This window comes from Rhinichthys klamathensis, unplaced genomic scaffold (genome assembly GCF_029890125.1).
Source record: "Rhinichthys klamathensis goyatoka isolate OS25496 unplaced genomic scaffold, OSU_Roscu_1.1 h1tg000015l_1, whole genome shotgun sequence".
Classification (NCBI taxonomy): domain Eukaryota; kingdom Metazoa; phylum Chordata; class Actinopteri; order Cypriniformes; family Leuciscidae; genus Rhinichthys; species Rhinichthys klamathensis.
The window spans coordinates 3,801,554-4,089,911 of NW_026606567.1; the positions used below are offsets into that span (position 1 = coordinate 3,801,554).

Below are 288,358 nucleotides of genomic sequence, written 5' to 3' on the forward strand. Positions count from 1 at the left end.
GGATAAATGTGCTGGTTACATTTGTGAGACAGCCGATTACTCTTGACCGTAAAACAGTATGTTACAGGAATCACCAACCCGTCGATTGCGGTCGACAAGTCGATCTTGGAAGCATTTTAAGTCGATCGCGAAGAGTTTTCAAAATCAGAGAAAAAAAGCCTTTTGTGTGTAGTAAGTGGTGTCTAGGGGATGCGGAGGCGCGCTGTTACAATCATGTCATTTTTGCCGCGTGCACCTTTGGGCTCATGCGGACGCGTCGAGTTTAAACAAGGCTCCACGCTTTAACCAGCTCAGCCACAGTAACAGCTCATATTTAGCCAGCTAAACTTTTACCTGTTAGAAAAAATATATAGTTGCATAGTTTCATGTGGTTCTTCTCCCTCGCTGTATTATGGGTTTGCTATGTGGGGAGAAATGTGCTGGTTACGTTTGTGAGACAATCAGCTGATTACTATTATTATATTATATATTAAGACCCTTGATCCTCACCTGACTATGGCTTTGTAAACTTTATCCATGATGTGGTTTATAATGGACTGTGGTACAGAAACAGTGACAATGTTGCACACTCTTGGCTTACTCTGGCTATTCTCTGCTGTCTCCAGACGACGATATGTTTGTCCCGTTTTAGCCACCGTAGCTTCTTCGAAAGGGAGGGGTAAGCAGTGGGCTGAGCCCTTAGTGCAACTCGCAACCGAACCGCTAGATGTCACTAAAAAATACACACTGCACCTTTAATGTATGCTATTTATAAACAAAAACATACACTATTGATATTCACTGTAAAAAATAAAAACAGAAAATGCACTGGTAATTTTCTGCCAGGACATTTCAGTCATTTTAAAGAATGTTCCGTTTATCCTTAGAACACAACCCAATGCAAAGCGTACTTCTATCAAAATACAAGGAAAACACCTGTAAAATACCAATATGGAAGATTCTGTCATATTTATACTGTACATTGTGCCCTATTTTTTCAGACTTTTTTACATTGAAGTGCACTGTTTACATTGAAGTACACATAAACTTTGTGGCAGACAAATAAGGCATATCCAAATGTTTTTTTTTTTTAGTTCTTACTGTACTTCTTTACCGCCTAGTGTTTTCATTGATGTGGAATTAAAGGAAACATTTATAATTGGATAATGAATTTGATTAATTGGACCAAGGGTTGGAACTCTGTGTTACTCTGTGACTTATTCAGCAGATAACGGGACCCTACAACACTGTAAACATGTTATGTGCTATTTACTTTAAAAATATGGTAACACTATTACACATGATATTTTAGAGGATTTTTTAAGGCTTGATTTCTTTAATGGAATTTACTTGAATTAATCATGTAAAATCCCCTAAATTATTTAGTCTATGACACAATATATTTTATATTTTTGAATGCACAGAAAAGGTTAAGGGCGTGTATGATATTATTCTAATCTAAAGTATTTAAGAGATACATTTGATTACGGATTTAGGCTTCTTTCTTTCTTTCTTTCTTTCTTTCTTTCTTTCTTTCTTTCTTTCTTTCTTTCTTTCTTTCTTTCTTTCTTTCTTTCTTTCTTTCTTTCTTTCTTTCTTTCTTTCTTTCTTTCTTTCTTTCTTTCTTTCTTTCTTTCTTTCATCGAGGATTTACACTCTATCCCAGTAGGAGGCGGAAATGCATCTCAAGCTGGTTTGCCAACATAAAAGAAGAAGAAGTAGTGAGGTCCGTCTGTTTTCCTGTGCTGTCTGAAAGTTTGCTGCGGGTAAATTTCAATCCAGTACATAATAGCTCAAAATATCTTGATTTTGCATTTTTATAGAAACAAAAATCTTTCTATGCTTTGTATTTGTACGTATGCTTTCATGCTTTGCGTCATTTTATGTCAGTAATCGCGTTGCCTGAACAAGCTGGCCCATCGTCTCCGTATATTCTCTTTACAGTAACTTTAGTTTTGTGAATGCTGTGAAACAAATAAAAAAAATAAAAATAAAGAACTTAAACCATACAGATTCGGGGACTGCAGTTATGAATGGCCTGAGACAAACAAATTTCGATGTAGATTCGGGGACTGCAGTTATGAATGGCCTGAGACAAACAAATTTCGATGTGGTTTTGGTTTCGTTTTGGTCGCTTCTATTAAGGGAATTGAGCTCAGTAAGTCTGTAGGCTACTGTAAATCTTCGGATAACCCGGAAGGATGATAATTGCGCCGCTTTAAAAATGCGATAGAAACACAGTTAGCCTATCTGTAAAATAATGGCTGTGTAAAATAAACAGTTGTGCTCGCTGAGCGCTGGCCGAACTTAAACAGGCACAAAGCACGTCAAATAGTCTCCGAACAATGCAAGTTATTATTACTTTAAGTCTAGAAATGAACTTATGTGCACTTGTCATGAAAATAGCCTTTACATTTATGTAAAATGTAATGTAAACTACCGTTCAAAAGTTTTAGATCGGTAGCCTATTTTAAAATGTTTTTAAAAAGAGTCTCTTCTGCTCACCAAGCCAGTTAGGCCTATTTGATCCAAAATACAGTATTGTAAAAATATTATTACAATTTATAATAACTGTTTTCTATTTGAATTTATTTTAAAATGTAATTTATTCGATCAAAGCTGTATTTTCAGCATCATTACTCCAGTCTTCAGTGTTTCATGATCCTTCAGGATTCATTCTGGTACGATGATTTCAAGAAATATTTCTGATTTTTATCAATGATGAAAACAGTTGTGTATTTTTTTTTCAGGATTCTTTGATGAATAGAACATTATAAAAAGAAAAGCATTTATCTGAAATAGAATTTTTTTATAAATGTTTTTACTTTCACATTTGATAAAGTTAATGTATCCTTGCTGTATATTCATACCCCCCCCCAAAAAAAAAAAACTTTGGAATGGTAGTGTACAATGTTACAAACTTTCTTGTAAAAGCTTTCTATCTCCAATAAATGCTGTTCTTTTGAACTTTCATCAAAGAATCCTGATGTTTTCAACATGATAATAATCATAAATGTTTCTTAAGCATCAAATCATATTAGAATGATTTCTGAAGGATCATGTGACACTGAAGACTGGAGTAATGATGCTGAAAATTCAGATTTGATCACAGGAATGAATTACATTTTAAAATATCTTCACATAGAAAACAGTTATTTTAAATTGTAATAATATTTCACAATATTACTGTTTTTGCTGTTGTTTGGATCAAATAAATTCAGCCTTGCTGAACAGAAGAGACTTTTCTCAAAAATGTTACAAAATCTTACCGTTCTAAAATTTGTGGTGTACATCAGTAATTACTATCCTGTTTTTCATAGGACAAATTGAAGTTAAAGACAAGTTTACAATAGATATATTTAGTAATATATTACATTTTAATCTATTATTCGTAATCATATTTTAGCCATTTAATTAAAGGAACATATTAAATAATATCCTGTCTTGTCCCACTTTTGTTATTGCATTGAATAGTGCCTGAGTTTTTGAAACTCCAAAAAGTGAATCCATTCATTATAAAAGTAATCCATATGACTCCAGTGGGTTAATAAATGCCATCTGAATCACAGCGATGAGTTTTTAGGAAAAAAATATCCATATTTAAAACTTTATAAACTATAATCTCTGGGTTCCAGGAAAGGCCGTATACGCACGTTCATGAGAGAGTCGAGAAGGGTGACCTCTGACCCGGCGCAGGATGTAGCTCCTCTTCTCTTATATCCAAATCCTCCAGCATTTTTTTTCAAACTTCTTATTTGTGACCAGCATTTTTTATTTATTTTTTGCTCTATCCTCTGCGCTTCTGTGTTTGTCAATTCTCACGGTAAAAACTCACGGTGTTCAGTCTCTAGGCTCACGACGTCTTGGACACCAAAGTAACAATTCATTAAAGAGGAATCACTGGCCATCATAGATTTTGGTAACAAAATTAAGGTTAGGATCATGATTTGATAGTATTACAGCACAGCATGAGTCTGTGTTAGCACCATTTTTTGTTTGCGTTTGGCATCAAATAGAGCTAAATATAAACAGTAATTGACTGCAGCTTTATTTATATTCCTCTCCAGAATGTTAATTCAGTTTTACTAGTTTATTTTTAACTAATGCACTTTGAGTACTATCACAGAGAATTAAGTTCACATAAGCCTAGTGTATTAAGACTTTTTTCTACAGTACACACACCTGTGTGAAATTGCTCAAATGTGGAAATTTGATTAATAATTGTAATGTTGTATGAGTACATCTGTCTTGTACCTCAGGTTTGGAATGCCTGCATTATGGCTTGTTCACGGAAATCTGCTATTGAGTTCCTCAAAAACGCCAGGAGAAACCTGGTGACTGATATGAAGAACCTTCCTCTGATCATTGAGAATCTTTATCAGCAGAGGGTTTTCAATGACCATGAGGTCGATGCTCTCAAAGCCGAGAGGACAGAGTTTGATAAAGCCAGATGTATATTGGATTGGGTCACTAACAAAGGGGAAGAGGCCAGTTATGAATTACTCAAGATTTTGGATGTCACTAAGAAGAGGACATTAGATCCTGATTTACACTCCTGGATCAGCTGTTTTCCATTAAGAGTGGAAGATGAAGAGACCAGCTGTTCATTTGGTGAGAAGATAAATGAAAAAAAAAAAAACATTTTGGTGAAGTTAACACATTTCCAATTTAAATTGTGTTTTTGTTGCTGTTTTAGGTACAAAGCCCTGTCAAAACTACCAGACAGCGCTCAAGACGAAAGCAAAAATGATTCTGAAGGAGCAAAGAAAACATTGCGGTAAATATCCGGATGACAAGGCACAAGGAAACTTACACTTTATACCTGTTGTTTTAGAGAGAGACTCTGTGGTGAAAACTCCTCAATGCAAAATAAAATGGAAAAACAAAAAATGCAAAAAGCTACGGCCCAAAAAGCTGATCTCTTACATTCCTACTGAGCAACAAGCACTTTCACCTGTGGATCTGCTGAGATGCCAAGATAAGAGCATCCTCCTCATAGGCAAACCTGGAATAGGAAAGACTACAGTCGTCCAGGAAATGTTGCGTCTGTGGGCAGAGAAAGAGGACCGAGAGCTGGACTACATGTTCTACTTTGATGAAGGTGTTTTGGCTCACAGTTCTAGCAATGACTATTTGGAGTATTTTTTCTTTGACGTATATTTAAAACCAATGGATAAAGACAGAACAGACGTGTTTCAAGAAATTGAAGAAAACTCTGAGAATGTTGTCATTGTATTTGATGGCGTAGTCGATTTAGAAGAAAATTCCACCTTATGGAAGATCATGAACCACGAGCTCCTGCCTGATGCCAAGATTATAATTACATGCAGATCAGAGGTGGAATATGATCCACTTTTCTCCAAATGGCCGACACTGAAAGTGTATGTCGAAGGATTCAGCGAAGAGTCTATCAACGCTTACTATCAGAAGATGTTGGGTCATGATCCTGTTCTTCTAGATGTTGTTTTGAAGAATCAAGAGCTGTTCAGTCTCAGCCATGTCCCAATGTATGCATTCATGATTGTCACGTTCATTCCATTTAAAAATGACACCGTTTTCAACCATCCAAACACAGTCACAGAAATGTACATCCACATTTTACGTGATGCTGTGAAGAACGTTGGAAAGAAAAAAAATGAGGAAATAGATAAATACCAGAGAGAGGTGAAAGATCAGGTTTATTTCTTGATGAAAAGTGCATTCAATGCAACCAAGCAAAAGTGCCTGACATTTCTAGATATTACCCGTGTTAAGAAAGACATTTTTCACGCTTTTCTGAAGACGATCACAATAAGAGACTCTGCAATGACATACTGTGCGTTTCTCCACAACACAATGCAGGAATTCTTCTCAGCTTTGTGGCTTCTTGGACATCCAGGCGAAATTGAGAAAGTCCTACAACTCTGTCAGACTGAGAAGAATAAACACATGAAACATGTTCTTCCCTTCCTATGTGGACTTCTGGGAGAACACAACATTAAACTCATCAAATGTCTCTTCCCAGAAGATCAGATAAAGAAAACATCTGACTGGTTCATTGAGAAATTTTTGGAAACTTTCCTCCAACCTCAGAGTGAAAGTGAAGAGTTTGATCTTCTCTATGTGTGTCAGTGCTTGTATGAGCTCCAGTCTCCTAAAGCGTGCTTAATGTTCCTGGAGAAGATGGACCATCAGCTCGAGCCTGAAGAGGATCTTGACCCTCATCAGTGTTGTGCTTTGGCTTACGTGATCACTCAGTCCAGAGATAAAGAGGTTTATCTGAATCTGGAGGACTGTAACATGACTGACGCAGGAATGAACATGATGCTCAGCTGCTCACCCAAGATCAGGTACTAAGGAATAGGGGTGAAACGATATAGCAATATTTTTTTTTTAAATAAGACAACGTATCGTGGATGTGAAAATCAGTCGCAATATAGTTTTTTTCCCCTCCAAGACTGAGCTTACTGCATTTATAAGGTATTATAAATACCTTAAGAATAAATATTTATTCTTTCATCATCCACTCAGCCCTCGTGTCATTTTAAACCCATAAGATTTTTTTATGAAACCTGAGAGATTTCTGTCCCTCTATTTAAAGTCCATTCCCCTAAAACTTAAAAGATCCAACAAGGTCATAAAAGCATTGTAAAAAAAAAAAAAAAAAATCAATCGATCAGTTTAATCCTAGTCTTCTGAAGAGACATGATGAACAGAATTACTGATCAACACACATATTGTAGTAAACACAGACGGTCAGATATGTTTTGTGACATGAGGGTGAGTAAATGAAGACATAATTTTAATTTTTGTATTAACTTACCTTTAGCGTCTAACGTTTGGAAATATTTATTTTGACACGTTTAAAACTGTGATGATTGATTGCATTGTTCATCTGAAGCACATACTCATCATAGTGAAAGCACAAACATCATTTAAATTACCATATCACATTTGTACTAGTTCTATTATGATGATTCAAGGCTTTTTAGATGGTTTATTTTGATCATGTAAGTGCATTTATAGAGGGAGAGAAGGGAAACAGTGAGCAGCGCAAGAGTTGTGTGCGCGGCTTGTAAGAGATCCAATGAATGCCTGCATTGAAAGCGTTAATAATCTAAAAAACATTACGTTTCAGTGAGAGAACTACATTTAAATCGTATCATGATTACAGTATTGTGTATTTTACCAAATCGCGACATGAGTGTATCTTTACACCCCATCTTTAGTAAGGAAGGATCATGATATTTGACTAGTCAACCAACTCTTGGACTACATTTAGAGAAGCAGTATCTCAGACTTATAGCCTGCCAAGAGACCGACTCCACAGGACTAACTTCCACAATCCACTCCAGCCATTTCTTTCACTTCAGCTTCAATGGCCATGACTTTTTACCCCCAAAAGCTGCATCTAAATATGAATTTATCACAGACTGTTTAATGCAGGTCAGAAATGGCATGAATGTATTTACACTGCAGTTATGATTAATTAATTTAATTAATGGTGTAAGATAATTATTTTTTAATTAATATTGAAATCTGAAATGTATTTCCTGTTTCAATATTCAACACTTATCTATTCTAGGCCACCCCATAAACCCACAGCGAAAACCACACTTGTTGCAAACGTAATTTACATTACTTTTAAGAATGTTAAAACAAATGTTGGGAAAGTTTATGTAGGGTTTCTCTATTGCATCCAGAACCCCTTTTTAGAGATTAGGTAAATAATAGCGTTGCAGTCCACACTACAGCGGATTCATGGTTTATTATGGGGCTATGGTCCATTAAAAAAAAGTCAAACGTCCATTTTTCGTTTTTTCTCCCTCCGGTTACTTCATCAGTGGATAATTGCCACTCCTTTTTTTCAATTTAGTTTTGCTAAATTGTGACGTAAGAATGAATTATATTGATATTGAATATCCTTTTTTCTTGCATTTTGTGCTGTGTTAGCCTTTTAAACTATATACTTCTCAACGTCCATTCAGTAGGCTATATAGTTTAAAAGGCTCACACAGAGGAACACCTTTTTTCACATGAACCCACTAAACAACATGATGTCCAAAAGACGTCTTTTCAACGTCTTTGTCACAAAAGTCGGACGTTGAAAAGACGTCCACTGAGGAGCCAGAATGAAAGTTTTTATGACGTCTTTTTTTGACGTGTTCTGCACATCCGATCTAGACGTTCATGGACCCTTCGGACAGTGTTAAAAACTAGTTCAAATGTGGCCATTGTGGACATATTTTCAACATCAGTTATGGTCTCATTTAGACAATTTATACTGTTTCTGGACCAATTAAACACTCAGGATGCATTAAATTAAAACTCATGTTTATATCAATTTAATTTCCTTACATTGTTTAGATGAGGTTTAGATGTTGATGTTTCATTTTAAGTTACCATTGTGGTGATCAGTGTTTGCTTTAGTTGGGCTCTTGGTCCCAATTCCTCTTACTTTAACTCTTCTTTGGCTGTTGTAACTGTGTGTTTGTATAACACCATTGTTTTGGCAGAGAAAGGAAAGAAAAATTAAGTTTGGCTGTCATCAGCTCCTTTTTGATGATGACTAAATCAGCACGAAGTGAGCATTTAATGTTGTTTTAGACTTTTGTCTTTATATCTGACATTTATAAGCCCCAATCTTGTGGAACTGCATTATTTGGACCAGTACCATTACAATTATCACTTATTTGAAGGTGGATAAAAAAAGCATGTTTACACAATGTTATGAGAAAATGTACCATATAGGCACACGCTGACATCAAGATTTTGCGTATGATTCACAACAATGGTGACAATAAAAAAAGCTTCATTCTGCAATGCATGATGGGTAGCTTTCATAGTACAAAACATCCTTGATTCCAAAGCTTTTTTGTTTTGGTTGTCACCGTTGTTGAGAATCATGATGTCTGTGTGTGACTACATGATACACTTGATCAAAACATTGTGTAAACATGCTTTTTTTATCCACCTTCAAATAAGTGATCATTTTAATGGTACTGGTCCAAATAATGTAGTTCCACAAGATTGGAGCTTATAAATCCCAGATATAAAGACAAAAGCCTAAACACAACATTTAATGCTCACTTTGTGATGATTTTGTCATCATCAACAAGGAGCTGATGACAGCCGATTTTACTTTTTCTTGGCTTTCTCTGCCACAATGGTATTATACAAACACACAGTTACAACAGCCAAAGAAAAGTTAAAATAGGAAGAACTGGGACCAAGAGCCCAACTAAAGCAAACACTCATCACCACAATGGAAACTTAAAATGAAACATCAACATCTAAACCTCATCTAAACAATGTATGGAAATTAAATTGATATAAACATGAGTTTTAATTTAATGCATCCTGAGTGTTTATTTGGTCCAGAAACAGTATAAATTTTCTAAATGAGACCATAAATGATGTTGAAAATATTTCCACAATGGCCACATTTGAACTAGTTTTTAACATTGTCCGAAGAGGGTCCATGAACGTCTATATCGGACGTGCAGAACACATCAAAAAAAGACGTCATAAAATCTTTCATTCTGGCTCCTCAGTGGACATCTTTTCAACGTCCGACTTTTGTGATAAAGACGTTGAAAAGACGTCTTTTGGACATCATTTTACTCAGTGGGAAGTGCCATAGTTTTTATTGTTAATAACTGTGCTAAATATAAGCCAGATCTGGCCCAGCTATTTCGCCCGCTGCCCAGCTCGTTTGTATTTATTTACTTATTAAAGGCCGTTATTTACTTATTACTTTATTATATTTTTGCATACCTGTGAAAATATCTGCATCTGGGGAGTTTACTATGTAGGCCTAAATATTAGGCAAGATCTGGGATAAATTAACACCTTTTGTTTGAGCATTGGTAATTCGTTGGCTGTTTATGCTATATCTCTCAAAATTTGATAAATGGTGGCCACATTTGTCTGCTACAAATATAACTCACTTGGAAATATACAGTACAAAACAATCACAGATTATGTGAGTTTATGTCAAATACAAAGAGTTCAGTTGTTACAATCTACCCCACAACTGGCTGGGGATCGATGTAACAATGAGAGGTCATTTGCTGAAATAAGATTTGCACTATTGTATTTAAGGATTTTAAGTTTAGCACAAAAACAATTGCGAATAAAGGTGGTCCTAAACTATCGACACAATCTATCAAACTATCCACAGCGCAAATGCAAGAAAAACGGCAGGACTGCTAGCGGATGATGCCATCAGCGATTGTGTGCAGAACACGCTTAGCATCTCAGCCAGTGTCCAAAGTTAAAGTCACCATGAAATTAAAATGGAGTGTTTATTGTGAAATATTTATTTGTGCACATCACTTTTTTAAAAATCATGTGCCCTTGTAATGTTTATTCAGAATAACTTCCCCTCCTCCACACACTGACATCTCATCTCTTCTCTGATGACGTGTTTACTGGCGTGAGGAAAATAAACTCCCGCAACCTCCTGTCACTCACATAACATCAAAGCAGTAGCAAACAACAACAATCCAACAAGCAATTCCCAAGAAAAAAAAGGGTCACAATCATTTCATGTCGACTTTAACACTTGCCAAGAGTCTATTGTCAGTCAAGATCGTCCGCTTCACACAAACTCTTCTCTGCTAGTGCTGTAAGTTTGGGCCGCTTGTATCACGCGTTTAAAAAGGCAACATGTTTCAACCTTCTGCAATGAGATGAACTAAAGAGAAGCTTTATTATGGGGTTAGGATTGTTGCATTATTCCAAATAAATAGATTGAGATTGTCAAACAAATGTAAAGACATTCACAAAAATGTATCAAATTCACAAATAAATAGATTAAGATCCACAAATAACCGCTTTCTGTGCATTTGTAAATCACTGCACACTTTTGTGAATCTCTTCTTGTGCATTTGTAAATCCCCTTTGTGAAACACTTCTATCGTCAACGTGCAGACAAATCCACAAATAACCATTTAAGCCAATCAGATAACGGCCACATTAAGATGACCAATCGTAGCACGTTCTCACTGCAACCAATCACGTTAGTCTTTACACTCGGGGCAGGAACTGATATTTGCACCCCTGAAAGGAGCTGTAATGGGCGCTTCATTCAAATTGAACTGTTTGTGTGGTTAAAACCCCCCCGTTTCCAAAAGATTGTTGGGGTTTAAGGCCTCTTTATATTTCCATCAGGATAAACTCAGTATTAAACACAAATTATGATCATCACAGATCCCTCTCTACACCGGAGTCAAGCGGCGCGACAGCGCGTCAAAAGCAAAGATTAGCCCATTATCTTCTCGGCTGCCGTAGCGGTTTCAAATAATGTAAAACTAACATGTTTGCAATGTTAGCACATTTTGCCCATGACGTCGGTTTTCTTACCTGCAGATATAAAGTGTCTGCATAATCTTCCTTATTGATTAGTGCTGCCAAATGTATAATTTGTGAAACTGTCTACACTGGACGATGATTTACTGACAGTAAACGGATGCCTATTCTACTTCTGAAGTCTGCGAATGATTTACACATTCACTCTGTCCAGTGTAGACAGCCTCGCACGGGGTCGACACGATTTAGGCTGAGAAATGGCAAAACGGATGATTTTATCTTTTAAAGCACAACTGTGGTGATAAATAGCTATAGGACATAAATATTATGTTGAATGCCAAATATGAGCCCAAATGACCATCAGTGATGATGTAACCGTACGAGGCTCAGCAACAGCGTGTTCTATCATGAATAACGGGACGCTTCCATAACGCTCCCATAACAGAGATGTAAGCGCTGTTTCTCTGGCATTTTCAAAAGCTCATAAAAATGTGTCTTGGCTTGATACCCCGTCTAATGGTCTATCTCTAACGAAATCCAAATTTTAAACATCTTTTACTGTAGCAATTTTATGGGCCTTAGCCTTACACTTTCTATTTGAGCCAATGCAGATGAATAAGCAAAGTTATTTCAGGGCAAGACCACCCTGATTGTGCAGCCAAACGTGATTGGTTGTAGTGAGAACGTGCTACGATTGGTCAGCTGTGGTCAATGTGGCCGTTATCTGATTGGCTTGAGAGGAAACGGTGGGTGGAGTCCACTTATTTGTGGATTTGTCTGCATGTCGACGCTAGAAGTGTTTCAAAATCCACAGATGTGTGAGGGGATTTACAAATGCACAAGAAGAGATTCACACATGTGTGCAGCAATTTACAAATGCACAGAAAGCGGTTCACAAATTGATTTATTTTTATTTATTTATTAGTTTATTTGATAGGGACCATGCATATTCATGAACATTGTTGTATGATAATACACCATGTAAATATGCCAGAATTAGTAAAAAGATACTACTTTTCATCTGCAGTCCCTAGGCCGGTAACATAAAAAAGAACTAACTATAGATAGCCAACAGTCATACAGCATTCATTCACTATAACAACAATACACATGGATAAGAATATACATTGATATTACAAACAACGCATAAATACAAACAAAAAACACATAATAACAAAGACATTATACATTCACCACTATACTACATTTAATTCAACAATGAAAGTGTATGGCTGATAAATGTGTGACAGTTAAAATGAGTACATCTCTGGTTCTCTTAGAGCCACTTTTTTAAGTGAGTTTTGAAGGTGTTGAAAGTAGGACACTCGTATCGAAAGGGGCAAGTTATTCCAAAGTTTACCACCTGTTATTGATAATATATTTTGGCCAAAGGTGGTACGTCTAAATGTATCATACAGAGAGTTCCTTGATTTTTGTTTTGTTTTTATTCTTTCTTTCCTTGGCATTCTAAGAAAATATGTTTTTACAATTATTAGAATGCATAACACATCAAATGAAAATAGGGAAATGATGATAATATTATTAGAATGTGAAACCTTCATGCTTTGTTTGGTGAATGCCATACAGACTGATTTTTTGGTGTTTAGATGGAGACATGACTTAGTGAGCCAGTCATCAATGTGAGCCATTGCCGATAAATAAATGAGGTGTGTGTGTGACATAAAACACATTTGTAAATATTTTTTTTTATTTGCAAATCTCATTTTATTTATTTGAGTTTTATACATATTTGTTAAGCTCTTTACATTTATTTGTGAATCTCAATCTATTATTTGTGAATTTGATACATTTTTTTTGTGAATCTCTTTACATTTGTTTGTGAATCTCAATTTATTATTTGGAATAATGCAACAATCCAAAAACAATACTCTAAGGTCTTCACCAAAAGAAATTAAGACATAAATATAAGTATTATAATTGTACTGGTGTTCATTACATTTAGATTGTATTATTATTAAATGCCTTTATTTTACAGTACAAAATAATTATTGCCATAGTATGCCATAGTCTTTATTAATTTGCTTATTTTTTATAATTTAAAATTATTGTTATTATTATTGATGTATGATTTCTGTGTTGCAGATTAAAGGTTTGGAAAGAACCACTGAAGCAAATCACATTCTTTCGAGAATTCTTCCATAAAGGATCGCAGTGCAGATGCTCCTTTTTTGCCGTGAGACACAATAACAACCCAGAACTGTGTGATTTCCTGCTGGATCTTTGCTCACATGTGAAGAACTATGAGACTCAAACAGGCAGGAGTTTCCTTCCAGCATTACAGTCAGTTTTCCAGTCTCCTGATGTCTGGATCATAGATCTCTCACAGAGAAAGACCTCCGTCCTCCTGGAAGTGCTGAAACTCCAGACAGAGAAGAAACCAGTAGAGCTGAGAGGATGTTCAGAGGAAGAGAGTGAAATGAAGAGTTTCCTTCAGTGTCTGTCCTACATCTCACAGCTGAGGTAACTGAACTTACATGCTTTTGATTGTTGATTTAACCCTCAGAGACCCAGGCATTGATATTCATGATGTTATTTCTTTTTTCATCATTAAGCATTCTTTAGGAAGGCATTGATGAGAACATTTATTTTGTTTATGTATTTTTTTGGATAGGGGTTTAATTTGGAAATACATTGCTAATTTACTATGTTCATTTTTAATACAGCAAGTGAAAGATTTGATTTCACAACACAATTCAATGCACACATCTATATGTAAAATACTATATTACAATCAGTAAAGACAGATTCAGTCCTTAAAAAGTTTAGAAATTTGACTATTTAAAACCAAGAACTATATAAAAAAAAAAAACTGAAATAAAAAAATCAAGTTGAACAAAATAAGAGGTAAGAATCTGTCCACGACTGTTAAATCAAAAAGCTTCTCTCTCCTTTTGTCACTTACAATCTGAAAGTACATTTTTCTCCATTAATTGTTTGGTTTTAGCAGTTTTTTCCATTGTCTGATATAATCAAAATAATAGAAATGCTTTACTCTGAATATAACTGTAGGCTATGTAATGTAGTATTTTAATACAAATCATTGAGATATTAACGACTTTACACTGCATAGAAAATAGATGAAAATGATTTGGAGTTTATAATTGACAAATTGAATAGAGTCCATTGTTTTGCTGAGATTAGAAAAAATAGTCTCAAATTTAAGTTGATCATTTCAGGGCACATAATGTTGTTCAACAATTAAACACTTTAAGAATTATGTAAAAAAAAGAAAAATGGTAAAGATTTTTTCAAATATATTTGGTGAAAAATGGATTCATTATAAAGTTCACTGCTAGAACTGGCTGATCCTGCAGATTTGCCTTATCCAACATTAGGAGGATCAGGCTCTTCTATCAGAGCATGCTACACAACTCCTTGTCCAAGCGCTTGTTCTGTCCAGACTGGACTATTGTAATGCTCTCTTCCAGCTTGCACTGTCAAACCTCTGCAACTGATCCAGATGCTGCAGCTAGAGAGGTCTTTATTGAGCCGAAGAGAGCACGCGTCACTCCTCTCCTCACAAAACTGCACTGGTTACCAGTTAAATTCAAGGCACTGATGCTTGCCTACAGAACAACCACTGGCTCTGCTCCCTTTAACCTAAACTCATTACTCCACACTTACGTGCCATCCAGAAACTTGCAAGTAGGGTGACCAGACTTCCCCAAAAATTCGGGACAGTCCCAAAATCTAAGCTGTTGTCCCAAATCCAGCCCTAATTATCCTGAAAATTATACTAAAGCAAAATCTTGAGTAGTCTGATAAAACATGACAAGCTGTCCGTGGAGGTTGAGTCGTCCTTCAGCCCCCGCCGGCTGCTCATTGGCTGCAGCATCGTTTCTTTTTTTGAAGTTCTACAAAGATACCGTAGTCGTGAATTTAGATATGCATTGATAAGCTAATTTTCATTCAAAAATATGAATGGCTATAGCCTGAAAGGTCTGATTTACGCACAGTTACAACAGTCATTGTTTTGGGGTTTTTCGCAATGACATTTGAGGTCATGATTTCAATGTTGTTTTTTTGTGGCAGACTAAAGACTAATGACAGACTGTTGATCTTTGAATAAAAATATGTTTGGTTTAGGTTTGAAATTCATTTATCTTTTATTATAATTCATTACATTTATATAGCGCTTTTCAAAGCGCTTCACATGGAAGGGGGAATCTCCTCAACCACCACCAATGTGCAGCATCCACTTGGATGATGCGACGGCAGCCATATTGCGCCAGAACGCTCACCACACACCAGCTTACTGGTGGAGAGGAGACAGAGTGATGAAGCCAATCAGTGTATATATATATGGGGATGATTAGGAGGCCATGATGGACAGAGGCCACTGGGCAAATTTGGCCAGGATGCCGGGGTTACACCCCTACTCTTTCGAAAGACATCCTGGGATTTTTAATGACCACAGAGAGTCAGGGCCTCGGTTTAACGTCTCATCCGAAGGACGGTGCTCTTTGACAGTATAGTGTTCCCGTCACTATACTGGGGCGTTAGGACCCACACAGACCACAGGGTGAGCGCCCCCTGCTGGCCTCACTAACACCTCTTCCAGCAGCAACCTGGTTTTCTCAGAAGGTCTCCCATCCAGGTAACCAGGCTCAGCCCTGCTTAGCTTCAGTGGGGAACCAGTCTTGGGCTACAGGGTGATATGGCTGCTGGTGATATGGCTGCTATTATATGTAGTCTAATATCATAGTAGGCCTAATTCATCACAGCACTTTCATATTGTCCTATTGTTAGTTTAACTGCTTCTATTGCTCTCCTCATTTGTAAGTTGCTTTGGATAAAAGCGTCTGCTAAATGATTAAATGTAATGTAAATATAAAGTGTTAATAACTGTGTCAGTATTTAGTGACTAACACTATTTACAACAATGTGAGCTGAAAACAGGAAACAAACAACACATTATTTTAATTTGTCTTATTTAGTCAAGTCATAGCTAAAATAAGTTCTGTGATATCTCTATTTATTCACATTTCTCATTTCCATTTTGTTACAGATTCTCTAATCTGAATGAAAGTGTTCGAAACAGATTTCTTCTGAGACTCTTGACTAAAGCAGCAGAGACTGAGACACAGACAGGAGAGCAGATGCTGAAACTGTTATCATCAGTCTACACATCTTTTCCTTATCAAGAGACTGACAGAATTAAACAGAGTGATTTCCTGCTGGATCTTTGCTCACATGTGAGGAACTATGAGACTCAAACAGGCAGGAGTTTCCTTCCAGCATTACAGTCAGTTTTCCAGTCTCCTGATGTCTGGATCATAGATCTCTCACAGAGAAAGACCTCCGTCCTCCTGGAAGTGCTGAAACTCCAGACAGAGAAGAAACCAGTAGAGCTGAGAGGATGTCCAGAGGAAGAGAGTGAAATGAAGAGTTTCCTTCAGTGTCTGTCCTACATCTCACAGCTGAGGTAAGATATTGTACAGCCTTTTGCTCAACATGTTTAAAAAAGCTGGAGTAGACATTTGTGTATTAAATGGATCATTCAATTATTTGTTTTGTATTACATTTGGATGCAGAAATGTTTCAAATTGATTGAAAAAAAAACTGTTATTCTAAGGGTCACAAAGAAGCTGGAAAATAGCCAGGAAAATGAAACTGTCTTGTTCTAGAAACCTCAACTGACATTAGCAAAAAAATTATATATATACTGTATGTTAGGGGTGTGACAAGACACTTATCTCACGAGACGAGACACGAGATTGGGTTCACGAAAACGAGATGAGATTTTTGCACAATATTTAATAGAAATCCTCAGTGAAAAAGTTCATGACTAAAAATAGTCTGCAAGTCCATTTTGAAATGTTTTAACTAATAATCTTCATTTCATGTCATTTCAGTTCTACTTTTTGAGTATGAATTATCAAATGCATTGAAAGACAACAATATACAGCACTGTAAAATGTTTTGCCACAAACTCAACTGACTGGCTTTTCTCCTGTATGATTTCACATGAGTCACTTCAGACGTTACTGTACATTTATGAGCTTCCAGAACTTCTGATTGAGGCTGTGTGTGACAACCTAATTGAACTCATTTACACAAAATGAACATAGACATAAAAACAGTATAAATAACAAAAATAAATAAGTGTTCTCTTAGTCTTATTAAGTATCTCTCTTTATACAGGGTGTCCGTGGTGTCTTAGAAAGTATTAAAAGTTGATAAATCAATTTAGAGAAAATTAAGGCCCTGAGTATTAAAAAGTCTTAAATGCAATTTTCCAAGGTATTACATTTTGTATCATCTTTTCATTATGTATATTTGTGCAAAGGTTGTATGCTAATGTTCACCTGAGTTTAATCATTGTGTGGGGGCGATTAGTGGGATTCTGTGTAGTTTTATTTATTTATTTATTTTTCTTTTTTTATTGAGTACAAAATTATACAAGGCAAATGTATTCTTTCTACAGTGCGTAAGAATATCGAATGAAAGCCTCAACACAGTTTAACAAAAAATAAATACAAATTTGAAATCATATCTTACATTGACTTAGGGTTAAAAATAAATAAATAAATAAATAAAATAAATAAAATTAAGGGGCAATATCACACCAAATCATATGAAATCAAAAGATCAAGCAGCTTCATCGCACTCCCACCTCACATTCCTTCAAGGGCTCTAGAAATACACTTTAAATCATTTTTGAACACAACAAATAGTGGGAGGGATTTAAAAAATCTACATTTGCGAATGAAATATTTAGCCATTATTATAATGTTATTAATCAAATAGAAATGAACACAGCAGTCTTTGGGAATTCCAAATAAAATATGTTGTAAAGTAAAAGCAAAACCATTAACAACTTTTCTATCAACCAGTCCTGAACTGATATCCAGAAGATTTTGGACAAATTGCATGTAAAGAAGAAATGGTCAGTGTCTTCAGAACGGTTATTACAGAAAGAACAGGGGACAATATCTATATTACATTTTTGATTTAAGAGTTTGTTGGAAGGATACATTTCATTTAAGATTTTGAAGTGCGTTTCTTTTGCTTTAGGGGGAATAGGAAAACTGAAATAAGCTGTTCTAAGATATTTTACAGTAGTCTTATTAAACATGTGATCTAACTTATTTCTTTTAATTTGACAGGGATAACATGTTTTTAAGACGACCTGTATTATATACTTGTTAGTACAATGAGCACTTTTAAAATGAATATCTCCAATGAATAAAGTGGGAAGAGCTGGTTTAACTTTAGCATAAGAAAGAGCGCATCTCATCAGCATTTTTATGCCAGAAGGTATTGCATTAATGACAGTGAAGAACTCTTAATGTAACAGCATTATAGTCTAAAAGGTTACCCTTTTCATCCATTAGATCCCTCACCGACCATATGCTTCTGCTTAGCCAATTCTTAAAGCATAAAGATTTGTTCCTGTGCAATATATATTTGTTGTTCCAAACAGAAACACTATGAGGTGTAAAATTGTGTGTGTGCCAATTTCCAAAATAAGAGAACTTGTTGATGGAATGTTGATAGTTTCTCCGGGAGTTTGGATAAATCAAAATCACATTTGAGAAAATATTGAATTCCACCAAATTCTTGAAATAAAGCTGAAGGAACTGTAAACCAAAAACTATCTTCATTGCATACAAACATTTTTAGCCATTTGAGTTTTAACAAAATATTCAGCTTTCTTTGTTATAAACAGTTTAAAAAGTGCATCGGATGAAAGGAAAGAAAATATCTTAAACTCTAATCAAGCCCTAAAAATACATGCATTAAAATGCCAGCATGGTTAATGCAATGCATATCTTTTTCAACTAGTGCAATTCAACAGGCTTTTTTGCTTCAAAAACATTTGGCATTATTTTACTTCCATAGAAGGCATTCCTGATACCGTTCAAAGAATATAACTCAGTTTTCAAATCTATACCTAATGGCATATTAGAACTAATGAAAAGTTCCTGGCTTTAATTTTACTCTTTATATAAACGGTATGGATATTATCAGCAGCAATTGTACAGATAATAAGCATGTCAGAAAATGCTTTCTAAATTTAAAGAAAATAAATAACACCTTGTGGGAAATTTTTCTGGAATCCTCATTTTACTGAGATTAATTGGCATGGGGCGTGGCTTGTTCCTTTTAGATTTTGTATCACAAACAAAGTTAGGGAATTACATTTGAAAATATTCCATAATATAGGCTATATATCCCACAAACTTGTTTATCTCAAAATTCACGCCTGTTGAGAATTATTGTAGTTTTTGTAAGATAGAACAAGAATCGTTTACTCATCTCTTTTATTGTTCATTTTGTATTATTAAATTAAATTATATGGCATCTAAAACAACAAATCACACTTGAAGGGAAATCTCTTTATTTTACTAGGTTCCATATTCATAAAGCAAAATCTTCCAAATCAAGACCATATTTAAAATTATTCCAAATTGAAACTGACATATATTTTGAGTCTCTTAAATTGGTAAAAAATTAGAAAGCTACGTCAATAACTGATATATACTGAAACATTCCTGTTATCCTTATCATTAATGAAGTTTGTAAGTCTGTTTTTTTAAATTAATTTATTAATTTCATACTTGTTATTCATATTATGTTATTTGTAATTATTTGATGTATATTCTTTGTTTATGGATTGTGATGACTGATTGTTTGTAAATTGAATTAAAAAAAATATATATTTATAATAATTCATAATATTTATCTTGTTTATATTGTTTCACTTTCATGTTGAGAAAAACAATAATATTCACATGCTCGAGTAGAAAACGCGCTGTGATCTTCGCAACGGAAGTGAATCAATCAAGACTATCTTTAGCTGGACAATAACTTTATCCTAGAGCTGTGGCAAAGCCTAAACAATATGTTACGGTTATATATATTATCACTGTAAAGCTGCTTTGAAACAATCCATACTGTTAAAAGCGCTTTATAAATGAAGGTGACAGGTTTGGAACAACACAAGGGGGAGTAAATGATGACCACATTTTGGGTGAACTATTCCTTTAGGGATAAATCAGTCCACGCCTATTTTGGGTGAAATGGCCAATAGTAGTTAGGAACGTTTAGCGGGAGAGAGTTTCTTCGTCTCCTTCTGACAGTCGAATCTGCATGTTTAATGATGATGTCAGAATTGGTCATTTTTACTCCTAAGGATGGTAAACATAGTATTATACATGTTATTGTAACACACTAAACATCATTAATTAAGGCGTAACGAGAGGAATATTTCGATACCAAGAAAGATATGGCTGGAAGATATCAAAGCAGAGAAACATTCTCACACTTGACTATAAGCACTGAGAGTTTAACTAACACAACTAGAAAGTTGTAACTAGGCTAATATAAGCTGGGGACATTCATACACACAGGAATATATCATATACATTCTGGGATGACTTAATTATGAGTTAAATGGAAAGAATGTGTGTGTCTCTGTATGTTGGGTGTGTTTCTCCAGTTTCTAAGACACATGGCCTTTCGTTCCTGGCGTGGAAGGGAAGTTGAGTTTATAAAGATCTTTTTGAAGCTCACGAAGGAGTTTCTGTTCAGCCTCTGCCAGGACACTAAAGTGACAATGGGGGAAATTTGATCCAGACTCGTCGGCGCTAGGCCTGTGATTTACATGAAGAAGTCCAAAAAGGTTAAAAGCTTTCTGAAGTTTAGAACTGAATCGGTCATCGTGACTCAGTCCAGACGCTACACGTTATACTGTATATGGAGCTTGGAAAATAGTGTGATAAATGTCACTAGATTCTGTCCTCTTATATAAATGTTGCTGTTATGTTTCTTATTATCAGAATAATTGTTTTTGTGTACAATATTGTTGATTTATAAATGCTGTATGTTGTCATAAATTAACAGGATTTTTATTTCTCTGTATTTGATCAGCTTTTGGTTCTATGATGATGATGATGGTGAAGAAGAACTGATGAAGCCTGCAGTGAAACTCCTGCTGAATCTCAGTGTTGCTGCAGTTGAAAATGTCACAGTTACAGGAACAAGATTCTCTACTCTGCTGTCGTCTGTGTGCAGTTACAAAACCTTCCCTTTTCATCAAGAGTGGGATGGAGATGATTATGCTGATTATCAGAGTGATTTCCTGCTGGATCTTTGCTCACATGTGAGGAACTATGAGACTCAAACAGGCAGGAGTTTCCTTCCAGCATTACAGTCAGTTTTCCAGTCTCCTGATGTCTGGATCATAGATCTCTCACAGAGAAAGACCTCCGTCCTCCTGGAAGTGCTGAAACTCCAGACAGAGAAGAAACCAGTAGAGCTGAGAGGATGTTCAGAGGAAGAGAGTGAAATGAAGAGTTTCCTTCAGTGTCTGTCCTACATCTCACAGCTGAGGTAACTGAACTTTTGGATATTCACTTACTTCTCGATCAGTATCACTTCACTGTATCTTGATCTGTTCATGGAAATAAATGTTTTATATTGATTTAGAATCTTTTTTATATAATGATTAGAGTTTTAAATATTTTCTTTCCTTTCATCCGATGCAATTTTTAAACTGTTTAGCAAAGAAAGCTGAAACTTGCTTTAAAGCACAAATAGAATTTCTGCGTTTTTGTCTTTGTCGGAGTTCTGTGATCATTTATGTCTGTTTATAGTATTTTCTTTCTTTTGGAAACAGGTTTGACTGTAGGAATATCAGTCTTGAAGTGCAGTTTCTTCTGAGACTCTTGACTAAAGCAGCAGAGACTGAGACACAGACAGGAGAGCAGATGCTGAAACTGTTATCATCAGTCTGCACCTACACATCTTTTCCTTATCAAGAGACTAACAGAATTAAACAGAGTGATTTCCTGCTGGATCTTTACTCACATGTGAAGAACTATGAGACTCAAACAGGCAGGAGTTTCCTTCCAGCATTACAGTCAGTTTTCCAGTCTCCTGATGTCTGGATCATAGATCTCTCACAGAGAAAGACCTCCGTCCTCCTGGAAGTGCTGAAACTCCAGACAGAGAAGAAACCAGTAAAGCTGAGCGGATGTTCAGAGGAAGAGAGTGAAATGAAGAGTTTCCTTCAGTGTCTGTCCTACATCTCACAGCTGAGGTAAGATATTGTACAGCCTTTTGCTCAACATGTTTAAAAAAGCTGGAGTAGACATTTGTGTATTAAATTGATCATCAAAAAATGTATTGTTTTGTATTTACCTTTGGATGCAGAAATGTGTTAAATTGATTGAAAAACCTGTTATTCTAAGGGTCACAGAGAAGCTGGAAAATAGTCAGGAAAATGAAACTGACTGGTTCTAGAAACCTCAACTAACATTAGCTCAAAAATTATATATATATTTCACAAATTGAACTTAGAAATAAAAACAGTATAAATAACAAAAAAAAAGTGTTCTTTTAGTCTTATTAAGTGCAAACAATAAGTGCAAGTGCAACCATAATGAAAGTACTGTAGCGCACAGACTCTTTATACAGGGTGTCCGCAGGGTCTTAGAAAGTATTAAAATTTGATAAATCAATTTAGAGAAAATTAAGGCCCTTAAAAAGTCTTAAATGTCATTTTCCAAGTTATTAAATTTTGTATCATCTATTCGTTATGTATAATAACTAATACATAACATTATTATTTGTGCAAAGAGGTTGTATGCTAAAGTTCGCCTGAATTTAATCATTGCGTGGGCGATTAGTGGGATTCTGTGTAGTTTTTTTAATTTATTTTTTTATTGCAAAAACAAAATACAAATCACAAGAGACTAACAAAATATACATAACAATATACAGGATTATAACATGTTAACAGAATACAATACAGTTTTGCCAGGGGAAGCATATGGGCCATTACAGAGAGAAAGAGGACCATATGTTGACAGTTTTAATTGCCTTTTTGTTGTTGGAGCCAGAAATCAGATTAATATAATATACAACTTCATGGAGAAAAAGTACAAAATTAGTTTTTTTTAGCGCTGAATTTACATTTCTGAATGTGACATTTTGCCAAAAGAATTAATCAATTTATAATGAAGTACATCTTTTCTTTACTTTGACTTCTATAAAAGCAAAATGCAACATTCTTCCACAATAAGACAAAGTGTTTATAAATATGGTCAATGATGAATCTGCTGAGGTTTTGCCAAAATGTTCTGGTGTGTGAGCAATACCAAAAGAGGAGCAAAAGAACTGACGGAAAGAAAACTAAATGGCAGGTCCTGCTGTCATCATTAACGGTGTGAGGCACACCTCATAACTTGTTAAACTTCCCTTAATGTGAGGTACAATTTTCAAGTTAATTATGTATTTTTTATGTATCACCCAATCTTAATGGGTTAATTTGCTCTCCTTGTATACAATTAAAAGAGCAATATGTTCACTCCAATAGTTCACATATGAATTCTAGGAGTTAATTGAGGTACTCGTGTTCAGAGTTTGTTACTTGGCGCCGGTAAGACAATCTCTGATATTTCCTATCTCTGAGTATTTTTCTCTTTAACTAGTTCCTATAACTTTAACAGACATCCAGTTCAGTTTGATCTTTTCTTACATTATGACGGACTTCCATTTTAGTTCCTTAAAAATAATATCTTTGAATGTCAGGGGTATTCGTGATCGCACCAAAAGGAAATCAATCCTTTTATTCAGTAGATGCAAAAAATGCTGATTTGATATTTTTACAGGAGATTCAATCGTTGGACAATGATGTGAAGTTTTGGAAAGCACAGTGAGGAGATCTATGATATTTCTGTCAAGTGTTGCCATTCTACTTAATACATTTAAAGGAGACATAGTTGAATCAGTGACCTCAAATGAGGGTAGATGGATAATCTTGGTTTTCAAATTAGACAATTCCTTCTTTCTCAAGCTAAAATAATGTTTTTACAACTTTGTATGAAACATGAAGCCTTTAAAAACAAATATAAGGATGCACACTTGATTATTGGAGGCGATTATAATGATGCTCCAGATGATCTTCTGTAAGATTAATCAATGTTGGATCAACGTCAGTAGATCCTTACAGTCTAGAACTGATCTATGTCTTATATCTCTTTCTTTTCTGCAATTTGTGTCAGAATCATCACACAGCTTTCCCCATGTTCTGATCAAACATTCATTTCAATCCATTTAGCAGGAACAAAACAACAAAATTGTAATACATGGTTATTGGAAACTAAATAATAATTTATTAAAAGATAATGAGTTATGTGATTTAGTAAGAAAAACACATACAAAAATGGGATTTTTTTCAAGTTTAAAATGAGAGAAATAGCAATTAAAAGAAGTAAAGTAATTAAAAAAATAATATAGCCAAAGAAATCAGTATTATGGATTAATTCAATGACTAAGGATAATCTTTCTGAGAAAGAAGAAACAATAATGAAAAAATGAAAAGAGGAAATATAGATAATATGTATATTGAAATGGCTAAAGGTGCATTTGTAAGGTCCCAAAACGGCTGGAACAAGGGGAACGAAATTCGAGCTATTTCTTTGCTTTAGAGAAACGAAATCGCAAGAGAAATATTTTTTAACTACTCTTAAAATTGATAATAACATCACCTCTAATTCTTTAGACATTTCAAGATATGTTGGTACATTTTATAGCAATATATATGTTGCTATAAAATGTACCAACATATCTTGAAATGTCTAAAGAAGTCTATAAAAGAGTCGAATGAAAAGAGGTCTTCATGAGATAATAAGTGAAACAGGTTTTATGTCTAACCGTCACATTAGCTCTAATATAAGACTTGTTTTTGACCTGCTGGACTATTCTGATAACATCAATACTGATGCACTGACAGTATTGCTTGATTTTTATAAAGCATTTTATACGGTAGAACATAATTTTTTACTTAAAGCATTTCAAATTTTTGATTTCAGACAAAATTGCATATCTAAAGTTGAAATGCTTTATAACAATATTGATAGTTCTGTGATATTATATCCAAACACCCCAAAAAGATTTCCTGTACTGAGATCAGTTCTCCAGGGCTGTCCTATTTCACTGTTTCTGTTCCTGCTGGTGGTTGAATTATTGTCATTACATATTAGACATAGTCCTATTATTAAAGGATAGACTATTTTTGGCAAGGGAATTAGAGTAACTCAATTAGCGGATGATACAGCTCTCTTTTTGAGTGACACACATCAGATTGATAATGCTTTAACCCTAATCGACCAATTTTCAGCTGCTTTGGGTTTAACACTTAACAAATCTAAATGTGAAATCTTATGTCTGTTTCAGACTGAAGAGCAAAACATGTTTAATATACCTGTTAAGAAATGTGTCAAATATTTAGGTATTATTCATATCTGCAAGGATCACAAGGAACGTCAACAACTTAATTTTTCGCCTAAATTGAAGAAAACTAAAACAATACTGAATTTTTGGCTTCAAAGAGACATTTCTATTTTAGGAAGGATTCTTTTGACTAAAGCAAAAGGGATTTCAAGATTTGTCTATCCTGCCCTCTCTCTTAATGTCCATGATTCAACATGTAAAGATATCATATTTACGAATTTTGTGTGGAAACACAGACACCATCATGTAAGAAAAGTGGTGCTCTCTGGTTCTAAAGATGAAGGTGGATTTGAACTTTTGGACTTTTGGGACTTGAATTATTATACCTTTAAGGTGAAATGGTTGAAGGAATGTTTGAGCACCAGAGTCCTTATGGTACTTTATCCCCAACAATATTTTTAATAGTGTATAAAATTTGTATTGAAATGTAACTACAATATTACAAGATTGCCGCTAAAACTATCCCAATTTTATTTTGGCCTGGAAGCTGTCATTCTCACAACTTTTCTTCACGCAAGTCCCTCTTATGGAATAATGAATGCATCACTAAAGGGGACAAGTCACTCTATTTGCAGAAATTGATCGATAGAGATATTATCTTTTTAAAAGACCTTTTTGATTGTAATAACCAATTACTTAATTATGAATCCTTTCTCAGAGAAAAAAACTATGAAAGTAAAATAATGCCAAATATCTTTGAAGCAAAAAAGCCTGTTGAATTGCACTATTGAAAAAAATATGCATTGCATTAACCATGCTAGCATTTTAATGCATGTATTTTTAGGGCTTGCGTTTTTATGGGCTGAAATTCAACATGGTTGAATATTTAAGCTGTGAATATTTCAATTCAAAACATTTCAAACACATTTTCATTATTAAAAATTCAATAATCCATATTCACCTTTCATATTTCACTCCCAAAATATTCAAACTGTTTAAAAATACAACCTATAATATTCAACTGGCAATTTTCGGTCCATTTTATTTTGCTTTGCAAATTCTCTTCCACAAATTAAGTGGTTCAAATTCAACAGTAAATTCAACGTTGACATCCAGGAACTGCAGGAAAAGCAGTCGATTACCGAGCATAATCTCCATCTGCTGTTAGTCGACCTCACCAGCAGGAGGCGCAAGCGCGTGTTGTTAACGAAGACCAGAGCAACAGTTAGAGCAAGACATTCATTCATAAAAACTCATTTACAGCAATTGAGCATGCATTCAGTTTTTGTGATGATTATCTGGGTCAGTATTTATGCGGAAAATATGATAAAAACACAAAAGCTGTGTTTGTTTAATTCAATAACTTTCCTTGTTACTTTCCCTGTGTAGCCTATCAGCTTTCTCTACCATGAACGGGATTATAATCGGTTTCCCTCAATACCTCATCATACTCAAGGATTCCCCTTCCACCGGGACAAACGCTTAACGTAGCTTAATGGACTAATACAGTGATATTAAAGACCAAACTCGCACCTTATTGGGGATGTAGGCTATACTATATAGGCTACAGGCAAGCAGATGGACTCAGAATATGAACTAAACGCTCAAAGTTTCATGCTGTTTCAAGCTTTCACTTTTGCACCTCCTGCTGGTGAGGAAGACAAACAGCAGATGGAGATTATGCTCTGTAATCGACTGCTTTTCCTGCAGGATGTCAACGTTGAATTTACTGTTGAATCTGAACCACTGAATTTGTGGAAGCGAATTTGCAAGGCGAAATAAAATGGACCGAAAATTGCCTGTTTAATATTATAGGTTGTATTTTCAAATGAATAACCCGGGTTTGCCTGTTTAAATTTTAAATTTAAGTTTAAATTTAAGTTTTAAATTGCCTGTTTAATATTATAGGTTGTATTTTTAAACAGTTTGAATATTTTGGAAGTGAAATATGAAAGGTGAATATGGATTATTGAATTTTTAATAATGAAAATGTGTTTGAAATGTTTTGAATTGAAATATTAACAGCTTAAATATTCAACCATGTTCAATTTCAGCCCATAAAAACGCAAGCCCTAAAAATACATGCATTAAAATGCTAGCATGGTTAATGTAATGCAGTGTTTCTCAAACTTTTTCTGCCATTCCCCACTTTGAAGGTAGGGAAGGGTTCGTGCCCCACCTGTCCTCATGCAATCGCCCCAACAAAATGTTAATAAACTAGGCTTTAAGTTAAAATGTATTTTATTAACATGACATTTTAAAAACATAAACATGACAGTAGATACTGTGTTTCCCACAGTATTTTGTGTGGGGTGTGAACCTCTGCACCCCAATGGTCCGGGGGCATGCTCCCCCGGAAGAAAAGTTTGTACGTTTTAAAGTTAAATTCATAAATATGGTGCACTTTGAAAGTTCAAAATTAAGTGATTTAACTAATTTAATGTCTGCATTGAGCCTGTTTTTTAGTAGGCTACACATATTTTCTGAACCAGAGACGGACAGCGCTCACCGCTTGACATCACAACTAGTGTTCATCAGTGTTTTCAACCACATAATGTTTATTTTAGGTTTCAGACATTTAAATTCACATAAGTAAGTTACTAAAAAAGCAATACATTTAGAGTTTGTCAAATACACACTTATGTCTATGGAAGCGGGAATCATAATTATTTCCATTATAATTAGATGACACGTAATATTCATATCAAATACACATCGTGTAAGTAACTCAAGTTTACTCTATGCTCTATCTTTTTCAACTAGTGCAATTCAACAGGCTTTTTTGCTTCAAAGATATTTGGCATTATTTTTTCCTCCATAGAAGGGATTCCCGATAACGTTCAAAGAATATAACTCAGTTTTCAAATCTATACCTAATGGCATATTAGAACTAATGAAAAGTCCCTGGCTTTAATTTTACTCGTTATATAAACGGTATGGATATTATCAGCAGCAATTGTACAGATAATAAGCATGTCAGAAAATGCTTTCTAAATTTAAAGAAAATAAATAACACCTTTTGTATTCTGGAAAAGTGTTGAAAATTATATGGCATCTAAAACAACAAATCACACTTGAAGGGAAATCTCTTTATTTTACTAGGTTCCATATTCATAAAGCAAAATTTTCCAAATCAAGACGATATTTAAAATTATTCCAAATTGAAACTGACATATATTTTGAGTCTCTTATATTGGTTAAAAATAAGAAAGCTACGTCAATAACTGATATATACTCAAACATTCCTGTTATCCTTATCATTAATGAAGTTTATAAGTCTGTTTTTTTTTAAATTAATTTCATACTTGTTATTCATATTATGTTATTTGTAATTATTTGATGTATATTCTTTGTTTATGGATTGTGATGACTGATTGTTTGTAAATTCAATTCTAAAAAAAAAATATTTATAATAATTCATAATATTTATCTTGTTTATTGTTTCACTTTCATGTTGAGAAAAACAATAATATTCACACATGCTCGAGTAGAAAACGCGCTGTGATCTTCGCAACCAATGTGAATCAATCAAGACTATCTTTAGCTGGACAATAACTTTATCCTAGAGCTGTGGCAAAGCCTAAACAATATGTCACGGTTATATATATTATCACTGTAAAGCTGCTTTGAAACAATCCATACTGTTAAAAGCACTTTATAAATGAAGGTGACAGGTTTGGAACAACACAAGGGGGAGTAAATGATGACCACATTTTGGGTGAACTATTCCTTTAGGGATAAATCAGTCCACGCCTATTTTGGGTGAAATGGCCAATAGTAGTTAGGAACGTTTAGCGGGAGAGAGTTTCTTCGTCTCCTTCTGACAGTCGAATCTGCATGTTTAATGATGATGCCAGAATTGGTCATTTTTACACCAAAGGATGGTAAACATAGTATTATACATGTTATTTTAACACACTAAACATCATAAATTAAGGCGTAACGAGAGGAATATTTCGATACCAAGAAAGATATGGCTGGAAGATATCAAAGCAGAGAAACATTCTCACACTTGACTATAAGCACTGAGAGTTTAACTAACACAACTAGAAAGTTGTAACTAGGCTAATATAAGCTGGGGACATTCATACACACAGGAATATATCATATACATTCTGGGATGACTTAATTATGAGTTAAATGGAAAGAATGTGTGTGTCTCTGTATGTTGGGTGTGTTTCTCCAGTTTCTAAGACACATGGCCTTTCGTTCCTGGCGTGGAAGGGAAGTTGAGTTTATAAAGATCTTTTTGAAGCTCACGAAGGAGTTTCTGTTCAGCCTCTGCCAGGACACTAAAGTGACAATGGGGGAAATTTGATCCAGACTCATCGGCGCTAGGCCTGTGATTTACATGAAGAAGTCCAAAAAGGTTAAAAGCTTTCTGAAGTTTAGAACTGAATCGGTCATCGTGACTCAGTCCAGACGCTACACGTTATACTGTATATGGAGCTTGGAAAATAGTGTGATAAATGTCACTAGATTCTGTCCTCTTATATAAATGTTGCTGTTATGTTTCTTATTATCAGAATAATTGTTTTTGTGTACTATATAGTTGATTTATAAATGCTGTATGTTGTCATAAATTAACAGGATTTTTATTTCTCTGTATTTGATCAGCTTTTGGTTCTATGGTGATGAAGAAAAGATGAAGTCTGTTTATAGTATTTTTTTCTTTTGGAAACAGGTTTCACTATTGGAATATCAGTCTTGAAGTGCAGTTTCTTCTGAGACTCTTGACTAAAGCAGCAGAGACTGAGACACAGACAGGAGAGCAGATGCTGAAACTGTTATCATCAGTCTGCACATACACATCTTTTCCTTATCAAGAGACTGACAGAATTAAACAGAGTGATTTCCTGCTGCATCTTTACTCACATGTGAAGAACTATGAGACTCAAACAGGCAGGAGTTTCCTTCCAGCATTACAGTCAGTTTTCCAGTCTCCTGATGTCTGGATCATAGATCTCTCACAGAGAAAGACCTCCGTCCTCCTGGAAGTGCTGAAACTCCAGACAGAGAAGAAACCAGTAAAGCTGAGCGGATGTTCAGAGGAAGAGAGTGAAATGAAGAGTTTCCTTCAGTGTCTGTCCTACATCTCACAGCTGAGGTAAGATATTGTACAGCCTTTTGCTCAACATGTTTAAAAAAGCTGGAGTAGACATTTTTGGTTTAAATTAATTATTTTTATTTTTATTGTTTTTTATTTTAAAAATTTGAAAAATACTGTTATTCTAAGGGAAGCTGGAAAATAGTCTGGAAAACTGACTGTTTTTAGAAACCTTAACTAACGTTTGCTCAAAAAAAAAAAAAAATTTTAATAAATGAAACTATGAATACATACAACAACACCTAAATATCACACACAGTTCATCTTTGAGAACCAGCAAAGAATCAAATCACCTTAAGGCACGGGCAAACAATCTTAAACATCTAAATATCGATAGAAATAATACTTACATTGATCCTTTGCCCCTAACCCCTAATCCTACCCATCTCCACCCCTTAGATCTGGATCCAACTCCGCCCCCTGGATCTCATGCAATGAGGTGCTAGGGATAAATCAGTCCCCGCCTATTTTGGGTGAAATGGCCAATAGTAGTTAGGAACGTTTAGCGGGAGAGAGTTTCTTCGTCTCCTTCTGACAGTCGAATCTGCATGTTTAATGATGATGCCAGAATTGGTCATTTTTACTCCAAAGGATGGTAAACATAGTATTATACATGTTATTGTAACACACTAAACATCATTAATTAAGGCGTAACGAGAGGAATATTTCGATACCAAGAAAGATATGGCTGGAAGATATCAAAGCAGAGAAACACTCTCACACTTGACTATAAGCACTGAGAGTTTAACTAACACAACTAGAAAGTTGTAACTAGGCTAATATAAGCTGGGGACATTCATACACACAGGAATATATCATATACGTTCTGGGATGACTTAATTATGAGTTAAATGGAAAGAATGTGTGTGTCTCTGTATGTTGGGTGTGTTTCTCCAGTTTCTGAGACACATGGCCTTTCGTTCCTGGCGTGGAAGGGAAGTTGAGTTTATAAAGATCTTTTTGAAGCTCATGAAGGAGTTTCTGTTCAGCCTCTGCCAGGACACTAAAGTGACAAGGGGGGAAATTTGATCCAGACTCATCGGCGCTAGGCCTGTGATTTACATGAAGAAGTCCAAAAAGGTTAAAAGCTTTCTGAAGTTTAGAACTGAATCGGTCATCGTGACTCAGTCCAGACGCTACACGTTATACTGTATATGGAGCTTGGAAAATAGTGTGATAAATGTCACTAGATTCTGTCCTCTTATATAAATGTTGCTGTTATGTTTCTTATTATCAGAATAATTGTTTTTGTGTACAATATTGTTGATTTATAAATGCTGTATGTTGTCATAAATTAACAGGATTTTTATTTATCTGTATTTGATTAGGTTTGGGTTCTATGGTGATGAAGAAAAGAAGATGAAGTCTGCAGTGAAACTCCTGCTGAATCTCAGTGTTGCTGCAGTTGAAAATGTCACAGTTACAGGAACAAGATTCTCTACTCTGCTGTCGTCTGTGTGCAGTTACAAAACCTTCCCTTTTCATCAAGAGTGGGATGAATATGATCCTGATTATCAGAGTGATTTCCTGCTGGATCTTTACTCACATGTGAGGAACTATGAGACTCAAACAGGCAGGAGTTTCCTTCCAGCATTACAGTCAGTTTTCCAGTCTCCTGATGTCTGGATCATAGATCTCTCACAGAGAAAGACCTCCGTCCTCCTGGAAGTGCTGAAACTCCAGACAGAGAAGAAACCAGTAAAGCTGAGAGGATGTTCAGAGGAAGAGAGTGAAATGAAGAGTTTCCTTCAGTGTCTGTCCTACATCTCACAGCTGAGGTGAGAGAATCTACAACAACTTACAGTGTCAGTGTTCTCAGGTTGATCTTATTCTTAGTTTGGTGACAGAACCCTGACACTCATAATGTGTCTAGACTGGACGGACGAAGTCGCCGTTGCAAATTTTCAACACAAAAAAGAAAAATTCTTTGTGTCAGAAATAGCGCGAGCGCTGGAAGTACGTCAGGAGTAGAAAAGAGCTTCAGTTTACTGTCAGGAGTTTGTTGTGGCGCTGCATCCAGTGTAGACAGCATCACTGATTATAATGAGTTATATTTGCTGCTCACGTCTGGTTTATATGGTTTATATATGGCGTGGTGATGGCGCAGTGGATAAGACACGCCTTTGGTGTGAGAGACCCGGGTTCGAATCCACTGTGAGACACCAATGTGTCCCTGAGCAAGACACTTAACCCCTAGTTGCTCCAGAGGTGTGCGACCTCTGACATATATGGCAATTGTAAGTCGCTTTGGATAAAAGCGTCAGCTAAATGAATAAATGTAAATGTCAGCTAAAAATAAATGGTTTAGACACAGCTTCTGTGTATTCACAGGATATATATATATATATATTTTTTGTGATAGCACACATTATTTAAAAAATATTTAAAAACGAAATCTGTTACAAACGTTGAATACTAGAGACAGATGACAGCTCCTTCATAATTGCGCTCTTATATTAAACTCGCTCACACATTGATGCATTGCTACACAATCATGGAAAACTTAAAAATTTAAATTGGTAATTTTAAAATTTAGGACAATTTAGGCCATAAAAAATCTAGAAATAAATTATAAAAAAAAGTTTAAATATGTAACTATTCTAGTAAAATATGGAATTATTTTGCTCAGTTATGCTCAGCTCTAAAATATTTAATTAATATTTTACACTCTTTGTTAGAAGCCTATTAGTTGAAGTCATAATTTACATACTGAAAACATTTACTGACGCTCCAGAAGGCGAAACATTGCATTAAAATACAAGGGGGGTGTAAATATTTACATTTATAGAGGATAACATTTATTGAAATATTTATTGGGGGTAAATTGTTCTTATTTTGTCATCTGGAAATATGTAAGTGTTTTATGTAGCTTTTGCAGGGCAGTAATAAAAAATAAGATCTTATAAAATAAGGATGATCCAATCCTCCTTTTCAAAGGTTTACACCCACCGGCTCTTGATGTGTTGTGTTGCCTTGAGCATCAGTGAATGTTTGCAGCTTTTGATCATTCAGATTCATTACAACACATATGAACTGGATCTTGTGTGTAAATTGACTTCTTATTATGTCTTGTGGCCTATATGTAAACAAACATCATGTGACTTGACCTGTACATATATTTAAAGTTCCTCTCAAGTTACTGTTCATGCAATAAAAAATACTAAGTAGTTTATTTTTCATAGAAATTATTAAAAAGACAAACATGCTATTAAAAAACCTGGAAAAAAAAAAAAGCATTTTATCTAGTATTTAATACAAGGTCATTAGAAATCAAAGTGGATCATTCTGAATTTGCCAAAAAAGAAAAGAAAAACAAAACAACGAATCATAAATTGAATCAAGTGTGACCAAAAAAGTTTTCAAAATTCCCCCAAAGTCACGCAATCCTAGAACGGGCCTGTGCGAGACGCGAGCGCAACGGTCACACACGTCCGTCTAGCGCATGATTACACTGAAAAACAATGGACAAGTAGCGCAGTGAATGGAAAAACACGTTCTGTGTGAACTGGCCCTGAGAGTCTTTAGATTCTTTACACATGAAATACAATGCATTGTTCATTTCTTTGTCCAATTGTAATGAGTCATATTAATTGATCTAGTCATTTTAATGAAGTATTTATTGTATTTTTCAGCTGTTCTGAGCAGTGTTTGTTAGCTTTAGTTAAAGTGGTTGAGCTCAGAGAGAATCCAGAGCTGGTGACTTCACTGTTGGAGCTTCTCGGCTCCTCCGTCAGTCTGGAAGGAAGTTTACCCAGTAAATCCTGCAGGTCTGTGGGACGAGTCTTACGCTTCTCTTCTGACAGACTCAACCTCTCTCTAAAACCTAAAGCCATCTCTATAAGAGGAACCAGGCTTCTCTTCAGACACATCACACACATACACACACTTAGGTACAGACAGGATTATTAATTACCATTTCAAATGTTGATCTTGATTTATTTTCCTGCTAATATTTACAGTGTGTGTTGTTTTGTTCAGGCTGAGTGTTTATATGGTGCTGAGAATAGTGCAGGTGTTGAGGTCAATGAGGGTTCAAACTCCCGTCACTGTTAATGAACTCACACTTGATCTGAATGGTGAACGGCTGTCAGAGAGGAAGTGGTCGAGAGTCCTGAGCAGTTTGGCCATCTTTCTGAGACTCTGGACTGTCCAGTGTTTGAACCTGACTGAACACAAGATGGCGTCTGTTTCTCTATGTGTCCTACTGTGTCACCAGGCCCCAGTGATTCTCAGGTATAAGACTATAAGACACATTTCAGCAGTGTTTGACCTTATATTTATCATGGCATAGAGATAAATCAGTTAATTCTGTATGTGTAGAGCATCTAAAGAGAGTCTCCAGAAGCTGGTTGAATGTGTCCATGAAGCTCAGGAAGAGGAACTGACTCAGCACTTCCTGCAGAAAGTGGGCGGAGATCTGACTTCCTGTTCCTTGAGCTGGGAAGAGCTTCACTATTTCCTGCAGCACAGAATTCAACAAATCACTGTGAACTTCAGAAAGAGCGACATTCAGTGCAACATCAGAGAAATCCTGCCATTTCTGAACAGGATTCAGTTTAAACGGTATTCAATACATTATTTCTATCTCAAAAACACTTCCTACAAATGAATGGCAAGATTTAAAGGTTTTCTTTTTTCCCATAAAATCTTGAACTGAATAAGTAGTGATAAAAAGATCAATCTTTAATCATGATGATGTGTGTGTGTGTACAGGATGAGCTCTGTCTTCATGCTGTCTGTAATCACAGAGATCTATGAGAGCGGCTCTGTTGAGTGTGTGTTCAGTCTGTTGAGTTCAGTGCAGAACTACATCAGCCTGCAGAGCAGAGATCTGGACTCTGGCCACTGTGCGGCGCTGCGCTTCACACTGCAACACTGCACTGCAGTTTCACTCGACCTGCTGTGGACCTCCATCCCAGAGGAAGAGCTGGAGAGCATTGTGCCTCTCTTCAGACATGTGTCCCGCATTAGGTCTCGCTACTTTACTCTGGAGAGGCTTCTCAATGCGAAGGCTGCGTTCCTCCTTTACCAGTCCTTCTGAAGCGTTACACACTGGAGTCTAGTGGATCTGATATTAATAATATATGTTGAAGAAAACTATACATTAAAAATCTTTATATTTTCTGTCTTAATGTAGTACTAAATAGCAATCATCCGTGATCTCCAAGGCTGCTTTCCAAAGATCCTACAAATTGAATTCGCCAGTGTGATCGAGATATGCAGCCTTTCATTTGAGAAACTCCTTATTTCTCTCTTCTCCTCTTTCTCTCGGCTGTTTGTTACATTCAACAGATTTTGTGTGATATAAAAGCCTTATGGCCATCATATGTTTGTGTGTGTTCAGTGTTGATGATGATGTGTGTGTGTGTGTGTGTGTTCAGTGTTGACAGGCTGCTGTTACTGAAGATGCTTCACTGCTGCAGTGTTGATGATGGTGTGTGTGTGTGTGTGTGTGTGTTCAGTGTTGACAGGCTGCTGTTACTGAAGATGCTTCACTGCTGCAGTGTTGATGATGATGGTGTGTGTGTGTGTGTGTGTGTGTGTGTGTGTGTGTGTGTGTGTGTGTGTTCAGTGTTGACAGGCTGCTGTTACTGAAGATGCTTCACTGCTGCAGTGTTGATGATGGTGTGTGTGTGTGTGTGTGTGTGTGTGTGTGTGTGTGTGTGTGTGTGTGTTCAGTGTTGACAGGCTGCTGTTACTGAAGATGCTTCACTGCTGCAGTGTTGATGATGGTGTGTGTGTGTGTGTGTTCAGTGTTGACAGGCTGCTGTTACTGAAGATGCTTCACTGCTGCAGTGTTGATGATGATGATGTGTGTGTGTGTGTGTGTGTGTGTGTGTGTGTTCAGTGTTGACAGGCTGCTGTTACTGAAGATGCTTCACTGCTGCAGTGTTGATGATGGTGTGTGTGTGTGTGTGTGTGTGTGTGTGTGTGTTCAGTGTTGACAGGCTGCTGTTACTGAAGATGCTTCACTGCTGCAGTGTTGATGATGGTGTGTGTGTGTGTGTGTGTGTGTGTGTTCAGTGTTGACAGGCTGCTGTTACTGAAGATGCTTCACTGCTGCAGTGTTGATGATGGTGTGTGTGTGTGTGTGTGTGTGTGTGTGTGTGTGTGTGTGTGTGTGTGTGTGTGTGTGTGTGTTCAGTGTTGACAGGCTGCTGTTACTGAAGATGCTTCACTGCTGCAGTGTTGATGATGGTGTGTGTGTGTGTGTGTGTGTGTTCAGTGTTGACAGGCTGCTGTTACTGAAGATGCTTCACTGCTGCAGTGTTGATGATGGTGTGTGTGTGTGTGTGTGTGTGTGTGTGTGTGTGTGTGTGTTCAGTGTTGACAGGCTGCTGTTACTGAAGATGCTTCACTGCTGCAGTGTTGATGATGGTGTGTGTGTGTGTGTATGTGTGTGTGTGTGTGTGTGTGTGTTCAGTGTTGACAGGCTGCTGTTACTGAAGATGCTTCACTGCTGCAGTGTTGATGATGGTGTGTGTGTGTGTGTGTGTGTGTGTGTGTTCAGTGTTGACAGGCTGCTGTTACTGAAGATGCTTCACTGCTGCAGTGTCGATGATGTGTGTGTGTGTGTGTGTGTGTGTGTGTGTGTGTGTTCAGTGTTGACAGGCTGCTGTTACTGAAGATGCTTCACTGCTGCAGTGTCGATGATGATGATGATGTGTGTGTGTGTGTGTGTGTGTGTGTTCAGTGTTGACAGGCTGCTGTTACTGAAGATGCTTCACTGCTGCAGTGTCTCTGATGTCCAGCAAGAGTTTTCCTCAGTTCTGCTCTCCGTCCTGCAACACAAGCTGGACTTCTCCTGCCGTTCTGCTCTGGATCTGACAACACACACACACTCTGAGACTCTACATCTGACCACTGAGGACTGCCGTGTGATGACCACAGTCATTCAGAGAGCTCACACACACACACCCACAAACACACAGCTGATTCTACAGGACTGTGAGATTAACACAGCTGGAATGGACCAGCTGTTGCCAGTGTTACATGCTGTTAAACTCTGGTGAGAAACATCCACAGATTACATTCATACACAAACAGACAGAAATATAATATTAATATTTCTCTTTCTGTGTGTTTCAGCTGTGATAAATCTCTGCTGCTTCAGTTTCTGGCTCATGTGAGTCCTGAGGAAGCGGAGTCTCTTTCTCGAGCTCTGGGTGACGAGGTGGACCTCAGTCAGACTCCTCTGGAGCCGCAGGTCTGTCGAGGTCTGGCGCTGATTCTGGAATATTCTGAAGGACTGACTGAACTGGATCTGAGTCAGTGCCGTCTCACTGATCCCAGCCTGGATCTGCTGCTCACACACCTCCACAAAGCACAAAACATTGAGTGAGTGACTGAGACACAAACAAGTATGATGTAATAATTTAGCATTTTGTCTGATTTGTTTGTTTGATCTGCAGTTTTAGTGGCAATAGCATCACTGACACTGGGGCTCAGAGAATCTACAGTGTCGTCTGTCGCAACAGTGACATAAAGACAGTAAGGTGTGTGTCTGAACGTCACAGAATCACATTCCCTTCTAAAGTTATTTGAGCTGAAGTCTTATAGTATGCAACAAACATGAGGCTCAAAAATAAAACTGATCTCTGAGTTGAAGTGCTTTCTCTTTGATTCAAGGCCATTTTGTTACTGCTTTTCCTTTGCTATCTACTACAATTTATCATCCGTTAAAAAGAATTAAAACATTGGAACAATTTATGTCTACAAATCTGAATTCTGTTCCTGATGGTGTGTTTGTTTCAGCTGCTGTTTCTAATATCAGTGTGTGTTTGTGTCTGTAGGCTCTTCAACAACAGAATTGAATCCAGAGAGCTCTTCCTCACTGACCCACGATTCGAGATCTGGTGATGATAATAAACTCTCTCTGGAATCAACAAGCAGGTGAAACAACCAATGCAGATCTAGAGAGATGAGGCTCGTGAAAAGGGAACGGGTGTGAAGACTTTTGAAGAATCGGGCCATCAGAGTCCCAGAGATGAATCTAGCAGCAGATTTTATACCATATACTGTACAGGTTTCATAATCATCTTCATTCTTCAGTCATAATCAACAGTGGGTTTCTGTTTCAATAAAGCCCCTTTCACGCAGCGCGTTGATCCCGGGAAATTTAATAATAACTGTTTTGTAAATGAACAAATCCATCTGTAAACTTTCTTTCCTCTTCTCCATCCCTTTATATTATTTGTGATGCAGGGTTATAGTTTTGAATTTAGTTTTTATTTCTATTTTCAATTTAATTTAGTTTTCCCTATAATTTAGTTTTAGTGTAGTTAATATAGTATTTTTTCTCAGTGACAGTTTATTTTATTTTATTTTTATATTATTTTTGTTTTAGTATTTTTATGGCTTCTAAAGTAAATATGCTAACTGGAATCATTTGCAATCCTGGAATCTGTTGTTGAAATCAACGAAGTCTTTCAATCCAGTGTTTTTGCTATAGAGGCTTTTTCATGGTTAATTCAGGCGGGATGTAAAGGTTTTCTAGTTTGACATGTCATGTATTAAAACCTAAAATTAATTGATGGTCTATTTTAGTAAGTTTGGGAGCCATGGTTATTTTATGTTAATCTTATTCTGATAATATGAATTTCTTGTCCTTTCCCCCCTTTTTCTAGGCAAATAATTAATGTAAACAGCCGAAGCTGTATCTCTGTATTTAAAATGTTTTCCAGATGTTTGTGCTTCATTGGATGTGGGCCTTGCATTGCATTTATGGCACATTTTCACAAATGGCAACAGTTTAGATGTAAAACATTTTAAGGTGATGTGTGTAACATTGAACAACTTGTTTGAGCATCTTAAAAAAAACAACACTGCAACACTGATGGTCCATAATGTGGTTAAGCTTTATGAAAAAGATGTTGACGTACTCCTGTGTGAATATTCCTGTATGTGTGTTATCAGCATAATCTGAATATATGATGGATAGATTTTATTTTTGCAGAACTGTTTGTAGATGCTAGAATTACACACTTCACCTAAAAACAAAGAGCGATTTGCATGTATGCAAATATATTATATACTGGCATAATTATTTTCTTAATGCTAAAGATGGTTTTGATATTTTTAATTTTCCATTTCAATTTCAATGTCTTTCCAGTAGAGGGCAGCAATGATTTGTTAAAGTGAAAGTTAAAGTGAAGTGACATGAAGGCCCAGTTTGGAGCCCATGCTCAGAATTTGTCCTTTGAATTTAACACATCCAAGTTTATGCACATACATTAGGAGTAGTACACACACACACAGAGAGAGTTAGGTGCCTCGCTCAAGGGCATCTCAGTCGATTCCTGCCGTTATTGAGAGTCGAACCCTCAACTATTGTGTTACAAGTCCGACTCTCTAACCATAAGTCCACGACTGCCTTCTCCTTAATAATGAAAACATCCAAACTGAAGATCAAACAGTAATGCACTTACACCATTGATTACCTGATCTTCTCCTCTTCATCTCCTCATCATGAAGAAGAGTAGAACCCGTTTGACTGCCTGAACTCTAGTGTTTACTGCAGACACAATACAAGAGAGACGTTATACTCAGGAAAACACACTAACCTCATTCCTCCGACTCAAATGATTGGTGAGTTCGGCGAGTAAAACTTGATTTCGTTTTTTTTATTACTTCTAGCTCTACTTGAATGTTATGGTACTGATATAGTTTAGATATAGTGTATTACAAACGTTTACAGGACGTTTAGAAGGTGTCCCACTGTTACTTGACCAGTTTTCAGAGGTCTTCTGAAATGTCAGAAACACTTGCATTCAATCCTGTGTTGTATATGAGCTTTATTATTTGGGATACGGTAATAAACTGTTACTGATTGATATAAAATCTGCCTTTTTTCATATTCGTGTCATATCCACAATTTTGAAACATAATATTGTGCTAGTCTTTTATTAAAGTTCAAAATTTCGATGATAACCATGATCTGTCCTACTTGATTTCAAGCTTTATTTTCTCTAAGTCTGATAGATCGAGTCGTCATTCTCGAGGAGAATGAGAGGTTTAGTCTTTCTGAATTCAAAGCTCCTGAACTCAGTTTTTGAGATGTATTTATCTAATATTAGCAGTTATCTGATCGAGATGCACATTAGGGGGACGGTAAGGGCACTTGTAATTTCCTCTTCAGAGTTTATGAGGATCATAGCTGTTGCCATGATGATTTTACTGCTTTGTAAAGATGCAGATACCGTTCATCATGCCTCTTTTCTGCTGTTCTTGTGTTTTCTGCGACATCAACCTTCTCATCACATCAAGAGCTTCATCCTCATCTCTCAGTATGAGTGAGCTGATAAAAACTTCTGTGTTTCTATTTTCGTGAAACAACTTTAGCAATATAATCTTCTTCTGTGAGGTGAGCGTGAACCGAACAAGCTGCTTTTTTACAGAAGCAAAACACTTTGCTTTTACAGTATTTTCTCTCCCACTGCGTTTGCTTTATGACAGGATTCCCGCAGATCATTAAAATATTGAAACTAGAACCTCCTGGTTTTAAGGCCATTAAAACATCTTAAACATGTCTATTTCTTCTGCTATTACATTTTGAGATGAGATCTTTTGGCTGAGTTGCTGTGTAGTCTTGTTTACATGCGTGACATTTTGCATGCTTCACTAGAGGTTTAATTCAAATAATCTATGAAACCGTATTTGTGATTGTGTGAGTTTGTTGTGCATGCAGTAGGGGTTTGCAATATGTATTATATATGATTATATCAGTTTTAACAATGTGCAAAGTGCAAACTGACTTAATAGATGTCACTCGCTTTGCAAAACCCAAACAAAAACATGCATTGAGAGTGTGCTTTCACTGTATCTGTTATTATACAGTAAAAATGCCTCTGAAATTCAAGATATTCATCTACATCAGGAGATGGTGGTTCTGGAACGTGATATCTCAGGTTTTACGCATGGAGAGAGTAGAATAATCTGATCTGATCTGGGAACTATGCAAAGTTATCCTTCATCTGATCTGTTCATCCCATCAAATCATTCTTATCCCCACATTTCAGCTGCACATACACACGATACAACATACAAAGTGCTCTTTCCCATTCATTACAGATACAAATGAAATCCAAGGTAGAGTTACAGAGTACTGTATTTTAATTCAATGCTGTTACAGACTGAATACTTACGTGATTTGCATAAATGATATTCTATTATTGGTCAATATTTGTGTACATCAATATACATATAATAAACATGTTTTTAGGTGTATACTGATGTAAACAAATGAAGGGGTATCCAATTGTTTTTTGTTTTATACTGTAGGTCTTGCACTTCTAGTGTGTCCTGTCATCATGATGATCTTGCATCATTTGCTCTTGTTTACAGCACAAGAACTGCTCCACACTGAGATCATTTACAATAAAGTGATTTTGACACAGATAGGTTTCTTTTTCAGAGTTGTAACATTAATAAACATGCTTTGAACGCTTGTGTTTAATATTACATGCAAACTCTTATTTGGTCAAATTCATAATGAGAAAGAACGATAAGAATAGGTTACAGTGTACCTCTCTATAAGTAGTCTACATACATATTCATTACTGATCTGTCTATAAAGTTTTATTTCAGGATAAAGAAGTGACCAATGCATCCATTGACTATACCTGTTACGACGCCTTGGGATGAGAATATGTTGGTTTAACACATATTACCATATAAAGCCAAGCCATTCTTCAGATTGTCTTAAAATAAATGAGCAAAAAGTCCATAGATTCAGTATGGACTTTCTGTAGCTATAACCAACTACAGCTCAACATTACAAAAACGAAGGAGATGGTGGTCGACTTCTAGAGACCGAGGCCCCAAACTGCAGCCTGTGTTTATCGAAGGCGACTGTGTGGAGGTGGTCCATACAAATACCTAGAACATAGAAGCCCTATACAGGAAGGGACAGAGTCGACTCTATTTTCTGAGAAGGCTAGGGTCCTTCAATATTAATTGAATTGAATATCTGTCAGAAGCTCCTGCAGATGTTTTACCAGACGGCTATCACCAGCGTCCTCTTCTATGCTGTGGTGTGTTGGGGGAGCGCATTAAGAAAAGGGACGCCATGCGGCTGGATAAGCTGGGGAAGAAGGCTGCTTCTGTGATGGGTGTGAAACTTGAAACCTTATCATCTGTGGCAGAGAGGAGGACCCTTAGCAAGTGTTTTTCCATCTTGGACAATGTCCATCACCCTCTGCATAAGTCCAAGTTTGATGTGTAAAGTGAGTGTATTGAGTTTGTTGTGTAATTAAACTGGAGGTTCTGTGGGGTGTGGACTGGATCGATTCCATTCCTGGAGCTTCCGAAAAAATGGGTTTTTGGGGTGCGGACTGATGGGGCAGTGAACCCGAGGTTACCCCGTGAGTCAGTCCTAGAGCTCCTCCTGTCCGGTTTTAGGGAAAAATTGGGTCCATCTGAGATGTCCAATAGATTTCTTAGGCGCGCACGAAAGATCACCAGAGACACAGTTTAATCACCATGGGAAAATCTCACAGTAAAACTGGGAGCTGTGAAAAACATGATACACCGGTGTTTTGCCAGATGAGGAGTTTATGTATCATCTTTTTACTCTTTTAATTCATTTTATAACTGTATCATAAATCTCTTTTAATTTCTTTTATAGCCTAACTGTTTTAATTTTCCTTGCTTTTATTTTGTGATTATTCTAACTCCTTTCTGTATCATCCATCCATCGGTCTGCTATAATTTACCTGCTATTATCAGCATTTGTCACAGAAAATGAATGTTGTTAATTTAGTAAAAATTATTGGTAATTTTCATTTTCTTGAAAGTTAATCTATCATTGTTAAATAGCATACGGTGAGAAACTGATTGAGGAATTCAATGAGAAAGTCTGCTTTAAAAAAAAAAGTAGGCTACAATATGTGATTTCTCCTAAAAATGTTGATCATGTGATGTTTAATGTTTCTGCATCTTATATTTAATAGTAGAGGGACATCTAGAGGCAATATAGAGAGCCCAAGTCCCTCCCCTTCCGGTTGACCACCATGGGACCTTATTTCGGAAAAATATTGTATGGTAGTCAATGGCGAGAGACAACAAATATTTTGATCTCGTTTGAATTGTGCCCTGAATTACACATATGATGTTTGTCAATTTAAAAGATACATTTTAAAGTAAAAAAAAAGTCGCAGTTTGATGTAAAACTGTTGAGGTGAAAATACGAAATTACAAAGACTACAAACCCAAAAGGCGCAAATGTGACGTCATACATTTTGTTTCTATGAATGAAGCTAACTTTACTGAAGCTAACGTCTGTAATTTTTTCTATAGTCTTACAATATAATCGTAACGTTACGCCGTCATGCCTGAGTGTTTTGTACCAGGCTGCACACATACGAGCAACGGATCTTGCTCGTTGTTTCGCTTCCTGGGAGATGTAGTTCATTGCGTGATTTTCACATAAAACTAAATGTTACTCTTCTGTTTTATGACAAACTGCAACTTTCTTGACTTTCATAATTATCTTTTAAATTGACAAACATCATTATGTGTAATTCAGGGCACAGTTCAGACGGAATAAAAAGATAAGTTGTCTCTCGCCATTGATACCATTCATATTTTTTCCGAAATAAGGTCCCATGAGCCGGAAGCGGAGGGGAGGGACTTAGGCTCTCTATATGTGGACAGAACGACTGAGGTCTTCACAAGGGGGTAATCCACCAGCCGGAAACGTAAGTCTCCCCGGGGGCCGCCATCGGCTAGCAAGCCTTCACCTGCTGTTAGCATTCCATTGACTCCCATTCATTTTGGCGTCACTTTGACAGCGAATAACTTTACATCTGAGGCATTTAAAGACTCCATTTGTCCATTGTTTATTTCTAAAGAAACACGACACTGTATAAAAGGCTCCATTTTCTTGTATCTTACGTTATGGCCGCGTAGAAGCCGTTTTTGTAAAAATAGGCTAACGATTGCGTCATTACACACGACTCTCTGTCGCACAGTAGAGAAATTACCGTATAGACAGAAGTAAAAGCTTGCGCACAATCGGGGGGACGTGGAGGAATAAAGTCAAGGGAGAAGCCCATAGAGAGTTGTAAAGTTGTCCCATGCTGCTAGCTCATGGACAGCTAATACTCACGATCTCCGTCTCTGCAAGATTCGGAAGGGAATGATTCAGATTCCTCTTGGCACCGCTACTAGAAGACGTACAACTGTCAGACAGGTTGCTCACGTCACATCTACGTCGTCCAGCTCAGTGTGAGCCTGCGTAGTTCGCTTGGCAATCAGGAAGTGAGTGCTTCTAATTGACTTCACTTTTCTCTGTTGAAGTCTATGGGGTCGCTCTGTCCATTTCTTTTACTGTCTATGGGTCTTCATTCCGGTTCTGGAGAGGAAGCGCTGCAGAAGGGTGCTTCTCATTTCTTATTTGTGCATCCTCGTTTCCTTTCCTCGCCTCCTTTCCTCGCGTCTCAGTTTCACCCACTGTAGGATGCGAGGCAAGGCTGCAAGGAAAGAAAATGAAGACGGAGGAATCGAATTAAAGTTTTTTTATACTTTGGAATACTTGATCACTCGAGCGTCACTTCACTGCGTCATCAACAGCGCTCAAAGGATCTGCTCTTATGTTGTTGAAGTTTGGTTATTTAAGAAATTAGTAATACATTATAATAAAGCAAGAGACCCGGTTGAAATATGTGAGATGTGTGGTTTATATAAACTGCAAAGGTAAAGTATAAATTAAAATGATTGTGACCGACGTGAAGGGGGAGGAGAATTTATACGTGCGTCACGTTTAGTCGATAAAACACTTCCGCAAAGCATACAACTGTGCATCCTCGCTCCCTCTGGAAGCCTCCTCACTCCTCGATCCTCGACTCCTCGCGGTGCAATTAGAGAATTGAGATGTCCTTCAAGATGGCTGAGCTCGATCGGTTTCCTGGTCATAGGATGGAGGACGGAGGATCGAGGAGACGAGGAGGGATCTTCCGGCGAAGATGGCGAACTGAGCACACGGTAACCCAGAGCTCCGTTTATTTGTCCCCAAAACTCTAGGACTAGTCCTTCTTTTAATAATAATAAAAAAAAATACACCAACACAACTACATGGATACGTGACCCATTTGACTTCTGGCGCTTTTCCACTGCATAGTACGGTACGGTTCGGTTCGGTACGGCTCACTTGTGGTGCTTTTCCACTGCATGGTACGGTACGGTACGGCTCGCTTCGGCTCGCTTTAAATGGTACCTGGTCTGTTGAGGTTCCAAGCGTACCGTACCGGTACTAAAATGTGACGTAAAAACACTGCAGATCACTGATTGGTCAGACAGAATCGTCACTACCAGCGTCATTGGATTTGCGACATGAGACACTAAACCCGCTAGATTTAAATAACCAGTAGACAACAGCCAACGCGGTAGCATCTGTTTTTTACTTTCTTGGAAAAAAAAAGAGATCAAAACTTTAAAAAAGAAATGGCTGAATCGTGGTCAGTGGACGAGGTGCAGACGTTCCTCTCGTTGGTTGCCGAGGAGCGGATCCAGCGAGAGCTGGATGGGGCAAAACGGAATGAAAAAGTGTTCCAAGAAGTAGCTCAGCTCTTAGCCGCACACGGCTATCACCGGACCTACAAACAGTGTAGGGACAAAATAACGATCAGTCCCACCCACTTTGAAGGGGTACTAACTGCGGTGGAAAAGCAACCGAGCTAAAGCGAACCGAACCGTGCCATACCGAGTCGAGTCGTACCACGTAGTGGAAAAGCGAAGCGAGCCGAACCGTTCCGCGCCGAGTCGAACCGTACCGAGCCGAACCGAGCCGTACCATGCAGTGGAAAAGCGCCATTACTCAGCGCGAGTTACACTCTGAAATGCCGCTATCTAATGGCGCTTTTCCACTGCTGGTACGGCTCAGCACGGTTCGGCGCGGCACGGTTCGGCTCACTTCGCTTTTCCACTGCGTGGTACGACTCGGCTCAGCACGGCACGGCTCGGTTCGCTTTAGCTCGGTTTGCTTTTCCACTGCAGTTAGTACCGCTTCAAAGTGGGTGGGATTATAGTCTGACCATTATAGTTTATCCGCTCCTCGGCAACCAACGAGAGGAACGTCTGCACTTCGTCCACTGACTACGATTCAGCCATTACTTTTTTGCAAGTTTTCTTTTTTTCTTTTTTCTTAAAGCAAGTCAAGCAAGTAGTTTTAAAACAGGTGCTACAGCGGTGGCTGTTACTGGCTATTTAAATCTAGCAGGTTTGATGTCTTGCAAATCCAATGACGCTGGTAGTGACGATTCTGTCTGACCAATCAGTGATCTGCAGTGTGTTCACGTCACATTTTAGTATCGGTACAGTACGCTTGGAACCTCGACAGAGGTGGTACCATTTAAAGCGAGCCGAAGCGAGCCGTACCGTACCGTACCATGCAGTGGAAAAGTGCCACAAGTGAGCCGTACCGAGCCGAGCGTGTACCGTACCATGCAGTGGAAAAGCGCCATAACAAGATGAAGAAAGCTAATGCAGCAACAGCACTTCTCCCTTATGATTACTGCGCTGATGCCGATGGTAAAAACATCGAAACATTCCTCACAAAGGTGAGCCGTCCTCTTCCCGACTCCCCTACTAAAATACCTGTCTCTTTAAGAAATCTAAAAACGAAGCAGAGGTATCCAATGCCACAATACTCGAAGCTGTTAACAACCTCTCCACCATGTTACAAGAACTCAATGTGCAAATGAAAAACAACAGTGCCATGATTGCACAAGTGGCCAAAAGCGTGGAGTTTAATGCCAAAGAAATAAAAGACTGCCAATCCAAAACTCAAACTTTGGAAAAGGAGATGAAAAGGATCGGGACAGAGAACGTCGCTTTACAAGAAAGAGTCCTTGAACTAGAGCGTTACAAACGCCGCTGGAATCTGAAACTGCGTGGGATGAAAGAGTAAGAAAAAGAAAACACGAGAGAGAGGGTGTTACAGATCCTACTCAAAATCGCTCCGCATTGGGCTGACAAGATGGACAGTGTCGTCGACTCCGTGCACCGCCTGGGCAAAAGAGAGGAAGCTAAACATCGGCAAGTGATAATGCAGTTCACCATGAGGCACTACCGAGATGAGCTCTGGCGTCTGACCAAGAGATCTGCAGTGTGCAAGGAGTTTAATGTAAGTTTCGCCGAGCACATCCTACCAGCCGACCGGGAGGCGAGAGCAGCAGTGTGGCCTCAGATTAAGCAGGCCAGAGAAGCAGGTCAGCGGGCCTACTTCAGGGGCCCAACTGGATACATAAATGGGAAAATAATTGTGGTTCCTTGACCACACTCTCACATCGGTTCACCTACATCTCACTGTCTAACGTGAAGGAATTTGTTTACATTTCTATGAAGGACATCTAAGTTGACTGTTCATAAGGGGACGTTGCCTTATGTGTAGCTGACGCTGAGTCCAGTGTAGACGCGTTTCCATGACTACACCGGAAGTTGTTCATGCGCAACCTTGTAAGACGATAAAGTCATTTTGTAATGCAATTTATAATGTGTCTTGTTTATAGTAATTCTGAGTAATAGTGTGACTTAAAGCTGTTTTTTACCTTGCTCTTGTTAAATTTATGACGAAGAGAAAAGTTGTTTATTAGTCACATGTTTAACCCCGGAAGTATTGAGAGTAGCGCGTGTGAGAAGAGAGAGTCGCGGGTGAAAACAGCGAACTTTTAAGCTCCCGTCTATTATTCTACAGCTGGTCTACCAGGCGAACACGGTAATAATTACGAGCTATCTTATTAAGCACTGTTAAATTTTGATTACAAGAAAATGTAAGACGCTTTGTATTGGTCTGTATAAGAAATAAGAGTATATGAATGTTGCTTTGGGTGCTTTGTGCTTGAAACTGTTTTGTTTATCTTCTAGTTTTCACGGTGTTTCATGATACTTCAGAGAAGAATAAATGTGATTGTGAACATCAGTATGAAGCGTGGACTCATTTATGACCAGTGTAGCTACAGTGAAAACGTGGCCTAACTCCATAATCCAGAGGTCTTCAGTGTGCGGGCTCTGCTTCATATCCTGTGGTGAACTTCAGGTCTTCAGTGTGCGGCTCTGCTTCATATCCTGTGGTGAACTTCAGGTCTTCAGTGTGCGGCTCTGCTTCATATCCTGTGGTGAACTTCAGGTCTTCAGTGTGCGGCTCTGCTTCATATCCTGTGGTGAACTTCAGGTCTTCAGTGTGCGGCTCTGCTTCATATCCTGTGGTGAACTTCAGGTCTTCAGTGTGCGGCTCTGCTTCATATCCTGTGGTGAACTTCAGGTCTTCAGTGTGCGGCTCTGCTTCATCTCCTGTAGTCTACTTCAGCCGACAGCATCCATTTCAGGTCAGACTGTACATTACTGAAATTTAAAGTCCTCTGGCAAATGGACAGTTCCACAATGCCATAAAAAGACTGATTTCTACTAAATAAAACCTTACAGTTGCTCAGGACCGTGAGAAAGACATTGAGTAAGGACAAAGTTAACTGATTGGTAACGTCCTGTTCTACACTTAGACCTTACTATAAGGTCAATGACATTTATAAACCACAAGCGCTGGTACAATTTGAGTTTATCTGTCAATTCAAGTGTCAAATTCCAAATGAGCAACAGTATTAACCATATGTTAAAGGTGTAACGAATTTAGTCTAAACAAAGTGCTTCATTGTCTATCTCAGTATTTCATGTGCTGGTAATTTACTTAGTCTCCTTCTTCCAGTGGCAGCTAATAATCAAAAAAAAAAAAAAAAAAAATGTCAGTTCTCAGTGAATCGTTGGCTCAGGATGGTGAGGTATCTAGGCAGATAGATTTCCCGTCTGAAGTGCAGGGTGTTTTAGACTCTAATTCTATGGCAGCAGAAAAAGAGAAAATAATAGATCAAACTAAAAACAAGAAATCTAAATCGACACTTAAGGAGCCTTCTTCAGCTGCAAGTGCAACACAGTTAGATGATGAACCAAGAAAATCCTCTCGTGACAGACGTCCAACACATAAAATGATAGAGCTGATAGAGCAAGAATCAATCCAAAGAGAAAGGAAATTCAACTCGGTGTATGAGAAATGGAAAACACAAGTCAAGAATGCTCGTACAAGATTGAAGCAGGCATGCTCTGAGAGTGACTTGTATGACATGATGGATGTGGTTGAGAAGCTTGAGTCTGAATTAAAAGAGTTATACGACAACATACGGCTCAAAAGTGCACCAAGCCAAGAAATTCGCCGAAAAATTGATGCAAGTGTAGCGGTGACAGCTGATTTGTTGGGACTAATGAGAGTTCGCCTTATTGAGGGAGAGGAAGAGTTTGATGGTGAGGCAGAAAGAGCAAGGTTACGCATGCTGCTTGATAGTGAATATGCTAAGTCCATATATGGATCCACAGTTTCCAAAGCCACCGCACTCAGCCACCGCTCCAATCATCCTTCAGAGTCACCAAGTATTTCAGTTAAGAGAGCTGAGACAGCAGCACAGCTGGCTGCAAAGAAAGCTGAGGTTGAAAGGGAAGCTGCCATTGAAGCACAACGTCTGCAACTGAAAAAGCTAGAAAATCAAAGAGACATCGAGGTCATTGAAGCAAGGCTCAGAGTATTTACTGAGGAAGAGTCAAAAGTAAAGAGTGAGAAATGCAGTCTTCCATGCAGTGAAGGAAGTGATCCTAGTCAACTCACTCCCTCTGCAGGATGCCTGAAAGAGCAAGTTACACAGAATGAAGCATCTTTAGTCCAGACATTACAGGAGTCAATGGCCCTTACTCGACTTCCATTACCAGAACCTTCCGTATTCTCTGGCGACCCACTGAAGTTCACAGAATGGAGCACAAGCTTCAAAGCCCTTATAGAAAGACGATGTTCAAATCCTGCAGACAGGTTGTTTTACCTACAAAAGTACATAAGTGGAGAGGCGAGATCTGCTCTAGAAGGCAGCTTCTATAGAAAAGATGAAGAGGCATATCAGCAAGCATGGCAGAAGCTGAATGCAAGGTATGGTCACTCCTTTGTGGTGCAGCGTGCTTTCCGTGAGAAGCTTAATAAGTGGCCAAAGATTGGTGCTAAGGAGTATGTTAAGCTAAGAGAGTTTAGTGATTTTCTGCAAACATGTAGTGATGCTATGCCTCACATCAAGGGTCTTCAGGTTCTGAACGACTGCGAAGAGAATCAGAAGATGCTAGCCAAACTCCCTGATTGGATAACGTCCAGGTGGAATCGTATTGTCACAGAGCAGCTGGATCAAGACAAAGACTATCCAAGCTTCAAAGAATTTGCTTCATTCATCTCAAAGGAAGCACGCATAGCATGTAATCCAGTGTCATCATTACATGCACTAAGGCCCGAGGAAAAGTCATTCAGAGAAATAAAACGTCCAAAGGCAAACACCTTCGCCACTAATGTGAAAGCCTCAAACGCATCAAGTACCACAGCCAAATCCTACAATGTTGAGGAGATCAAGTTGAGGGATTCCAATAAATCAAACAAAGGAAGCATGCCAGCTTATAACTCAAACACAGCCAAGTGTATGTGTTGTGGAGAGAACCACTCCATACATAAGTGTAAAAGCTTAACAGAAAGGTCTGTGGAGGATAAGAGAAAGTTCGTCCAGGATAATAAGCTATGTTATGCATGCCTGAGGAAGGGACACAATGCAAAGGACTGTAGGAACAAAGCCATGTGTAGCATATGCAAAAGACACCATCCCACTCCATTGCATGAAGACCGCCCCTCAGCAGACCAGACTTCCTTGCAAGGTGTCCAGCAAGCTGAAGAAAACACATCCTCACTATCTTGTTGTGTGAATGGAGGTGACGGTGGGAGCACATCAATGATTGTTCCAGTATGGATCTCTTCACATGAAAACCCAGATTCTGAAACCCTGGCTTATGCTCTATTGGACACTCAGAGTAGTCACACATTTGTGGACCAGGAACTTTGTGGAAGGTTGCAGGCATCAATGGAACCAGTAAAATTAAAGCTTTCCACTATGATGGGAAGGGATTCCATCGTGAAAAGCCAGAGAGTCAGTGGACTCAGAGTCAGAGGATTCTCTTCAGATTGCCTCATTAACCTGCCTCCCGCCTACGCAAGGGAATTCATTCCACTTGAACGTGCGCACATTCCCACATGTGAGACAGCTAATAAGTGGAAACACCTAGCAGTCATAGCCCCCGAGATGCCCCCGCTAATGGATTGTGGAGTGGGACTTTTGATTGGTTACGACTGCTCCAGAGCCCTGGCACCACGAGAGGTCTTCACTGGAGGTGATTATGAGCCTTACGCTATAAAGACGGACTTAGGGTGGAGCATCGTAGGGAGCTCACCACAGCGCGTGAACTCCAGGGATGTGACTGGGCTGTGCCATCGGATAACTGTCAGGGAGGTTCCACTTGTGACACCAGCTGCTGCTATTAAAGCCCTCGAATCTGATTTTGCAGACACCAGATCAGGAGAGAAAAGCATATCTCAAGAAGATATTCAATTTCTGCAGGTCTTAAAGGAAGGAATCCAGCAGAACGAGTGCGGCCATCTTGAGATGCCCCTTCCATTCAAAGCACGTCCTCACCTTCCTGATAATAAGAAGCTTGCCTTAATCCGCCTGAAGCACCTTAAAAAGAAACTGGACAGAGATCCCAAATTTAAGAATGATTATGTGAGATTCATGGAAGGTGTCTTCAAGGATGGGGAAGCAGAGGAAGCGGACAAGCAACCGGAGTCAGGAAGTGTGTGGTACATCCCACACCAAGGCGTCTATCACCCGAGGAAGCCAGATAAGATCAGGGTAGTTTTCGACTGCTCTGCAAAGTATGAAGGCACTGCCTTAAACGACCATCTGCTGACAGGACCTGATCTTACAAATGGGCTGATTGGAGTGCTCTGCCGTTTCCGCAAACATCCCATTGCCGTCATGTGTGATGTGGAAAAAATGTTCCACAGGTTCCACGTCAGCAAAGAAGATAGAAATTATCTGCGCTTTCTGTGGTGGGAAAATGGGGATACAGAGTCAGAGCCCAGGGAATACCATATGAAGGTCCATCTTTTCGGAGCATCTTCATCTCCAGGCTGTGCCAATTACGGCATGAAGCATATTGCCAGCCAAAATGAGAAAAGGTACCCTGAAGCAGCTAGCTTCATCAGAAAGCACTTTTATGTGGATGACGGCCTCATAAGCCTAGAGTCAGTCGATGGGGCAATCAAGCTGGTGAAAGAAACCCAAGCACTGTGTGCTGAAGGAAAGTTGCACCTTCATAAATTCATCTCCAACAGTCGAGAGGTACTAGAGTCCATTTGTGTTACCGAACGTGCTGCTGAGGTGAAGAATGTGGATCTCAACTGTGATGATCTTCCAGTCCAGAGAGTGCTAGGAGTCAGATGGAATGTCGAAGGTGACGTCTTCTCCTTCAAGGTCTCACTTGATGAGAAACCAGCTACACGACGTGGAGTCCTCTCAGTCGTGGCTTCGGTGTATGATCCATTAGGATTTTTGGCCCCATTCATCCTACCAGGAAAGCGGGTGCTACAACAGATGTGTCAGAAAGGCATCAGTTGGGATGAGCCACTCCCCAGCGAATTGAAGCCGAAGTGGGAGAGCTGGATCAACGATCTAAGAAATCTTGACAAGATTCAGATCCCAAGATGCTTCACACCAGAGAACTTTGGAAAGGTCCTGAGAGTGGAACTGCATCACTTTTCAGATGCCAGCAGTCAAGGCTATGGTCAGTGCTCATACATCAGATCGGTGGGCGAAGATAAGGTGCATTGCACCTTGGTTATGGGCAAGGCAAGAGTCGCTCCTACCAAAATAGTCACTATACCAAGACTAGAGTTGACTGCTGCAGTAATCTCTGCTGCTATGAGCAGTATGCTAAAGGAGGAGCTAGAGATCAAGATCGACAGAGAATATTTCTGGACCGACTCACAAGTAGTTATTGGTTATATAAACAACGAAGCCAGAAGGTTTCATGTCTTCGTGGCAAACCGTGTCCAGAGAATCCGGGAAACCACTGACCCAGGGCAGTGGTTCTATGTCGACACAGAGCACAACCCTGCTGATCACGCCTCAAGGGGCCTCAAAGTAGCGGAGCTGCTCAAGTCTAACTGGCTCACTGGACCCAAGTTCCTGTGGGAGAGAGAGGTAGTTACAGCCCAAGGAACCTCAGAGCTACTGGTAGGAGACCCCGAAGTAAGGGCAATCCAAGTCTTGAAAACTGATGCTTCAAGGCAGGTCGATTTTCAAGAGAGACTCGCAAGGTTCTCAAAATGGTCCACAGCGGTAAAAGTCGTCGCTCGGATACAACGGTTGGCCAAGAGGATCAAGGACACAGAGCCCCTTAATGTTGAGGAAAGAAGGAGAGCCTCTCACACCCTCATCAAGCTTGCACAGAAAGATGCCTTTGAAAAGGAGTTACACATTCTCCAGACATCGGGAAAGCTGCCTTGTAACCACCAACTGTATCAGCTAGACCCATTCCTCCAAGATGGTATAATGAGGGTGGGAGGACGTCTGAGGAGAGCATCCGCACCTCTGGATCTGAGACACCCTATAATCCTCCCAAAGGATGGTGTTGTCACGCGCCTTGTCCTCGCGCACCACCATGAGAAAACACAACATCAGGGCAGAGGACAAACGTTGAATGAACTCAGGGCCAATGGTTACTGGATTATTGGTGGCAGTAAGGCAGCAGCCCAGCACATAAAGCAGTGTGTCCTGTGTAGAAGAGCCCGCGCACCTCCAGAGGAACAACGGATGGCAGACTTACCCAGAGACCGTATTGACCCCTCCCCACCGTTCACGTACTGCGGTATGGACTGTTTTGGTCCCTTCTGTACCAAGCAAGGTCGTAAGGAAAACAAACGGTACGGTCTCCTTTTCACATGTCTGAGCTCCAGAGCAGTCCACATAGAGATGTTGGATGACATGACGACCGATGCATTCATCAATGCTTTACGGTGTTTCCTAGCCATCCGTGGGGCCGTCAGGCATATCAGATCAGATCAAGGATCAAACTTTGTTGGAGCACGAAATGAAATGGAAAGAGCTCTCAAAGAAGTAGATAAAGAAAGAGTGGCCACATACCTGGCAGATAAACAGTGCGACTTCTGCATGAATGCACCAGCCTCAAGTCATGCCGGAGGTGCATGGGAGCGGCAGATCAGAACAGTAAGGAGTGTGCTTGGCTCAGTCCTTGCTCACAGTGCTGGAAGATTGGACGACACTTCCTTAAGAACCTTCTTTTATGAAGCCATGTGCATTGTAAACAACCGCCCCCTTACTGTTGACAGTATCAGTGATCCAACCAGTATGGAGCCATTAACACCCAATCATTTGCTTACAATGAAGTCCTCTGTTCCTCTGCCCCCACCTGGTAACTTTGCTAAGGAAGACTTGTATGCCAAAAAACGTTGGAGAAGGGTGCAATATCTGTCCGAGCAATTTTGGAACAGGTGGAGGAAAGAATATCTTGCCAACATCACTCTCAGACAACGATGGCATGCACCAAGGCGCAATGTGCAAGTCGGAGATATTGTCATTGTAAAGGAAGAAGAGCTCCCTCGTAATGAATGGAAACTTGCCAGGGTTCTTAAAATACATGAGAATGATGATGGACTGGTGCGAAGAGTTACAATACAGATTGGAGAGCGCAAGTTAGGAAAGGGGGGTGAACGCCTCAACAAGCCATCCATCGTTGAGCGACCCATTCAGAAGTTAGTTGTTCTCGTAGAAAGCAGCTAAAATTCTGCTTCTTAATTTTGGTGCAGTTAGTCACTGACCTCAATTCAAATTCAAATTTGAAACAATACACAATCCTTTGTGTTATAGGAAGATTGTTTTCTTGAACCTTTGCGTAGTGAGAAAAGTGTTCTCAATTGATATTGTTACATTTAACTTTCATGTGGTGTATTCTGCATATCAACTTTATCTGGAGAGTTTATAACTGTTGATCTACCATTTCATTCAGGTTCAGATGTTATGAGTGACCTTAACGAATGCTTTGAAATAACCATTGATTTAATAGATTAATATGCATACAAAACACCAAGGTTGTATGATTTGTTATTAATTAATCAAAGGTCATTTGGTGGGAGTGTAGCTGACGCTGAGTCCAGTGTAGACGCGTTTCCATGACTACACCGGAAGTTGTTCATGCGCAACCTTGTAAGACGATAAAGTCATTTTGTAATGCAATTTATAATGTGTCTTGTTTATAGTAATTCTGAGTAATAGTGTGACTTAAAGCTGTTTTTTACCTTGCTCTTGTTAAATTTATGACGAAGAGAAAAGTTGTTTATTAGTCACATGTTTAACCCCGGAAGTATTGAGAGTAGCGCGTGTGAGAAGAGAGAGTCGCGGGTGAAAACAGCGAACTTTTAAGCTCCCGTCTATTATTCTACAGCTGGTCTACCAGGCGAACACGGTAATAATTACGAGCTATCTTATTAAGCACTGTTAAATTTTGATTTCAAGAAAATGTAAGACGCTTTGTATTGGTCTGTATAAGAAATAAGAGTATATGAATGTTGCTTTGGGTGCTTTGTGCTTGAAACTGTTTTGTTTATCTTCTAGTTTTCACGGTGTTTCATGATACTTCAGAGAAGAATAAATGTGATTGTGAACATCAGTATGAAGCGTGGACTCATTTATGACCAGTGTAGCTACATTATGTTCACATTCCAAAGCAGTTTTCTCCTGCTGATATACCTCGGGTTGTTTTTCTTAAGTGGTAAGTTACTGCTTAATGTTCACTGTTGATTCTAATTTCTGTTTCATTTCATTCAATGCAAGGGGCCTTAGAGACAGCATCAAACGAAAGGCAATTTTCCTATTCTGTAAAAGCAAGAAACCACACTGTGTCCTGCTGCTGCAAGAGACTCACTCGACTGATACGGATGGAAATTTTGGTCCAATCAGTGGGGTGATAAAATCTTATTTTGTCACGGAACTAATCGTTCTGCAGGTACTGCTGTCCTTCTGAACAACTTTCCTGGGAAAATTGTGACATCCAAAAAGAGCACAGATGGTCACTGGATCCTATGCGTTCTTCCAATCAAAGACTCTTTTATTATCCTGGGAAATGTCTATGGTTATAACAACATAAACCAAAACAAAAATCTACTCTCTGAAATTGATGATCTTGTTAAAAATGTGAAATTACGTTATCCAACAACTAATATTATCTTAGGAGGAGACTTTAATGTGGTATTTAATGAATGGTTAGGCCGCTCAACCAAGTTTCATAACCATCACTATAACCCCATTTAGTCAGTTTCTGTAGCACTCATAATCTGTCTGACCCATGGCGCTTTACACACCCCAATTTAAAAACTTCTCTTGGTTTAAGCCGGATGGTTCAATAAAATCAAGGATTGACTTTTGGTTAATCTCTGACAGTGTAAAAGACTTAGTATCTGTCTGCTCTATATCTTCTGCTCCCCTATCTGACCAGTGCTATATTAATCTCACACTGAAACCCAGTAATAATCACAAACGAAACAAGGGTTATTGGAAACTCAAAGCCAGCCTAGCTGTTACAATCTGAAACGTATAGCCAAGGGGTTAAAGACATAATTTATGAAATTACACAAGACTCCAAACTTCTGTCTTATAGCTCCAAATGGGAATTTTTTTAATTCAGAATAAGAAACTTTTTAATCTCTTTCAGTAAACAATTGCAACAATCTGCCCTTTTAGAGGAGACCAATTTGACAAGAGAGATAAGTCTCTGTTGTAATAAACCCACGCTGACAAAAGAAAACTAGGCTACTTACACTACAAACCAAATTGGATAATATTTATACAAGAAAAGCAAATGGAGCCTTCATCAGATCCAGAGCAAAATGGATCAAGGAAGGAGAAACTCTTCTTATTTCTGTAGATTAGAAAAAAACTCGCCAGGAAAGAAATAACATAGGAACACGGTCATTAATGAAAATGAATGCCCTGATCCTAAAACTATAACCAATGAAGTTTATTCCTTTTACAGCAACTTTTTTCTTCTAGTTTCTCGGCTGATGCAACAGAGGCTTCTTTAATATAATCAGAGGTTTTATTCCCCAAATAAATGAGGACTTCCAAAATACATGTGAGGCAGAAATGACGTATAATGAGCTTGAAAAGGCGTTGCAATGTCTAACTTCTGACCGCTCCCCTGGCCCAGAAGGCCTGACAGCCAACTTTTATAAACATTTCTGGGAGCATATCAAAGCACTTTTATTTGAAACACGTAAAGAAGCTTTAAACAACCAATCTCTTCCACAGACGTTGAGGAAAGATGTAATTGTTCTCATTCCAAAACCAAACAAAGATCCCAAAATTTTGGACAATTGGAGACCGAAAACACTATTAAACAATGATTATAAATTGCTAACATACATATTTTCAAATCGTCTTAAAGAGGGTCTTCCTCAAATAATAAGTGACACTCAATCAGGATTTATGAGAGGTAGATCAATACACAATAACGTTCGCCTTGTCCTTGATTTACTTGAATATATAATGAGCATATAAAGGACAATGGCTTTATTCTCTTTTTGGATTTTTATAAGGCGTTTGACACGCTAGAGAACACCCCTTTATCTTTAAGGCTCTGGAACTCTGTGGTTTTGGGGAAAAATTTAGAAACACTATAAAATGTTTTTATAACGACACCAACAGCTCAATATCTCTTTCAGGTGGCACTACGCCTCGCTTCACCATCAACAGAGGTATAAAACAAGGCTCTCCCATCTCACCCTCACTTTTCATTATTGCAGCTGAAATGTTATCAATCCTCGTCAAAAATTCAGATATTGAACAGTTAACTGTCTTTGATAACCAGATAGTTATAAGTCAGCTGGCTGATGACACCACTTTATTTCTTAAAAATGTTGAGCAGGTCCCAAAGGCTACTGAAACTATAGACTCATTCTCAAAAGCATCTGGGTTACAACTGAACCTGAAAAAATGTGAGTTATCTATACATGACTGCCACCTTGAGGCAGCATTTGGTATCCCTATTAAAACTGCAGTTAAATACTTATACATATAACCAAAGATACTAAGTTGAGTGAAACATTACATGTATGGAACAAAATGGATGAACGTAAATCAAGATTAGACAGATGGTTAAACAGAGATCTTTCTCTGTTTGGTCGCATCTATATAAAATGGAAAGCCTTTCAAGGTGCATTTACCCAGCCTTTTCTTTATCTATCCCCAAAAAAGCGGCTAAAACCGTCAATACTTTAAACTTTGATTACATCTGGAAAAGAAAACCCCACTATAGTGACAGACTATGAAGATGGTGGGCTACAAGCCATAGACTTTGATTGTATAAATGGAACCTTAAAGACTAAATGTTAAGATGCTTTCTAGCAAACAGTAGTAGCTTCTGGTATTGTGTTTCCAGGGAACTGTTTAAAACAATTGGAGGTAGCCTATTGATTTTCTTTTACGCTGTGATTTTGAGGTTCCAAAACTTTCTGTAAAGCTGTCTGCATTTTATTCCCAAGTTCTGTTATATTGGAAACTACTGTACAAACACAATTTTACTCCCCACGATGTACCCATCTGGAATTGCAGATTCATTCTCTTTCGAAATAAGTCCCTGTATTTCAGTGAATGGATGGATAACAACATTTGGTCTGTCACACATTTACTGACAATTAGGCAATGTTTTATCTTTTGAAGATTTTGGTGCAAAATGTAATTTTCAGTGCAATCGTAAACATTATAATAATGCAAAGCATCCCTTATGCCTTCCTTTTGATGGCAAAAAATGCACTGCCTAATTTGTTCAACCCCCCTCTTCTCCCTTCATTGATGATTGCTGGTCACCAGTTCTATAGTAAGATTTTGCAGAAAAAATTGTTCCGTGATCTCTTTACTCTGACTTTATACCCAATGCAATACAGCCGAAATGCTGCTTCTCTTATCTTCAGTCATTCTTCTCTGAAGAAACTACGCACAGATTTCTTAAAGTTACCTTTATCGCCAAAAGCTAAAGACCTCCATTTCAAAAATATTAATGATATATATCCTTCAAGACTAACTTAGATCTAACTAACTGTATATTCTGTGATGAGAACATAGAGACCACGGATCATTTGTTTTTCTTCTGCCCTTACAGCAACACATTCTGGTGTGACATGTATTGGCTGGAGCCTTATCTCCAGTCTCTCTCCAGTTTCACTAGACATCACATCACATTTGGAATTATAATGAAAGACAAAAACTATGAAATGCTTTTAAACACTTTTAATTATCTCGGGTAAATTTTTCATCCACAAATGTAAATGTATAAAAACACAGCCTCTATTTACTGTCTTCAAGATAGAATTTGCAAAACTGATTTTGAGAAAACTTCTTAATTTTATTGATGCCTTAAAATTAATTGAAGCCCCTTAACTATTGTTTCATAACTGTTTCTTTATCTTCAGTTTTTTTATTTGTTTATTATTATTATTTTATTTTAATTTACTCTTCTTTTCCTAAAGTTGTTTGTAATTTTACGTGCTCCGTTTCCTGTTAGCACTGATATTCTTGTGAATTCTGACTAAGCCAGACATTATTGTAAATTTTACACTTCAATAAAAAAGAAAAAAAAAGAAGAAAAAAAGAGGAGGGGTATTGGAGCACCCACTGTTTCCTGTACAGTCGGAACTCGGAAGTTGCTGTCGAGGTGAATGGCAAGTATTATTCCTCTATAATCGCGTCGCATGAATGGCTAAACCTTATTATGTCTTCGTCTGTTCACCCATCAGAGCCTTTTGAGAATATACTGTGAAACTGATAAATTATGAAAATGAAACTATTTGAAACACGAATTAATCTAGCCCTCACAAAGTTTGACTAAAGGTATGAACGGCTTGAGACAAATTGTGATTTGGTTTTGGTTTCGTTTTTACACGTGTTTGTGAGTCGGAGGCTGATCTCGAGGCGATCGTGTGTTACTCGAGGGTCATGGAGCTTAATCTTCAGAGAAGTATGACTTTTTTATATGACAACGTTGAGTTAAATATTAAATTGACAACAGTTGCATTATCATTTAATAATTAAATATAATTTCATAATAATAAATGCCACTGTAATGTATTGATGACAGGAGATCATGTGATTGAACTGAACTGGCTGTTACTCGTGTCTGCCTATAATGAAGATGGTGATGCAATAGCGCCTGGTGAATTTGTGGCATTCACAGAGGATGAACAACTTGCACTGGCATTATTGTCCATGTTGTGTTCCTGCTCTGAATTCTGCTCTAAATTTGGTGAAACAACAGGTTATCTTCCACAGCTTCAGTTTGAGTTGAAGGACACACTGTCTCCTTTGTTTTCAGCAAGTCTTTTCTATTCCTTCTGAAGATGCGACTGTCTTATGTTTGAACAATGTAAGACCTTTCTGTTCAAGTATTTTATTAACGGTTGTGAAGTAATTACTTATTCAGAATAAGTACCTACTCTAGAGTATGCGATTTCAGACGCAGCCCTTCTTTGTACTGGCATTCAAGGCATTGCTGACCCAAGGGCCTGATCATGTGACCTGAATACGGCACTAGTTTAAATCTTGATTTTTGCATGTCATTTCTGTCATCTTTAACACATCCAGTTCTAGCACTGATATGAAATTACAATCTGCACCTGTGTCTAACTTTACGATCAGCTTCTGGTTAACTTGAGTGTTTCAGTCCACCGTTCCACTCCAGCTTGCAGCTCTCTATTTTTCACTTCATCCTTCTAATTAATTTGATGCAGTTTAGTCTCCTCCTTCTCAATGGTTTACCCACCCTCAAGTTGTTTCAAACCTGTATGATTTTTCTTCTTCTTCTGCTGAACACAAAAGAAGATATTTTGCAGAATGACGGTAACCAGACAGTTGATGGACCCCATTGACTTCCATAGAATATTTTTTTCCTGCCTCTGATCTGGTCATTTGTAATACCAGAAACAATTCGGTCCTTTATAAGTGACTTGGTAAGTTCTCCAAATTGACAATCCTTCACTTTATTTTTTTAAATAAAGAACAAATGTCTCAGGTATGTCAGGTTTTTCCGTGGTTTACAGTATTTGGCAAACAGCTCTTTTAATGTCTTGAAGTTGTCAAAATCATCAAACGGTAAACGTGTTGAATACCTCAATTCATTTCATCATCTCCTGCAATGTTTACAAAAGTGGCACACTTTTTTTTCTGACTTCTTTTTTTTCACAAGGTCCCGCTCGTGATAAGATACAGTTCAAATTGCTGCATCCAATCTCTCCAGTTTTCAGCTAATAAATATGATTAAGTCATGTAATACTGTTGCATGAAAATGCTTAAACATCTGTCTTGTACCTCAGGTTTGAAAGGCCTGCATTATGGCGTGTGCACGGCAATCTGCTATTGAGTTCCTCAAAAACGCCAGGAGAAACCTGGTGACTGATATGAAGAACCTTCCTCTGATCATTGAGAATCTTTATCAGCAGAGGGTTTTCAATGACCATGAGGTCGATGATCTCAAAGCCGAGAGGACAGAGTTTGATAAAGCCAGATGTATATTGGATTGGGTCATTAACAAAGGACAAATGGCATGCTATGAATTACTCAGGATTTTGGATGTCACTAAGAAGAGGACATTGCATCCTGATTTACACTCCTGGATCAGCTGTTTTCCCTTCAGATGGGAAGAGGAAGGGGTCAGCTATTCATTTGGTGAGTAGATAAATGAAAAACATTTCAATAAAAAGACAGTAAATCAACACATTTCAATACAAATCTTTATTTGTGTTGCTGTTTTAGGTACAAAGCCCTGTCAAAACTACCAGTCAGCGCTCAAGAAGAAAGCAAAAAGGATCCTGAAGGAGCAAAGGGAAGGTTGCTGTAAATATCGGGATGACAAGGCACAAGGAAATTTCCATTTTATACCTGTTGTTTTAGAGACAGACTCTGTGTTGAAAACTCCTCAATGTAAAATAAAATGGAAAAACAAAAAATGCAAAAAGCTACGGCCCAAAAAGCTGAGAGCTTACATTCCTACTGAGCAACAAGCACTTTCACCTGTGGATCTGCTGAGATGCCAAGATAAAAGCATCCTCCTCATAGGCAAACCTGGAATAGGAAAGACTACAGTCGTCCAGGAAATGTTGCGTCTGTGGGCAGAGAAAGAGGACCAAGAGCTGGACTACATGTTTTACTTTGATGAAGGTGTTTTGGCTCACAGTTCTAGCAATGACGATTTGGAATCTATTTTGTTTAAAGTGTATTTGAAACCAATGGATAAAGACAGAACAGACGTGTTTCAAGAAATTGAGGAAAACTCTGAGAATGTTGTCATTGTATTTGATGGCGTAGTCGATTTAAAAGAAAATTCCACCTTATGGAAGATCATGAACCACGAGCTCCTGCCTGATGCCAAGATTATAATTACATGCAGATCAGAGGTGGAATATGATCCACTTTTCTCCAAATGGCCGACACTGAAAGTGTATGTCGAAGGATTCAGTGAAGAGTCTATCAACGCTTACTATCAGAAGATGTTGGGTCACGATCCTGATCTTCTAGATGTTGTTTTGAAGAATCAAGAGCTGTTCAGTCTCAGCCATGTGCCAATGTATGCATTCATGATTGTAGACTTGATTCAATTTAAAAACCACAACGTTTTTAACCATCCAAACACAGTCACAGAAATGTACATCCATATTTTCCGTGTTGCTGTGAATAAAAAAATTGAGCAAATAGATAAATACTTGAAAGACAACAAAGATCAAGTTTATTTTTTGATGGGAAAGGCATTTAATGCAACTATGCAGAAAACCCTGAACCTTATTAGCTGTGATGAGACCAACATTTCTCGTGCTTTTCTGAAGATGATCACAACAAGAGACTCGCTTACATCAGCAACGACGTACTGTGCGTTTCTCCACAACACAATGCAGGAATTCTTCTCAGCTTTGTGGCTTCTTGGACATCCAGGTGAAATTGAGAAAGTCCTACAACTCTGTCAGACTGAGGAAGATAAACACATGAAACATGTTCTTCCCTTCCTATGTGGACTTCTGGGAGAACACAACATTAAACTCATCAAATGTCTCTTCCCAGAAGATCAGATAAAGAAAACATCTGATTGGTTCATTGAGAAGTTTTTGGAAACTTTCCTCCAACCTCAGAGTGAAAGTGAAGAGTTTGATCTTCTCTATGTGTGTCAGTGCTTGTATGAGCTCCAGTCTCCTAAAGCGTGTTTCATGTTCCTGGAGAAGATGGACCATCAGCTCGAGCCTGAAGAGGATCTAGACCCCCATCAGTGTTGTGCTTTGGCTTACGTGATCACTCAGTCCAGAGATAAAGAGGTTTATCTGAATCTGGAGGACTGTAACATGACTGATGCAGGAATGAACATGATGCTCAGCTGCTCACCCAAGATCAGGTAGGCTATATTGAATATTTTTCCTTTTTTCTTGCATTTTGTGCTGTGTTAGCCTTTTAAACTATATACTTCTCAACGTCCATTCAGTAGGCTATATAGTTTAAAAGGCTAACACAGAGGAACACCTTTTTTCACACAAAGTGCCATAGTTTTTATTGTTAATAACTGTGCTAAATATAAGCCAGATCTGGCCCAGCTCTTTATTTCGCCCGCTGCCCACCTCGTTTGTATTTATTTACTTATTAAAGGCCGTTATTTACTTATTACTTTATTATATTTTTGCATGCCTGTGAAAATATCTGCATCTGGGGAGTTTACTATGTAGGACTAAATATTTTGTAGGCGAGATCTGGGATAAATGAACACCTTTTGTTTGAGCATCGGTAATTCGTTGGCTGTTTATGCTATATCTCTCAAAATTTGATAAATGGTGGCCACATTTGTCTGCTACAAATATAACTCACTTGGACATATACAGTACAAAACAATCACAGATTATGCGAGTTTATGTCAAATACAAAGAGTTCAGTTGTTACAATCTACACCACAACTGGCTGGGGATCGATGTAACAATGAGAGGTCATTTGCTGAAATAAGATTCACACTATTGTATCTTTTAAGGATTTTAAGTTTAGCACAAAAACAATTGCGAATAAAGGTGGTCCTCTGTGTTAGCCTTTTAAACTATCGACACAATCTATCAAACTATCTACAGCGCAAATGCAAGAAAAACGGCAGGACTGCTAGCGGACGATGCCATCAGCGATTGTGTGCAGAACACGCTTAGCATCTCAGCCAGTGTCCAAAGTTAAAGTCACCATGAAATTAAAATGGAACAATGCAGTGTTTATTATGAAATATTTATTTGTGCACATTACTTTTTTTTAAATCATGTGCCCCTGTAATCTTTATTCAGAATAACTTCCCCTCCTCCACACACTGACATCTCATCTCTTCTCAGATGACGTGTTTACTGGCGTGAGGAAAATAAAGTCCCACAACCTCCTGTCACTCACATGACATCAAAGCAGTAGCAAACAACAACAATCCAACAAGCAATTCCCAAGAAAAAAAGGGTCACAATCATTTCATGCTGACTTTAACACTTGCCAAGAGTCTATTGTCAGTCAAGATCGCCCGCTTCACACAAACTCTTCTCTGCTAGTGCTGTAAGTTTGGGCCGCTTGTATCATGCGTTTAAAAAGGTTTCAACCTTCTGCAATGAGATGAACTAAAGAGAAGCTTTATTATGGGGTTAGGATTGTTGCATTATTCCAAATAAATAGATTGAGATTGACAAACAAATGTAAAGACATTCACAAAAATGTATCAAATTCACAAATAAATAGATTAAGTTCCACAAATAACCGCTTTCTGTGCATTTGTAAATCACTGCACACATTTGTGAATCTCTTCTTGTGCATTTGTAAATCCCCTTTGTGAAACACTTCTATCGTCGACGTGCAGACAAATCCACAAATAACCATTTAAGCCAATCAGATAACGGCCACATTAAGATGACCAATCGTAGCACGTTCTCACTGCAACCAATCACGTTAGTCTTTATACTCGGAGCGGGAACTGATCAAGTGAATCTGCTTCATTTTGCAGATATTTGCACCCCTGAAAGGAGCTGTAATGGGCGCTTCATTCAAATTGAACTGTTTGTGTGGTTAAAACCCCCCGTTTCCAAAAGATTGTTGGAGTTTAAGGCCTCTTTATATTTCCATCAGGATAAACTCAGTATTAAACACAAATTATGATCATCACAGATCCCTCTCTACACCGGAGTCAAGCGGCGCGACAGCGCGTCAAAAGCAAAGATTAGCCCATTATCTTCTCGGCTGCCGTAGCGGTTTCAAATAATGTAAAACTAACATGTTTGCAATGTTAGCACATTTTGCCCATGACGTCGGTTTTCTTACCTGCAGATATAAAGTGTCTGCATAATCTTCCTTATTGATTAGTGCTGCCTATGAAAATGTATAATTTGTGAAACTGTCTACACTGGACGATGATTCACTGACAGTAAACGGATGCCTATTCTACTTCTGAAGTCTGCGAATGATTTGCACATTCGCTCTGTCCAGTGTAGCCTCGCACGGGGTCGACACGATTTAGGCTGAGAAATGGCAAAATGGATGATTTTATCTTTTAAAGCACAACTGTGGTGATAAATAGCTATAGGACATAAATATTATGTTGAATGCCAAATATGAGCCCAAATGACCATCAGTGATGATGTAACCGTACGAGGCACAGCAACAGCGTCTTCTATCATGAATAACGGGACGCTTCCATAACGCTCCCATAACAGAGATGTAAGCGCTGTTTCTCTGGCATTTTCAAAAGCTCATAAAAATGTGTCTTGGCTTTATACCCCGTCTAATGGTCTATCTCTAACGAAATCCCAATTTTAAACATCTTTTACTGTAGCAATTTTATGGGCCTCAGCTGTGGTCAATGTGGCCGTTATCTGATTGGCTTGAGGAAACGGTGGGTGGAGTCCGCTTATTTGTGGATGTGTCTGCATGTCGATGCTAGAAGTGTTTCAAAATCCACAGATGTGTGAGGGGATTTACAAATGCACAAGAAGAGATTCACAAATGTGTGCAGCAATTTACAAATGCACAGAAAGCGGTTCACAAATTGATTTATTTTTATTTATTTATTAGTTTATTTGATAGGGACCATGCATAGTCATGAACATTGTTGTATGATAATACACCATGTAAATATGCCAGAATTAGTAAAAAGATACTACTTTTCATCTGCACCCTAGGCCGGTAACATAAAAAAGAACTAACTATAGATAACCAACAGTCATACAGCATTCATTCACTATAACAACAATACACATGGATAAGAATATACATTGATATTACAAACAATGCATAAATACAAACAAAAAACACATAATAACAAAGACATTATACATTCACCATTATACTACATTTAATTCAACAATGAAAGTGTATGGCTGATAAATGTGTGACAGTTAAAAATGAGTACATCTCTGGTTCTCTAAGAGCCACTTTTTTAAGTGAGTTTTGAAGGTGTTGAAAGTAGGACACTCGTATCGAAAGGGGCAAGTTATTCCAAAGTTTACCACCTGTTATTGATAATATATTTTGGCCAAAGGTGGTACGTCTAAATGTATCATACAGAGAGTTCCTTGATTTTTGTTTTGTTTTTATTCTTTCTTTCCTTGGCATTCTTAGAAAATATGTTTTTACAATTATTAGAATGCATAACACATCAAATGAAAATAGGGAAATGATGATGATATTATTAGAATGTGAAACCTTCATGCTTTGTTTGGTGAACGCCATACAGACTGATTTGTTGGTGTTTAGATGGAGACATGACTTAGTGAGCCAGTCATCAATGTGAGCCATTGCCGATAAATAAATGAGGTGTGTTTGTGACATAAAACACATTTGTAAATATTTTTTTTTATTTGCAAATCTCATTTTATTTATTTGAGTTTTATACATATTTGTTAAGCTCTTTACATTTATTTGTGAATCCCAATCTATTATTTGTGAATTTGATACATTTTTTTTGTGAATCTCTTTACATTTGTTTGTGAATCTCAATCTATTATTTGGAATAATGCAACAATCCTAACCATACTCTAAGGTCTTCACCAAAAGAAATTAAGACATAAATATAAGTATGATAATTGTACTGGTGTTCTTTACATTTAAATTGTATTATTATTAAATGCCTTTATTTTACAGTACAAAATAATTATTGCCATAGTATGCCATAGTCTTTATTAATTTGCTTATTTTTTATAATTTAAAATTATTGTTATTATTATTGATGTATGATTTCTGTGTTGCAGATTAAAGGTTTGGAAAGAACCACTGAAGCAAATCACATTCTTTCGAGAATTCTTCCATAAAGGATCGCAGTGCAGATGCTCCTTTTTTGCCGTGAGACACAATAACAACCCAGAACTGTGTGATTTCCTGCTGGATCTTTGCTCACATGTGAAGAACTATGAGACTCAAACAGGCAGGAGTTTCCTTCCAGCATTACAGTCAGTTTTCCAGTCTCCTGATGTCTGGATCATAGATCTCTCACAGAGAAAGACCTCCGTCCTCCTGGAAGTGCTGAAACTCCAGACAGAGAAGAAACCAGTAGAGCTGAGAGGATGTTCAGAGGAAGAGAGTGAAATGAAGAGTTTCCTTCAGTGTCTGTCCTACATCTCACAGCTGAGGTAACTGAACTTACATGCTTTTGATTGTTGATTTAACCCTCAGAGACCCAGGCATTGATATTCATGATGTTATTTATTTTTTCATCATTAAGCATTCTTTAGGAAGGCGTTGATGAGAACATTTAAAATATGTATTTTTTTGGATAGGGGTTTAATTTGGAAATACATTGCTAATTTACTATGTTCATTTTTAATACAGCAAGTGAAAGATTTGAATTCACAACACAATTCAATGCACACATCTATATGTTAAATACTATATTACAATCAGTAAAGACAGATTCAGTCCTTAAAAAGTTTAGAAATTTGACTATTTAAAACCAAGAACTATAAAAAAAAAAACTGGAAAAAAAAAAATCAAGTTGAACAAAATAAGAGATAAAGAATCTGTCCACGACTGTTGAATCAAAAAGCTTCTTTCTCCTTTTGTCACTTACAATCTGAAAGTAAATTTTTCTCCATTAATTGTCTGGTTTTAGCAGTTTTTTCCATTGTCTGATATAATCAAAATAATAGAAATGCTCTACTCTGAATATCAGGGACGTGCACAGGAATTTTGTGGGGCAGTTGCTCTGACCTGAAAAAAGGGCACTACCCCCAAAACTCACGGGCTATATGAAGGAATATATTCAGTTGAATTTTGCCCATACAAATTGCCTTATCTGATCGTGTTTATGTCCAAACGCAATGCCTCACATTATGGTCTTATTATTATTTATAAAGATTGCAAACGTCAAAGATGACAGGTTTATGATATACAACTTTGTAAACAGTATACAAAATGTATTAACAATATGTTAAATGTCACCAAAATACACATGAGAAAAAGAGTTCCTCATATTATTGTTTATTGTTTTTTAATTATTATTATTTTTAACTAAATAATCTGGATTGAATTGACAGATGGGGAAAAACTCGCTTCTAATAAAAATAAAAAAAACGCTTAGATTTCGGAAAAAATACAATCCTTTTTTAACCTTTTGGCTTCCCGTACATTCAATTGTGCTTTTTGCTCATCTGGGCAACTACGCATGATTTGTAGTATGATTGCGTAAAGGGAACAGGAATTCCGGTAGGGAACAGAATCGACTGCTAAAACCAGTCCCGATCCTGACCTCCCTGGGGCCCTAAGCCTAATTCTGCTAAGGGGCCTCTACCTGACCCGTGATGTCTGAGCTATGTAAACCATTTGCCATTGCCACAGTCACACCTGACACTTCAGCGCTCCCATACAATCCTCCCTTCTTTAAACAAAACAGTCAAAGAATAAGTACAACAATATAGAACAGAATGAGGTTCAAACACACAGTATTTATTGAATAGAGTATTTTCTATAGAATGTTAAGATAATAAGTGAATATTATTAAGTAAGTGAATATTAACGTAAACATAAATAATAAGAAAATAATAAATTATAACCCTGAGCTTTGGCTTTTGGGATTAACTCTGGTTCTTTCTACAGCCTGGGCATTTTCGGCATCAGTATGATTTTTTAATTTTTTATTATGCATGTTGAAGCAATTCTTGATTTATGGTTATTATTTACTGAGGGATGTGCATCCATATTGACCAGTATGTCCAGCTAATCAACATTTTTAATTCAATATAGCCTATAAATCAATAGTCAATCAATGTCAAATTGTCAATACATTGCTTTCTATCTTGCATAATTAGTGCAGTTGTTTAGAGTTTTTACACTGAGACTAGATAATCAGTGTCTTGTTTTAAAAGTATTATGTGTAGTTTGATTGGGAGTGCCATCATTCACGTGCATGTATTGTACAGTATGTCTGGTCTCCACATATTTCTGCTTGAAAAATGCAAGTTTCATTTCGGCAACGCGCATATGAACGCACGATAACACACGCGACGCAGTTATGTTTTCCGAGCTGCAGTAAACAAACACCGTTGCACTTTGTCGTTTATCAAAATCAAACGTAATAAATAATTGTATTTTACTCTCACTTTTGTCAGCCACAAAGTGATGCAAGAGATGCACTGCCTGCCCAGCTAGATTAGCAAGACCGAAAAACATCAAACTTTGCTGACATCAAACTTAGAGAGGAGAGAACACAAGTTTACCTGATTGTTGTTCCCGCAATTCACTCTCATGTTTTTTTTTTCTTCTTCCTCTTTTCGTGACCAGAAGGATAGTTTCGCTTCATTTTGTCGTGGATGTTGTAGCTACACATTTGACGGCGCGCTATGACTATGACACGAGATGGAGGCGTGGCCTTAAGTAATTTGCGTGGCCCTACGCCGGTCGCGTGCAGTCTATGGTCGCGTGCAGCGTTTGCCCTTCATACTGACTTTCACTTTCGGTGCCCGAATGGAAGTGAATGAGGCTTTGCGATTTTTTTTTTTTAATCTAGGCCTACGTGAAATTCTGCATCCATTGTACGATTTAATTTTTTTCTCGGAAGGGCAACTTGAGTGAGAAGGGCATATGGGCAGTTGCCCGGGCAACCTGAGCAACCCCCCTGTGCACGTCCCTGCTGAATATAACTGTAGGCTATGTAATGTAGTATTTTAATACAAATCATTGAAATATTAACGACTTTACCCAGCATAGAAAATAGATGAAAATGATTTGGAGTTTATAATTGATAAATTGAATAGAGTCCATTGTTTTGCTGAGATTAGAAAAAATAGTCTCAAATTTAAGTTGATCATTTCAGGGCACATAATGTTGTTCAATAATTAAACACTTTAAGAATTAAGTAAAAAAAGTAAGATGGTACATACTTTTTCATATATATTTGGTGAAAAATGGATTCATTATAAAGTTCACTGCTAGAACTGGCTGATCCTGCAGATTTGCCTTATCCAACATTAGGAGGATCAGGCTCTTCTATCAGAGCATGCTACACAACTCCTTGTCCAAGCGCTTGTTCTGTCCAGACTGGACTATTGTAATGCTCTCTTCCAGCTTGCACTGTCAAACCTCTGCAACTGATCCAGATGCTGCAGCTAGAGAGGTCTTCTTTATTGAGCCGAAGAGAGCACGCGTCACTCCTCTCCTCACAAAACTGCACTGGTTACCAGTTAAATTCAAGGCACTGATGCTTGCCTACAGAACAACCACTGGCTCTGCTCCCTTTTACCTAAACTCATTACTCCACGTGCCATCCAGAAACTTGCAAGTAGGGTGACCAAACTTCCCAAAAAATTGGGGACAGTCCTGAAATCTAAGCTGTTGTCCCAAATCCGGCCCTAATTGTCCTGAAAATTATACTAAAGCAAAATCTTGAGTCGTCTGATAAAACATGACAAGCTGTCCGTGGAGGTTGAGTCGTCCTTCAGCCCCCGCCGGCTGCTCATTGGCTGCAGCATCGTTTCTTTTTTTGAAGTTCTACAAAGATACCGTAGTCGTGAATTTAGATATGCATCGATAAGCTAATTTTCATTCAAAAATATGAATGGCTATAGCCTGAAAGGTCTGATTTACGCACTGTTACAACAGTCATTGTTTTGGGGGGGTTTCGCAATGACATTTGAGTTCATGATTTCAATGTTGTTTTTTTGTGGCAGACTAAAGACTAATGACAGACTGTTGATCTTTGAATAAAAATATGTTTGGTTTAGGTTTGAAATTCATTTATCTTTTATTATATGTAGTCTAATATCATAGTAGGCCTAAATCATCACAGCACTTTCATATTGTTGTCCTATTGTTAGTTTAACTGCTTCTATTGCTCTCCTCATTTGTAAGTTGCTTTGGATAAAAGCGTCTGCTAAATGATTAAATGTAATGTAAATATAAAGTGTTAATAACTGTGTCAGTATTTAGTGACTAACACTATTTACAACAATGTGAGCTGAAAACAGGAAACAAACAACACATTATTTTAATTTGTCTTATTTAGTCAAGTCATAGCTAAAATAAGTTTCTGTGATATCTCTATTTATTCACATTTCTCATTTCCATTTTGTTACAGATTCTCTAATCTGAATGAAAGTGTTCGAAACAGATTTCTTCTGAGACTCTTCACTAAAGCAGCAGAGACTGAGACACAGACAGGAGAGCAGATGCTGAAACTGTTATCATCAGTCTGCACTTACACATCTTTTCCTTATCAAGAGACTAACAGAATTAAACAGAGTGATTTCCTGCTGGATCTTTGCTCACATGTGAAGAACTATGAGACTCAAACAGGCAGGAGTTTCCTTCCAGCATTACAGTCAGTTTTCCAGTCTCCTGATGTCTGGATCATAGATCTCTCACAGAGAAAGACCTCCGTCCTCCTGGAAGTGCTGAAACTCCAGACAGAGAAGAAACCAGTAAAGCTGAGAGGATGTTCAGAGGAAGAGAGTGAAATGAAGAGTTTCCTTCAGTGTCTGTCCTACATCTCACAGCTGAGGTAAGATATTGTACAGCCTTTTGCTCAACATGTTTAAAAAAGCTGGAGTAGACATTTGTGTATTAAATGGATCATTCAATTATTTGTTTTGTATTACCTTTGGATGCAGAAATGTGTCAAATTGATTGAAAAAAACTGTTATTCTAAGGGTCACAGAGAAGCTGGAAAATTGCCAGGAAAATGAAACTGACTGGTTCTAGAAACCTTAACTGACATTAGCAAAAAAAAAAATATATATATATACTGTACATTAGGAGTGTGACAAGACACTTATCTCACGAGACGAGACACGAGATTGGGTTCACGAAAACGAGATGAGATTTTTGCACAATATTTAATAGAAATCCTCAGTGAAAAAGTTCATGACTAAAAATAGTCTGCAGGTCCATTTTGAAATGTTTTAATTAATAATCTTCATTTCACGTCATTTCAGTTCTACTTTATGAGTATGAATTATCAAATACATTGAAAGACAACAATATACAGCACTGTAAAATGTTTTGCCACAAACTCAACTGACTGGCTTTTCTCCTGTATGATTTCACATGAGTCACTTCAGACCTTACTGTACATTTATGAGCTTCCAGAACTTCTGCTTGAGGCTGTGTGTGACAACCTAATTGAACTCATTTACACAAAATGAACATAGACATAAAAACAGTATAAATAACAAAAATAAATAAGTGTTCTCTTAGTCTTATTAAGTATCTCTCTTCATACATGGTGTCCGTGGTGTCTTAAAAAGTATTAAAAGTTGATAAATTAATTTAGAGAAAATTAGGGCCCTGAGTATTAAAAAGTCTTAAATGCAATTTTCCAAGGTATTACATTTTGTATCATCTTTTCGTTATGTATATTTGTGCAAAGAGGTTGTATGCTAATGTTCACCTGAGTTTAATCATTGTGTGGGCGATTAGTGGGATTCTGTGTAGGTTTATTTATTTATTTTTCTTTTTTTATTGAGTACAAAATTACGCAAGGCAAATGTATTCTTTCTACAGTGCGTAAGAATATCGAATGAAAGCCTCAACACAGTTTAACAAAAAATAAATACAAATTTGAAATCATATCTTACATTGACTTAGGGTTAAAAATAAATTAATAAAATAAATAAAATTAAAATGTAAAATTAAGGGGCAATATCACACCAAATCATATGAAATCAAAAGATCAAGCAGCTTCATCGCACTCCCATCTCTCATTCCTTCAAGGGCTCTAGAAATACACTTTAAATCATTTTTGAACACAACAAATAGTTGGAGGGATTTAAAAAATCTACATTTGCAAATGAAATATTTTGCCATTATTATAATGTTATTAATCAAATAGAAATGAACACAGCAGTCTTTGGGAATTCCAAATAAAATATGTTGTAAAGTAAAAGCAAAACCATCAACAACTTTTCTATCACCCAGTCCTGATTATATCCAGAAGATTTTGGACAAATTGCATGTAAAGAAGAAATGGTCAGTGTCTTCAGAATGGTTATTACAGAAAGAACAGGGGACAATATCTATATTACATTTTTCATTTAAGAGTTTGTTGGAAGGATTCATTTCATTTAAGATTTTGAAGTGTGTTTCTTTTGCTTTAGGGGGAATAGGAAAACTTAAATAAGCTGTTCTAAGATATTTTACAGTATTCTTATTAAACATGTGATCTAACTTATTTCTTTTAATTTGACAGGGATAACATGTTTTTAAGACGACCTGTCTTATATACTTGTTAGTACAATGGGCACTTTTAAAATGAATATCTCCAATGAATAAAGTGGGAAGAGCTGGTTTAACTTTAGCATAAGAAAGAGCGCATCTCATCAGCATTTTTATGCCAGCAGGTATTGCATTAATGACAGTGAAGAACTCTTTCGGGTGACAAGTAAATCCATGCTTTAATGTAAAAGCATTATAGTCTAAAAGGTTACCCTTTTCATCCATTAGATCCCTCACTGACCATATGCTTCTGCTTTAGGGGTGGGGGAAAAAATCGATTCTTAGATGCATCGCGATGCGGACGTGGACGATTCTGAATCGATTCACAATTGTCAAAAATCGATTTTCAAAAAAAAAAATTTTTTTTTAGATATATATTTATAATAACATAATATTGACGGAACGCGAAAGACGGAACTCTGAAGCGCGGAAGTGCAGTGGCCGGACCGTCTGTGGCGTGCACATAACAGACGCGGACGCGATGGCTGAGCGCCAAATCCAAACACCCTCCTCGTTAAAAGCTGACGTGTGGAAATATTTTGGCTTCTGAAGTTGAAGGGGGAAAGGAGCTGGACAAGAGCCACACTAGTTGTAAGCTTTGTATAGTAAAACTAAAATATTTCGGAAACAAGACACATGAAGCCAAATGACACGTTTCCAGCCAGAGGAGGAAAAACACTCGGCTGTAACGTTACCGGTCGTTGTTATATTATTAATTTACTACAAATATGCTGCTGCTAGTTCAGACACACATGTATTTTCCTGTTGGTTCTTTGCAATGTTAATAAAATATATTGTACGTTAATTCTTTATGGGTCATTACTTTGTACTTTTAAAGCAAAGTATTTATAGTCACACACACACAAAAAAAAGATTCTGATAATCGATTTAGCATCGAATCGCAGCCCTCTGAATCGTAATCGAATCGAATCGTGAGGTGCCTAGAGATTCCCACCCCGATGAAAAATCGTATCTAAGCGGTCTTCCTTTTCTTCTCAAACAAACTAACTGCATCTTAAACAGCCCAAGTTAAAAAAAATTCCGGGGGAGAAAGCCCCGGACCCCCGTTAAAATAAAAGATTCAACATGCAGGGCTAAAAAAGCCCCGGATCATTTGCACTACTACTAGCGACGCCCCCTGGACATGCATACACGACGCAAGGGCGCCCGCGCTACAAAACTAACATTTTTATTTAAAACATTGTCTTACCTGCAAAGCGACGCGCGAGTATCATCCCGCTGTCTATTCTTTTTCCTTTTTTCGCCCCCGACTCTTGGTGCCTTTCCGAGGCCATGTCTGAGGTCGGTGTCTGCCAAATTTGACATTGATTGAGGCATAATCGAACAGACCACTGGGAGGTGGGGAAGGGGGGCACCAGAGGGAGACGAAAAATGAGATTCACCTTTTTCTCGACTAATTTGGTCTAGGCCTATATTACTTTTGTATTGCTTTTGTATATTAACATGCTTTAGACATATTTTATTTGTTATTTATACTAGTAGCCTATTGTGATGATTTTTCACGACCCAGATTTTTTGGTGCCCCCCCAAGCACTTGGTGCCCTACGCGCAGCGCGTGATGTGCGTGTGCGGAGCGCCGGCCCTGGGGAGAGAGTTTCTTCGTCTCCTTCTGACAGTCGAATCTGCATGTTTAATGATGATGTCAGAATTGGTCGTTTTTACACCAAAGGATGGTAAACATAGTATTATACATGTTATTGTAACACACTAAACATCATTAATTAAGGCGTAACGAGAGGAATATTTCGATACCAAGAAAGATATGGCTGGAAGATATCAAAGCAGAGAAACACTCTCACACTTGACTATAAGCACTGAGAGTTTAACTAACACAACTAGAAAGTTGTAACTAGGCTAATATAAGCTGGGGACATTCATACACACAGGAATATATCATATACATTCTGGGATGACTTAATTAAGAGTTAAATGGAAAGAATGTGTGTGTCTCTGTATGTTGGGTGTGTTTCTCCAGTTTCTAAGACACATGGCCTTTCGTTCCTGGCGTGGAAGGGAAGTTGAGTTTATAAAGATCTTTTTGAAGCTCATGAAGGAGTTTCTGTTCAGCCTCTGCCAGGACACTAAAGTGACAATGGGGGAAATTTGATCCAGACTCATCAGCGCTAGGCCTGTGATTTACATGAAGAAGTCTAAAAAGGTTCAAAGCTTTCTGAAGTTTAGAACTGAATCGGTCATCGTGACTCAGTCCAGACGCTACACGTTATACTGTATATGGAGCTTGGAAAATAGTGTGATAAATGTCACTAGATTCTGTCCTCTTATATAAATGTTGCTGTTATGTTTCTTATTATCAGAATAATTGTTTTTGTGTACTATATAGTTGATTTATAAATGCTGTATGTTGTCATAAATTAACAGGATTTTTATTTCTCTGTATTTGATCAGCTTTAGGTTCTATGGTGATAAAGAAATGAAGAAGTCTGCAGTGAAACTCCTGCTGAATCTCAGTGTTGCTGCAGTTGAAAATGTCACAGTTACAGGAACAAGATTCTCTACTCTGCTGTCGTCTGTGTGCAGTTACAAAACCTTCCCTTTTCATCAAGAGTGGTATGATAAAGATGATGCTGTTGTTCAGTGTGATTTCCTGCTGGATCTTTACTCACATGTGAAGAACTATGAGACTCAAACAGGCAGGAGTTTCCTTCCAGCATTACAGTCAGTTTTCCAGTCTCCTGATGTCTGGATCATAGATCTCTCACAGAGAAAGACCTCCGTCCTCCTGGAAGTGCTGAAACTCCAGACAGAGAAGAAACCAGTAGAGCTGAGCGGATGTTCAGAGGAAGAGAGTGAAATGAAGAGTTTCCTTCAGTGTCTGTCCTACATCTCACAGCTGAGGTAAGATATTGTACAGCCTTTTGCTCAACATGTTTAAAAAAGCTGGAGTAGACATTTGTGTATTAAATTGATCATTCAATTATTTGTTTTGTATTACATTTGGATGCATAAATGTGTCAAATTGATTGAAAAAAACTGTTATTCTAAGGGTCACAGAGAAGCTGGAAAATAGCCAGGAAAATGAAACTGACTTGTTCTAGAAACCTCAACTGACATTAGCAAAAAAAAATATATATACTGTATATTAGGGGTGTGACGAGACACTTATCTCACGAGACGAGACACGAGATTGGGTTCACGAAAACGAGATGAGATTTTTGCACAATATTTAATAGAAATCCTCAGTGAAAAAGTTCATGACTAAAAATAGTCTGCAGGTCCATTTTGAAATGTTTTAATTAATAATCTTCATTTCACGTCATTTCAGTTCTACTTTATGAGTATGAATTATCAAATACATTGAAAGACAACAATATACAGCACTGTAAAATGTTTTGCCACAAACTCAACTGACTGGCTTTTCTCCTGTATGATTTCACATGAGTCACTTCAGACCTTGCTGTACATTTATGAGCTTCCAGAACTTCTGATTGAGGCTGTGTGTGACAACCTAATTGAACTCATTTACACAAATTGAATTTAGAAATGAAAACAGTATAAATAACAAAAATAAATAAGTGCAACCATAATGAAAGTACTGTAGCGCACAGACTCTTTATACAGGGTGTCCGCGGGGTTTTAGAAAGTATTAAAAGTTGATAAATCAATTTAGAGAAAATTAAGGCCCCTAAAAAGTCTTAAATGTCATTTTCAAATGTCAAGTTATTAAATTTTGTATCATCTTTTCGTTATGTATAATAACGAATACATAACGTTATTATTTGTGCAAAGAGTTTTTATGCTAAAGTTCGCCTGAATTTAATCATTGCGTGGGCGATTAGTGGGATTCTGTGTAGTAAAAAAAAAAAAAAAAAATTATTGCAAAAACAAAATACAAATCACAAGAGACTAACAAAATAAACATAACAATATACAGGATTATAACATGTTAACAGAATACAATACAGTTTTGCCAGGGGAAGCATATGGGCCATTACAGAGAGAAAGAGGACCATATGTTGACAGTTTTAATTGCCTTTTTGTTGTTGGAGCCAGAAATCAGATTAATATAATGTACTTCATGGAGAAAAAGTACAAAATTAGTTTTTTTTAGCGCTGAATTTACATTTATGAATGTGAAATTTTGCCAAAAGAAGTAATACATTTATAATGGAGTATCTTTTCTTTACTTTGACTTCTATAAAAGCAAAATGCAACATTCTTCCACAATAAGACAAAGTCTTTATAAATATGGTCAATGATGAATCTGCTGAGGTTTTGCCAAAATGTTCTGGTGTGTGAGCAATACCAAAAGAGGAGCAAAAGAGCTGACGGAAAGGAAACTAAATGGCAGGTCCTGCTGTCATCATTAACGCTGTGTGACACACCTCATAACTTGTTAAACTTCCCTTAATGTGAGGTACAATTTTCAAGTTAATTATGACACCCAATCTTAATGGGTTAATTTGCTCTCCTTGTATACAATTAAAAGAGCAATATGTTCACTCCAATAGTTCACATAAGAATTCTAGGAGTTAATTGAGGTACTCGTGTTCAGAGTTTGTTACTTGGCGCCGGTAAGATAATCTCTGATATTTCCTATCTCGGAGTATTTTTTCTTTAACTAGTTCCTATAACTTTAACAGACATCCAGTTCAGTGTTTTTCTTTTCTTAAATTATGACAGACTTCCATTTTAGTTCCTTAAAAATAATATCTTTGAATGTCAGGGGTATTCGTGATCGCACCAAAAGGAAATCAATCCTTTTATTCAGTAGATGAAAAAATGCTGATTTGATATTTTTACAGGAGATTCAATCGTTGGACAATGATGTGAAGTTTTGGAAAGCACAGTGAGGAGATCTATGTTATTTCTGTCAAGTGTTGCCATTCTACTTAATACATTTAAAGGAGATATAATTGAATCAGTGACCTCAAATGAGGGTAGATGGATAATCTTGGTTTTCAAATTAGACAATTCCTTCTTTCTCAAGCTAAAATAATCTTTTTACAACTTTGTATGAAACTTGAAGCCTTTAAAAACCAATATAAGGATGCACACTTGATTATTGGAGGCGATTATAATGATGCTCCAGATGATCTTGTATAGAGTACCTGTAAGATTAATCCCACATTCAAGATCCAAAAGGACTGCATATATTTGTGAACAACCGGCAATTATAGAAGTTTGGCGTTTTTTAAACCCTGACATTAACTAATTTACCCGGAGCAACGTCAGTAGATCCTTACAGTCTAGAACTGATCTATGGCTCATATCTCCCTCTTTATATCTCTCTCTTTATATCTCCCTCTTTATATCTCCCTCTTTATATCTCCCTCTTTATATCTCCCTCTTTATATCTCCCTTTTTATATCTCCCTCTTTATATCTCCCTCTTTATATCTCCCTCTTTATATCTCCCTCTTTATATCTCCCTTTTTATATCTCCCTCTTTATATCTCCCTCTTTATATCTCCCTCTTTATATCTCCCTCTTTATATCTCCCTCTTTATATCTCCCTCTTTATATCTCCCTCTTTATATCTCCCTCTTTATATCTCCCTCTTTATATCTCCCTCTTTATATCTCCCTCTTTATATCTCCCTCTTTATATCTCCCTCTTTATATCTCCCTCTTTATATCTCCCTCTTTATATCTCCCTCTTTATATCTCCCTCTTTATATCTCCCTCTTTATATCTCCCTCTTTATATCTCCCTCTTTATATCTCCCTTTTTATATCTCCCTCTTTATATCTCCCTCTTTATATCTCCCTCTTTATATCTCCCTCTTTATATCTCCCTTTTTATATCTCCCTCTTTATATCTCCCTCTTTATATCTCCCTCTTTATATCTCCCTCTTTATATCTCCCTCTTTATATCTCCCTCTTTTCTGCAGTTTGTGTCAGAATCATCACACAGCTTTCCCCATGTTCTGATCATACTTTCATTTCAATCCATTTAGCAGGAACAAAACAACAAAATGGTAATACATGGTTATTGGAAACTAAATAATAATTTATTAAAAGATCATGAGTTATGTGATTTAGTAAAAAAAAAACAGCAAAAAGTGAATCACATACATAAATGGGATTTTTTTCAAGTTTAAAATTAGAGAAATAGCAATTAAAAGAAGTAAAGTAATTAAAATAATAATATAGCCAAAGAAATAAGTATTATGGATAAATTAAATATTTAAAGAATAAGGATAATCTTTCAGAGGAAGAAAAAACAATAATGAAAAAATGAAAAGAGGAAAAGAGGAAATATAGATAATATGTATATTGAAATGGCTAAAGGTGCATTTGTAAGGTCCCAAAACGGCTGGAACAAGGGGAACGAAAATCGAGTTATTTCTTTGCTTTAGAGAAACGAAATCGCAAGAGAAATATTTTTTAACTACTCTTAAAATTGATAATAACATCACCTCTAATTCTTTAGACATTTCAAGATATGTTGGTACATTTTATAGCAATATATATGTTGCTATAAAATGTACCAACATATCTTGAAATGTCTAAAGAAGTCTATAAAAGAGTCTAATGAAAAGAGGTCTTCATGAGATAATAAGTGAAACAGGTTTTATGTCTAACCGTCACATTAGCTCTAATATAAGACTTGTTTTTGACCTGCTGGACTATTCTGATAACATCAATACTGATGCACTGACAGTATTGCTTGATTTTTATAAAGCATTTTATACGGTAGAACATCATTTTCTACTTAAAGCATTTCAAATTTTTGATTTCGGACAAAATTGCATATCTACAGTTGAAATGCTTTATAACAATATTGATAGTTCTGTGATTTTATATCCAAACACCCCAAAAAGATTTCCTGTACTGAGATCAGTTCTCCAGGGCTGTCCTATTTCACTGTTTCTGTTCCTGCTGGTGGTTGAATTATTGTCATTACATATTAGACATAGTCCTATTATTAAAGGATAGACTATTTTGGCAAGGGAATTAGAGTAACTCAATTAGCGGAGGATACAGCTCTCTTTTTGAGTGACACATCAGATTGATAATGCTATAACCCTAATCGACCAATTTTCAGCTGCTTTGGGTTTAACACTTAACAAATCTAAATGTGAAATCTTATGTCTGTATCAGACTGAAGAGGAAAACATGTTTAATATACCCGTTAAGAAATGTGTCAAATATTTAGGTATTATTCATATCTGCAAGGATCACAAGGAACGTCAACAACTTAATTTTTCACCTAAATTGAAAAAAACTAAAACAATACTGAATTTATGGCTTCAAAGAGACATTTCTATTTTAGAAAGGATTCTTTTGACTAAAGCAAAAGGGATTTCAAGATTTGTCTATCCTGCCCTCTCTCTTAATGTCCATGATTCAACATGTAAAGATATCATATTTACGAATTTTGTGTGGAAACACAGACACCATCATGTAAGAAAAGCGGTGCTCTCTGGTTCTAAAGATGAAGGTGGATTTGAACTTTTGGACTTTTGGGACTTGAATTATTATACCTTTAAGGTGAAATGGTTGAAGGAATGTTTGAGCACCTTGAGTCCTTATGGTACTTTATCCCCAACAATATTTTTAATAGTGTATAAAATTTGTATTGAAATGTAACTGCAATATTACAAGATTGCCGCTAAAACTATCCCAATTTTATTTTGGCCTGGAAGCTGTGTCATTCTCACAACTTTTCTTCACGCAAGTCCCTCTTATGGAATAATGAATGCATCACTAAAGGGGACAAGTCACTCTATTTGCAGAAATTGATCGGTAGAGATATTATCTTTTTAAAAGACCTTTTTGATTGTAATAACCAATTACTTAATTATGAATCCTTTCTCAGAGAAAAAAACTATGAAAGTAAAATAATGCCAAATATCTTTGAAGCAAAAAAGCCTGTTGAATTGCACTACTTGAAAAAAATATGCATTGCATTAACCATGCTTGCATTTTAATGCATGTATTTTTAGGGCTTGCGTTTTTATGGGGTGAAATTCAACATGGTTGAATATTTAAGCTGTGAATATTTCAATTCAAAACATTTCAAACACATTTTCATTATTAAAAATTCAATAATCCATATTCACCTTTCATATTTCACTTCCAAAATATTCAAACTGTTTAAAAATACAACCTATAATATTCAACAGGCAATTTTCGGTCCATTTTATTTCGCTTTGCAAATTCGCTTCCACAAATTAAGTGGTTCAAATTCAACAGTAAATTCAACGTTGACATCCAGGAGCTGCAGGAAAAGCAGTCGATTACCGAGCATAATCTCCATCTGCTGTTAGTCGACCTCACCAGCAGGAGGTATAGCCTAAGCTTTTCCTGCAGTTCCTGGATGTCAACGTTGAATTTACTGTTGAATCTGAACCACTTAATTTGTGGAAGCGAATTTGCAAAGCGAAATAAAATGGACCGAAAATTGCCCGTTGAATATTATAGGTTGTATTTTTAAACAGTTTGAATATTTTGGAAGTGAAATATGAAAGGTGAATATGGATTATTGAATTTTTAAAATGAAAATGTGTTTGAAATGTTTTGAATTGAAATATTCACAGCTTAAATATTCAACCATGTTGAATTTCAGCCCATAAAAACGCAAGCCCTAAAAATACATGCATTAAAATGCTAGCATGGTTAATGCAATGCATATCTTTTTCAACTAGTGCAATTCAACAGGCTTTTTTGCTTCAAAGATATTTGGCATTATTTTACTTCCATAGAAGGCATTCCCGATAACGTTCAAAGAATATAACTCAGTTTTCAAATCTATACCTAATGGCATATTAGAACTAATGAAAAGTTCCTGGCTTTAATTTTACTCGTTATATAAACGGTATGGATATTATCAGCAGCAATTGTACAGATAATAAGCATGTCAGAAAATGCTTTCTAAATTTAAAGAAAATAAATAACACCTTGTGGGAAATTTTTCTGGAATCCTCATTATACTGAGATTAATTGGCATGGGGCGTGGCTTGTTCCTTTTAGATTTTGTATCACAAACAAAGTTAGGGAATTACATTTGAAAATATTCCATAATATAGGCTATATATCCCACAAACTTGTTTATCTCAAAATTCACGCCTGTTGAGAATTATTGTAGTTTTTGTAAGACAGAACAAGAATCGTTTACTCATCTCTTTTATTGTTCATTTTGTATTCTGGAAAAGTGTTGAAAATTATATGGCATCTAAAACAACAAATCACACTTGAAGGGAAATCTCTTTATTTTACTAGGTTCCATATTCATAAAGCAAAATTTTCCAAATCAAGACCATATTTAAAATTATTCCAAATTGAAACTGACATATATTTTGAGTCTCTTAAATTGGTAAAAAAAAAAATAAGAAAGCTACGTCAATAACTGATATATAATCAAACATTCCTGTTATCCTTATCATTAATGAAGTTTGTAAGTCTGTTTTTTTTTTTATTAATTTCATACTTGTTATTCATATTATGTTATTTGTAATTATTTGATGTATATTCTTTGTTTATGGATTGTGATGACTGATTGTTTGTAAATTGAATTCTAAAAAAAAATATTTATAATAATTCATAATATTTATCTTGTTTATATTGTTTCACTTTCATGTTGAGAAAAACAATAATATTCACATGCTCGAGTAGAAAACGCGCTGTGATCTTCACAACGGAAGTGAATCAATCAAGACTATCTTTACCTGGACAATAACTTTATCCTAGAGCTGTGGCAAAGCCTAAACAATATGTTACGGTTATATATATTATCACTGTAAAGCTGCTTTGAAACAATCCATACTGTTAAAAGCGCTTTATAAATGAAGGTGACAGGTTTGGAACAACACAAGGGGGAGTAAATGATGACAACATTTTGGGTGAACTATTCCTTTAAGGATAAATCAGTCCAGGCCTATTTTGTGTGAAATGGCCAATAGTAGTTAGGAACGTTTAGCGGGAGAGAGTTTCTTCGTCTCCTTCTGACAGTCGAATCTGCATGTTTAATGATGATGTCAGAATTGGTCATTTTTACACCAAAGGATGGTAAACATAGTATTATACATGTTATTGTAACACACATCATTAATTAAGGCGTAACGAGAGGAATATTTCGATACCAAGAAAGATATGTCTGGAAGATATCAAAGCAGAGAAACACTCTCACACTTGACTATAAGCACTGAGAGTTTAACTAACACAACTAGAAAGTTGTAACTAGGCTAATATAAGCTGGGGACATTCATACACACAGGAATATATCATATACATTCTGGGATGACTTAATTAAGAGTTAAATGGAAAGAATGTGTGTGTCTCTGTATGTTGGGTGTGTTTCTCCAGTTTCTAAGACACATGGCCTTTCGTTCCTGGCGTGGAAGGGAAGTTGAGTTTATAAAGATCTTTTTGAAGCTCATGAAGGAGTTTCTGTTCAGCCTCTGCCAGGACACTAAAGTGACAAGGGGGGAAATTTGATCCAGACTCATCGGCGCTAGGCCTGTGATTTACATGAAGAAGTCCAAAAAGGTTCAAAGCTTTCTGAAGTTTAGAACTGAATCGGTCATCGTGACTCAGTCCAGACGCTACACGTTATACTGTATATGGAGCTTGGAAAATAGTGTGATAAATGTCACTAGATTCTGTCCTCTTATATAAATGTTGCTGTTATGTTTCTTATTATCAGAATAATTGTTTTTGTGTACTATATAGTTGATTTATAAATGCTGTATGTTGTCATAAATTAACAGGATTTTTATTTCTCTGTATTTGATCAAGTTTGGGTTCTATGGTGATAAAGAAATGAAGAAGTCTGCAGTGAAACTCCTGCTGAATCTCAGTGTTGCTGCAGTTGAAAATGTCACAGTTACAGGAACAAGATTCTCTACTCTGCTGTCGTCTGTGTGCAGTTACAAAACCTTCCCTTTTCATGAAGAGTGGTATTATTATGTTTATCAGAGTGATTTCCTGCTGGATCTTTACTCACATGTGAAGAACTATGAGACTCAAACAGGCAGGAGTTTCCTTCCAGCATTACAGTCAGTTTTCCAGTCTCCTGATGTCTGGATCATAGATCTCTCACAGAGAAAGACCTCCGTCCTCCTGGAAGTGCTGAAACTCCAGACAGAGAAGAAACCAGTAGAGCTGAGCGGATGTTCAGAGGAAGAGAGTGAAATGAAGAGTTTCCTTCAGTGTCTGTCCTACATCTCACAGCTGAGGTAACTGAACTTTTGGATATTCACTTACTGTACCTACTTCTCGATCAGTATCACTTCACTGTATCTTGATCTGTTTATGGAAATAAATGTTTTATATTGATTTAGAATCTTTTTTTTACAATGATTAGAGTTTTAAATATTTTCTTTCCTTTCATCCGATGCACTTTTTAAACTGTTTATAGCAAAGAAAGCTGAAATTTGCTTTAAAGCACAAATAGAATTTCTGCGTTTTTGTCTTTGTCGGAGTTCTGTGATCATTTATGTCTGTTTATAGTATTTTTTTCTTTTGGAAACAGGTTTGACTATATGAATATCAGTCTTGCAGTGCAGTTTCTTCTGAGACTCTTCACTAAAGCAGCAGAGACTGAGACACAGACAGGAGAGCAGATGCTGAAACTGTTATCATCAGTCTGCACCTACACATCTTTTCCTTATCAAGAGACTAACAGAATTAAACAGAGTGATTTCCTGCTGGATCTTTACTCACATGTGAAGAACTATGAGACTCAAACAGGCAGGAGTTTCCTTCCAGCATTACAGTCAGTTTTCCAGTCTCCTGATGTCTGGATCATAGATCTCTCACAGAGAAAGACCTCCGTCCTCCTGGAAGTGCTGAAACTCCAGACAGAGAAGAAACCAGTAAAGCTGAGCGGATGTTCAGAGGAAGAGAGTGAAATGAAGAGTTTCCTTCAGTGTCTGTCCCACATCTCACAGCTGAGGTGAGAGAATCTACAACAACTTACAGTGTCAGTGTTCTCAGGTTGATCTTATTCTTAGTTTGGTGACAGAACCCTGACACTCATAATGTATCTAGACTGGACGGGACAAAGCGACTTCAAGAGCAAGTTTGTTCTTTGTGTCAGAAATAGCGCGAGCGCTGGAAGTACGTCAGGAGTAGAAAAGAGCTTCAGTTTACTGTCAGGAGTTTGTTGTGGCGCTGCATCCAGTGTAGTGCTCTTGATGTGTTGTGTTGCCTTGAGCATCAGTGAATGTTTGCAGCTTTTGATCATTCAGATTCATTACAACACATATGAACTGGATCTTGTGTGTAAATTGACTTATTATGTCTTGTGGTCTATATGTAAACAAACATCATGTGACTTGACCTGTACATATATTTAAAGTTCCTCTCAAGTTACTGTTCATGCAATAAACAATACTAAGTAGTTTATTTTTCATAGAAAGTATTAAAAAGACAAAGAAGGTATTAAAAAAACTGGGGGAAAAAAGCATTTTATCTAGTATTTAATACAATGTCATTAGAAATCAAAGTGAATCATTCTGAATTTGCCAAAAAAGAAAAGAAAAACAAAACAACGAATCATAAATTGAATCAAGTGTGACCAACAAAGTTTTCAAAATTCCCCCCAAGTCCTACAATCCTAGAACGGGCCTGTGCGAGACGCGAGCGCAACGGTCACACACGTCCGTCTAGCGCATGATTACACTGAAAAACAATGGACAAGTAGCGCAGTGAATGGAAAAACACGTTCTGTGTGAACCGCCCCTAAGAGTCTTCAGATTCTTTACACATGAAATACAATGCATTGTTCATTTCTTTGTCCAATTGTAATGAGTCATATTAATTGATCTAGTCATTTTAATCAAGTATTTATTGTATTTTTCAGCTGTTCTGAGCAGTGTTTGTTAGCTTTAGTTGAAGTGGTTGAGCTCAGAGAGAATCCAGAGCTGGTGACTTCACTGTTGGAGCTTCTCGGCTCCTCCGTCAGTCTGGAAGGAAGTTTACCCAGTAAATCCTGCAGGTCTGTGGGACGAGTCTTACGCTTCTCTTCTGACAGACTCAACCTCTCTCTAAAACCTAAAGCCATCTCTATAAGAGGAACCAGGCTTCTCTTCAGACACATCACACACATACACACACTCAGGTACAGACAGGATTATTAATAACCATTTCAAATGTTGATCTTGATTAATTTTCCTGCTAATATTTACAGTTGTTTTTCAGGCTGAGTGTTTATATGGTGCTGAGAATAGTGCAGGTGTTGAGGTCAATGAGGGTTCAAACTCCCGTCACTGTTAATGAACTCACACTTGATCTGAATGGTGAACGGCTGTCAGAGAGGAAGTGGTCGAGAGTCCTGAGCAGTTTGGCCATCTTTCTGAGACGCTGGACTGTCCAGTGTTTGAACCTGACTGAACACAAGATGGCGTCTGTTTCTCTATGTGTCCTATTGTGTCACCAGGCCCCAGTGATTCTCAGGTATAAGACTATAAGACACATTTCAGCAGTGTTTGACCTTATATTTATCATGGCATAGAGATAAATCAGTTAATTCTGTATGTGTAGAGCGTCTAAAGAGAGTCTCCAGAAGCTGGTTGAATGTGTCTATGAAGCTCAGGAAGAGGAACTGACTCAGCACTTCCTGCAGAAAGTGGGCGGAGATCTGACTTCCTGTTCCTTGAGCTGGGAAGAGCTTCACTATTTCCTGCGGCACAGAATTCAACAAATCACTGTGAACTTCAGAAAGAGCGACATTCGGTGCAACATCAGAGAAATCCTGCCATTTCTGAACAGGATTCAGTTTAAACGGTAAGCTGTTCAATACATTATTTCTATCTCAAAAACACTTCCTACAAATGAATGGCAAGATTTAAAGGTTTTCTTTTTTCCCATAAAATCTGGAACTGAATAAGTAGTGATAAAAAGATCAATCTTTAATCATGATGATGATGTGTGTGTGTGTACAGGATGAGCTCTGTCTTCATGCTGTCTGTAATCACAGAGATCTATGAGAGCGGCTCTGTTGAGTGTGTGTTCAGTCTGTTGAGTTCAGTGCAGAACTACATCAGCCTGCAGAGCAGAGATCTGGACTCTGGCCACTGTGCGGCGCTGCGCTTCACACTGCAACACTGCACTGCAGTTTCACTCGACCTGCTGTGGACCTCCATCCCAGAGGAAGAGCTGGAGAGCATTGTGCCTCTCTTCAGACATGTGTCCCGCATGAGGTCTCGCTGCTTTACTCTGGAGAGGCTTCTCAATGCGAAGGCTGCGTTCCTCCTTTACCAGTCCTTCTGAAGCGTTACACACTGGAGTCTAGTGGATCTCATATTAATAATATATCTTGAAGAAAAAAACCTATATATTAAAAATCTTTATATTTTCTGACTTAATGTAGTACTAAATGGCAATCATCCGTGATCTCAAAGGCTGCTTTCCAAAGATCCTACAAATTGAATTCGCCAGTGTTGTGTGATCGAGATATGCAGCCTTTCATTTGAGAAACTCCTTATTTCTCTCTTCTCCTCTTTCTCTCGACTGTTTGTTACATTCAACAGATTTTGTGTGATATAAAAGCCTAATGGCCATCATATGTTTGTGTGTTCAGTGTTGATGATGATGATGTGTGTGTGTGTGTGTGTGTGTGTGTGTGTGTGTGTGTGTGTTCAGTGTTGACAGGCTGCTGTTACTGAAGATGCTTCACTGCTGCAGTGTCGATGATGTGTGTGTGTGTGTGTGTGTGTGTGTGTGTGTGTGTGTGTGTGTGTTCAGTGTTGACAGGCTGCTGTTACTGAAGATGCTTCACTGCTGCAGTGTCGATGATGTGTGTGTGTGTGTGTGTGTGTGTGTGTGTGTGTGTGTTCAGTGTTGACAGGCTGCTGTTACTGAAGATGCTTCACTGCTGCAGTGTTGATGATGGTGTGTGTGTGTGTGTGTGTGTGTGTGTGTTCAGTGTTGACAGGCTGCTGTTACTGAAGATGCTTCACTGCTGCAGTGTCGATGATGTGTGTGTGTGTGTGTGTGTGTGTGTGTGTGTGTGTGTGTGTTCAGTGTTGACAGGCTGCTGTTACTGAAGATGCTTCACTGCTGCAGTGTCGATGATGTGTGTGTGTGTGTGTGTGTGTGTGTGTGTGTGTGTGTGTGTGTTCAGTGTTGACAGGCTGCTGTTACTGAAGATGCTTCACTGCTGCAGTGTCGATGATGTGTGTGTGTGTGTGTGTGTGTGTGTGTGTGTGTGTGTGTGTGTGTGTGTGTGTTCAGTGTTGACAGGCTGCTGTTACTGAAGATGCTTCACTGCTGCAGTGTCGATGATGTGTGTGTGTGTGTGTGTGTGTGTGTGTGTTCAGTGTTGACAGGCTGCTGTTACTGAAGATGCTTCACTGCTGCAGTGTTGATGATGTGTGTGTGTGTTCAGTGTTGACAGGCTGCTGTTACTGAAGATGCTTCACTGCTGCAGTGTCGATGATGTGTGTGTGTGTGTGTGTGTGTGTGTGTGTTCAGTGTTGACAGGCTGCTGTTACTGAAGATGCTTCACTGCTGCAGTGTCGATGATGTGTGTGTGTGTGTGTGTGTGTGTGTGTGTGTGTTCAGTGTTGACAGGCTGCTGTTACTGAAGATGCTTCACTGCTGCAGTGTCGATGATGTGTGTGTGTGTGTGTGTGTGTGTGTGTGTGTGTGTGTGTGTGTTCAGTGTTGACAGGCTGCTGTTACTGAAGATGCTTCACTGCTGCAGTGTCGATGATGTGTGTGTGTGTGTGTGTGTGTGTGTGTTCAGTGTTGACAGGCTGCTGTTACTGAAGATGCTTCACTGCTGCAGTGTCGATGATGTGTGTGTGTGTGTGTGTGTGTTCAGTGTTGACAGGCTGCTGTTACTGAAGATGCTTCACTGCTGCAGTGTCGATGATGTGTGTGTGTGTGTGTGTGTGTTCAGTGTTGACAGGCTGCTGTTACTGAAGATGCTTCACTGCTGCAGTGTCGATGATGTGTGTGTGTGTGTGTGTGTTCAGTGTTGACAGGCTGCTGTTACTGAATATGCTTCACTGCTGCAGTGTTGATGATGTGTGTGTGTGTGTGTGTGTTCAGTGTTGACAGGCTGCTGTTACTGAAGATGCTTCACTGCTGTAGTGTCGATGATGTGTGTGTGTGTGTGTGTGTGTGTGTGTTCAGTGTTGACAGGCTGCTGTTACTGAAGATGCTTCACTGCTGCAGTGTCGATGATGTGTGTGTGTGTGTGTGTGTGTGTGTGTTCAGTGTTGACAGGCTGCTGTTACTGAATATGCTTCACTGCTGCAGTGTCGATGATGTGTGTGTGTGTGTGTGTGTGTGTGTTCAGTGTTGACAGGCTGCTGTGACTGAAGATGCTTCACTGCTGCAGTGTTGATGATGGTGTGTGTGTGTGTGTGTTCAGTGTTGACAGGCTGCTGTTACTGAAGATGCTTCACTGCTGCAGTGTTGATGATGTGTGTGTGTGTGTGTGTGTGTGTGTGTGTGTGTGTGTGTGTGTGTGTGTGTGTTCAGTGTTGACAGGCTGCTGTTACTGAAGATGCTTCACTGCTGCAGTGTTGATGATGATGATGATGTGTGTGTGTGTGTGTGTGTGTGTGTTCAGTGTTGACAGGCTGCTGTTACTGAAGATGCTTCACTGCTGCAGTGTCTCTGATGTCCAGCAAGAGTTTTCCTCAGTTCTGCTCTCCGTCCTGCAACACAAGCTGGACTTCTCCTGCCGTTCTGCTCTGGATCTGACAACACACACACACTCTGATACTCTACATCTGACCACTGAGGACTGCCGTGTGGTGACCACAGTCATTCAGAGAGCTCACACACACACACACACAAACACACAGCTGATTCTACAGGACTGTGAGATTAACACAGCTGGAATGGACCAGCTGTTCCCAGTGTTACATGCTGTTAAACTCTGGTGAGAAACATCCACAGATTACATTCATACACAAACAGACAGAAATATAATATCAATATTTCTCTTTCTTTGTGTTTCAGCTGTGATAAATCTCTGCTGCTTCAGTTTCTGGCTCATGTGAGTCCTGAGGAAGCGGAGTCTCTTTCTCGAGCTCTGGGTGACGAGGTGGACCTCAGTCAGACTCCTCTGGAGCCGCAGGTCTGTCGAGGTCTGGCGCTGATTCTGGAATATTCTGAAGGACTGACTGAACTGGATCTGAGTCAGTGCCGTCTCACTGATCCCAGCCTGGATCTGCTGCTCACAAACCTCCACAAAGCACAAAACATTGAGTGAGTGACTGAGACACAAACAAGTAGGATGTAATAATTTAGCATTTTGTCTGATTTGTTTGTTTGATCTGCAGTTTTAGTGGCAATAGCATCACTGACACTGGGGCTCAGAGAATCTACAGTGTCGTCTGTCGCAACAGTGACATAAAGACATTAAGGTGTGTGTCTGAACGTCACAGAATCACATTCCCTTCTAAAGTTATTTGAGCTGAAGTCTTATAGTATGCAACAAACATGAGGCTCAAAAATAAAACTGATCTCTGAGTTGAAGTGCTTTCTCTTTGATTCAAGGCCATTTTGTTACTGCTTTTCCTTTGCTATCTACTACAATTTATCATCCGTTAAAAAGAATTAAAACATTGGAACAATTTATGTCTACAAATCTGAATTCTGTTCCTGATGGTGTGTTTGTTTCAGCTGCTGTTTCTAATATTAGTGTGTGTTTGTGTCTGTAGGCTCTTCAACAACAGAATTGAATCCAGAGAGCTCTTCCTCACTGACCCACGATTCGAGATCTGGTGATGATAATAAACTCTCTCTGGAATCAACAAGCAGGTGAAACAACCAATGCAGATCTAGAGAGATGAGGCTCGTGAAAAGGTAACGGGTGTGAAGACTTTTGAAGAATCGGGCCATCAGAGTCCCAGAGATGAATCTAGCAGCAGATTTTATACCATATACTGTACAGGTTTCATCATCATCTTCATTCTTCAGTCATAATCAACAGTGGGTTTCTGTTTCAATAAAGCCCCTTTCACGCAGCGCGTTCATCCCGGGAAATTTAATAATAACTGTTTTGTAAATGAACAAATCCATCTGTAAACTTTCTTTCCTCTTCTCCATCCCTTTATATTATTTGTGATGCAGGTTTATAGTTTTGAATTTAGTTTTTATTTCTATTTTCAATTTAATTTAGTTTTCCCTATAATTTAGTTTTAGTGTAGTTAATATAGTATTTTTTCTCAGTGACAGTTTATTTTATTTTTATTTTATTTTTATTTTTGTATTTTTATGGCTTCTAAAGTAAATATGCTAACTGGAATCATTTGCAATCCTGGAATCTGTTGTTGAAATCAACGAAGTCTTTCAATCCAGTGTTTTTGCTATAGAGGCTTTTGCATGTTTAATTCAGGCGAGATGTAAAGGTTTTCTAGTTTGACATGTCATGTATTAAAACCTAAAATTAATTGATGGTCTATTTTAGTAAGTTTGGGAGCCATGGTTATTTTATGTTAATCTTATTCTGATAATATGAATTTCTTGTCCTTTCCCCCCTTTTTCTAGGCAAACTAATTAATGTAAACAGCCGAAGCTGTATCTCTGTATTTAAAATGTTTTCCAGATGTTTGTGCTTCATTGGATGTGGGCCTTGCATTGCGTTTATGGCACATTTTCACAAATGGCAACAGTTTAGATGTAAAACATTTTAAGGTGATGTGTGTAACATTGAACAACTTGTTTGAGCATCTTAAAAAAAACAACACTGCAACACTGACGGTCCATAATGTGGTTAAGCTTTATGAAAAAGATATTGACGTACTCCTGTGTGAATATTCCTGTATGTGTGTTATCAGCATAATCTGAATATATGATGGATAGATTTTATTTTTGCAGAACTGTTTGTAGATGCTAGAATTACACACTTCACCTAAAAACAAAGAGCGATTTGCATATATGCAAATATATTATATACTGGCATAATTATTTTCTTAATGCTAAAGATGGTTTTGATATTTTTAATTTTCCATTTCAATTTCAATGTCTTTCCAGTAGAGGCCAGCAATGATTTGTTAAAGTGAAAGTTAAAGTGAAGTGACATGAAGGCCCAGTTTGGAGCCCATGCTCAGAATTTGTCCTTTGAATTTAACACATCCAAGTTTATGCACATACATTAGGAGTAGTACACACACACACACACAGAGAGTTAGGTGCCTCGCTCAAGGGCATCTCAGTCGATTCCTGCCGTTATTGAGAGTCGAACCATCAACCATTGTGTTAAGAGTCCGACTCTCTAACCATAAGTCCACGACTGCCTTCTCCTTAATAATGAAAACATCCAAACTGAAGATCAAACAGTAATGCACTTACACCATTGATTACCTGATCTTCTCCTCTTCATCTCTTCATCATGAAGGAGAGTAGAAACCGTTTGACTGCCTGAACTCTAGTGTTTACCACAGACACAATACAAGAGAGACGTTATATTCAGGAAAACACACTAACCTCATTCCTCCGACTCAAATGATTGGTGAGTTCGGCGAGTAAAACTTGATTTCGTTTTTTTTTATTACTTCTAGCTCTACTTGAATGTTATGGTACTGATATAGTTTGTATAGTGTATTACAAACGTTTACAGGACGTTTAGAAGGTGTCCCACTGTTACTTGACCAGTTTTCAGAGGTCTTCTGACATGTCAGAAACACTTGCATTCAATCCTGTGTTGTATATGAGCTTTATTATTTGGGATACGGTAATAAACTGTTACTGATTGATATAAAATCTGCCTTTTTTCATATTCGTGTCATATCCATCATTTTGAAACATAATATTGTGCTAGTCTTTTATTAAAGTTCAAAATTTCGATGATAACCATGATCTGTCCTACTTGATTTCAAGCTTTATTTTCTCTAAGTCTGATAGATCGAGTCGTCATTCTCGAGGAGAATGAGAGGTTTAGTCTTTCTGAATTCAAAGCTCCTGAACTCAGTTTTTGAGATGTATTTATCTAATATTAGCAGTTATCTGATCGAGATGCACATTAGGGGGACGGTAAGGGCACTTGTAATTTCCTCTTCAGAGTTTATGAGGATCATAGCTGTTGCCATGATGATTTTACTGCTTTGTAAAGATGCAGATACTGTTCATCATGCCTCTTTTCTGCTGTTCTTGTGTTTTCTGCGACATCAACCTTCTCATCACATCAAGAGCTTCATCCTCATCTCTCAGTATGAGTGAGCTGATAAAAACTTCTGTGTTTCTATTTTCGTGAAACAACTTTAGCAATATAATCTTCTTCTGTGAGGTGAGCGTGAACCGAACAAGCTGCTTTTTTACAGAAGCAAAACACTTTGCTTTTACAGTATTTTCTCTCCCACTGCGTTTGCTTTATGACAGGATTCCCGCAGATCATTAAAATATTGAAACTAGAACCTCCTGGTTTTAAGGCCATTAAAACATCTTAAACATGTCTATTTCTTCTGCTATTACATTTTGAGATGAGATCTTTTGGCTGAGTTGCTGTGTAGTCTTGTTTACATGCGTGACATTTTGCATGCTTCACTAGAGGTTTAATTCAAATAATCTATGAAACCGTATTTGTGATTGTGTGAGTTTGTTGTGCATGCAGTAGGGGTTTGCAATATGTATTATATATGATTATATCAGTTTTAACAATGTGCAAAGTGCAAACTGACTTAATAGATGTCACTCGCTTTGCAAAACCCAAACAAAAACATGCATTGAGAGTGTGCTTTCACTGTATCTGTTATTATACAGTAAAAATGCCTCTGAAATTCAAGATATTCATCTACATCAGGAGATGGTGGTTCTGGAACGTGATATCTCAGGTTTTACGCATGGAGAGAGTAGAATAATCTGATCTGATCTGGGAACTATGCAAAGTTATCCTTCATCTGATCTGTTCATCCCATCAAATCATTCTTATCCCCACATTTCAGCTGCACATACACACGATACAACATACAAAGTGCTCTTTCCCATTCATTACAGATACAAATGAAATCCAAGGTAGAGTTACAGAGTACTGTATTTTAATTCAATGCTGTTACAGACTGAATACTTACGTGATTTGCATAAATGATATTCTATTATTGGTCAATATTTGTGTACATCAATATACATATAATAAACATGTTTTTAGGTGTATACTGATGTAAACAAATGAAGGGGTATCCAATTGTTTTTTGTTTTATACTGTAGGTCTTGCACTTCTAGTGTGTCCTGTCATCATGATGATCTTGCATCATTTGCTCTTGTTTACAGCACAAGAACTGCTCCACACTGAGATCATTTACAATAAAGTGATTTTGACACAGATAGGTTTCTTTTTCAGAGTTGTAACATTAATAAACATGCTTTGAACGCTTGTGTTTAATATTACATGCAAACTCTTATTTGGTCAAATTCATAATGAGAAAGAACGATAAGAATAGGTTACAGTGTACCTCTCTATAAGTAGTCTACATACATATTCATTACTGATCTGTCTATAAAGTTTTATTTCAGGATAAAGAAGTGACCAATGCATCCATTGACTTACCTGTTACGACGCCTTGGGATGAGAATATGTTGGTTTAACACATATTACCATATAAAGCCAAGCCATTCTTCAGATTGTCTTAAAATAAATGAGCAAAAAGTCCATAGATTCTGTATGGACTTTCTGTAGCTATAACCAACTACAGCTCAACACTACAAAAACGAAGGAGATGGTGGTCGACTTCTAGAGACCGAGGCCCCAAACTGCAGCCTGTGTTTATCGAAGGCGACTGTGTGGAGGTGGTCCATTCAAATACCTAGAACATAGATGCCCTATACAGGAAGGGACAGAGTCGACTCTTTTTTTCTGAGAAGGCTAGGGTCCTTCAATATTAATTGAATTGAATATCTGTCAGAAGCTCCTGCAGATGTTTTACCAGACGGCTATCACCAGCATCCTCTTCTATGCTGTGGTGTGTTGGGGGAGCGCATTAAGAAAAGGGACGCCATCCGGCTGGATAAGCTGGGGAAGAAGGCTGCTTCTGTGATGGGTGTGAAACTTGAATCCTTATCATCTGTGGCAGAGAGGAGGACCCTTAGCAAGTGTTTTTCCATCTTGGACAATGTCCATCACACTCTGCATAAGTCCAAGTTTGATGTGTAAAGTGAGTGTATTGAGTTTGTTGTGTAATTAAACTGGAGGTTCTGTGGGGTGTGGACTGGATCGATTCCATTCCTGGAGCTTCCGAAAAAATGGGTTTTTGGGGTGCGGACTGATGGGGCAGTGAACCCGAGGTTACCCCGTGAGTCAGTCCTAGAGCTCCTCCAGTCCGGTTTTAGGGAAAAATTGGGTCCATCTGAGATGTCCAATAGATTTCTTAGGCGCGCACGAAAGATCACCACAGACACAGTTTAATCACCATGGGAAAATCTCACAGTAAAACTGGGAGCTGTGAAAAACATGATACACCGGTGTTTTGCCAGATGAGGAGTTTATGTATCATCTTTTTACTCTTTTAATTCATTTTATAACTGTATCATATATCTCTTTTAATTTATTTTATAGCCTAACTGTTTTCATTTTCCTTGCTTTTATTTTGTGATTATTCTAACTCCTTTCTGTATCATCCATCCATCGGTCTGCTGTAATTGACCTGCTATTATCAGCATTTGTCACAGAAAATGAATGTTGTTAATTTAGTGAAAATTATTGGTAATTTTCATTTTCTTGAAAGTTAATCTATCATTGTTAAATAGCATACGGTGAGAAACTGATTGAGGAATTCAATGAGAAAGTCTGCTTTAAAAAAAAAATTAGGCTACAATATGTGATTTCTCCTAAAAATGTTGATCATGTGATGTTTAATGTTTCTGCATCTTATATTTAATAGTAAAGGGACATCTAGAGGCAATATAGAGAGCCCAAGTCCCTCCCCTTCCTGTTGACCACCGTCGACCTTATTTCGGAAAAATATTGTATGGTAGTCAATGGCGAGAGACAACAAATATTTTGATCTCGTTTGAATTGTGCCCTGAATTACACATATGATGTTTGTCAATTTAAAAGATACATTTTAAAGTAAAAAAAAGTCGCAGTTTGATGTAAAACTGTTGAGGTATAAGACTGTGAAAATACGAAATTACAAAGACTACAAACCCAAAAGGCGCAAATGTGACGTCATACATTTTGTTTCTATGAATGAAGCTAACTTTACTGAAGCTAACGTCTGTCATTTTTTCTATAGTCTTACAATATAATCGTAACGTTACGCCGTCATGCCTGAGTGTTTTGTTCCAGACTGTACACATACGAGCAACGGATCTTGCTCGTTGTTTCGCTTTCTGAGAGATGTAGTTCATTGCGTGATTTTCACATAAAACTAAATGTTACTCTTCTGTTTTATGACAAACTGCGACTTTCTTGACTTTCATAATTATCTTTTAAATTGACAAACATCATTATGTGTAATTCAGGGCACAGTTCAGACGGAATAAAAAGATAAGTTGTCTCTCGCCATTGATACCATTCATATTTTTTCCGAAATAAGGTCCCATGAGCCGGAAGCGGAGGGGAGGGACTTAGGCTCTCTATATGACAGAACGACTGAGGTCTTCACAAGGGGGTAATCCACCAGCCGGAAACGTAAGTCTCCCCGGGGGCCGCCATTGGCTATAAGCCTTCACCTGCTGTTAGCATTCCATTGACTCCCATTTATTTTGGCGTCACTTTGACAGCGAATAACTTTACATCTGAGGCGTTTAAAGACTCCATTTGTCCATTGTTTATTTCTAAAGAAACACGACACTGTATAAAAGGCTCCATTTTCTTGTATCTTACGTTATGGCCCCGTAGAAGCCGTTTTTGTAAAAATAGGCTAACGATTGTGTCATAACACGCGACTCTCTGTCGCACAGTAGAGAAATTACCGTATAGACAGAAGTAGAAGCTCGCGCGCAATCGGGGGGACGTGGAGGAATAAAGTCAAGGGAGAAGCCCATAGAGAGTTGTAAAGTTGCCCCATGCTGCTAGCTCATGGACAGCTAATACTCACGATCTCCGTCTCTGCAAGATTCGGAATTACCATTTAAAGCGAGCCGAAGCGAGCCATACCGTACCGTACCATGCAGTGGAAAAGCGCCACAAGTGAGCCGTACCGTACCATGCAGTGGAAAAGCGCCATAACAAGATGAAGAAAGCTAATGCAGCAACAGCACTTCTCCCTTATGATTACTGCGCTGATGCCGATGGTAAAAACATGGAAACATTCCTCACAAAGGTGAGCCGTCCTCTTCCCGACTCCCCTACTAAAATACCTGTCTCGTTTAAGAAATCTAAAAACGAAGCAGAGGTATCCAATGCTACAATACTCGAAGCTGTTAACAACCTCTCCACCATGTTACAAGAACTCAATGTGCAAATGAAAAACAACAGTGCCATGATTGCACAAGTGGCCAAAAGCGTGGAGTTTAATGCCAAAGAAATAAAAGACTGCCAATCCAAAACTCAAACTTTGGAAAAGGAGATGAAAAGGATCGGGACAGAGAACGTCGCTTTACAAGAAAGAGTCCTTGAACTAGAGCGTTACAAACGCCACTGGAATCTGAAACTGCGTGGGATGAAAGAGTAAGAAAAAGAAAACACGAGAGAGAGGGTGTTACAGATCCTACTCAAAATCGCTCCGCATTGGGCTGACAAGATGGACAGTGTCGTCGACTCCGTGCACCGCCTGGGCAAAAGAGAGGAAGCTAAACATCGGCAAGTGATAATGCAGTTCACCATGAGGCACTACCGAGATGAGCTCTGGCGTCTGACCAAGAGATCTGCAGTGTGCAAGGAGTTTAATGTAAGTTTCGCCGAGCACATCCTACCAGCCGACCGGGAGGCGAGAGCAGCAGTGTGGCCTCAGATTAAGCAGGCCAGAGAAGCAGGTCAGCGGGCCTACTTCAAGGGCCCAACTGGATACATAAATGGGAAAATAATTGTGGTTCCTTGACCACACTCTCACATCGGTTCAGCTACATCTCACTGTCTAACGTGAAGAAATTTGTTTACATTTCTATGAAGGACATCTAAGTTGACTGTTCTTAAGGGGACGTTGCCTTATGTTCACATTCCAAAGCAGTTTTCTCCTGCTGATATACCTCGGGTTGTTTTTCTTAAGTGGCAAGTTACTGTTTAATGTTCACTGTTGATTCTAATTTCTGTTTCATTTCATTCAATGCAAGGGGCCTTAGAGACAGCATCAAACGAAAGGCAATTTTCCTTTTCTGTAAAAGCAAGAAACCACACTGTGTCCTGCTGCTGCAAGAGACTCACTCGACTGATACGGATGGAAATTTTGGTCCAATCAGTGGGGTGATAAAATCTTATTTTGTCACGGAACTAATCGTTCTGCAGGTACTGCTGTCCTTCTGAACAACTTTCCTGGGAAAATTGTGACATCCAAAAAGAGCACAGATGGTCACTGGATCCTATGCGTTCTTTCAATCAAAGACTCTTTTATTATCCTGGGAAATGTCTATGGTTATAACAACATAAACCAAAACAAAAATCTACTCTCTGAAATTGATGATCTTGTTAAAAATGTGAAATTACGTTATCCAACAACTAATATTATCTTAGGAGGAGACTTCAATGTGGTATTTAATGAATGGTTAGGCCGCTCACCCACCAAGTTTCATAACCATCACTATAACCCCATTTAGTCAGTTTCTGTAGCACTCATAATCTTTCTGACCCATGGCGCTTTACACACCCCAATTTAAAAACTTCTCTTGGTTTAAGCCGGATGGTTCAATAAAATCAAGGATTGACTTTTGGTTAATCTCTGACAGTGTAAAAGACTTAGCATCTGACTGCTCTATATCTTCTGCTCCCCTATCTGACCAGTGCTATATTAATCTCACACTGAAACCCAGTAATAATCACAAACGAAACAAGGGTTATTGGAAACTCAAAGCCAGCCTAGCTGTTACAATCTGAAACGTATAGCCAAGGGGTTAAAGACATAATTTATGAAATTACACAAGACTCCAAACTTCTGTCTTATAGCTCCAAATGGGAATTTTTTTAATTCAGAATAAGAAACTTTTTAATCTCTTTCAGTAAACAATTGCAACAATCTGCCCTTTTAGAGGAGACCAATTTGACAAGAGAGATAAGTCTCTGTTGTAATAAACCCACGCTGACAAAAGAAAACACTACAAACCAAATTGGATAATATTTATACAAGAAAAGCAAATGGAGCCTTCATCAGATCCAGAGCAAAATGGATCAAGGAAGGAGAAAGAAACTCTTCTTATTTCTGTAGATTAGAAAAAAACTCGCCAGGAAAGAAATAACATAGGAACACTGGTCATTAATGAAAATGAATGCTCTGATCCTAAAACTATAACCAATGAAGTTTATTCCTTTTACAGCAACTTTTTTCTTCTAGTTTCTCAGCTGATGCAACAGAGGCTTCTTTAATATAATCAGAGGTTTTATTCCCCAAATAAATGAGGACTTCCAAAATGCATGTGAGGCAGAAATGACGTATAATGAGCTTTAAAAGGCGTTGCAATGTCTGACTTCTGACCGCTCCCCTGGCCAAGAAGGCCTGACAGCCAACTTTTATAAACATTTCTGGGAGCATATCAAAGCACTTTTATTTGAAACACTTAAAGAAGCTTTAAACAACCAATCTCTTCCACAGACGTTGAGGCAAGGTGTAATTGTTCTCATTCCAAAACCAAACAAAGATCCCAAAATTTTGGACAATTGGAGAACGATAACACTATTAAACAATGATTATAAATTGCTAACACACATATTTTCAAATCGTCTTAAAGAGGGTCTTCCTCAAATAATAAGTGACACTCAATCAGGATTTATGAGAGGTAGATCAATACACAACAACGTTCGCCTTGTCCTTGATTTACTTGAATATAATGAGCATATAAAGGACAATGGCTTTATTCTCTTTTTGGATTTTTATAAGGCGTTTGACACGCTAGAACACCCCTTTATCTTTAAGGCTCTGGAACTCTGTGGTTTTGGGGAAAAATTTAGAAACACTATAAAATGTTTTTATAACGACACCAACAGCTCAATATCTCTCTCAGGTGGCACTACGCCTCGCTTCACCATCAACAGAGGTATAAAACAAGGCTGTCCCATCTCACCCTCACTTTTCATTATTGCAGCTGAAATGTTATCAATCCTCGTCAAAAATTCAGATATTGAACAGTTAACTGTCTTTGATAAACATATAGTTAAAAGTCAGCTGGCTGATGACACCACTCTATTTCTTAAAAATGTTGAGCAGGTCCCAAAGGCTGAAACTATAGACTCATTCTCAAAAGCATCTGGGTTACAACTGAACATGAAAAAAATGTGAGTTGTTATCTATACATGACTGCCACCTTGAGGCAGCATTTGGTATCCCTATTAAAACTGCAGTTAAATACTTAGGTATACATATAACCAAAGATACTAAGTAAGTTGAGTGAAACATTACATGTATGGAGCAAAATGGATGAATGTAAATCAAGATTAGACAGATGGTTAAATAGAGATCTTTCTATGTTTGTTCGCATCTATATAAAATGGAAAGCCTTTCAAGGTGCATTTACCCAGCCTTTTCTTTATCTATCCCCAAAAAAGTGGCTAAAACCATCAATACTTTAAACTTTGATTACATCTGGAAAAGAAAACCCCACTATAGTGACAGACTATGAAGATGGTGGGCTACAAGCCACAGACTTTGATTGTATAAATGGAACCTTAAAGACTAAATGTTAAGATGCTTTCTAGCAAACAGTAGTAGCTTCTGGTATTGTGTTTCCAGGGAACTGTTTAAAACAATTGGAGGTATTGATTTTCTTTTACGCTGTGATTTTGAGGTTCCAAAACTTTCTGTAAAGCTGTCTGCATTTTATTCCCAAGTTCTGTTATATTGGAAACTACTGTACAAACACAATTTTACTCCCCACGATGTACCCATCTGGAATTGCAGATTCATTCTCTTTAGAAATAAGTCCCTGTATTTCAGTGAATGGATGGATAACAACATTTGGTCTGTCACACATTTACTGACAATTAGGCAATGTTTTATCTTTTGAAGATTTTGGTGCAAAATGTAATTTTCAGTGCAATCGTAAACATTATAATAATGCAAAGCATCCCTTCTGCCTTCCTTTTGATGGCAAAAAATGCACTGCCTAATTTGTTCAACCCCCCTCTTCTCCCTTCATTGATGATTGCTGGTCACCAGTTCTGTAGTAAGATTTTGCAGAAAAAATTGTTCCGTGATCTCTTTACTCTGACTTTATACCCAATGCAATACAGCCGAAATGCTGCTTCTCTTATCTTCAGTCATTCTTCTCTGAAGAAACCACGCACAGATTTCTTAAAGTTACCTTTATCGCCAAAAGCTAAAGACCTCCATTTCAAAAATATTAATGATATATATCCTTCAAGACTAACTTAGATCTAACTAACTGTATATTCTGTGATGAGAACATAGAGACCACGGATCATTTGTTTTTCTTCTGCCCTTACAGCAACACATTCTGGTGTGACGTATGATTGGCTGGAGCCTTATCTCCAGTCTCTCTCCAGTTTCACTAGAGTAGACATAACATCACATTTGGAATTATAATGAAAGACAAAAACTATGAAATGCTTTTAAACACTTTTAATTATCTCGGGTAAATTTTTCATCCACAAATGTAAATGTATAAAAACACAGCCTCTATTTACTGTCTTCAAGATAGAATTTGCAAAACTGATTTTGAGAAAACTTCTTAATTTTATTGATGCCTTAAAATTAATTGAAGCCCCTTAACTATTGTTTCATAACTGTTTCTTTATCTTCTATTTTTTTTATTTGTTTATTATTATTATTTTATTTTAATTTACTCTTCTTTTCCTAAAGTTGTTTGTAATTTTACGTGCTCCGTTTCCTGTTAGCACTAATATTCTTGTGAATTCTGACTAAGCCAGACATTATTGTAAATTTTACACTTCAATAAAAAAGAAAAGAAAAAGAAGAAAAAAAAAGAGGAGGGGTATTGAGAAGCACCCACTGTTTCCTGTACAGTCGGAACTCGGAAGTTGCTGTCGAGGTGAATGGCAAGTATTATTCCTCTATAATCGCGTCGCATGAATGGCTAAACCTTATTATGTCTTCGTCTGTTCACCCATCAGAGCCTTTTGAGAATATAGGCCTACTGTGAAACTGATAAATTATGAAAATGAAACTATTTGAAACACGAATTAATCTAGCCCTCACAAAGTTTGACTAAAGGTATGAACGGCTTGAGACAAATTGTGATTTGGTTTTGGTTTCGTTTTTACACGTGTTTGTGAGTCGGAGGCTGATCTCGAGGCGATCGTGTGTTACTCGTGGGTCATATGGAGCTTAATCTTCAGAGAAGTATGACTTTTTATATGACAACGTTGAGTTAAATATTAAATTGACAACAGTTGCATTATCATTTAATAATTAAATATAATTTAATATTAATAAATGCCACTGTAATGTATTGATGACAGGAGATCATGTGATTGAACTGAACTGGCTGTTACTCGTGTCTGCCTATAATGAAGATGGTGATGCAATAGCGCCTGGTGAATTTGTGGCATTCACAGAGGATGAACAACTTGCACTGGCATTATTGTCCATGTTGTGTTCCTGCTCTGAATTCTGCTCTAAATTTGGTGAAACAACAGGTTATCTTCCACAGCTTCAGTTTGAGTTGAAGGACACACTGTCTCCTTTGTTTTCAGCAAGTCTTTTCTATTCCTTCTGAAGATGCGACTGTCTTATGTTTGAACAATGTAAGACCTTTCTGTTCAAGTATTTTATTAACGGTTGTGAAGTAATTACTTATTCAGAATAAGTACCTACTCTAGAGTATGCGATTTCAGACGCAGCCCTTCTTTGTACTGGCATTCAAGGCATTGCTGACCCAAGGGCCTGATCATGTGACCTGAATACGGCACTAGTTTAAATCTTGATTTTTGCATGTCATTTCTGTCATCTTTAACACATCCAGTTCTAGCACTGATATGAAATTACAATCTGCACCTGTGTCTAACTTTACGATCAGCTTCTGGTTAACTTGAGTGTTTCAGTCCACCGTTCCACTCCAGCTTGCAGCTCTCTATTTTTCACTTCATCCTTCTCATTAATTTGATGCAGTTTAGTCTCCTCCTTCTCAATGGTTTACCCACCCTCAAGTTGTTTCAAACCTGTATGATTTTTCTTCTTCTTCTGCTGAACACAAAAGAAGATATTTTGCAGAATGACGGTAACCAGACAGTTGATGGACCCCATTGACTTCCATAGAATATTTTTTTCCTGCCTCTGATCTGGTCATTTGTAATACCAGAAACAATTCGGTCCTTTATAAGTGACTTGGTAAGTTCTCTAAATTGACAATCCTTCACTTTATTTTTTTAAATAAAGAACAAATGTCTCAGGTATGTCAGGTTTTTCCGTGGTTTACAGTATTTGGCAAACAGCTCTTTTAATGTCTTGAAGTTGTCAAAATCATCAAACGGTAAACGTGTTGAATACCTCAATTCATTTCATCATCTCCTGCAATGTTTACAAAAGTGGCACACTTTTTTTTCTGACTTCTTTTTTTTCACAAGGTCCCGCTCGTGATAAGATACAGTTCAAATTGCTGCATCCAATCTCTCCAGTTTTCAGCTAATAAATATGATTAAGTCATGTAATACTGTTGCATGAAAATGCTTAAACATCTGTCTTGTACCTCAGGTTTGAAAGGCCTGCATTATGGCGTGTGCACGGCAATCTGCTATTGAGTTCCTCAAAAACGCCAGGAGAAACCTGGTGACTGATATGAAGAACCTTCCTCTGATCATTGAGAATCTTTATCAGCGGAAGGTTTTCAATGACCATGAGGTCGATGATCTCAAAGCCGAGAGGACAGAGTTTGATAAAGCCAGATGTATATTGGATTGGGTCATTAACAAAGGGGAAGAGGCCAGTTATGAATTACTCAAGATTTTGGATGTCACTAAGAAGAGGACATTGCATCCTGATTTACACACCTGGATCAGCTGTTTTCCCTTCAGATGGGAAGAGGAAGGGGTCAGCTATTCATTTGGTGAGTAGATAAATGAAAAACATTTCAATAAAAAGACAGTAAATCAACACATTTCAATACAAATCTTTATTTGTGTTGCTGTTTTAGGTACAAAGCCCTGTCAAAACTACCAGTCAGCGCTCAAGAAGAAAGCAAAAAGGATCCTGAAGGAGCAAAGGGAAGGTTGCTGTAAATATCGGGATGACAAGGCACAAGGAAATTTCCATTTTATACCTGTTGTTTTAGAGACAGACTCTGTGTTGAAAACTCCTCAATGTAAAATAAAATGGAAAAACAAAAAATGCAAAAAGCTGCGGCCCAAAAAGCTGAGAGCTTACATTCCTACTGAGCAACAAGCACTTTCACCTGTGGATCTGCTGAGATGCCAAGATAAGAGCATCCTCCTCATAGGCAAACCTGGAATAGGAAAGACTACAGTCGTCCAGGAAATGTTGCGTCTGTGGGCAGAGAAAGAGGACCAAGAGCTGGACTACATGTTTTACTTTGATGAAGGTGTTTTGGCTCACAGTTCTAGCAATGACGATTTGGAATCTATTTTGTTTAAAGTGTATTTGAAACCAATGGATAAAGACAGAACAGACGTGTTTCAAGAAATTGAGGAAAACTCTGAGAATGTTGTCATTATATTTGATGGCGTAGTCGATTTAAAAGAAAATTCTACCTTATGGAAGATCATGAACCACGAGCTCCTGCCTGATGCCAAGATTATAATTACATGCAGATCAGAGGTGGAATATGATCCACTTTTCTCCAAATGGCCGACACTGAAAGTGTATGTCGAAGGATTCAGTGAAGAGTCTATCAACGCTTACTATCAGAAGATGTTGGGTCACGATCCTGATCTTCTAGATGTTGTTTTGAAGAATCAAGAGCTGTTCAGTCTCAGCCATGTGCCAATGTATGCATTCATGATTGTAGACTTGATTCAATTTAAAAACCACAACGTTTTTAACCATCCAAACACAGTCACAGAAATGTACATCCATATTTTCCGTGTTGCTGTGAATAAAAAAATTGAGCAAATAGATAAATACTTGAAAGACAACAAAGATCAAGTTTATTTTTTGATGGGAAAGGCATTTAATGCAACTATGCAGAAAACCCTGAACCTTAGCTGTGATGAGACCAACATTTCTCGTGCTTTTCTGAAGATGATCACAACAAGAGACTCGCTTACATCAGCAACAACGTACTGTGCGTTTCTCCACAACACAATGCAGGAATTCTTCTCAGCTTTGTGGCTTCTTGGACATCCAGGTGAAATTGAGAAAGTCCTACAACTCTGTCAGACTGAGGAGAATAAACACATGAAACATGTTCTTCCCTTCCTATGTGGACTTCTGGGAGAACACAACATTAAACTCATCAAGTGTCTCTTCCCAGAAGATCAGATAAAGAAAACATCTGACTGGTTCATTGAGAAGTTTTTGGAAACTTTCCTCCAACCTCAGAGTGAAAGTGAAGAGTTTGATCTTCTCTATGTGTGTCAGTGCTTGTATGAGCTCCAGTCTCCTAAAGCGTGCTTAATGTTCCTGGAGAAGATGGACCATCAGCTCGAGCCTGAAGAGGATCTTGACCCTCATCAGTGTTGTGCTTTGGCTTACGTGATCACTCAGTCCAGAGATAAAGAGGTTTATCTGAATCTGGAGGACTGTAACATGACTGATGCAGGAATGAACATGATGCTCAGCTGCTCACCCAAGATCAGGTAGGCTATATTGAATATTTTTCCTTTTTTCTTGCATTTTGTGCTGTGTTAGCCTTTTAAACTATATACTTCTCAACGTCCATTCAGTAGGCTATATAGTTTAAAAGGCTAACACAGAGGAACACCTTTTTTCACACGAAGTGCCATAGTTTTTATTGTTAATAACTGTGCTAAATATAAGCCAGATCTGGCCCAGCTCTTTATTTCGCCCGCTGCCCACCTCGTTTGTATTTATTTACTTATTAAAGGCCGTTATTTACTTATTACTTTATTATATTTTTGCATGCCTGTGAAAATATCTGCATCTGGGGAGTTTACTATGTAGGACTAAATATTTTGTAGGCGAGATCTGGGATAAATGAACACCTTTTGTTTGAGCATCGGTAATTCGTTGGCTGTTTATGCTATATCTCTCAAAATTTGATAAATGGTGGCCACATTTGTCTGCTACAAATATAACTCACTTGGACATATACAGTACAAAACAATCACAGATTATGCGAGTTTATGTCAAATACAAAGAGTTCAGTTGTTACAATCTACCCCACAACTGGCTGGGGATCGATGTAACAATGAGAGGTCATTTGCTGAAATAAGATTCACACTATTGTATCTTTTAAGGATTTTAAGTTTAGCACAAAAACAATTGCGAATAAAGGTGGTCCTCTATGTTAGCCTTTTAAACTATCGACACAATCTATCAAACTATCTACAGCGCAAATGCAAGAAAAACGGCAGGACTGCTAGCGGACGATGCCATCAGCGATTGTGTGCAGAACACGCTTAGCATCTCAGCCAGTGTCCAAAGTTAAAGTCACCATGAAATTAAAATGGAACAATGCAGTGTTTATTATGAAATATTTATTTGTGCACATTACTTTTTTTTAAATCATGTGCCCCTGTAATCTTTATTCAGAATAACTTCCCCTCCTCCACACACTGACATCTCATCTCTTCTCTGATGACGTGTTTACTGGTGTGAGGAAAATAAACTCCCGCAACCTCCTGTCACTCACATAACATCAAAGCAGTAGCAAATAACAACAATCCAACAAGCAATTCCCAAGAAAAAAAGGGTCACAATCATTTCATGCCGACTTTAACACTTGCCAAGAGTCTATTGTCAGTCAAGATCGCACGCTTCACACAAACTCTTCTCTGCTAGTGCTGTAAGTTTGGGCCGCTTGTATCATGCGTTTAAAAAGGTTTCAACCTTCTGCAATGAGATGAACTAAAGAGAAGCTTTATTATGGGGTTAGGATTGTTGCATTATTCCAAATAAATAGATTGAGATTGACAAACAAATGTAAAGACATTCACAAAAATGTATCAAATTCACAAATAAATAGATTAAGATCCACAAATAACCGCTTTCTGTGCATTTGTAAATCACTGCACACATTTGTGAATCTCTTCTTGTGCATTTGTAAATCCCCTTTGTGAAACACTTCTATCGTCGACGTGCAGACAAATCCACAAATAACCATTTAAGCCAATCAGATAACGGCCACATTAAGATGACCAATCGTAGCACGTTCTCACTGCAACCAATCACGTTAGTCTTTACACTCGAAGCGGGAAATGATCAAGCGAATCTGCTTCATTTTGCAGATATTTGCACCCCTGAAAGGAGCTGTAATGGGCGCTTCATTCAAATTGAACTGTTTGTGTGGTTAAAACCCCCCGTTTCGAAAAGATTGTTGGAGTTTAAGGCCTCTTTATATTTCCATCAGGATAAACTCAGTATTAAACACAAATTATGATCATCACAGATCCCTCTCTTCACCGGAGTCAAGCGGCGTGACAGCGCGTCAAAAGCAAAGATTAGCCCATTATCCTCTCGGCTGCCGTAGCGGTTTCAAATAATGTAAAACTAACATGTTTGCAATGTTAGCACATTTTGCCCATGACGTCGGTTTTCTTACCTGCAGATATAAAGTGTCTGCATAATCTTCCTTATTGATTAGTGCTGCCTATGAAAATGTACAATTTGTGAAACTGTCTACACTGGACGATGATTCACTGACAGTAAACGGATGCCTATTCTGCTTCTGAAGTAGGCGAATGATTTGCACATTCGCTCTGTCCAGTGTAGACAGCCTCGCACGGGGTCGACACGATTTAGGCTGAGAAATGGCAAAATGGATGATTTTATCTTTTAAAGCACAACTGTGGTGATAAATAGCTATAGGACATAAATATTATGTTGAATGCCAAATATGAGCCCAAATGACCATCAGTGATGATGTAACCGTACGAGGCACAGCAACAGCGTGCTCTATCATGAATAACGGGACGCTTCCATAACGCTCCCATAACAGAGATGTAAGCGCTGTTTCTCTGGCATTTTCAAAAGCTCATAAAAATGTGTCTTGGCTTGATACCCCGTCTAATGGTCTATCTCTAACGAAATCCCAATTTTAAACATCTTTTACTGTAGCAATTTTATGGGCCTCAGCTGTGGTCAAAGTGGCCGTTATCTGATTGGCTTGAGGAAACGGTGGGTGGAGTCCACTTAATTGTGGATTTGTCTGCATGTCGACGCTAGAAGTGTTTCAAAATCCACAGATGTGTGCAGCGATTTACAAATGCACAAGAAGAGATTCACAAATGTGTGCAGCAATTTACAAATGCACAGAAAGCGGTTCACAAATTGATTTATTTTTATTTATTTATTAGTTTATTTGATAGGGACCATGCATATTCATGAACATTGTTGTATGATAATACACCATGTAAATATGCCAGAATTAGTAAAAAGATACTACTTTTCATCTGCACCCTAGGCCGGTAACATAAAAAAGAACTAACTATAGATAACCAACAGTCATACAGCATTCATTCACTATAACGACAATACACATGGATAAGAATATACATTGATATTACAAACAATGCATAAATACAAACAAAAAACACATAATAACAAAGACATTATACATTCACCATTATACTACATTTAATTCAACAATGAAAGTGTATGGCTGATAAATGTGTGACAGTTAAAAATTAGTACATCTCTGGTTCTCTAAGAGCCACTTTTTTAAGTGAGTTTTGAAGGTGTTGAAAGTAGGACACTCGTATCGAAAGGGGCAAGTTATTCCAAAGTTTACCAGCTGTTATTGATAATATATTTTGGCCAAAGGTGGTACGTCTACATGTATCATACAGAGAGTTCCTTGATTTTTGTTTTGTTTTTATTCTTTCTTTCCTTGGCATTCTTAGAAAATTTGTTTTTACAATTATTAGAATGCATAACACATCAAATGAAAATAGGGAAATGATGATGATATTATTAGAATGTGAAACCTTCATGCTTTGTTTGGTGAACGCCATACAGACTGATTTGTTGGTGTTTAGATGGAGACATGACTTAGTGAGCCAGTCATCAATGTGAGCCATTGCCGATAAATAAATGAGGTGTGTTTGTGACATAAAACACATTTGTAAATATTTTTTTTTATTTGCAAATCTCATTTTATTTATTTGAGTTTTATACATATTTGTTAAGCTCTTTACATTTATTTGTGAATCCCAATCTATTATTTGTGAATTTGATACATTTTTTTGTGAATCTCTTTACATTTGTTTGTGAATCTCAATCTATTATTTGGAATAATGCAACAATCCTAACCATACTCTAAGGTCTTCACCAAAAGAAATTAAGACATAAATATAAGTATGATAATTGTACTGGTGTTCTTTACATTTAAATTGTATTATTATTAAATGCCTTTATTTTACAGTTCAAAATAATTATTGCCATAGTATGCCATAGTCTTTATTAATTTGCTTATTTTTTATAATTTAAAATTATTGTTATTATTATTGATGTATGATTTCTGTGTTGCAGATTAAAGGTTTGGAAAGAACCACTGAAGCAAATAACATTCTTTCGAGAATTCTTCCATAAAGGATCGCAGTGCAGATGCTCCTTTTTTGCCGTGAGACACAATAACAACCCAGAACTGTGTGATTTCCTGCTGGATCTTTGCTCACATGTGAAGAACTATGAGACTCAAACAGGCAGGAGTTTCCTTCCAGCATTACAGTCAGTTTTCCAGTCTCCTGATGTCTGGATCATAGATCTCTCACAGAGAAAGACCTCCGTCCTCCTGGAAGTGCTGAAACTCCAGACAGAGAAGAAACCAGTAAAGCTGAGCGGATGTTCAGAGGAAGAGAGTGAAATGAAGAGTTTCCTTCAGTGTCTGTCCTACATCTCACAGCTGAGGTAACTGAACTTACATGCTTTTGATTGTTGATTTAACCCTCAGAGACCCAGGCATTGATATTCATGATGTTATTTATTTTTTCATCATTAAGCATTCTTTAGGAAGGCGTTGATGAGAACATTTAAAATATGTATTTTTTTGGATAGGGGTTTAATTTGGAAATACATTGCTAATTTACTATGTTCATTTTTAATACAGCAAGTGAAAGATTTGAATTCACAACACAATTCAATGCACACATCTATATGTAAAATACTATATTACAATCAGTAAAGACAGATTCAGTCCTTAAAAAGTTTAGAAATTTGACTATTTAAAACCAAGAACTATAAAAAAAAAAAACTGAAAAAAAAAAAATCAAGTTGAACAAAATAAGAGATAAAGAATCTGTCCACGACTGTTGAATCAAAAAGCTTCTTTCTCCTTTTGTCACTTACAATCTGAAAGTACATTTTTCTCCATTAATTGTTTGGTTTTAGCAGTTTTTTCCATTGTCTGATATAATCAAAATAATAGAAATGCTCTCCTCTGAATATAACTGTAGGCTATGTAATGTAGTATTTTAATACAAATCATTGAAATATTAACGACTTTACACAGCATAGAAAATAGATGAAAATGATTTGGAGTTTATAATTGATAAATTGAATAGAGTCCATTGTTTTGCTGAGATTAGAAAAAATAGTCTCAAATTTAAGTTGATCATTTCAGGGCACATAATGTTGTTCAATAATTAAACACTTTAAGAATTAAGTAAAAAAGTAAGATGGTAAATACTTTTTCAAATATATTTGGTGAAAAATGGATTCATTATAAAGTTCATTGCTAGACCTGCTGATCCTGCAGATTTGCCTTATCCAACATTAGGAGGATCAGGCTCTTCTATCAGAGCATGCTACACAACTCCTTGTCCAAGCGCTTGTTCTGTCCAGACTGGACTATTGTAATGCTTGTTGTGGCAAAAAATCATCTCAAACAAACATCACTGCGTAAGAGACACTCAGAGTCAAATTATATAAAATAGAAGTATTTATTCTTGCAAGAATAGGAGCAGTCTAATACACAGTTGTTACCCTGTGCAGAAGAGTGACACACCCCCAGACAGACTGAACTAGCTTTTATCTTAGTTTCAAGGCCTTCTTCCCCCCAGTGCCTTCCTCCCAGTAGTTTTCCATAGACGTCACTAGTTGGCCCAATAAGCCCCCCTGCACCAAAATGGCCTTCTGACATCTAGGTCAGAGGTCCTTGTTCGTCTGTTCTCTGGTGTGTCTCCCTCTTCTGCCTCCCCAGGTACATAAACAGAATCTTCTCTCACTACAAGTGAGACACACATGTGACATTCTTTGAATCATCTATATTTTACTAAAGATCAATGAATATCATTAAAATTGCCACTACAACTCCTCACTTTTTATCATTCTGATTACCCATAATCACAATAATAAACAATAAAACAAATTTTAAGTCATATCATCACACTTATACTCTTTATCTCTGATTTTTGCATAAATGATCACTCCTTGAACCTGTGAAGAAAAGTTTAGAATGAAGAAGCATAAGGCTGTTTTTGTTGGGGAAAGGCCCCGTAATATTTTAGCTAGCAAGTAAACATTTTTAGCGAGAAATCACTGTTCCTGCGCTCCTGTAAACAGACCCTCAGTCACGCCAGTAAGGAAAAAGGTAGTTATAACATAGTAAGGAAACAAACAGATAAAAGTATAATAAAAATCACTCAGTTTCAAACCCTATCTTTGTACGCCATCTCGTAACACGGATGACCGCTGCTTTTAACCCTCTTTAAATCTTTTGCCCTTAATCTTTCTCAGAAAATAAACAAATAGAAGAAAAACAAACAGAACATACATTTAACACATCTCTCACTGTAGCTCCCGCTACCTGTATCGTCACATAATTTTGTTCATCCTTGGGATAGACTGTCATTTTCACCAATTGAACAGACAGCATGTTTCACCTGTCACTGTAATCATATTCACCCATGAATAACAAAATTATTAGAATAACAATCCTAACTCCTATCATTAAGCCTTTTCCATTATTCTACGCCCATCTCCATATTTCACCTATTTAACCATATTTTGTTCACTTCTAATTCAATTTAGTAAGCTCTATTTAATGCCATATTTAACAAAAATCTAACCAGAGAAGTCTTATAATTTTATCCATTCTTCTAACCAATGCAGTTGTTCAATATTAACTCTAATATTTCCATTACAGACACAATCAATATATTTTCTACATTTACAATCAAATCAATACCTAGTTTGATTCAATCAAACAAAATCATCACAAAAACAGATTCTTCTGTTAAACTTAAACCATCAGTTGTGTTGATCATCTCGTTCGCCCCACGGACGTTCCGTGTTCTTTTATCTTTAACTTTTAATCCAAAACATGCTGTGGTTCTACTTAATAAGCTTCAACAATTATCCCTACAATTTACATTAATTAATAGATCTTCTCCTCCCAAAAACATTTTCCTTAAATATTTCCTAATGAATAAGTAACCAATCAAATCTTTTGATCTACTGTATATCAATACTAAGCCCTATTTTGATTTAATCAAATAAAATCCTCAAAATAATCACAAAATCACATTCTTAAACCATTAGTTGGTTCACATCCTCCTCCAGGCGTGTTGATCATCTCGTTCGCCCCATGGACTATGGGATGGTTGTGGCCTGTCGGTGTAGGTGAGAGGCTTGGACCCAGGTGTCACACTCTCCAACCATTTTCTGATCCTTATAAGGTTTTCCCTTATATCACGACCGCACCCCCACTGGAGTGAACTGTCACCTGTGAATGGAGACCTTAAGTATTTTGTTAGTGACCGCTTGACAGCCGCTCGTCCCCTTTGGTGTGACCTGTGGAATCAACAACCTGAAACATTATCTCCGGATAATTTCTTGCTCACTTAATAGCACTCGGGGTCCTTTTACCCTGAAAAACACTCAACCCACTTTGCTCATGTCCACACAATATTTATACATTTGGAACAGAATTAGTTCTGTTTGATCCAATCCATCCTGACATTCTGTAAAAGGAAAATTTTAAGTTATGCGCTGCGCAGGTGTAGCACCTTTCTGCCACACTAATAACCCAGGCCAGGACAGTTAGCCAAATTCATCCATAACCATAATTTTATTGGGCACATTTTGCCCTGTCTTCCAATCCTGCATGCTCTCTGTAAAGAGAAACAAATTTCGAGGTTATTGTCAGATAGTAAAGTACGCAGTTTCTTTTGTCTACTGTTCTCCCGTGGCCTTCGATGCCCTGGCAAAAATGATTGGCTTCAGAAAAATGGCTTCTTTCAGGGCTTTTATCAAATTACCCCTAGTGTTCTCCCAACATTTATTCAGCAACTGTGAACCCCTTAATAAACCATATTTGGCAATTGTTATACCATCTCCCTCTTGATGCACGACACAACTCGAGCATCAATTTAACATAACATTTAACATAGTGTTTTTTATAAAGTTTGCCATCAACACTAACCCAAACGGCGTCCTTCAGACAAATTTTGCCCAGACATCTTTCTCTGTCTCTGAAACAAAATATTACATTCGTCACTTAAAGCCACAATCTCATCTTCTTATCGAAGTATTTGAAAGGCAACGGCCCTCAGTCTCACAGCGTATCTTGCTTTTCAGGCATGTTGTTTGGTCTCTCAAGTCAGTCATCTACAAACATTTCCAAAGTCATCAATTTTCCCTATCAGGTCAGGTCGTGCTGTACAGACTTGGTCAATGTCAGTCAATCATTTCTCCCCCTTTGTTCACAATAATCATAAATGTGAGAAGCTCTCTTGATAATTTCATGTTGACTTAGCCAATATGTCACTTTGTTGTTTCCCTCAAATCTACAACATTTTCATTTATCTCAGCCCATGCCAGATGGTGATCTACAACTACACAATTCCAATTTACTGATCTTCAAATCTACATTATGTATGACAAAATTATTACTACCAGACAGAGCTTGATGGCCAATCAACTTAAAGCTTGTCCCATGTTCTGTATTGTCTTTTCATCAGAATTATCAGCTTCTTTAAAATTTGTCATTTGCCTTACCCCATCTGTAATGATAAACTCATTCCAGAGGTTAATGACGCAATATACACACCATTCAGGTGGAATATTAGTGCCCCAAACTAATACATACAAGACATAAAGTGCTGTCACCATCACACACACACTCGTACTAGACACACATATGTTAACTGCTCATTCTCAATGTTCACTTTTCTTTATATTATTGCTAAAAGATTTAAATTTTAAATAAGATTTTAAACTTCCCATTTTCCGGTAGCTTCTACCTAATTTTACGTCTGTTCATTATTCATTTGAATTTTTAGACAAGTCAGCTGGGTTGTTTTGTTTCATTATCATTATTTTGCTTCAGCTTGCTCTAGCAGGCAGATAACAGAAAGACAGACACAGTTACCATCCCTTCCTCCAACTCAGGCAGTCTCTCTCACTATAAATAAATAATCTTTTTCAACAGCCTTCTAAGGCTGTAACTTAGACATAATGTAATATTAAATTAATTACAATAACCTTTGACCATTCACCTTGTTATCCAGACTTTTCTCAAATCTACAAAAGCTGTCTTCATCTTTAGCCACCACCATGTCTAACGACCTTCAAGAGTTAAAACTATGTTATAACATATTAGTTCAAAATCAACACTATGATTTTCCTTGCCCGTAAGGCAACCAGTACATAAAAAGTTTTGCTACTGTCTCCACAACAACTAATGGGAATCACTCAATGGCCTCAGCTGGCTCTTGAAAGCCCACTCCTGTTAGCCCTTTATCTATAATCTCCATCAGGGTGTTTTCCCCTGGCATATTTGCAGACGCTTGTCACAATAAAAAAACAAGCCATACAATGAATGCGGTTTCTGGTGATTGGTATAGAGGAACTCACATTTTCTGGGTCAGACCGCCGTGACTGTTCCTCACAGCGCATCTCACCTCTCAATGCTCTGCTGACCCCGGTGGCCTCCAGTAATCAGCGCTCAACTCTCATACCTTTCTCACATATAACACCTCCATCCCGGAGGTGCCCAATGTTCGTGACCCCCTGCGTTAGGCTGTCCCCTGGCCAGGAAGATCAAACCCGTCATTGAGTAGCCACTGTACACACTGGTGACCGCTCTTTCCCATCACAGGCTGTTTGCTTCAACAGAACTCAGCTGTTTTCTAGAGCTTAGGAAAGGCACGTTCAAGAGTCACCAGAGCCATTCCGATTGCCTAATAGTGTTCACATAGGGAGACAGGTCAATAACAACAGTATTTAATCACTTAAATCCATTAACCATCTTAAAAGCAGCAACCTAGCTACTTGGATTATACTCAGTGAATTTAGATCACAACCGTACATTCAGTGTACTTCATCTGTAGCCGGAGCCATCGGTCCTGAATGGTGGAGACTAAATGAGACAGAGAAGTTACTGGTCCTAAAATAAGCTAATCAAAATGTCATCTCTATCTGTATTATTATTTTAAATACTTCTTTAAAGTCATTTAGTTTTATTTTTAAAACATCTCTGTGTCTATGATCCTTCAACTGAAACACTGTGCTTTACATTATCACAGATAACAGCTTTTAGCTGACTCATTGAATGAGAGAGACTCTGAGACTCTATTGGATGGTACACTGCTCTCTCATATACTTCTAACATCAAACTTTTATCTATCATCTTTTAACTCTATCCCAGCTTAAGGCATCTTTGCCAGAAATTACATACGGTTTCAAATAAACATATTATTTATATTTGTCTTTTGCCCACCTCAGGTAATTTAGACATTACAAATTTCCACTCAGATTGAGTCTCTGTCGCACTGGCAGTTTCAGGCACAGCACACATCAGCTTTTAGATAAGCAAACTGTTTCATTACAGCCAATAACAAACTTATCTTTTGAAAGCAAAACATCAGCTTCTAGTTCTTTCATGGTCAACTTTTCAAGCTGTTTGTTTAATCAGATGCCTTTCAACACATTTTACATTTAGCAACTGTTAATTCAGTAGCCTACTGCATCTGCTTATTTGTTCTTACATAATGGTAATTATTCTAGTTCTCAATAACGTTTCACATTTCTCAATCTCAATTACCATAGCTTAATCTCTGACTTCAAAGTTTTCTCTTCTAGGAGTTTATCAGTCTCCAATCAGGATTCACACTAACTTTGACAAGGCTACTCTGCATCTTTTGCAGTTATTATAAATCATCTTTGAGATCTGTCTCTCTATATTACCTTTACATATTTTGCAACTCACATTTGTTGTAGTTACAAAAGGATTCACTTTAAGACTTCAATCTTTTGACCTTGTTTTTTATCTCTTATTTCTCAGACCAAAAATTTTCACTGTCGTCATTTAAACACTGATCTATTTTCAACCCCACATTATTATCAGACGTGTGTCACGTGTTAAATGGACCTACTGACCACAGTCAAGACAATCTCTGTCATCTGGTTGGTTCGTGTGTCAGCCTCAACTACAGCATCAGACACCTTGCAGTTTGATAACTGTGAGCTTCCAAAGGGCTTCAACTTAACACGCCCTTGAAGCAGTGTGTGTCCCATTCAGGAATGTAAACAGACCCACTGATAAGCCGTTCTCTGTATTCCTTTGACCATCCACTAATGGCGGATTCAATCACAATAGCCAAATCATACTCTTCATCATTATTATTGGCAGAACATAATTTCATGAGCAGCACAGAAAATGCTCAAAATATTCGAATTTGTTTTCTGTCTTTACCTTACTAATTTGGTATTATCATCAACAACACTAATTACAAGTACATGTCTAACATCCGGAAACCGGGCGAATAAGCAAGCACTGTTGCTGTTATCCCAGCTTATCTTTTACAAAACATCATCTGCAAATCTCTTTAAAGTGAGATCTTCAGAGCAGAGCTGTTTACAGCATTTGCTCTCTTCTGTCTCACTATTTATTTACTTATTTATTTTCCCGGACTGTTCCGTTACTCTTCATAAAGTGTAACAATTTGTACATCATTATTTTCATTTCCACTGGTTTGAAGCCTTTTTTTCCCTTCCATCACATTATTGTCTCAGTCTTATCTCTACTGTTTCTCCAAAACAGATTATATTACTCAGTCCGTAAATTACACAGACAACCATTATAGCTACTTGCTTCAATACCCTTATTTTCTTAACATTAATAAAATAAAGCAGATATATCATCATTTCAATCATTATTTTATCAAAATCTAGAATTGTTCCCCATTCTGCTTAAAACATTCTTCATATCATGTTAATCCCTGTCAATCATACAATGCCTTTTTTTATTCTAAAACTTTTCATATCATTTAAACATTTTACATTTGACTTCCATAAATTCTATCAGACCATGTCTATTTTCATCACATATAGCTTTCTACTATATTTCTCCTTTCTTTTCCCTACATGCCAGTTCCTTCATTATCCTCTCCTTTCTTTTCTCAAACATGCCAGTTCCTTCATTATCTAACCAGTACATGATTGTTTGAACAATCCCCACACACACATATCTCACACACCAACCTTTTTGTTTTTTCACTTCCCTCTATTTCACACAGACAGCCTTATTGCTTCTTGCCACTTCAATCCTTGTCATATAAATTTAAGTTCTATAGACATCTAATGTCATGCATCCATTTACTGGATGAAGAAGTAAAAAACATTATTTCTCCTGGCAGTTCGACATTTTATCTTCAACTGAACAATCCATTATCTGTTCACATATTTTACACACATGTTGAACGCAGCCACAACAACCTTTTGTCCCGCTGCCCTGTTCCACTGATTCTCGCACACTCTTAGTCTATTTGTGCTCAGTGTTCCCTCCCTGGGAAAATCATGGTATTTTCTCAGTTTTTTCAATATCTAAAATATACATTTCCCCCGATACTTTCCTAGTTCTACAGAAAACCGGTGTATCAAATTTCGCAAGCTTGCTTTTGAGACATCCCCATACTGGCTGTTTTCTGTTCTCTGTGGATTTCTCTTCAACGCGCGTTTTCTTTAATCTGTTAGGCGTCCCTAAACAAATCCGATTCTTTTCTTTCAACCCAAATCGGTCGGGTTGCACTATTAGTGCCCTCCTAATTATGGTTTACCAAAAAATTCTGGTTCCCCCTTATTAGCCTCAGTACCTAAAAACAATTTGCTCCGTCGTGGAACAACTAATTTTCAGGGTACCTATCTGTTTGAAATCTCTTGATCTGTTACAGTTCTCACTTAATCCCAGATTATTTATCTGCTTGAAATTTCTTGTTCTGTTACAGACCTCAATTAATCTCAGATTTTTCCCTCGTATCTGTTTGAAATTTCTTGATCTATATAGATCTCAATTAATCTCAGATTACGTACCACAGAAACAGCCTTCAGCCAATATGGTTCAATTTCACTCTTCTCCCCAATTAAACTGAATTTAATTAACTTACCCAAAAGAAAATAAATTGAACTGTCTCTTACCAGAGATGCTTCTGTTGCCACCTGCGGGTTCTTTAGATTCCAGTGGTCGATTCTCCCGGCCCTGATATCGGTCGGCCCCTCTCTCTCAAGTTTACGAGGTAGAGCTGGAACTTACTTAGTCCAGGTGGCCAAACACCGTCCGATCTCAGGTCCAGGAGGCACGTCCAAGGAATATCAATTCTGACACCAAAACTGTTGTGGCAAAAATTCATCTCAAACAAACATCACTGCGTAAGAGACACTCAGAGTCAAATTATATAAAATAGAAGTATTTATTCTTGCAAGAATAGGAGCAGTCTAATACACAGTTGTTACCCTGTGCAGAAGAGTGACACACCCCCAGACAGACTGAACTAGCTTTTATCTTAGTTTCAAGGCCTTCTTCCCCCCAGTGCCTTCCTCCCAGTAGTTTTCCATAGACGTCACTAGTTGGCCCAATAAGCCCCCCTGCACCAAAATGGCCTTCTGACATCTAGGTCAGAGGTCCTTGTTCGTCTGTTCTCTGGTGTGTCTCCCTCTTCTGCCTCCCCAGGTACATAAACAGAATCTTCTCTCACTACAAGTGAGACACACATGTGACATTCTTTGAATCATCTATATTTTACTAAAGATCAATGAATATCATTAAAATTGCCACTACATGCTCTCTTCCAGCTTGCACTGTCAAACCTCTGCAACTGATCCAGATGCTGCAGCTAGAGAGGTCTTTATTGAGCCGAAGAGAGCGCGCGTCACTCCTCTCCTCACAAAACTGCACTGGTTACCAGTTAAATTCAAGGCACTGATGCTTGCCTACAGAACAACCACTGGCTCTGCTCCCTTTTACCTAAACTCATTACTCCACACTTACGTGCCATCCAGAAACTTGCAAGGAGGGTGACCAGACTTCCCAAAAAATTGGGGACAGTCCTGAAATCTAAGCTGTTGTCCCAAATCCGGCCCTAATTGTCCTGAAAATTATACTAAAGCAAAATCTTGAGTAGTCTGATAAAACATGACAAACTGTCCGTGGAGGTTGAGTCGTCCTTCAGCCCCCGCCGGCTGCTCATTGGCTGCAGCATCGCTTCTTTTTTTGAAGTTCTACAAAGATACCGTAGTCGTTAATTTAGATATGCATCGATAAGCTAATTTTCATTCAAAAATATGAATGGCTATAGCCTGAAAGGTCTGATTTACGCACTGTTACAACAGTCATTGTTTTGGGAGGGTTTCGCAATGACATTTGAGTTCATGATTTCAATGTTGTTTTTTCGTGGCAGACTAAAGACTAATGACAGACTGTTGATCTTTGAATAAAAATATGTTTGGTTTAGGTTTGAAATTCATTTATCTTTTATTATATGTAGTCTAATATCATAGTAGGCCTAAATCATCACAGCACTTTCATATTGTTGTCCTATTGTTAGTTTAACTGCTTCTATTGCTCTCCTCATTTGTAAGTTGCTTTGGATAAAAGCGTCTGCTAAATGATTAAATGTAATGTAAATATAAAGTGTTAATAACTGTGTCAGTTTTTAGTGACTTACACTATTTATAACAATGTGAGCTGAAAACAGGAAACAAACAACACATTATTTTAATTTGTCTTATTTAGTCAAGTCATAGCTAAAATAAGTTCTGTGATATCTCTATTTATTCACATTTCTCATTTCCATTTTGTTACAGATTCTCTAATCTGAATGAAAGTGTTCAAAACAGATTTCTTCTGAGACTCTTGACTAAAGCAGCAGAGACTGAGACACAGACAGGAGAGCAGATGCTGAAACTGTTATCATCAGTCTACAAATCTTTTCCTTATCAAGCGACTAACAGAATTAAACAGAGTGATTTCCTGCTGGATCTTTGCTCACATGTGAAAAACTATGAGACTCAAACAGGCAGGAGTTTCCTTCCAGCATTACAGTCAGTTTTCCAGTCTCCTGATGTCTGGATCATAGATCTCTCACAGAGAAAGACCTCCGTCCTCCTGGAAGTGCTGAAACTCCAGACAGAGAAGAAACCAGTAAAGCTGAGAGGATGTTCAGAGGAAGAGAGTGAAATGAAGAGTTTCCTTCAGTGTCTGTCCTACATCTCACAGGTTAGGTGAGAGAATCTACAACAACTTACAGTGTCAGTGTTCTCATGTTGATCTTATTCTTAGTTTGGTGACAGAACCCTGACACTCATAATGTATCTAGACTGGACGGGACAAAGCGACTTCAAGAGCAAGTTTGTTCTTTGTGTCAGAAATAGCGCGAGCGCTGGAAGTACGTCAGGAATTGAACAGAGCTTCAGTTTACTGTCAGGAGTTTGTTGTGGCGCTGCATCCAGTGTAGACAGCATCACTGATTATAATGGGTTATATTTGCTGCTCACGTGTGGTTTAGACGCAGTGTCTGTGTATTCACAGGATACAATTTTTTTGTGATAGCACACTTTATTTAAAAAAAATATATAAAAACTAAATCCGTTACAACCGTTGAATACTAGAGACAGATGACAGCTCCTTCATAATTGTGCTCTTGTATTTAAACGCACTCACACATTGATGCATTGCTACACAATCATGGAAAACTTGGAAATTGAAATTGGTAATTTTAAAATTGTGATTTAGGCCATGAAAAATCTAGAAAATAAATTTTTAAAAAGTTTAAATATGTAACTATTCTAGTCAAATATGTAATTATTTTGCTCCGTTATGCTCAGCTCTAAAATATTCGACCAATATTTTGGACTCTTTGTTGCATGGAAGCCTATTAGTTTCAGTATGTCATAATTTACATACTGAAAACATTTACTGACGCTCCAGAAGGCGAAAGATTGCATTAAAATACAAGGGGGTGTAAATATTTACATTTATAGAGGGTAACATTTATTGAAATATTTATTGGGGGTAAATTGTTATTATTTTGTCATCTGGAAATATGTAAGTGTTTTATGTAGCTTCTGCAGGGCAGTAATAAAAAATAAGATCTTATAAAATAAGGATGATCCAATCCTCCTTTTCAAAGGTTTATTTCCCACCGGCTCTTGATGTGTTGTGTTGCCTTGAGCATCAGTGAATGTTTGCAGCTTTTGATCATTCAGATTCATTACAACACATATGAACTGGATCTTGTGTGTAAATTGAGTTATTATTATGTCTTGTGGTCTATATGTAAACAAACATCATGTGACTTGACCTGTACATATATTTAAAGTTCCTCTCAAGTTACTGTTCATGCAATAAACAATACAAAGTAGTTTATTTTTCATAGAAAGTATTAAAAAGACAAAGAAGGTATTAAAAAAACTGGGGGGGGGGGGGGGGAAGCATTTTATCTAGTATTTAATACAAGGTCATTAGAAATCAAAGTGGATCATTCTGAATCCTAGAACGGGCCTGTTCGAGACGCGAGCGCTACGGTCACACATGTCTGTCTAGCGCATGCTTATATTGAAAAACAATGGAGAAGTAGCGCAGTGAATGGGAAAACATGTTCTGTATGAACCGCCCCTAAGAGTCTTCAGATTCTTTACTCATGAAATACAATGCATTGTTCATTTCTTTGTCCAATTGTAATGAGTCATTTTAATCAAGTATTTATTGTATTTTTCAGCTGTTCTGAGCAGTGTTTGTTAGCTTTAGTTGAAGTGGTTGAGCTCAGAGAGAATCCAGAGCTGGTGACTTCACTGTTGGAGCTTCTCGGCTCCTCCGTCAGTCTGGAAGGAAGTTTACCCAGTAAATCCTGCAGGTCTGTGGGACGAGTCTTACGCTTCTCTTCTGACAGACTCAACCTCTCTCTAAAACCTAAAGCCATCTCTATAAGAGGAACCAGGCTTCTCTTCAGACACATCACACACATACACACACTCAGGTACAGACAGGATTATTAATTACCATTTCAAATGTTGATATTGATTAATTTTCCAGCTAATATTTACAGTGTGTGTTGTTTTGTTCAGGCTGAGTGTTTATATGGTGCTGAGAATAGTGCAGGTGTTGAGGTCAATGAGGGTTCAAACTCCCGTCACTGTTAATGAACTCACACTTGATCTGAATGGTGAACGGCTGTCAGAGAGGAAGTGGTCGAGAGTCCTGAGCAGTTTGGCCATCTTTCTGAGACTCTGGACTGTCCAGTGTTTGAACCTGACTGAACACAAGATGGCGTCTGTTTCTCTATGTGTCCTACTGTGTCACCAGGCCCCAGTGATTCTCAGGTATAAGACTATAAGACACATTTCAGCAGTGTTTACCTTATATTTATCATGGCATAGAGATAAATCAGTTAATTCTGTATGTGTAGAGCATCTAAAGAGAGTCTCCAGAAGCTGGTTGAATGTGTCTATGAAGCTCAGGAAGAGGAACTGACTCAGCACTTCCTGCAGAAAGTGGGCGGAGATCTGACTTCCTGTTCCTTGAGCTGGGAAGAGCTTCACTATTTCCTGCAGCACAGAATTCAACAAATCACTGTGAACTTCAGAAAGAGCGACATTCAGTGCAACATCACTGCCATTTCTGAACAGGATTCAGTTTAAACGGTAAGCTGTTCAATAAATTATTTCTATCTCAAAAACACTGTAAAAATGATATAAAACCTCTAAATGAATGGCAAGATTTAAATTTTATTTTTTTCATATAAAATCTCAAACTGAATAAGAACATAAAATCAATCTTTAATATTATAATATCTTTAATCATGATGATGTGTGTGTGTGTACAGGATGAGCTCTGTCTTCATGCTGTCTGTAATCACAGAGATCTATGAGAGCGGCTCTGTTGGGTGTGTGTTCAGTCTGTTGAGTTCAGTGCAGAACTACATCAGCCTGCAGAGCAGAGATCTGGACTCTGTCCACTGTGCGGCGCTGCGCTTCACACTGCAACACTGCACTGCAGTTTCACTCGACCTGCTGTGGACCTCCATCCCAGAGGAAGAGCTGGAGAGCATTGTGCCTCTCTTCAGACATGTGTCCCGCATGAGGTCTCGCTGCTTTACTCTGGAGAGGCTTCTCAATGCGAAGGCTGCGTTCCTCCTTTACCAGTCCTTCTGAAGCGTTACACACTGGAGTCTAGTGGATCTGATATTTAAAATATATGTTGAAGAAAAAAACCTATATATTAAAAATCTTTATATTTTCTGACTTAATGTAGTACTAAATGGCAATCATCCGTGGTCTCAAAGGCTGCTTTCCAAAGATCCTACAAATTGAATTCGCCAGTGTTGTGTGATCGAGATATGCAGCCTTTCATTTGAGAAAGTCCTTATTTCTCTCTTCTCCTCTTTCTCTCGGCTGTTTGTTACATTCAACAGATTTTGTGTGATATAAAAGCCTTGTGGCCATCATGTGTTTGTGTGTGTTCAGTGTTGATGATGATGATGTGTGTGTGTGTGTGTGTGTGTTCAGTGTTGACAGGCTGCTGTTATTGAAGATGCTTCACTACTGCAGTGTTGTGTGTGTGTGTGTGTGTGTGTGTTCAGTGTTGACAGGCTGCTGTTATTGAAGATGCTTCACTACTGCAGTGTTGTGTGTGTGTGTGTGTGTGGTCAGTGTTGACAGGCTGCTGTTACTGAAGATGCTTCACTGCTGCAGTGTTGATGATGGTCTATGTGTGTGTGTGTGTGTTCAGTGTTGACAGGCTGCTGTTACTGAAGATGCTTCACTGCTGCAGTGTTGATGGTGTGTGTGTGTGTGTGTGTGTTAAGTGTTGACAGGCTGCTGTTACTGAAGATGCTTCACTGCTGCAGTGTTGATGATGGTGTGTGTGTGTGTGTGTGTGTGTGTGTGTGTTCAGTGTTGACAGGCTGCTGTTACTGAAGATGCTTCACTGCTGCAGTGTTGATGATGGTGTGTGTGTGTGTGTGTGTGTGTGTGTGTGTGTGTTCAGTGTTGACAGGCTGCTGTTACTGAAGATGCTTCACTGCTGCAGTGTCTCTGATGTCCAGCAAGAGTTTTCCTCAGTTCTGCTCTCCGTCCTGCAACACAAGCTGGACTTCTCCTGCGGTTCTGCTCTGGATCTGACAACACACACACACTCTGAGACTTTACATCTGACCACTGAGGACTGCCGTGTGGTGACCACAGTCATTCAGAGAGCTCTCACACACACACACACACACAAACACACAGCTGATTCTACAGGACTGTGAGGTTAACACAGCTGGAATGGACCAGCTGTTCCCAGTGTTACATGCTGTTAAACTCTGGTGAGAAACATCCACAGGTTACATTCATACACAAACAGACAGAAATATAATATAAATATTTCTCTTTCTGTGTGTTTCAGCTGTGATAAATCTCTGCTGCTTCAGTTTCTGGCTCATGTGAGTCCTGAGGAAGCGGAGTCTCTTTCTCGAGCTCTGGGTGACGAGGTGGACCTCAGTCAGACTCCTCTGGAGCCGCAGGTCTGTCGAGGTCTGGCGCTGATTCTGGAATATTCTGAAGGACTGACTGAACTGGATCTGAGTCAGTGCCGTCTCACTGATCCCAGCCTGGATCTGCTGCTCACAAACCTCACAAAAAAGAGAGAGAGAGAGAGAGGTTCAAACAGTTCAACAGAGACCCAACGGATTCCAATATTAATCTAGACCACTTTAAGCAGCACTTAATTGAGATTTGTACATTACTTGATTTAAACACGGTCCCTTTGTGTTGAGTTGTGTTACAAAGGCAGCGTGGTTGGAGTTGTCTGGCGCGTCTTCTGGTAGGAGGCAGATGTTTGCGATTGCTTCAGTTGCGGCCCGTACGAGAGGCGATTAATCTTAAACTTGTTTCGTTCTTGAATGAAACCGAACTATCAACTGAGGTAGATCGAAAGATAGCAACTTAGATTTAAAACAAAGTAGAAAAACGACGAAGAAGGAAAACTCCGGCTGGAGTTTAGCAGGAAAGTTTAGGAATCTCTCTCTGGCGTAGGAAACTGCACAGAGGATAAGGTGGCGGTCTATTTTAAAGGGGCGAGGGACGCGCCTTTCTCACGTGTTTGATCCAATCGTTTTGCAGGAGGGCGGGTCGGCAGACCTTGTGATTCACGCCCTCCCGGATCATGTGCATAGGGGATAAAACTTGTTCGAAATACCCTTCTAAACTAGTATTAATAAAAGCATGCATCATATTACATTCTGGGTTGATGATTCAATCTTCTTTGATTATTCTGATTACAACCATACCAAATTTGGCATTCCTAGGGCTTAGTGAAATGCAGATACATGATTTTCGTGATTAAAACGGATGTTAAATTGATCACATATCATAAAAGCTTACGGTTATACCAGTTTTGTCACCAGGGAATCATGAAAACACAACCACAAAACATTATACATTTACAAAAGGGGATTTTTTGATCCCATGTGTTCCGAGTGTTCCGTGTGTGTAAATGGGTGTTCAGAAGTTCAACCAGCGTTGGTCACGCGGTGAACTCGCGACCAGTCCCGTGTGAGCGTGTGTGCTTCGAATTTGATGAGTTTACACAACTGCTACAATGGCCAGTTGTCTAATCTTACAATTCTCTTCTGTGTGTGTAAGCGAAAAACCCCAGGGGGATTCCACGTGTGTGTAAGGTCCGTCTGTCCACTTTGCTCAGAGGGAAACCTCATGAGCGACCACGCCGTTTCGGATGCGTTGGCTGTTGAGGTACATCACGGGCTGGTGGCAAGTGTCAATGATAACTTTCTGTGCTCCAATGTAGTTGGAGAAACGCTGTATGGCCCATACCGTACAGAGCAAAGCTTTTTCACAGTCTGAGAATTTACACTCTGGAGGGAGAAGCGTCTTGCTGGCATATGCGACCACCTTTTTGTCTTGATCGTGCAGTTGGTATAGGCCCGCACTGAGACATTGGTCAGAAAATCCTGCTTCCAGGTAGAATTCCTTTTGAGGATCGGGGTAAGCGAGACAAGGGGCTGAGCATAAATGTCTTTTTAGTGCCGCCATGGCGTGTTCTTGAGCGTCTGACCAGACGAAAGGGCAGTCCTTTTTCAGCAGCGCTGTGAGGGGCCTGGCGATGTCCGAATAGTTTTCGATGAACTGTCGGGAGTAGTTGCATACCCCTAGGAAGCTTCGCAGTTCAGAGACGTTAGTGGGAGGCTTGATGTTTTGAATGGTGTGGATACGGTTTGATTGTGGTTCGATGCCATGGGATCCGATGAGCAGGCCCACGTAGTTGACCTTGGTGCGGCACCACTGACCTTTGTGGAGAGCTATTTTGGCGCCGGCAGCAGATAATTGGTTCAAAACATAGTCTATTTCTTTCAGGTGGTCTGCCACTGTCGCGCTCCTCATGAGAACATCGTCCACGTAAATCAGGTTACCTCTCATCCTGGCGTCAGGACAGGCTTTGTTCAGGAAGATGTTGAACTCAGCTGGTGAGTTGGCGTACCCGAACGGGCATCTGTTGAAGGTGAACTGTCGGTTGCCAAATGTGAATGCCAGCTTGTGTTGGTCTTCTGGGTGCACTGGAATGGTCCAGAATCCAGAGGCCACATCGAGTGTAGAGAAGATGGTGGCTCCTCTGATTCGGGGTATTTCCTGTTCGAGTTGGGTCATGGGCCATCATGATAACGGCACCTGTTGATTCAGCTTTCGATAGTCAATGGTGGGCCGCCATTTCCCATTCGGTTTGAGAACGGGCCAGATGGGGGCAGAGTAGGTGCTGTTACATGGACGGATGACACCTTTCTCAAGCATGGATTCGATGATTTCCTGCACTGGTTCGTGCGAGGCGATGGGAATTTTGTACTGCTTGACGAAAGTGGGAGGAGCCTCGGGATGCGTGGGGATGCGCACCGTGTGGAGGTTGGTAAGGCCACAGTCTAAAGAGTCTTTGGCAAAGGATTCTTTGAACTTGTAAAGGACTTGTCTTAACCTTTGGCGGTCTGTGTCATTCTGAAGCGCGTCAGCCTCTTGTAGAATTTGCTGCACTTGAGATTCAAAACCCTGATATGGCTCCTCTGTCGATGTGTCATCAGTCGGGTTGATCTTTGAAGGCATAGCAGGTGCATTAGTCTCACTGACAGGCTGGTGGGAGACTGTGTACACTGCGAGGTGTTGGTCCTCTGTAAGCTCAGTTCTGCACACTTGGTCTTTGGCCACTGACATGACAGATGTGATGGCAATGAGTTGGAAGGGCAGCGTGAGCACTGTGTTGTCTGTGTGCCCTTCAGGTATCAGTGCAGGTGGAAGGGGGCCGATGACCGGTAATACAAGTTCAAAGTCATGAAAGTCATGGCTCACTAGCCATCCTAGCCTGTAGGCTCTGGGAATGCTGATGTCCCTTGCTGTGCAGTTGTTGAACAGAATGTAGACTATCCGAGATGACACTTCCGTGAGGGGTGTGGCTTCGAGTGTGAGTCCGAGGTCTCCACATTCAGGTGAAGGTTGGAAGAAACCTAGCGTGTGGTTCAATGTTTGGTTCCGTCGTATGTTGAGGCGTACAGCGACCCCTTTGGTGTAGGCTGGTACTACTGTTGCTTGTTCGTTGATTAGGGTGCAGACTTCAGGGATGGTCTGTCCCGACAGTAGATTGTCATGATTGCTGGGAACAGGTGGCTGTATAGTCAATGGGGCCCATACCACTTCATTTAACATGTCCACATGAGCTTTGAGGCGAATCAGAACGTCTGCTCCAATGTAGACGTCGTGGACTGGATCCGGGAGGATCAGGAAGTAATGGGTCAGGCACCGGTGATTCCACTTTAATTGCAAAGCACAGATCCCTTTGGCAGATATCATGGAGGATGGATTTGAGTTGAGAGGGAAGCGTGTGCGTTTGCTGGTATAGGGCAGGTCCGGTGTGTTGTCAATGATTGCATTGAATAGTGAGAAGCTTATGGCGGATTGGTCCGACCATATCGCCAGAACAATGTCTGTTGTGGTTACCTCTTGCAGCTGCAGGTCGGTCCTGACCTGAGGGCAGTAGGTATCAGAGCCTTGGTTGGTTTTGAAAGTGCAGAGTAGCGAACTTGACCCTTGATCAGCTGTTGTGGCTGGGTCACCATGTCTGGCTGAGGGAATTCCCGTGAACTCTGTGACCTGACAGTCTGGCTCAGCAGATTTGTTTGGCGAAAGGGGGAGGGGTTCACGCACTTGAGCCCACACTTGCAGGTGTTTGAAGTCCAGTAACGGCTCGAATCGATCCAGCAGGTCTTTGCCTATTAGGAATGGATAAATGTTCATTGGTGAAACATAGACCGGATGTACTAAACTCATCGGGCCGATTGCCAGGTGAATGGGGGCCACGTTTCTCAGCTGGATGTCGTTTTGGCTGTACGACTGCACATTCAGCTCACAGGTGTGGAAGTTAAGAGTTCGATTCTGTCTTTGAGCTTCAAATTTGAGTTTTTCAAAAAGTTCAGCTGATATGAGTGTGAGATCCGAGCCCGTGTCCACGAGCGCTTCGAGTCTCACCTTCTTTTCCAAAGTGATGGTTAGGTAGAGTTTGCGTGCCACACCTCTCTCTATCAGATTTCCCAGAAGTTTTGGTGTGGGGTCTTTTGTGTTGATCGATAGACAGTGTGGTTGTGTTAGGTGTGGCTCGCTGTGAGTGCAGATCACCAAGACAGCACTGTCTGGTACCTTTAGGTGAGCGCTGCTACCGTCTTGTTCAGGAAGTGCAGTGTTTTGTTCAAGAAGTGCAGTTGGCAGCCGGAGTGAACGAGGGGTGTTGTCAGTTGGTGATGCAACATTGAGTTCACTAGTCTGTGACTGACAAGCCGTGTTCTGGGCTGTCAGTTGGAGGGAGTGAGTGGTGCTGTCACTGGGTGATGTGACAGCGAGTTCCATAGTCTGTGGTTTGACAGTGTCTGTGGGGCCGTCATTGGGAGAAGCGTTGGGAGTGGAGTTGGCTTCAGGCCTCAGGTTTAGTCATGCGGTGTCTGGCTTGTCCTTGTCTTTCTTGTGAGGTTTCTTTTGAAGAAACTCCCTCAGCATGCTCAGAAGTTCTGCAGCGTCAGACGCGGCGGCATTGTCTCTGTTGGATTTGAGTTCCAACTTCAGTTTACCAATGTCATTTTGAGAGGGGTCTTTCAGCCGGTTCTCTGGGCTTGTTGTCCGGGGAGATGGAGGTTGGTTCCTTCTGGGTTGCCGGCCGGTTTCCCAGGTGCCCCCTCCCCTTTGGTTGTGGGAGGTGCGAGGCCGGTCCCAGAACTCCCCAGTGCGGCTGTTCTGCTGCCTGGGGCGGGCACCCCCACGACCGCGCTGACCTCTGCTGGGTTGGAATGGTCGTGTCTCTCTGTTGGCAGGCTTGTAACTGGGGTGCTGTGCGCCCTCTAGGGACAGCTCTGGACGGTGCTCAGAGACATGGCAGATTGTGGGGTTTCTCACAGTCTTTTCTGAGATAGTCTTTTGTTTGGTGTAAGCTTTGTGAGCCAAGTCACGCAGTTGTTGGATTGACATAGTCCGTGGCTCAGCTAAAACCCCGAGGTGGTGCGATAGGGTCGGATGGAGATTCCGCAGGAACAAAGTTTTGAAGTTACAGTCTTCCTCCATCCCGGACTCATTGCGAGATCCGAAGTAGGCTTGTCGGAGGCGGCCGTAGTAAGCTTGTGGGGTTTCTAGTCGGGCCTGCTTGAGGTCCATTGCGGTTACGAATCCGCTCTCAGAGTCTGGGTCAGAGAATTCACGGATCAGAGCTTGTCGCAGCTGCTGGTAGTCCGTTTTGACAATCTCAGGTTGCCTGTCTAGAAAACTCTGCACGTCACGGCTTGAGGTAATCCTGAGAAGATACAACTTATCCCAATTAGTGACGTTGGCCATAGTTTGTAGGTGAAAGTCAATGTTTTGTAAGTAAGAGTGAACATCGTGGCCTCCTGCTGGATTGGGAGTGAAGGTCGGGATGTTTCTAGCCAGCTTGTCCAGTTCTTTATGGGCTGTGTGGTGACCGATGGCCTGACCCCACCCCTCTTCAGCTGGTGGGGGCACGTAGCGGCTGGCTAATGATGTCTTTAGCAATGGGCTTTCGCCCCCCTTTTCAGGTCTGGGTTTTTGGCTGAAAAGTGCAGGCTCGCTGGTGAGGGGAAACGGAGTGATGGGTATTTCCCCCTCCAGGTCGCCTTGTAATTTGTAAGAGTGTTTGAGTTCTTTATGGACCAAGTCCAGTTCATACTTTAGATCATGTCTCTGTTGGGCAAGCTTGGTAATTTCAGTTCGAGCTGCGTGCAAATGTTTCTCACAGGCCTTGGCTCTGGCCTCTTTGTCTTGTATTTTACTCTCTGCTCTTTCTAGAAGGGCCTCGGCGTGCTGCAGTCTGTCCTGGAGCTCCTCCGTGGTGTGTTTCTCCGACTGCATCCTCCTGTCTGTGTCCGTGCGCAGATCCTCCAGGGCCTTTTGCAGTCTTTCCACTTCCTCTTGTAGTTCTGGGGGCATTTCGTCCTTGTCTTTCTCCTCCAGAAGTAGCTGATCCAGACGCTCCTGTGTGTGGTCCTTTTGTTTGCGGGCCTCCTCCAGTTGAGTCTTTAGTCCTGCGATTTCTTTTTCCAGACTGGCGTTGTCCTCCTCCGCAGAGCATGCCTGTGCCACTAAGTTGTGAGCTAGACGTCCGATGATCCGACTCCATTCCTTTGAGCTGTAGGTCTGCGTTGGGTCGTTGGCCATTATCTGGTCCACCTCGGCGTCCAGTTCCTGCCGGGTCGGAGATTTCGGGTCGCCAGAGTCCTTGGGCAGACAGCCGGTTGTCATGGCTCGTAACCAAGCATCCAGATTGCTCCAATGGTCCGCGGGACTGGAAGCGCGTGACATTCTGACTCCCTGAGGGAGAGAGAAACACAACACACACACAAAGGGCCGCTGCTAGCTTGTTTTGAGGCTAACGAGCTGTAGTACAGCCGTGCCGTTTATAGAAATTTGCCTAACTGTCGTAGACAATTTTATGCGGGTCAACGTGGGACCCGAAGTACTGCTTGGTTGTCACTATTATTTGGCTTCCTTGGGGGTCTCTTGGTGAACTGAAAGAAACAAAACACAAAAGACCAAAACAAAGCAAGGAAGAGAGGAGCGAGAGGGGAAACAAACACAAATATTGCAGTGGCAATAACACCTAAGTGAATTGACCTGCGCTGTAGTGTAGCCGCTAATAACTCAGAGGGTGTGTCTTAAGGAGAAAGAGGCAACCCTACGCTCAGAAAATATATCTGGGGAAATACCTAATGTTCTGTGGCTTCTGCTTAGTGGCAGGGTTTTTATCAAAATCCAGTCTTACCTGGGGTGAATTGAGGTCAAACCCAGCTGGCCTCAATGAGCGTGGTCAACTCTCCGGCGCCACCGAACACCCGACCGCCGTGACTCCGGACTCTCTGTTGCTCTGTCACGGTTACGCCCACTCAAACAGCACGTGACTGTAAGCACAACCTGGTATTCTCCGAGGTGTCAGCCGGCCGACCGCACTGCAAAAGTAGGTGGTGCACAGAACCCCGCCAGCAATGCTGACGTAGACAGTGGCGCATGCACCGGTCCCTGCAATTGACTCGTGCGTCGGCTTTAGTGGTTGAGCCTTTGGAGCACCAGGTTGCTGATGTCACGTTACTGCGTGCCGCAACCAATGCCAGGGACAGCAGACCCCGAGAGCCACCGCACGGTCAGCGTCAGTGACGCCAGTCAGCAGACCCGCCCACAGAGGACAACAGGGGCTCCCACAATCCACCACAGGTGCTGAGACTTTAACCTGTACACATGCACAACGGAAAGAACAAGGGAGCTTAAAGTAAATTAAGATTTTCCTGCTTACGGCAAATTTAACTCACTTTAAACAACAACAAAAAAAACAATTATTATTATTACTTCCTTTTTTATACTCAAAGTAATTCAAGTAGGAGTAAACGGAAACTACAATAGACCTGAAAAGGGGTAAGGTAGTAACACAATGGCTCTGAATAAACTTAATTTAACCTGGAAAGGAAAAACCAAATTAAGAGATGGACGGCTTTTGCCAACTGAGGATAGCACAGAAAGTAATTAGTAGTAATTAGTTATTGAAAATATCCTAACCCGTTTCGGAAGTTATCAATAACTTAATGCAGGTGGAGGTCAGGAAGGGGAGCGGTGAGCCGCGGTAGTGGGTCTTGGAGCCTCAACGGGGGCGCACTTCCTTCCTGTGGTTCACCTTGACTGTTTGGTACAATTTAAAGTTAATTCAAATAGTTTTTAAACTCCAATCAAAAATAAGCCTGGGGGAGATTGACAAATTTAGAATGATTTCTTATAATAATCACAACAACCCTGTTGTTGTTAGCAATGATTATAAAATACTCATCCGGAAAACATGAATGAAAATGATTTCATACAAAGTTCAGTGGAAGGCTGATAGCTGACTTGAGAAGGTTGTCTGTCACTAGATGGCGTCCTGCTTTTCAGGGGGCTGTCAACTGACTGAACTGAGAAAAATTTATAGTGAAAATTTTAATTCAAAAAAAAAATTAAATTAAATTAATTTTATCAAAAAAATAAAATATTGTTCCAATCAAAATTAAATCCAGATATATTGGGGAGGAGATCAAAAGTTTGTAAAGGAATCAGAATGGCTTCTGATAATAAATCACCACCTCACTAAAGTTATTAGTAGCGATTATAAAAATAAAACAAAACAGAACAGAGTCATCGAGACAGAGAGAAATGGGAGCAGGGTAGAGCAGAAATGGATTGAGCAGAAGGGTGGTAGCTGACCTGGAGGGGTGCCACCGCTAGGGGCATCTGCCTCCAAATTAACTGTCAGTGATTTGAACTGAGGAATTCTATAGCTTAAACTCTAATTCACTTCTGTGAATTGAACTTAAAATAAAATGTCTCAGTCCAAAACAGGAGGATTGTTTTACGAACTAGCAAGCTGTAAATGCAAATATGTATTCAGGCAGCTTATTCACAATAATCGCGGTGGATTGGGAGGAAATACACGAGGAGGAACAGCGAGTATGGGAAGCAGATGGGTAGCAGGTCTTTCCCTGCTATTGCCACGCGGTGGCAGTGTCGCGCTCACGCGGCCCAAACTCACAAGTGTGGTACTTTGAAACTGATACGCGCCTGTGCGCGCAGGTTCCTTTCAAATATGAAACAAATATACCCACATTTACAATTATACTTTTCGCAGATCACGGCGGATCTCAGATGTCTTTTTAGACACGGAACAAGCATACGAACATTTCCTAGTAGGCTATACCTTTTGCAGATCACGGCGGATCTCTTTGTGCTTGGTTTGCACAGAAAATGGGATTTTCTAACCGGTTTAGCTAGCTTTACGCCAGCGTTTTTTTGAAAACCCGAAGTTATTCGTTGCTAACGAATTTAAAGATCTTTTACTGCATGGGAGATTCTCGTCCCAACAGTTAAACCATATATACCGGTAATGTGCCTGTTTTTGAAGTTTTCTTCGTTCAAAACAGGGCTTCGGACAGTGTTAGTGTCACAGCCAGGCAAAGAGAAAACAAAGAGTTTCCTTTTCTCTAAGCTGGGCCGTGCAACACTGTCTTTGACTGCAGTTTTCCTTTCACATCCAGTCGAGCTAAAAAGATGCCCTCAGGCTTCTTTTCAGCCAGATGCTGGTGTGTTACTGAAACGCGGCTTCTGTCTTGCTCAGTTTTCGAGTCGACTTAATTACACAATGCGCATACAATATTAAATTCCCAAAACACACATGAACATAAATTTGAATATTGATCCCACCGTGAAGTTTGTAAATGCCAGCATTCTAAAAAACCATAAAATATGTAGCGACACTGACTTGTTTGGGGAAATTATTTAACTCAAATGGGGAAGATTATTCATTAGATAATGAATATGTAATCGCATACATAAATTAAATTATCCCAAATAGGGAATGGACTAAACATTACCATATAGGAATAATTAACACGATTGATCGTAGTAATTATTGATATAGAGGTCAGTTAAGTCAGATTAATTATCAGGATTACCTGCCTGTATACCGAGTGAATATTTTCCGCTGGCCACACGGAAGTATCTGCTCGTATACGGCACTTTCAGATGTTTAAAATAGTTAACCGAGGTAGAGCTTTGGTAACTTTACAGACCTTTGACATATTACAGAGACTTCAATCATGGGACAATGAGACAGATTCGATTCAAAGGATTATGGAATTTAATAACACAATACTAAGGGTTATATAGACTACTAAAAATCACGCAGGAGTAAATAATATGCATATCAAAACAAACAATTAATACAGGATTGCAATATGACGTATTTAAAAAGAGACAGATAGAATGAGAGAGAGTGAGAGAGAGAGAGAGAGAGAGTGGGTGTGAGAGAGAGAGTGAGAGAGACAGAACAGTTCAAACAGTTCAACAGAGACCCAACGGATTCCAATATTAATCTAGACAACTTTAAGCAGCACTTAATTGAGATTTGTACGTTACTTGATTTAAACACGGTCCCTTTGTGTTGAGTTGTGTTACAAAGGCAGCGTGGTTGGAGTTGTCTGGCGCGTCTTCCGGTAGGAGGCAGATGTTTGCGATTGCTTCAGCTGCGGCCCGTACGAGAGGCGATTAATCTTAAACTTGTTTCGTTCTTGAATGAAACCGAACTATCAACTGAGGTAGATCGAAAGAAAGCAACTTAGATTTAAAACAAAGTAGAAAAACGACGAAGAAGGAAAACTCCGGCTGGAGTTTAGCAGGAAAGTTTAGGAATCTCTCTCTGGCGTAGGAAACTGCACAGAGGATAAGGTGGCGGTCTATTTTAAAGGGGCGAGGGACACGCCTTTCTCACGTGTTTGATCCAATCGTTTTGCAGGAGGGCGGGTCGGCAGACCTTGTGATTCACGCCCTCCCGGATCATGTGCATAGGGGATAAAACTTGTTCGAAATACCCTTCTAAACTAGTATTAATAAAAGCATGCATCATATTACATTCTGGGTTGATGATTCAATCTTCTTTGATTATTCTGATTACAACCATACCAAATTTGGCATTCCTAGGGCTTAGTGAAATGCAGATACATGATTTTCGTGATTAAAACGGATGTTAAATTGATCACATATCATAAAAGCTTACGGTTATACCAGTTTTGTCACCAGGGAATCATGAAAACACAACCACAAAACATTATACATTTACAAAAGGGGATTTTTTGATCCCATGTGTTCCGAGTGTTCCGTGTGTGTAAATGGGTGTTCAGAAGTTCAACCAGCGTTGGTCACGCGGTGAACTCGCGACCAGTCCCGTGTGAGCGTGTGTGCTTCGAATTTGATGAGTTTACACAACTGCTACAATGGCCAGTTGTCTAATCTTACAATTCTCTTCTGTGTGTGTAAGCGAAAAACCCCAGGGGGATTCCACGTGTGTGTAAGGTCCGTCTGTCCACTTTGCTCAGAGGGAAACCTCATGAGCGCCTCACTATGAGTAATTCAATCAAATCCAAGCCCCATTTGCTTTGTGTGGCAAATTACAACAGAGAGGCTTTGTGAGTGACTCGGTAATCTAATCAGCAGTTCCAGGACACCTACTTTTGTCATAGTCTCTGAATTAAAAGAATGCAAAAACAGCAGTTTAAGAAAATGGCAGATCTGACCATGGCTACAGGTGTGTTTGTTTCAGCTGCTGTTTCTAATATCAGTGTGTGTTTGTGTCTGTAGGCTCTTCAACAACAGAATTGAATCCAGAGAGCTCTTCCTCACTGACCCACGATTCGAGATCTGGTGATGATAATAAACTCTCTCTGGAATCAACAAGCAGGTGAAACAACCAATGCAGATCTAGAGAGATGAGGCTCGTGAAAAGGGGACGGGTGTGAAGACTTTTGAAGAATCGGCCCATCAGAGTCCCAGAGATTAATCTAGCTGCAGATTTTATACCATATTCATGTGTAAGGACTGGGCGAGGGTGAATCTGAATAACTAAATACATCCTGCTAAAGCTGAATGTAAATTAACCCAAACACACACACACACACATCCCCCACCAGTGAAGATCACACTCAGAACAGAGCGTGGTGTCCGTTTACAAGCCATTTTATGACAGATCGGAATTTCCCAGAGGAAGTGGATTCTAAAGCGAAAAGAAACTCCTTTTCCTTAAAAGACATTTAACCAGATATATTCAATGTGTTTTATGTGTGTTTATTTATTCAGGTTACATTGGAATAACTGTGACTTTATCATTATGCATTTTACATATAACTGTCGATTCCCAGAATTGTTGTGTCTCACTCTCTCTCTGGATTTAACTAAGAAGGAGAAATGAATTCTGCATTCATGGATATATTCTATTATATATCCCCTTGAGAATTGTACGAACAATGTATCCAATCTCATCTTACGATTTGTCTTATGTGTTTGATCTATGTTGTTGGGAAACTCTAATGGGATAAGGTTTCAAACTTTGCAAACTGTGAGTAACCAACTCCATGTGAGGCAAGTTTGGATTCTCTGAGCTCCAATCTTCGTTTCCCATTTAGCCATTTATATCACATCTTGCCAAAACTTTGTGACACATAGGACTATAATAATTGTGAAGATTCTGCTCTTAAACACCCGACGAAATTAGGGTTTCAAATGTCTCTCTCTGAGACAAAGAGCCATAAAACCCAAAGTCCCGCCTGTGAATTCCAACCCTCTAATTGGCCAAGCCGACAGGAAGAGGCTGGATTTCTCCAAAAGTGATAAATGACGCTTCCCCCCTCCGCTCGCTCTCTTCCTCCCTTGTCCTCGTGTCATAATGTAACGTCTCGCCTCCGGGCAAGCTCGTCGCCTTTCTTTTTATTTGTTTCTAGTTTCGTTTGTGTTTTTCAGTTTTAGATAAGTCTCTGTGTTTAATTCCAATCGACGATTGAAAAGAAAACCCCGTGACATATCTCTCCAGCAAGTCCATCTACAAGGGACCTTCAAACGAGCGCGTGCTCGCTTTGAAGGAGAAACACGCGCACGTGACCGCGTGACGCGCCGGACCGAGCGACGCACGCGCTTCTTCACCAGCCATGCAAAGATGTAACGTTAACTCCGCGTGATTTCCCCGTAGAGATCTTTATTTCTTTTTTTGTTAGTCAAAGTTTTGTTTTCCGTAGTTGACTCAGTTCACTTCCACGAAGTGAAACGAACTTAGCCGAACTATTTCCCTTTAGTAATGTTACCCCAAAGACTGTGAACCTCCGTTCAACATGCGCGCCAAGCAGCCCACGTGACGCTTCCTCACACACAAAGGACTCAGCTCACGCGGCCAGACAGGGCCGTACAGGGATGCCTCGACACAGAGAGAGACCATAACATAACTTGTGCAAGTATAATCTCTTTATAGAGTTTCTAAGAAGCTTTAAGATGATGTTTCGTGTTGTAATCGGAGAGGTGAATGTCTTAGGAGGAATTCTGCCACTGTTCTCTCTCTCTCCCCCTCCCCTTTTCTCTCTCTCTTACTCGCTCACGCGTGTAAGTTATCCATTGTCCAAACTTTACGCATTTCTCGTTCATTGATGTCTTATTGTATTGTTCATTGATGTCTATGTGTTTGTAAATACATATATCCCGTGTAACCGTAGTAAATACATAAGTAGTCATGCCTCTATTAAATTAATTATATATTCATTTGATTGATGAACTGTCTCTTTGCTCAGTTTCAAGTCCCTTAAGTGCCAAAGATCTGCTACAAGCTTACTAAAATTAAAAATACCTTAAAGAGTATGTGTTGTGTTTATAGGGCGGGAAACCCAATTCTTCTGGCCAGAGAATTGCATTTCCTGAAATCCTATAAAGTAAGATGATATGGTGGATCCCCACAAATATTATCCTGACAATTGAGCTAATTCATTTTACCTGTTTTGTGAAACGTGGTCCGTGTAATTAATTGCAATCAACTTGTGGTTAATTTCAAGGATTCACATGCATGCATGCAGGTAAAATGACAGATCCTCCCTTATCGGGAGATTTATTAACATGCAAGACTGATCTAATCCAAACATGCATGAATAATTATTAATTACCAATTGTTAATTATGATATGCAAATTCCCCACGGATTAGATCCGCCCATGAATCCTTACACATGTTTCAGCATCATCTTCAGTCATAATCAACATTGGGTTTCTGTTGCATTTACTGTTTTGTAAAATGAACATATCCATTTGAAAACTTTCTTTCCTCTTCTCCATCCCTTTATATTATTTGTGTCATGCAGGGTTATAGTTTTGAATTTAGTTTTTATTTCTGTTATATTCAACTTAGTTTAGTTTTTTCACTCAAATTTAGTTTTAGTGTAGTAAATATAGTAATTTTTCTCAGAGACAGCTTTAGTTATTATTTTAGTAGTTTTAGTATTGTATGGCTTCTTAAGTAAATATGCTAACTGGAATCGTTTAAAATAAAACAGGGTCAAATATTCAAGTCTTTCAATCCAGTGTTCTGTTATTGTGTCACGAAATGTAGTTTTAATAGTTTTTCAGTCGACAATGTAGTTGTTGAAAGCTCAAATCTGTGGTTTATTTATAAAGATAGCGCTTATTTTAAATTTGATCTGACGTTTTCGGAGTTGTGATATCCAAGCCTTTACCGGGGTCTTAGCGCTCTGCACCCCGCCTGGAACAGCCTTTACTCGGTGCTTCTGACGTTTGTGGTCAAACATGACATATAATTCGTCTTGTGTATATCTAACGGGCGATCTTTGGTCTCATTAATCTTGTTCCCTGGCAAATCGTTTTGGCTGACGGCAAAGTGAAGTTTCATAACTTTATATTGTGGCTATTTTAATGATGTATCCTGCTGTGTCTGAATCGTTTACTTTATTTATTGTCTTGTATAACTCTTCTTATACCTTTTAGGCTACTTATACTGTTATAATGTCTCTTACTGATCAATAAAACTGAAAAATAGACAGGGTTGTGTCATTTTATTTTATATAGCCTATATTTTATATAGCCTTTTTATTACTATTTTATTTGCTGTACTGTTTGTTTGTTTATTTTATTGACTAAACTATTTACTATTACTTCTCACTTTATCTTATATTTACTATTTGCACTGCACTGTAGTTGTACCATATCGTATTACCATAGATAAAGGATCCATCAGTTATCTTTGTTATTGCTAAAATCGGGTCAATCACAGAAAATGCTTTTTCCACAATAAGAAAACTATTGCAGCAACGCTCCAAAGCGGCCAATAGGGCGTCTATGTATTTATTATGTCTATGCTTTTGCGTTCTGCACTTTCTTTTCTCTCGAGGCATCTACTACACAACTGACACAGGTAAATACACGTGTGGTCCCGCTTCGGATGCCACGATGCCATCAAGCGGTATCTCTGGTCGTAATCAGTCCTTCACTGACCAATCAGCGTCCATTAGCAGAATGCTAGTGTGTTATGGGCAACAACAACTCAACCTGTAAGAAATCGAAAGGACATAAGTACTCGTTCATTCAACTTTCGACCTATAACCCATGTTGGACTTGCAAAACCTACATTCAAATCTAAAATTTCTCAATGACAATCGGGTGAAAAAGACCAATTTAGCCGTTTAGCCCCATAGACTCCCATTCATTTTGCACTCGGACTATTGCCCCCAGTGGAACTCTGGTGAAACTACAACCAAAAAGTCGGTACAATAGGACTTAATAGGGAGTGGCCAGGCTTTCCGTAGACGGGCTTTGGCTTGAGCCACAGTGTAAACAAACCCTTCGGTGGCTAGCTAAGCCAACTAACCCCTTGCTAAGATAACCAAACCAGTTGTTACAGTGAAGCCTGCTAAAGCCTTAAGCATTATTTACATCAGTAGTATTAACATCAATGGTTAAATACAGTGTCTGTTTGAACAACGTTAAAGTGATTTAACAATTTAAACTTGACTTTACACCTGTTGGTCTTTTCTTCTGTCTTATTTACCTTTCCCATATCTTACTTAACCCATATTTTCCGTGAAAAGGAAGTCGTTTGCAATTATTAATTCCTTTACCTGCATTTTACTTGAAAAAGAAAATGCTGGTTTATGATTATTAATCGTCAAGTTCGAATTTGATTTTTTAAAAGGGAATTATTAAATTAAAATTTAAATTCTATTTTTCTTAACAGGTAATTTCTAATGATTTCTCGATTTATTTTTAATAAATCTAATTTCATAATTTCTAAATTTCTCTTTTAGATCTAATCACAGGCGAATAAGTCTTAAACTTTGAAAGTTAAGAACTTATTCCACCAACATTTTCCCTATTACAAAATATTGTCAGACTCATACTTGCTACTTATTGTTAGTGCGTTGTATCCTCCTTTTCTCATTTATTTCAGTTGTGGTTATAAACTTAACCATTCTATTTTACTTATTCATTTACCCCTTTATTTAATTTCCCTTTCTTATTTTGTCCACTAGCATTATTACTTTCTTTCATCTTCATTACCTCTTCCTTTTTGCTTGGAAGTGACACACCTGAGCCTCAAAAGGAGACATTGGTATCTCACTACGAGTTTCAAATAAATCAGAGATAACCCTCTCTTTCAAAAGTTTATTTGTGAATGTTTAGTTGTTTGGCAACTGTCAATTCCATACTCGTAGTTCGACAAAGGCTCCAGCCATTTGTGGATCCAATCTCCTTCCCTCCTTCCCTTCTCACATCTTTCCTGTGCTGTCCTGCTTTATTCCATCCCATTCTTCGCACTTGTAGGGAATACACCTGAGAGAACCATCAATTGATTCAAAAGAAAGAGAAAGACAATCTTTCCAAAGAAATCATTAGGTATTTGATTTTTAATCAAACCCTCTCTGTTCCCCATACTCTCCCTGTATCTGTTTACGCAATTTACAATTTGACATCTCATCCAAGATCAATTAACAGAGACAAGTGTTGAGCAACCGTCGCCTTCAAAGCATCCCTGCTGTAAGCGGCCCAACTGACGGTGTGTAAGGACTGGGCTAAAAGGGTGAATCTGAATAACTAAATACATCCTGCTAAAGACCCAAAAAGACTGAATGTAACACACACACACACACACACACACACACACACACGAGCCCTTCCCTCCCCCAACACACGAGTGAAGCTCCTGTTACAAACTTTATAACCCATCGGAATGTCGCAGAATGTCTCTGAACAAAGAGACGGACATTTCTGTTGGGTAAAGACATAAAAACCATTGAATATATTTTGTTAAATGTATATGTGTTTTTCCCCATATCACAGTGAAATATCTTTGTTTGGCCACGGCATAAATAGACATTAACGAGTTCGTTTGCCCATAAAATCTTTAAGATATTAGGTTAAACTTATTTGGCTTGCTGTCCGCTGGAGAGGGGCTCGATGAAGCAGCTTCAACTCGAGCTCTGATATACCCCCCAGTGGCTAAATGTAGGACCTGTTAATTAAAGGGCAAGGTACCTAAGATGAAGGTGGAGTTTGGGGAGGTGGAGGGATACTGGAACAGCTGATACTAGGGAGAGGTAAGCGGCTGCTTATATACTCTGTTTGTTGATTGAAAGATTGGATGGGCTCGCTCCTCCCTAATTTACGTTTAGGAACTTCATTTAACGAGTTCGTTTGCCCATAAAATCTTTAAGATATTAGGTTAAACTTATTTGGCTTGCTGTCCGCTGGAGAGGGGCTCGATGAAGCAGCTTCAACTCGAGCTCTGATATACCCCCCAAAAGTGTTGAATAAATATTTGGGACAGCAAGTTAGAATAACGTGATCAAATACGGGATGCCTATAAGCTTAAAGTATGTTACCCCCCAAAAGAGTGGAAATTGAAAGCTGTATGGAGCATGGATGGACACTGCTGCGGCAGTGATATGTTTAAAGGGGCTCCTGGCTGGAACTGCGTCTCCCTACTATGCCCACCATGTGGGGCTATGAGTGGAGCTCCGGCGGGAGCTGTGTTTTAAAGAGTGTGCCTGCGTTCGTTGTGGAGTGAAACGACATGGGCTTGTGGAAATTTGACTGGGGTACATCTCACCGCTGCACTGCTGCGGCAGTGACTTTCAGAAATGACTCCTGCGGGAGTATCTTGGGACTGGAGGTTTGAGTACGAGGTTGGAGAACGCCCTGCCACATCCATGACATGGAGCTCCATGGAGTTAGAGAACATGGGGCTTCCAGATGTCACAAATGGGGAAGAAGGTCCTCGTCCCTAAAGGCGAACGGGCCACCGGTGTCTGAAGCGAAACTCCCTACGTAGCAAGAGGGAGCCTACGGTATACAAAGGAAAAGCAGAACTACCATCCTTCTGACGCAGGGGGCGGAGATCACATAAAGACACAATGGCCCGTCGCGTTCGAGGGACGTACGATCCTTGGTACCTCCAGTCCTGATTTATTCGGATAGGAGGGCCCACACTGCGATCCGAACGGGAGAGCCTCCATGGTTAAAAACATGAAGGATCACACAGCGATTCGGAAAGGGAGAGCCCCCACGGCGCCCGAACGGAAAGCTCACACTGCAATTCGACCGGGAGAGCTCCCGCAGCGTTTCGAAGGAGAGAGCCCCCCCATATGTATAAATAGGGAGTTCACTCGGCGATCAAAACGGGAGAGCCCACACAGCAAGTCGAACGGGAGAGCCTATGATGCTTCTGAACGGAAGAGCCCACACGGCGATTCAGATGGGAGACCCCACTCCAGGAGTGGTAGGTCACGCACATCTGAAAAGGGAGAGCTCTCACTGCATCCAGATGAATACACGCCCTGCGGGGCTAGGTAAGCGGGGAGATGCAAAATAGTAGGGAGAAGCGGTCCAGACTTAGAGGGATGCTAGTGTTTGCTGTGCTTGCCTAATGTTATGCAGATCTGAACGAACGTATGTTTCGAAGGCGAGGGACGACCATCGACCTAGCATTTTGATTTGGTGATCGGAAGAAAGCCAAATTGAACATGGCGTCTGGGGCTCTTGTTTTGTTAGGAGAACAAGACCTGAGCGGAGAGTGGTTAGGCAGACGCTAAGAATGTCGACGGTTAAAGTTAGCTAAAGGAGCGCCGCACAGGGCACATAGAACGGGCGTGAGCTCCGCCACAGAAATTACAGACATGGAGGAAGTGGCATCGTTGTCTGTTGCAACGTGATGAATTAAAGCTGTTGCACACTTGTCTGCCTGGAACTGAGGTAGAAATCTGGTTACGGTCATTCCTTGATTGAGGGACATATCAAGTGGATTTTTCTTGGAAAGGAGCTGGATGGTTCGGAAGATCTGAGTTGGTTTGGGGACATTCTGAAGTAGAATGAATGATAGACCTGCAGATGGCGCAAGAAGGGCTTCGAACGCCTAAGAAGACTCTGTTATATAGTTCGAGGTCCAAGGCTCCCAGTAAGGACACTGGTTCCAGGGTGTGACGCGGGCGGCGCATTTAGGATTTAGCTGGAAAAAGCTTATGGTATGTATAAAAATTACTACCTCCGAAAGAGAGACTGAGCTCTGCTATGGTAGAGAGGTAGTCATTTAATTCCTTGCGTCTGGCTGGAAATGAAGAGCAAATTACTTCTGTGTATCTGGCAAAAGCAACGCAAAATTCTGAAAGTGAGAGAACTCGTTTTGAAGGTTGTACAGAATTTGTAAGATCAACGATTTAAGTCAAACGAGCGGTGGGATTCATTGAGAGGGACGAAAGTCAGTAGAGAAGGAAGATCGATAGTTGCACCTGATAGAATTAGGGAACGGAGATGGGCTGGGACTGGTAGTGGTTCCATGGCGATTGCATTGTTAGGAGCTGGAAGATGGACTGCTGTTGAGAGTGAATGGGCTGGCAAGCGGATTGTACTTTAAGATGCTTCTTCAGGTTGGAGGTGGAGTCTTTGGACCATAGACAGTAAAAGAAATGGACACAGCGACCCCGTTGATTTCAACGGAGAGAGTTGAAGCCCAACATGGGCACTCACTTCCTGATAGCCAAGCGCACGGCGCAGGCTCAAACTGAGCTTGACGACGAGCTGACCTTCTAGTAGCTGTGCCGGGACAAATCTGACCTTCTAGTAGCTGTGCCGGGACAAATCTGAATTGAAATCTGAAACAAATCTGTTGTTGAAATATTTGTCCCGTTGCTTTTATGAACTCTCTATCTATGGGCTTCTCCCTTGACTTTATGCCTCCATGTCCACCCGATTGCCTCATAGACAGTAAACGATTGCCTACGAGCTTCTCCTTCTGTCTACACGGTAATTTCTCTACTGTACGACAGAGCGTCCCGTGGTTATGACGCAATCGTTAGCCTATTTTTACAAGAATGGCTTCTACGGGGCCATAACGTGTAAGATACAAAGTAATGGAGTCTTTTATACATTGTCGTGTTTCTTTAGAAATAAATAATGGACAAATGGAGTCTTTGGACGCCTCAGATGTAAAGTTATTCGCTGTCAAAGTGACGCCAAAATGAATGGGAGTCAATGGGATGCTAACAGCAGGTGATAGCCAGCTACAATGGCGGCCCCCGGAGGCAGCTTCAACTTCCGGCTGATGGATTACCCCCTTGCTTTGGACGCTGAAATGAGGTTGGTTGCTGGCAAGCAGAGGTTGCACTGCACAGTTAGGCTATATTTCGTTCTCCCTTCTCTTTCTTTAAAGTGAAATGCTGTTTGAATTTCCGAGATCGAAACGCATTCTTGCCCCGTCTCTGTTGTAGTTCCGGCTACATCTCTATTCTAGCTCCCGCTGCTCCTCTTCCGACTCATTGTGACTGATCACGCAAACCGCGCATTTTTCGTTTTCACATTGGGGCTTCTGGGAAATGCTGAGTTGCCTTAATTTATTTAGAGAGTCACTAAACTCGTGAAACAGAAGTATCGTAATGTAATCCAATGATTTCAACAATGTAACTGTATTCTAAATACCAACTATTTAAATTGTAACTGTAACGGAATATAGATGGGCCTACACATAATTTGTATTCTGAATACGTAACGCCAGTACATATATTCCGTTACTCCCCAACACTGCTGGTGGAAACTGTGGAACATGTGCTGTTTGAGTGTATTAAATACTCAAATCAAAGAATGGATTTAAGGAATGGACTGGAACATGAAGGAATCAAACAAATGAACATTACAAATATCTTCTCAAATAAATCCAGAAAGATGGTGCTTAAAATCATATCATCTTATCTACAACAAACTGGACTAAACCTAAGGATTTAAGCAAAAGTAAATAAGATACAGTAGGTGGCAATAATGCTCCAATTGGTTGCAAGTCGCCAGTAAAAGACGAAGAAGAAGAAGAACACTGCTGGTGTCCAAGATGGCTGGCATGGCCTGAAGTGAGAGGAAGGGGAGGTTTTGTGTGGAAAAGTGTAGAAATCCTTTGCTGAGGCAACCTCACGCTCTGATGTGAACTGGAAAGAATATTAGGAGACAATTGGAAGATAGAAGGGGAAAAAGGGGTGAGGCGAATTGGAATGGAAGGAAAGAGGGAAGATGGCTAGCGAAGGCAACCTCGCGCTAGGATCCGCTCTTTGAGTAGGTTGGTTTGAGGGTGAGAGAAAATGTAACGGTGTGCGAGGGTGACCTGGCACAAGGGTTATTATAAAGAAGTTTAGAGAGAACTGGAGAAGCAGAGGGAAGTCGGAGGAATGTGTTTGTGAGTTTGGTTCTTGCCTGGGGAGTGGGGCTGACTGCATGAAGTTTGTGAGAGCTGGAGAAGAAGCGGAACTGTTTTTTGCGGCCGCTGTTGCTGGCCGGGTGGAAATACCGGCGGACAAGGAAGTGTGAGCTGCAGCTGGATGCTATTGCGCGGCGGCGCCGGCGGGCTTTGGATCGGCGCGTTGGGATTGTGTGGGTTCAGAACGCCGAACCGGGAGAGAAACGGAGGTAGAAGAGGTGCGAGTCTTGCTTTTATAAGATGCTGAAGTGTTTGATGGAATGCTGGAACTGTAAGAACTGATGTAAAGATCGTAGAGTTGAGCTTTTGCTGATCTGCAGGAGAAATGGATTCCGGAGCTGGAGAGGACTTGACGTAGGCTGTTGACTGAACATTTTTAAATGGGTGGAATCGGTGTATTAGCAGCGGAAGAATGGAGAGAAGATGGACGAGGCTCAGTTAAAACTGGCGATCTTGAAGATAGAGGAGAGCGTTGCCTTTTGGAACGTGGTTTATATGAGCGCTGGATTTCTCGATCAGAACGCTCATGAAGATGATCCGTAAGATTCGATCTCACGCGGGGTGTGACTGGCTGTGTCCCAGGAAGGCTTGACAGTTCGTCGTCTGAAGGAAAGAGCTGGATTTCCGTGATGTCGGACATTATTCCTTGCGGCAGTAATGCATACTGGAACAGCTGATACTAGGGAGAGGTAAGCGGCTGCTTATATACTCTGTTTGTTGATTGAAAGATTGGATGGGCTCGCTCCTCCCTAATTTACGTTTAGGAACTTCATTTAGAAATACCTTCTTTATGCATATTAAATACCTCTGTATTTTTCCTTTGACTTTCATTTGATGTGTTTGACACCTCTAAAATGCTCATGGAACGGGCTATCTGAATATGCAAAGAGATATAAAGTAAAGTGTATTTTTAATAGGTTTTACCGCCATTGAAGATTCAAACTGTTAAACTATACACCCTCCTTGAACACACCCCTCTACCACGAGGGGCACGTTCTTCCAAACAAAGGACAATAAACCAAGGGTTCCCGCGTGCAACATCCATTCCCCGATTGGCCCAGTGAACAGGAAGGGGATGGATTTCTCCGAGGTGATAAATGTAGGAGCGCGGCTCCGCCCAACTCTCTCGCAGTCTGACCTTCTCAGAGAAACATGTGATGCTAGCGATCTCCTCATGGAGATCTGATCCCACCATGGATCTTTTCTTTTGTTCGTCTAAAGTTCGTCTCTTCTTTAACTTACTCCCGAGTTCGTCTCCCAGGAAAGGAAATGGACTTTGCCGAACTATTTCCTCGGGTAACGTCACCTCAAAGACTTTAAGCCTTTCAAACACTCGCGCCGAATGCCAACGAACGCCACGTGATCCCCCATGGAACAAAGGCGCCACGCGCAAGCGGCCAACCATGCACGCGCCGGGACGGGCCGTGCAAAAACGCTGCAGCCGCGCTCCACACGACGCGCGCAAGCAGGACAGGACCTTCGTTCAACATGCGGGCCGACCAGACCGCGCAAGGAGCCCGCGACACACACAGACCTCATATGCTTTGCAAGTATCATTCCCGTTACAGCTTCTAAGAAGCCTTACAATGGTGTTTTCGTGTTGTTTCAGAAAGGTTGATGTCGAGGTGAAATTGTACCAGCTCTGTCTCTCTCCCTCGCTCTCTCTCACCAACTTTCTCCCTTTCTCTCTCTCTCTCCAACTCATGTTTACATGGGTACCAATTGTCTAAACGCCCCGCGTCGTCTTAGTTTGTGTTTAATGTTTGTAAATACATGTATCATTGTAGTAAATGCTTAAGTAGTTCAGCTTCATTAAATACATTATATCCTTTTGATTGACTCATTGCCTGTTGCTCATAACCCAAGTCACTGATATGCTTCGATAACGTTACGAGCTCTTTACAGAAATACCTCAGACGGGTATGTGTAAACTTTATAGAGCAAGAAAACTAATTCTTGTGGCCACAGAATTTGTTTTCACAACTCTATAAATTAATTGAGCTAATTAATTTTACCTGTCTTGTAAAACGTGGTCTGTATAATTAGTTACAATTCATTTGTGATTAATTGTGGGGATACACATGTATGCACGCAGGTAAAATGACAAAGCCTCCCTTAATGGGAGATTTATTAACATGTAAGACTGGGCTGATCCAAATCTGTATGAATAATTATTAGTTATTAATTATTAATTATGACATGCAAATTCCCCATTGATCAGACCCAAGCAGAGTCTTTACAGGTGTGTGGTGTCAATCCTGTCAAACTCAGAAAAGAGGTATCAGCATTATTATTGTATTATTCTTCGTTGTAAACATAAACAATAATATTGTTTAACTTTCTGGAAACAGATTCTCTTTGATAGGAAGCATTTACGAGAAAAATAATATCTCTCCTAGTTAAGAATTTCCTTTCTTGTTTTTTTTTTAAAATTGGTTTTTAACCTCTCTCTCTCTTTTTCCCTTACTCAGTTGAGTGACGTAGTCCTCACATCACGAGTTGAAACCAGCTTTTCATTGATAGAAAATATTTATAAAAAATATTTCTCCCATTGAAAAAAAAAACCTTTACAATCGAGATTTGTTTTAACCTTTTTCTCTCTCTTTCCCTCACTCAGTTGAGTGACGAAGTTTCCCCATCACTAGCCTACCTGTCTACACTGAGACCAACACGTAGACATTACAACATTTCACTATTAGTGTATCGTCACTGAAACGACACTTAGCTGTTCAACCACATATAGACTTATACCCCACACAGATCTGTGTCAGTCTCTTCACCCAGCGTGCCAACATGTCGTGGACGACGAACCCCAGTGCCCAAAGGGACGATGTGGACGCCTGGCTCAGAGGCATTACAGACTGCCTCACACCAAAGACAATTGAACTGTTATTATTTTTAATAATAATCATAATTCTGAGAAGATTCCTGACACATGATTCAAGCCAGAACCACAACCACGTGGAACTAACCAAAATAACCTGTTCCTTAAGCAATGCCTTCACAGCCCAGCTGAAACTAACCGACAAGCATATCACCCACCTCCAAGAGGAGCTGACACGTGCCCAGAGCCGCATAGACAAGCTGGAAGTGAAAGTCCAGGACAACTTCAAGTGTCAGACCACTGAGTTCCTGAGAGAGCTGATGCACACTCAACACTGCACAGACCAGCTCAAAGCGAAAGCTCAAGACAAACTCAAAGTGCCTGACGAAGCGGAGCAAGAAACAAAGAAACAAGTTGATAAGCTCCAAGAAGCCCTTGCAGTCACTGAACGTGACAAACAAGAATTAAAGACTGTCCAAAAGCACCTGGTAAAACAACTCCAGTCTGCTGAACATCAGCTAGAGAAAGCCAAAGCTGACATTAAAGATAAGAACTCTGAAATTAATGCTCTGAAAGACCAACTGGAAAGGTGCAGCGCTGAAATGGACCATCTGACCCAACAGCGAGATGACGCCAACGACGAGCTCTACGCGGTCAGAGATGAACTCCAGCACATTTTCCAACAGAAACCAGAGCCAAGAAGGGAGAGACCTCCCTCAGCATCACCCCTGCTGAGCAGAACAGAGTCCTCCATCCAAGAACTGGCATACAGTGAAAGAAGTGAATGGCCACACCCCAAAACGTCACCGGCCTTCACCACAGAACTCTTTCCTGCCAACAAGCAACGAGAGCTCATCCAGGCAGACTCCAAAGCTGCACAGGGGATGACCTTTAAAGATCTCAACCAGCTGGTGAAGAATATCACTTAGTTCAACCCGAACTCCACAGAGGGTCCCGACATCCAGACTTACATCAGAGATATCAACTTCCACCTAGAGGTGAGACCACATATGACTGACAGAGACAGATTCTACCTCCTCAGATCCACATCCAGTCCAGAGGTACGAAGCTTCCTAGACCGACAACCTGCTCATGTCAAGTCAAACTACCAGCTGCTATGTGAGACTGATTAAAGAATTCACAGGCCCAGAGTCGGAACACGGTGTGTTAATCGCTATGGAAACCAAACAAGGTCGACAAGAGACTCCCCAAGCCTACTACTACCGCTTTCGACAAGCCTACTTAGGTGCACATAACAAACCTGAACTTGAAGAGGATGTGAACTTCAAAACCCTCTTCCTGAGAAACCTGCACCCCGGATTGAGTCATCATCTTGGCATCATGGCCTGCCCAGGCACAATGACAATTCAACAGCTACGTGACCTGACACACAAGGCCTACATCAAACAAAAGATGACCTCAAAGAAAGGTTTGAAAACATCCACTGTTTCAAACTCCATCAGCCAAGACACAAGCCTTGCACTGGAGGACACCCAGTGGCATGACAATACCACAGTCCTTCGTAAGGAGCACAGAGAACGTGACTCCCATGCCGATGATACCTACCACACTAACCGCATGGAAATGCCATGGGACCAGCCACGCTTCTCAAGTAACCCACAAGAAGGAAACCACTGGAAACCTAACTGGACATCCAAAGGCCATCAACCAAGGCATCCAAAAGCACTCCATGTGGGTACTCAACAACGAAACCCACCTTGGCACCACTCAGTTAAACACAGCACTGAGTATGCCCAAGAACCAGACAGTTTACCCTCAGAAGACATGGAGCAACTAATGAGGCAACTGAAAGTGTTCATCGGAAATGAGGTAAACATGGATGACGAACAGGATGGCGATGGAACGGAAGACCACCGTTTCATCTGATACACCTTCATAACGAACTTGACGACCACTTGTTCTACAACAACACAGAACAAAGTGGCCTCTCACAGTCAACCACTGACAAACACCCAGAGGTACCAGAAAACACCATCCTGGCTACCCATCACTCATAAAGAAACCACCAAACGAGCTCCAAACTCAAGAACCACGTGTGTGCTACAGCAACAACAGTAAGCACAGAAGGTCAGAAAGTCTGTCACAACCAGAAGACACCATCGGAGGAATGCAACAACGGAGACCAAGGTTCGCACTACATCTTCACACATCCGTGCCAAACTACCTCCCAATGTCTGCCAGAGAACTTCCTGCCTTACTGGATTGACCCCCAGCAGATCACAGAAGATCCCTTTTCCAAGGCAAAGATGCAACAAGCTCATCAAAGCTAAGCCATCAAGCAAAAGGGGGGAGCAAAACAGACTGAGACAGATCTGACCATACATACATACATACATGCACTACACGACACCCCTAACATACTCACTTACATACAGAAGTTAACCACCTCTACCGTGCAAAACATTCAACAAATATGTTTTCCCCCACAGGTAGAAACTAACTTCAGAATCTAGCTTAACAACTTAGCTACACTTACCATAGGAAACATGGTAACTACCCATCCAACAAGTACACCTGAGAACACCTCTCATTACATCATGATACCTGACACCTTAGCTGCGCAACCGTAGTTATAAGTCATATCAGGAACACTCAACTGCTTTGTTTTGTTTTACTTCTTCCTTCCTTTCCTTCTTCTTTTATTAGGTAAAATGCCTGTCCACCCCATAAGGGTCAAGGTCACAATAATAGGATTGACACACCACTCCTATATTTGTAATTCACCTTAAAACGAATGTGAGCCAGAGAACTCCCTGCATCATTCGTATCACAAATTGAAAGGTAAATTGGTCTAAACCTAGAACAATTTAGAAGAGAATAAAACAAACAAATCAAATTTAGTCACAAAGTCGATCAATCACCGTACCAAAAGAAATAGAATAACGGTCCTAAAATTGAACTAAACTTTATTCAACGTGATTGACTATATTGAGAGAGTGAACCTGTTTAGGCCTAGGTAATCTAATACCCTGCACCAGTAAAGTGACCAGTCATGGAGGTGTTGTCTTGTTGTTTGCTGTGTGTGTTTTCTTGCTCTACCCGTTTCTCCAGCGTTCACTGATGTCTTCTTCTCAACCCATCATCGAACGAAAGGGGGGATATGTAGCGACAACGAGAATGAAACCCACACAAGTGAAGCTGTCATACATAATCAAAACACAAGGGGCTGCATATTCCAGATCACCCCTAGGCTATGAAGCCAGAAGACCCTTGTTGTTTAACTAAAGGAAGGACGTTGTCAATGTTTTATAATTTGGCAAGAACAGATCTGTTCAGAAATGGTGAAACAAGAGGCCCTAACAAGAAGTCACCTGACCCCTGCGACTAAACAGACTGAACCATTCAGGGTCCCGAGCTAGTTTTCCCCTCATCAATTAGTATGTCTCCTTGTGGATGTCCATACAAAAATACCCTTTGTCTTGAAGACAACCATTTGCGAACTAAACCCTCACGTGGTAAACACCACGGATGCGACAAATGCTGACCATAAGGATACTGTTGGGGAATTTCATTTGTCTCATACATGTCTCATACATGGGTTTGAATATAAAATGCTGTAATGCTAGAGAAAACCAGGTCTGAATGCTATAATGCCAAGCAGAAAAACTAGGTCACAGGGCATGTGAGGATAGGGCACATGAGAACATCGACAAGAGAGTGGAAAAATACCCAAAAGACTTGTAGCACAGATGCAGGTGTTGGGAAGCACTGGAAGAGAAACATATTGTATACAATGTAACTATGTGCCACCAATAAGAAAAAGGCATTGATGCGATTAAACTTTCTGTCAAAATAATGGATGATGACCTTTGATCTGGTTCCGCCCCTTGCGGTTAAACTTTCTGTCAAAATGATGGTGACGGTTAGTTTAATCGTTTGAAGTTGGGTTTGATCAAGAAAAAGGGGAGTGTGAAGTTAGTTTGATAAGACAAAGGGGAGTTTGACAGTTAGTTCAATCGTTTGAAATTCATTTGATCAAGACAAAGGGGAGTATGACAGTTAGTTTGATCGTTTTAAGTTAGTTTGGCGACAGACCAAGGAGGAGTAAGTAGAAAAAGATAACTGTATGAGCGCTATTCGGACACCTGATAAGAAAAATGTATAAAACCTGAGCGCTGGCCCTTGTGGAGTCAGATGTCCAGCTGGCTTCTCACTTTGTTGAACTGCTCAATAAAGTTATTTTTGGGGGGGGGGGGGGGGGGATAGGAAAGACCCCCTTCTCAAATAACCATATAGTATCTCATTGTCCGAATTCCAAATTCCTCCAGGAGGCGGGACAAACATTTTGAGTTTAAAATCTTAGACCCGAACACAGAATCGCTCTCTTGTGATGCTCTCTTGTGATGCTCTTGTGATGCTCTCTGGTGATGCCCTTGTGATGCTCTCTTTCGGCAGAACAAGCCGGGTGGAGCCGACGATGGTTATAGTAACCATGTAGACGTAGAGACAAATGACCCAAGTCAAGATATGGGTTAAAACAGATTTAATTCAAGCCATCTCGTCACACCTTTCTTTCTTTTCTTAGTTTGTTTTCTTTTCCGTTAAAAGTCTCGGTTCTAAGTTAAGTTTTGCTGCAAAGTTTCGTTTAAAACATTTCGACTGCAACACGCTTCAAACTTCAAAGACTTTCATCAATCCGCCAACACACCACGTGACTGGCTGTCCAAGATCTATCCAGGCACACGAGAAGATCAGACAAAACCACGGACCCGGGGAACACCTTCACACCGACAAAAGGGAATCCCCAAAAGCAACGCAAGGACAAGCAAGTACCTCCAGACTTTTAGCTGAAACTGCAGGTGCATTTTAATATCAAATTGAATTACCCGCCTAAGAAACGATACAAGGGTGAAATTAATTATTGATGGTTCGTTCAGGTCATGTCTTTTAAGTGCATATAGAAACTTGGGATCTCACCATCTAACTCCTAAAACTCATTCTTCCTCACTCTCTGTCTTTCTTCAACTTGTATGAATGCGTGTGCGCGTGTTTGTGTTATATTAGTTTTATGTGTGTTAGTCATAGGCTTATAATCAATAAAGTATTGTTTGTATTTGAAAAGAGAAGCATTACTTGTGTTATGTGCTTACAGATTTATTGTCTTGAACTTCGATCTAAGTTACCTATGCTTTGACCCTTGATTTATTTCTTAATTTAGCTGTTAGCTGGGAATTAGTCTTTCTTGGCCAAGAAGATATTATATTTCCTAGAATTAATAATTGTTTATGCTTTCCGTTCATTGGATGAACTGATAAACTGATCATACTATTGATTTTGCTACAGTAAATTCTGAAAATAATTCAATTATTCATTATTGATCATAATCCGTTATGAATAATAATTAATTATATTTATACGTGCGTATCGCTACATATGTTTGTGTTCATGTATTCACTGTTGATTACATGCATTTTAATATTGTGCATTTATCCATGTGCACAGCAAGAGTCACATTTAATGAGCACATTTTTGGTGCATTACATTTGGTAATATACTTTAACCTTAGTCATTATTAGTGTGTGCAGTAGGCAATGTGAGTACATTTAAACGTTTGCAGATTCACTATATGAAACTCTGTTTGTCTGTATAGATACAGTATCTGGAACCAGCAACAAATAACCGCTCAAACACTGCCCTTTCATTTTTCCTCAAGGCAGTGGAAAACTTTGGCTGGCCTTCCAGGTAAATAGTGATATCTTGTGCTACTGTTTCTATGCTCTTGTTGATCATTTCAGTAATGTTCAATGGAATATTTTTGTTGTGATAATTATAAAATGAACATTTCCCCCATTCATTTTCAAGGGTCAGGGGCGATGAAGGCGTTGAAAATGTCGCAATTGCTGAAACCATGTTCAGTGTTAAAGGCACCGGAAGAGGGAGCTTCATCGCTGGGCGAAGCGTACACAACCAAAGGTTAAAATAATAATTTACATAACCTAAAGTATATTTATAGTGAGAATGTTAAATCATTGTTGGAAAGTATTTTAAGTAAGACTATATGAATGAATACTTTTGAGTTGAGTAAGGCCTGTTATTTCTTATTTAGAATTGAGCGCCTATGGCGAGATGTCTGGACCTGTGTCACTCATCTGTACTATGAAGTTCTTCACAATCTAGAAGAAGATGGCCTGTTGGATTTGTCAGATGCTGTCCATCTGTTTTGTGCCCATTATGTGTTCCTTCCGCGTCTGGCAGAGGCCCTTCACACCTTCACAGAAGCCTGGGACAACCATCCCTTACGATCTGAAGGTGGACTCACCCCTAACCAACTCTGGGTTATGGGTCACATGCAGAATCCTTGTGACGCAGATGAAGATTTGCAGGTTTGTTGAAGCTATCTCTCAAAGTGCAGTTAAAATGTTTTCAACCTGAAGGTGTGGATTAAGATTAATATAAAAAGCTGAAATTTTAAAATTTTGAATATAATTTTAAAACACTATTTTCAGAACATGGAGCTGTTTGGAACTGACTGGGAGATATTTGAAGGTGTGCCTGAAGAACCTTATGGAGTTGAAGTCCCAGAAATTGAGTGCCCACTGACTCCAGCTAGTATGGAAACTGTACAGTCCATGATCGATCCATCTGCATCGTCAGAATCATTTGGCAGAGACATTTATATATCAATGGTTCAGTGCATTGAAAGTCTATGTGTGACACAAAGAAACATCTAAGATATAATCAGTCCTTGCAAAAGATTTAATGGAATGAAGTTGAGCATTTGCAAACAGACTGCCAGTTACAAAAGGCTTGCTGTGACATTACTTCATTTTAACATGGGAGTAACAGTGAGGTATAAAACTAACTCATTCAATTGTTTTTAAGAGACATATAAAATGTGCAGAGCAGTGGCTCCCTAGGACCAAGATTGAGAACCACTGTTCTAGGTCATAATATTAAATATCACATTTTACATCTAGATTCTGCAAAAGAAACTAAGAATGTGAATTTATTGGAGTATGTAAATTCATAGAGCCGTTTCCACTGTGCTGTATAAAAATTACTGCAAGACAGCAGAAGAAAAGCTTACTACTTCCATATTATTCAATATTGGCTAAAACACACCAGAATCCTCAATTTCCTGAAGGTAGTCCTGGAAAAAGTTCTTGATGTTTGTTTCCATGCGGTGTTTGGCAGAACCAATCTCACTGAAGACAGGGCGGCTGTTCTCTAGAATGAAGACTGCATCCACCTTTAAGAAGAAGAAAATACATTTCAGTCTGCATTCAACATAGTAATTCTTGCAGAAAACAAATGCTTAATTAAAAGCGAACAGAAACCCATGTCGAGCTACTAGGATGAATTGTTACAGTCCCTAAGAAGAATCTGCACTTTTTTGGAACGAATCCCCACATCCTTGAGGAGCCTGGTTGTTAAAGTGACTACAAACTCTCCACATCCAACCTCAGCAGGAAGCACCCGAGTATGCCAGCCGTAGAGTTCTGCCTCGGCTGCTAGCTCTATGTACTTCTGGCTTTTCCTTTCATATGCCCATGGTACTGTAAGCCCCAAGATGTACAGGGACTTCTCTAGGTTGACCACAAAATCAGGTCTGGTCTAAGAGTGGTTGAGACAAGAATGTACCTTATCATCTTTCCCTGAAACAAACAGTGGTTGACAAAGCTCTTGATGGGTCTTCATGATCTTTGGTAGTTCATAGAGCTGCAGGCCTTTTCTGAGCTGGTCGAGCATCGGGATGAGTCTCATGGTGGAGTGAAGTATAACAGCTCTAATAGACAATATAAAAGAGTTTCATCAGGAGAACCTACTTTTGTGGTAAAACTGTTTACTGTAGAAAAAAGTAGTCAGCACTTTTTTGCTAAATTATAATTTGGTGACATTTAAAAGTGGTTTCACAACATAGCTTTGCAAGAACAAATTCCAAATCAAGTCACAAATTGTTGTACAATACTCCCTTGCCATAATGAATGTTAATATACCTTATCATGCTGTCCCTTTTATCCACAGATTCCAGTGTATCCACAGGTCACAATGTCATCAATCAGGTCGCTGATGTTGTCATCACTGGCGCTGTTTATCTGAAAGTCGATTGGTGTTAAGTAAAAGTTATTCTCATTGCATCATTGTGCTCTACGGTCAAACAAACAAGTCATTAGATTTGTGCAATCATGTCATAATGAAGTTAATACTATTATTGATCTTGATAAAATTGGACTTACCTTTACAATTAGCTGTGACAGTTCTAAATCTGTGACATCACTGGCAGACACTTGAATGCTGTCAGAGTCACCAGAGCAGAGATATCTTACTTATAGCTCATGCACAGAAGACTATACTACCTTATGACGACCAGGTTCTGTGTCTCTCTCCGACCAGCGTGATGAGATCCTTCTCCAAGATCAACACCTGAAAAGCAGTTGGTCCAGACAATATACCTGGTCGGGTGCTAAAGGATTGTGCAGGAGAGCTCAAAGATGTCTTCACGGACATCTTTAATATGTCTCTGAGCCAGGCTGTTGTACCTACATGCTTTAAAACTACTACAATAATACCAATTCCAAAGAAATCAACCCCATCCGTTTTTAACGACTATCGTCCAGTCGCACTGACTCCTATCGTCATGAAGTGCTTTGAACGGATAGTCCTGCAACATATCAAACACATTATTCCCCCTTCCCTGGACCCTTTCCAGTTTGCATATCGGGCCAATCGATCCGTCGATGATGCAGTTTCTGTTGCTCTTCATTCAGCTCTCTCTCACTTGGAAACAAAGAACTCTTATGTGAGAATGCTTTTTATAGATTTTAGCTCGGCTTTTAATACCATCATTCCACAGCAGTTAATACAGAAACTGGACCAGCTTGGCCTAAACAACTCCCTGTGCAACTGGTTGTTGGACTTTCTTACTGGAAGGCCACAGGCAGTTTGGGTTGGTATAAACACATCGAGCACCATCATATTGAACTCAGGGGCCCCCCAGGGATGTGTTCTTAGCCCCCAGCTTTTTACTTTGCTAACCCATGACTGTTCACCAATGTACAGCACAAATAGTTTTATTAAGTTTGCGGATGACACAACTGTGGTGGGTCTCATCAACAATAATGATGAGACAAACTACAGAAATGAAGTGTGCCAATTGGCCAGGTGGTGCAGTGAAAACAATCTCTGTTTAAACATAGAGAAAACAAAGGAGATTGTTGTGGACTTTCGGAGAGCTCATACCCAGTACCCTTCCTTGACCATCAATGGTGTTGCTGTGGAGAGAGTAAGCAGCACCAAGTTCCTGGGTGTGCACATAACAGAGGTCCTCTCCTGGTCTACAAACACCACATCACTGGCTAAGAAGGCCCAACAGCGCCTTTATTTCCTCCGCAAACTGAAGAAAGCTAGAGCCCCGGCACCCATCATGTACTCTTTTTATCGTGGTACCATTGAGAGTGTCCTGACATGCTGCATCACTGTGTGGTTTGGTAATTCCACTACTCACAACCAGAAAATGCTGCAGCGTATAGTGAATGCAGCTGGAAAAATTGTAGGTGCTACATTGCTTCCCCTCAATGATATTTATAACTCACAACTAACCAAAAAAGCACTCAGCATAATGGGTGATTCCACCCACACGGCTTTTTTAGACTTTTGCCATCTGGGAGGAGGTTTCGGAGCCTGCAGGCCCGAACCACTATACTGACAAAAAGTTTTATCCACCAGGCCGTCAGGAAATTGAACTCTCTTCCTCCTGCCTTTTTAGTACTTCCCTCTTTGCACTGAACTTTGACTCTTTTCATAATAGCAAATGGGTATGCACACATGTATATATTCACGCATACATATAAGCATGCATACACACATGCACATACAAACATGCGCACACACATAGATACATACATACGAACACAATGCACCAGACACTTTAAAACATTTTTTTTTTGCTGCTTTTATAGTTATAATTTATTGAAACAATCAGGTGCCAAATGTTTGTATTGTGATTTTATATAAATTTTTTTATTAATTGTCTAGTGTTGTGTTAGGGAGTTTAACACCATGGGTCTGACTGAAACGGAATTTCAATCCTCTTTATGTTCTGTATATGGAGTAAGAATTGACAAATAAATTGAACTTGACTTGACTTGATCTGAAGCACCACTCACGCAGGAAGTTAGGGCAAGGTCCGCCTTGTGCCAGACTAGCTGCCATGACTTCTCCTGCAGTCCTAAACAAACAAAAGAATTAAACAATTGAAACACAGCATATAAACTAAAGTAGTACTGCAATAAATACGATTAAAGACAACATGCAAAAATAACTTAATTACACACCTGAAGTAGTTACTGTCCAAACTGTTAAGGCAGTAAACAGGATTCTTCCCTTTCCTATCTGGACCTTCAACAAAGAGTCTTTTTTCTATTTCTACCAGCATTTCTGGAAAACATCAAATACAAGAAATTCAAAAGGTCTCTTCAATGTTCATTTTTTCATCCAATCAGCATTTGAGCCCATTGCACCACCAGAGGCCCTCTGTTGACATACGTGTCTGATTTAACAAATATGGACATACACCTGTACCTGTGAGGAATTCTTTGGTAAGGGCACCAGTATCAACGCCTGCCTCGGCAAAGAATGTGACCTTGAGTCTACATTTGGGTGAGGTCTTCTTCTGCCGTTGCCACTGTTGCATGCCTCTGTTGTAGAGATCAGTTTGCGACACACAGATGGAAAATGTGTTTGTCTCATCAACTTGACAACCGATCCAATCCAAGATGTCCTCAGAACTGGAAAATAAAAAAAATACAGACATTTTGAATCACAACTAAATCTATGAGTGGTTTTATGATTTCATAGGTGTTTGCTACTGTTTCCCAGGGTGGTCATTAGGCCTGGTACAATACTAGCACATCCTCCTATACTGTGACGTTCTCAGGAGTGAAGTGAAGCCTCAATGCAAGTCCAAACGGGCAAAATATCACAAACATACCATGTTTCTGGATTACTAGATTTCTCTATGACCACACATTACATCACTTTTCAACAGGAAAAAGCTAGTTGATACTGCAGTATCTCTTTAAAGGTTTATTGTTCAGATAACATCACTCACCACCATAATTCCCTAATATAAAGTTTACCTTTGAAAGGTACTGATTGGATCACTTGACTTGGTCACCTAGTCATCATCAGCTGAAGTTCTGCACACAAAGAAAGCAGATTGTCCTGAATTAACAATAAACGATTACATAAAAAAAATAAAAATTGGCAGGAAATCTCCTTACATCTAATTTATTGTCAAATCAACATGGTATACATAAAGTAGCACTGAAACCAACATTACCGTAATCCGAAACTGGCTGCATGGATCTCAATGAAGTCAGGATGAAATGCTTTTGCGCACACAGGACACTCAGCTGTCTAACAAATGAATGTACAATGCATGTGAATAAAGTGTCACACTACTCCTGAAATATAAGAAAACATATCTGAGCTAAAGAAACTTAAACAACACTTGTAGAGCCTAATTTATAGCACCAGCAAAGTGACATGTATAACACCATGACCTGCAATTGGTGCAAAGAAAATACCTTGGAAAAGACCAATCACAAGTTACAACTGTTTTTGCATATATTTGCGAGTGCTAATAAATGGCATTTGTAAATTAGGCTCTTAACTTAAAAATAACAGCAAAATGTATCTTACCTTGTCTGACTGGTAGGCAAGTGCAGCTGAGAATACATCATCTTCTTCCTTGCAGCTTTCCTGGGGATGAAACACAATAACAACACTTTTCAGCACAGTACACAATACAAACATGTAATTTTTCAATCCAATAAATCCTGAAATAATGCCTAAAAGACCAAGCATACTTCTTCAGCAGAATCACACAAATCTACAAGTTCTTCCTTGCATTCCTTTATGTGTCCTGGAAGAATCTGAAGCGGAACCATGTTCTTGCAGGTTGTACACTGAGCTTTGGGCATCTTCTCAAATACCTTTGCTTCTGGTGGTAAAGGAATTGTATCCAGTTCTTCTTGTAAAGGAGCAATGCACATTGTGTATTTTCCATTCCCGCTCACTGCTTTTAGCTGCTGGCTGGTGTATCCATTTAAATCTGGAGGGATAACAGCCAATCTCCGCTGCCCACCCCCACCTAAAATTGAACAGTTGTAGACTAAATATAGCCAATCTGGACATACAGCAATTACTCATCTAGGGAGTACATTGAAACACAATTTGAAACCATGGACATTAACCCTTTATGACCTGCCATAGAACAATTCCACCAGAGTATATCTTTGTATTTTTACATGCTGTGCTGTCATTCTTTTGAGCATTTTCACATGCCATACATCAAAATAATCCTTACTCTCCCAATTTGAAGGCTATGTTTGTAATAAATCAATAGTAACAAGATAAATATCTCAAAAGTGCAATAAACAAAAAAAAAATTTTTTTTTAAAAACATTTTATTCAATACAAAAAATGGATAAATGTCAACCTCAAACTTGTCAATGTGAAAAACGTGCATAAAACAACTATACAGAATTGATTTGAACTGTTTACATAAATGAGTTTTTAAGATACACTCATTTTTACACTCATTCAAAAAAAGGGGGGGGGGGGGGGGATGACATGTAAAATATTGTACTTTCGTTTAGACACGTGTGTGTGTGTGTGTGTGTGTGTGTGTGTGTGTGTGAATGTGCTTGTATTTGTGAATGTCTAAAGGAGAAAGAAATTATTAAATAAAGCAATGGTAAAAAGACAATAACGATAAGAAGGAACATATGGGAGTCAAATGGGAGTCAAACGCATGGTCAAATGACGCAGCTTGTGACGTCACAACATGCGACACACCCGGGGGTCATAGTGCACAGAACGTGATACGTCAATGAGCCATCGGAACATGCATCGGAAGACGTAACTATCAATCGCAGATCTACAGAACATGTGTGCAAAGACATGCAATGCATTTTTGTGTGTTTTTTTTTTTTGTAAACGCATATTACGCAGTTTGTACAGACTGATTAGAGGGTGAAAACAACACAACATGGGCATGTTGGAGGCTTGATCTGAACATGTTACATCTCTGGTTTTTTATGCAAAAAGAATGATTGAGCTAGCCATTTGGCAGTGTTGCCAACTAATTTTCAGCGGAAGTTGCTAAAGGCAGGTCGATTTGTTGCTAAAAGTTGCTAAATGACGTTGTGACGTCATTGCGCTATGACGTCATTACGTAATCCCAACGCAAAACTACGCCATTATGTAATACGTAGATATTATTTGAAATATATATATATATATTAGGGCTGTCAGTTAAACGCGTTATTAACGGCGTTAACGCAAACCCATTTTAACGCGATTAATTTTTTTATCGCGCGATTAACGGTCTTTTTGGCCTAGCAAAATTTTCACATGCTTTTGCAACAGGACGCGGCATGCGCGGCGCTGCGCTATGAAACCCATTCATTTCAATGGCTTGCGCCGCGCGAGGACGTTTTGTTGCTTCGTCGACCAAAGCGCAAGCGGATCAAGACCGGAAACAAAACAACAGGCACGCGCACACACACTTGTTTGGGCTCGCGAGCCGGCCAAATAGTAGGTTAACGTTACGTTTTGAGTGGATGACGAGCGCGAGACGCCGAAATGGATGCCAATAAGATTCTGAATGGAAAGTTTACTTTTAAAAAGTTGCCAAATTGTTCCATTGACAACACCAAAGTGATCTGTGTGTTTTGTCGTTGTGAACTGAGCGATCATCATCGCAGCACGTCCAGTCTGAAATACCACTTGATGATGGCCAAGCACACACACACACACACACACACACACAAGCACACACACACAGCTGATGCGAATTCTCCGCCCCCTCGTCAATATCAGTACCTCGTATTTGCTCCAAGTGAGAATGTTAGTGTGAAATTGAACACAGTATGTCAATGTTGTTTTCAATAAAAAAAAAAATGCACAAAGCAAGCCAATCCACTTTTTTTCATGTCGATAAGAGCATTAAAATGAGAAAATAAATTGGGACAAAAAGAAATCAAGAGACATTTAGAATAGATAAAAATGTGCGATTAATTGCGATTAATCGCGAGTTAACTATGGCATTAATGCGATTAATCGCGATTAAATATTTTACTCGTTTGACAGCACTAATATATATATATATATACAGCATTTGTAAAAGTAATACAAACAACACTTTTGACACTTTTGTTGAATACAAACAACCTTATGTAGCCCCGCCCCTGCGCTCGTTGTCTTTTGTCTTCCTGTTTTCACATTTCCACAGCGATCTTAAAGGGTAACTAAACCCTAAAACAACTTTTTTTAGTTGATGATCTGTAAGACTGGGGCTTTATTAATGCTGTTCATTTATTGTTGGCATACATTTTTTGACATTTGGGTATAAAGTGTTTTAATTCTACAATATATGGTGTAAAAACATCTGAGTGCTGCCCTCTTCAGGTTCAACGGTGGCTACTGCAGTTGAATTTTCCTATTGGAAGTTGTGGTTCCCTTGCCCTGACGTAAGCAGGTACCAGCTCACCACGCCCATGCCGTGTGTTGTTTGGATTAGAGTCACTTTCCAAAAGTTGCTAAAAGTTGCCAAATAAATTTAAAAAATTGCTAAATTTGTTGCTAGGTGCTTTTTGAAAAAAAAGTTGCTAGGGTAGTCTGAAAAGTTGCTAAATCTAGCAACAAAATTGCTAAGTTGGCAACACTGCCATTTGGTTTCAGTTTCTATTGGCTTTTAAACAGACACACGCAAAGACACCCCGCGCTCCCGTCGGTCTAAAGGCCAATTTATACTTCTGCGTCGGGTGCGCGCAGTAGGTACGGCGTAGCATACGCACAGACGCGTACCATACGCCGTACCCTTCGCCGTAACCTGACGCGCACCTCCTCAAAAATGTAACTACACGTCGCGACGACGCGGACCGCAAGATCTGTGATTGGTCGGCTTGGTAGCATCGCGTTTCCTCCTATGTATTTCCGGCGTGTTCTTCTGCACCACCCGCCATTTTTAAATTCTAAGTACAGCGAAACTGTTAAAAAAACTAAAAATTTACCTTTTCCACCTCGATAAGCTCCAACTCCAACATGATCTGCTCTCTTTCAGTCGCCATTGCTTGTAGTAACCTAAACTCAAAACAGCCGCGAGGAATCTTCTTCTTCTTGCCGCGAGGAATCTAAACACAGTGGAACATTAAAACCCTCCGCCGCCAACTAGCGTTTCGGCGCTGTACTGCAGAGCAACGCAGACCTAAACGCAGAAGTATAAATGCTCATGACGGCGTCGCCTACGTGCGTAGCCTACGCCGTACACTACGGCGTACACTCGACGCAGAAGTATAAATTGGCCTTAAAGCCTTGTTTATACTCGACGCGTCCGCAAGAGCGCGAAGTGCGCGCGGCAAAAAATGACGTCATTGCGGTGTGGGCGGTCGTGCGCGTTGGGTGCGCAAGACCCCATTTCGCCTGGCGGTGTGCACGGCACTTTTTGTAACGTCGCGCGCGGCGCCGCATCCGAAGATGAACGACTTCGAGCCGAATCTGGCCGAACTGGTATGTCTGTACCACCATGTTTATGATCCTTCTATACACAGAGACATTTGCATTGATGGGCGACCATAAAAGCCTCTCATTTTGTGAATAGGGACACATTTACATTAAGCACCCGTTTGCACTTGTATAAAGTAACTGCTTACATTTACAAAATAAGCCTACAATAGCAGAAGTAAGCCCTGCTGATGAAATTAAGGTTTAAACACTCTTCAATAGGGCTTCAGTTGTTTACTAGTTTACATGCAGTGAAAGTACAATAAACCTACTGCATTTATTAATCTTTTTATATGAATCAGAAATTAATAAACTACTAATAAATGGCAAACTACTTCTTCACTGCTGATTCCTGGTGGTTTAGAGGAGAATTACTCCGAGTCGCCCCCTGTCGTTTCACAGAATAGCACAACGGCGAGCGCGTCAAGTATAAACGCCTCGTCCATATGGAGAGGTGCGCGCGCAGTCAGCGGAGACTCGCGCTCGTGCGGACGCGTCGAGTATAAACAAGGTTTTAAAGGGTTAATACAGTGTATGCCTACATCCCTGTGGACTTGTGCAGCAACCAGCCACCACAGATACTTGCCAGTCTTGGATATGTGCTCAAAAGCAAATCTGAAAACTAAAATGGCAGAAGGATGATTAAAACTGTATAAAAAGGATTTTTATTTTGTCATACTAATATTTATTACATCAAGCATTAATATGAATTTTAAGATGGGTGTTTTTAATCTTTAGATATTACTTTAGGCAAGGCAGTTAATTAATGATTAAATACCTCTGAATGAGTGATGTTTTCATTAAGAGCTGAAGAACGTTTTCCAAGGCCAGCCAGTATAAGCTGCAGTTCCTCTTCTCCATTTGGTGTTTTTTCACGTTGTTTTTCAAGATGAAAAAAGTTCACCAAAAAGCTCTTCCCAGGTTGTGTTGGTGTATATGGTGCAAAACGCTTTTTGCCTCTTGCCTCCTTTCGAAAAAATCCAGGAAAAGACCTAAACATATAAGATGACAAACTATTATTCTCATATGTTATCATCCATCAACACAGAACAACCTAACTTAAAATGTATCTACATTCTCAATTACTGATTGTGTTAGGGTAAATAAAGTTTACTTTATGTTTTTATCCAACAGTGGTAATGACAGCTCCATAAAATATTCAAAGCGAAATAATCTAATTTTGAAAATCTGTACCCTTTTGCTTACATTAGAATTGGGGGCCTAGTTTGTCTAAAAGTACCTACACTGGGCGTGCAAGTACAAAATGAATGCAGGATAGGGATGGGCATGATTAATCGACGATCGATGATTGATCATTAAGAATTTCGTCGATCACGTTAATTTGTTATCGATTAAACTAATGCTGGTTGCGTTACGTAGTGTGAGTGGAAAGTGAACGGAATATCCACGTTAGCGCGGAGTTACTGTGCATCCCGGCAACGTCAGTCCACTCAGAGCGGGTGTTTTCGGCGGCTGGACTGAAGCCTTGTTTACACTCGACGCGTCCACACGAGCACGAAGGTGCACGCGGCAAAAATGACGTCTTTGCGGTATTCGGTGTTGTTTCACAGGCGAGCGCGTCGAGTATAAACGCCTCGTCCGTTTGGGGAGGCGCGCGCGCAGTCTGCGGAGACTCACGCTGCAGAGTCAAGGCTTGACGGTCACCAGGTTGCGGTCGCGTCTGACCCCAGATCATGTCATCAACATGCTTATCTTTCTCAACAAAAAATCAGTAGACTAGGGCAGAAGTGAGTTACTGGTTGTTTGTTAAGTAGTCTAATCAAGCTAGCCTTGATTGTAGGCAAATCTCTCTCACCCTCTTTCTCGACTCCGTGCCTTGGATAATTTTGAGTTACATTTTGACAAAACCTGTCAGATCTAACTATTATGATGTTTTTGGTTAAGTTATTGTTTAACATGATTTTAAAAATTATTTTTGGAACAAACGAGGGTCTCTGTTTAAGAACGCCAACTCGCAGCTGCAGGTTCCGTTGCTTTAGAGCACCGCAGCGCATAGGCTACTGTATCTTCATGTTTAGCCTAACCGAACGTCCAGTTTAACTGCTACAAGTTGATCATCTTGTAATAAAGATCTCATCGAGGAAAAGCACGCTGTATTTTTGTATTTTCATTGCATTTTTTATTTATAAAAAGTTAAATAAATAATGAATATAAAAATATTAATGATTAATCGATAGTCGATCGTTAATTCTCCCGACGATCGACTAAGAAAATTTAATCGAATGCCCATCCCTAATGCAGGACAAACGACCCATGTATCGTACCGAGCCATTTCTTGTTTCACAGACTGTCCAGAGTCATTGCGCTGAGGCCTCACTGTCGGCACTGACTGAGCTCCCTGTCCAACAGCAGCTTCTCCTGTACTGCCCTGACTGACTGGCCTGTCATTTGCTGGTACACTGTTTCTCAGCAGCAACACCAGGTTTTGGGCTGTGCTTAAGTGCTTAAGACGTCTGTTAATTGGACCTGAGTAATAAGAAAGACCTGTCTCGCGCTGCTGGTAGGGTTAGCTTGCATAGTGCAGCTTTCAATACACAGCAGCAGGAGTTGGTTGGGCTTGATGTGCCGAGACAGCTTGTACACGACCCAAAACCTGTCTGGCCTCACGTGGTAAGAGGCTGTAATCCTATACCTGGAAGACAATAGGGGAGGGAAGAGGACTAACAAACCAACTCCAAAACATTCCCCCAAAGGTGGGGGTTAGGCGTGGGACCAGCTACTCCACCCTGTAAAAAGCCTTCAGCTACGGGAACATCGACGAAAATCAGAAAATCCTTAAGCCTTGGGAAAGAAGCCTCTGCAGCGAACCAAGCTAAAGAAAATATGACGACGTGCATGGAAAACCGTAAGGAGACTGTACGTTTGAAGCGGCTTCTGACCTCAAAGCGACCCACCACCTTAGCGACATGGAATGTGAGGACCATGTATGCTGGTGGAAAGGCAGCAGTGATAGCAGAGGAGATGAGGAGGTACGGGATATCCCTCCTTGGTCTGGGAGAAACCAGGTGGCTCCACTCAGGGCAGGTCAAGCTGACGAGTGGAGAGACCATACTCTACTCAGGACATCCCAGTGACTCTGCACCACACACAGAAGGAGTAGCATTTATGCTGTCCAAGGAAGCACAAAGGGCCCTTCTCAGCTGGGAACCTATCAACTCACGGATTATCACTGCTAAATTTCAAACCACCCACAAGAAAATAAACCTCCAAGTGGTACAATGCTACGCCCCCAACAACGACACAGATGATGAAATAAAGGATAAATTTTACAATCAACTTAACACTATTATACAGGCCAGGAAAAGGAAGGACGTCATGATCTTGATGGGGGACATGAATGCAAAGATAGGGGGCAATAACAACGGCTTTGAGACAGTAATGGGAAGAGAAGGACTAGGGACCATGAATGAGAATGGAGAGAGGTTTGCAGCAGCTTGTGCAGACAACAACTTGGTCATTGGTGGGTCAGTATTTCAACACAAGAACATCCATAAAGCCACCTGGGTGTCTGCTGACCACACCACAGAAAACCAGATAGACCACATCTGCATAAGTCAGAAATTTAGACACTCTCTGCTGGATGTCAGAGTCAGAAGAGGAGCAGACGCAGGATCTGACCACCACCTCCTCACAGCAAAGATCCAGCTGAAGTTAAAATGCATCAAGCATAGGGAAGAAAGGGTCAAACTCAACACACAGCAATGTCAAGATATAGGTACATCTGAACTATACAAAGTGGCACTACACAATCGGTACCAAGCCCTAGAAATAGAAGCCCCAAGTAAAGTGGAAGAAATATGGAAAGGTCTGAAAACCTTGTGGAAAGACACATGTAAAGAAGTAGTAGGGAGGAGGAAGTCAGGCAACAAGCCCTGGATATCCAGTGATACAGATAGCAAAGTGAATGAGAGGAGGAAGAAAAAAGAGGCAGTAAACAGAAGTAAAACCAGAGCGACCAAGGCGGCAGCACAGAAAGAATATGCAATAGCAAATAAAGAAGTGAAAAGAAGTGCAAGGAGAGACAAAAAGAAATTTATTGAGGATCTAGCACAACAGGCAGAAGAAGCAGCAGGAAAGAACAACCTGAAAGACCTATACCTAACTACAAGAAAGCTTACAGGCAAATTCAGACACGCACAGGCACACATTAAAAACTCACAGGGTGTACTCCTCATAACCAAGGAAGACCAGGTGAAGAGATGGACTGAACACTTCAGAGACCTGCTCAACAGGCAGCCTCCTCAACTGACTGCAGATATTACAATTGCCCCAAACCCATTGGAGATTAACTGCAATCCCCCCACCAAGATGGAGATTAGAAAAGCCATTAAGGCCTTGAAAGGAGGGAACGCAGAGGGACCAGACGGGATTCCAGCAGAAGCTCTTAAAGCCGACACTGAAACCTCCACCAACATGCTTCACCAGCTCATGAAAATCATCTGGGAGGAAGAAAATGTCCCAGCTGACTGTAAAGATGGCTACATCGTGAAAATCCCCAAGAAAGGAGACCTCCGGCAGTGCAAAAACTACAGAGGTATAATGCTCCTCTCAACACCTGGGAAGGTGCTCAACCATATCCTGCTCAAGAGGCTCCAGAAGGGAGTCGATGAGAAACTGAGGGAAAACCAGGCTGGCTTCAGGAACAACAGATCCTGTGGAGACCAAATTGCCACCCTCAGGATCATTATTGAACAATCCATCGAATGGAACTCGCCTGTCTATGTGAATTTCATAGATTTTGAAAAAGCCTTTGACAGTGTGGATAGGGATAGTCTCAAAATAAACTCATCAAAAACTAAAGTATTGCGTATCAACAGCAAGAACAGCACACCCATAAACATGGATCAAACTGCACTAGAGGATGTAAGTAGCTTCACATACCTCGGTAGCATCATTTCAAGGGAAGGTGGCACGGAGGACGATGTCCAAGCCAGGATTGGAAAAGCAAGGACAACATTCAACATGCTAAACAATATTTGGAAGGCAAAAAACTTGTCACTCTAGACCAAATTGCAAATCTTCAATTCAAACGTAAAGACCACGCTACTTTATGGCTCAGAAACCTGGAAAATTACCACCACCATACTCAATAAGCTGCAGACCTTCACCAACCGGTGCCTCAGACGCCTCCTAGGAATATACTGGCCCAACATCATCTCTAACGCCAATATGTGGGAACTCACCAAACAAGACCCAATAGAAATGCAAATACGGAGGAGGAAATGGAAGTGGATAGGGCACACACTCAGGAGAAAGAAATCAATCATTAAACAGGCACTGACGTGGAACCCACAGGGCAGGAGGAAGAGAGGCAGACCGAGAATCACCTGGAGAAGAACCACAGAACAGGAGATGAAGAAAGAAGAGCTGACGTGGCAACATCTGGAGAGGAGGGCCCAAGACCGGAGAGGATGGAAGAGTTTGGTCGATGGCCTATGTTCCTATGGGAATTTAAAGGCTTAAATAAAAAATAAATAATAAGAAAGACAATAACTAAATGACAAATGTCATAGGTATTTTTTAGTATTGTACAGAATACCTGCAAAACACATTAATCAAAGCAGGGCTTGTCAACGCCCTGGTCTTGGTCCACATTTTCAGACCAAAAAGCAAGCTCGTCCGAACCCATGCAGTCCATACCTCCTGTGGCTGGTCTCAAGCAACTGACTGCTGGCTAATAATGCCATATATCTCACCACAGTGGGATGCATGAATGTACTGATGACCTTGAATGACTGGTTTTGAATAAATGTTGCCATTGCTTATCAATAAGTTAATTAAACGTTATTTTATTACCCTCAATCGTTCAGGTCCTCTGGTCGTGAATAAAAAGGAGATAATGAACCACTGCGTCAAAAGTTTGTATTAGCACATTATGCGCCATTAACATTACAATGACTGGTTGGTTGACGTTAACTCATCTGGCTCAGTTGTTAACACTACTGATTTGGTCGACATTGCTAAACATATGATAACAGGTGCAGTTTAGTTCTAACATCACTAACTATAACGTTAAAGATACTTTCACACAGAGCACTTAATCAACGCTAACGTCTAGCACTAACGTTAGTTACCAGCGAGTAAATATTAGGGGTGGGAATCTTTTACCATCTCACGATTCAATTCGATTCCGATTCTTGAGGCCACGATTCGACTCAAAATCGATTTTCGATTTAAAAAGATTTTCGATTTAAAACGATTCGATTTTATCCATAATGATTTCTAATCGGGTTTCTGATCATGATCTACTCTCATCTGCTTTGCTATACAGAATGACAAACGGAGACCAGTGTTTCCTCTAGGATTTTTTCCAGCTGTTGTGGCAGGCTCATTTCGCCAGGGGGAGGGGGCGTGGCCCATGAGTGATATTCCCATTGGCCACGCCCCCTTACCCCAGGTGTTTAAACCTCCCCTAAGCATTATAACATTATAACATGAAAGGCTCGAATAAGAGCGGCAAAGCGATTATGCGCATCCCGTGCGCAGAATGATGCACTTGAAGCAACGCGAAGTCACAGCGCGCAGCGCTCCGGATTGAAAAGTTCAAAGCACAAAACGAAGAGATTATATCTGTCTATCTATGCTTAATGTATTATATATATGCAACAGTTTATTGAGCATTTCCTTTTAACAGTTTTAAATTTCAGTAACAGTGCGCATGAAGAACAATTCATAGCGCTCTCCAGTGCTGTAATCTTACAGACACCCGGGAGAAAGGATTATGATTTAGAAAACGCTATAACGCGACGCGCTGTGTGAATGCTGAATGGAGAATGACTGAGGAGAGATGAGTTTAACTTTAACTAACGACTTAAATATTCATTTTTACCTCACATTATGCTATTGAATGACTTTAGAAGTCTTGGAATATAGTGCGAACACTTTATGGTGCTTTACAATGTTTTTTATGCCTTTAGCTTAACAATAACACAATAGTATACACATTAATATCGGACCTCACTGAGAAGCTGCAGCCGTGGCGGGATTATTTTAGGTGTGGCGGCCGGTGTTGTGCCGAATTTCGACCCCCTGCCAATTTATTACCCCCCTCATTGAAGTCAGTACCTGATTGCCTAATCCCAACCCCGCCCCTAATCCTACCCCCTCCCCCACAACTAATCCTAAACCTACCAATGCTAGGGGGGTAATAATTTGGCGGGGGTCGAAATTCGGCACAACACCGGCCACGGCAGATGAATGTAGAAGCATCATATTTAGAAGCATCAGAAGCTTCATAGAAGCATCCACATTTGCTTCCTTTGATTTGCCGCTCACGTTCAAAAACCGACTGCGTGCATGACGTCCGGACGTCCCGTATAGGCTATAGTTACAAAAATGGAGGCGAACAGCCAGTGAAGTGGTTTCAATTGTTCTGTAAAATAACTTCGCAGAGATCTTTGATGCCAGAAATATTAGACTTTATTAACAAACAAAGCCGAGCATCTCCTGCAGGGGATCACTCCCTCCAGCAGGAGATCCCTTCCTCCTGCAGGCGATCACTCCCGATCCGTGCCCAGCTTCTCACATATATCCATACATCCTTTTCCAAAGATGGTCATACACTTATAGATAGTTTTGGGTGAAGGTCTTGTACCATGTGACTTCTCAGAATAGAATTGACATTCAGGGTCTTTTTACAGAAGGTCTTGCAGTTTTCAAAGACACATAGACAGAGTCTTTTTAGAGGACTCATACAAGAAATAATTGTGTATTCTTATAAGGCTAAATTACTTGTTTTCTGAATAATAAAATCTTCAACATTCCCTCCTCTGGGGCTTATCTAAGCCCCACATTCACTATCCTTTTCCAGAGTGTAGTTTCAAAATCCAGCCCCCTCAGTTATGCTACTTAGTGACTCAATCACGTCACCCATCCTCCTTTACAATGACTGAATTATGACACCATACTCCGGTGGAGCGCAAGAACCAAACATCTTTCTCCATACTTTTTTCTTTCTTTTAGTTGTTTTGCTTTTCTTTCAATGGAGAAAGTAAAAGATTCTCTGCTCCCTAATCAAACAAAAATTAAACATTGTTACAAGTGTGAGGATGAAATTGGTTCAGCATTGTCTGTTATTGTCACAGTTATGTAAAATATGTCAAACATAAAAATACATTATACTATTAAAAGGTTTCTTGCAGTGTAGACATCTTCTTCGACCCAGACACTTTGCGCATCTTAGAAGGTCTCCTCTGGCTCATCAATCATCTTCTTCATCCTCATTTGAGGTACTTGAATCAACATCCAGGAGTTGTAAATATCAATTTGGTTGCCCTCTCAAATTATTTTTCATTATCTTTTTCCTGCATTTCCATTCGTTTAACCGTGGTTTTCCAACTAGTGATCTTAATATGCAAAGTACACAACAGAATAATAACCCTTTCAATTAATATTGCAACACCTAAGAACAAATTACTAATTTTGCAAACCATAATTCTCCCAACTTTACATTGAGGTTTCCTTAACTTCTGCTCTTAAGTTTGTTTCTCCCACTTAATCGTAATCGCCAAATTTTCCCTGCGCAGTATTATTTAGTAAAAGTGCAACACTGATCTTTAAACATAAGTCATTCAACTTTTTTCATGTAATTGTTTTTCTCCTAATGTAGACAAAGCATTATAATAAATCTCTTCTTATTATAGTATTCTAATTGATTCATTCTGCATTTTTGTTTCGCATGATCCATATTAAAATGGGATCAAAATATGGCTGGGTAAAAATAACTCTCTCTTATTTTTAATCGCTTCTTATTTTTATGAAGGAATATCAATTCTTAATTCGAAGAATCAATCTTTTTAGTCAGTCATTTTTAGTTGATGAACGAACAAAACACTTTAGTGAATCTTCTATTTAATTAATCGCAATACGCTTTAATAGTTGTTATAAAGTTTTTCATTTCACATTCTGTCGAATTTTATTTCCAAATTAAACAATAAATACCCTTTTGACTTTTTTTAATCTCCCGTATTGTAGCTTCTCAGTTCAAGACTACCTTAACTGAATACCCTTTCTTCTTTTCTACTAATTTCTAAATAAACCATCATGAATAAACTAATTATGTCTCATGTAATCACTCTAACTAAGAAAGCTTCAGAGCAATGTTACATTTATCTCATAACAGTCATTCAATAAACTCTTTAGACAATTAGAAAAATAACTTTAGAGAACAACATTTTGCACTCTTACATATTCCTTATATGTACATTTCTTTTTCTGTATATCTAACAATCTAAAAGTTTTTATATCAACCATTTAAACCATTAGCATTATAGCTTCATTATTAAAACTTCCTTATTATTAAAACTTCCTTGTGTTCGTATGCAACTTATTTTTAATCTTCAATACTTCTGTTTAGCTGACCCATTATCTGACCTTATTTCTGATAGACTTCCAATCTAAGGATTACTTCTCTGTTAGAGACTTAATTTCTGTTCCTGCCCCTCCTCTGTTGATTTCATTGCTTTTACCCATCTATATCATGTCCACATATTCCTTACCAAATGTTTTAATAGTCATTCTGATACTGACATATGGCCTATATTTGCCACAAATTTCACAAAACTTTGCAAAAATTTCCTTTTAATTTAAAATGCCTTTAATTTTAACTTATTATTTTTTATAATTTTGTTTATTCTTAAGCCTTCCCTTATTCCCCCCTTGCGCATGGTTTTTTTTAATACCATGTGCATCTGGATTGAGAATAATCAAAAGTATTGTTGGTTCAACAATCTATGCTTCATGTGAATGCCAAATACCTATTTTTGACCCCCCTCTGGTACCATTTAGATTGTTCACAAGGGCCTGTTTGTTATTGTTTTAATAACTTCCTGTAAGTCTATAAACTTTCAATAAACACTACTTGATATCATTTATAATTAGTCAATAGCATATTGAATCAGTTCATAATCTTATGAATTAAAATCTAATATTTGTTAATATCCAATGTTAATACTTGCTTTAATTTCAACTGTAGCCTTAAATTAATTAGGTATTCCACTGTATTGACAATTGCATCTGAGTACTCTTTACGATTTATTTCAAAAGTTCTTTTTAGTTAAATTTTTTTTCTTCATGAATTGTCTTAATTCCCACTATGCTATATCAATTTCTAAAATTAGTCGTTACCATTATTTTAGTTTCTGTTCTTAATTTGTCATTATCATTGTTTTTGCGTTGCTTTGACATATTTTTTTTTCTATTCAATAGTTTTTCCTGGTGGGGTTATTATTAAGTTGCTACTGAATCTATTCAAGGGCTGAACATTCAATGGAAGTTTGGTTGATGTTGACTATTGTTTGAGCTTGTACTCATCTTGAGTCTTTTCTTCTTTGCACAGCTCTTTGTGAGTTTCCCACATTCTGCAATTTCTCATTCCAGTGTTTCTGGTCAAGTTTGTCTCCTTTTCCAATCATGTGTTGATCTTTGCGAGTCGTTGCAATGGGCTTTTCCTCATTTGCAAGGGAAGATCTTTGTCAGCGTCCTTGATCCCTCACTTCCTTGTTGTGGGGGGTTGCTGAAGTCTGTTGGAGGACTCAAATGTCACTCTGTTGATCATTTCTTCTGAAATTACAAGGCACAGTCAATTGCTCTTTTTGTTAGACTCGTCCCAGAACCCTTCCTGGAATTGAGCTGCTTTCATCTGTGAATTAAAGCTTCATTATTTCTGTTAGTGACAACAACATGTATTTTCAGTCATCTGCTGATCTGGCCTTTTGTCCTTCCTGGTGTTCCCTGTAGAAAGGTCATGTGGGTTGGGTGGTGTCCTTTCTGCTTTCATTAACAGCAGGACTTTAATCCATATATTCCCCTTGTTTTTCATAGTTCAGCTTTTTGTTATCATAATTGCAATTTCTTTACTTTTTCTCATAATAAATTTCCTATGTACTTTTACAATTAGTCACTTCAACTCAGTTATCTCTTTGTCTTCAGTTTCACTATCAGCACACTGTTTATTAGGCATCTTGGTCAACACTCAACCCACTTTGTTAGACAAAAGTTACAAGACAACATTTCATATTTTTGACAAAGATCAGCTCCTCTTGATGTGCTGCAAAGAAAGTCAGATGTGTTATGCGCTGCGCAATCGTGACACTGGTTTTTTCTATTTTTCTTTTCCTTTTTCATTATAATTCCAACCAGGAATTTTAACCAAATTCATCCATGGTCATTATTTTATTGGGCAGAATTTGCCCTGTGGGCCCACATATTAAATTTAGATACAGCTGTATTGGCAAAATAATTGTTTTGCCTCAGTGCTTATTCAAGAACCGCTATAACGCCAAAACAATCTGTTACCTTAAATTATATGTTTATCTCTGTAAAGCTGCTTTGAAACAATTCATTGTTAAAAGCGCTATATAAATGAAGATGACTTGCTTCTTCAAACACCATCTCTCACTCCATTCACACTCAGTCACTCTCACACACACACTGGCCAGCAAGCATACATTCTTGCAAGTTGTGCTCTAAATGTGGCATCTTATAATTTTAGCCACAAGGTCTGATCAGGTCAACACAACTATGTTAAACACTACTGAGAAGTGTCAGTGATCATAAGGTTTAGTCTAACACCATTGTTATAAACCCTTTTTTCTTTCCCCTTCTTTTTACAAATTCTAATAGATTGAGTATTTTAGAATAATAGGCCTGCCATTTAATTTTTCAAATGCACTTTGTCATTTGTTTGTCTAATTTTTATATTGTTTTTGCTCATGAGCTGCTTTAAGAATAAACTTGGAGATCTCGGCATAATCTTGGATCCATGGCCAACAACATTTCCATCTCATTATCCCAGTTTTGACAGCATTTGCGTTTCATAACTTTGGACTTTTGGAGTAATTTTTTCCTCCAATCTATCTCTAGAAAATTACCAAAACAAAATGGAGTGACCAGTATCATTGTTTTGTCAACAGTAATAATTATTCTTTGACATTTTGTGTCAATCTTTTTTCTTTGCCAGATAATAATTCTATCATGTTTTTAGCCCTATAGTTGTTTCATATAATAGCCCTCACTAAACCAAATCCAGCCTCAGTTTTAACTATTTAGTGAGTTGAGCACCCACTTGTCTCTTTCAGTGTACTTTCTTTTTCTTATAGAGCTGGACTTGTACCTACTGATAAAGCAGAGAGGGTTAGTTTAGCAGAGAATATAAAGAATTGCTTATGAGACCAGTGAATAATCAAGAAGAATAAAGTTAATATAATAATTAACTAAATTTGAAGCAGTCTCTCTAGAGGGATCATTGGAGTTGTCACACCTGTGTTGCCCGTAATGGAAGGATGTCAGTCAGTTCTTCTGTTCTCAGATCATCCGTCTTTTGAAGCTTTTCGGCTGTCACTCTGCATGTGTCGTCAGCCTGTCACTCAAAGCCTGGTGTCGTAGACTGGAATAGGCTGTTGTTTCTCTGCCTATTCTCTGTTCGGGCTTTTGAAAGATCCTGCCACAGTTTTGCTTCTCAGGATTGTCTCTTTGTCCTCAGGAAAAGTCTCAATTGAAAGTTTCACCTTTTCCAGCATTAAATCAGTCTTTCTCCATGCTGAGTTTCAGAAAGTGGTCATCTTCAGGAGGGAGCTGAACGCCCCTCACCCACTCCTTCTCTCTGCAGTCATGTCTTCTCTCTTTCGTGTCTTTGCCCTTTGCCCTCTTCCATTCGACACTGAAGCCATCTGAAATTTGAACACTTAGAGAACTGCATGAATCAAATTAACTTAATAAATATTTGTTCCTGAGCAATTAGCTCTTTATCTAAATTCCATTTTTAACCATCTTTACCCTAGTTATTTTATACTATATAATAATCACTGGTTGACAACAGCAGTTCTCCCATTCTGTTTTTAGTAAAGCAAGTTCTTCATTGCAGAAAAGAGCAAGCTATTTCTTCATTACAATATGCAGTAATAATCTAACTTTTACTATCTGAATATAATCCAATCAAATAGTTTTCCCTATCATAAAATCAGACTTCAATCTTTCTCCTATATTTGCATGCTGTGTTCAAAATAATCTAACATGGTGAATAAACTTTTCCTCAGCCATTCCCAACAATTCCCATTTACTACAATTCTAAGATTGCTGTAAATTATTTTTGACTGCTAAAACTTGGTCACCCAATCCTGTTCACTTTTAGCACACTGCACAAGTTATTTTTTCTTAACTCAAACTCTGCAATGGAATAATTTTTCTCACTTTGTCTTCAGGGATAATGAGATACAAATTTTAGACGTCTTCAGATATAAGATATAATATTTTAAGCACGTGCATCTTATTTATATTTATCTATCTTTACCTATATCCTTATATTTATTAATTAAATATATATTTTATAACTTTAACTTATTGCATACTACAATAATCTTCTAGGTCAATATCTTGAAACAATTGTTTTCCTTTACTATTTCTTTTATTTTTAATACTCATTTATACATTACTTGTCTCTCAAGCTCACTCACACATTCCTTGTCCCTTACAAGTGACCAGGGTCAGAGGTCACTATTTTTAACCACAGGCACTGTCAAGCAGACACAGGATCCCCAGACACACACACAAAAGCTATATTCTACTTACAGTGTTACTCACTGTTTTTACAAACAATACTTCACTGATACACTTCCCCAACACAGTGAAAAATAACTATATAAAACAGCCTGAGCAGAGCAGACCTGTTCACCATGAACAGCGGTAACCGCAGGCTAAACTTATCTGTGCACATGCCATTGCCTACCATCTATCAAAGCCCTCTTGATAAGCAAACACAGATCAACTTGTCATCTATCAAAGCCCTCTTGACAAGTAAACATAAATCAATAACTGATATTTTTATCAGTAACTATAATCCTGTGTACATGCTTTTGCTTATTATCCTTCAAGGCCCTCTTAATAAGCAAACACGGATCCTTAACTATATTCTTCTGTGTGCATGCTTTTGCTTATTATCTATCAAAGCCCTCTTAATAAGCAAACACAGATCCTTGCGTACGTACGTCAAAACCCTGTGCGCATGCTTTTGCTCATTATCCATCAAGGCCCTCTTAATGAGCAAACACAAATCCTTGCGTACGCACGACAAAACCTTTAGCGCAAAATTAGCACCACCAGTGATCATACAATCCACACAGGATTATATGAGCACTAGCAAACACTACCGGAGCTCCGCCGCGCTATAACAAATTACGTGATATCTTCGAAGACAATGCATGCACTTATTTCTAGAATCAAAGATCCCTTTTTCAAATTTTTAGTTCTTTAAATTTGGAGAAGCATTTAAAGGTCTTACCACTCTGGCTCACTGGTGACAACAGATACTTTTTCAAAAGCAAAAACTTGCTCACCTTAAAAAGTACAGTGGCCACTGTTGTCTGTGAGTCACCAGTGTCGCCTTTCGTGGCTCTTTCAGCTCCTAAGCCAGTCCTGCCGGGGTCGCCATTTGAAGTGGTTTCAATTGTTCTGTAAAATAACTTCGCAGAGATCTTTGATGCCAGAAATATTAGACTTTATTAACAAACAAAGCCAAGCATCTCCTGCAGGGGATCACTCCCTCCAGCAGGAGATCCCTTCCTCCTGCAGGCGATCACTCCCGATCCGTGCCCAGCTTCTCACATATATCCATACATCCTTTTCCAAAGATGGTCATACACTTATAGATAGTTTTGGGTGAAGGTCTTGTACCATGTGACTTCTCAGAATAGAATTGACATTCAGGGTCTTTTTACAGAAGGTCTTGCAGTTTTCAAAGACACATAGACAGAGTCTTTTTAGAGGACTCATACAAGAAATAATTGTGTATTCTTATAAGGCTAAATTACTTGTTTTCTGAATAATAAAATCTTCAACACCAGCTGATTTTATTTATTTATTAAATCGATTCTTGGACATTTCAGATCGATTCTGAATCGTTGCAAATGAGAATCTAGATTCTTCTGTGAATCGATTTTTTGGCACACCCCTAGTAAATATCGTTTGCAAGCTAAAGCAATAACGTCATTGAGTTGCAGAAATGTATACCATTATAAAAGTGCTATCATAGTAGTAAAATCTTATAAAAAATGTTGAATAAACACGTTATTTACTTTACCTGTGATTAGGGATGGCTGCCGCGAAACAGTCGTTCCGAAGCTTTGCGAGATCCCGAAGCGCAGATGTTTCGAAACACTGATTCGAAGCGTGATTAAAAACACCCATGTCACGTGACTATGGCCAAACGAAGCCTCGAAATGTTTCACTTATGCTGCGTCCCAATTCACCTACTTATACTACGCCCTAAAAGTATGTACTCTTTTTGTAAAGAAAAAGTACATACTTTTGAGTGTGTAGCAAAAGAGTAGGCAAGCTTTGGGACATACAACTTCGTCATCTTTAACGGACAGCTCTGTCGCGTGCATCCTGTCACCGTAATCTGCCCTGTCAATCATCTCGTCACAGTTAAAATCCTCCATTCAATCTAATATAACTTCTTACCATTTCGGAGAGAATTGTTGTCGCACGTCCATCTGCCAGTCATGGGCCTTTCATGCGGAGACTCTCCTCATGTGTTTGGAATTTGAATATAATAATGCATTTAAAAGTTAATGGCTAAACGTATCTTTGCAGAAGTTCACAATGCTGCTGCAGATGCAATATAATGTGGACAACATTGAATAAATACATTTTCGTCAGGTTAGATACTGATAATTAATCACTCAAACCCCTTTAGCTAATGGTGCGTTCTATTATAGCCAACGAACCGACTCGGACCTCGGATATGACGTCACGTCCACACTTCAAGCGTTCTATTATGTTTTGGGCGTCCGAGTCGGAGAAAAAAATGGACGCCACCAGTTGTAATGGTAGCACTGGCTGAGTACCAGGCGCTGCAAAATAAGTATGTGCTTCACCTTACAGAACACAGAGGAAGAACTTGAACTTGAAAATGTTCACTTTATTTCATGTTTTTCATGTTAATCTTCTGTTAGCAACGCTAGCAACGTAGTAATTGCACTCACAACAACCGATTCCCATACCTACAAGGGACGCAGTAATACGAGTGATTATAATCGTCATTTAAAATACCAAAGCGGTTCAAAAACAATGAAAACAATTCATACTTTCAAGTCACACAGGGCGCAGCCATCTTGAATTCCGAAACGGAATTCTTGCTCGGTGTCCTCACGGTTGTCCGACGTCCGAGAGGAGAAATCCGAGGAAAGGGGGCGTGTTGCTACGCAACGTCTGTCTTCCGATTCGGATCTCCGAGACGGATAAATAATAGAACGCACCATAAACCTCTCTACATAACCGTCGGACTCGCGCGTCATCCATGTCTGTAGTTTTTGAACACTTTTCATTCGTGTTTGTAGTTCTAGCCGAATCCTCGTCCAGCGCGCGATGGGTTGTGGGCAATATCAGCCGTTAGAGTGCGCATCGATCTGCACTTCGGATTCTGACCGGATATAGTAGGCCACCCGGGTCTCTTTGGGACACTCATTTCAACATACTATGATTTGGGACGTACTAATTCTATTTTCGAATACTATTTAGGACGGATAGTATGCGAATTGGGACGCAGTCTAAGTGTTTCATCAGGTGTGATCCGCCGAATCAGCGTTTGATTGACACGGTCGGGAACAACAGACCACACAATCGCACATCTGTATAAAAGTGAAATCAACGCATATTGACCTCGTGGGTTTTTGTGAGAGGAGTTTGATTTTGAGATAGCGGATTTTTGGTGATATAGTGACATTTATAGTGCGATTTGTTTAGTTATATTTAGGCTTAAATGTACACAACACATTGACTGATAGGCTAGAGACACAGAGTATACATATAGTGACACATTAATAGATACATAGATATAAATATATATAGACAGCTAGATTAATAGATAGATAGATACAGATAGATTAAAGATAGGCTACATAATATAAATACATAGATAGATTATAGATACATTTATAGATACATATCTAAATACCTAAATTATAGATACATAGATTATAGATACATATCTAAATACATAGATTATAGATACATATTATATATACATATCTAAATACGATAGATTGTAGATACATATATCTAATTACATAGATTAGATAGATTAGAGATACATATCTAGATAGATTTGGATAGATAGATAAAATGGAGGCTCCCCAGAAGAGATGCCGTACATCTGTGGTGTGGGAGCATTTCCATTTAGAAACCCCAAATAAAGTGAGATGTGTGTATTGTGATCAGCAGCTCGCCTACTACAACAATACATCATCCAGTAGAAACACAGGACAGTTTATGGGAACTTTTTGATACTCGTATCCATCAAACCCAGATGATACACAATGCTACAGCTGATGCCACAGTGGAAGTGAAAAAATACATCAACGATGCGTATTTGCCCAGAACTCATGATCCACTAACTTACTGGAAAGAGAGAGCAGTAATCTTTCCTCATTTGTATGTATTAGCTAAAAAATATCTTTGCATGCCAGCAACAAGTGTCCCTTGTGAGAGGATTTTTTCAAAGGCTGGAGAAATTATCTGTAAAAAAAGAAGTAGGCTAAGTCCTTCCACATCAGAGAAATTAATATTTTTGAATAAAAATATGTAAAAAAGTGAGACATTGTGGCTTGATTTCTTTTATTAATATTCATTTTGCAGGACCAAAATAACATTATGCACAGTGAGGAGCCTATAGGTTGCAAGATTCACATATTAGAAAAGTACAATAATAAAAAAACAACATTTTTTAATGGCTCGTCAAGGTTGTTTCAGATCAACACCTGCAAGTGACCACTAGGTGTCACCGTGGAGACGGGTGTCGGATTGATTCGAAGCCTCGAAACAATATGGACCATTTGGTTCAACTGTTTCATTGCTTCACGAAGCCTCGATCTGCCCATCACTACCTGTGATGCCTCAGGTCTGATGTTGTTAGCCATCTTTCGCCTTTGACGCATGCGCGTTAGATGGGAATCGAGGTTCGATTATCTGCCCTGTGAAGGCAGTGAGGTCATTTTCAACTGTACTCGTACCCACTGATCTATAGACCAATTTTCAGCCGACGTCACAGTTACGTCACGGCGCTAGCTGGTGGCAGAACAAAGGGAAAACTGGAGGCGGCAAATACAAACCAGCACAGATTCGGCTACAAAATAAGGATCTTAAATTATTCTTCTTATTATTAAATGTCATCTTGTTGTGTTGTTGGGTGCAAGAAATCAATGAAAAATTAATATGCTTTATCTGCAATTTTTTATTTCTAGAAATATTCACCTCATTAAAATTGCACCGCAATGTCCCTCTTTACATTGTCGTCTTCTCGGCGCTGGCTAGGCAGAACTGCGGATCGTACCACACAAGTCTTGTACATGACCATTCAGCACATAGTTATAGGCATCTAAAGATTTACATGCCCTCCGTTTCTCTATCAGGTAGGTGTAGAAGTCAGTTCACTCAACCGGAGGTAACGTTAACGTTAATCCTGTCAGATCCTCAATGAGTGTACGGGTCCACCAATCTGGTTCTGTCCGATTAAAATGAACTTTTGCAAATAACAATCGTGGTCCTGGACAGTGAGTGACCTTGCACATTAAGATAAAATCGGATTTTCTCCAGTCATTGTTAAAAACAAGCTAACAAAACTTGCAGACTTTACGTAATGCCGAGTTCAGACTGCACGATTTTAGCCCCGATTTTGGCTCGCCGACAGGTTTTGAGAAATCGCCGACAAATGCCCGAAATCACAGGCAAATCGGTGCTCGTTCACGCGAGTGACAATCACGCAGTGTGAATGAGCAAAGACGCGATCTGAGAGAATCGCCGACGAGTCGCCGACGCCCGTGAGATATTTGGCATGCTAAATATCTGGACCTGTCGGCGATTCACAATCCTGCTGTGTGAATGTGTTCAGACTGAAAACTACATCGGCGATGACCGACAGCCAATGAGAGAGCAAGATACAGGGAGGAGGAGGAGTTATAGACCAGAATATCAGTATTTTAATAGATAGGCTTATATTTACAATTATATCAAACATAAACAAAGCACAAACATTTGCATGACCAGCAGCAACAGCAGGACATTTGCAAAATTATTTATTTACCCCCAACTCTATTTGCAAAACACAGTCCTTGCTCCGCTCGTCTTCCCAACCATTTCCTGCATAAACTGTTTATATATATATATTTTCATTTTCGCTACAAATCAGTACACAGACAATTTGTAGGCTATCATTTTTAATAACAAATTCAGTGTCGCGTGAGAACTCCGGTCTCACGCACGCGTGATCTTCCGTTATTTCCGTATCACTTCTCGCGTTTGTTTGGTTGTGAAACGTAGTTTGCGGACCAGGCAGAAGTTGTCGGCGATTCTTTCTTTTGTAAAGTCATGCAGTGTGAAACTGTCGCCGATCCATCGTGCAGTGTGAACACAGCAGCAACTGAATGTTACCCCAGATAGTCATGCAGTGTGAAAACAACAGTGACCCGATTATTTTGAAAATCGTGCAGTCTGACCTCGGCATTAGAGAAGCGGCCAGAGGGATCGTTCTGCCACCACCTAAGCTCCGCCCACATAAAAACGTCACCATGTTTACCAACTGAAAATTGGTCTATATAGAATGACTGGATAGCTCATGACGTCATGAACAGTGAAGCCACCGCGCCGCCATATTGTGATTCCCTAGTGAGCTCACGCGTTCTATTGAATCAATAGGAAATTGTATGATTTGACTAAGAAAACATTGCATAACGAGACACCGTTTTTAAATCTAAAGTCTCCCTAAACAGTCTTACAACGCAAACATCCTAAGCATTTAAATGGGTATTTGTTTAAAGTCGGAAATTATTCCTGCTTACTAAAAATTAAGTATATGTGAATTGTGAACTTAAAATTTAGCTCTTTCTGATTGTGTTTTACAGATAGATCAGTAGTCTGTTCAATCCCCGCTGCATAGAGCCTATTATAGTTTAGCATAGCAGAACACTTCCAGTGTAGACCAAAGCGAGACGATTAATTTCAGCAAAGTTTAATGTTTGCCCAGATTACAGTTAACTCTTGTGCAGACATCTTAATAATACAAATAAAATAATGGTTTGAGATTGAACAAAGCACCAAATAAATAGAACTTAAAAGTAGACAAGAATTTTTTTTTGAAAAATTCAGACAAACTAATTCATATTAAAGATTAAATCTTTGTAACTGTCTGCTTGGAGTCATTTAAAGGTATTGATTTAATGTGTAAATGTATACTTGTGTATTTATAAAAGACGTTTATTGGGAATGTGGTGTAGATACGAGCACCTCACTCGACGCAGGCACCAGTGACGTCCACTAGGGGGCAGTGTAGTTTCTGCCACTAGGCTAAACCTAACCCTAGATAAACTCCATGCTCACGAGTTACGGCTATCGCAAACTCATAAACAAACTAAGTGCGAACGGACGGGAGCACACAGTAAGGACGCCAAACTTGGGATAAGGAACAAAGGAAATTGCTAGGATTGGTTTAACGCCCTTGGGAAGCGGAACGAGGTATGTGTAGTTGTTTATATGGGTGCTTGCGGGAGTGAAGTGTTTATGTTTATTGTTGTAAGTTATTTAAACTATGTATTGACAAAGAGCCATTTTGCTTTGCTATGTTAATTCGAGTGTGTTTTAAAGGTTATGGTGTTGTGTATGTAGATCTTGGTAAGAAGAAAAGGTTGTTTAGTGGTGTATTTAATTAGGTTTACTGCGTGAGAATGTTTGATGTAGCTAATGAAATGTTTATGACGGTACTAATGTTTGTATCAATTTGTATATTTTTATAGTTTTCACGGTGCATTACGGATATGAAAAGAAAAATAAAGAAAACCGTAAAGACATCAGTCGAGACTCTCTCCATCTTGCTTAAACCCACCGAGGGCAGTTACAGTGAAAACTCACCGCGACGCCAGAGAGTGAGAAACTACGCTGCATCCAAATGAGACTCGCAGCCTCGGCCGAGGTCCGCATCGAAGAAATCAACTAAAACGGACCATAGTCAGGCAAGAGGGAAGATAACACACGAGGGTGTAACGGGTGCAATCAAAGACATTTTATAAGAAATTATTAATAAGACTGTGTTCATGTACGCACATGAAAGTGGCTTAAGTGCAGTAATATAAACTGTGCTGAACGCTGAAAGACGCAATTGTTAGAGTATTTGACTATCCTTAGATAAAGGTTCTGAGTGTTGCAGATAATTGTGAAGATGTGTTCAGGGGATTATAAACGGCCATTTTAAAGCTATCATTAAATAGAGGTTCTAAAGTGTGGAAATGACCTAACTTAAAGTACGGAATTGTCCAGAATTTTAATATTTGTATTTGCACAAATTAAATAATTTGAGTGTTTAAATGAGGTTGTAGACGTGGGTTAAAGGGGTAGTACTAAAAAAGGTTATTATAACTACTGCTTGCAGAAATAAATCCCAAACGTCTTACATAACATTCAAATTACCATCTATTAAGACATCCAAATCAAAAATGTCACTCCACACAGCAGAAACCAGTAAACCCTCAGACCTACCATCTGGCAGAGCAAGCTCTCGTCAGAGAACCGTGACTGAGAAAATGCAAGAGGTAAATGAACAAAACGCCATTAAACATAAAAAGGCTTTTTACAGGGCTTATGACGCTTGGAAACAGACGGCAAAAGAAGGCAGGGCAACAATGAAATGTTTTTGCTCTATGGACGATCTTGACAACATTGAACAAAATATTAAAACAAAACGTGATGGGCTGCAAGGCCAATACGAGCCCATCCTGCGTAACCAAACCAATACTCCAGAGATAGTGGGGAAAATGGATACCTGTGCCATTCTCACTGATGAAATGCTTGCTCTGGTGAGTAAAAGAAGAGACACTATGGATGTAGACTACAATGAGCAAGTAGAGAAAGAAAGAGTGAGGATTGTCTTAAATAAAAAAGAATATGGATCTGTGTTTGGCGGTACAAAAACTGACACTGTGGTTTCTCAGCATACTGACTCTTCCAGTGCAAGCTCCAGCGGTTCCAGCAAACGACAGGACGCAGAAGCAGAGCTTTCGGCCAAAAGAGAGCAAGCAAAGGCAATGAAGGACATTCATGCCCGCCAGGCACATATTAACAAACTTGAAAATGAATGGAAACTCGAAGAACAGAAAATGGTGGCTGATTTGGAGCGCAAAAGGGAAGAGCGGCGGCTAAAACTGGAAGAAGAACAAATGAAGCTGACACAGTTAAAGGCTGAAAAGGAGGTCCAGGTAGCAGCTGCTCGAGTGAGAGCGTACGACAGCTCTGGAAGCGACTATGAAGAGGAGAGAAATCTAGTAACAGACACTGCCTACCTGGAACCGGAACCTGCCGCTCACATTGTCACAAACACTGCATCGCTTCTACCCCAACAAACATTTACAGGAACGACTATAAATGAGGACACAGCCGGCTTAGTCCAAGCAATAACCAGTTCATTGAGCTTAAATCGTCTGCCTGTGCCTGAGCCAACAACATTTGACGGTGATCCCATGAAATATGTTGACTGGAAAATGTCTTTCACAACTCTCATTGACCGAAAACCCCTCTCAGCAAATGAGAAAATGTTCTATTTGAAAACTTATCTCACTGGAGATGCACGCAAAGCAGTGGAAGGTTTCTTTTATAGAAACTCAGAAGATGCGTATACAGGTGCCTGGAAGGTCCTACAAGAGAGGTATGGCAACCCATTCATAATACAAAAGGCGTTCAGGGATAAGCTCTCTAGGTGGCCTAAAATCAGTTCGACCGACCCTCTGGCTTTAAGAGAGTTTGCAGACTTTCTGCAAGGATGTGCGGAAGCAATTCCACATGTCAAGGGACTAGCCATCTTGGATGACTGTGAAGAAAATCATAAACTTCTGAAGAAATTGCCAGAGTGGATCGTGAGGAAGTGGAGTCGAATGGTGGTTGAAGAATTAGATAAATCTGGTAATTATCCGTCTCTTAAAAGTTTCAGCACATTTCTAAACAAGGAGGTCCGGATAGCCTGCCACCCCATTGTCTCACCCTTCCTATTGAACTTCAAGACAGAAGATAGAACACCAAAACGAGCTAAAGCCTTTATTACCAGTGCTCAAACGAATAGTTCCCCACAAGGTAGACAAGAAGCATCAAGTTACAGGAGGCCACCATGCCCAGTCTGCAAGGAAGAAACGCATGGTATCGCTACCTGCCCCATCTTTGCTGCAAAGGCCATGGACGAAAAGAAACGGTTCATCAATGAAACCCATCTCTGTTTTGGATGTTTAAAGAAGGGACACGTAAGCAAGGATTGCAAAAGGCGCCACACTTGTGGCACCTGCAGTCGTCGTCATCCAACATGTCTGCATGAGGAGTGGAGACAAAGACCAACGGAAATCTCTACAAATGATCCAATTTCTGTGAGTAACCACACAACGGAAGAAGTCCACAGAGCCATGTCATATGCATCTACTCGATATGCCTCGGCTACCGCCAGCATAGTTCCAGTCCTGGTATCCACAAAGCAAGAGCCACAAAGGGAGGTTCTTACTTATGCCCTACTCGACACACAAAGTGATACTACATTCATCCTTGAAGATCTGCTTGAGCATCTGAGTGTGACATCACGACCAGTGACGCTAAAGTTGAGTACGATGACTGCTGTTGACACGGTTTTCACGAGTAAAGGCATTAGAGACCTTCAAGTTCGAGGGCTTCATTATGAGAACCTACTCCAGATAAAGCAAGCCTATACTCGTAGTTTTATCCCAGTGGATAAATCGTACATCCCAACTCGAGAAACTGCACAAAGATGGCCGCATCTTAAACACTTAACAGACAGATTGCCACCTCTCCAAGACTGCGATGTGGGACTACTAATAGGATATAATTGTCCATCAGCATTAGCTCCCCTTGAAGTAGTCATAGGCAAAGAGAATGAACCCTTCGCTCAACGTACTGAGCTCGGTTGGAGCATAATAGGCTCGTCAAACCCTCATTTAGATCGGCAAGGAAACCAAAGTTTTGTGCACCGAGTCACAGTGAAAGAGATACCTGCTCCAACAGTCACTGATGTCTTGAAAGTTCTGGAAGCGGATTTTAACGAACGCATCTATGAAGACAAATATGTGTCTCAAAATGATGTCCAGTTTATTCAGTTCCTTAGCAGTAACATCAGACAGAAAGATGATGGACACCTCGAGATGCCCCTTCCTTTTCAGAGCAGCAGCCCACCTGTGCTACCAAATAATAGGAAGCTCGCTGTGATTCGGCTGGAGAACTTGAAAAGAAAGTTGACTGCGGACAAACGCTATCATGACCACTACAGAACCTTCATGGAAGAGACAGTGAGTAGAGGGGATGCGGAGTTGGTAACTACACCAATAAATGGTGAGAGTATTTGGTACCTTCCCCACCATGGCATTTATCACCCAAAGAAGCCAGACAAACTAAGAGTCGTTTTCGACTGTTCGGCTAAGTTCAGAGGCATTTCTCTAAATGATACTCTACTGACGGGACCTGACTTGATTAACTCCTTACTAGGAGTTCTGTGTCGTTTTAGGAAGGAAGCGGTGGCCCTAGTATGTGACGTTGAAAGAATGTTCCATCAGTTCAGTGTTACTCCAGAATGCCGAGATTATTTGAGATTCTTATGGTGGGAGCACGGAGAGTTGGAAAAGGAACCAAAGGAATATAGGATGAGCGTCCACCTCTTTGGAGCTGCCTCTTCTCCTGGGTGTGCCAACTTTGGGCTGAAGTATTTAGCACGGCAATACGCTTCTGACTATCCGGCGGCATCAGTCTTTCTGGAGAAAAACTTCTACGTCGATGACGGATTAACTAGTGTCAAGTCTGTGGAAGAGGCCAAGAAACTGATCATGGAGGCTCAGAGTTTGTGTAAGGAAGGAGGATTAAGGCTTCATAAATTTAACTCGAATCAAAGGGAAGTTCTGGGTTGTGTGGATCCTTCAGAAAGAGCAGCAATCATTGAACCTATTAAACTAAGAAAGGAGGTGAGTCAGCTGGGACATGTGCTCGGCCTTCAGTGGTCAATAGATGATGACATCTTTAGTTTTAATACTACATGGAAAGACCAGCCGGCAAGCCGTAGAGGTATTTTGTCTGTGGTGGCCTCCCTGTATGATCCACTTGGATTCCTCACGCCATTCACCTTGATGGGAAAATGTATATTGCAGGAGATGTGCCGCAGAAGCGTCAAATGGGATGACCCTTTGCCAGAAGATCTAAACACACGGTGGGAGGAGTGGAAATGGGAGCTACAGAGGCTAAAAAACGTCACCATCGCAAGGTGCTACCAACCAAGTGGATTCGGCAATGTGATTAGAGTGGAGTTACATCATTTCTCAGATGCCAGCAGTAAAGGGTATGGCGCATGTTCATACCTCCGATATAAGGACGACAAAAATGTGGTTCACTGCAGTTTGGTGATAGCAAAGGCAAGAGTCGCCCCGACTAAAGTGACAAGTATTCCAAGGCTTGAGCTCTCAGCTGCTGTAGTGGCTACTAGACTAAGTGGGATGTTGAAGTGCGAACTTGACATGGGGATTGACGAAGAGTTATTCTGGACGGACTCCAGAGTGGTTCTGGGTTACATCAACAACGAGGCAAGAAGGTTCCACGTTTTTGTAGCAAACCGGGTTCAACGGATTCGAGAAACCACAGACCCCAGTCAGTGGCATTACGTCGACACAGCAGAAAACCCAGCGGACCATGCCTCCAGAGGCCTCCCTGTAACACACATCTCTTCCTCAAACTGGCTTACTGGACCTAAGTTTTTGTGGGAGCAAGAAGTTCGCCCAAGGCCCTGTTATCCTCCGGAATTGCTCGTTGGTGATCCTGAAGTTAAAGCGATTTCGGTCTTTGCGACTAGAGTTAGCAACTGCACGGATATTCTTAGCCGTCTGAGTAGGTTCTCCTCTTGGTCGAAACTTCTCAAGGTGGTTGTAAGAATTAGGAGGCTGGGTTCAAAACAAAGACCTCATCACGAGCATTCAGGTGTTGAGGAACAAAGGAGAGCGGCTCATGTGATAATCAAACTTGTTCAACAACAGGCCTTTGCGCAGGAGTTCGAGACCCTTCAAAGGGGAAAACAGCTCCCAAATTCAAACCATCTTCACAATTTGGACCCTATACTCCATGAAGGATTGCTCTGCGTCGGTGGCAGGCTAAAGTGGTCCTCTCTTAGCCATGAATTAAAGCATCCGGTAATCCTTCCAAAGGATGGCCACATCACCGCGCTGATTCTGGCTTATTGCCACGCCAAGATTCGGCATCAAGGCCGAAGTCAGACGCAAATGGAATTAAGAGCAAATGGATTTTGGGTCATCAGGGGAAGCAAACTGGTGGCAAAGCTGATAAGCGGGTGTGTGCAATGCAGAAAACTACGACGTCCTTCGGAAATACAACAAATGGCTGGGCTCCCTGCTGTACGTGTTGAAGTGTCAGCTCCGTTCACGTACAGCGGTATGGACTGTTTTGGCCCTTTCCTCATCCGAAAGAGTCGAAAAGAGTATAAAAGATATGGTTTGATTTTCACGTGCCTTTCTTCTCGAGCCATTCATATCGAGATGCTGGAGGATCTATCAACGGATGCATTTATTAATGCTCTGAGGTGTTTCATTAGCATCAGAGGAGCTGTCCGACAACTCTACTGTGATCAAGGTACTAACTTTGTGGGAGCCAGGAATGAGCTGAGGGACGCTCTTAAACAATGTAATGCCAAGTTGTTGGAAGCATTCCTAATTGACCAGCATTGTGAGTTTGTTTTCAATGCTCCTTCTGCAAGTCATACAGGAGGTGTCTGGGAGCGTCAGATCCGAACCGTTAGGAGTGTGATGAATGCCACTCTTGTACAGAGCCAAGGTAGACTTGACGATGCATCACTTAGAACGTTGTTCTATGAGGTAATGGCTATTGTAAACAGCCGTCCACTTTCCGTAGATGGAATCAATGACCCTCAAGCACTGGAGCCTCTCACGCCAAATCACCTTATTATGATGAAGTCCAGGGTTGCTTTACCGCCTCCCGGGACATTTGTGAAGGAGGATTTGTATGCTTCCAAGAGGTGGCGTAGAGTTCAGTATCTGGTAGAGCAGTTCTGGAGTCGATGGAAAAGGGAATATCTTCTTAACCTCGCTATTCGACAGAAGTGGCATGTGCCTAAACGTAACCTCAAGGAGGATGATATAGTTATTGTCAAGGATGAGAATCTTCCGAGAAGTCAGTGGCTGTTAGCACGAGTAGTCGAAGCCATCCAGGACGGCGAAGGATTGGTTCGCAGAGTCAAAATTCAGATAGGAGAACGGACCGCTGGAAAGAAAGGGAACTGCCCTCGTAAACCTTCAATCGTTGAGCGTCCAGTACAGAAATTGGTTCTCCTCCTTGAGAGCAAATAAGATGATCGCACCATATACACCACACACACTACAGCACATATATATTATACACATGTAAGTGTTTTAGTTTAAAAGATGGGCAATGTGATGTAGGAAATTCTGCTTAATTTGGTTGTATATTAAGCAGAATTGGGTGGGAGTGTAACTGTCTGCTTGGAGTCATTTAAAGGTATTGATTTAATGTGTAAATGTATACTTGTGTATTTATAAAAGACGTTTATTGGGAATGTGGTGTAGATACGAGCACCTCACTCGACGCAGGCACCAGTGACGTCCACTAGGGGGCAGTGTAGTTTCTGCCACTAGGCTAAACCTAACCCTAGATAAACTCCATGCTCACGAGTTACGGCTATCGCAAACTCATAAACAAACTAAGTGCGAACGGACGGGAGCACACAGTAAGGACGCCAAACTTGGGATAAGGAACAAAGGAAATTGCTAGGATTGGTTTAACGCCCTTGGGAAGCGGAACGAGGTATGTGTAGTTGTTTATATGGGTGCTTGCGGGAGTGAAGTGTTTATGTTTATTGTTGTAAGTTATTTAAACTATGTATTGACAAAGAGCCATTTTGCTTTGCTATGTTAATTCGAGTGTGTTTTAAAGGTTATGGTGTTGTGTATGTAGATCTTGGTAAGAAGAAAAGGTTGTTTAGTGGTGTATTTAATTAGGTTTACTGCGTGAGAATGTTTGATGTAGCTAATGAAATGTTTATGACGGTACTAATGTTTGTATCAATTTGTATATTTTTATAGTTTTCACGGTGCATTACGGATATGAAAAGAAAAATAAAGAAAACCGTAAAGACATCAGTCGAGACTCTCTCCATCTTGCTTAAACCCACCGAGGGCAGTTACAATCTTGTTAAACATAGTTTACTTTTTTTCAGCTGTACATGTAGCAGAGTAGCCACTGGAACATAACAAAAAAACAGCTCAATTCATCTGACTACAGCCAACACAACCTGCTGTGAAGCCAGTGTAATTAAATAATAAGTATCTATGCAGTGTGTGAGTGTGCACTGTGTACATGTCTTTATATCCTGGTGGGGACTTAAACCTGAATGCACACAGACGCATGGGGACACGTGTCACTTTGGGACCTATAGGTAGGCTACACAAGCTTATAAATCATACAGAATGAGTTTTTTTTTTTAAATGTAAAAATGGAGAAAGTTGTATGTGAGATGGGTAAGTTTAGGGGTCTGTGTAGTGTGTGTGTTGTGTGTGTGTGTGTGTGTGTGTGTGTGTGATGGGTCGGGTTACTGTAAGGAGACAGAATATACTGTTTGTACAGTATAAAAAAAACATTACGTCTATGGAGAGTCCCCACAAATATAGTGGACCAGACTGTCTCTCTGTGTGTGTGTGTGTGTGTGACGATACAATTTACAAAAGTGGAGAGGAGGACTCAAGTGCAGTGAAGGGATGATTTATTAACTAAATAAAACAAAACACAAAGCAAAAACCCACAAAGGGGAAAACACAATAAATGAAACATAAAACAACACTGAACTAGGAGAACCAATACTGACTAAGAACATGACGACCATCACAGGGAAACCGGGGTGACAAAAGACAAAGATCCGACAAAGACTGCAAACAAGAGGAGACTTAAAAAGGGAACAAATCAAGAGGGAACAGGTGGAAGAACTCAACCACTAATCAGGTAACAAGGGGGAGGGATCAAACAATGACAAGAGCACCTGGCCCAACATAACAAAGACACCCATGTGCAATACAAGACAGACACGTGACATTACCCCCTCCCTACGGAGCGGCTACCAGACGCTCCATCAGACGGGACTGGAGGGACAGACCAGGGCGGGACTGGAGGGACAGACCAGGGCGGGACGGAAGGGACAGACCAGGGCGGGACCGGAGGGACAGACCGTTTAGTTCTGGGAGACATGGGCGAAACACAAAGTCCAACGGGCGGCCAGGGCGGTGAAGACGTCTCGGGCGGCCAGGGCGGTGAAGACGTCTCGGGCGGCCAGGGCGGTGAAGACGTCTCGGGCGGCCAGGGCGGTGAAGACGTCTCGGGCGGCCAGGGCGGTGAAGACGTCTCGGGCGGCCAGGGCGGTGAAGACGTCTCGGGCGGCCAGGGCGGTGAAGACGTCTCGGGCGGCCAGGGCGGTGAAGACGTCTCGGGCGGCCAGGGCGGTGAAGACGTCTCGGGCGGCCAGGGCGGTGAAGACGTCTCGGGCGGCCAGGGCGGTGAAGACCCCTCGGGTGGCCAGGGCGGTGAAGACCCCTCGGGTGGCCAGGGCGGTGACGACCAGGGCGAAGACGACCACTCGGGCGACCACGGCACAGGAACAGATCCCGGCTCAGGAACAGCAACAGGCCCCTCGGGCGGCCAGGGCGGAGCAGGCCCCTCTGACGGCCAGGGCGGTGAAGCCCTCTCAGTACCCGACACCGGCTCGATAACAGACACCGGCTCAGGGACAGACACCGGCTCAGGAACAGACACCGGCTCAGGAACAGACACCGGCTCAGGAACAGACACCGGCTCAGGAACAGACACCGGCTCAGGAACAGACACCGGCTCAGGAACAGACACCGGCTCAGGAACAGACACCGGCTCAGGAACAGACACCGGCTCTGCCTCCGGCTCTGGAACAGGCATTGGCTCTGCCTCCGGCTCTGGAACCGGAATTGGCTCTGCCTCTGGAACAGGCATTGGCTCAGGAACAGACACTAGGACAGAAACAGTCACAAGGACAGACACAATCACAGACACAAACACTGGGTCCGGAACCGACATGGGCTCCGGCTCAGGAACAGGCACTGGCTCTGCCTCCGGCTCAGGAACAGGCACTGGCTCTGCCTCCGGCTCAGGAACAGGCACTGGCTCTGCCTCCGGCTCAGGAACAGGCACTGGCTCTGCCTCCGGCTCAGGAACAGGCACTGGCTCTGCCTCCGGCTCAGGAACAGGCACTGGCTCTGCCTCCGGCTCAGGAACAGGCACTGGCTCCGCCTCCGGCTCAGGAACAGGCACTGGCTCCGCCTCCGGCTCAGGAACAGGCACTGGCTCCGCCTCTGGAACAGGCACTGGCTCCGCCTCCGGCTCAGGAACAGGCACTGGCTCCGCCTCTGGAACAGGCACTGGCTCCGCCTCTGGAACAGACAGAATGTGATCAGTCTCTCGCTGGGCAGACGGGACGTGAACAGTCTCTCGTTGGGCAGACGGGCATTTCCTCCTCCTCCGTCCGTGACGGCGAGAAGTAAGTCCTGAGCTGTCCCTCAATGGCCCGGAATCAAAAAGGGCCCCGGATGGAGCGTGGTGTTGAACCACTTCTCGACCCTCTCGTCCTCCCTTACAACCTCCCCGGGTCCCTCGAAAAATGATCAGGCGAGTCCCCCGAAAATCTCTCCTCTCCTGCTCCGTGGCTGGGGAAGAGAATCTCGAAAAAACCCCGCTGGACCCAGGGTTAGGCGGAGTCCTTCTGTCACCATAGGTGGACGAAAATTGGGTTGACCCAAATGTGGCGATGGTGTAATCCGGGCAATCCAAGTAATCGTCATCCATATAATTGTCATCCAGATTCGCCCAGTCAAACTCCTCATCCTCCATGCTGCTGAGTCCTCAAGTGGTCGGATCTTTCTGTCACGATACAATTTACAAAAGTGGAGAGGAGGACTCAAGTGCAGTGAAGGGATGATTTATTAACTAAATAAAACAAAACACAAAGCAAAAACCCACAAAGGGGAAAACACAATAAATGAAACATAAAACAACACTGAACTAGGAGAACCAATACTGACTAAGAACATGACGACCATCACAGGGAAACCGGGGTGACAAAAGACAAAGATCCGACAAAGACAGCACACAAGAGGAGACTTAAAAAGGGAACAAATCAAGAGGGAACAGGTGGAAGAACTCAACCACTAATCAGGTAACAAGGGGGAGGGATCAAACAATGACAAGAGCACCTGGCCCAACATAACAAAGACACCCATGTGCAATACAAGACAGACACGTGACAGTGTGTGTGTGTGATGGGTCGGGTTAGTGTAAGGAGACAGAATATACTGTCTGTACAGTATAAAAAACCCATTACGTCTATGGAGAGTCCCCACAAATATAGTGGACCAGACTGTCTCTCTGTGTGTGTGTGTGTGTATGCGCGTGCTTGTTGGTGTGTCGTGTCCTGTTTTCCTAGAATCCCTACATTGTCAACGTTAATGAAAACATGTTATCTCAAACATACAGAAGTACATTAAAGGTTTTTTTTGTGCTTGACGGACTTATTTGCTGTTGCACCCGCGCATTGCAAACGGCATTCTAAAAACGCTGCCCTCAAGTTAAAAAAAGTTCAACTTGCGTCTCAATCATTACCTTATGTTATTTCCCATTCCACTGCCACAAACGCATCCTTTATGAACAGCCGATGTGTTCTACGATGTGTTCTACGACGTTACGGTCCTTCATTGAGCACCTCACGACACGCGGTTAATCGCCTCAGCAACTTCACACGGGTGAAGCGCCAGGCATTTCCCTAAACAGCCAGGTCAGATTTTCCGCCAAAGTAAAGAGCTTAAATTACGAAAACGATTATTTATTTTTGCTCATTAGGGCCCAAGCCTTGAAAAGGCGAAGGCCCTATTGTTTTCCTAAGGATTATTTATTAGGGCCCAAGCCTTGAAAAGGCGAAGGCCCTATTGTTTTCCTAAGGATTATTATTATTAGGGCCCAAGCCCTGAAAGGGCGAAGGCCCTATTGTTTTCCTTAGGATTATTAGGGCCCAAGCCTTGAAAAGGCGAAGGCCCTATTGTTTTCCTTAGGATTATTTATTTTTTTATTTTTCTCTTTTATTTTTCTTACGACTATTCGGGCACTTTTGGGACCCTTAACGTGCCCGAAAACTCTTGAAACTTTGCACGCGGGTCAGAACCCGCGGCCATCAGGGTCGGGCTGAAGATGTTACCCGGGCGTGGCAGGGGGGCTCGACAGCGCCCCCTGGAATGGGCTCCGAAAACATGGTCCATAAATCAAACACGCTTGCATGTAAGAATATGAAACTCGGTACAAATATAGATCTCATCGGTTCATATATACTTCATACTCTTACTTTTTACCCCAGCCCAACAGGAAGTCGGCTATTTAGGGTTGTTTGTAAAACGCATACAATGGAATTTAAAGTACTCCTCCTAGAGAATTCAAAGAAATGCCACGAAACTCGGTGTGCATGAAGTCAAGACATTGAGGATGAAAAATTGCCAGGGGATTTTTGATATCTCGAACGGTTTGGCCGTGGCGAGGAAACGAAATTATGGCGAGAAACGTGAAACAGGAAGTGTGTTATAACTTCTTTATACATTAACTGATCTTAATGAAACTTCAGCAGTGTGTTCGCTGTAAGAGGACGATCACATGGATGTGACTATTGTGAGCCAAAGTTATAGCGCCACCAACTGGCAGCAGGAAGTGTGTCACTTTCAAAATGCTTTGAAATCACCCTCTTATTTTAACCCGATTTGTTTCAAACTTTATGTGTATAATGTAAACACACGGCAGATGTAGACCTGTGAATGGATTCTTGATATCTTAGATACTGTTGCCATGGCAACGCATCAAACTTTACTATTCTTTTTTTATGCTTTTGAGACTCTTAGCATGCCTGAAATTGCTTAAAATTGCATGAAACTCGACAGACAGATCACATTTATTAGCCAGTAGACATGTGCAAAGTTTCAGAAACGGGCGTGGTGCAGGGACTCAGTAGCGCCACCTTTTGACAAAAGTGTGGGGGGGGGGGGGGGGGGGTGGGGGGGGGGGGGGGTTAGTTTCATCTACAGTTACAAAACTTTTTCAACTTCATGAAAATACATTAAAGTAACTAAATTGTGAACGGATATTGAATATCTCAAACGGTTTTGCTATGGCGAGGGATTATGTCAAAAAAAGAATCAGGAAGTGTCTCATATCTTTCTAAAATGTAATTATACACCATTTATTTTTATATAAACTTATACAAATATTAGAACTAAACCCATTTTATTCCTTTTTTTCAATTTAAGAATTATTTTTAAGTTTAAAAACAGCCAGAATGGTTGTTTAGTCAAAAATAATAATAATCCAAATCATATATAGTGCTATACTGCCCTCTTGTGTTCAAAATCAGGTAGGCCAATTATATTAAGTTGCAGGGATACTACTATGGGAATATTTTCCCACCGTGACACCGCTGTGGGCTTTAAAATCGCTAACTTGAAAGCGAAGGTAACGGACGTCCCCACAAGACATTAACAAGGGTGCGGAGTACAGCGAGAGTTTTCAATTAAATCCTATGGAAGTAGGAATGAACTAAACAACATTCACTCTGTTCTGCTCGTTCCTCGGCGTGGACGCGCACCGTTATGAATGCCCGTGCAGCCGTGAGCATTTTCGTTTCATTTTAAAAGAAGCCCCTTATCGGGGGCGGATTTCTTGAATGTATTTTACAAAATCACAATGTTGTGTTTGATTGCGAGTATCCAAAAATATAAGTAAACACTTTGCAGTTTGAATGATCTTCTTGAATAAAATGACGGAGTAGCCAATGTTTCCACTGTTCGATCGCGGACGTCCACACGGACATTGATAATGGTGGCGCGTGCAGAACGCTCGAGGGAATTCCTATGGAAGTAGGCGACCGTCTTAATGAGCAAGTCATTGATTCATTCGTTCAAACGATTCGTTCGAACGACTGAGTCATTCATGAATGAGAAGGATGTTTATGGATTGGTCATTGAATCTTTGAGTCAACCAATTCGTTCAAAATGCTGAATCATTCAGTAATGAGAAAACACGTTGCTGTGAGATGTGCAATGGTTCTGCTGTGATCTTTATTTAACTATTTTCACTGCTAAAACTGAAAAAAAGTCAATATTGCATCTAAAATGTAAGTGACTTGACGTGTGTGTGAGAGAGATATCTTTTTGGATATATATCTTTTTTTTATAAAAAAAGTGCATACAACCAATATATTTTAAATGTATTGTTTGCTTTAAATTAAATTAAGATTGTATGTTTGGTAATTGAACCTAAATAAATTTAAAATTAATGTTCTATATTTCAGATCAATATATTTGTTTTCCTTCATTTTAATCAACACTAACTTTATTCTCATCTGAATTATAAATAACTTATTTCTGTATAAAATAAAAAATCCAGAATAATCCAGACCAACCAGAGCGCACTATTTCTACAACATCATCAGTGCTGAAGCGGAACTACCAGAGCCGTTCGGCAGATAGCGAGCAGATATTTTGTGTCACGTCGTGCACAATAACCCTAAAGGCACCAGGGTGGCGGTGCCACCGGCTTTTTATATATATATATATATATATATAAATATAGCTGCGAGCAGCGATGAAGGGCCAAAGCCGGCGGCACCGCCACCCTGGTGCCTTTAGGTAACTAAAGGCACCGGGGTTGCGGTGCCACCGGCTTGGGCCCGTAATCGCTGCTCGCAGCTATATATATATTTTTTTTTCTCTTTTATTTTTCTTACGACTATTCGGGCACTTTTGGGGCTCTTAACGTGCACGAAAACTCTTGAAACTTTGCACACGGGTCAGAACCCGCGGCCATCAGGGCCGGGCTGAAGATGGTACCCGGGCGTGGCAGGGGGGCTCGACAGCGCCCCCTGGAACGGGGTCCGAAAACTTGGTCCATAAATCAAACACGCTTGCATGTAAGAATATGAAACTCGGTACACATATAGATCTCATCGGTTCATATATACTTCATGCTCTTACTTTTTACCCCAGCCCAACAGGAAGTCGGCTATTTATGGTTGTTTGTAAAACGCATGCAATGGAATTTAAAGTACTTCTCCTAGAGAATTCAAAGAAATGCTACGAAACTCGGTCAGCATGAAGTCAAGACATTGAGGATGAAAAATTGCCAGCGGATTTTTGATATCTCGAACGGTTTGGCCGTGGCGAGGAAATGAAATTATGGCGAGAAACGTGAAACAGGAAGTGTGTTATAACTTCAGCATACATTAGCTGATCTTAATGAAACTTCACCAGTGTGTTCGTTGTAAGAGGACGATCACATGGATGTGACTATTGTGAGTCAAAGTTATAGCGCCACCAACTGGCAGCAGGAAGTGTGTCACTTTCAAAATGCTGTGAAATCACCCTCTTATTTTTACCCAATTTGCTTCAAACTTCATCTGTATAATGTAAACATACGGCAGATGTAGACCTGTGAATGGATTCTTGATATCTTTGATACTGTTGCCGTGGCAACGCATCATACTTTAAAATTCTTTTAGGATGCTTTTGAGACTCTTAGCATGCTTGAAATTGCATGAAACTCGACAGACATGTCACATTTATTAGCCAGTAGACATGTGCAAAGTTTCAGGAACGGACGTGGTGCAGGGGCTCAGTAGCGCCACCTTTTGACAAAAGTGAGAGGGTTAGTTTCATATTTTTACCTGCAATCATAAAACTCGGTAGGAATATTGTTCAGATCAAGCCGGACAACTTTATAATTTACAGATTTTGGGTCCGAACAAAAGAAAGTCAGATATTTTGGTTTGAATGTGGATGTTTCGGAGTAATCTCTGTCACTCTCTCCCTCTCTCTGCGTACCTCTGTGTCTGTGGGGGGAGGGGGATGTGTCTGTTTGAGTGAGAATGCTTTTAATTATTGTTGTTCAAGGTTTCGGGGGCTTTTGGGGCCCTTAACATCCTCTAAAACTCTTGAAACTTTGCACACGGGTCAGAACCCGCGGCCATCAGGGCCGGGTTGAAGCTGGTACCCGGGCGTGGCAGGGGGGCTCGACAGCGCCCCCTGGACTGGGATTCGAACACTTTTCCATAAGTCAAACACACTTGCATGTAATAATATGAAACTCAGTACACTTATAGATCTCATTGGGTTGAACAACTTTCGTGCTCTAAGTTTTACGACAGTCCAACAGGAAGCCGGCTATTATGGTTTGTTTGGAAACGCATACCCCTGAAATTCGATTTAATTCTCCTTGGGAAGTGATCGGATTCCAACCAAACTCGGTCAGCATGAAGTCAAGACATTGAGGATGCTAAATTCCAGACGGATTTTTGATATCTCGAACGGTTTGGCCGTGGCGAGGAAATGAATTTTATGACTAAAAAAGGACACATAAAGTGTGTTATAACTTTGCTCGTTTTACCTACAGTTACAAAACTTGCCACGGATATTGTTCTCATAAAGCCGATCAATTTTCTAATTTAAAGTCATTAGCTCTGAGCAACAGAAAGTCAGATATTGTAGTTTGAATGGATTTATTGTGCCCCCTGCCATTCTCTCTCTCTGTGTGTGTGTGTGTGTGTGTGTCTGTGTGGGGAGGGGAGCAGAGGGGAGGGGAGGGAGGGAGGGTTGGTGTCTGTGTTTATGTGTGTGTGTGTGTGTGTGTGTGTGTGTGTGTGTGTGTGGCTGGCTGTATGATTTTTCCTGCATTAAAGGATAAAGAAATCTCTAAGTCCTTGTCTTTTCGCATAACAATTTTTGTATTTTTTTTTAAATGACAAAATATGCATATAACCCCCATCTTTTAAATGTATAGTTTGCTTTAAATAAAAGTAAGATTGTTTTGGTAATTGAAGCTGAATGAATTTAAAATTCATGTGCTATATTTCAATATATTTGTTTTCCTTAAAATTTTAAAACACTAACCTCATTCTCATCTGAATTACAATTTTTTTTTTCTGTATGAAATAATACTCTGACTAAAAACACTTTTGATGTTTCTTTTTTAATCAATGTAGAATGTGTAACTTAAAAATAAACAGATTAGAGCTCTGTTTGAGGACAATCCTGTGTGGGGAGGTGGCAGGGGGATTTATCTTTTGGGTGAGATTTAATTTAAATTATTGTTTTTCAATGTAGCATTCTAATCAGGTAAAGCAAGTAATATTCTCTGTATCTTTATATAAATATACACACATGGTGGTAATGGCGCAGTGGATAAAACACATGCCTTTGGTGTGAGAGACCCGGGTTCGAATCCACTGTGAGACACCAATGTGTCCCTGAGCAAGACACTTAACCCCTAGTTGCTCCAGAGGTGTGCGACCTCTGACATATATGGCAATTGTAAGTCGCTTTGGATAAAAGCGTCAGCTAAATGAATGAATGTAAATGAATATGTGTGTGTGTGTGTGTATTAGGGCTGCAACTAACGATTATTTTGATAATCGATTAATCGGACGATTATTTTTTCGATTAATCGGATAAATTCAATTAGATTTTTTTGTTTATTGACTAAATAAAACCCGGTTACACTTTATTTTAAGGTGTCCTTGTTACAGTGTAATTATATATTTAAGTACAGAGTAATATTAAGGAACTACATGTACTTACTATAGGAATAGGGTATGATTAGGATTTGGTTGAGGGTTAGTTGCATGTAATTATGCATAATTTACTGTTATTACTACAGTAAGTACATGTAACATATGTAACAAGGACACCGTAAAATAAAGTGTTACCTAAAACCATAAATTAGGATATTTATGTGTAAAAGTGTACTTTAAAAAGTGCAAAAGCCACACATTGAGTTTTAGTAATATCAATATTTGCATTGTTTTTAATGATAATTGCTGATGGCAAGTTGACAACCATGATTAATGTAAAAAGACAAAAACAAAACATTTATATCCAACATATTGTTTTAACACAATTTTTGTTAAAACAAATTTACACAGACATGTTGTTCAGATGTGAAGATATAAACTAAAAACATCTAAAATATATAATTCATTAAATTTGTATTTAAAATTAATTGAATTATAAGGATACATTGATAAAATAAATATAGAAAGACTGAAAACAAGCGTGTGAACGTAGAGCTGCAGTAGATCGCGTTTGAAAAACAATTAAAACTTAATAGACAAATGCTATAAATAGAGAGCGGAATGGAGGTACGCAGCAAGTTAACAGGCTTGATTAAAAAGACAGGAAAAATGATGCATTAGTGCACAAGCATTCGCTGAAAACCACTGAGTACAGTGACTAAAACAATCTTTTACTGCTGCTGTTATTAACTGCCTTTATATTTAGTGCTTCGCTTTGTAAAGACCGTTTTAATTTAACCTATTTCTGCGGTAGCGCTATTTTAATCCATCACTTATGTTGCGACTGCGAGCGAACTGATTGCGTAACCTGATGCTCGAGACAATATACAGACATCCCAAGTCTCCCGGAAGTTCTGGGAGTCACCCGCATATTGATAGCGGCTTATGCGGCTCCCTGATGCCCGCAAATTAGTTCAAACTCCCAGGATTTGAGCGCGCATGCGAGACAGAAGAGACTGTGCTCCAAACCGTGAAGCGCGCGCGTGCGGCAGAGCAGCGGAGGGAGAGAGGCCTTGCGTGTGTGCGTATGTGCCTCATGAAGCGCGTGTAAGACAGAGAGCATCCTGATTGGCCTGTTTCAACCAATCACCAGTAAACGCTCCCCGTGACGTAAGCAGACCAACTAATCGATAATGGCATTCGTTGACAACGATTTTATCGATTAGTTGTTGCAGCCCTAGTGTATATATATATATATATATATATATATATAGCTACAAGCAGCGATTACGGGCCCAAGCTGGTGGCACCGCAACCCCGGTTATAGCGCCACCAACTGACAGCAGGAAGTGTGTCACTTTCAAAATGCTTTGAAATCACCCTCTTATTTTTACCCGATTTGCTTCAAACTTCATCTGTATAATGTAAAAACACGGCAGATGTAGACCTGTGAAAGGATTGTTTAATATCTAAGATAATGTTGCCATGGCAACGCATCAAACTTTAATATTCTTTTTTGATGCTTTTGAGACTCTTAGCATGCTTAAAATTGCATGAAACTCGACAGACACATCTCATTTATTAGCTAGTAGACACGTGCAAAGTTTCAGAAACGGGCGTGGTGAGGGGCTCAGTAACGCCACCTTTAGTCAAAAATGGGGTATTAGTTTTACCTACAGTAACAAAAATCGGTATGGATATTCGTCTCCTCGAGCCGGACAACTTTCTAATTGACAGTCATTAGCTCCGAACAACACAAAGTCAGATATTTTGGTTTGAATGTGATTTTCAGGAGAATTTTCTCCCCCTGTCTCTGTGTGTGGGGGGGTTGGGGAATTTGACTATTATTTTAATGGTGTTCAAGGTTTCAGGGGCTTTTGGGGCCCTTAACGTGCTTGAAAACTCTTGAAACTTTGCACACAGGTCAGCGCCCACAGCCATCAGGCCCCGGCTGAAGCTGGTACCCGGGCGTGGCAGGGGGGCTCAACAGCGCCCCCTTGAACGGGGTCCCCAAAACTTGGTCCATAGATCAAACACGCTTGCATGAATTAATATGAAACTCAATACACATATAGATCTCATCGGGCCGAACAACTTACCCTCGGTCAAGTTTTACGCCAGCCCAACAGGAAGTCGGCTATTATGGGTTGTTTGGAGAACGGGGGGCTAGATTAACCATTTCACTGCTGTGTGGTTTTGCCTGCATTAAAAAGGAAAATAAATGGCTTACGCCTTGTATTTTTTAAATAGGTTTTATTAATAAGTAAAGGCATATAACCAAATTAATTGTAGTGCATTGAAAATAGTTTTAAATAATTAGTTTATTAATTAAATTAACTTGGTCCATAAACTTGGTCTGAAAATTTGGTCCATAAATCAAACACACTTGCATGTAATATTATGAAACTCGGTACACATATAGATCTCATCTGGCCAAACAACTTTAAGCCAGCCCAAAAGGAAGTGGGATTTTGGTCTGAATGTGAATGTTTTGCAAAACCAGCCTCTAAATTTTTACCCACTCCTCTTAAGTGGTTTATTTTATTCCCACCAAACTTTTTCAACATGATGAAAATACATTAAAGAAGCATAATTGTGAATATCTATTGAATATCTCAAATTGTTTTGCTATGGCGAGGGATTAAAATCATGTCAAAAAAATAAACACTAAAAGCCTCATATCTTCTAAAAATTTAATTATACACCATTTATTTCTAGATACAATTATAGAAATAACAGAACTAAACCCATTTTATTCTTGTTTTCAATTTAAGAATAATGTAAAAGTTTAAAAACAGCCAGGATTCACTATTCAGTCAAAAAATAAATATATCAAGTAATACATAGGGCTATACTGCCCTCTTGTGTTCAAAATCAGGTAGGCCTAGTGTATTTAAATATATTAGGTAGCCTATGTGACTCCGAGAACATTTTCTCACCGGTTATTTGACGTGTAACACCGCCGGGGGGGCTTTTAAATCGCTAAGTTAAAAGTGAAAGTAAAGTAAGGACGTCCGCACGGACATTTATAGTGGTGGCGCTCGCAGTGCGCTCGAATGAATTTCTATGGAAGTAGAAATGAAAAAAAGTTCGCTCTGTTTTGCTCGCTTGTCGGACGCGCACCGTTATGAATGCCAGTGCAGCCACATACTTTTTAGTGTCACCAAAGAGTATAGAAGAACAAGAGGCGAAACTCTGATGCTTTTTTGGTAACAGCTAACCGCTTCGGTAGCGCGGCCGCCATTTTGGGGTGAAAATTCCAACTGGAGTGACTGAACAACAACACAGATAACAGTTTTTTGAGGTAGTTTTTTCTTGCATTAGTGAGTATTTCCATTTTATGTAACTTTACACATCTACTATTATTAGTTACTAACTCCACTAGGCCTGAAATATATTTTGTACGTTTTAATCCCCTGGATCATGCTACAAACATGATGACCTTAACATGATGCATTGCTGTGTCCGTTACCATATAATTGCCACTTTGGACAGTGGCTGTGTTTTTTTTGTTTACATAGGCTTGCATGAATGAGACAGTGGATGTTTATGGATTGGTCATTGACTCTTTGAGTAAATTAATTCGTTCAAAATGCTGAATCATTTGTGTCTCTTACAGCGACAAGAGTTTAACCCTTGTTCAAGTTTAAGGCCTTGTCTTTTTGGATATATATATATATTTTTAATTCCAAAATATGCATACAACCCATATATTTTAAATGTATTGTTTGCTTTAAATTAAATTAAGATTGTATGTTCATCTGAATTATAAATAATTTATTCCTGTATAAAATAAAAACACATTTGAACTTTCTTTCTTAATCAATGTAGAATGTGTAATTGAAAAATAAACAGATTAGGGCTCTGAAGACAATAAATGAAAATCAATGCGATATGGTGAATGTCCAAAAGATGGCTCCCACAGACTGTTTTTAAATGAGGTTGGATAAATATGTTTTGCTTTTAGACAGTGTGTGCGTGTGATTTTAGTTGGGTGACAGTTGTAGGTTACAGTTTGACAAGAGTTTACAGTTTGACAAAAGCACTTTGTTGTGTTTTATTGCGACTGTACACACATATAAGTAAACAATTTGCAGTTTGAATGATGTCCTCTATGAACAAAATGACAGAGTATGTTTTTATGTGTAACAATGTTCAATCTCACACACACACACACACACACACACACACACACACACACACACACACATATTGCATCATTGCAATCTTGACATCGCAGCCTGTTCATTATAGCCTTAATAATATATAATGATAAAATAGTCAACCTAACATATACAAATTACACTTCTATATTTAAATGGTTCATATCATTCACAGTAAGCACCGCTCCACTGTGATTTTTCCAAGCACATTTTTCCTTTTTTTTATTTGTGTTCTGTTCTGAATATCATTAAATTTAAAGGATTTGTTGTGGAATATTTTGAGTGTATCATCAAATCAGAATAATTCTTTCAGTTTAGTGATTCCCTAGTTTTTATTTATTTATTTCATTGTTCTAATCAGGTAAGGCAAGTAGGCCTAATATTCTCTGTGTCTTTATATAAATAAATATATATATGCCAGAATGTGCTATTCAGTCAAAAAATAAATAAAGTAATACATAGGGCTATACTGACCTCTTGTGTTCAAAATCAAGTATTGTATTTATATATTAGGTATGTTTCTCGGTTATTTGACGTGTAACACCGCCGGGGGGGCTTTTAAATCGCTAAGTTAAAAGTGAAAGTAAAGTAAGGACGTCCGCACGGACATTTATAGTGGTGGCGCTCGCAGTGCGCTCGAATGAATTTCTATGGAAGTAGAAATGAAAAAAAGTTCGCTCTGTTTTGCTCGCTTGTCGGACGCGCACCGTTATGAATGCCAGTGCAGCCACATACTTTTTAGTGTCACCAAAGAGTATAGAAGAACAAGAGGCGAAACTCTGATGCTTTTTTGGTAACAGCTAACCGCTTCGGTAGCGCGGCCGCCATTTTGGGGTGAAAATTCCAACTGGAGTGACTGAACAACAACACAGATAACAGTTTTTTGAGGTAGTTTTTTCTTGCATTAGTGAGTATTTCCATTTTATGTAACTTTACACATCTACTATTATTAGTTACTAACTCCACTAGGCCTGAAATATATTTTGTACGTTTTAATCCCCTGGATCATGCTACAAACATGATGACCTTAACATGATGCATTGCTGTGTCCGTTACCATATAATTGCCACTTTGGACAGTGGCTGTGTTTTTTTTGTTTACATAGGCTTGCATGAATGAGACAGTGGATGTTTATGGATTGGTCATTGACTCTTTGAGTAAATTAATTCGTTCAAAATGCTGAATCATTTGTGTCTCTTACAGCGACAAGAGTTTAACCCTTGTTCAAGTTTAAGGCCTTGTCTTTTTGGATATATATATATATTTTTAATTCCAAAATATGCATACAACCCATATATTTTAAATGTATTGTTTGCTTTAAATTAAATTAAGATTGTATGTTCATCTGAATTATAAATAATTTATTCCTGTATAAAATAAAAACACATTTGAACTTTCTTTCTTAATCAATGTAGAATGTGTAATTGAAAAATAAACAGATTAGGGCTCTGAAGACAATAAATGAAAATCAATGCGATATGGTGAATGTCCAAAAGATGGCTCCCACAGACTGTTTTTAAATGAGGTTGGATAAATATGTTTTGCTTTTAGACAGTGTGTGCGTGTGATTTTAGTTGGGTGACAGTTGTAGGTTACAGTTTGACAAGAGTTTACAGTTTGACAAAAGCACTTTGTTGTGTTTTATTGCGACTGTACACACATATAAGTAAACAATTTGCAGTTTGAATGATGTCCTCTATGAACAAAATGACAGAGTATGTTTTTATGTGTAACAATGTTCAATCTCACACACACACACACACACACACACACACACACACACACACACACACACACACACACACACACACACACACACACACACACACACACACACACACATATTGCATCATTGCAATCTTGACATCGCAGCCTGTTCATTATAGCCTTAATAATATATAATGATAAAATAGTCAACCTAACATATACAAATTACACTTCTATATTTAAATGGTTCATATCATTCACAGTAAGCACCGCTCCACTGTGATTTTTCCAAGCACATTTTTCCTTTTTTTTATTTGTGTTCTGTTCTGAATATCATTAAATTTAAAGGATTTGTTGTGGAATATTTTGAGTGTATCATCAAATCAGAATAATTCTTTCAGTTTAGTGATTCCCTAGTTTTTATTTATTTATTTCATTGTTCTAATCAGGTAAGGCAAGTAGGCCTAATATTCTCTGTGTCTTTATATAAATAAATATATATATGCCAGAATGTGCTATTCAGTCAAAAAATAAATAAAGTAATACATAGGGCTATACTGACCTCTTGTGTTCAAAATCAAGTATTGTATTTATATATTAGGTATGTTTCTCGGTTATTTGACGTGTGACCGCTGGGGGCTTTAGGTAACTAAAGGCACCGGGGTTGCGGTGCCACCGGCTTGGGCCCGTAATCGCTGCTCGCAGCTATATTTATTATTATTATTCTTTTTCTATCAACCTTTCGGGCACTTTTGGGGCTCTTAACGTGCTCAAAAACTCTTGAAACTTTGCACACGGGTCAGAACCCGCGGCCATCAGGGCCGGGCTGAAGATGGTACCCGGGCGTGGCAGGGGGGCTCGACAGCGCCCCCTGGAACGCGGTCCGAAAACTGGGTCTATAAATCAAACACGCTTTCATGTAATAATTTGAAACTCGGTACACATATAGATCTCATCGGTTCATATATCTTTCATACTCTTACTTTTTACGCCAGCCCAACAGGAAGTCGGCTATTTAGGGTTGTTTGGAAACGCATGCTCAGGAATTTGAAACACTTCTCCTAGGGAATTCCGCCGTTCGTCTCCAAACTCGGTGTGCATGAAGTCAAGACATTGAGGATCCCAAATTGCGAACGGATTTTTGATATCTCGAATGGTGTGGCCGTGGCGAGGAAACGAATTTATGGCGAATAATGGAAACAGGAAGTGTGTTATAACTTCTGCATACATTAACTGATCTTGATGAAACTTCAGCAGTGTGTTCGCTGTAAGAGGCCGATCACATGGATGTGACTATTGTGAGTCAAAGTTATAGCGCCACCAACTGGCAGCAGGAAGTGTGTCACTTTCAAAATGCTTTGAAATCACCCTCTTATTTTTACCCGATTTGCTTCAAACTTCACTACTATAATGTAAACACACGCCAGATGTAGACCTGTGAATGGATTCTTGATATCTTAGATAATGTTGCCATGGCAACGCATCAAACTTTAATATTCTTTTCTTATGCTTTTGAGACTCTTAGCATGCCTGAAATTGCTTGAAATTGCATGAAACTCGACAGACAGATCAGATTTATTAGCCAGTAGACATGTGCAAAGTTTCAGAAACGGGCATGGTGCAGGGACTCAGTAGCGCCACCTTTTGACAAAAGTGGGGGTGTTAGTTTGATAGTTTTACCTACAATCATATAACTCAGTACGCTTATTGTTCAGATCAAGCCGGACAACTTTCTAATTAACTGTCATTAGCTCAGACCAAGAGGAAGTCAGATATTTTAGTTTGAATGTTGATGTTTCTGAGAATTTTCTCTCCCTCTCCCTCTGACAGAGAGAATGCACCCTGCCATTCGTGTGTGTGTGTCTGTGTCTGTGTCTGTGTCTGTGTGGGGAGGGGGGGAGGGGCTCTTTTAGTTTAAACACAAAATTATACATAGGGCCATACTGCCCTCTTGTGTCCAAAATGATATTTATACATATATTATACATATATTTGGTATGTGACTGAGGACCGAGAGCTTTTAAATACGGGACATTTATAATGGCCACGTGCAGAGCGCTCGAGGGAATTCCTATGGAAGTAGGAATTAACTAAAGTTCTGCTCGCTCATCGCCGTGGACGCGCACCGTTATGAATGCCCGTGCAGCCGTTAGTTTCATTTTAAAATTAGCGCCTTTTCTGGGGCCGATTGCTTGAATTGTGAGTTCAATAGCCTATTATTCTTCATGGAAACCACAACAACAAAAGAGTATAAAAGTTTGGTGTGAACGCAGCATAATGAACAAGCTGCGATCTCAAGATTGCAATGCTGGAGTGTGTGTGTGTGTGTGTGTGTGTGTGCGTGTGAGAGAGAGGCGCGGGCGAACTATGTGTGTGTGTGTGTGTGTGTGTGTGTCTGTGTGGGGAGGGGGGGAGGGGAGTGATAGTTAGTTTAAACACAAAATTATACATAGGGCCATACTGCCCTCTTGTGTCCAAAATGATATTTATACATATATTTGGCAAGCATGTGACTGAGGACCGAGAGCTTTTAAATACGGACGTCCACACGGACATTGATAAGGGTTGCGCTTGCAGAGCGCTTGAGGGAATTCCTATGGAAGTAGGAATGAACTAAAAAACGTTCGCTCTGTTCTGCTCGCTCGTCGCCATGGACGCGCACCATTATGAATGCCAGTGCAGCCGCATACTTTTTAGTGTTACTTTAAAATTAGTGCAATAACGGGGCCGATTGCTTGAATTGTGAGTTCAATAGTCTATTATTTTTCACGGAAAACACAACAACAAAAGAGTACAATGACAGATTCGCTTAAATAGGGGCTTTTACATAAAATAGCCTATTCCGTCATCATCTTTTCAGTCAGCTCTTCACTCTCGTGATTAATGAAATTTGACTCCTGTTGCTGATATTTGCTGCAACTTTCGTTCAGCTCACAATTTAGTAAGCAAACACGTTTCAAATGTGTTTTTATTTTAGTTTTGTGTATGTGTGTGTATATGTATGTATATATATAAATATAGCTTATGTTTCAAATATGAGTTAATTAACAATCGTTGGAAAGAATGATACTTTTAAACATAACACTAAACCGTCATTAGGTGTCGCCAGGCGACCGTCTTAATGAGCGAGTCATTGATTCATTCGTTTGAACGACTGAGTCATTCATGAATGAGATAGATGTTTATGGATTGATTGGTCATTGAATCTTTGAGTCAACCGATTCGTTCAAAATGCTGAATCATTCAGTAATGAGAACGCGTTGCTGTGAGATGCGCGATGGTTCTGCTGTGATCTTTATTTAACTATTTTCGCTGCTGAAACAGAAAAAAAGTCAATATTGCATCTTAAATGTAAGTGATTTGACTTGTGTGTGTGTGTGTGATTGTGTGTGTGATTGTGTCTGTTACAGTGATAAGAGTTTAACCCTTGTTAAACTTTAGGCCTTGTCTTTTTGGATATCTTTTTATATTAAAAAATAGTCATACAACCCATATATTTTAAATGTATTGTTTGCTTTAAATTACATTAAGATTGTATGTTTGGTAATTGAACCTGAATGAATTTTAAATGAATGTGCTATATTTCAGATCATATATTTGTTTTCCTTAAAATTTGAACTAACACTAACTTTATTCTCATCTGGATGATAGATTATTTATTTCTGTATAAAATAAAAACACATTTGATTTTTCTTTTTTAATCAATGTAGAATGTGTAACTGAAAAAATAAACAGATTAGGGCTCTGTTTGATGACAAGAAATGAAAACCAATGCGATATGATGAATGTCCAAAAGATGGCTCCCACAGACTGTTTTTAAATAGGATTGTTTGATATTTTTTGCTTTTAAACTGTGTGTGTGTGTGTGTGTGTAAGAGATTTTGGTTGGGTGACAGTTGTAGTTTACAGTTTGACAAGAGTTTATAGTTTGACAAAAGCACAATGTTGTGTTTTATTGCGAGTGTACACAAATATAAGTAAACACTTTGCAGTTTGAATAATGTCCTGTATGAACAAAAGGACGGAGTATGTCTTTATGTCTACATTGTTCAATTACGCCACACACACACACACACACACACACACACACAAACACTATTTTTCTAATCAGATCAGGCAAGTAATATTCTGTCTTGTCTCTTAAAAAAACAATATATATATATATGTATATATATATATATATGTGTGTGTGTGTGTGTGTGTGTATATATATAAATAAAGCTGCGAGCAGCGATGAAAGGGCCAAAGCCGGCGGCACCGCCACCCCGGTTATAGCGCCACCAACTGGCAGCAGGAAGTCTGTCACTTTCAAAAAGCTTTGAAATCACCTGATTGCTTCAAACTTCACTACTATGATGTAAACACACGGCAGATGTAGACCTGGATGTAGACCTGACCTTTCAGAAGGTTGCTCTCGCATACTTTGTGGTTGACATGTGCCCTCAATGCACACTTTTGCAGAGCCCACACTGATACAAGCTCTACAGCACACTTCTTTTCGACAGTCAAAGCAGGGTTACGTTTTTGCGCGTCGTGCACAATAACCCTAAAGGCACCAGGGTGGCGGTGCCACCGGCTTTATATATATATATATATATATATATATATATATATATATATATATATATATATATATAAATAAATATAGCTGCGAGCAGCGATGAAGGGCCAAAGCCGGTGGTACCGCCACCCCGGTGCCTTTAGGTAACTAAAGGCACCGGGGTTGCGGTGCCACCGGCTTGGGCCCGTAATCGCTGCTCGCAGCTATATTTATTATTATTATTATTCTTTTTCTATCAACCTTTCGGGCACTTTTGGGGCCCTTAACGTGCTCAAAAACTCTTGAAACTTTGCACACGGGTCAGAACCCGCGGCCATCAGGGCTGGGCTGAAGATGGTACCCGGGTGTGGCAGGGGGGCTCGACAGCGCCCCCTGGAACGCGGTCCGAAAACTGGGTCTATAAATCAAACACGCTTTCATGTAATAATTTGAAACTCGGTACACATATAGATCTCATCGGTTCATATATCCTTCATGCTCTTACTTTTTACGCCAGCCCAACAGGAAGTCGGCTATTTAGGGTTGTTTGGAAACGCATGCTCAGGAATTTGAAACACTTCTCCTAGGGAATTCCGCCGTTCGTCTCCAAACTCGGTGTGCATGAAGTCAAGAAATTGAGGATCCCAAATTGCGAACGGATTTTTGATATCTCGAACGGTATGGCCGTGGCGAGGAAACGAATTTATGGCGAATAATGGAAACAGGAAGTGTGTTATAACTTCTGCATACATTGACTGATCTTGATGAAACTTCAGCAGTGTGTTCGCTGTAAGAGGCCGATCACATGGATGTGACTATTGTGAGTCAAAGTTATAGCGCCACCAACTGGCAGCAGGAAGTGTGTCACTTTCAAAATGCTTTGAAATCACCCTCTTATTTTTACCCGATTTGCTTCAAACTTCACTACTATAATGAAAACACACGCCAGATGTAGACCTGTGAATGGATTCTTGATATCTTAGATAATGTTGCCATGGCAACGCATCAAACTTTAATATTCTTTTCTTATGCTTTTGAGACTCTTAGCATGCCTGAAATTGCTTGAAATTGCATGAAACTCGACAGACAGATCAGATTTATTAGCCAGTAGACATGTGCAAAGTTTCAGAAACGGGCATGGTGCAGGGACTCAGTAGCGCCACCTTTTGACAAAAGTGGGGGTGTTAGTTTGATAGTTTTACCTACAATCATATAACTCAGTACGCTTATTGTTCAGATCAAGCCGGACAACTTTCTAATTAACTGTCATTAGCTCAGACCAAGAGGAAGTCAGATATTTTAGTTTGAATGTGGATGTTTCTGAGAATTTTCTCTCCCTCTCCCTCTGACAGAGAGAATGCACCCTGCCATTCGTGTGTGTGTGTGTGTGTGTGTCTGTGTCTGCGGGGGGGAGGGGCTCTTTTAGTTTAAACACAAAATTATACATAGGGCCATACTGCCCTCTTGTGTCCAAAATTATATTACATTATACATATATTTGGTATGTGACTTGAGGACCGAGAGCTTTTAAATACGGGACATTGATAATGGCCACGTGCAGAGCGCTCGAGGGAATTCCTATGGAAGTAGGAATTAACTAAAGTTCTGCTCGCTCATCGCCGTGGACGCGCACCGTTATGAATGCCCGTGCAGCCGTTAGTTTCATTTTAAAATTAGCGCCTTTTCTGGGGCCGATTGCTTGAATTGTGAGTTCAATAGCCTATTATTCTTCATGGAAACCACAACAACAAAAGAGTATAAAAGTTAGGTGTGAACGCAGCATAATGAACAAGCTGCGATCTCAAGATTGCAATGCTGGAGTGTGTGTGTGTGTGTGTGTGTGTGTGTGTGTGCGTGTGAGAGAGAGGCGCGGGCGAACTGTGTGTGTGTGTGTGTGTGTGTGTGTGTCTGTGTGGGGAGGGGGGGAAGGGCTCTTCGAGTGATAGTTAGTTTAAACACAAAATTATACATAGGGCCATACTGCCCTCTTGTGTCCAAAATGATATTTATACATATATTTGGCAAGCATGTGACTGAGGACCGAGAGCTTTTAAATACGGACGTCCACACGGACATTGATAAGGGTTGCGCTTGCAGAGCGCTTGAGGGAATTCCTATGGAAGTAGGAATGAACTAAAAAACGTTCGCTCTGTTCTGCTCGCTCGTCGCCATGGACGCGCACCATTATGAATGCCAGTGCAGCCGCATACTTTTTAGTGTTACTTTAAAATTAGTGCAATAACGGGGCCGATTGCTTGAATTGTGAGTTCAATAGTCTATTATTTTTCACGGAAAACACAACAACAAAAGAGTACAATGATAGATTCGCTTAAATAGGGGCTTTTACATAAAATAGCCTATTCCGTCATCATCTTTTCAGTCAGCTCTGCACTCTCGTGATTAATGAAATTTGACTCCTGTTGCTGATATTTGCTGCAACTTTCGTTCCGCTCACAATTTAGTAAGCAAACACGCTTCAAATGTGTTTTTATTTTATTTTTGTGTATAAATATATGTGTGTATATATATATATATATATATATATATAAACCCATTTTATTCCTTTTTTTCAATTTAAGAATTATTTTTAAGTTTAAAAACAGCCAGAATGGTTGTTTAGTCAAAAATAATAATAATCCAAATCATATATAGTGCTATACTGCCCTCTTGTGTTCAAAATCAGGTAGGCCTATTGAATTTATATATATTTATATATTAGGGATGTTACTATGGGAATATTTTCCCACCGGTTAATCAACGTGTGATTGTGTAAACCAATTGTGTAAACCTCCCGCTGGGGGGTTTAAAAACACTAACTTGAAAGCGAAAGTATAATATGGACGTCCGCACGGACATTGAAATGGTGGCGCTCGAATGAATTCCTATGGAAGTAGAAATTAACTAAACGTTCGCTCTGTTCTGCTCGCTCGTCGCCATGGACGCGCACCGTAATGAATGCCACTGCAGCCGCATACTTTTTAGTGTCACTTTAAAATTAGTGCAATATCGGGGGCCAATTGCTTGAATTGTGAGTTCAATAGTCTATTATTTTTCACGGAAAACACAACAACAAAAGAGTACAATGATAGATTCGCTTAAATAGGCGCTTTTACATAAAATAGCCTATTCCGTCATCATCTTTTCAGTCAGCTCTTCACTCTCGTGATTAATGAAATTTGACTCCTGTTGCTGATATTTGCTGCAACTTTCGTTCTGCTCACAATTTAGTAAGCAAACACGCTTCAAATGTGTTTTTATTTTATTTTTGTGTATATATATGTGTGTATATATATATATATATATATATATAGCTTATGTTTCAAATATGAGTTAATTAACAATCGTTTGAAAGAATGATACTTTTAAACATATCACTAAGCCGTCATTAGGTGTCGCCAGGCGACCGTCTTAATGAGCGAGTCATTGATTCATTTGTTCGAACGATTCGTTCGAACGGCTGAGTCATTCATGAATGAGACAGATTATGGATTGGTCATTGAATCTTTGAGTCAACCGATTCGTTCAAAATGCTGAATCATTCAGTAATGAGAAAACACGTTGCTGTGAGATGCTCGATGGTTCTGCTGTGATCTTTGTTTAACTAGTTTCACTGCTGAAACAGAAAAAAGTCAATATTGCATATAAAATGTAAGTGATTTGACTTGTGTGTGTGTCTGTGTCTGTGTGTGTGTGTGTGTGTGTGTGTGTGTGTATGATTGTGTCTGTTACTTTTTGGATATATATCTTTTTATATAAAAAAAATAGGCATACAACCCATATATTTTAAATGTATTGTTTGCTTTAAATTACATTAAGATTTGTATGTTTGGTAATTGAACCTGAATGCATTTTAAATGAATGTGCTATATTTCAGAGTTTTCCTTAAAATTTGACCTAACACTAACTTTATTCTCATCTGAATGATAGATTATTTATTTCTGTATAAAATAAAAAAGAGATTTTGGTTGGGTGACAGTTGTAGTTTACAGTTTGACAAAAGCACAATGTTGTGTTTTATTGCGATTGTTCACAAATATAAGTAAACACTTTGCAGTTTGAATAATGTCCTGTATGAACAAAAGGACGGAGTATGTTTTTATGTCTACATTGTTCAATCACGTTTCACACACACACACACTTTTTTTCTAATCAGATCAGGCAAGTAATATTCTTGAATATTCTTCAAGTCTTGGCACAATTGATTTAACTTTCATAACTTACTTATTTCATGTGTCCATTAAGTCCATGAGACCGTAGGGTGTCTCATTTTTCATTTTAGGTTTCAGAAGGTTGCTCACGCATATGATATGTGCCCTCAATGCACACTTTTGCAGAGCCCACACCAATGCAAGCTCTACAGTACACATCTTCTCAACAGTCAAAGCAGGGTTAAGTTATTGCCCGTCATGCACAGTAACCCTAAAGGCACCAGGGTGGCAGTGCCACCGGCTTGTTTATATATATATATATATATATATAAATATAGCTGCGAGCAGCGTTGAAGGGCCAAAGCCGGTGGCACCGCCACTCCGGTGCCTTTAGGTAAGGTGCCTTTAGGTAACTAAAGGCACCGGGGTTGCGGTGCCACCGGCTTGGGCCCGTAATCGCTGCTCGCAGCTATATTTATTATTTTATTTCAGTTAGTTTTTCAGTAACTGTTGTTAGTTTCGTTTCGTTTTAGTTTTTAATTTATTATGAATTTTTATTTTTATTTCAGTTTACGAAAATGTTTTTTGACCAATAGTTTTAGTCTTAGTTTCAGTTTTCGTTTACGAAAATAACCTTGGTTCGTGGTCAAACTGAACACGGATTGACATGAAAATATTAAATATATGCATTTAATTAAATTTATAAGAAGTAATGCATTGAATAATACGTTTATTGGGTTTAAACTTGAATACTTCTGTGAAAGAATGCATAGTATACTATTGCAGTTAAAATTAATAGTAATATAATAATAATAATGATAATATAATACACACATGATTATGTATATGTTATGTGTCTGAAACAATAAGTATGTATATACACACACGATTATGTATTACAATGTTATGTGTCTGAAAAAATAAGTATGTATATTGCGCTCAGATAGTTTGGCGTGACTGGCCTGGAACGCTACAAAGTCGTGAGTCGTGGTTTGCAGTCATGATTTACGTGCTCAAAAACCTGCCTGGCTGGAACGCAGCATTAGTTCCGACTGATGATGCGGTGCACAATGACAGTTGGTTGATTTTCGCTCTCCACTTCCTGTGAAGTGATGTATCGATGTTCCCTTATCTCCTACGCCGTTTGGAGTGCCCTTCGAACTGAACATGTTCGTTCCCTTCGGATTGGAATCTCACTTAAGATGGCGAAATACCCTGTGAAGTCCACTTCGCAGTCCACTTACGGTCGAATGGAACGCACCTTGAGTAGGTACTTATGTACATCGTTCCAGGCAACGTGTAACCCGTGTTTTTCCAACCTTATACCCGTGAAAGTGCACTGGAACGGCAGTCAAACCCGTGACTTCCCACCCGTGAATTCGTACTAGATCGATGTACTCCCTCTATCTGTAAATATCTTGATATTGATGAAACTTGCTCATTTTGTGGTATTGTTGAAGAAACAGCTGCCCATTTATTTTGTGAATACAATTAGGGTTGATTTAAGTTGTTATATTTTAAACCCTACTAATGTGACCCACAGTTTTATCCTTAACGATATTTTTTTTATTAAGAAACCCCAAAATCGTCTTCTCACTATTCATTTCTTTATTTTATACCCAAAAAGTTTCTCCTTTAAGTTTTGCTCTTTTTCTTGATGAATTTACCTCTATTTTCATCCCTCAGACTTATAACAACAAAACATTTTTTTATGCATTATGAAGAACTATTTAAAGATATTTAGCCTTGTTATCGTTCTTTTTTTCTGTGTATAAATATCATATTATGATGTACACAAACCAATGATCTTTATGTTTTCTGTTTTGTCATTATGATTGTTCATTGTTAGATACAACTACTTGTATGATCTTGTATGTAATAAGTTTATACGTTTAAATTATGAGCGACAGGTGCACTAACACTTCATAACATCAGTAACTCGACAGCACAACCTAAAACTGTTTTCCTCTGCGTTTGTAATGTCTGCACAAGGAGATGGGCCGCTGCTCGAAGATCTCTCCTTAGTAGAAAACTGTTGATTTTATACTCGAAAAATGTAAGTATCGCTCCTTAGAAATTAATATTACCTCAGAATGAATTGCATTGTTAGCCCACCCCAAAACTTAAACAAAATAATAATATTAAATGCTGACCAATACTTAATTATATTACTTTTTATATATATAGGCTATGATTTCCATTACACGAGAGTAGATGTTAAAACTTCATGCTGATTTGTACTCGGCTTTCGCCAAGATAAGCAAAACTAAGACGTAGCTTTACAGTAAACTATGCTTCTTTCCATAAGGTGGTGTGACTCCCCTTCTGTCCGGCGTTAACGGCAGCAGTGTACTTGGCGCGTCAGCGCACGCGACGGCTGCAACTACAGGACCAGCACGACAACCGTCTGGATTGAACCGAGTAGGGGACATCTCTAGGGTCTTCAAGTGGGCACCTTCCGTCCTCAGTGTTTCGTCGACTAGCCCACGACACCTCAAGAGGGCTCGACAGTGACTCTGGCGTCCCAGAGTCACCCCCCTCCGTCCCCCACTCAACTCAGCCCAGCTTACTGACCTCTACATCCCTCCAGCTGCTGAGACCTAACCACAATCTCACAATCTCTCCGCAACCCGACCATACACGCCAACCCGTTTGACTAAGGCTGTCGAGCCCCACTGGTGCGTTAATATGCAGTTGACAACGGTTCCGTATGGCATACCACCTACCGCAAAACACAATATCTGCCCAACCACCCGTCATTCACGCAATATCCACAGGAACGTATACAAACAAACTAACAGACTCTTCAAGTTTTCAAGAATTCTACGAAACCGTAGCGTGGCGGCCTGTACACAGCCAGCTAGAATCTTTCCGTCTCAACCACAGCCAGTTGCTGCTCCTTTCTGCTGCTTCAGATAAGTTCTTTACTGTGCGACGCAACTCTTGGCCGCTGAATCCGATGTCTCTGAGGAACCGGGTTGTAGAGTGTGCCACAAAACCTCGACAACCCACTTCCACTGGATAAACCTGGACTTTCCATCCTCGCTGTTCTGCTTCAGTGGCCAGATGAGCATACCGCACTTTCTTCCTCTCATATGCCTCATCTACCGCATCCTCCCATGGCACTGTTAACTCTATCAGTTGAACAATGCGTGCTGATCCAGACCACAAAACAATATCTGGTCGTAGGTTAGTGGTGGCAATCTCAGGTGGAAAAATAAGCCTTTGGTCAAGATCAGCCAGCATCTTCCAGTCCCTAGCAGCTTCCAGTTGTCCTGGGCGAGAATTGGTGTTACCACCTTTTCTTGGTGGTAGAAAAGGTGGTAACACTTGGTGGTAACACCAACTGGGCAGAGGAATATAGTCTTCTGCGTGTAATGTTTTGCTAGAACAGGCGGCAACTTATTGGTCATGTTACGCTTGCCTTCTAATGCTAAAGCCAAACATCGCAGTACTTGGTCATGGCGCCAAGTAAACCGACCTTGGCTAAGAGCCACCTTACATCCTGTCAAAATGTGCCTTAATGTGGCAGGTGATGAACACAAAGGACAAGAGGGATCCTCTCCTACCCAGAGGTTTAGGTTCTGCGGTGATGGGAGAACATCATATGTTGACCTAATAAGGAAACTGATCCTACTCTCTTCCATTGACCAAAGGTCTTGCCAGCCCATCTTACGTTGTTCCACACTCTCCCATCTCATCCACTCTCCCTGCTTGGCCTGGGAAATGGCCTTTATACACCTCATCCTCTCCTCCTGCTGTCGCACCTCGTTGACTACCAGCTTCCTCCTTTGAGCTGGGCCTGCCTTGTGCCATTTAGGAGGAGCTAAACTGAGCCCAAAACCCCCTCTTCCATGCTTTACCTGTCCCACGATATCCCTAATTTGAAGGGCAGCCTTTGCCTCTACTACAGATTTCTTTGCTGACCACTTTCTACCAGTTTTTAACACAGGGGCTGCCTCCCTTACACATTTGTCGCGTGACTCTACTAAGGTCATTTCCAGTCTGACCTTGGCACACTTGAACTCCTCGGTTAAAGCAGAGACTGGCAGCTGCAATATTCCTTTACTATAAAGTCCTACTCTGCTGAGGCAGCATGGAACTCCCAACCATTTCCTGATGTATGAACTTATCAATGCTTCCAGCTTATCCACTGTTGTCAAAGAAACGTCGTACACGGTCAGTGGCCACAGCAACCTCGGCAGTAGACCAAACTGAAAGCACCAGAGTTTTAGTTCCAGAGTATATATATATACTAAAAATGATATAATTTAATAAAACAAGCTAAATGTAATTTGTTTTGTCATAGTTATGCATCAATACACGTGAACATCTTTATTGTCAGTCAAGCAATGAATGAATGCATACATTACTTAAATAATTATGTTTTATATACTGACAACAATAAGAAACATGAATAAAAGAGTTAAAGAACAAATAAAAGTACCCATCACAATAAACAAATGCATATACAATTCAACAACCCATGAAACAAAGCTTTATTCAAAAGCATTACAGGCGCTGAACCCCAAATCCTACTGCCATCTCCACACAGCGGTTCCCATTCTGCGGCTTTATTCTGATGAATTCACCAGAGGCGACCGTGCCTTTGTGCCGGAGTTAGTTACTGCACTTCACAATCTGAGGCGATAAGGGCCGGTGGAGTGATGGAGCGTCTCATCCATGGCACCGTTTCCAGGATTCAGCTCTGGGCTCCTCATCCTCAGTGCTCACACCACTCCTGTAGGGGTAAAATCTTTGCATGGCAGGGGGAGCTGCCACCCGACCAGTCACGGATATATGCGCCTGCCACTGCGTTATAGGCGCCGGCCACTCGACCAGTCACGGATATATGCGCCTGCCACTCGACCAGTCACGGATATATGCGCCTGCCACTGCGTTATATGCGCCGGCCACTCGACCAGTCATGGATATATGCGCCTGCCACTCAACCAGTCACGGATATATGCGCCTGCCACTCGACCAGTCACGGATATATGCGCCTGCCACTCGACCAGTCACGGATATATGCGCCGGCCACTCGACCAGTCACGGATATATGCGCCTGCCACTGCGTTATATGCGCCGGCCACTCGACCAGTCAAGGATATATGCGCCTGCCACTGCGTTATTATGGAGGGATTATTGGGTCAGATTGAAAACTAAAAGTCTAAAACTAAAAGTCTTAAACGAAAACCAAAAGTCTAAGTTTGAAACTAAAAGTCTAAGTCGAAAACTAAAAGTCTAAGTCAAAAATGAATTTGGTATTTAGGATTGGGCATTTGGTATTTAGGATTGGGCATTTGGTCATTTAGCCATTTAGGATTTAGGATTGGGCATTTAGCCATTTAGGATTGGGCATTTGAGGATTGAGGGTTGAGGAGTGTATGCAAATAAGGAGGCGTGGCCCAAATACTGGAGGCTGGGTTTGAAATGGCTGGTGCAGATGCACCTTATGGACAGCAGAGGGAGCTCCCAACCTGATCTTACAGAATTCCGTGAAATGAACACGGACCCTTAACTCAAAATCCGTGGCAGTTTAACGGAATCGCCGAAAATTCCGTGATGTGCCCACGGAAGTGATGCCTATGTAAGTCAATGACAGGCAGCATCCGTGGTCCACACACGGACAGTTACAACACACGCGCTCCCCCAATTGACGTCGTTTCATAATATTTTCAAAAATATTCTGAGTTTACTTAAAGTACTTTACTTTAAATATTTAGTTTTAAAGTGATTTTAACTTGATATTGCATTGTTCTGTCGTCGTTTGATCGCTAGGATATAACGTCTGGTCTGGATGAAATGTAGCCTCATTAAACTGTGAACATATTATCTCCCCCGATCAGTTTGTAACAGTTTTCCTTATTGTCAAATTCTGTGATGGCACCACGGATTCTTCCGTGACGGGACCACGGAATTCTTCCGTGTGAATCAGTTTTTTAATAATGAAGGGAATTTATTTACGTTTGCAGACTTTATCTCAATGTACAACATACCTATTACATTAAAAGAATTCAAGGTGCTTACTATAAGGCAATACCTGCAGGTGTACAGATGCTGTTCAAAAGCAGTGTATATCCACACTCTCTGCATGTCCTAGACCTGAACATACTTATGTCGGCAATATCTGTTTCTCTGGATTAAAGCCTAACAATTATAAAATTAGATCCTTGTTTTTAAGAGAAATTATTTCTACGCCTTATGTTATTTTCTACTGGAACAGTTTCTTTAGTAATGTAAATTGGACTCAAGTTTGGTCATTACCTCAAAAATTCCTCCTTACAAATAAGGTTAAGGAAATCTCATATAAATTAATTCATAGAGTTTATCCTACAAAGATATTCCTACAAAAATTTAAAAGTAATATTGAAATAAAATGTTCTTTCTGTGAATGCTCCACTGAAACAATCTCTCATTTGTTTTGGTCTTGCCAATATACCCAGTATTTTTGGAATAATGTGGAGATTTTCATTTGCTGATAATATTTTAAAAACATTTAAATTATCTTACAAACATGTGATTTTGGGCTATTATATCAAGGAAAGCTCTTTAAAGGATGTTGGTTTTATTATACATTTTATTTTATTTCTATGTAAATTTCACATTCACAAATACAAGTTTACAAAAGGCATCTTTTTATGGTGCTTGGGAAAGAGATTAAAATGTATGTAGATGTGATGTCAAGTCAAAATCTAAAAACAGTAAAGCAATTAAAGTGATTAATATATGCTCCTCCTTTAACATTTTCACATATTAAAAATATCAAATATAATGAATGGTGCTGACCAGTAAAGTATATTTTCTGTATTTAAATTGCATTGAAATACCCTTTGGAATTGTTAAATGTATAACATATATCTATTTGTAAACTGATGCTTATGTACCCTCTCATCATTTTATTTTTATTATAATTTTGTTTCGTTTTTCTTCTTGTTGAGGCATGTGAAATATATTTTTTTTGTTATATGAGATATGACACTGTACATGCTACCTGTTGTTGACAATAAAGCATAAAAAAATAAAAAAAATTTTTTTTTAAAGGTCTTAGACATCCATAGACATCTTATGATGTCTATGGTTCTTCTCCCCATATTAGAACTACTGGTCTTCATTCATTCCGGTGTTCTGGAGAGGAAGCGCTGCAGAAACAGTTTCCTGTACAGTCGAAACTCGGAAGTTGCTGTCGAGGTGAATGGCAAGTAATTTATTTCCAGTCAAAATTGTTAACATTCAGTGCCGCTGCTAGCCATTTTGGTGCCCTAAGCATAATTCCTTTATGATGCCCCCCCTCCCCTAAAAAAAACATTTTCATTTAGGATTTTCATTTAGGGGGGCTAAGCCCCCAATGAGGGTATGATTTATAATTTTTTTTAAAAAGTAACACTTTAGATTAGGGTCTAATGCTTACTATTAACTAGTTGCATTACCATGCAATGGCATGGTTTTATAATCACTGGGATCCCGAATTTGAGGCAGGTTAGTTAGGGGTGTTCGGTGGAAATTTTGGATTTTTCTGAACTACAGATGTGCATTTTAAGATGTTGTGAAGGCAAAAAAAAAAAAAAAAATCGATAACAACAGCTTTAAAACCATGTCAGTGGGCAGCTGATTTCTCTCCTCATCAGCATTACACTCTTTTTCTCTTTGTTTTTATCTTGCCCTGTCTCTTCCCCTCCTAAAGTTGGCTTTTTTAATTTACTAAAGGTTACAATTTGTATTTTATTCTCAATATGTACACATTCATTATAAATCCTGTGCCTAACATAATGAAAACGGCTTTGTTAATGTTTCTTGTCCCCTCACAATGACAGTAGCCTAAACTATTACACTAGGCTACATGTTACATAGGCCTATTTTCAGTTCAAAATGGCGAAATTAGACAAAACTATATTAGTTTGCCTAATTATTTTTTGTCATTCGTTTAACATTTATGACCTAAAAAAAACTGTCAAATAAAGTTAAGTTTAGCTACTTACATCTTATCTCGCACTTGACCGTACACTGAAGCGTCGAGTTGCACTGTTAAAATTCGCGCTCAGCGTCTGTGAACATAAAGCCCGCCTACTTTGATTTGATTGGTCATCTCAAATATTCTGACATTGACGAGCAGTGACAGGCCAATGAGGCTCAGATGAACACACACATGAAAACACACACACACACTGTCCTGTGTTTCTGACGTGCTCTCTGTCTCTGCTCGGCGCCGCTGCGGAATGAAGAGGAAGAACGCGATGAATCTGATTATAACAAAAAGTTTGATGATTGGTTTTTCATTAGGCTATTTTTGGTGCCCCCTAAGCACTTGGTGCCCTACGCACAGCGCGTGATGCGCGTGGTGGGAGCGGCGGCGCTGTTAACATTGCTACGTTTGACATTTTAAATGGACCATATGTCGCTGGAATCTTATTTAATCCGTTCTATTTCATAACAGAGTGAAGCCATTCTGACTAATGAACACTAACTCTTCCAAGTTTATTGGTAATCCGTACATTCATTGTAGCAAACATCTCATAATGTACCTCAAATTGAGTAACGTTAGCATATCACTGAGAAACGTCCTGATCGAGTCGTCCTTGCGATGAAGGTTCGGGTATATGCTAGCCTACATGGATCGCAACTTGTGTTTTATTCATGAATGTTCGTTTAATTTATTTCGAGGCCTCCACGTATGCTTTCATGGATTGCCAAATCGCGTCGCATGAGTGGCTAAATCTTATTATTGTCATCGTCTGTTCACCCATCAGAGCCTTTTAATACTGTGAAACTAATAAAGTATGCAAATGAAACACTTTAAACACTAATCTAGATAATCTAGCCCTCACAAAGTTTGACTAAAGGTATGAACGGCTTGAGACAAATTGTGATTTGGTTTTGGTTTCTTTTTTACACTTGTTTGTGAATCGGAGACTGATCTCGAGGCGATCATGTGTAGGCTACTTAAAGGTCATGTAGAAGTATGACTTTTTAATATGACAACGTTGAGTTAAATATTAAATTTACAACAGTTGCATTATCATTTAATAAATAATATCATTTCATAATAATAAATGCCACTGTAATGTATTGATGACAGCCATGACAGGAGATCATGTGATTGGAACTGAACTAGCTGTTACCCGTGTTTTCATAAAGAAGATGGTGATGATGCAATAGCCCCTCACAGCGTTCACTACATTACATTACAACATGGAGGCACACCATACATGTCAATACATCTTTTTTTTTTTAAAGGGCACCTATGCAAAATGCACTTTTACATGGTGTTTGAACATAAATGTGTGTTGGCAATGTGTGAGCAAAACCACCCTAGAATGATAAAAATCCACCCAGTGTTTTTTTTTACAATCTCAATAAATCATAAGCAGCACGGTCTCAGAACGAGCTGTTCTAAGGCCCTGTCCACACGGACACGGGTATTTTTATAACCGTGACTTTTTTTACGCGGTTCGGCCGTTCGTCCACACGAAAACACACTGAAACCGAAAATTTTTGAAAACCCCTGCCAGGGTGAGGATTTTCAGAAACGCCGGTTACAGTGTTGTCGTGTAGACAGTGAAACCGGGGTTTTTGCCTTGCGACGTCAGAGTGTGCGCCGTTATCCGCTGTGTTTGACGTCAGATTTGCGCTTCTGATTGGCCAACGTGGCTTTACGGTTAAGGGTTATATCGCCGCCTGCTGGCGTGGCATGCTCTTGACCGCGCTTGATAGCGTGTTTTTGCGTTTTCATGTACGGAGACCGAGCATGTGTGGACGGGATTTTTTTTAAAACACTGTAGGAAAAACTCCGGTTATAAAAATACCCGTGTCCGTGTGGACAAGGCCTAAGATTCGGCGCAATGTGACATAGAATTGCGCAAGCCCCACCGACGTGGTTTGATTGACACTGTGGTTTTGGCATAGACGCCGCCCTTGGTGATCTGTATACCATCCTCCATTGTTTCAACGACAGCCGGTAATGTCTCCTAAGAAACATGTTGTGGGATGTAATCATAGACAGTATAAGAAATGGACAGAGCCATCTCATTGGAACTCAGTTGAGACAGTTGAAGCCCATTTTTAGCGATTTTTGAGCACTTCCGTTCCTGACGCGCAGACTCAAACCGACTCAAACTAAGCTTGATGACGTGAGCAACCTGTCTGACAGACGTTAATCTTCTAGTAGCTGTGCGTGAAAATTGCCAACGTTAATCTTGCAGAGACGGGGAACTTGAGCAAAGAGTTCTTTGGCGTGAGTGAGCAGGAGTAAGTATTCCGTTGCTTTTATGGACTCATTATCTATGGGCTTCTCCCTTGACGGGACGTCCCCCCGATCGCCTGCGAGCTTCTCCTCCTGTCTGTACGGTAATTTCTGTACAGCGCGACAGAGAGTCGAGTGGTTATGACGCAATCGTTAGCCTATTTTTACTAAATCTGTTTCTACGGGGCCATAATGTAACATAGAAGGTAATGGAGCCCTTTATACATTGTCGTGTTTCTTTAGAAATAAATAATGGACAAATGGAGTCTTTAAACGCCTCAGATGTAAAGTTATTCGCTGTCAAAGTGACGCCAAAATGAATGGGAGTCAATGGAAATGCTAACGCAAGTGAAGTTCTGCTACAACATGGCAGCACCCGGCCGGCTTCAACTTCCGGTCGATGAATTACCCCCTTGGATGTAATACACAGTAGTTTTCACTTCCGACATCAGAGCCACTGAAAACGCAGTGGATGGATTTTATTTACGAAGGAAAGGCGCTACTTAAACTTCCAAAATACATTTATGTTTGGGCGAATCATTTTCTGACTGACTGTTTTGTGAACAAGGGTCAATTCAAAGCAGGTCTTGCTTCAAAGTTTATCCTCAAGTGTGGATCATTGCCTACTGTTCGCGATCCAACGTCACCTCCAGAAGAAGTAAGTGTATTTTATGATTTTTGAGCAAATAGTCATTTCAGTCGATGTCAGCCAATTCAACAACAAATGCGTCTAAAGTTGTCGTCGTCGTAGGATGTCTGTGTATATCATTTAAACCTTGTTTGTATGTAACCGCACGTTTATAAATATATTTTTTAATAATTCTGTTATATCTCACTGCAGCATATATGTAATAACTTGCAGGAGACAAATCCGTTAAAGGCAGTTCATTTACTCAAGGAACATCAAGACAGCAGTACACTTGAGAACAGTTCCAGGTGGAACACATGTCTACTGACAGTTTCTTCTTTGCTACTCTTAAGCCCAAAGCCAAAAAACATTAGATTGCCCCCTACAGGTTAATCTACAAAAGCTCACTCTACAACATCCCCTTCCCCCTAAGGTTACAATATAATTACCATATATGAACTTCATGTGACCACAATACTGTTACATTTATTTTTTTTATTTTTTTACCTAATTTCATAATCTTTCAAATGACCAGGCAATTTCCTGGTTCTTTGTGACCTTCTCATAATCACCACAGGACTAACAGATTTGTCCATTTCAGTTATTATCTCAGCAGCTTGAGAAGAATCCCCAGCTGCTTCAAAGGGATCGACTTCCTCCGGAATGTCCTCAGCCCCTGTTGTCTCCGTCTCTTTACAAACCACAGAAGCAGAGTTGTCAAAAAAGTCATAATCAGGAGATTTACCGTCAATTTCCTCCCCTGGACGTTTCACCCGCAATTCCTGTCGGCCATGAATTTGATCCACATGTCTTCGGACCACTCTCCCATCGCCCAGCATCACTTTATAGGAAAGTGGTCCAGTCACAGTCTCTATGTTCCCCGGAATCCATTTCGGTCCATAGCTAAAGTTGCGAACCAGAACTGGATCTCCCATACCAAAACTACGTTCGTGGGCCTTCTTGTCATGATGTGCTTTTTGCTTCTGTTGTTGTTTCTGAATCTTCCTAGTCAAGTCAGGATGCATAAAGTCCAGAGAACACCGCAATTTCCGTCCTTGTAACATTTCAGCTGGAGAGAGACCGGTGGTGGTCTGAGGAGTAATCCTATAGCTGAATAACACTCGGGCCAATTTAGTTACAATCGTCCCTTCAACACATTTTTTTAGCATGCCTTTAATAATTTGTACGGCCCGTTCCACTAACCCATTACTCGAAGCATGATAAGGTGCAGAAGTAACATGCTGAACTCCATTTTTGTTCAGGAACTCTTTAACTTCAGCACTAACAAAACAAGTAGCATTATCTGATACAATAAGTTCCGGTAGTCCCTGGTTACTGAAACTTTTACGCAAACATTCAATGGTGGCAGCCGATGTGGCTGAGTTCACAGGATACACGTCCATCCATTTCGAATGTGCATCAATCAAGACCAAGAACATTTTTCCCATAAATGGTCCAGCATAATCCACATGCAATCTTTGCCATGGTTTTTCTGGCCAATTCCAAGGATGCAGTGGGGCTACAGCCGGAACATTCCTATGCTCTTGGCACAGATGACATGTTTTAACCAACCTTTCAACATCTTGATCTAACTTGGGCCACCATACGTAACTTCGGGCCATAGCTTTCATCCTGGACACTCCTGGGTGACACTGATGCAATTGTTTCAGGACTTCTGATCTACCCACACTGGGAATGATGACCCTGGCCCCCCAGAGCACACAACCATCATGTACACTTAATTAATATTTTCTTGATGTAAAAGGGTCAAACTCTGCTCCAATTAACTCATGCCCACCACGTTGCACCATTTCTCTCACCCTGGATAATACCGGATCTTTTTGCGTCCACCCTCTCACTTGTTCTGCAGTTATTAAGGTTATGTCTGCATTCTCCAGCATCAGGACTCTTTCCTCCTGTTCAATGCCTGATTCCGTTGACACTGGTAACCGACTTAGAGCATCTGCATTTCCATGATCTTTGCCCGGCTTGTAGATGATGTTGTATTCATAGGCTCTTAGTGTCACAGCCCATCGCTGGATCCTAGGAGATGACATTTGGGGAACAGCTTTTAATTCATTAAATAAGGACAACAAGGGTTTATGGTCCGTAACTATAGTAAACTTCCGACCATACAAATACTTATGGAAGCGTTGTAAGCCGAACATGATGGCCAACCCTTCCTTGTCCAACTGCGAATAATTCCGCTCCGCTTGATTCAAAGTCCTTGACATAAATCCAATGGGTCTCTCACTACCATCTGGCATCTTATGCGAAAGAACTGCACCTAGGCCATAAGGAGAAGCATCACATGATAAAATCACATCCTTCTGGGGGTCATAGTGGACCAGAACTTGTACTGAGTTGATCATTTCCTTGGACTGAGCAAAAGCAGCCTCTTGTTCCTCCTCCCAGTTCCATTTTTCATCTTTTCGCAGCAATTTGTGCACAGGGGCTAAAATGGTAGACAAGTTGGGTAGGAACTTATTATAGTAGTTTAACAGTCCCAAATAGGCCTTCAACTCTGTCACATTCTTTGGTGAGGGAGCGTTTTGAATAGCAGTCACCTTTTCTGGTACTAGGTGGAGGCCAGTCTCATCTACTTTATGGCCCAAGAAAGTTACCTCTTTTTCCATAAAGGAACATTTACTCCGTTTCAACCGCAGTCCCGCTTCCTGCAATCTTTCCAATACCCTGGCGAGCGTTTGGAGATGCTCCTCATCATTACGACCAGTCACCAGGATGTCATCCAGGAAAACCGCCACATACGGAAGACCTTGCAGTACTCCCTCAATGGTCCTCTGGAAGATGGCAGGACTAGAAGACACTCCAAAGGGTAAAACACGGTAAGTAAACAGGCCCTTGTGGGTATTCACTGTGACATATTTCTTGGACTCCGCATCTAATGCAATCTGGTGGTAAGCATGGCTCATATCCAGGTTGGTAAACTTTTGTCCACCTGACAATGTTGCAAACAAATCGTCTATTCGAGGAATGGGATATTGTTCCAACTTTGAAACTCTATTCACCGTTAGCTTGTAGTCACCACATAGTCGTACAGTATTATCCGATTTTAAAACCGGCACTACAGGGGCAGCCCATTCAGAATGTTTAACAGGTTCTATGATTTTTTCTTTTAACAGGCGTTCTATTTCAGCTTCTACCTTTGTCTTCATTGCATAAGGAACTGGTCTGGCTTTGAAAAATCTGGGAACCGCTTCCTTGTCCACATAAATCTTTGCCGGTGGACCTCTCAATTCACCCAATTCCTCTTTAAACAACTCTGAATGTTGGCTAAGCACTTCAGTCAAGGTTACATTTTCCACCCCTTGAATCTTATGTATGGCCTCCCATTCCATGCCCAATTCCTTAATCCATCCTCTACCCAAGAGATTGGGTCCTGTTCCAGGTACTACCACTACCGGTAACTCCTCCATGGCTCCTTTGTGTCTAACTTCCACTTGCGCAGAACCTAACACTGTTAAGGTTTGGCCAGTATAGGTTTTTAACTTCAAAGAACAGTGCCCGGTTGCATAAAGCACCTTAAGTTTTTCCCTTAAGTATGATACTTAAGGGGCGATTTCCCCTTACCTAAGAGAATAACTTAAGGGTGTTGCATATAATCTCTTAAACGGTTCTCTTAGGTAAGGGAAACATTTAAGTGTTTCACGACAGCGATCCTGGATTCACGTTATAACAGTCTGTTGTTGCCATAGATACGCAAAACACTAACATGTCGGAATATCACGTGTCAGTCCAGTGACGCTATCACGCAACACCGCGTTAGCTCCGAAAGTGGCGGCAGTTTGTGTTGTTCACCGTCTCATGCTTTGGCATTTGTTTAGGTTTTATGAATGCACTTCTGGCTCTGTGTCTCGAAATACAGCTGAGTATATTTCCATAGCATACCTGTTTTCTTCTGTCATGATTCCTTTTAAAACACAGAATCAGCTCGTTCTCCTGTGAATTTTTTTCTGCACGGGTCGGCCACACACTCTCCGTTTGCGCACTAACTTAACGTTGTGATAGTCTACATGCGAGTCGCGTGTAATGACAGACAGACACCCGTCTAGTTTGATAGCGATGTCAAATATTGCGCGTCGATCAAATCGGTATTCTTGCAACAATTTTTCATCGCTAAATTGGTCCAAAGGGTTCTCCCTATTCCCTATGATCTTCAGCTGGTTCCATAAATTCAGCCATGTCGTCTTATTTTTGTCCGCGTTACTCTTAAGGTTACAATTTCCAAACCTTAAGTTATACTTAGGGAAATTACCGTTAAGGGGTTTTATGCAACACTTAACGATTACTTAAGTGAAAAAACAGCATTTAAGGGAAATTCTAAGTGTTTATGACGTTTCACTTAAAAAAAACGTTAAGTAACACTTAAGGGTATTTTTCTGCAACACCCTTAGGTTTAAGGGAAACATAAGGGCAACCTTAAGGGAAAATTACACTTAAGGTGCTTTATGCAACCGGGCACAGGTCTTTAATTCTGGAATTTTATGCTTTGTCCATAATTTGGAAAAATTTGACCCATTCATCACAGTCACACCACAACCGGTATCCACTTCAAAAGGTATGATGGACTCATTAACCGCCAATGTAATAGTCAGTGGAGCAACCTTTGGAATCTCGGTTTCTTTCAAACTGTGAACTGTAAAAATCCCCTCTTCATCAGATGCACTTTTTTCATCTCTGCCCACATAATACGATCTCTGTCCTCCTCTGGTCACAACTCTCTTACGTCTTTCTCCCCCTTGAAAGTTTGTGTCTCTGCTGGAACTTTTTGATTTGCATACTTTCATTATGTGCCCTTGTTTCCCACATTGGTGACATTTCTCAGAAACAAATCTGCACTCATTGGCCAAATGTTGCAAACTTCCACATCTGTAACATGCTCTGCTTTGACTTTCGTCCTGCTTTACTGATGTTTTATGCACTCTCATTGACATGGATGTTTCTGAGCGTTTAGCTTGCAAATCCCTTACATCCTTATTGGCCGTTTCCATTGCTTGAGCTACTTTCAAAGCCTTTTCAAAAGTTAGATCCGCTTCTGCCAACAGTCTACGTTGAATACGGTCATCATTTATGCCACATACCAGTCTATCCCGAAGCATTTCTGTCAATTTTTCTCCATAGTTACAATCATGAGCCAATTTCCTTAATACTGCCACATACTCAAGTACAGTTTCCCCCTCTTCTCTTGATCTTGAATTGAATTTAAACCGTTGTACAATTTCACTAGGTTTTGGGTTGAAATGCTCTTTAAGCAATTCTACTAATTCCCCAAATGTCTTTGTTCCTGGTTTAACTGGGATCAGTAAATTCCTCAGTAGACTGTATGTTTGACTTCCTACAGTGCTCAACAATATAGCTTTTTGCTTGACTGCTTCTGTAATTTCATTTGCCTCGAAGAAATGCTGCAAGATCTCACAATATTCTTCCCAAGACTGAGATTGACTATCAAAAGGCGTGACTGTTCCTACCATGTTGGCCATCTTCTTTTCCCAAGCTCCAACTTGTATGGATTAAACTTATTCACCTTCCAACACTTTTTCCTCTTCAAGGCGTTTCTTCTCTTGCTTTCATCCTCGTCGCCAAAATGTAATAACTTGCAGGAGACAAATCCGTTAAAGGCAGTTCATTTACTCAAGGAACATCAAGACAGCAGTACACTTGAGAACAGTTCCAGGTGGAACACATGTCTACTGACAGTTTCTTCTTTGCTACTCTTAAGCCCAAAGCCAAAAAACATTAGATTGCCCCCTACAGGTTAATCTACAAAAGCTCACTCTACAACAATATATTTTCTTGTTCTGTAGCCATCTTCTCACATTTGCCACATAAGCACCTTTACGACAAGTAACGTTAATGTCAACATGATCCAACAGGTCCCTCGCATAAATGTAATTTCGTTTGTACGTAGCAAACGTTATCACAGTATTTGTGTTTGTAGTTTCAAAAAATTGCGCCAACGTTATCACAGTGTGTGTGTGTGTTGCACATCCATAATTGCAAAGGGGACGCGATTATATTAATGCCGCGTTCCAGGCAACCTGTAACCCGTGTTTTTCCAACTCGTAACTGGGAGTAACGTTACATCGTTCCAGGCAACCTGTAACCCGTGTTTTTCCAACCTTATACCCGTGAAAGTGCACTGGAACGGCAGTCAAACCCGTGACAAAAACACGGGTTACAGGTTGCCTGGAACGCGGCATAAGTACATAAATCTATAACCATCCCGAGACGTCCTGGTCCAATCTCATTTGTGTTTATTCTGCCGGAGTCTCTTCATCATCTGGGTCTGATTCCAGTTCAAACATGTACGGCTGAATGCATACAAAACAGCGGATCTCTCACTCTCTGCCATTCTGCTTCTACCGACTGTTTATTGCCATTAGGTTTGCAAGTTACGCCCTCATCCAAAGGCAGGGCGGGGATATGCAGCTCATTTACATTTAAGGTGGTACACACCAAAACAGCTCTGTTTAAAACAGGCTCCAAAAATGACATTTTCAAATGGTTATAATAAATTAACTGTGGGGTATTTTGTGCTGAAACTTCACAAATACATTCTGGGGACACCCAAGACCAATATCTTGTAAAAAGGGGCATAATAGTTAAGTGCCCTTTAAGTTACTTGGAAAAAATGAACAACATAACTTGTACATAACAATAAACGTATGTAACTCTTAGGACAGTCACTGTATTACTCCATGTACCTTCTTGGGACTCTGATAGGTCTACCAAATCTTGGCAGGGCATAACATTTTTTTTTTGTTTGGTTCCGGTTTCCGACCGACCCTGTCAATTTATGTGCGACCTAAATTTATTTTATGAGCTTAGGGAAGAAATAATAAAAATTAAATAAATACACAAATAAAAAACTTTGAGGCGAACTATAATTTACGTTTTTGTACAGCACGCGATGCAAGATGCCTGTTGTCCTCCAGCAAAACAAACGAGGCAGCTACATGGTCGTTCACACATCGTTCGTCAAACTGAACTATAATACAAGTTTTTGTTTTTTTTTGTCATTAAGGACACTTTTATTCATATACGCACACATACAAATGCATGCATTCATAGGCACGCACACACCACATGATGCGTTAAAGAGTAGCCTAACCTCCATCCGCCTCCCAAGTTTCACTAAAAATCATCCCAAATCAAATCCCAATACCCTCTTCTGCTGTCTACCACTTCTTTCACCATGTATTTGTTCGTTTCTTTTATTATTTTATGCAATCCAAAACACTCTAACCTGCCGCGCTTCGTATCTCCAGAGCCCGTCTAACTTGTCCGCGACAAATGGATTTTTGAAGGACAAGTAAATAGAATTTTACTTGCCCGAAGGGACAAGTACAAGTAGCCTGATTAGAACATCAATAACAAACAAAAAAATAACTAGGGAATCACTAAACCGAGAGAATGATTCTGATTTTATTACATTTATTGTAAGTTGCGATCGATTGTGGATAATAAATGTATTAGCCTGCTGACGGTGAGGTTACGCTGTTGACGCTCGCGCAGCCTCTCGAGGAGAAATCTACACACACATGAGCGCAGCACACACTGTTAACATCATACTGCCTATAAAAAAAATCGAAATGTGGAGTTTCTATATTTTAACATATGTGTTAAGCAGCCTCAATTATTTTTCCTTAATACCATATGACGATTGAAAATGTGACATTGATTTCCTACAACAGTTGGTAACACTTTAGAATACGGTTCCTTCGTTAATGAATAACTACACAGGAACAAATGAGTAACACAATATTAACAATCTAGTAACTACACTGTAAAACCTGATGAGTTAGTTCAACTCAAACCGTTTGAGGAAACCGATTGCCTTAAATCATTTAAGTTTATTAACTCAAACAATTTAAGCTTAAAAAAATATTTGATTTGTGTTCAAGTAACTCAATAACTTATTGTTAAGATAACTTGGGTAAATAAAGTTAATAGTACTAATTCCATTCAGTTAATATATCTTAAATCTATGAAATACACTGTAAACCCAAATAAGTTGGCAGAACTCAAAATACTTTTATTAGTATAAACTTAGTTAGCTTTAAAAAGCTAATCTGCTAACATAGTAAATGCTAACATATTAGCAATAGTATGTTATACAGAATCGCTTGCTGTATGAGCACAGCAATATAAATGGATTATTTGCTCTCAAATCAAGCTGCATGCACCACTTGTCACCATGGTAACTATCCTAAAGCCAACATTAACAGAAATTCTTCTAAATTAGCATAACAAAACATGAATCACTACTAAATCTCACACATAACATTAATCTTACACACAAAAAAACATTATATTACACTTAATTTTAGCATTTACTCTCCCTTTCGAGTGCCATCGGCAAAGCATGCTGGGAAATAGACATCCCAGCTGTTTCAGTTAAACTTAAGTTCGTCTAAATTAAAATAAATAATTTCATAAAACTCAAAACAATGAAACAGTTCAGTTTACTTAAAATATATCAGTTCAGTGAACTTGAAAGAAAAAGAAAGTGCTAAATACTCATAAAAGTTCATTTGACTGAACTAATTTGTTTAATTTAAGTTTGTCCTACTCAAACCAATTAATTATTTTGAGCATTAGTGTTTACAGTGTACTATTAACTAACAAGAAATTCTGATTTACAAATTAGTAGGCTAAGTAACAGCGCACAGATGAAAGTGGTAGTTCACTATTAACTAATCAATAACTACTTTTTTTTAATGCTTCCCAGAGAACTACTGTAAGAATAATGGTAACTAACTAGTAATGACTCAAGTGTTACTACATACTTCTAAAGGAATGACTAATTATTTGGATCCGTATTCTAAAGTGAATATCATGGTAACTAACCAGTAATTACTCAAGTGTTACTACATACTTCTAAAGGAATTACTAATTCTTTTAAGCTTTTGAGGTTTTTGGTGAAGTTTTAGATAGTAATTCCCATAGAAGTATGTAGTAACACTTGAGTAATTACTAGTTAGTTACCGTGATCTTCACTTTAGAATACGGAATGCAAAAAATTAGTAATTCCTTTAGAAGTATGTAGTAACACTTGAGTCATTACTAGTTAGTTATCATGATTCTTACATGAAAAGCCAATCCTAAAGTGTAGAATCTTCTAATCCTTCACAAGATATTTGCACACACGTATGAGGTAGGAGACATTAATAAAATCTTTTTTTTTTTTTTTTTTGAGGTATAGGTTAAATAATAAAATCACTGTATATGGTATTTGGATGGCCGATAACTCATTATGTTCCAGCCGTCACCGTGACTCTGGCCAATTTTCTGGCATTCCTCTGGACTGGCATTGAATCACTACAGGACAAGTAGGTCCCGACAACTGCATTTAAAAAGCCATTTCTTTAAAATTATTTAGTTGATAAATAGTTCTCTAGGAGAGAGCATAGGCTAATTATTTCCCAAATCATAAGTCTGCTATGCTATTACATATTGATAAACCTTGTGTATTTGTTTACAGCAGTTATTAATGTTAATGTTGTGCTAGTCATTTGTCCTGCATTAGTTATTGATTAGTTAAGTTTTGCATGAACTATTAATCTTCTTCAGTAGTTCTCTGGGAAGCATTAAAAAAAAAGTAGTTATCAATTAGTTAATAGTGAACTACCACTTTCATCTGTGCGCTGTTACTTACTAATTCGTTAATCAGAATTTTTTGTTAGTTAATAGTAGTTACTAGATTGTTAATATTGTGTTACTCATTTGTTCCTGTGTAGTTATTCATTAACAAAGGAACCGTATTCTAAAGTGTTACCCAACAGTTCAATAAACAGGTAAAATTTAGTCACTTACATTTTAGATTGAAATATTGGCTGTTTTTGTTCTGTTTCTGCAGCGAAAATAGTTCCAAACAAAAATCACTGCAGAACCATTGCGCATCTCACAGGAACACTCAACCTGTTTTTATTACTGAATGATTCAGCATTTTGACCGAATCGGTTGAGTCAAAGACTCAACCGTCTCATCCTTGTCTCATGTCTCATCCTTGAATGATCAGCCGTTTAAACGAATCGTTTGAATTAATGAATCAATGACTCACTCATTAATACGGCCGCCTGCCACCACCTATTGGCAGTTTAGTGTTATGTTTATAAGTAGCCTAGTATAGGCTACTTCTTTCTGATGTTTCTTATTTGTACATTTAAATCAATTTCATAACATTATTTTATGCAATTGTAATTTTTCAGTGTAAATTATTTAATTTGATCAGCCCTATAGGGTAACAGTATGCTTCATCTTTCATTTTAAATTCCTAAATTTGATCAATAAATTCAATTATTTAGAATAAGACGACACTATAGGGCATTTAATAAGATTTAAATTGGCATACAATATGCCAATTTAAATATCAAAGCTGATTGAACACTGATGAGAACATTGCTTTAGAATAAAAATAAAAAAAATAAAAAAAATCCAGACAAGCAACTTTTTTACTCTGACAAGTGAATGACAGATTTACATGTTCGGAGGGCAAGCACATGAAAAGGCTTAAGGTCGAGCCCTGAATAATTTCCTACCTATCCCTTGCTGCCACTAAAAAAAAAAAAAAAAAAAAAAAAAAATCCCTACCGACCCATGGCCTCAACTGACAACAAACCGGAACCAAACTTTTTTTTTTTTTATGCCCAGTCTCTCATTATTCATTGAGTGAAATTGACTATTTCTCACTGGTGAATTCGTGGCATTCACAGAGGATGAACAACTTGCACTGGCATTATTGCCCACGTTGTGTTCTTGAACTTCTTGCTCTGAATTCAGCTCTAAATATGGTGAACAATTGAACAATGTAAGACCTTGGTTGTTCAAGTTAGTCGAGAACCACTGCAGGTGCTATCCTGTCTAATACTCACTCTTTCACATTTCTTCATTTCAGATAGCTTTCTTGTCCCACAATTAAAGTACTGCTTTTGTTTGACTTGCCTGTTTCTCAGTCTGTTACGCACCTGCCTGAAAACCTTGGACATCAGCAGTTTCTTTGACACTGGAATCTTTAATTTCAGGATTCTTCCCATGAGTAACTGTGCAGGGAAAGGCCTATTCCATTCAATGGTGTGTTTCTATACTCCAGGCGACCAATGTCTCTCTGCCTGACCGTTTGACTGTGAAAGTCAAGGACTTCAATTTGCTTTGCCAAACAAAATGTATCTGGCTCTTTCCTTGCACTTTACGATACCCATGTGTGCTTCATGAGCTGAAGCTCCGCAGCGGTTCACCAAAACACACCCGTAACATGCCTCTCTGGAACAACGTCACGCAAACCCGTCATTTTACCAACAAATGGAAGTTTAATCAGAAAACTAATCAGAAAGAAATCACTGGAAACGAACATAAAAGATTTTAAATGTCAATGTTTTAACACAGTTTTACAATAATAAGTGATACATTAATCATCATTAATTAATTTGTGGCAAGTCTGCACATAAATCACAGAAATAAAGTCTTTTACAAAAAAAAGAGGAGACACATACTTATTCAGTCAAGTCTGTTTCTGTTTATTTGTCGTCACAGGACCGGATGTTTACGTCACATTTAGAAAAAAATATATAATTTCTACAAATTAGCACTTCAGCACTCTCTCCATTGACAGTCCCAATACAGTTATATTTTCAGTCAGAGAAACAGAGGAAGAACAGCAAGAACTTCCAAAAACAGTTTCTTATTTTATGTCATCTGCAGAGCTAAATATGGATATCAGACAGTCGCGTATAAAGAGTCGAGATGTACTAACAGATAAAATATATAAACGATTGTTTATCGATTGTACAAGCATTTCGTCTCGCATTTTGTTTGGCACTACTAGTTTTCCGTTTTTGTGCAGTCTGTCAGTGCTTTCGAGCCGTACGCTACTGGCTGTCCCTCCTAAAGAATCACAGCTAGGCCTTCTGAGCTGGAATCCACAGACAAGGTTACTGGTTCACATCATAAAATTTTAACACTGGTGCTGAGCTCACTAGCACTTTCAGACAATTGAAGCTATCTTGTTGTTCACTCTCCCAGTGCTCGTGTGTTTCTCCTTCCAGCAGCTTTCTGAGAAGTGCAGTCACTTCTGAAAGATTTGGGATGAACTTTGCTAAGTACTGCAACATGCCTAAGAACCTCTGCAGGGCGGACTTGTCCTGTGGCTCCGGCATCTCGAGAATAGCTCTCACTTTTTTCCTTGTTAGGTTTCAGTCCGTCTTTGCTCAGCGCATAACTAATGTTGAGTAGATTTCACTTTGGCCAATCTTGCATTTGTCTTTGTTCAGTTTTAGGTTTATGCTTCTCAGTTTCTCTAACAGCTTCCTCAGTCTGCTGTCAGGTGAGTCTTTGTCTTCTCCCCACACAAGAATGTCGTCCATTACATTAACAACTCCTTCCAGATGCTGAGACAAACACCTCTGGAGCCGATGAAATCCCAAAATGAAGCCTTGTAAAACCTGTACATGGTCTCTCTAAGTTTGTGTTAAATGTACAGAGTTTAGAAGTGTCATCATCCAGCCGGATCTTTAAAATCCCTGATTTGCATCCACTACAGAGAACATCTTGGCTCTGGGCATTTCTGCAACAACTTCCTCGAGCGTTTTAGGACGATAGTGTTCCCTTCGTCTTGCTCTATTTAGATCTTGAGGGTCTATACAGATCCTAATCTTGTTGGGTTTTACTATTGTCACCATAGTATTTACCCATTCTGTGGGCTCAGTCTGTTTTTTAATGACACCCATCTCTTTTATACGTTTCAGTTCTCTTTCAATGTCTTTTTTTAAGGCCACTGTGAATCACTGGCATGACCTCAGGCTTTGTCTGAATGTGGTGGACTCCCGGAACACAACCCAGTCCTGTAAACAAATCTTCAAATTCACAGAGAATATCTTTTGAGGTGTCTCCTTTTATCGCATATACTGTATCCTTTTTATTACTCTAAATGTGTTGCACGATTCTCTTCCCAGAATTGCACTGGCATTTTACTCTGACCTGAAATTCAAGAGTGTCCTGCTTTGCTGCATACGAAATCACATACTTCCCCACTATATAGGGGGTGAAAAACAGTATGTGACAAAAGAAGTATGTCCGAATTCACAGTACTCATAAAAGAGCAGGCAAAAAGCTCCTGGATGACCTACTACTTCCAGCGAAATTCTGAAGTGTGCACACGATGGAAACTTTACTATCACATGAGGCTACGGTAGATGATTTGATAGCGCCAGTGAAGTGATGCAACCAACGCTGGTAGGTCACATGATAATGACAACATGGCAGATGTAGTACGTCTATATTACTTTCATACTACACACATTCATACTATATAGAATATACTTTATTAACAGTCGTGAAGTAATTACTTATTCAAAATAATTACCTACTCAAGAGAGTGTGATTTCAGACACAGCCCATTGTCTTTGTACTGGCATTCAAGGCATTGCTGACCCAAGGGCCTGATCTTGTGACCTAGTTACTAGTTTCCATCGTGATTTTCTCATGTAATTTCTGTCGATCTTTAAAGCAACACTAAAGAACATTTATACCTTAAAATAATGTTTCCAAAATCGTATCAGTGGTTCATCAAGTCATAACGGGATGAAAGGCACTTCTGGATTCGCTTTGCAGCCCCATATCTGCTATAACTATGCAAGCTTGCCAGACCGGGTTGTGTTTCTGTAGTTCGAATGAGACATAAGACAACAACAAATTTGACTTGCTTTATGTCAAGTGTTACAATAGTCATTATTTAGTTTTTCTTTGTTTCTGATGTCGCAATACATCATACTTTCATGAAATCATGCAACATACTCTACCTTGTCTGTGGACATCATTCAATCCAAAGCCGGTGCTAGATAAACGGTGAGCATGTGTGCGACAGTAGGCTGCAGTATAGGTTAAATTTACGACAGTGGTAATGGACACTTTCACTTCCAACCTGTAGGGCAACCGAAGAGGTAAAGTTCTTCAGTGTTGCTTTAATGCATCCAGTTCTCGCACTGATATGACATTACAATCTGGACCTGTATCTAAGGGTGTATTCACACCTGTCTTGTTTGGTTTGATTGAATTGAACTCAAGTTCATTTACCCCCTTGCTGAGGATTTTTTGGGCACGTGTGAATACAGCAATTGCACTCTGGTGCGGACCAAACAACCATACCGAGACCCAGCTGAAGAGGTGGTCTCGGTCCAGTTCCAAACGAACTCTGGTACGGCGCACATAAGAGCATGCTCTTTCCGCTGGAACCACCTTGCAGCACATCTTCATCATCGTATAGATGACTGTGGCAAGCAGGACGACGGCCGTGAGAGAATGAGCGTCACCTGCGCGCCCCACCGGTCTCATATCTCTCACGGAGCAGTTATGGAAGCATAAAAGGAAGAGAGCGTTTGTGCGCTTATATGCAGGCTTTGCATATCTGTCTGAATGCAGGGCATTTTTTGGCTTGTGTTTATATCCACTTCTTGTACTTCTGCTAGAGACTTCTCTTTCTTTGGCTGAACACATTCTTTTTCCTTTTTCACATTCTTCTGCTTGTGAATTTTGTGCATGGGAATTTCTGTTTATTCTTACAGTGATTTTAATAGGTTTTGACTCGCTTTACTGGCACGTCAAATATCCACTTCCCTCCGTAGGGTTAAAGGAATAGTTCACTTAAAAATGAAAATACTGTAATTTACTCACCCTCAAGTTGTTTTAAACCTGCATGAAATTTTTCTTCTTCTGCTGATGACAATATTGCTATTTTTAAGAATGTCATTAACCAGACAGTTGATGGACCCCATTGACTTCCATTTTTTATTAATTTTTCTGGATTCTGGTCCAATCTGGTCTGGAATGACTCGGTAAGTTCTCCAAATTCACAATCCTTCACTTTATTCTTTAAGTCTGCTGCATAAGCATCAATCGACTCTGTTTGGCCTTGTGCTCTAATAAATAACAAATGTTTTGGGTTGTTGTCAAGTTGTCAACATCATCATGATTTCCATTACACGAGAGTAGATGTTAAAACTTCATGCTGATTTGTACTCGGCTTTCGGCAAGATAAGCAACACTAAGACGTAGATTTACAGTAAACTATGCTTCTCCATCAATTTACGCTTCTTTCCATATGAGGGTGTGACTCCCCTTCTGTCCGGCGTTAACGGCTGCAGTGTACTTGGTGCGTCAGCACACATGACGGCTGCAACTACAGTGTGGTCTCCCTAGTGGACCAGCACGACAACCGTCTGGATTGAGCCGAGTAGGGGACATCTCTAGGGTCTTCAAGTGGGCACCTTTCGTCCTCAGTGTTTCGTCGACTAGCCCACGTCACCTCAAGAGGGCTCGACAGTGACTCTGGCGTCCCAGAGTCACCCCCCTCCGTCCCCCACTCAACTCAGCCAAGCTTACTGACCTCTACATCTCTCCTGCTGCTGAGACCCAACCACAATCTCACAATCTCTCCGCAACCCAACCATACACGCAACTGTTCGTGGGGTTGAATAACTGTTCGTCTGTTATAGGACAACTGAAACAGACGCTGCAGACACTGATTAGCTACTGCCGTTTATTTAACATGAACAGCAAGACAACTAGAAGTGAATGTGCTTTCCATTAAATGTATCACACAGTAAACAAATCCTTAACAAACAAAACAAACAAACGTTGCAATGAACGTGCTTTGTTTTAAATAAATCACACACAGTAAACAAAACCTTAACGAAAAAACCTTGGAATGAACTTTGCAATTTAGACGCGCAAACTGCTGCCGGTGCGGTGAGACGTGCATGCTCGGGCAGATTCGGCTTGAAGTCGGTCATCCTCGGACGCGGCGCCTCGCGCGCTATTACAAAAAAAAGCCGTGCACACAGCCAAGCCAAACGGGGTCTTGCCGGTCTTGCGCACCGAACGCGTCATTTTTGCCGCGCGCACCTTCGCGCTCGTGCGGACGCGTCGAGTATAAACAAGGCTTTACTCCGTGTCAGCGCGCGCTCTGATCGGTAAAGGTGCACAGATCTCTCCCGAATCATCTCCAGCAGTAGCAGCCTCCGTTTCCCTCTTAAGGTGATATTAGTATTTAAACATTCTCTATGATTAAAAAATGTTTGTAAAAAATATTTTAATAGCACGGTTTTGGCGGTTATAGAGTTCTAATGATGGTGTTCAACTATAACCGTCAGTCTCACGGTTAAATAATAACCGTCACACCCCTACCCACTTCCACTGGATAAACCTGGACTCTCCATCCTCGCTGTTCTGCTTCAGTGGCCAGATGAGCATACCGCAGTTTCTTCCTCTCATATGCCTCATCTACCGCATCCTCCCATGGCACTGTTAACTCAGTTGAACAATGCGTGCTGATCCAGACCACAAAACAATGTCTGGTCGTAGGTTAGTGGTGGCAATCTCAGGTGGAAAGATAAGCCGTTGATCAAGATCAGCCAGCATCTTCCAGTCCCTAGCAGCTTCCAGTTGTCCTGGGCGAGAATTGGTGTTAACACCTTTTCTTGGTGGTTGCTCGCCTGGGCGGAGGAATATTGTCTTCTGCGTGTAATGACCAAAAGTAAATAATCAAAAGTATTATTATTGAATAATAATCAAAAGTAAACGTATTGAATACCTTGATTACATCGTCTCCTGCAACTGTCAGGGTTCTGTCACTTCTGTCTAGTTTATTTATTGGTTTTGTGACAGAGCCCTGACACTCCTGTTTTGTGTTTTCGGACATTCATGCTCCGTGTTTGTATTCTGTTATGAGCGCACAGGATGAGCTTTCGCTCGTTCTCGTGTGCTCTGTATTGTCGTGTACCGTACGTTCTTCTGTCCATGTGTGTTGTGTTTTGTGTAGCACACGGTTCGTGTTTACATCGGCCGGGTGTTTTGATGTCATGTTTTGTCTACTGTGTAGCACACAGGTTGTGTTTTACACTAGCTGTGTGCTTTCATATTGTCATGTTTTGTGTGAACTTATGAGTGTTCTCATTGGCTGCGTGTTCATGTCTCGTTTTGTGTGAGCACATGGCTTGTGATTTGTTATACTGGCCATGAGCTTGTGTTTTTGTCATGCTTAGTGTAAGGCTGGGACCATAGACAGTATAAGTGGACAGAGCCATCTCATTGGATCTCAATTGAGACAAGTGAAGCCCATTTTTAGCGATTTTCTAGCACTTCCGTCCCTGACGCGCAGACTCAGACCGACTCAAACTAAGCTTGATGACGTGGGCAACCTGTCTGACAGATGTAAATCTTCTAGTAGCGGTGCATGCGTGCAAACTGCCAACGTTAATCTTGCAGAGACGGCGAGCCTGAGCAAAGAGTTCTTTGGCGTGAGTGAGCAGGAGTAAGTATTCTGATTCATTATTTTGTATAGTATTTATTTTAAAATGTACCGCCAGTACGCCTCCTGTCTGTACCATAGACAGTATAAGGGTCTGTGCGGTAATTTCTCAACTGTGCGACGGACAGTCGAGTGGTTATGACGCAATCGTTAGCCTATTTTTATAAAAACTGTTTCTACGGGGCCATAATGTAACATAGAAGGTAATGGAGCCCTTTATACATTGTCGTGTTTCTTTAGAAATAAATAATGGACAAATGGAGTCTTTAAACGCCTCAGATGTAAAGTTATTCGCTGTCAAAGTGACGCCAAAATGAATGGGAGTCAATGGAAATGCTAACGCAAGTGAAGTTCTGCTACAAGATGGCGGCACGCGGCTTCCGGTCGATGGATTACCCCCTTGGCTGGGACGGTTACCGCATTACCGCTATACCGCGGTCACGTGACTCCAACCGCGGGTCTGAGCTCGTCACCGTCGTCACCGAAAAAAAAAAAAAAACATTGGCCTGCACATGTGTGCACGTTGTGTCTAATGACATGGATTCATTGATTCTAATGACATGGATTATGTCTAATGATATTGTGTCTTACATGGATTCAAGGTTTTCTAAACAAAACTTATCAAAAGATGGAGCAAATCCGACCTTCCGCGAGTTGGGGAGCGCAAATGTTCCATGACTAATAACATTCCATTTGTATTAGAGATGTGCGGATGGGCTATTATTATTTCAGCCGCAACCACATCACAAAACTCATCTGTCCGCACCAAAGTTTTTTGATCAATATTCGAAACCGCATCTCAGTAAAGGTGACTGTTTAAGGTCTGAGCGATGCAAGGCACTGCTGCCGCGAGGCTAGAAAGCTCTTGGCTGTTCTAGAAAGGAGACTGATCCAATGCAGCAAAGATATTTAAAGGCTAAAGTCCCTAGTATAGCCTATTGGCTATGTTGTATCCCCAGAATATCAGCAGTGAACTCGATCGGCGCACAGGGATAAAAATAAAATAAATAGTAACGCACATCGGCAAACCTGGCTACTGTAGCCTAAAATTTTATCGTTTCGTTTTGAATTTTAAGATTTCTATTTATTTATCATGTCTGTGAGGCAAGTAGGCCTATAGCTAGCCTATACCCCGAGTTTCGGTTCATTTATGAGAGAGCTCCAGTTCACGCGCAAGAGATCGCATCGGCGCTTCCACGTCCTGCTGATTATATGTCTGCTATATTTGCTTCTTATTTATTAATTCCAGTTAGAAAAAATCCATACCGCCCCAGCCCTAGCTTAGTGTGAGCACATGGCTTGTCATGTATGTTTCCTTCTGCCATGTGCTCTCCTGTTGATTGTCTTGCCCCTCCCATCTTGTTACCTGATTATTGATTAATTTTCCCCACCTGTAATCCCTCGTTACCTGAGTTGTTTGCTCTCCCTATTTACTCTCCTTGTGTTTCCAGTCCTGTGCTGGTTCGTCATCTAAACCTTGTCTTATGTCGCCTCATGTTTCCGGTCCATGGTGAGTCTAGTTGAAGTCTTGCTACCTGTCTTGTTTTTTGTTCTTGTTTTCCCCCACGGGGTAGTTTTTGTTTTAATTTTTTACCTAATTAATACCCATTGTCCTGCACTTGAGTCCTTGCTACTTTCATCTACCCAAACCCTGACAGCAACATGCAAAAAAGTGTCAAACTTAATTTTTTTCTAGAGATTCCGCTCGGGATAAGATACAGTTCAAATTGCTGGATCCAATCTATCCAGTTCTCAGCTAATAAATAGAATTAAGACATGTAATACTGTTGCATGAAAATGCTTAAACTTCTGTCTTTTTACCTCAGGTTTGAAAGGCCTGCAGCATGGCTTGTGCACGGCAATCTGCCATTGAGTTCCTCAAAAACGCCAGGAGAAACCTGGTGACCAAAATGAAGAACCTTCCTCTGATCATTGAGAATCTTTATCAGCAGAATGTTTTCAATGACCATGAGGTCGATGATCTCAAAGCCGAGAGGACAGAGTTTGATAAAGCCAGATGTATATTGGATTGGGTCATTAAAAAAGGGCAAATGGCATGCTATGAATTACTCAGGATTTTGGATTTCACTAAGAAGAGGACATTACATCCTGATTTACACTCTTGGATCAGCTGTTTTCCCTTCAGATGGGAAGAGGAAGAGGTCAGCTATTCATTTGGTGAGTAGATAAATGAAAAACATTTAAATAAAAAGACAGTAAATGAACACATTTCAATACAGATCTTGTTTTTCGTTGCTGGTTTAGGTACAAAGCCCTGTCAAAACTACCAGACAGCGCTTAAGAAGAAAGCAAAAAGGATCCTGAAGGACCAAAGGGAACGTTGCTGTAATTATCTGGATGACAAGGCACAAGTAAACTTCCATTTTATACCTGTTGTTTTAGAGAGAGACTCTGTGGTGAAAACTCCTCAATGCAAAATAAAATGGAAAAACAAAAAATGCAAAAAGCTACGACCCAAAAAGCTGATCTCTTACATTCCTACTGAGCAACAAGCACTTTCACCTGTGGATCTGCTGAGATGCCAAGATAAGAGCATCCTCCTCATAGGCAAACCTGGAATAGGAAAGACTACAGTCGTCCAGGAAATGTTGCGTCTGTGGGCAGAGAAAGAGGACCGAGAGTTTTACTACATGTTTTACTTTGATGAAAGTGTTTTGGCTCACAGTTCTAGCAATGCCAATTTGGAGTCTTTTTTCTTTGACGTATATTTAAAACCAATGGAAAAAGACAGAAGGGACGTTTTTCAAGATATTGAGGAAAACTCTGAGAATATTGTCATTGTATTTGATGGCGTAGTCGATTTAGAAAAAAATTTCACCTTATGGAAGATCATGAACCAGGAGCTCCTGCCTGATGCCAAGATTGTAATAACATGCAGATCAGAGGTGGAATATGGTCCACTTTTCTCCAAATGGCCGGCACTGAAAGTTTATGTCGAAGGATTCAGTGAAGAGTCTATCAACGCTTACTATCAGAAGATGTTGGGTCATGATCCTGTTCTTCTAGATGTTGTTTTGAAGAATCAAGAGCTGTTCAGTCTCAGCCATGTGCCAATGTATGCATTCATGATTGTAGACTTGATTCAATTTAAAAACTACAATGTTTTTAACCGTCCACACACAGTCACAGAAATGTACATCCACATATTCCGTGATGCTGTGAAGAAACCAATTGAGCAAATAGATAAATACTTGAAAGACAACAAAGATCAGGTTTATTTTTTGATGGAGAAGGCATTTAATGCAACTATGCAGAAAACCCTGAACCTTATTAGCTGTGATGAGACAGACATTTCTCGTGCGTTTCTGAAGATGATCACAACAAGAGACTCGCCTACATCAGCAACAACGTACTGTGCGTTTCTCCACAACACAATGCAGGAATTCTTCTCAGCTTTGTGGCTTTTTGGACATCCAGGTGAAATTGAGAAAGTCCTACAAACTGAGGAGGATAAACAGATGAAACATGTTCTTCCCTTCCTATGTGGACTTCTGGGAGAACACAACATTAAACTCATCAAGTGTCTCTTCCCAGAGGATCAAATAAAGAAAACATCTGACTGGTTCATTGAGAGGTTTGTGGAAACTTTCCTCCAACCTCAGAGTGAAAGTGAAGAGTTTGATCTTCTCTATGTGTGTCAGTGCTTGTATGAGCTCCAGTCTCCTAAAGCGTGTTTAATGTTCCTGGAGAAGATGGACCATCAGCTCGAGCCTGAAGAGGATCTTGACCCTCATCAGTGTTGTGCTTTGGCTTACGTGATCACTCAGTCCAGAGATAAAGAGGTTTATCTGAATCTGGAGGACTGCAACATGACTGACGCAGGAATGAAAATGATGCTCAGCTGCTCACCCAAGATCAGGTACTAAGGATCAGAACAATACAAATGTGACAATGTATCGTGGATGTGAAAATCATTTGCAATATAGTTTTTTTGCACTCCCTAGACTGAGCTTACTGTATTTATAAGTTATTATAAATACCTTAAGAATAAATATTTATTCTTTCATCATGCACTCACCCCACGTCGTTTTCAACCCAGAAGATTTTCATTCATTTCATCCAACAAAGTCATAAAAGCATTGTAAAAAAAAAAAAAAAAAAAAATCAATCGATCAGTTTAATCCTAGTCTTCTGAAGAGACATGATCACTTTATTTGATGAAAAGATTTACTGATCAACACACATATTGTAGTAAACACAGACATTCAAATATATGTATGTATGTGTGTGTGATGTGGGAGAATGACATGAGGGTGAGTAAATGAAGACAGAATTTTAATTTTTGTATTAGCTTAATGTTTGGGAATATTTATTTTGACATGTTTAAAACTGTGATGATTGATTTGTTCATCTGAAACACATACTCATCACAGTGAAAGCACAAACATCATTTAAATCACCATATCACATTTGTAGTTTTATTATGATGATTTAAAGCTTTTTAGATGGTTTATTGTTATGTAAGTGCATTTATAGACGGAGAAGGAAAACAGTGAGCACCGCGAGAGTTGTGTGCGCGGCTTGTAACAGATCCAATAAATGCCTGCATTGAAAGCGTTTATACTGCGTGATGATAATTTAAGTTTCATTGACAGAACTACATTTAAATATTATCGTGATTTACATTATTGTGTATTTTACCAAATCGCGACGTGTGTGTATCTTTACACCCCTACTTTAGTAAGGAAGGATCATGATATTTGACTAGTCAACCAACTCTTGGACTACATTTAGAGACGCAGTAGCTATCTCAGACAAATAGCCTGCCAAGAGACCGACTCAACAGGACTAACTGCCTCAATCCACTCCAGCCATTTCTTTCACTTTAGCTACAATGGCCATGACTTTTACCCACCAAAGCTGCCTCTAAATTTGAATTTATCACAGACTGTTACATAAATGGCATGAATGTATTTACACTGCAGTTACGATTAATGTAAGTTAATTAATTAATTAATGGTGTAAGATTTTTTTAATTATTATTATTAATATTGAAATCTGAAATGTATTTCCTATTTCAATATTTAATGCTCATCTATTCTAGGCCACCCCGTAAACCCACAGCAAAAACCACTCTTGTTGCAAACGTAATTTACATGATATTATATTAATACAAATGTTGTGAAAGTGCATGTAGGGTTTCTCTATTGCATGCAGAAGCCCTTTATCAGAGATGAGGTAAATAATACCGCAGGCGGTGAGTAGAACTGCTACAAATATCTGTGTGTGTCTATCGGCGTGTTAGCTCCGCCCACACGGCACGCCTCCACCCGCTCTGCTTTTTCCGGAAAGACTCTGTACAGCCTATCTTTCTTTTATAAATATAATAAAACTAAAGAGTTTTTGGAGATATGATGGATGCAGTATTACTCTATAGGTACTCTATACAACATGTAGAATGCAACAGGACATTTTCTGAATGGTTATTGATGAATTTATGTAGCTGATGTGTAGTTATCTCCTAAGCATTGATTAGCATGATAGTCAGGGAGTTTATGTCAATTTTAGGGTTAGTGATGTCACTAACCCAGGAGGAATGTCGTGTAGTCCCTACCAGCCGTTTGTTGTAGTCCTTATAAAGTAATTTCTTTAAAATAGAATATCTCCCCTTTTTTAACTTTGAGCATCGTAACTTTGCAGATGTTGTTTATGCTCAAACAGCAACATTACACACTAACTAAAGTTAGAAAAGTGAAATCATAATCAACCATCCCTTTAACACTTGCCAAGAGTCTATTGTCAGTAAAGATCATCCGCTTCACACAAACTCTTCTCTGCTAGTGCTGTAAGTTTGGGCCGCTTGTATCATGCGTTTAAAAAGGCAACATGTTTCAACTTTCTGCAATTAGATTTGTTATGAACTAAAGAGAAGCTGTAAGTTCTTAACTAAAATAAAAGTTAAACATTTGAAAAGCAAATAAATTAAGACATAAATATTAGTGTTATAATTTTACTGATGTTCTGTACATTTAAATTGTATTATTATTATCATTAGTAATATTTTTATTATTATTAAATGTCTTTATTTTACAGTACAATAGAATTATTGCCATAGTATTTTTATTTTATTTAAATTAGCTTAATTGTTATAATTTAAAATTATTATTATTATTATTGATATATGATTTCTGTATTGCAGATTAAAGATTTGGAAAGAACCACTGAAGCAAATCACATTCTTTCGAGAATTCTTCCATAAAGCGTCTCAGTGCAGTTGCTCCTTTTTTGACGGCAGACACAATAACAACCCAGAACGGTGTGATTTCCTGCTGGATCTTTGCTCACATGTGAAGAACTATGAGACTCAAACAGGCAGGAGTTTCCTTCCAGCATTACAGTCAGTTTTCCAGTTACCTGATGTCTGGATCATAGATCTCTCACAGAGAAAGACCTCCGTCCTCCTGGAAGTGCTGAAACTCCAGACAAAGAAGAAACCAGTATATTTGAGTGGTTGTTCAGAGGAAGAGAGTGAAATGAAGAGTTTCCTTCAGTGTCTGTCCTATATCTCACAGCTGAGGTAACTGAACTTTTGGATATTCACTTACTGTACCTACTTCTCAATCAGTTTCACTTCACTGTATTTTGTATCGGTTTGAATCTGTGTACATTTTATGCCTGCAAGCTCAATTTTAAAAGTCAACAAAACCACTTTACGTGATGTACAGTACATGGTTGTGAAAGTGACCGAACTTTTCTCTATTTTTCTTTCAATTCAATTAATCTACTATACTTTAATAGTAGCAATGGCACAATAGGATCTCGCAGGCAAGGTCTCTCTCTCTCTCTCTCTCTCTCTCTCTCTCTCTCTCTCTCTCTCTCTCTCTCTCTCTCTCTGTGCTACACGGTTTGGCGCTGACGCACATACAGTAGGCTATGTTCTAATTTACGTGTCGTGTTGGTGTTGTATCAGTCAGATGGGCGCAGCACTCAATAATCGGGACAAGAGAGGTCCCGATCGGGACAAAAAAATTAGGCCCAAAAATCGGGACGTCCCGGCTAAATAGGGACAGTTGGCAACCCTAGCTGTACTATATAGGCGGCAAGCAGATGGACTCAGAATATGAACGCGTAAAGTTCCATGCTTAGCGTTTCCCAGTGATATACTGGCATAAAATCAACACTTGATTACAGTGGGGATAACAAGTATTTGCTACACTGCCGGTTTTGCAGGTTTTCCCACTTACAAAGCATGTAGGAGTCTGTCATTTTTATCATAGGTACTCTTCATCTGTGAGTGACGGAATCTAAAACAAAAATCCAGAAAATCACTTTGTATGATTTTTAAGTAATTAATTTGCATTTTATTGTGTAACCGGTGGCTCTCGACACCAGTGTAAGGATTCAGGGCGGATCTAATCCGTGGGGAATTTGCATATCATAATTAATAATTGGTAATTAATAATTATTCATACATGTTTGGATTAGATCTGTCTTACATGTTAATAAATCTCCCGATAAGGGAGGATCGGTCATTCTACCTGCATGCGTGCATGTGAATCCCGGAAATTAACCACAAGTTGCTTGCAGTTAATTACACGGGCCATGTTTCACACACAGGTAAAATGAATTAGCTCAATTGTCAGGATAATATTTGTGGGATCCACAATATCATCTTACTTTATAGGATGTCAGGAAACGCAATTCTCTGGCCAGAAGAATTGGGTTTCCCGCCCATCAACACATAACGTTAACGTTACTCTTTAAAGTATCTGTAATTCGTAAAGCTTGTAGCATTTAGACCTTTGGCACTTAAGTGACTTGAAATTGAGCAAAGAGACAGCACATCAATCTAATGAATATATAATTAATTTAATAGAGGCATGACTACTTATGTATTTACTACGGTTACATGGGATATATGTATTTACAAACACATAGACAACAATGAACGATACAATAAGACATCAATGAACGAGAAATGCATAAAGTTTGGACAATTGATAACTTACACGCGTGAGCGAGTAAGAGAGAGAGGAAAGGGGATGGGGAGAGAGAGAACAGAGAAATTGGGAGAATTTCATTGGCAGGAAGACATTCACCTCTCCGATTACAACACGGAACATCATCTTAAAACTTCTTAGAAGCTCTATAAAGAGATTTATACTTGCAATCAACGTATGTTATGGTTTCTCTCTGTGCCGAAACATTCCTGTACGGCCCTGTCTGGCCGCGTGAGCTGAGTCCTTTGGGTGTGAGGAAGCGTCACGTGGGCTGCTTGGCGCGCGTGTTGAACGGAGGTTTACAGTCTTTGTTGTATTTCCAAAGGGAAATAGTTCGGCTAAGTTCGTTTCACTTCGTGGAAGTGAACTGAGTCGGCTACGGAAAACAAAACTTTGACTAACAAAAAGGGAATAAAGATCTCTACGGGGAAATCACGCGGAGTTAACGTTGCATCTTTCCATGGCTTTTGAAGAAGCGTGTGTGTCTCTCGGTCCGGCGCGTCACGTGGTCACGTGCGCGTGTTTCTCCTTCAAAGAGAGCGCGCGCTCGTTTAAAGGTCCCTTGTAGATGGATTTGCTGAAGAGATATGTCACGGGGTTTCCTTTTCAATCGTCGATTGGAATTAAACACAGAGACTTATCTACAAATGAAAAACACAACTAAACTAGAAACAAATAAAAGAAAGGCGAAGAGCCCGCCCGGAGGCGAGACGTTACATCATGACACGGGAGGAAGAGGGCGAGCGCAGGGGAGAAGCGTCATTTATCACACTATGAGAAATCCAGCCTCTTCCTGTTGGCTTGGCCAATTAGAGGGTTGGAAGTTTACAGGCGGGACTTTGGGTTTTATTTCTCTTTGTCTTGTCAGACTGCTTGTCTAATTAAATTATGACCTGTGTTAGGAAGGGTCATTTCTACTGCAGAGATGTGTTATGCACATAATCATACCTTTTACGGTGTGTTCATACATATATCTGGCTGAGTCAAGTCAAGGGCATTTTTACGATATCAAACACGACTGTTATAGGTAAACATTTACATTAAAAATACACCTAGGGTATTTATAATTCACTTTTAAGTTACGGACAAATTATAGTCATTACAATGTGACATGGGCAAATGGACACACATAAAAACACATCGAATATATCGGGTTAAATGTCTTTTAAAGAAAAGAAGTTTCTTTCTCTTTGAACATCAAATTCCAAGTCAGTCATACAAGTGTCTCGTAACAGGAAACCACGCTCTGTCCTGAGTGTGGGTGTCAGCTGTGGGGGAGGTGTGTGTGTGTGTGTGTGTTTGTGTGTGTTTTTTCAAGTTCCAGGCCTTTTGGGGCTAAAGGCTTTGGGATTTTAGCACGAAGGTATTTAGTTATTCAGATTCACCCTGGCCCAGTCCTTACAGTCCCCCTTTTTGTCTGATGAAGTCCCTGTGTGGACTTAATCGGACAACAATCATCACAATGGACGGATGGCAGGTGAATCATGACTCATGCAGCAGGTGGTTATTAGGGCTGAGGATTCAGCTCTATGAGGTTCGAAGCTGCCTCTGGCCTGGTCTCTGACTTGGCACCCCCTTTTTGCGGGTTTCGTCCGAAACCTTTCGTGAGCTTGGCTGAAGATGTTTGTATCTCGTTGAGTCTCCTGTATAGGATGAAGGTCAAGCCCAGTGTCAGGGTGTGTCTGACTACCATAGAGGTACACCGTGCAGTGTCGGCTGCGGTCCAGGCTTGGACAACAGGTGAGGTAGTCAGAATGGGTAGTAGAGACACAGCTTGGAGAGCTGTGTCGATAGGAGCAATGTCAATTAGCTGGGATCACCCCCCCTTTCGCAAACCACAACTCCCGTTCTGGAGTTAGGGTGAAAGTGTGGTACCTGGAGAAGGATGGGATTTCCAGTTTTAATTTGTACTCTTTGCATGGAAGATGGTATCATGCCAGGTCGTCAAGGTGAAGGATGGCACTTTCCGGTGCTTGGATTCACAGGCTCTAGTGGAGCGAGGTGACACAGGTGTCAGTATCATTCTGGTCGTAAGTGAGTGCAGCTGTGCGCACAGGAGTGTTAGCGAGCCGCCTGTCACTTACACTCTCTGCTTGGGTCTTGATGCCTTGAGTGCGTAGCTTGGCTTCGGCAGGGCAGCGGGTGTCGCTGATCTGCAGCCCGCAGATTCCGTCAGTGTTGTCTCTGAGGAAAGGCTTGTTAGGGCAGAGATAGTGAATTTCTTTGGTCAATGTGCACACGTACGGGTTCGGAGCTTAGGACGGCTTTGTGTTGCTGTCGTTGCAGTCAACCCCGTCCGGCGTGTGGATCTTGATGTGAATGTTATTTTTCAAAATCTGACCTTGACAATGTTCTTGAGCCGGTAGATTCGGCTTGACTCTATGATGGGCAAGTTCGAGAGAAAGCCCCCCCCCCTTCTCTGCTTGTAGTCGACGCAGAGAGGGATGGCACTACCCAGAGAGTAGGAAAGGTGTATTTGTAAAGAGTCAGTTGGCGTGGTGATGGCGGACGCCAGCACGGTTTTCACGAGGCTTAAGGGTATCAGGTGCGGTGGAATTCTACCCCTGGCGAGGCTGTCGATGGAGGAGTTCACCCCCTGCAGCAGGTTTGTCATCAGGGCTGTTACCAGCTGAGTTTGGGCAAAGTCATTCTGGAAGACAGTAAACAGCTGTTCCCTTTCGAGGGAACTCGCGATGCGTCACTTGACGCTTTGGGAACGCCCCCAGCGTGCATGCGTCTGAGCATCAATGTCAACTAGTCCAATGGAAAGAATGAGCGTCACGGGCGGGTGACGTCATGACCAGGAAGGGATAAAGGCTCACCCGGTGAAACGCGGCATTAGCTTCTGTGTCTCAGCAAGCGATCTGTGTCATTTTGTCTCTGTCTATTTACTGTTGTCTGTTGCGGAAAAGGATGGAAACTAAACAAGTGTACAAACAGTGTGCTTCTCCCTGCCCGCGTTATTTAACGGGTGGGGACACACACGAGCTTTGTGTCATTTGTTTGGGAGTGGAGCATGCGGTCTCAGCCTTCGAGGGGGCTGAGTGCCAGCATTGTGAGATGTTACCGCTTCGCATGCTCCGCTCTCGCCTGTCACTCTTTGATAAAGAGAGTGGGCAGGCTCGCGATCCACAGGGATCAGGACCCGCGTCTGCTGAGGCAGCGCGGAGAATGCATTCCTGGGGATCGCAAAAGGATCTTTCGGAGGGGTTGGAGACGGGTCCGAGGGCTCTTTCTCCTTCCTTACCCGAGAGATCCAGTGCTCTCTCCCCGGTGTCGGAAGCACGCTCTGCGGTTTCTTCCGCCCGGGGAGAGAGCCCTCCATTACTTTATTGCTCTTCCTCCGAGGAGGTTGATGCGATGAGTGTGGAGAGTGTAAGCACACACATGGGGGAAAGAGATTCACAATTTATTTCCCCAGCATATGATGAGCTGGTGGATGTTATGTCGCGGGCTGTAGAGAAGTTAAATATTGAATGGCCATCTGAGAAGAAGGGCGCTCGTCCCAAAAGCAAATTAGATGAGCGCTTTTTATCTTCCACCACATTATCTCCACCACGAGGGCTTCCATTTTTTCCCGATTTGCACAATGAAATTTCTAAATCGTGGGATAAACCATATTCATCACGTCTTTTCAGCCCTCATGTTAACACTTATTCGAGAATAAGAGGGCTGAAAGAGTATGGTTATGAGGCGATGCCCCAGGCGGAAGAGAATTTAGCCAGTTATCTTTCCCCTGGTCCTGCATCGTCTCTGAAAGCCTCGGCTTTGCCCACTAGACCGCTTAAAGCCACTTCGGTGTTAGTGGGCAAAGCTTATACGGCAGCAGGTCAAGCTGGAGCATGTCTGCATACTATGGCAGTGCTCCAGGCTTATCAAGCTGACCTGCTGGGGGATCTGGATAGTAGTGAGGGAGTCAGTCATGACGATATTCGTGAACTTCGTCGGGCTACCGATCTTTCTCTCAGGGCTACTAAGGAGACCGCCAGAGCAATTGGGCGGTCTATGGCAGCCTTGGTAGCTACTGAGAGACATTTATGGTTAAATCTGTCTGATATTAAAGAAAAAGATCGAGCTTTTTTATTAGATGCTCCGCTTGAACCTTCTGGTCTCTTCGGCGACGCAGTCCACGCGGTCGTCGAGAGATTTCAGGAGTCAAAGAAGCAAGCGGACGTTTTTAAAAAGTTTCTCCCTCGCCGGGTCCAGCCCCCTGGGACTGCTGGGCGTGAGCAGCCCCAGCCGTCGAGCTCATCATATCGTGTGCATCAGAAAGAGAGTGTTGCGTCTCGTGCACCTCCACGTAGAGACTGGAGACGGACGCAACCCTCTCAACCGAAGTCTTCTAAGTCGAAGCCGGATCTGAGGACCGTTCTTCAGGCGAAGAAGACTTCGGTTCAAAAAAAAAAAAAAAGGTCCTGATGTTCATGCATCAGGCCTGTGAGGACAGCCCCGACCGAAGTGGAGCGGTGTACACCTCATTATACGGTGCCCGTTCCATTTCGGGGTCCTCACGAGACCGTTCTGCCAACCCTGCCACCCTTGGTGCTTCAGGGCGCAGCGGTCTCCAGCGAGTCGCTGATGCTATGCTGCGGCACAGCATCGGTTTCGCGCCCTCTGAGGGGGGCCTTAGAGCGGCCAGTTCAGGTAGTTCCTGCCATTATGTTTCAGGCTCCGGAATTGGCTGTCTCGATAACACCAGAGACCAGCCTCGAGAGGCTGGTTCCCTTAGTAAATTTTCTGGCAGCGTGGAAGCTTCTGCCGAATATTTCTCATTGGGTCCTGCAGATTGTAGAGAAAGGATACAGAATCCAGTTTGGTTCTCGTCCTCCTCGTTACAACGGGGTGCTGCCCACAGTGGTGCATCCCGAGCAGGCTCTGGTAATGGAGCAAGAGGTAAAGGCCCTGTTAGCAAAGGAAGCTATAGAACAGGTGTACTCACCCGACAGAGAGTCGGGTTTTTACAGCCGTTATTTCATTGTTCCAAAAAAGGATGGGGGGTTGCGTCCCATTTTAGATCTTCGTCTGTTGAATCGTTCAGTACAGAAACTCAAGTTCAAGATGCTGACACTCAAACAGATCGTGACTCAAATCAGATCCGAGGACTGGTTTGTCACGATAGATCTGAAGGACGCCTACTTCCATGTCTCCATCCTCCCTCAGCACAGGAAGTTCCTAAGGTTTTCTTTCGGGGGCAAAGAATACCAATATCGGGTTCTTCCTTTCGGTCTAGCTTTATCACCCCGCACGTTCACGAAATGCGTGGATGCAGCTCTAGCCCCTCTCAGGCTTCAGGGCATACGTATTCTGAACTACATCGACGACTGGCTGATTCTGGCGGAATCAGAGCAGTTGGCGGTTCGGCACCGAGGTGTCGTTCTCGCCCATATGCAGATGTTGGGGTTGAGGCTCAACGCCAAGAAGAGTGTTCTTTCTCCAGTACAGAGAACCACTTTCCTTGGTGTGGTATGGGATTCAGTGACGATGCGGGCCACTCTATCGCCCGTTCGTGTAGCTGCTATCCTGACAGCCACCAAAGAGCTAAAGCTAGGCCAGTCACGCACTGTGAAACAGTTCGAGAGACTGTTGGGTCTCTTGGCGGCAGCGTCCAACGTGATTCCTTTTGGCCTGCTGTACATGAGACCTTTGCAGTGGTGGCTCAGGACCAGGGGGTTCTCCCCGAGGGGAAACCCACTTCGTATGATCAAGATCACGCGGCGATGCCTTCGTGCCTTGGTTATATGGAAAAAACACTGGTTCTTAACCCAGGGTCCGGTGTTGGGAGCTCTCTGCCATCGAGTTACGATCTCGACAGATGCTTCCCTCACCGGCTGGGGAGCGGTAATGGAAGGCCGCTCGGTTCAGGGTCTGTGGAAAAGTCATCATCTTTCGTGGCACATCAATTGCCTGGAGATGATGGCTGTCTTCAATGCGTTGAGACAGTTTCTCCCAGACCTGAGGGGCCATCATGTGCTTGTACGAACAGACAACACATCAGTGGTCTCTTATCTGAACCGTCAGGGGGGTCTGCGGTCGCGTCCGCTCTGCAAACTGGCGCACCAGATCCTCCTGTGGTCTCTGGGGAAGGTACTCTCCCTGAGGGCAGTGTATATTCCTGGGGACCAGAATGTGGGGGCAGACATCCTGTCGAGGCAGGAGCTGAGGCCAGGGGACTGGAGACTCCACCCCGAGGCGGTGGAAAAAATTTGGGAGTTTTACGGCCAAGCAGAGGTGGATCTGTTTGCGTCTCAGCACACGACGCACTGTCCACTTTGGTTCTCCCTTACTCACCCAGCCCCCCTGGGGCTGGATGCTATGGTGCAGACGTGGCCGAGGCTACGTCTGTACGCATTTCCCCCTGTTGCTCTGCTCCCAGGAGTTCTGGAACGAGTCCGCCAGTACGGAATAAGCCTACTGCTTGTAGCACCACGCTGGCCGAGTCGGATCTGGTTTGCGGACCTGATCCATCTCTTAGACGGTCCTCCCTTGGAGATCCCGATCAGGAGAGACCTTCTGTCTCAGGCCGGGGGCACAATATTTCACCCTCGACCAGAGATTTGGAACCTGTGGGTTTGGCCTCTGAGGGGGCCCAACTCATAGAGAGTGGTCTCTCAGCTGAGGCTGCTGAGACCATCCTAAGCTCCAGAGCTCCAGCTACTAGGAAACTATATGCGCTGAAATGGAAAGTTTTTTCTGTATGGTGTCACCGACATCAGTGGGATCCGGTTAACTGTTCTGTGAACACAGTACTCGAGTTCTTGCAGGAGCGCTTTACGTCAGGTTTATGTCCTTCCACACTTAAGGTTTACGTGGCGGCCATTGCGGCTTACCACGCCCTGGTTGGGGGTACATCGTTGGGTCGAGACCCCCTGATTACACGTTTCCTTCGTGGCACATTGAGGCTGAGGCCTGCAACTCGCACTAGGGTGCCAGCTTGGGATTTGGCAATAGTACTAGAAGGCCTGTCTAGGGCTCCATTCGAGCCCTTAGATTCGGTTTCAGAGAAATTTCTTACCCTTAAGACTATCTTTCTGCTAGCTATTTCGTCCCTTAAGAGAGTTGGAGACCTTCAGGCCCTTTCGGTTTCCCCCACTTGCCTTGAATTTGCACCGGGGATGGTCAAGGCGTTCTTATATCCAAAACAGGGATACGTCCCTAAGGTGCCGACCTTGATTCCGAGGCCTATCGTGCTGCAGGCTTTCTGTCCTCCTCCTTTTACATCTGCGGACCAGGAAAGGCTGAACCTCTTGTGTCCAGTGCGAGCACTGGATACTTATGTTCATCGGACATCGTCTATGAGGAAGTCCGACCAGTTATTTATTTGCTTTGGATCACCTAAGAAGGGTCTTCCTGCTTCTAAACAGACGGTTAGCAAGTGGATAGTCGAGGCTATTTCACTTGCATACGAGTACTCTGACCATCCGTGTCCCTTGGTGGTCAGAGCTCACTCAACGAGGGGTATGGCGGCCTCTAAAGCCTTGTTATTTGGGGTTTCCCTCCAAGACGTTTGTGATGCGGCAGGCTGGTCCTCACCGCTCACATTCGTCAGGTTTTACAGTTTGGACCTGGATGCTGCCCCAGGTTCTCAGGTGCTTAGTGCTTAGTTCCAACAGACTGACACTCAGGTACTTGGAATTCTGGCGGTTTGGGTATTCTCGTTCCCAAAGCGTCAAGTGACGCATCGCGAGTTCCCTCGAAAGGGAACGTCTCAGGTTACTACTGTAACCATAGTTCCCTGAGAAAGGGAACGAGACGATGCGTCACCCTGCCATACTTCCTGCTTCCCTGTGATCGGCTTGCTTCGACTTTTTGAAGCTAATGCCGCGTTTCACCGGGTGAGCCTTTATCCCTTCCTGGTCATGACGTCACCCGCCCGTGACGCTCATTCTTTCCATTGGACTAGTTGACATTGATGCTCAGACGCATGCACGCTGGGGGCGTTCCCAAAGCGTCAAGTGACGCATCGTCTCGTTCCCTTTCTCAGGGAACTATGGTTACAGTAGTAACCTGAGACGTTTCATGGAGTGAGTGTTGGAGTGCATAGGGTTCAACGCTGTGAGTGTTTAAAGTTACCACAGTTCCCTTTAGTGTCTTGTCGATGGTCTGCAGGGATGCACTCTGTTGTGAGTGCTCGTGACAGTCATTTTCTCAAGTTGCTTGAGCATGTGTTCAACCACGGTCTCAGCGTGAGTGCGGGAGTCCTTTGTCCATCGGCACCTACCCAGCTGTATTGTGTTGTTACGCTGGGGTAGTGTGTTCTGTAGGCGTTGTAAGGATCAGGTGGCACATTCACTTTCTGAGTGCGGGTCCGGCAGAAAAGGAGTCCTGGTGCCAGACCTGGTGAGATGTCCGAGTGCGGTTGCCCTCTGGTTGGCTGGAGGCACAGCAGCATCCTGGTAAAAGTGAAAGGGAGAGAGAAAGAGAGAAAGGGAGGAAAAATTTCGCCGGTATGCCACTTGCTTCGGTGTCTTGCAAGTGTCTCTGGTGCTGCGGCGTGCAGCGGCATACATTGGCATTACCCCCCTTTTGCACTGTGGCATCACAAGCTGTGGCGCGGTGATGGCATCAGGTGCAGAACGCTGAATGTTGTTTAGTGCACGCAGCATGTGCTTGTCGACGCAGGTTGGCTGAAGGCACCGGTTGTCGGTGGGTGCAGACGGCGGTCGTGGGTGGTTGGAGGGGTAGAGAGGTGGTTGTCTCAAAGTTCATTTGGTTAGTCACAGTCTTTGGTGAGCTGAAAGGTGCAGGGTAGCAAGTTCACATCTCCATTTGGTGCTGAGGCTGTGCCTTTATGGCTGGCTGAGGGAGTTCTTGTGACCTCTGTGACCTGCCAGTTAGGTTCTCTTGACCTGTGTGACTGGAGGGGGAGGGGTTTTTGAACTTGAGCTCAGACATTCAGTTGTTTAGGGTCTATTAAAGGCTCAAAGCGATTTAACAGAACTTGGCCAATCAGAAGTGGGTACGTGATCGGTACACTGGGTGAACGGAAGTTACCTGTTTTGAGCCAAGTGTTGTTTTGGCTGTAGGATTGCACGTTCAGCTCACATGTTTGGGACTTGAGAGTTCGTTTTGATGCTCAGCTGTAGCACTGAGTCTTTCAGAGAGTTGGGCTGACATTAGCGTGGTGTTCGAGCTAGTGTCTAGCAGGCCTTCAAGGCTCAAATCAATGTCTCTGGTGGTGGTTGGGTAGAGTTTTCGTGCCACCCCCTTTTTGATTAGGCTTTACAGAAGTCTTGGCGTCTGGGCTGGTGTCGTGACTGATGAGCGGTTAGGCAGGGGCTCTGTGGCATTCTGGCACACTTGTTGTGAGTGATTAATGCGTGGCCCTAAAAGTTCAGAACTACTGCTTAATAGGTTCGTTAAGCATTTAGCATAAAGCTAAGTGTCTCTTGTGTCCTTATCTTAGCTGTGACTGTTAGGCTAAGTTTTGTGTGGTTCCGATGGTATTTCCTGGAAAGGACATAGCCGAGATGAAATAAATGACGTAAGGTGGTTCTTATGACTAAATTATTTCTCTGGACTTAGAGATGGTTCGACGAAGTGAACGATAATAGGGAAAAGGACAGCTTTCTTATTTAAATTCTGCTTATTGTCAATCCTCAGGACTCTAGTAGTGGTGTTGAAGGGTCACAAAACGAGTGCACTGGTTGAAATTAAGCCAAAATAACAAATAAGGGGGTCTGTTTCCTTTCTGGGCCCTATAGGAGATGGAACCACACTCGGACAAGAGAGGCAAAAAAAAAATTTAAATCATATAGATGACCTAATAGACCAGGGAATAGCTGCTTGCTATTATTATCAAGGTCAAAGGAATGAAATAATTAATGAGGAAAATAAAATAAAAATTAAAGCAAAATGGAATAAAATGATCAAACACAGGAATGATCTGAAGTCGAGAATAATCAGTGGCATTAGTGACTAAACTTTGGATTTGCTTTGATCAACACTTTATAGTGGGTTGTAGCGGTTGCATGTTCAAAACCACATCGTGTGTGTCCCTCCAAAGGTTTAGTCAACATGCAGATGAAACTTCCTATGGTTATACAAATTCTTCTGTAGTTAGTTACGCAGTTTACATGTAGTTAAACTTAAGTTTAATTAACAGGGGATCTGCGAAGTTAGTCTTCAACGGTTAGCAAGGAGTATTCCTAAACCAGTGAAGGTGAACTTTAGCTAATAAGAATTGCAAACACGGAAAGTGGATAATTAGAAACCCTAACTGGTGTTGAGGAAAGTATTCTAGAATACTTTGCCCTGTGGAACACAGGCGGTGATTAAGGGTTCAAGTAAATTATGCTAGCTGCTAACTGTGGAAGTTATTTCGCTTAGCCTATGCTGTGCGGGAGCTAGGTTAGCTTAGCCTAAGTTAGCTGGATGCTAGGCTAGATTTAGCTTAGCCACCCATGCTGGTTTGTTTACAAAAGTGACATTACGAGTTAACACTTCCTGTGGCAAGTTGTTGTCATGGGAACCAGAGCATGTCAGAACAATTCAACAGTACTTGAAGAATGTCTGTACATTTTACATGAATCACACACGTTTTAACGGGTTAACAGGAGGCGCCTATACTTTGTTTTTCAAGAACTTGATGTTCCATTTAGTAAACTGCAGATGTGTTTTGGCATTTGCTAATTGTACTAATGCAACTTTGCTCTTTACTTTACATGACTTATTCTATTTGTTTACAAAGTAAGGAAATAGAATTGCTGCAAGTCAACGCTTGTCTAAGCGCATGTAGTTACGTCCCTTCTCGTGCATAAATGCTGATTTTTCAGCACGTGACTTGGTTTGATCGCTTAGTAGCTTTCTGCTTGTAGATGCAGCCAAAATTTAGGTGAATTACATCAATCTAGCAACAAATTTATTTTTCTTTTTTTTTTCTGAGGGCCTTTACATCGTAGAAAGGGGAGCATCACCCGGGTCTACATAGATAACACTGTTCTGAGTTTTCTTTGTCAGAAACAGGTTTTAGTCATACCGCGATTTGGATTTCCTTTTAACCAAAGCGGAATGGATATCGGTACAGATTACAAGCTGCTGAGATGATACCCTTTTCACACAGACTTACGCTTTAATGCTGAAGTTACTGATACCAGTTGAGAATCTAAGGCTCTTTTACTTGAAGTAGAGATGTCAATTCCAGCTATTGTTTTATCGGCATTTAGACAAGCCAGCGATCGAAACACGTATTGCACGTTTTGTTTTAGTTGGATCGCGATGATCAAGTGCACGCCCGTGGGTTAACGGTAGTTTAGAACTCAGGTGATTTTACTACACTCTGGCGTCAAGGTGACGTATACCCTATTTGGAGCTGGTGTTCTATGTAACTCTTCACTGTCACGGAACCTAATGTTTAGCGGTGCCGATTTACTCAACATCTAGAAACCGTTTGTTTCAAAAGAGTCGTGCATAGTCTGTCGGCCGTTGAGGCTTACATGTCCGTCTAAGATTCCTTTAAATCAGTAAAATTCTAATTTTACAGACGCAGAGTCTTGCAACTCTTTGAGCACACTTTCATCTACTTTTAAAAGTTTTATGTCCGATGTTGATCAAGGACCTTTTAGCTGAGTCTTGCACGGTGTTCGTGCAGTGTGTCTTCTGGTTTTGCAGTTCAGGAATTTGGGGTTTTAGGAATTCTTACTGAGGGGACCTTCACGCATCGTTGAGTGGGCATTGCGTGGGGGCAGAAGAACTATGGTGGCTAACGGGTTTTGGAGGGAAAGTTTCTTGAAACTTGTGTCCTCAGTCACAGGTTCGTTGTAAGTTCCACAGCAAACTCGTTCGGAGCCGGTGGTGGTAGCACAGGTTCTTCTTGGTCTGTGCTGCTGGGTGTCTGTGACGTGTGTTCACCGGTTGGAGACTGCAGGTGAAAAATCAATGTCCTGTAGATTGTCAGAGATGTGTGGAAGGCGGGCTTTTTCACCCCCCTTTTCAGCTCTTGTGCGTTGGCTGAAATGTGCGGACCGGTCAGGGGAAACGTGTGGTGTGTGTTTCCCCTTTTCAGGTCATGCTGCAGTCTATAAGAGTGTGGCAACTCTGTGTGATCGGTGCCAAGTTCGTGTTCGAGATCTTGTCTCTGTTGAACGGGCTTGTGGATGGTCGCACGGGCCTCTTTTGAGTTTTTCGCAGGCCGTGCGCTTTCGAGTCTCTTTCAGTTCGGTCTCTGCTCTTTGCAAGAGGCTTCACTTTGTCGGAGTTTCTCGTCGAGTTCCTCTCTGGTTCTTTTCTCTGACTATTCACTTCGGTCTGTGTCGATGAAGGTTAGCCAGGGCAGTTTGAAGTCTTTCCACTTCCTTTTGTAGCTCGGGGTCATTGTCATCCTCGGCGTTGCAACCTTGTGCTCCAGGGCGATGCGGCTCCTTTGTGGAGGCGTGCTTGCGCGGTGAGCTGGAAAGCGAGGTTTTGACGTGTTTGGCCCAGTCTTTGTCGTGGGAGCTTTGGCTGGGTTGGTGCGACATTAGCGTGTCCACGTCTGCGTCCAGCTGCTCTTTGCTCGGGCTCTGTCACTGGCGACCTTGGGCAGGAATGGAGGTGTCATGAATCTCAGCCATGTCTCCATGTTGTCCCAGCGGGTTGTGGGACTGTAGGACCGGAACATACTGGCTTCACTGTGGGCGAGAGGAACAACACACACAGAGAGACCAATGCAAGTTCGTCTATGTCTAACGAGCTATAATACCGGCTATGCCGTGTATGAAAATTTTGGTTAACTGATGCAGACAGTTAAATCATTCGGTGGGACAATTTAGGTGGGTCGGTATGGGCCTGAATAAAATTTAACAGGGCGGTAGCTTAGGGGTCACCTGTCTATGCTAACGGCTTGGTTTGTCAAACTATTATTCAGCGTTCCTTGTGGTCTCAGATAGGTTCTGTCTTCTAGGTGAACTGAAAGGAACAGAGCACAACAGAAAAGAGCAGTGGCAAGATAGCAAAGTTTGAAGTAACATGCAACCATTAAAGATGGAAAGTTCTGTAATGAAATGGCGTCAATAGTACACAGGAAGTGTTACAAGGGAAGAGGCCTAAGCCTGCGGTTTGTGGCTCGGAGAGGAGAAGGGAGCCACACGCTTCAATGACCGGGGGAATTCATAGATTCTGTGGCCAATACTAAGTGGATGGGTTTAATACCTTTTTCTAGTTTGCCTGGGGTGAAATGAGGTCATTCCGCTCGAAGTCAGTATCGTGGCTGGTCCTTCTGTCGCCCCAAACACTTGACAGCAGTGTCCCGGGCCTTTCGGTGCATCTGTACCTAGGTGCGCCCTCGCAAGCAACTTGACCTGGAACACAACCGGCGGTGCCGCATTGGTAATGTCGTGTTGCGGGCCGCACGAAGGGAAAGATACAGGAAAGTCCGAGACCCGTGCTCAGTCAGTGCTGGTGACGCAGATCAGACGAACCAGCCCGCCGGACCTCGAGCAGAGCTGACTGTCAAATCGCCACAGCCCGAGAGAGATTTCTACCTACGAACACAAAACAGGATGAAGAACAATTGAACCTCAACGTGAATTAAAGCTCTTTTATCTAAATCAAATTGAGTGTCTTTTTTTTTTTTTTTAGAAAAATCAAAGGCAACGGCTTTACTAAAATTATGGTAAAAACAAAGGGAATTATGACAATGTTAATTATCAGAATAACCTAGTCTCCCTTCGGAGGAGAGTTTTAGAGCCGCAGGAAGAGCACAAGAGGAAGCAGGCTGTAGTGGCGCGTTTGGGCCACAAAGGGGTTTGGGCCACTTCCTCTTAGTGGTCAAGCTGGCTGACAGAGAACTTGATTTAAATTGCATTCAAACTGGTTTAAATACGATTCAAATCAAGCGTATTCATAGATGTTAAGTAACTTCTAGAACAGCAAGGAGACAGTTGTAATAAAATCAAATCAGAATTATTAAAAATAATTTGAAAAGGGAAATATAGAAAAAGCCATAAAACAATTCCCAACGGGCAATGAGACTTAATTCAAATTAACCTTGAAATCTGTTTGTTTCAAACCAAATTTGAATAAGTGTAGGAAATTAAGGGTTGGCCTTATATTTGATGATCACGACCACAGTGAGGTGTCAGTGGTAGTATCCAACATAAGATCAACTGGGAGAAAGCCATTTCAACACAGAGCGGTCATCAGAAACTGCTAAGACATAGTTTTGAATTTTTAAGTTCAAATGTGGTTTGAACCAAAATCCAAAACAAGTGCACACCGTCAAGGCAGGGAAAATCATGTTAGTGAACGAGGCTGTAAATTGCCATGCATTGAAAGTTAGACACACGAGTTCAAAATCTCACTGGTAAACTTTGAAGTTGTGGGAAGAGAAAATTGAAGAAAAGACACTTTACCGCTAGTGTCCACACGATGGCGCTATTGCGCTCATGGAGGGCGTGGAGGCAATCTGATACTGGAAAACACTCAAGGGCGCACCCTAGCGTTTGGCAGTAGTATGGCAACCAGCCCGCTTTCGATTGTCTCGGGGGACATGCACTGTCTCATTTAAATCTCGACGGATTTCTTTCCGGTGCTATACTTATTTTAAACACATTGGCAGGTTTTCTTCGCTGCGTCGTGCAAAAGGAAACAGGAATTATTTATCTGTTTTTCAACTCCAAATAACATTTATCAAATGGCATTGATTAAAAATGTTTTCAGTTTTGGATTTTTCTATGCTATATTTCACACAAGTGTGTGGCAGGATTTCTTCGCTGCACTACACGTAAATTGTGGACAACAGGAATTAGGCATCTGTTTTTCGGATCCAAATAACATTTATCAAATAGCATTTTATGATTTAAAAATGTTTTCAGTGTTGGATTTTTTTTTTTTTTTCGGTGCTATGTTTTACAAGCACATCTAGCAGGATTCGTCGCTGCGTTGTGCGAGAGAAAACAGGAATTATTCATCTTTTTTTCGACTCCCATAACATATATCAAATAGCACCTATGATTTAATATGCTTTAGGTTTTTACAATTGAGTAGCTACGTCAATGTTTTAACCCGGAGTTTATCGTTAATGTAACGATTATAAAATAAGGCCTTTTTAAGAATAGTGAAAGAGCATCGATTCACTAAATCTTGTCTTCACCCTGACAGAAGAACATCGTTCGGACAGGGGAGTTTAACATTAAAAATGTCGTCGTTCAAAAGAGGTTTCTTCGTCTTTTGTGGGACAAATTTAATACTATGAACTGCAGTTTACTTTTAGCGATTAAAAGTGACTAAAATGTTTGAACATTTAGCAGCTTGTTAAATCAGATCGGGAGTTCGCAAGCGTTCACTCCGATGCGCACGTGTAATATTAAATATTACATAAACAATATTAAATAACAATATACACATAGATTGAAAACTGATTTTTGCTCAGAAACAAGTTTAAAGTGTGCTTAGCATTTTCTCCACCACTTTATGTAAGGAATCAGGGCGGATCTAATCCGTGGGGAATTTGCATATCATAATTAATAATTGGTAATTAATAATTATTCATACATGTTTGGATTAGATCTGTCTTACATGTTAATAAATCTCCCGATAAGGGAGGATCGGTCATTCTACCTGCATGCGTGCATGTGAATCCCGGAAATTAACCACAAGTTGCTTGCAGTTAATTACACGGGCCATGTTTCACACACAGGTAAAATGAATTAGCTCAATTGTCAGGATAATATTTGTGGGATCCACAATATCATCTTACTTTATAGGATGTCAGGAAACGCAATTCTCTGGCCAGAAGAATTGGGTTTCCCGCCCATCAACACATAACGTTAACGTTACTCTTTAAAGTATCTGTAATTCGTAAAGCTTGTAGCATTTAGACCTTTGGCACTTAAGTGACTTGAAATTGAGCAAAGAGACAGCACATCAATCTAATGAATATATAATTAATTTAATAGAGGCATGACTACTTATGTATTTACTACGGTTACATGGGATATATGTATTTACAAACACATAGACAACAATGAACGATACAATAAGACATCAATGAACGAGAAATGCATAAAGTTTGGACAATTGATAACTTACACGCGTGAGCGAGTAAGAGAGAGAGGAAAGGGGATGGGGAGAGAGAGAACAGAGAAATTGGGAGAATTTCATTGGCAGGAAGACATTCACCTCTCCGATTACAACACGGAACATCATCTTAAAACTTCTTAGAAGCTCTATATAGAGATTTATACTTGCAATCAACGTATGTTATGGTTTCTCTCTGTGCCGAAACATTCCTGTACGGCCCTGTCTGGCCGCGTGAGCTGAGTCCTTTGGGTGTGAGGAAGCGTCACGTGGGCTGCTTGGCGCGCGTGTTGAACGGAGGTTTACAGTCTTTGTTGTATTTCCAAAGGGAAATAGTTCGGCTAAGTTCGTTTCACTTCGTGGAAGTGAACTGAGTCGGCTACGGAAAACAAAACTTTGACTAACAAAAAGGGAATAAAGATCTCTACGGGGAAATCACGCGGAGTTAACGTTGCATCTTTCCATGGCTTTTGAAGAAGCGTGTGTGTCTCTCGGTCCGGCGCGTCACGTGGTCACGTGCGCGTGTTTCTCCTTCAAAGAGAGCTCGCGCTCGTTTAAAGGTCCCTTGTAGATGGATTTGCTGAAGAGATATGTCACGGGGTTTCCTTTTCAATCGTCGATTGGAATTAAACACAGAGACTTATCTACAAATGAAAAACACAACTAAACTAGAAACAAATAAAAGAAAGGCGAAGAGCTCGCCCGGAGGCGAGACGTTACATCATGACACGGGAGGAAGAGGGCGAGCGCAGGGGAGAAGCGTCATTTATCACACTATGAGAAATCCAGCCTCTTCCTGTTGGCTTGGCCAATTAGAGGGTTGGAAGTTTACAGGCGGGACTTTGGGTTTTATTTCTCTTTGTCTTGTCAGACTGCTTGTCTAATTAAATTATGACCTGTGTTAGGAAGGGTCATTTCTACTGCAGAGATGTGTTATGCACATAATCATACCTTTTACGGTGTGTTCATACATATATCTGGCTGAGTCAAGTCAAGGGCATTTTTACGATATCAAACACGACTGTTATAGGTAAACATTTACATTAAAAATACACCTAGGGTATTTATAATTCACTTTTAAGTTACGGACAAATTATAGTCATTACAATGTGACATGGGCAAATGGACACACATAAAAACACATCGAATATATCGGGTTAAATGTCTTTTAAAGAAAAGAAGTTTCTTTCTCTTTGAACATCAAATTCCAAGTCAGTCATACAAGTGTCTCGTAACAGGAAACCACGCTCTGTCCTGAGTGTGGGTGTCAGCTGTGGGGGAGGTGTGTGTGTGTGTGTGTGTGTGTTTGTGTGTGTTTTTTCAAGTTCCAGGCCTTTTGGGGCTAAAGGCTTTGGGATTTTAGCACGAAGGTATTTAGTTATTCAGATTCACCCTGGCCCAGTCCTTACACCAGTTATGAAAACACTTTTCTGCGTTGTAGCGTTGTGGAGATAGACACGGGACAACAGGCGGCGGTTTCACTGTGTCTACTGATATACAAAAACAAGAGCAGCATCTGTGTAAATCACCCTTAAATTGCTCTCTTCAGTGCATTAACAATGCCAAGAGAAAGAAATACAGAGAAAACATACCTGATATACAAAAACAAGAGCAGTCTCTGTGTAAATCACCCTTGAATTGCTCTATAACACAAATGTGATGTACATTTAAATCACCATGTGCTTTCATCTCCACATATATAGACCCAAGTCAAGTCATCTTCATTTCTATAGCGCTTTTAACAATGGAGATTGTTTCAAAGCAGCTTTACAGAGATAAACATATAATTTAAGGTAACAGAGATTGTTTTGGCTTTAAAGCGGTTCTTGAATAATGTTATTTCCAGCTAAAGTTAGTTTTGATTGATTACTTCCGTTGAAATGATCATTTGTTATTAAATTAGGGGCTGCTAAGAGGACGCCGTTCTCTCTAAACAGACTTTAAACGCGAACCTGTGATAAACGCTGATGGAGTTCACATGCGCATTAGGAATTGATTCTATAGTTATGTGCGTTTGAATATATGTGCGCAGGTTTGTAATTCCCTACAAACCATGCCTAAACAAACTACTTCTCTTGCCTATAAATTTATAAAGAATTTTGTTTTATTTTATCACTTCGGGCTAGGTACGCAAACCGGAATTCACAACGTTTTAACTGTTGAGTGGGAAAGGTATCCTCCATAGGGAGAGGCTAGTTGGCACTTCAGCACTGCGTTGTCATCGGGTCCAGGCAAAGGTCCTAGTCCGGTCTGGATACGGCCTGGATCCGGCAGGCTGCGGGAAAACCTCGGGATAAACAAAGACACTAAAATTAGCGTAGATGCCATTCTTCTTATGATGTAACGAGTACATCAGGATTTAAGGGAAGTGTTCCCAGTTCCGGCTGACCTAATCTAAGCAGCCTAACATTGAATTATAGAGGTCTATAATGTATATGTGTATGCTAGGTGAAAGAGATGTGTTTATTAGTCTAGCTTTGAACTGACAGAGTGTGTCTGCTTCCCGGACAATGGTAGGAAGACTGTTCCAAAGTTTTGGTGCTAAGTAGGAAAAGGATCTACCGCCAGCAGTCGATTTTGATATTCTAGGTATTATCAACTGGCCCGAATTTTGAGATCGCAATAGACGTGAAGGACTATAATGCGTTAAGAGCTCGCTCAAGTACTGCGGAGCTAAACCATTTAGTGCTTTGTAAGTAATCAAAAATATTTTAAAATGTATACGATGTTTCCATCAAGGCCTTTTGCAGCGCAAGCGCTGATCTGAACGGTGTCTAGCATGCTGTCTTTCTGAGCAAAAGCTGGTGTAAGCATAACAGGACTGAATCGTGCCCTCTGTCAGTGCAGACCGCCAAGCTGCCCGGTCTTCCGCAAGGTGATGCCATTGGGCAGGGTTGATGTTAAAGACATTCATGTCCCGCTTGACGACATCCTTAAAGCGGAGCTTGGGTCGGCCACGAGGGCGGTGTCCCACAGCTAACTCCCCATGGAAGATGGACTTTGGGAGACGTTCATCTGGCATACGACGTACATGGCCGATCCATCTGAGACGCCTCCTCCGGAACGCGGTGTACATGTCACTGCTGTTAGTGAGCTTCAGCACGGTGGTGTTCGGGACCCGATCCTGCCATGACAGGCCAAGAATCTGTCGTAGGCAACGGAAGTGAGAAGCATTAAGCTTGTGCTCCTGCCGCCGGTATGTAGGCCACGTTTCGCTTCCATATAGCAGAACGGAGAGCACACAGGACTCATATACGCGCACCTTTACTTTGAGAGAAAGGTGGCTGTTGTTCCAGACACGAGACTGAAGCCGCCAAAAGGTTGTTGAGGCACGACCGATCCTGGTATTCAGTTCAGCATCGAGGCTGTTGTTTGCTGTCAAGGTTGAGCCGAGGTAGATGAATTTCTCGACAACCGACAGCACTGTGCCATTGATGGTGACGTGAGGGGGAGCAGGAACGTTCTGAGCCATCACCACTGTCTTCTTGAGGCTTATGGTAAGGCCGAACTCTGTGCAGGCAGCAGCAAAAGAATTGCACATCTCCTGAATTTCTTGTTCAGTGTGAGCAACGAATGCAGCGTCGTCTGCGTAAAGCAGCTCACGCACAAGGACACACTTCACCCTGGTTCTGGCCCTCAGACGAGCCAAGCTGAAGAAGTTGCCATCATACCTGGTGTGCAGCATAACCCCAACCGGATCAGGAAACGCCCGTCGCAGCACAGCCGAGAAATAGATGCCAAACAAGGTGGGTGCGAGGACACACCCTTGCTTTACTCCGCAGCAGACATCAAACTCATTTGAGCGGGCACCGTTGAACTGTATGGTTGCCCGCATCCCATCATGGAAGCCTTGGAGTATTGCCAAAAGAGTTGCTGGACAACCGAGTCGCTGCAGAACGTGGAAGAGACCAGAGCGACTCACAGAATCGAAAGCCTTAGTCAGATCGACAAACACCATGTACAATGGGCGTTGCTGTTCCGCACACTTTTCCTGAAGCTGGCATACCGAGAAAATCGTGTCCAAGGTCGAACGACCAGCACGGAAGCCGCACTGACTCTCCGGCAGCACCTGGTCAGCAACGCGCTGCAGTCTTGGAAGAATTACGCGGGCAAGGCATTTTCCCGGAAGGCTAAGGAGCGAGATGCCTCTGTAGTTGTTGCAGTCCTGCCTGTCACCCTTATTTTTATAAAGAGTGACGATGTTGGCATTCTTGAGTTCGCTAGGGATGCATTTGTTCTGCCAACAGCATTGAAACAGGCAGTGAAGCCGCCTGACCAGCACTGCCCCGCCACACTTCAGCAGCTCCGCTGGAATTCCATCACTGCCTGGTGACTTGTTATTCTTTAGTGCTGCAATCGCGCGCTCTATTTCCATTGTTGAGATCTCCGTATCCAGCTCGTTGAGGACAGGTAGTTGTGGTACAGCAGCAGAGACAGCGTTCAAGTCGGCGTCCACAGGAGTGCCATACAGCAAACTGTAATGCTCTACCCATCTACCAAGCTGGCCTGGAAGGTCGTTGACAATGGCGCCATCAGTGGCTAGCAGAGGTGCTGTTTTTTTCGCTGTAGGACCCAGTGCCTCATTGATGCCGCTGTACATGCCTCGCATGTCCCCAGTTCTTGCACACCGTTCTACCTTCTCACTGAGGTCCTGCCAGTACTGCGCGCAGGCCTGGCGTGTGAGACGCTTGACGTCATTCCTGGCCTTACGATAGTGAGCAATGGTGGAGTCATTTCTGTCTTGGAGAACACTGAGACGGGCAGCACGCTTGACAGCTAGGGCCGGGAGCAGAATAGCAGAGCTTGCAAGGAACCAATCCGGCTGTTTCCTTCTACAAAGGCCGAAGACCTCAGATGCAGCCTCCGTCATGGAACCTCTTAGCTCAGCCCAGATGTTTTCAGGAGTGCCGTCAACTCTGAAGGGAAGGCCCTCCATACGCGCACGGAAACTTGCCACGTATTCATGTTTCTGCATCAGCTCAATGTTTAGCTTTGGAGTGGGCTTTGGAGTGGCACTGTGAATCTTCTTTGGGGTGAGTTTTAGAGTGCAACGGACAAGAGCGTGGTCGGTGTCACAGTCTGCAGAGTGCATACTCCTGTACCTCTTGACAGCGTTGAGTTGGCGCCTCCTGACAATAATGTGATCAAGTTGATGCCAGTGTTTGGACCGGGGATGCATCCAGGTAACCTTGGATCTGATAGTTCCAGATGAGAAGGAACCCGGTAAGCATAGGCCATAAGCAGCGCACAACTCAAGGAGACGTTGGCCGTTGTCATTGATGCTACCAATCCCAAAATGACCCAAGATCGGCCTCCAGGCAGTGACATCCCCTCCAACTCTGGCGTTGAAGTCCCCAAGCAGAGCTAAATCCTCCCCGGCCGGGACGGAACGAATGACCTCGCTAACGTGGGCATAAAAGGCGTCCTTGTCCTCAGGGGTCGTGCCAAGAGTGGGTGCATAGGCAGAGAGGAGAGTGAGAAAGCCAGCTGAGTGTGACATCCGCATGGACATTAGGCGTGGAGAGAAAGCAGTTGGTTGAGAGACGGTGGACAGCAGGGTGTTCCGCACAGCAAAGCCGACTCCATGCATCGGATGATGGTCGTCTGGATGACCACACCAGAAAATGGTGTAGTTCCTCTCGCGCACCGAGCCACTACCCAACAGCCAAGTCTCGCTTATAGCAGCAATATCCACTCCGAGGCGAGATAGTTCGCAATCAATGACGGCTGATTTCCGAAGAGCACTGTTGAGGCCGGAGTGCACCCCAAGACTTCTGATGTTCCAGCACGCCAGTGTCAGAGAAGAGGAGGCAGTTGCAGAATGTCGACCTGACCGCGCCTGCCTTGCACGCGTGTCCTGCCGAGCAACGACAGCCCTTGAGTGCAAGGGCTCCCGATTTGCCAGTCGCTGAATATGTATATGACTTTCCATGCATGCTATAGCACCGAGTGCCAGGGCAGAGTACAGAAGACGGATGTTTGCCCAGGACAAACGCCTCCCTCTGGGTCCTACGCCACTGAATCTGACGGAGTGCAAGCACGACAGTCAAGAGCAACGCAGGATCGCCCCGCAGTAGCCTGCTAACTTGGCCTGATACTCGCTGACCGTTGTCCCACAAAGGATCATCCGCCCACCGAGAAAGCTGTGGTAGACCAACCAGGAAAACGTTCCAATGCTCTACAACAGCTGCCAACTCCTGCTGCCGAGTTGACATCTACTATTTGACCCATAGTTGGGAGGCAAAAAGGGGTACTGTCACTTGCCTAAGGTGAGCCCCTATGACTCGTGGTAGGGCGGGGTCGTCTTACTCTCCCGTACAGGTCCTTTAGACCTGCCCACTGCCCGTGGGCAAACATCGTAATACGATGTTTAATAGCCAGCCAATGCAGTGTTGACAGAACCGGGCTAATATGGTCATATTTCCTGGTTCTAGTAAGAACTCGAGCTGCTGCGTTTTGAACTAACTGTAGTTTATTTATTAAGCGTGCGGGGCAACCACCCAGTAGAGCATTACAATAATCTAGCCTTGCTGTCATGAAAGCATGAACTAACTGTTCCACATTTGTTAATGAGAGCATATGTCGTCATTTAGATATATTTTTAAGATGGAAAAATGCGGTTTTACAGATACTAGACCTGTGACTTTCAAATGAAAGATTGGTATCAAAGAGCACACCCAGGTTCCTAACCGACGACGAAGAATTAACAGAGCAGCCATCAAGTGTTAGACAGTATTCTAGGTTATTACGTGTGGACGTTTTTTGTCCAATAATTAGAATCTCTGTTTTTTCTGAATTTAGTTGTAGGAAATCACTAGTCATCCAATTTTTTATATCAGCTATGCATTCCGTTAATTTTGTGAATTGGTAAGTTTCGTTTGGTTTTGAAGAAATATAGAGCTGAGTATCATCGGCATAACAGTGAAAGCTAATTCCATGTTTCCTAATGATATCTCCTAAGGGTAGCATGTACAGAGTGAACAGCAGCGGTCCTAGTACTGAGCCTTGTGGTACGCCATACTGAACTTGCGATCGATTAGACATCTCTTCATTTACTGCTACAAACTGATAACGGTCGGATAAGTATGATTTAAACCATGATAGTGCAATTCCACTAATGCCAACATGGTTTTCTAGTCTATTTAAAAGAATGTTGTGGTCAATTGTGTCAAATGCAACACTAAGATCCAGTAACACTAATAGAGAGATACAACCACGATCGGATGATGAGCAAATCATTTGTAACTCTAGCGAGAGCTGTGTCGGTACTATGGTATGGTCTAAATCCTGACTGAAAATCCTCGCAGATATCATTTCTTTCAAGAAAGGAACATAGTTGTGAGGATACTGCTTTTTCTAATATCTTTGACAGAAAAGGCAGATTTGAGATCGGCATGTAATTGATTAATTCTGAAGGATCAAGTTGCGGTTTTTAACAAGCGGTTTTATCATAGCCAGCTTAAATGTTTTTGGTACTTATCCTAGAGACAAAGACGATTTAATGAAATTAAGAAGAGGATCTATGACCTCTGGAAGCATCTCTTTCAGTAGCTTAGTCGGTATAGGGTCTAACATACAAGTTGTCGATTTAGATGAATTAACGAGTTTGCAGAATTCTTCCTCTCCTATAGCAACAAATGAATAAAATGTTTCCTCAGGGAGACTACAATGCACTCCATGATGCGATACTGTAGTAGACGGTTGCATAGTTATAATTTTGTCCCTGATATTATCAATCTTATAAGTGAAGAAGTTCATAAAGTCATTACTGCTGTGTTGCTTGGACACTTCTGGGCTTGAAGCTTTCTTTTTCGTTAATTTAGCCACTGTTTCAAATAAATACCTAGGACCATGTTTATTTTCTTCTAATAGGGTTGAAAAATAAGCAGATCTAGCAGCTTTTAAAGCCTCTCTGTAAGCAATCGAGCTCTCCTTCCATGAAATCCGAAATACCTCTAGTTTTGTTTTCTTCCAGTTGCGCTCCATTTTTCTGGCTGCTCTCTTAAGGGCCTGAGTGTGCTCGTTGTACCACAGCGTTGGACTATTTTCTTTAATCTTCTTTAAGCGCAACGGAGCAACTGCGTCTAAAATGCTGGAAAAGAGAGAGTTAAAAGTTTCTGTTGCCAGGTGACATGTCTTTGGTGACATTCTTTATTGCAGCGCAGCCGATGACTTCCATAAAGCCGAGCACAGCGCTTTGATGGGCATACTGCTTTCGCTCTCTCGCTCTAGGCTACGGGTGCGTGCGCGCCCTTCCGGGAGAAGTGCCCTTAGGACCCGTATAAGGAAATTCCGGCGCATCTGACGTCTGTTGAGGCAAAATTAATAATTAAACTAAAAGCATCACGTTAAGAGACAGGATTCCAAATTGTATAAAAAAAAAAGAGTATTTTATTCTTGCAAGAATAGTTCCCAGTCAACCAAACAGACCAGCTGCAGGCAGAATGAGACAAGGAGCAGATTCTGGCTATCAGCTTTATGCGGTTCTCTTCAATGCAATCTCTTGTCAATTGTTATTTAGATAAGAGGAACAAAAGGACTGGCCACCCCTAACACCAGGGGTTTTCTCACCTCTGAGAACAGAGGTGACACCCAAATATCTTCTGATTGTCTTTACTCATGCCCTCACAGCTGTGTAAACATCATAATACAAAACAAAAAAAAGTATTTGTTCTCGTACTCAGAAATACCATAGATCATATGGTATTTCAAAGCAATGTTCATTATTAATCAGTCAATATTAAAATTTCCATAACAATTCCCTGCTTTTTATCATTCAGATTACCCATAATCATAATAATAAACAATAAGACAAATTTTAAATCATATCATCATATTCATCAAAGTCATCACTACATCAAACCCATAAATGTGCTCTTGTACTCTTCATGTCTGATTTTTGTACCTAATCACTCTGCTTGAATTTTGGAAAGAATTTTGAAAGTAATACAAATTTTAAAAATAAAAAGTTTGTAGCAAATAGGTAAACACTTTTGTCTAAAACCGGGCTAAACGAGTAAACACTGTTACCGCATTTCTGACATAAAATCAGACCCTCAGTCATCTCAGACATAGGTTACAGCATAGTAGGAATAAAGAAAAATAATAGTTAAAAGAAAAATATAAACATAAAATAAAATCCCTCATTTCAAATTTCTTTGATTACTTTCAATCCTACAAATCCGCCCTTGGCACCGGTGGCCACACGCATGAAGTCCAAAAGTGGCACAGTCCATAGTCCAAGACATGCGTTCCGTTGTGTAGATGTCTTCAGTTGTAATACCAGTTGGTCAGTCTTTGTTTTCCTTTCAGCCCTGCTTTATGAGGCTTCCATCAAATACTGTTGCACCGTTCAAAGATATGCAAATCATCCATCACACACCTAACACTTCCACAAGAACGGGCACTGGATCTTGGAACAAACGAGTTAGGCAGTAGGACAGCAAACTGGGAGCTGTCTCTTTCTGACAGGGTACTTGATATTAACTTAGGCAGCATGGATTCTGAAATTTTAAAAGAACGAAGCACAACAACCAGCACAAGCATACGGTATTCTTCATTGGTCAGAGGTTTGATATGGTCAGATTAAAATTTTCTTAAATTGATGTACTTCAAAATATGGTCAAGGGAGAATAAAATAAGATCGCATTACAACAAAACGAAACAAATGCTGGTTAAAAAACCCATTTCATGAATTAATGTCCAAAAACATTGTTGAAAGTAAAATGGACAAAATACAAATAAACAGAAATCAAATAAACTTTCAGAAATGTTTCAAAAGCATCAATGAGAATACAAATATTTGTACTTGGGTGAAAATGAGACATACATTTTAAAATTTAACTTGGTGAGACAAATGAAAAACTTAAATGATAAAGTAAAACCAAAGAAAAACCAAAACAAACAATTACTGTATGAAATTCACAGTTATAATTAAGTCTAGATGTAAAGACCTAATAAAAAATTGTATACATATCAGATAGATGCAGATTTGACTTTGTGTGAAGATCAAATGATGTCATCTATGTGGCTGTATTTAGCTGTGGCTAGCTATGTGTAAATTCATCATGTCCCAAAACAAAGATGAGGGAGTTTTTTACAATTGTGATGCAAATGTGGTCCTGTTTGTTCTAACAGGGAGCCAGCATGAGAATGAGAGTATGAGATGTGATCTGGCTCAAAATCTTCCCACACCAATGTTTTGTTAAGGAGCATGACAAAAGTGCAAAGTTCCTGTTGTGAGGAAAACATTTTCATGGTTAATGCAATTGTGGAGCACATTGTAGTCACATGGTAATTCTATGTTCCTCTATCTGGTCTTACTTGGCTATATTGAAAATAGCTGAGTTTTCCACCAAGGAAACAACCAAACCCAACAGCCTGTATCAAAATCTGCATGCTCTGTAGAGAAAAACAAATTTTGAGTTTAAGTACACATAGTTTCTTTTCGCCCTGGCGCTTCCAGTCGAAACAGTCCTGTAATTTTGTTATGGAGAAGAATACAGCAATTTTTCAATTGTTACCATCCCCCTTTTGATGCATGAATTAACTCTTGCATCAATTTAACACAATCTTGCCCTCTTATCAGAGCATTTGAAGGCCAACAGCCCTCAGTCTTACAGTGTATCCAAAGTCATCAATTGTTTCTGTCAGGTCAGGTCGTGCTGTACAGACTTGGTCACTGTTCGTCATTTACATTCTTTTTCTTTGCTCGCGTAAATGTTAAGGGCTCTCTTGATAATTTGATATCAACTTAGCCAATGTGTCACAATTCCAACTTCCATCAGTACTTAAACTGATCCTGAAAGTAATTCAAATCTGCTATCTATCATAAATTACCAAAATTTGTGACTAGCAGACAAAACTTGATTATCAAATTGACCCAGAATTATCAACCTCTTTCAAATTTGTCATTCGTCTTAACTCATCTTTAATGTCAAAAAACACTCTTTCCAGAGGTTAATGACACACACACTTTTCAGAAAGCAGACTGATCTCATGAAATGGCGTATGTATGACACGCCAATTCGTATTTCCATTTTTGGCGTGCTATCAACACGCATAATCGCTTTTCAGCGTGTTTATCAACGCCTTTGACTTAACGTTATATTACTGTATTATGTATATATAAATATATGACCTACCCCAACCCCGTCCCTAAACCTACCCGTCACTGGGGTTAATACCATTTATGAGTTTTCTCCTACCATCCTAGGAAAAGAAATATCGCTCCACAGATGTAGATATAGATTTTGCTTCGTTTCGCTCGGACATTTAACGGCGTACATATACACGCGGAATCACTCGGACATTTAACGGCGTACACATACACGCAAAAGATTTCGGCGTGGACATACACGCGGATATCTCAAAATGCGTATAGATAACACGCCACTTGAATTGAAAGTGGCGTGTATGTTTACGCAAAGTCATGATGTCATGTTGCAGAAAGAATAGCTCTTCCCTAAACTCGCACTTACAAGGCATAAAGTGCAGTCATCATCAAACACATCTAAATATGAACCGCTCATATTTCTTATTCTTATCTTTTCTCTAAAAAGATTTTACAGTTTAAATGATATTTTGAACCTTGCATTTTCCTGTAGCTTTTATCTACTTATTTTCATGGCCTCTTAACCAGTTTCAAAACAAGTTTATTCATTATTCATTTGATATTTAGAAAAGCTGTGTTGGTTTCGATTCATTATTGTTAGATTGCTTCAGCTTGCTTTAGCTGACTGATAACAGAAAGATAGGCAGAGTTACCATCCCCCTTTCTCCACTCAATCAGTCTCTCTCACCTTAAACAAATAATCTTTTCAACAGCCTTTTATGACTGTAATTTAGACAGAATGTAAATTCCTTACACTAATCTTTGACCATTGTTACTCAGACTTTTGAGTTGTCTTCATCTTAAGCCATCACCATGCTTTTGTCCCGATACCCTGACATCTATGCATTTTCCTTGCCCTTAAGGCAACTAACATCATATAATTGCATTCACCATTGTCTGATAAGGTTCCCTTTGTCTTTCATCCGGCACCCATTCTACAATTGTCTACTATTCGCTCAGGATGTGTTGAATCCCAATGGTGAAGAAACAGAATAACTTCACTTCTTTTATTTCTATGATAATTAAGCCATTTTGGAGGATGAGTTCATTCTAAAGTATATTTGGGAGTGGACTCTGGGTCTAGGCAGACTAAAATTCCTTATAGTCCCCTCTACTGATGCTCTTGGCCCAAAGTAGCATCACATCCACTCTCTTCGCACAGATAACACCTCCGCAGCCTGGTGGGCAGGTGCCCCAGTGGTGATGCCAGTCCTGGCTAAGGTCGTCCCCTTATGGCCATCAGAAGATCGTACCCCGTCGTTGGACTAACATCCAGCACACTGGTTACAGCTCCATCCAATTGGGCAGAATTATCAAAGAGGCTCTTCTAAAATTTGATAATATGATATACAAACTTTTCTTGGGTGTGGGTGAGAAAACATTCAAGAACCCTCATAGCCAGTAGGAGTGTCCTAAACCAACAACAACAGTATTTAATCAAATCAATCTATTAAACCTCCTCAGCAAAATCGCAATGCTTAGATTATACTCAGAGAATTTAGATCACAACCGTACATTCAGTGTACTTCATCTGTAGTCTGCGGGTAATCGGCCCTGTTTCATGGTGTGTATTAAGATTAGACAAAGGAGTTACTGGTCCTAAAATAACCTAATCAAAAATGTCACTACTTTCGTTTAAGGTCTGTATTATTATTTTAAAGACTTCTTTAAAGTCATTCAGTTTTACTTCTAAGAGAGAGAGAGACTGTTGAGGCATTCAGGGCTGGCACCTTTTGCACTGACAAAATTAATAATTAAACAAAAAGCATCACGTTAAGAGACAGGATTCCAAATTGTATAAAAGAGTATTTTATTCTTGCAAGAATAGTTCCCAGTCAACCAAACAGACCAGCTGCAGGCAGAATGAGGCAATGAGCAGATTCTGGCTAGCAGCTTTATGCGGTTCTCTTCAATGCAATCTCTTGTTTGTTATTTAGATAAGAGGAACAAAAGGACTGGCCACCCCTAACACCAGGGGTTTTCTCACCTCTGAGAACAGAGGTGACACCCAAATATCTTCTGATTGTCTTTACTCATGCCCTCACAGCTGTGTAAACATCATAATACAAAACAGGGTTATTTGTTCTTTTACTCAGAAATACCATAGATCATATGGTATTTCAAAGCAATGTGCATTATTAACCGGTCAATATTAAAATTTCCATAACACGTCACACACGCCCATACTCTAAAGAAAACTTTCCGAAACTTGTGAGAAACCGGAAGGAGTATTTTTGGCACAGAAATACTCCATCAAATGTACAAGTTAATTTTTGAAACTTTGTCCATGTTTAGCATGGGAATCCAACTCTTTAACAGTGTAAAAAACTCACTATGCATGAAATAGCATTTCACCCCCCCCTTTAAAAAGACGTCTTTTGGACATCATTTTGCTTAGTGTGTATGAATGTAAAACTAAATCTTGCAGCACAGGGTGAAGTCAGTATGCACATAAACAAATTTTATGTAATTGAATTAAAAACTATATTCTGTGGTGCGGCAGGATTTTGAACAGACGTCGAGTGACGCTGCCGGTGTTCATACACTCATAGAAAACAATGTGTTTCAGTTTTAAAGACCCATCGCTGCGCTTCTCATTCGGTGTGTGTGAGCTCTTTCAGAGTTCAGTGAAATGTCTATTCATATGTGCCAACAAAATAAAGAACAAAATAAAATGTAAAGAATCTGTCCATGACTATTAAATCAAATAGCGTCTTTCTACTTTTGTCACTTAAAATCTAAAAATTACATTTTTCTCCATTGTTTAGTTTTAGCAGTTTTTTTCATTGTCATAATCAAAATAATAGAAATGCTCTTCTCTGAATATAACTGAGACATTTAATGACTTTACACAGCATAGAAAATAGATGAAAATTATTTGGAGTTTATAATTGATAAATTGAATAGAGTCCATTGTTTGCTGAGCTTAGAAAAAATAGTCTCAAAAGTAAGTTGATCATTTCAGGGCACATAATGTTGTTCAAACACTTTAAGAATTAAGTAAGTGTAAGATGGTAAATACTTTTTCAAATATATTTGGTAAAAAATGGATTCATTATAGTGTTCAATCTTGAGAGCTCAATTTCAAGTCTCCGAACAGGAAATATCAACAGAGATGAGTGCACCTGCCCTCTGGACCTCATTTAATCCTGTTTCATTTACATTTACATTAATTTAGCTGACCCTTTTTATCCAAAGCGACTTACAATTGCTATATATGTCAGAGGTCACACGCCTCTGGAGCAACTAGGGGTTAAGTGTCTTGCTCACTTAAACCTTCCTTTTGTATGTACAACACTTTACATCCTCGCTATTTGAGACAATTATTTGATATTATCGGCCCTGGGTTGAGGTCGTTGTTTAATAAATCTTTGCAAGAAGGAGCTATACCCTCGAGCTTGAAAATTGCCTCAATTACACCTGTACTAAAAAAAACCTCAATTGATGCTTTTATTTGATCTAACTATCGTCCTATATCCATTGTGCCGTTTATTTCTAAAGTATTAGAAAAATAGTATGTTTACAGCTCCAGACTTTCTTAAATGACAATCATATTTTTGAAAAGTTTCAATCAGGGTTTAAATCATTACATAGTACAGAAACGTCCCGGGTTACGTATGTAACCCTAGTTCCCCGAAGGGACGAACGCTGCGTGTAATCGCAGTGGGAACGCCCCCAGCGTGACGCGTCTGAAGCATGAATGAAATCAGTCAATGGAGAGAATGAGCGTACGGCGAGTGACGTCATAGACCAGGAAGCTATAAATATCCCCTGAGCACACAACACGCCAGCTTAAAAGTTACTGAAGCAGCGACCCCAGGGGATGCCGAGAGTATGGCAGGACACGCAGTGTCCGTCCCTTCGGGGAACTAGGGTTACATACGTAACCCGGGACGTTCCCCTTCAGGGACTACCGCTGCGTGTAATAGCAGTGGGAACGCAATACCCACATCCCCATACGACCAAATCCCCGTCGTGTGTCATTAGGAGACACAAGCCGACGAGAGAACCTGAGCCCCGGGAGTGGAGCTAAGGTCAAGGGAATAAAATCTGAGGAAAGTGTGCGGTGAGGACCAGCCTGCCGCATCACAAACGTCCTGAAGAGAAGCTCCTGAAAGAAGAGATGTAGAGGCAGCCATACTCCTGGTGGAATGAGCCCTTACAGCCAAAGGTGAAGGCTGATGGGCCGAACCGTAAGCAAGCGAGATGGCCTCGACCACCCACTTGCTCATCCTTTGCTTAGATGCAGGACACCCTCTCTTAGGTGACCCAAAACAGACAAACAGTTGTTCCGATCTCCTCCACAGAGCAGCTCTGTGGACATACGCATCTAAAGCCCTAACAGGGCACAGCAAATTAAGTTTCCTCTGGTCTGACGTCAGAAAAGGTGGAGGACAGAAAGCCTGCAGAACTATAGGTCTAACCAAAGTGGTTGGCACCTTAGGAACATAACCTGGTCTCGGACAGAGAAAGGCCTTAACCATACCAGGAGCAAATTCCAGGCACGAGGGAGCCACCGAAAGTGCTTGAATATCACCAATCCTTTTTAGAGATGAGATAGCAAGAAGAAGGATAGTCTTAAGAGTAAGAAACTTTTCCGAAACTTCCTCGATGGGCTCGAAAGGAGCAAGGGAGAGACCTTCTAAGACGATGGCCAGATCCCAAGCTGGTACCCTTGTGCGAACTGCAGGCCTCAGCCTCAGGGTGCCACGAAGGAAGCGAGATATAAGTGGGTGTTTCCCGAGGGAACCTCCACTTGAAGGGGTGTGGTAAGCAGCTAAGGCCGCCACATACACCTTCAGTGTGGAGTGGGATAACCCTGTGGAGAGACGGTCCTGCAGGAAATCCAGCACTGTACCAACCGGGCAGTTAAATGGTTCCTGCTGGCGCTCTCCACACCAAGAGGTGAAAAGTTTCCACCTCGCGGCATATAACTTCCTCGTGGAGGGAGCTCTGGATTGGAGGCTTGTCTCAACGACCTCAGCCGAGAGACCAGAATCTATGAGCTGGGCCCCCTCAGAGGCCAAGCCCACAGCCTCCATAGCTCTGGACGGGGGTGAAGGATCGACCCACTCGCCTGAGAGAGCAGATCTCTCCTGATCGGTATCTCTAGGGGAGAGCCGTCGAGGAGAGACACTAGGTCCGAAAACCATACTCGGGCCGGCCAGAACGGGGCTATAAGCAGGAGACTGAGCCCGTCCCGGCGAACCCTCTCCAGAACTCCTGGGAGCAGAGCGATCGGGGGAAAAGCATACAGGCGTGACCTCGGCCACGGATGTACCATAGCATCCAACCCCAGTGGGGCTGGCTGGCTGAGAGAGAACCACAGTGGACTGTGTGATGTCTCTCGGGATGCAAATAGGTCTACCTCGGCACGACCGAAATGTCCCCATAGGAGCTCCACCACCTCGGGGTGAAGACTCCACTCCCCGGGCCTCGGCCCCTGCCTCGACAGGATGTCTGCCCCCTGATTCAAATACCCCGGGAGATAAATAGCTTTGAGAGAGAGAATTTTCCCCTGGGACCACAGAAGGATCTGACGTGCCAGCTTTTAAAGCGGGCGAGAACGCAGACCCCCCTGGTGGTTGATATAGGAAACCACCGATGTGTTGTCTGTCCGGACAAGAACATGGTGGCCTCTTAGGTCCGGGAGGAAATGTTTCAGGGCCTGAAACACTGCCAACATCTCTAGACAATTTATGTGCCATAGACGGTGATGGTCCTCCCACAGACCCTGAGCCGGGCGACCACTCATGATCGCCCCCCAACCCGTGAGAGAGGCATCTGTCGTTAGCATCACGCGACGACAAGGAGCTCCCAACACAGGGCCTTGGGACAGAAACCAAGGATCTTTCCACATAACCAGGGCGCGATGACACCGTCGCGAACTCATGATCATGCGAAGCGGATTTCCCCTCGGGGAGAATCCCCTGGTTCTGAGCCACCACTGTAACGGTCTCATGTGCAGGAGGCCAAAAGGTATCACGTTGGACGCAGCCGCCATGAGACCCAACAGTCTCTGGAACTGTTTTACAGTGGATGACCGGCCTAGCTTGACTTGATGTACTGCGGCGAGAATCGAAGCAACACGAGCAGGTGACAATTGTGCCTGCATCGTCGTCGAATCCCACACTACACCGAGAAAAGTGGTTCTCTGTAATGGAGAAAGAACACTCTTCTTGGCGTTGAGTCTCAACCCCAACCTCTTGACGTGAGCAAGAACGACATCTCGATGCCGAACCGCCTGATGTTCCGATTGAGCTAGAATTAACCAATCGTCTATATAGTTCAGAATACGGATGCCCTGCAGCCTGAGCGGAGCTATAGCTGCATCCATACACTTCGTGAACGTGCGGGGTGACAGTGCTAGGCCAAACGGAAGAACCCGATATTGGTACGCTTCGCCCCCGAAAGCGAACCTCAGGAACTTCCTGTGTTGAGGGAGGATAGATACATGAAAGTAAGCGTCCTTTAGATCTATCGTGACAAACCAGTCCTCGGATCTGATTTGTGACACGATCTGCTTGAGAGTGAGCATCTTGAACTTGAGCTTCCCTACAGTGTGATTTAAGACACGCAGATCTAGAATGGGACGCAGCCCTCCATCTTTTTTCGGAACGATGAAGTACCGGCTGTAGTATCCTAACTCCCTGCTGGGTGGAGGAACCCGTTCTATAGCCCCTTTTTGCAGCAGAGTTTTTACCTCCTGTTCTAATACCAGAGCCTGCTCGGGGCCTACCACAGTGGGCAGAACCCCTCTGAACCGAGGTGGACGCGTTCTGAACTGAATAGCGTACCCGTTCTTTATAATATTCAGGACCCACTGAGAAACATTGGGAAGCATTTCCCATTCCGCCAGGAACTCTACTAAGGGAACCAGCCTCTCGAGGCTGGCCTCTGGATGAACATCCCGAGTGACAGACACAGCGCCCTGTAACATACTGGCAGGAAACAGCTGGTCTGAACACTCCACAACCCTCCTCGGAGGGGGCGAGCGTCCCTCGGGAAATCGCTCGCCGAGTCTCTCCACGCCCTGTGTAGGCAGGGTTAGTAGAACAGACCCCTGAGGGCATCGGGAAAGACAGGGCACCGTGTTCTTGTGCGGTGAACTCAAGTCTCTCCCGATGGGGACCACCCTCAGAGTCCTGACGTTCAGCCCGTCAGGACTTTTTCTACGCGGCCTTCCTGGCGACAATGACTGTCCTCAGATCAGTCCTGCCCCGAGACGGCCGCGCCGGAGAGCGCCCCGCCTCGTCCCTCCAGTTTCCCTGCGGGGGGGGGGGGGGGGGGGCATGAGACGCGACACTCCGCTTCTGCTGTGCTCTTTTTGAAGAGGAAGAACTCGACGGCTGGGACTGCCCTTTTCGCTCAGCAGCCCCAGTGACACATATTTTGAGAG

At 40.2% G+C, this 288,358-nt stretch overlaps 6 protein-coding genes and 2 pseudogenes across 10 annotated transcripts; 6 read left to right on the forward strand and 2 right to left on the reverse strand.

Annotated features, from left to right (window-relative positions):
* Nucleotides 1-4,177: 4,177 nt before the first annotated feature.
* On the forward strand, nucleotides 4,178-77,137 carry LOC130069521 (uncharacterized). Of its 2 annotated transcripts, XM_056233422.1 has the most exons (5): nucleotides 4,180-4,590; nucleotides 62,299-63,922; nucleotides 67,773-68,150; nucleotides 72,089-72,511; nucleotides 76,651-77,135. In XM_056233422.1, exons 1-5 carry the CDS (start codon nucleotides 4,206-4,208, stop codon nucleotides 77,102-77,104), a joined length of 3,264 nt encoding a protein of 1,087 aa, XP_056089397.1. In that variant the 5' UTR covers nucleotides 4,180-4,205; the 3' UTR covers nucleotides 77,105-77,135. The 2 variants fall into 2 exon arrangements, with proteins under 2 accessions (XP_056089405.1, XP_056089397.1); XM_056233430.1 differs by lacking the exon at nucleotides 67,773-68,150 and having other exon boundaries at nucleotides 4,178-4,590; nucleotides 76,651-77,137.
* LOC130069506 (uncharacterized) lies at nucleotides 21,187-38,918 on the forward strand. 2 transcript variants are annotated; one of them, XM_056233403.1, is made up of 12 exons: nucleotides 21,187-21,630; nucleotides 21,917-22,339; nucleotides 30,161-30,583; nucleotides 31,912-32,361; nucleotides 34,216-34,473; nucleotides 34,562-34,816; nucleotides 34,904-35,146; nucleotides 35,297-35,554; nucleotides 37,278-37,592; nucleotides 37,673-37,921; nucleotides 37,996-38,079; nucleotides 38,377-38,918. In XM_056233403.1, the coding sequence occupies exons 1-12, from the start codon at nucleotides 21,209-21,211 to the stop codon at nucleotides 38,441-38,443; spliced, it is 3,447 nt and encodes a 1,148-aa protein (XP_056089378.1). In that variant the 5' UTR covers nucleotides 21,187-21,208; the 3' UTR covers nucleotides 38,444-38,918. The 2 variants fall into 2 exon arrangements, with proteins under 2 accessions (XP_056089378.1, XP_056089385.1); XM_056233410.1 differs by lacking the exon at nucleotides 31,912-32,361.
* A 7,496-nt stretch (nucleotides 77,138-84,633) lies between the features above and the next one.
* On the forward strand, nucleotides 84,634-88,468 carry LOC130069555 (uncharacterized). The gene is made up of 5 exons (XM_056233472.1): nucleotides 84,634-85,383; nucleotides 87,012-87,269; nucleotides 87,350-87,604; nucleotides 87,692-87,934; nucleotides 88,093-88,468. The coding sequence occupies exons 1-5, from the start codon at nucleotides 84,968-84,970 to the stop codon at nucleotides 88,418-88,420; spliced, it is 1,500 nt and encodes a 499-aa protein (XP_056089447.1). The 5' UTR covers nucleotides 84,634-84,967; the 3' UTR covers nucleotides 88,421-88,468.
* Nucleotides 88,469-90,710: 2,242 nt separating this feature from the next.
* Nucleotides 90,711-92,428, forward strand: LOC130069558 (uncharacterized). Its single transcript, XM_056233487.1, has 4 exons — nucleotides 90,711-91,046; nucleotides 91,127-91,375; nucleotides 91,450-91,533; nucleotides 91,831-92,428. The coding sequence occupies exons 1-4, from the start codon at nucleotides 90,757-90,759 to the stop codon at nucleotides 91,895-91,897; spliced, it is 690 nt and encodes a 229-aa protein (XP_056089462.1). The 5' UTR covers nucleotides 90,711-90,756; the 3' UTR covers nucleotides 91,898-92,428.
* Nucleotides 91,891-124,468, forward strand: LOC130069534 (nucleotide-binding oligomerization domain-containing protein 2-like). 3 transcript variants are annotated; one of them, XM_056233443.1, is made up of 8 exons: nucleotides 91,901-91,975; nucleotides 104,863-105,214; nucleotides 105,302-106,922; nucleotides 110,776-111,153; nucleotides 123,240-123,497; nucleotides 123,586-123,840; nucleotides 123,927-124,161; nucleotides 124,344-124,468. In XM_056233443.1, exons 2-7 carry the CDS (start codon nucleotides 104,881-104,883, stop codon nucleotides 124,156-124,158), a joined length of 3,078 nt encoding a protein of 1,025 aa, XP_056089418.1. In that variant the 5' UTR covers nucleotides 91,901-91,975; nucleotides 104,863-104,880; the 3' UTR covers nucleotides 124,159-124,161; nucleotides 124,344-124,468. The 3 variants fall into 3 exon arrangements, with proteins under 3 accessions (XP_056089434.1, XP_056089418.1, XP_056089426.1); XM_056233451.1 differs by lacking the exon at nucleotides 91,901-91,975 and adding an exon at nucleotides 104,448-104,499; XM_056233459.1 differs by lacking the exons at nucleotides 123,240-123,497; nucleotides 123,586-123,840 and having other exon boundaries at nucleotides 91,891-91,975.
* A 43,838-nt stretch (nucleotides 124,469-168,306) lies between these two features.
* LOC130069760 (uncharacterized) lies at nucleotides 168,307-170,946 on the forward strand (annotated as a pseudogene).
* Nucleotides 170,947-229,072: 58,126 nt separating this feature from the next.
* LOC130069765 (uncharacterized protein K02A2.6-like) lies at nucleotides 229,073-232,021 on the reverse strand (annotated as a pseudogene).
* A 1,005-nt stretch (nucleotides 232,022-233,026) lies between these two features.
* Nucleotides 233,027-234,247, reverse strand: LOC130069774 (uncharacterized). Its single transcript, XM_056233882.1, has one exon. The coding sequence runs from the start codon at nucleotides 234,068-234,070 to the stop codon at nucleotides 233,027-233,029; it is 1,044 nt and encodes a 347-aa protein (XP_056089857.1). The 5' UTR covers nucleotides 234,071-234,247.
* Between the last annotated feature and the right edge of the window lie 54,111 nt (nucleotides 234,248-288,358).

Coding starts and splice junctions, on each gene's coding strand:
- LOC130069534 (XM_056233443.1), top strand. CDS start 104,881: ATGGCGTGTGCACGGCAATCTGCTATTGAGTTCCTCAAAAACGCCAGG. Junction 105,215..105,301: donor AGGGGTCAGCTATTCATTTG/GTGAGTAGATAA, acceptor TTGCTGTTTTAG/GTACAAAGCCCTGTCAAAAC. Junction 123,498..123,585: donor ACACACATACACACACTCAG/GTACAGACAGGA, acceptor TGTTTTGTTCAG/GCTGAGTGTTTATATGGTGC.
- LOC130069506 (XM_056233403.1), top strand. CDS start 21,209: ATGAAGCCTGCAGTGAAACTCCTGCTGAATCTCAGTGTTGCTGCAGTT. Junction 32,362..34,215: donor TCCTACATCTCACAGCTGAG/GTGAGAGAATCT, acceptor TGTATTTTTCAG/CTGTTCTGAGCAGTGTTTGT. Junction 35,555..37,277: donor AGACATGTGTCCCGCATTAG/GTCTCGCTACTT, acceptor GTGTGTGTTCAG/TGTTGACAGGCTGCTGTTAC.
- LOC130069558 (XM_056233487.1), top strand. CDS start 90,757: ATGCTTCACTGCTGCAGTGTCTCTGATGTCCAGCAAGAGTTTTCCTCA. Junction 91,047..91,126: donor TTACATGCTGTTAAACTCTG/GTGAGAAACATC, acceptor TTTGTGTTTCAG/CTGTGATAAATCTCTGCTGC. Junction 91,534..91,830: donor AGTGACATAAAGACATTAAG/GTGTGTGTCTGA, acceptor TTGTGTCTGTAG/GCTCTTCAACAACAGAATTG.
- LOC130069555 (XM_056233472.1), top strand. CDS start 84,968: ATGAAGAAGTCTGCAGTGAAACTCCTGCTGAATCTCAGTGTTGCTGCA. Junction 87,605..87,691: donor CAGGCCCCAGTGATTCTCAG/GTATAAGACTAT, acceptor CTGTATGTGTAG/AGCGTCTAAAGAGAGTCTCC. Junction 87,935..88,092: donor AACAGGATTCAGTTTAAACG/GTAAGCTGTTCA, acceptor GTGTGTGTACAG/GATGAGCTCTGTCTTCATGC.
- LOC130069774 (XM_056233882.1), bottom strand. CDS start 234,070: ATGGCCAACATGGTAGGAACAGTCACGCCTTTTGATAGTCAATCTCAG.
- LOC130069521 (XM_056233422.1), top strand. CDS start 4,206: ATGTTGTATGAGTACATCTGTCTTGTACCTCAGGTTTGGAATGCCTGC. Junction 68,151..72,088: donor TCCTACATCTCACAGCTGAG/GTAACTGAACTT, acceptor ATTTTGTTACAG/ATTCTCTAATCTGAATGAAA. Junction 72,512..76,650: donor TCCTACATCTCACAGCTGAG/GTAAGATATTGT, acceptor GTATTTGATCAG/CTTTAGGTTCTATGGTGATA.